The sequence below is a fragment of the Phalacrocorax carbo genome, chromosome 1 (assembly GCF_963921805.1).
Source record: "Phalacrocorax carbo chromosome 1, bPhaCar2.1, whole genome shotgun sequence".
Classification (NCBI taxonomy): domain Eukaryota; kingdom Metazoa; phylum Chordata; class Aves; order Suliformes; family Phalacrocoracidae; genus Phalacrocorax; species Phalacrocorax carbo.
This window is the reverse complement of record NC_087513.1, coordinates 144,066,983-144,355,340: the sequence shown is the minus strand read 5'-3', so window position 1 is coordinate 144,355,340 and position 288,358 is coordinate 144,066,983. Positions and strand designations below refer to the sequence as shown.

Genomic DNA, 288,358 nt, shown 5'->3' with positions numbered 1-288,358 from the left:
TGACTAAAAATAGCTGTGGCATTGATTTATGAGAGCATTTGCAGGGTGTTTCAGTATTCTCCTGCCCACAGCAGTTCTGTTGGTGGGATGCCAAGACACTGACCCTGATGCTTCCAGGATCTATAGCTCTGGGATAGGCACAAACCTGTTTTGGCTCCAGAGGAACTGTGCTGAATCCAAGATGCCTTGAATGAAGTATTTCAGACTCACTGAGCTAGTGGATCTAAGCAGAAATTTTTCTTTCCACAGAACATCTGAAGCTCCTGAAGACAGATAAGAGTTGCCTAAATGTCCTGATTTGTCTTGCAACCAACGGAGTTTGTAATAACTCTCACCGCTATATCTCACCGCTAGGCTGAACAGATTGCATTTCAGCCTAGATTTCACTTTGAAAATTAAGTTTCAAAATCTGTCCCAACTGCTTTCAAAGACCCCTTTTTCCAACTGAGCCTGCAAAGAGACTGAAACAACAGCTCCAAGAGCTGAAATCACCCTCTGGTCTCTTTTGGAGGGTTAACTAGAAGAGGTGGAAGTCCACCAAGCCACATGTATTTAGGACCCTAAGCAGTTTTGTGGTTTCTTAATGGATATAAAGGAATAAATAAAAGACTGAACTTCATTTTTCCCAAATTGTGTAAGCCACAGATGCTTTGTATTTAATAAAAGGTACCACTTGATGTTGGCTTCCTGTGGTCCTTTTTATTAAGTGTTATTTTTCAATGCACCCTATGAGAGAATAATAATAAGCTCTGCCACGCTTGCTGCACAGAATCCATTAAAAACATCATCTGTCCTTGCTCTGTGAAAATGTGCCTCCTGAGAGGTGGTATGAACATTGATTTTCAGAAAATAAAGAAGAAAATTGCCAGCCAAAAAAAGCTTCATACTTTACCTTAAGTAAAAAAAAAAAAGGAAGTCTAAATTTCAGAGGCCACATGCACTGTTGTGGTACTTCGGCTATCACACTGCAAAGTTTGGTGATAACTGAAGTAACCTGACTGATACTTGTCAAACTGAAATGCTCTCTGATTTCATAAGATTGGACCCAAAGTTGCCCCCCCTCATGTTTTGACCAGAAACTCAGAAACTCTTCAGAAAGTAATCTCAAAAAAAATTAGTCCAGAGCACATTAAATGTCACTTCTAGTGACTCTGAACTGGCCTAGGGGAACAGAGAAAGTCTATCTTTGTTTCTGTAACTGATCTTGTGAATTACACTGGGAGAATCCTCCTTGTCCCAGTGCTGCTCTGTCCACAGCTACAGTGAACAGTGTTGTGTTTGGCCGCAAAGCGCCTTGAGAGATGTAGGTTCAGCTCCAGGATTTGGAATTTTTGTCACGGTACTTTCTTTCCGACAGAAGTGGTGGGACCAGAGACACAACAGAGCTAACATGACAGCTAGATACAGCAGCCCACACATAAAAAAGGTTCAGGGTTTTGAACAGTGATTTCGGTCTGCTTTTTTCCACAGCAAAGACTACCATCAAAAATCTTGGAAAGTCCATTAATAATGTGGGAAAGAAAGAAAATTAAAATGGTTAAGTCTGTGTTGATATAAGGTATTAAGGAAGGCTTTTACTTTAATGATATCCCTAATCCTTTTATTTTTCACTGAAAAGTTTTATAAGAAGAGCTCATATGACTATATTTTAGACTGTATTTGAAAAGACTAATTCCTCACTTTTGAGGGGAAAAAACAATTGAAACAGGGCAGAGCTCCAGTTGCTGCTGCTAAACCTGCTTCCTCTGGAGCCAAGCAAGATCAACACACAATGTAAGAGAGAACAGCAGAGCTGCAGCTCTTGTCTCTAGTGAAGCCGCAGCCTTTGCCTCCGGTGATGCCTGCTGCTTGCAAGCCTGCTGCTGGAGGTGGCCTGCGCTGCTGTTGGCTCCTCAGTCACTGTGCCGATGCTGGTGCTGTCCCTGTACTGTTGGCGCTCGGTGCCCTGTCTTGATGCACTGATGACTCCTGTCTGTGACCACATCACTTTGCAGGACCATGCTTTCTAAGTCCAGATTGTTCTGGTGGCACTGAAGGAAGTTAGAGGCTGGCACTAGGTTGCTGCCTTTCGAAGGATGTTTTTGGAAGGAGTAATAATGCTCGGTGCAAAGACCTCAGAACAGGCTTTTAATGAGCTGCTTCTAGGACTGGAGGCAAAAGCACCACTTGACTGAGTTCAGTTCACAAGTCTATTAATTAACTCAGATGAGGCTAATTAACACAGCACCACAGTGCCATGGCCATGCTCCTTGCAGGCCCTGTAAGAATTTAGCTGTCCAGCCATATACCCAGCGGTGCTGCCTCACTGCAGCTCCACATTAAAGCTTGAGAATGTCTCCCAGTTTGACAGGGACCAGGGGGCCTTGGGCACCTGGGGGCAGCTGAGCCCATGCAGCAGGCAGGTACCTGCAGTAGTCACAGGCCAAGAGCTCACGCTTCTGTTGCCTGTACCCCTAGGCCAGTCACACCCATCCTGTGTTATATCCAGTTTGATGTAAAAGACCGAGATGGATTTTGCTGCCTTGAAAACTGCTAAGTACAGGCCATTCACAGAAGAGCTTAGACTTCTCAGATCAATCCTTTTCCTTATGTGCACAGAAATCAATAAACACAGGTTGTGTGGTTCCAGTTTGAAAGAGTTAACTGCTTTTCAGCTGCTACCAGTGTCTCCATTTATAGGTGATGCCTTACGTTTGCCTGAGTTGTCAGACAGTGTGTCATTCCTGTATTAGTCAGAATTTAGTTATATGTTTCTGCATAATTTTAATGTATGTCAAATATGATTCATCTGGGATGCTACTTCTACTGTCACGCAATACTTACCCAGCTGATACTTCAGGATAATGCAGATCTCGGGAGACCCTTAGAATAGGAAACATTAAAGGACCAGAAGACAAAAAAAAAGATGGGAGAAAGTCACACCGTGACTGTGAAGGTGAAGGCTGTGATTAAAAAAGGTCAAAAAGGTGTAAATGAACAGGTGCTATGTGTGCAACTCAAGCATTTCAGTCATCAGTCAGTCGTCTGGTGTCCCACAATATTAACCTGCGATACCTTCACAGAGAATCATTGCAACTCAGGACAGGCATCTAAAATAAATAAGAAAAATTACCCTCTTGAGATACCCTTTCCTCTCTTTTTTACAATAAAGTGAGTCTAGACAGGTAGTTACATTTTCAGAAGCCAAGAGTTCAGCAGATAACCCCCACTTTTGCTAACTGAAAATGGAAAGAACGGAGACATGGGTTAAATCCCATTCCCGTCTTAAGCTTTCTTGGATGTTTAGAAGCTGTGAACAAATAACACACATGCTACTCAAACCACCTTCACTTTTCCCACTAACTGGCATACCTGGAGGAGGCACAGGTGGAGCAGCCACCAGTAACTCTGCTACTGAACAAAACAAGCCTGAGTCCTCCAGGGGATGCATGAGGTGGGATTCTCATGAAGTTCAACAAGGGCAAGTGCAAGGTCCTGCATCTGGGGCAGGGCAATCACCAGTATCAATACAGACTGATACTATCCCCATCCCTGGAAGTGTTCAAGACCAGGATGGATGGGGCTTTCAGCAACCTGGTCTAGTGAAAGATGTACCTGCCCCTGGCAGCGGGGTTGGACTAGGTGATCTTTAAACATCCCTTCCAACCCAAAACATTCTGTGATTCTATGCAGAAATGCAAAGTCCCAAGACTCCCACCTCAGTGATATATGACTGATTTCCGAGACTCCAGGAATGCCCAAGGATTCAAGTTCCCTGCTTCATCAGCAGAACCAGCCATTAGCTGTTTAAAGCATTGCTGATCATCTGAAAGCATCACTTGACAGTTATCTTATACAGCAAATTCTTCAGTTGCTGCTATATGGTGTGTAAAGAGCTGCCAGAAGGAAGACAACGGCCAGCAGTTCAGTACATGAGTTTTTTGAAAGCCAAGCACAGTCACAGCTCTTGAACTTTTTGCAAATGTTATTAAGCCTTCCTCTACCTGTGCTGCCACAGGGATGAACTTTCGGTGTGAATGGCTCAGTTGAGGATACTTTACCAATAGGCAGAAGGACAGCACCGTATCTATGTAAAAAATGACAGAGAAATGAAATAAATATCTCTCTATATAGATTAGTAGATAGATAAAATTCAGTTCAAAAGCTTTCTCTCTGATTTTGTAGAGTGACTTTAACATCCCTGTAAGAGCACAGAGCAGTGGGATTACAGATGCCCTTCTCTCTTTCTGTGCAAGTGAAGCTTGAATTCGTGATGCTCCAGAAGGAGATCTTGAACAAGCTCCATTCCTAATATTCAACACCCAAACATATAAGCACTGTGGATTCAAGTTCCCATATTGACTCAGACAACACAGAGATTCTTTTAAGCTGAGACTTCATCAGGAAGGCATGATGTGGTGTGTCCGGGTAAGAATCTAGGCATGAACATGTGAAATAGCTGGTAACACTGCCCTGTTTCAGTGGGAAGATTTGGTGGGCAAATACATGTGGAAGCGTGTTAACAGTTATAACTAATTTATTTCTTGTGGGATCAGCGCTGCCGGCTTGTTGTCTGGAATAAAACCCAAAGGCTCTCTTTAGAAATGGACTGTCACCGCTCTACTGAAAAAATGTACCATGACTAGAGCCATTAATCACAGTGTGACTGTAACACTTCAAAATGAAATCAATCCAAGATAATTGAAGCCTTTCTAAAGATCTGACTCAGGTTCTTGCATTGATTCTGGTTATGTCCAGCTGAGCTGAGATGAGGGAATGATGACTTACTCAATTTTTATTCTTATTCTCTATGTCAGCTCAAAAAAAGGTATGCATGCTGGTAATGATTTATGCTTGAAAATCCTGCTTTTAAATAAAAGTACTTAAAAATTGCACCACCAATAATAAATTAAAATCTTGGCCTTCCTTAATAAAGATATAGATACAAAATTATAGTTCACAAAGTATGGGACGGGAAAACACTTAAGTCGCCCATTCTTTGTCCCTCCCCAAGGCAGGTTCAGTTATACTTATGCCAGCCTTCACAGATGTTTAAAGACTTATAACTTTTTGTCCTTTTCACAGAAAATATGGGGAAGACCTCATTCCCTTTGTCTTTATAGCTAATCTTTTGAAATGTGATCTCATGTCTGCCGTAAGCTATTTCCTTTCTAAACCAAAGAACTCCAAGCCTTCCTTTAGCTTTTCCTCATTCACAGTATTTTCTAAATCATGCTTGCCATGCACTTCTCTCCAGCTATGCATATTTTACTGAAATTATTTATTGAAACACTGCTCACAGGTTCACTCATGTATTACCAGGATCAAATAGGAAGAATTAGTTCATGTCCCTTGCACATAATAGCCCCGTTTATAGATCAAGGACACATCTTTTATCACAGTGGCACAACATTATTGCTTGCTTGCCTTGTGTGCCACTGTAATCCCTGTGCCATTCACAGAGCTGCTGCCCAGGCAGTTGTTCTTTTCCCTGTATATGTGCAACCTACAACTCCTCCCTGCAGGTCACACTTGGTTCTTGCTCCGGAGGAAAAGTGCCCTGCCTGAGTTGCACCATTTCTTCAATGGGTCTTAAGTAGCTGGAGTTTGGATCCTACGCTCCCACCACCCTTCCCAGTTGGTGCAGTCCTTCATCCAGGCCACTCAGGAGGGTATTGAAGAACATGGCCCAGAGGAGATCCCTGTGGGTTTCCCTTTAATGAATTCTTCCGACCTATCAATGAACATTCAATAATTATTCTCCAATAAGTTTTCTATGTTGGAAAACCAGTCCACCCACCTAAGAGCTGTGTATTTTCCTAGTTTTTCTTCAAAAATGTTAAATGAGATTGCTGTAAGAGCCTTTGTAACATAGAGCTTGCTACTGGGTTGCATTAGATTGGTTTAATATATGCTTGACAAAATATATTTGCTGAAAGTTTACTTTCTCTTATCTTCTAGTTTTTTACACAAGGTTTGCTTCATTATATTTCAATTTCTTTGTGGAAATTGAAAGTATCTCAGCTCATAATTCCTTAGCTGGGGGCCAGGGTGGGAGGGAGCTTTCTCTTTTAAAAAGATAGGCATTTTTGTTGTCTTTTTTCCAGTGTTCTGGAAGCTTAACTCAGCTCCAGCTCCTTCAGATTTTTGAAAGTAACTACCTGCAGTTTTGGAAGTCCTACAGTCACTCAGATGATGTGTAATATTGTAATATTACACATGTAATATTACAATAATGTAATAATACAATATGTAAATATTTGTGTTCTCTAACTTTTGTTTTTTTAAGCTAGTCACCTGATTAAATCAACCTTTTCAGTGAAGGCTGTCACCAAAAAGACAACGAAAACTCTGACCTTACTTGCTAATAACTTTCCATTTCCGTTGAGTGGTAGTCTGATGCTTTTCTTGCTTTTTTTCTTCTCAGCTAATTCACTTTCTAAAAATCTTTCTTGTCATTCTTTGCTTATGTTTTGCATTTCCCCCCTTTATCTTATGCTGATCTATTCATATTTTGATTAGATTTCTTTTGTTTGACAGGTGAGGGGGGAAAGGAGGAGGAAAGGGATACTTTATTCCTGTGATTGTGGTCAGTGAAGAACTGATGGCTTAGGCTTCTTTCTTACACCACTTCCAGGCTGTGGACTAAACTGCTGCGTGGTGATAGCTGTGTTATGATTTTGGTTCATATGTACAAAGTAGCTGATGTGGCTACTGCTGCATAACATTAAATGAATATTTTGATTGGTTTTCCTTTTATCACTAGACAAAAGCTCAATTCTCCAACACATTGTGCATGCAACCAAAAACTGCACTGAGATTACCTATGAGATAAAACAACATGTAAGTACAACAAACAGTAAATAGAAAGGAGAAATGCCATTTAAAAACAGTATATGGGACTTCTAAAATGGGCAGTGACATAGTATCTCTCACCCAGGCACAGGTCTCACCCTGGAAGAAACAACTAACTGCTGAGTCGATCCAGTCAGCGATTTAAGGTACCCATAATTTCATCATCATTTGTGCGCTTCCAAATCACCCAGAAAAGCATATTTCGTCCAATTAAAAAAAAAAAAAAATCACAGCTCCATTTAATTATCTAGACTACACAGTCCTGGCAGCCAAAAGATGGATGTTATAGACATCATGTGGGTTAACATGGTCAGCAAGTGCATTTAATGTGCTCTCACTTATTCTAGAACTGTTGCTCCAGAAGAGTTCAAGCTCTTTGTCTTATTTGCCAACCTGGATGCCTGAGATATCCAAGGACATCTCAGTTTGCCAAATCCTGCCTCTAAATCTCAGTGAGAGAAATCCCATTCAAATTTCTAAAATGTGGTTTGAATTCCAGGTGAAAATGAAAAGCTGGACGAACATGTGCACATGGGGCCTGAAACTGTAAAAGACATTATTAAAGCCTTAAAACATGTGAAAGTAAAAATTGCACTTGAAGAAGAACTGCTTTTTAACTATTACAATATTCACTCAGAAAGCCTTCCTTCGCAGTCAGAACAAGAGCCAGGTCCCCACAGGACTCATAGGACTCCTGAGTATGCCCATGAGGAGAGCAAAGAGCATTTTTGGAGTATCACTGGTGAGAACACAGGAGGCTGTTCCTCTCTGCAGTGACTTAAAATTTGCCTTTAAGGGTACACAGCAGGCAGATTTTTAGAAATTAATCTATACTTGAGAGTGGGTTTTTTTCATTAGTTTATGGACAATGTGTCTTTAAAATTGATGAGATCCAAAACAATATGAAAGGCAAGAACAAAGATAATGAACGAAGAGGGCTGTGAGGATAAATGAGGGCTAACAAGTGACATAAGGAGGTGAAGTCCAGCACGTACACCCTCCTTAGTTGTCAGCTGCTTCCCAAAGGCATTAATGAAAATATCTAAGAGGCACCTGGCCCCAGGGAGACTCTTGTGGAGTCAGTCATACTCAGTACATCCTTCCCATTCAGCTGTCCTCCCTAGGAGTGCATTTTACTACAAGGGGGGCAATGCCTCTGTGTGCTTTTTCATTTTATGGATAGATGGATATATACACGTGGGTGGTATAGACAGACACATGCTTCTCTGCCTATGTCTGTTCTGAGCCGGTCAGACACAAACTAGCTCTGACACAGAAGTCATATGGTGATATGCAGGATCTGTGTCAGCAAGACCAATTGGCTCAGGGTAAAAACTGTGTACAGCATCTAGATTGGATCTTGCTCCTTCCTAGATAGCTCAGAGAGTGTCAGCTCAGACTACACTGAGCTGTAGGGTTTCCCACTCTGTGCAGAGACTACGTGGTATCTTTTGAAGTAGTGAAGGAACTCCTCATTACCAGTCCCTGCCTTGTCTGCATGGGTAACCTGGCATAGGTAACAAAACCTCATGCAATTGTCCATAAACAAAAACACAGCCTCCTGGAGTCACATTCTGCAGGGGAGGGCTCCTAAAATTCTTCACATTGCAGGAACAGCAAAGGTGCAGCCCTCGCATAAATGAAAGCAAGCAATATTATTCCTATTCACAATAATCCAGTTAACTTTTGTTGCTGCCATGCCCCCATATCAACCTCTTTTAAACAAAGAGGTCAACAGATGGAGAGAGCTTCCATTTTGATGTCTGTTTTTTGCATCTTTGTTTCCACATTCATCATTGCCACACAAGAGCTGCCAATTTAAACAATTGTTGCTTCTATTTGTTCATTTGAGCATAAAGACACAGTTCTGTGGCCTTATACAGCTATTTAATTATTTTGAGTAAACACAATAAGAGTGAAAGTAACTGCAAAAAAGTTGATCAAAATATATAATTTTCACCCTCTTCATTCCTTAATTAATAGAGTATTCAGGCAGAGCATAGTGGATGTAGTGGATAAGTTTCAGGCTTATTTTGCTCTCAGAAATTTCCTTCCTATCACTCTTTTTTTACAGTACTAGTACATACACATAGTTTATTTTAAGTCTTGAGTAGTACCACAATGGATCCAGGCAAATAGACTATGAGGGGTTTGATATTTCTTAGAGTCACTTGTGAGTAGGGAGCTAAGAAAATTCATGAAACATGTTCCAGCTGCACAGTCTCTTGCCAGCCTTGTCCCCCTTCCATCTGTACCTGCACTACCTACATAATATGCATGCTCCGACTTCATCATGCTGAGAGAGACCTGCTCACGCAGATGTTGGTCTGACCTAGAGAAAAGCACCTGCCAAGTGAATTCTCATTAGTTCTGCAAAGGTACACATAAACACTCCCTATACATGCAAATTGCCCACGCTATTCAAATAGTGGTGACTGGGAGGCCAATCTGTAAATGGTGCTTCTCCTGTGATATACTACATGTTGGGAATCCCTTGTGGCTTTAAATTCTGGAAAAAATCTCAGTATCACAGAGTACCCTCTGGTGGCCTTCTGTACTGCCATGAATTTCAAGTCACCATGCCCATTTTTATTTCATGTAGGGCAATTATTAAACAGCCAGGCATAAAATCATAGAACACACAAAATCCTCTAAGGGGAAACACTCAAATAGGCTATTGTATTCTGTAGGTTCTCATTACTTCTTAAGTAAATTATTATTATTCATTAAGAAAACATATCTGGGATGACATAAAACTCAGTTCAGCTCAAGGGTGGATCAGAAATCAAGCCCTTCCTATTTCTGTTGCTAGTGTGTAACCTAGACATTCTAGGATTTATGAAGAAACAAATGCTTGGAATTTTTTTCCAGACATTATTTAAGGAATATTAAGGAATTATTTAAGGAATAATTCTTCAGTGCATGACAACAAATAAAAATATGTTATCTTCTGAAGTGGTTTCATTTTACATTTTTAATACTTTTATTCTACAATGATTAAAGTTACACTTGTTATATAGTTGCAAGAGTTGGTTTCCTACACTGTTTTCTTTGCTTCAGTGTGTATCAGAGAAATCATCACGTGGAGAAATTGTCATAATTCATGTTTCTAGGCCGTAGGACTTGAATTTTAAATAAATTGAGTTACCCTTAAAGACATTGACTGCATTTATTGCACTGTCTTTCATATAGTGGTTCTTTTTAATACACTGATAGATTTGCTGATGAATGTGTTTAAATATGTTAGAGTCATAGAATAGAATCATAGAATGATTAAGGTTGGAAAAGACTTCGTAGATCATCAAGTCCAACCATCAACCCAATACCACCATATCTCTTAAACCATGCCCTGAAGTGCCGTGTCTACATGTCTTTTAAATACCTCCAGGGATGGTGACTCCACCACCTCTCTGGGCTGTCCATTCCAATGTCTGACCACTCTTTCAGTAAAGAGTTTTTTCCTAATATCCAATCTAAACCTCCCCTGGTGCAACTTGAAGCTGTTTCCTCTCCTTCTATCACTAGTAACTTGGGAGAAGAGACCAACTCCCACCTCACTACAACCTCCTCAGAAGTGTAAGGCCTCCTCTGAGTGTCTTTTTCTTGAGACTGAACAACCCCAGTTCCCTCAGCCACTCCTCATAAGACTTGTGCTCTCAATCCTTCACCAGTTTCATTGCCCTTCTCTGGACACACTTCGGCAAGTTGTAAAAGTGAATGCAGTATTGACGGTGTGGCCTCACCAGTGCCTTGAACAGGGGGACAATCACTTACCTAGTCCTTCTGGCCACACTATTCGTGATACAAGGATATTCCTGATGGTGTTTGCCAGATAGCCATTACTGAAGCCCTGGGAGAAGGAAGTTCTGCCAAAGTTGTTTTTTTTTTCCTGAAAATGGGATTTTTAAATAGCCTACATGGAGATTTTCTTTACCTCTATAAGCATTCTTAATCTAGGGAAGAAACAAAAATACAGCATGTTGTGTTTTCTTCTCCCAGACTGCATATAATTTTCCTTTTCTTCAATGTTGGAAAAATAAAAGAAGACATCTATAAATTTTTAAAAGACTCAAGAGACTTCTAGGTGTTCAGTGTGAAACAACTAAATTGACTCTGATTTATGTATTCAAAAAGCCATTCCTTGCACAACCTGTGTAAAATGGAGTTCCTTTGAAGTAGCTCAGATTGGCTCTCACAAGTTGAGACACTCAACATTTTAGAAAGCTTGGACTAAATATACCTCTACCCATTAAGAAAAAGTAGGTTTATGGTCTGAGGAAAGTTCGTAGGCCTGATTTTGCAAAGTCTTCCATGCGTAATTAGTGTTAACTCTTGCTACCACACATGTATTATTGGGATCAGAGTTTCATTATGTACAAGCTAATTCAAGGACCCTTGTTTTCCTTCCCAAAAAGGAGAACCAGTGTTACTCTAGAATTAATGATGAGCAATGGGAGAGTAAGTAGTGACTCATTTGCACTTTGAGTGATCACACTGGTGTACTTGACCTGTACAGCTGAACAAAGCCATGCAATTCTACCTAACAATGTTTAAGTTCAGGCATAATTTTCCTGAACACTTTATCTGAAAAATGTCTATCAATTACAGAATGAGTCATCCAAAAGGAGAAAGAACTACAGATGTATAAATAATTAACTACAATATACTCAGACAGGAAGATGTACACAGCAAAGTCTTCCATGGGAGCCTTAAGGCAGGTAGTGATGCAATGAGCTAGTGTTTGCATGTAGTCCACTGAGTATTAAGGCTTAGTCCTGGAAAGACTTATGCCCATATCCAGTTGTGAGCATAAAACACAAGCCTGTGAAAGTCAATGTCCATGCCCAAGCACTTAGAGATAAGTCCCTCTATGTGCCTCCACATGACTATAGACAGAAAAAGAGTTTTGCTGTGAGATCGTCTGTCTGAGAGACTGAAATCAGGATTCACTTGCCAGCTTTTCCACAAATTTACTTATGGCTTTTCTTTTCCTTGGCACCAAAGCTATAAAATCAGAGTAATTGAACTTCCCTAATACATGAGGTTGTTGAGATGAAACAAATAAAGACTGTGAAGTAGATACCTACAGCAGTAAAAACAAAAATGCATTTTAAAAGCAACTCACAGAGGAATCTATTAATCAGAAAGTGACTGAATTCTAGGCCATCCTACATTTTTCTTTTAATGACATAATGGTAATCAAAACTGGATTTAGTTTTACTACATGATATAATTTAAGCGAATAACCTTACTAACATATATAATGTATTTTTGCAAGATAGACATTGTCTGAAAATACAGTCAGAGAGAATTTAAAATACCTCTCATCTTTTTGCTTTAAAAGTGCCTTGATCCTGCAGAACTGTTGAGTGTATGCTCAACTGTTAGATGGGAATAATTGTGTTGACCTCATATTCCAAACAGCAGTATGTACAGAACTCCAGATGAAATTAACTATACAGATACTGTGACCATGATTGAAACCAGTGGCTGAAATGGCTTAGTGAACACGTACTTGTTATGCATGTCATATACGTATGTCAAGCTGGAATTTGAGACAGGAATGCCAAAGTGTTTCCACCTATAGGTAACCTGACAGTCATGACATACTAGGATTTGTTTTTTCCTTTGGGGGAACTTCCATGTAATATCCTACTGGTACCTTGGCTTGGAAAGCTTGGCTTCATTTGCTACTGGGACTGTGGTTCACTTTAATGGGATTTTCTCCCATGCATAACCTTAGTCATATGCACACTTTTTTTTCTTTTTTGTGAGGAGAAAAGAATAAAATATGATAAAAATAATAGCTTTTGTTAACCTTTTCCCTATGCTATTTCACTGTAATGATAGACGCCCAGTGGTGGTAACCACTTTCAGATGCATGTCTTCTATTTGCTTCAGTACTGACTAAAAACATCAGCTAAGTCATGTACAGCCTCTGTTAGACTATGCTACGTGACCTGTCCTTCTAGAGTCTGGCAGTGCCAGAACATCCAGCATGTCCCAACACAGTCCCATTTCCAGGAAGCTGTAATCCCTTGTTGTGCAGTTTCTGGAACTTACAGTGCTTGCAAGTTCTTCCCTGTGGTCCACAGGTACCTGAAGAATTGAATTTTGTTCTCCTCTGTGCTCCTCCAACCTCTTCCTCTGCACCCCAAAGGCACACAAGAAGCAGATGGAGGAAAATGGCCCCTGTGGAGTTTTCGTTGGCTGCCTAACAGAAGAGTTCCTCCCACCAGGGACAATGTAGCTTACACAGGGTAAATTTGAGAAAATTATAAAACATTCTCGGTCACACTAATATCTGAAGAACTTCTCTTCAGCTTTCTTAATATTGCACCTATTGGCTGTGCCGCTCCAGTCTTTATAATAAGCCAGTTATAGCAGTGTTAATGTCTTCTGTCTCTGAAAAGGTGTCTGCCCAAACAATTGTGAAAACCCTGACAGAATTGCAAGAACAATGCTATCATTGTTCTGCTCAGTGGTAGATTTTCTCTTTTACACAGCAATGGAAATATGAAGAAAAGGACTCAGGGCTTAGGGGAAACCTGGGCAAAATTTTAACCAAATTAAGCATCATCAGGGTAAAAAAAAACAAACCACAACATTACAGGCTACCTATTCTAGTTGGAAAGGACCAGAGAGTACAAAAATTTCATCTACAAAGGCACTTTGCATAGCAATTTGTATACCAAGCTGCTTCTTATTTTTCTTGGAAGTGGTTTCTTTAGTGTTTTGTTGGGATTTTTTTCTCTTGGCTACTAACAGGAAACTTTGGTCATTACTTGAGTTCCCACTATACTGGTGACCCATGCAGGTTAGTCATTTATGAAAGTGCAACACTGAACATTTTAAAAAGTTCATTAATCTTCACTGCCAAGTAATTATTGTCAAAGAGGCAGCATATTTTTATATGCATGTAATTAATGTAATTATAAATGAGGGAAGTAAGGGAAGGAAAAAAGCAGCAAGCAAAGTAAATCAGTTCTGCAGAGGTCCAGAGGATTAAACAGTAACATTTTATTGCCTGTTCAGAAATATGTGGAGCTTCCTCCTTCAAGAGGATGTGAACACAAAACTTAATGAAAGGGTAGGAGGGCCTGACAGACTCCAGAAGCTGATGGACTCCAAAGCAGTTTACCAAGTAGAGCACCAAAATAAAAGCTTCTTTAGTTTTAAAGTAATATAGAAAGCAAATGACGTTACAATCCTCTGCTTTGTCTCAAATAGAGCTTCTGTCAACAGTGAATTTGCATTTTAAAACTTATGAACAACGTTAAAGACTGAGGTGAAGAAAGCATTAAAGATCTCTGTCTTGTCTATGTTCCTGTTCATGAGGTGGCCATTCCCATCAAGCAATGGGCCAATGTTATTTCTGGCTTGCCTTTTGCCATTAACACATTTTAAAAAGCCCATCTTATTGTCCCTCACAGTTCTGGCCAGCTTCAACTCTAATTGAGCTTTGGCCACATGTATTTCCTCCCTACAGAGGCAATCCTTGTAGTACTCCCATGTTGCCTGACCTTGCTTCCACTGGCCATATACTTTCTTATTTTGCCTTATTTCTAGAAGATCCCTGCTCAGCAAAGCTGGCCTTCTGCCTCGCCTGCTTGACTACCTACATTTTGGAATTGCCTGCTCCTGCACTCTTACGAGGTGGTACTTCAAAAGTGACCAGCACTGATGGACCCCAGCACCTTTGAAAGCTTTTTCCCAGGGGACCTTATTAAGCAGTTCCCTGAGCAGCATGAATCTGCTTTCCTCATGTCCAGAGTTGAGGTCTTGCTGGCAGTTTTCCTCCTGTTACCATAGATTTTAAACTTGACTTCTTCATGGTCACTGTGGCCAAGGCAGCCACCAATCACCACTTCACCCACGAGACCCTTTCTGTTAATAAACAACAAACTGAGGAAGGCACCTTTCCTGGTTGGTTCCTTTAGTACCTGTACCAAGAAGTTATTGTCCAGATGGTTTAGGAATCTTCTGGACCTGTTTGTCCCAGCTGTGTGGTATTCCCAGTTGACATCTGGCAAGTTGAAGACCCCATGAGGATAAGGGCAGATGACTTAGAGGCATCCCTTAGTTCCTTAAAGAATAACTCATCAGTGTCATCATCCTGGCTGGGTGTTCTATAGTAGACTCCAATGGCTCCATCTGCTTTATTTGTCTGTCCCTTAATTGTTAACCAGAGGCTCTCAACTGTGCCATCAACAACTGCGAGCTCCATGCATTCCAGCTCCTTCAATGCCACCCCTTGCCCCACCAGCCTCACCTGCCTATCCCTCCTGAGGAGACTGTAACCATCCATCATGGCACACCAGTCGCAGGACTCATCCCACCACATATCACTTATGCCAGTGATGTCATATCTCTGGGACTGGGCCAAGGCTTCCAGCTCCTCTTGCTTGTTCTTCATGCTGCATGCATTTGTGTAGAAACACTTCAAGTGCAGTTCATTGTGTCCATCGTCACATGGAGCAGTCTGAAGAATTTCACTAGCATGTAGCTCCTTCAACTTTGGTGTGCCATCCTGTTGCTCATTATTGACTAGCCTGGTATTGTCCCTTTCCCCCTTCAAATCTAATTTAAAGCTCCATCAGTCAGCCCTGCTAGATCCTGAGCAAAAACCCTTTTCCTTTTCTGAGAAAGGTGCATCCCATCAGGTGTCAGTAGACCTGGTGATGAATAGACCATCCCATAAGCATGGAGATAAAAGCAGACCTTGTCGCTCTCTACAGATGCCTGAAAGGAGGTTGTAGCGAGGTGGGAGTTGGTCTCTTCTCCCAAGTTACTAGTGATAGAAGGAGAGGAAACAGCTTCAAGTTGCACCAGGGGAGGTTTAGATTGGATATTAGGAAAAAACTCTTTACTGAAAGAGCGGTCAGACGTTGGAATGGACTGCCCAGAGAGGTGGTAGAGTCACCATCCCTGGAGGTATTTAAAAGACATGTAGACACGGCACTTCAGGGCATGGTTTAAGAGATATGATGGTGTTGGGTTGATGGTTGGACTTGATGATCTACGAAGTCTTTTCCAACCTTAATCATTCTATGATTCTATATGCCTTCCCTTAACCATTGGTCTATGGAGGAATTCTCTGAGTAACAAAAGGCAAGGGTATGAAATGCACACACAATAGACAATTGCATATAAAGGATTAATGTCCTGTTGCTACAGCTAGATGATAATTTAGAACTGGTCTAATCTAACTTTGGATGGAGAAAAGATTTAACTAGATCATTTATCTAAACACAAATTCTGCAGGCTTTTAAGGTTTTAATCTGAGGAAAGCTTTATGTAACATCAAGCATCACTTGGCTTTTAAACTGGAGTGCCTGGATGAAGGCAGGGATGCTGATTAAAAATAGAAACAGTTACCTGCAGAGTCCTGGATGCCTTTGCTCAGCACTTAAAAATAATTGTCCTTGAAGAGGTAGTCCCTGGACCTGTTGTGTCATACTCTTATCTAGTCATCAGTCTCACAAAAGAAGAGATCAGAAGGACACTGAAGAGGGAGAAGATCCATGTGTGCTTTGAGACTCACATAATATTAACTGATTAAGATGCGTCTTGCTTGAGAGAAGGATATGTTTGCAGTGAGTTGGTTAATCTCCTTGAGTTTGGACACGTCTACATTGTGACTTTGCCTATTTCACTCTTTCCCATACCCTTTGTACCCCAGGCTCTTTCAACAGAGAATTTTTGAAAATTTCTCTATTCATTGCAAGGAGTTCCTGTTTCCTCAGTGACACCTACCATGTGAAGCAGTGAAAAGAACCCTAATTAGAAGCAGTGGAAGCTTAAGTATTTGGCACATTTAAAGGAAGATATAAACCACAGCAGTAGATCTGAAAAAAAAGAACAATGCTACTGCAACACAAAAATTAATTGGAAAACACAGTAGGAATTTTTCATTGCTAAATTTTACTATTTTCTGCTTAGAACACTAATCACCACTGACTGTAAGTTCAATTTTTTAAAAAAATTTAATCAAATCCATTTGACAGAGGTAGAATATCTCATGAGAAAATTCCACTCTGCAGTATTGCTGAGACAAAGAGCTCAGAAGCAACAAGAGTCTTCTAAAAATTTTAAGTCCTTTAAAAAATTACTTGCTATATTTAAGGTTAGTTTAATTTCTCCGCATTGTTAAAAAAAAAAAAAAAGGAAAAGCTTTCTAGAAAAGCTGCCTTTACCTTGAAATTTGACTCCCTAAAACTTTTGTGTGACATTCAGGTCATGATTTGAGGTTAGTTTTAAAGACTGATAATTTCATTCTGCCTTGGGATTTCACCAGAGACGTCTGAAGGCTTCCCCACTGTGAGACTAAGATAAACATCCTGACTGTAGAGAAAGAAAAATATATTCAGGTACATACCTGTATCAAAAACTCTACATGGACTAGAAACATCAAAACACTCTGGTAGCACTGCCATGTTCCACTATGGTGAGGACACAAAGAATATAGAAAAAAATGCATCTTGAGTGACATAATCCAGACCCCCAAATGTATTAATAATTATTAATTATATATTTTATTTTCATTAGTTTGTTACATAGATTGTTATATAGTTCAATAAATTTGTCATTTTATGAATTATTAGTGGTAAAATCAATTAAATACAGACTGTAAATGCAAATTTATAAAATATTGAAAAATGCCTAGATTAATTGGCAAAGAATATTGCAAAAAGGCAATGGAAAACACAGGGACTGATTCTGAAATGAGCAGCCCACCAGAATAACTTTCCCTGTACAAATAATGTCATTGTTCCAAGCTGTATTTTGTAGAACTAGCTCAATGATTTTGCTAATGCAGATTAATTATCTTGACATCAGTCAACTTTCTCTGGTATAAACTGGTTATAAAGAGACAGATTTCATGCTTTCTCAAGCTAGTAGAAACATTTCCCAATCCTGCAAGAAGTATTGTCCCAAACTCTAAAAGTAAAAATTAGCCTAGGGTATTTGATGACTCCAATGGTATTTGAAATTGGAAAGAGAAAAAAAAGGACTAAAAAGAAGGTGTGAAACACAATAGGGTCAATTCCAAAGTATTCGACCTGGGCTGAAAGGTGAAGGACTAGTGGGTAAGCAGCAGCTCTGCAAAAGAGGCTCTGATGATCATGAGGATCCCCATCTGAGTAGGAGTAATAATTCAGTGTTAAATTGACTTAGTCAAGTGTTAAGTCATCACAGACTGAGCATATCTGGCTCTGTTTTATTTTAGGAGTTGAACTGTCCATGCTACAGTACACGAGTCAGCCTTCACGATTTCTGTTTTGCATGAACTCCTATTTCAGTTACTGCCCAATCATATCCTCACAGCATTTGTTCACAGAACACACCCTGAAGAAGCCCACCCTGCACATCCCATATTTGTCTACTGAAAGTTCTGAAGGACACCTGGATGTTGCTGCAGAGGGTTCACTGGAGTCTTCTTTGGTTCACACAATGCTACAACATACCTCAGTTATCTTATTTAGAGAAGGAAAATATGTTATTACATTCTACTGTTTCAAGGAAAATCCTTTTTGGGAATTATAATCCATTTTAACAAAAATGCTGTAAAAATAATTTCAGATGTTTTCTTGCCTTGGATTCTCTGTGCCCATTTCTTTGTCCCTATAAACATATTTTCCTGCTTCAGAAGAATTTTCTTCTTCACTGTTGCTGTGTGAAATGTAAAGCCGGCAATGGAAATTGACTTCAGGCCCATTCCTGCAAACACAACAATGAAAACTAAGTACTGGAAAATGCATAAACAAGTTACAAAACCAAATTTTATTTCTGTAGTCTCAGACAATAGAATATCTAATTCAGCTTTGCCTGTGCAAAGGACTTCAGAATTCAGACTTTGGAGTACTGTGGACAAACATTTTCTCTTTTCAAAAAAGTTATTTCTTTCTTTGTTTTTATGGGCTTACAGAAAAGCTGCAGCTAAACAGCTATATCTGCAGTTTTATCCCACCCACCCCCACCCGATGGATAGCAGGAAGTCTTAATATGCATCCTCCAGATAAGTGCTCTTTGTTCTCCTTTTTGCCTCCTCCTTTTACTGCTCTGCAAGGGCTGTGTTTTGTGCTCTACCCTCATCTTCTTGTTTTCTGTGCTTCACATTATCAACACTTTACATGTTTTGGTTGAATACTTGCAGTCATCTCTATAGTATCTTCTGGGGGAAAAATATACTTCATCCAAATACATGTTGATTATGTGTTAGTTGCAAAACAAGGTCTTTGTATAGTAGTAAAAGAACCAGCATTTCAGTTCTCAGTGCTCATTCTTGTTTGGGCTTTTGGTTATTGTCGTCCAGTCTTCCCTTACAATTTTGCAGAAATTTAGAATTAAGCCGGTGATTTTTGTCCCAGCTGTGCCAAAATGGTGCCATGGCCAAGTCTAGAATTGTGACTAAACGTTGCTTGTGTCAGGTGATAATGGAGGGAGAGTAAAAAATATGATCTTTGGTAAAGCTGTGCAAATAATTGTTTTTTTCTATTTAACAATCACACTGAAGAAAAAAAAATGGTGCTTGGATCATTTAAAACTTTTCAGTTTTCAATAAATCTAAAATGAAGTATTTCACTGATAACCAAGAATGGCCAATCATTTAGCAGAACAGTGGGAAAATGCTTCCAGGCAGCACAGCTTGTTGACATGGTGCCAAGGTCTGGATTAATATTAATGTCTGGAAAGATTACTACCTGCTCTACTGAATTATGCCATTTCCTGAGGCACACAGACACTCTTTGGAGAGAATTCCTCCAGGTGAAACGGGCAGCCCTAACAGCACTTACTGCAGGACAACCAGAGATAACAACAGCTGAAAGGTGCAACAAACTCAGGAGGAGTAAAAAAGGAAGCCAGATGGAGAACATAGCAGCTGCCTGGGAGGACGCAGAGGAAGGCAGCTGAATAAGAACTAGGTGAGGTGTTTTGAAAGCCCAAATACACAAGTTATTACTCATTCTGCCTCTGAAAAGTCATCTGTTGACAAAAGTTGTGATAGAGCCATCTTCCTATAGTAAATGGAATTGATGAGCAGCATGTAGTGTGGTGGGGTAAATACTGAGTTTTTAATGGCACAGAGCAAAGGCCCCCGATCTTCACAGGCTACTGGGAAGCATTGCAGATGAATAGACACACTGCATTCAACAGCATCATCTACTTTCTTTGACACTGTAAAAAAACACGTACTTGCCTGTGGCTGTATACATTACTGAGGGTGTCTCAGCTCTGATTCAAACTTTCAGGTGACTGCTTTGGCAGACCTGCTCTCAGAAAACGCAGACTCCACCAAGTATCCTGGCACTCTGCAGTAGGCAAGCAGGATATGTCAGTGCAGTTACTGTGGTGCTTTCAGTCCATGTGCAGTTGATGCTAGTGCATAAAGATAAAAGCCACATCTACATCTCATCCTGCTCCCCTCAGGCTTTAAACTCCTTATCTTCACTTGGAAGAGGCAGCTTCAGTGGTTAATTTTAGAGTAGCAATGCTCTATTTTGAAAAGGATGTTAAACCGGCCCTTTGCCATGCTGCTGGCAGGATTAGTGATAAAAAAGATAAGGAAAAAACAGGGGTGCACCCTGGACTTCTCAGAGGGCACTGAGGAGTTCAGAGTGCCATGGTTGCTACGGGGATGATGTTCAAAGAACGTTTGTTCCAGGTAGAACAGCGTGTCCTTTAAACCCAGAACACTAATTAAGTCTATTCTTTCCAGTTTCCACAAAATGAGTGTTTATCCAGAGGTAATTTCATTTCTTCTTATCTATCAGCATGGGTAGCTGTCACTGTGTACAACAGGACTGGGAAATGTCCAACAGCTTCTAGGTGTCCTATACAGTGAGCTCTGACCTGGTGGGCATGCGGGAGGAGGAGGTAGCCCCATACTGCTGGCGCACTGCTTGTGTTGAATAGACTGTTGTATGTGATAGAGAGTACATATCAATGGATGGATTTTATGAAATAATAAAATCAAAGACATGGAAGTCACTTGTACCCCTAGTACTATTGATCCTTTATTTCTGACTCTAGGAGGTCCCAAGCATTACGGACTAAATTAATCAGGAGGCTATGGGGAGGGTTTATTTAAATTAACAAATTAATGTGTTTCCTATTCATATTAAACTCTCTATTCACCCTGAATGGGAGACTTCTGATAAGTACTATATTTTTTTGTGCATATACAGTATCTCAATCACACAATAAGAGCATAGTTTGATTATCTGAAAATACAAATTTTGTTTTAAAAATGAATCATTATTACTAGGTGAAAAATACAAAAACACACAACTCTTAATTAAAGAGTATCGCTTACCTCATCAGGAAAGATACAGTTACCATTGGCTTCAATATCTGAACAATTTTTTTCCCAGCTACTGCCGCAGGTATTGGTTGAAAAGACTGTTGGAATTACGATGGCCAACATGGGCATAATGCTCATCAGTATAATGACATGGTTGTTTCTCCACTGCCATGGCTTTGTTTTGGAATAATGAAAAGACAAAGCTTTTGGATCATTGCATTTGGCTGCTTCATAAAGTCACTTGGCTTTCCCAAAGCAGCCAGGCACTTCTGCTTGTTGGGTCACAGGTGGAAAAGAATGCAGAAATATTTTCTGAGGAGAGGACTATACTCACAAGGTAAGATTTATCTGACCACATTAAAGCATCTGTATGGGATCTAGTGACTCCCAGGTTCTCCAAGAGTCAAAGGAAAGAAAAAAAGGAACGAATCCTGAATAGTTCTTTAAAATAATAACATAATAATGCTAATGTACTACTGCACAAAGTGCCTGTTCCTATTTGTCAGCTACAAAGGGAATGAACATTAGAGTGAATAGTTCAGAAGAAGACAATCTGTAGTGTCAGAGCACAAGAATTTCTATGATCCTTGATGCTTACACCTGCCCATGATGAATCTAATTTTCTCTAGCTTACAGAGAACAATGCTTGCACCTATGTTACAAAGCACAGACTAGTATTTTATGATGACATGGCTGATCTCTATAGAGGTATTTGCTATTGGCAGAACTGGAAATCGCACAAAATCTTTGAGGGATGCATTGTTCTACAGGAGAACAATGGGGACTTCTTTTTAAAAGATAAGGGGTGAAAACTGAGGATCCAGGTCTTTTGCTGAAGAAAATTCTTGGCTTAAATTTTTCTCAAATTTAAACGAAAGGCAATATTTATCTCACTACAACGTTATTGTTACTTCCAGCAGTCTAAAGCTTGGTGCAAGAAAAACCAATTTTTTCATTATTCAGGCTGTTGTAATGGGAGCACAAGTTCCTGAAAGTACCATCCCATCAAGCAATCTCCCCAGTGCCAATCTATTACCCAAGAAGAGCAACAGCTCTTCTCTGTTTACACAGAACAGAGAAATACTAGTTAGGGGTAAACACTAGCTTTTACATAGTTAATAGAATTACAGAATCACAGAATGGTAGGGGTTGGAAGGGACCCCTGGAGATCATCTTGTCCAACCCCCCTGCTTGAGCAGGCACACCCAGAGCAGGGGGCACAGGAACGCGTCCAGGCAGGTTTTGAATGTCTCCAGGGAAGGAGACTCCACAACCAACCTGGGCAGCCTGTGCCGCTGCGCTGGCACCCTCACAGGAAAGAAGTTTTTCTTCATATTCAGGTGGAACTTCCTGTGTTCCAACTTGTGCCCATTGCCCCTTGTCCTGTCACTGGGCACCACAGAAAAGAGCCTGGTCTCATCCTCTTGACACCCATCCTTCATTTACAAGTATTGATGAAATCCCCTCCTCAGTCTTCTCTTCTCCAGGCTGAACAAACCCAAGTCTTTCAGCCTTTCCTCATAAGGGAGACTCTCCAGGCCCCTGATCATCTTTGTAGCTCTCCACTGAACCTGCTCAAGCACTTCCCTGTCCTTCTTAAACTGGGGAGCCCAGAACCGGACTCAGTACTCCAGATGTGACCTAATTAGGGCAGAGTAGAGGGGGAGGGGGAGGATAACCTCCCTTGATCTGCTGGTCACACTCCTTTTAATGCATCCCAGGACACTCTCCTTTCATCTACCCAGCCAGTCACTCCATCACAGAGAGCTATCAGGTTGGTCAAGCATGATCTTCCCTTGGTGAATCCATGTTGACTGTTTATCTGAACTCCGAACGTCACCCCCTTCCTCCTTCCTCCCCCCGCTTTATATGCTGAGTATGGCATCATATGGTATTGTAAGGGTCTAGAAACTTGTCTCAACATTGTTGGTAGAATGGCTTGACTACCAAGGCTTCACCACAACGGCAACTGAGGAAGTTCTACCCAACAGGAACATATATATATATATATATATATATATATATATATAGTTGTCTCGGAGCACATAGGCCCAGTCCTCTGCACATGTGCGTGGCCCCAGGGTCATCTTACAGCATATGGGAGGGGGGCCTGGACCCCCTGGAACCGTCAAGCACCCTCTAGTGAGGATGCTGTGCATGCGCCCCACTGCCTAGTGGGAGGTGTGGCCATGCAAACCAGCTCATTGTCTATGCAACGGGACAGCTGGCGCACAGTTTCCCGTCTTTCATTTACTACTGATATATTTGAAGAAGCCCTTCTTGTTACCCTTGACATCCCTTGCCAGATTTAGTTCCAAGTGGGCCTTGGTCTTCCTCATTGCGTCTCTGCACACCCTGACAACGTTCCTATATTCTTCTCAAGTGGCCACTCCCTTTTTCCACATACTGTAAATCTCCTTCTGTTATTAAGTTATTAAGTGGTTTGCAGTCATGATTTTGAACTAAGGTAGTAGTCATTATCTGCTGGATAAAACCATGCCACTCAGAGTCCCAAACCATTTTTGCTGTTGGAATTCCCATGAAACTCAAACAAATCTGCTGGGAAAACCATGGAGGAGATCCTACTTCAGATATATCATGAACATCCATAGGATACGTCAAAATCTAAAACAATCCATCATTTCCATCTAAGAAGAAAGGACAGCCGTACAGAGCACATACAAATGTACCATAGGAAGAGTTGTGTGAAGTCAGACTGAAGTTCCATCTAGCCTAGTATCAAGAACACAGTGAAGAGTATAAGGAAAGAACAACTGATTTTTTTAATTTGTAAGACCAAAATAGGCAGTTTCCCAGAATAGTCTCACTGTCCCCAGTTATTTGTGGCTCAGGAATATCCTGAAACAGAGCTAATCACAGTGGACTCTTCTACCCAGAGTTTCTCAGGTAGAATCCACCTAAATTTTAGAACCCACTGCTCTGAGCCAAGAAGTTCCTCAGTACTTTGTAAATGGGTATCAGGAAACATAAAAAGAGGTCCCCTTTTTTTGTCTGTTTAATATACCCCTAAAAGCTATCTGAGTTAAGAAGATACTATATAGAAGGAAGAAGGACCTTTTTTTTCTAGCATGAATCAACATTCTGCTAACAGCAACTTCCCCCAAAAGTGAACTTTTCTCCTTCTTTCACTTTCAGATATTGCTAAGCCACCAAAGACATGCCATCTTGCTTAAGTAGATAGAAGTAATTTCTAAGAGAGCTTTTCAGCATCCTTCAATCTGAACAGAAGTGTGCTTTTCTCAGGCACTTGCCATTGTAATCATAAGCCCAATTATTTCTTTTGATGTTTGCAGTTTAGGAAACTGCACATACATGCCGGTTGTGTGCAGCTTTGGAACTTGATACAATAACTGCATTTTACATCATCCGCTCTGTAGGTTTAATTACCTTTCAGCTGCTGACATAATTCCTTTCATTCAGTTCCACAAGTTCATGAAAGTTTGCCTCTCTCATTAGAAGTGTGAAAACCAGTTCTGTTCAGTGCCCCACAACCTAAGCTTTATAAGCTACAGTTTCAACTTGTCTTTCAGAATCCATTTCTACCTAAACAAAACTGTGTGCAGAAATCATTTACATTTGCAAGACTCAGCACACTTAATTGCGCATACACACAAAGCGAGTTCAGACCCATAGGACATTTTTACCTCCTATGTGTGCTGCATGTGCACCGCCTTGTTTGCATTTGGTAAGTTTTAAAGACCTCATGTAAAACCCTGTTTTCATTCAAATCAATGACAAAAATATCCCTAATCAACAAAATCAGAACCAGAATTATGCCACCTATTTTTGTTGCGTTCATTTACAATTATTTGTTTGAATACGATGAAAACTTACACTTAAATTCTACCAATATTGAGTCAGAAACCTTGATGTTAGGCTATTTTCATTCCTTAACATGCCTTAGCCCAAAAAAAGACAAAGCTTTATTTTGCAGAAACTTTCCAAGATCCTCCTTATCATCTCTAAACTTCTACCTGTTCCATACTCCTTGCTTACCTGGTGATATCTTCAAGGATCTTTTTCTCTCAGGTACACATCATACTGACTGTCACATGTTCAGTCAATCAGAAAGAAGAAATATTCCATATAGATTTGTCCAGAATGAGTCTGATTTCAAACGCTGTGGCTTCATTATCTGCCACAAACCATTCATGGAAAATCACACAGTAGGGAAAGGGGAGGAAATGACAGAAAAATATTGTCAGATAATAACAAGTAAATTCATGAGTCATAAATTACTTGCTGAAAAGAACATAAAGAGCAAAATTGTGTTTTTGCCATTGACTTAATGGGAACACAACTAAAAGCATTACATTTTTTCTCTGACTTGCAGGATTGAATCTAGTTATGAAAAGCTTCTAACTAGAAATGGAACTTTTATGGGTTTTAGCAAAGTCAAAAATGAGTTTTCTGCTAAATCATTGATGTACTTAGGCAGTAGATTAACACAATCCTACCACTGCAGTGTTGAGGCTTCTGCTACAATATGACTGTGTATAACTGATGTCACTTGCCTAAATTGATCAGATTAATGTGCTGCTGCTTTGAAATATGAAAGATCTCTGCACACTAATCACTGGAACTGTCCACCAGAAATAGCGTGATTAATTTCCCATGCCCCAGGTATCCTGCAGCCTTGTGTGTGTATGCCTGTATAAGAGATGTACACGGTAATTCAGGCGTCAGTCTTAAAATGTCGTTCCTCTCCACCCCTGGAACTTTGCAGCAACAGTCAGGCCCCCTGGCATATGATTCATTCACAAACCAAAAGTACTCAGAGAAACTGTATACAAACCTAATCAAAAGGAGGCAGAATCAGCTAAGAGCTCCTGATCCTCCTGTGAGCAGAAGGAGTAATTTGGGGTTATCATTCAGATAGTAGGATTAAGGTACATAATTGCAATGCCAGTTTCCAGGTATTTCTTCTCTTTTCCCCTACCCCTAGAAGTATTAAGCCTTGAAAAATGAATTGTCATCTACTGAATATAAAATGGGCGGGGAAAGGGGAGACTATTTCCACCCGATTCATGATATGACGACAGGTATAAGAAAATTGTCATTTGTGTTATCAAGGCTAAATTGTTTCTGAAGCTCTGTCAGCCATTTCTGGTTGCTGTACAATGGGCAAAGCCATTTTTGCCCACAGATTCATGCTACCTTGAATTATTCCCACGGGGCTTCAGATGCCACGACCTGCAAAGGCAAAAGGTCTCAGAAGCTAGTTGGTTTCAGTCTGTCATACAGCGCTCAGTGTGAAGAGCAGGGAGAAAGAGTGGTGGGTAATTGCACGCATTTCAGATACAAATGATCTCATTTAACTCTGTGGGCAGCAGTATTACAGGCAGCTACAGCTGAGCTATTCATCTAAACTTCTGATACAGCCAGCGGAGAAGAACATTCTTATGCACGGTGCAGGCAATCTATTTTAGACATCTGCCTTCAAATCAGATTGTCATCCCAAATATATCTCTCTCTCTCAGTTACAGTGGGACTCTAGACAAGTACTTCAGATGTAGGGACCTATGCTCTACATCCTAACAGTCAGGTGATTTGACTTTCATGTTTTCTTCTTCATCCAATGACAGGAGATGCTTTACTTCACAGAGAACGAGAGAAACAACCTGAATCCAAACTGCGTCCCCGCTAAAAGATCCAGCAAGGCTGCAGCCTAGGAAATCTTTGTTAAAAAAAAAAATGTCTAGAAAGAGAAGGTGCTGAACAAAGATCATAGGACTGATAGGAAAAATCAGGTTGGAAGGCGTCTTGGGATGTCAACTAGTTTAAAATCCTGTCCAAAGCACAGTCAGCTATGACATCAGACCAGGTTGCTGAGGGATTTGCACAACTGGGTCTTCAAAAATTCCAAGGATGGACGTCAGCCTCTCTGGGCAACCTGCTCTGCTGCCTGACTGTACTCTTGGGAAAATATTTCTCCTCTCTTGTTTCAGCTTGTGCCCATTGCCGCTCTCCTGCCATGCAGCACTGTAAGAATCCTGGTTCCATCTCCTTGATGACCACTTGAAGGTACTGGGGGAGCTGTTAGGTATCCCCAAAAACATCCCTTCTCCAGACAGAACAAGATCAGCTCCCCCAGCCCCACCTCATGGGGGAAGAACTCCAGCCTCATCATGTTTGGGGCCTCCACTAAGATTCCTCTAATTTTTCCATGTCTAACCCATTTTGGGGACCCAAACCTGGATACATGTGGTCTTTGTATTTGTTCTTGTTGAATTTTATGAGGTTTCTGTTGGCACATTCCTCCAACCTGTCTGGGTCCCTCAGGATGGCAGCCCTACCCTTGAGCATATAAACTGTTCCCCCAACTTGGTGTCATCTGCAAACTTGACTAGAATCCACTCTGCCAAATCACTGATAAAGATGACAACCACGACAGGTCCCAGGACAGACCTCTACAGTACTCACCACAGGCATCCACACACGGCACTACCCATTAGCCACTGATAATCCAAACAGCTTTTTACCCATATAGTTGCCCACACATCCAGACCATTAAGTCCTAACCTGGATACAGGTGAAAATTGCTCCTTCATGTTCTTAGCTATGGGGGTATCATCTGATTTACTGGACAAGCCTCATCCTAGAGTCCTGTTTGGATGTTAGCGCTGCCACCAGAACACTTCCCCAGTGCTCTCCCCAAGATGGTTCCAAACCAGTCCCTGGGTGAGTGAGCCAAGGACCACATAATTGACTGCTCTGTATAGAAGAGGAGATTTAGCTAATCCACCTTCCATGGACCCAGAGTCTTGCTTCCAAAGCTGTTCTGCATACCAAAATGAGTTGCCAGGGCCTCCCCTCACAGTCTGCAGAGAGGTTCAGTATTCCTAGGATCAAGACTGGATGTGTTTTTTGGGAAGGTCTGGAAAAATCCTTCACAGGTTTTCTGCCTCTATAAATTATCTTGGAGGACGAAATACAAACAGTGAATGCACATGTGGTGTACGTATGTATGCAACCTGTCAATAAATGCCTCTGTTTTTTACAGTTGGCTTCAATGAAGACAAAAGGCTTTCTGGTTCCTGATCTGCTACAAGAAAGCAAAGGCGGTATTGTAAGACTGAGGAGTTAGAGGTCATACCTTGTCTAAAATTGATGACTGTCTGTCTGCATCTTCACTTGGCCTTGTCAGGATGGTAACATTTAGCCTTGGCATGACCAGAGAACCATGAAGCAGGAGGCTGAGCACAAAAACTTCACAGTTACTTCACATGGTATCCCCCAGGATCCTGCTAGTTTGCAAGGAGGTGTCAGTTTCTTCTGCAGGTTTAAAACAGAGGAGCAAAAGCTACTAACATGGCAATTAAGATTCCCACAGAGGACTATGGCTTTGCTCAGCTGTACATCATGAATCACTTGCTCTTGTCAATCTAGCAGCTTCTGTGAATCGGCAAAGCAAGTAAAACATCAGTTGTGATGTGGAAGTAATCACTTCCTCCAAGTAGATGACCGGTTTCTCCAGGGCTGATCCAAAGCCTATGGAATCAGAGACAGATGATTTAAATTAGTTTTATGTCAGACATTTTCAGGTTAGCTTGTGGAAGCCTGCTTCAGAAAATTCTGCCATGTCCTTGTGCAGCAGAAAAAAAGTACAGGGAAAAAAAAAGAGCAATGCACAATAAACAGAATGAAAAAAAAACCATACCAAAAGTACAATTTAGCAGATGATTAAATAAGTACTAAAAGTAAATATTTGTCCTATTTTCCACTGATGTGAAAAGCCACCACCACTTGAGATGCTCCTAATTATAAACAACTATTGGAAACCATCCCAGGCTTCCCAAGACATTCAGCCAATTTCTCATGGAATAACAGAATGCTAGCATATACACGGCAAAATAGGCTTCATATGCATGAACTGGAAACCCGAGCTGATTCAAAGTAAAAGAAAACATAGAGTTACAAACACCACACATGACAACCTTTACTAACCTGGGAAGCTTTTTTCCAGCTCCTGCTGGTATAAAGAAACAGACGAAATGTTGATTCATAAAGAGTTGCCCAAATTCTTTATTCCTCAAGCTTTCTTGTCAAGGTTTTCTGTTTCAGAGCAAAGCTATTGGTATAGGCACCATCTGACATGCAGAACACAAGATATAATGAGAAAGTTTTCATGAGACCCCAAGTTCACCAAAAAGGATGGAAGGCTAGGATGTTTCCTTTGTTTTGGGGGGATCTTGGGAACCTTTATGTGGAAGGAGATGCATTTTGTTACACAGAGTGTTTACAAAAAAGGGAAGATGTACATCACATAAAAACTTTTCCCTAAATATAAACTTTTACAGGAGATTTGTTTTTCTGTGAAATGTTCTAATTTTCCCCAATTAAAAGAGAAAAAATTGTGTATGTGTTCATTAGAAAATGTCTGGATACTCAAAAAACCAAAAAACAAACCCAGAAAACCCCACAGATTAAATGATGAGGGAAATCTTTACCTTCATGACTTGAATGACTTGGGTAGCATTACCATAGAGTTTAGCTGTATGTAGAAAAGATGAATTTCATATGCTTCTAGCTTTAGTGTAGACTAAAGACATTCCTAGTACATATCAGAAATATCTTCTATTTAAAATTCTTCCTATGCATGAATGTGAAACATGAGTAGCATTACATTATTTGGGACTTCTGTGCTATAAATATTATTTTGTCAACATGTCACATGTTTATATCATATTTACAGATGAAGGTTTCTTCAAGAGCTATCTGCCCCTTTTTCTCTTCACTACTGTAATCAATAGATACAAATTCTGCAGATGCCTAATTTTACACTCCAGTTAAAACAGTAATTGCTAGGAAAGAGCTAGACTCAAAAATCAAGCACCACATAATCCTTGGCACAGAAGCTATGAAGTCACTCAAATTTTAGAGATTTTTAATATCCAAGCAAAATTCTAAAATTGGGTTCATTTCAAATTCTTGTTAACAAAGCTTCAGATGCCTATGACAAAATAAGCCTTGCAGAGATTTCTAACGTAGTACTGTCCTTTATTAAAACCAGAGTAGACAGGGTTGCTTTTTTCACTTAAAATAAAATAAAATAAAATAAAATTAAAAAAAAAAACAACAACAAACGAGGTGACTAGGAATAATACTTTACAAAAAGTCACTTCTGTGAATAGTTTTTTTTTGCATTACAAGAGTTCTTACTGCACAACATGTTGCTAAAATAGAATTACAAGCTGATGTACCTACTTTATTTTAATATTCAGCTCTATTAGAACAAAGCTTATTGTAAGTTAAATACAGAAGATGGTGTTCTTCTGATTCAGTACAGACATTGCACCTCAGTGAATTACTCTATTCTCCCTTTATTGTCTGTAGAACTATTTCTGTCGTTCACTTCACCTTAAGTTAAACGTTTCCATTTGCTGAAATGACTTTTGCTCCAAAAGCACCTATTGCCTGTCAAGGAGTCCACAGGGTGCTAGCTCAGGTGCACTGGAAACATCTAAGATTCAGTGAAAGAATTCTCTATCAAGCCAGCCAAGAAATACACATATGCTTTACATTAGGGTTGATCTGCATGTCCTAGAAACTCTGGCTTGATAAAGTCAGCCTACTACCAGCTTGACTATGTCTGATACTTATACTGCACCACAGAGAGTGTAAATCCTTTTTTTCCCTAGACCTTAGAAAATAAGGTCTCAGAAAATAAGAAAACCTTGTACATTTCCTGATCTCCCATGAACACTGAGGTAAGATGGCCTCTCTGAGATAACGAAGCCTGAGGACTAACTAAGGAGGAGAAAGATAGACACGCATCATGGTGTCCTTCTCTACATGGATTCTGAGTAAGGAGATGTCATAGGTTGGGTTTTGGCCATTCCTTGAGCTCACTCCCCAGATGGAGTGAAGTAAAACACACATCACTTCTTTGGAGTGATGCGGAGTTGATTCACCCAGAATGACACACCCTGTTAAGGATGCTTCTTAGCTGGAGGCTGACCAGAAGTACCAGAGAAGCTGCGAAGTTTGTGAGCAATGTAAATAACCGAATAAACCCCAACCTCTTCAGAACTTATAAAGTTGTAATTTTGTCAGGAGATACCACGCCTCAGCTCCGCGGGCACAGCTGCTCTTGGGGTGCCCTACCACAGGCAAAATGGTCCAGGATAGTTCAGGCACCTGAACAGTGCTCTAAGAGGGGCAGGGCAAGAGAACAGCAGATGCAGAGCACTTTGACAGACTGGTATTACGGGGGACTGCCTGTATAACAAATATGTGGGAAATCTCAAATTTGTATCTTCTGTCTAGTGGGAGGGGTGAAGAGGAGTGGGGGATGCTGAGGGTGACAACTTTTTAATCTGGCCAGTTATCAGCAAGAGGACGGGCACCTGCCTGCAGCTTTGTCAAAGCAAGCACACAGAACACCCGCCTTGATAAGTGATCCATTCACAGAACAAGCATAACATAGTACCAAAGGATAGCTTTATCATGAAATTATCTAAATTCCTTTGGTGTTAGATGTTTTGTTTTGTTTTCCTCTTTCTTGCCATAGTTTTTACAACTTTTCAATTTCTCAATTAACTTTAATTAAACTCTGTTTAGGCCTAACAGTTCAGAGAGCCCTTGAACTTGCTAATTCTGCAACTTGCTTGTATTTTTTTCTCGGACTTACCACTTCATTTTTGAACCTTACATTATGAATTTAGAGTGGTTTTTTTTTACTATTCAGGTCATATTTTTTGTAGATAAAACATTGTTCCACTTCTTTCCAGATCACAGACAGTTTTCTTTAACAGGAAAGCATTTTTCCCTAAAATAACATTTTTTTCCCAGCCCTATAACAAGAGCAGAACATTCAAGGTAGCAATAAACTGAAATTTACTTCAGTAATCCAGAAAATGAGAAGGAGTGAGCACCATAGTAACTGGGCTACAGATTTGATTTATAAAGCCAAAATTTGACCTTTTCACAAACCCAGTTCAGAACGAATGCTAGGTGTTCACCATTTTCAATTGCATAAAGAAAAAAACAGGATGGAAAAGTAAAATGAGAAAAAAAATTAGCAGCTGGCATAATCCAGTAATTTATTTATTATAAAAGGCTGAAAGTGATTTTTGCTTTATAAGAACCGCATTTGTTTTCTACTGGTAGCATATGTATTGTACAGTTTGCCGCGCCAATGACATTAACAAAATCTTGAAAGTCATAAAACTTCTGTTCTGCCTGCTGTTGCTCGCCTATTGTTCTGTCAGAGAGAAGAATGTATTACCCGCTTCCCTGTGAAGGAACAGCAGTTGTTTGCACATGGAAGATTAGCATTGCATGGGATGCTTCCCTGCTGGAGTGTAGAAGGTGTTAATAATCTAAAGAGTATGAACAGCTGTTGTCTTTACAGTAATTAGCATAATATTTCCTGATTGACTACACTATGCACTCTCTCTTTTTTTTTTTTTAATTGAAACTGCTATCAGAGTAATCCATTTATTCATTTTCTGGGATTATTTCCAATTTATAGACTGAGAAAGCTCATAAAATGAATATTAAATCAGAAAGTAGATGTAATGACTCACGAGTTCTGTTTTCTAAAGTTTTATATGTATTGTCTTAATATGAACGATGTGGATGATATCATTAAAATATAAAGGGCTATATCTGCAGAAGACTCCTGAAAGGGTGAGAGCTTCCCATTCACTTGTGGGAATGTAAATACCAAGTTTGAGAGCCCAGGTTCTCTAGAAGTACAAGACGACCATTGAGCAGCTTCCCAGATGCTCCAATTACCTGGTAGAAAATACTGAAGAGGCAAGTGGATTCAACATTAGACGTCTGGGAGGTAGCTAGATGTCAAGTTTCAAGCCCAAGAGGCCCACTTTTGCAGCTCTCATTCTTACAGGAAATCCAGTTTATTAAATTGCCCTATTGCCTCAAATAACGAATTTTAAAGTAAAGGACTAGGAAAAAAACTGTAGTGGTTTAGCCCCAGTCAGCAACCAAGCACCACGCAGCCGTTTGCTCACTCCCCCCTGGTAGGATGGGCAAAAGAATCAGAAAAGTGAGGCAACTCATGGTTTGAGATAAAGACAGTTTAATAGGCAAAGCAAAAGCTGCACGTGGAAGCAAAGCAAAACAAGGCATTCAGTCACTACTTCCCATCGACAAGCAGGTGTTCAGCCATCTCCAGGAAAGCAGGGCTCCGTCACGTGTAACAGTTACTTGGGAAGACAAACACCATCACTCCAAATGTCCCTCCTTCTTCCCCCAGCTTTATATATTGAGCATGATGTCATATGGTGTGGGATATCCCTTTGGTCAGTTTGGGTCAGCTGTCCCGGCTGTGCCCCCTCCCGGCTTCTTGTGCACCCGGCAGAGCCTGGGGAGCTGAAAAAGTCCTTTACCAGTGTAAGTGCTACTTAGCAACAACTAAAACACCTCCACATTATCACCACTGTTTCCAGCACAAATCCAAAACGTGACCCCATACCAGCTACTACGAAGAAATTTAACTTTATCCCAGCTGAAACCAGGACAAAAACTTACACAAAAACTTTTTAAGGCCTTCTTCCTATTTTTTGTTCTCATAAAAAGTGTTTATAGAAGGGTTCAATTTGTCCAGGTTGGTTTTCCAAACTTTAATTAATTGTTAGGTAACTAAGGTGCATCTACATTAACACTTATTTTGGGTTGAGGGAGTGCTTTTGAAGAAAATCTGATTGCCTTGCAATTCAGCCAGAACTGTGTAACTGAGAAAGGGGAAAAAACTATTATCATGGGTCTCATGGGGAAGAACAAAATTATTATGAGTTATTTAAAGGAATTGTGAGAATATGCAGACTCCAGAAGGGCCAAAGGCAGGATAAAGGTGGATCAGGGAGGAACAAGCATAAGAAAATGGAGAGGAGGGGGCATAAAAGGCACTAGTTACATGCCAGCAAGCTGCTGGTCAGCACAGTTGCCTGGCAAACCCTGCCTCTGATCACTGCAGTCTGCCAAGTCATCTTACAAAATCCTGTTCCCAACTCGTTACTGTGTTACCCAGCTCTCCCTTCTGTGTGCATGTATTTGTGTGGTGCATGCGTAATTCCCTAGTGCCCTTCAATCTGGACAAGCTGGTAGTAGAAAATATTTAGTTTGGAGCAGTGTCTATTTCCTTCCCCACCAAAAAGGAGTGGCTGGATTTGTTTCCTTAAAGTATTATTGAAGCATTATTATATTATTAAGACACTCAAACTTATGTATATATAAACCTATTTAAACATATCACACTAAAGTAAGTCCACCCTCTCCGTTCCAAGGGATACAAAGGTACAACCTGAAGTGAAGGCAATGATCCATACTGCCCGTAGGAAGGGTCTAGAGAGGACACTTAACTTTATAGCATTCCCTGAAAACATAGCCATCATACCGGTCATGATGGTAATACAATCACTGTGAGCTCTATCTTATCACTATGGGCCACTGTAGTCATACTGGCATTTCGTCTGTCTGAATGTGTGTCGGCATGCTCAGCATTAATGTCTGTACCTGGGCAAATCAGCTCAATTGTCCTTTACAGTTAGAATTTGAAAACTTTCATCTGTAGTAAAACATCTATAATGGACCACATGAATGTTTTAGGTCAAATGAAACCAATAGCTTCTCTTTATTCTCTGTTGACAAAAAAGGAAGCCTAGAGCAACTGGCTTAGGTGTGAGCATCTGCATAACAGGTATTTAACACGAGTGATAGTTTAATCTTCCCCTTTACTAATTAACTACCACGGTCAGGTATCCCCTCTTTAGTGCCTATGGGAACAGGCTTCCCAGCAACTTGAATCAATGGCAAGCAGACCATCAGCTGCATGGAGACTGCCTGTGCAAGGACTGGTCTGCTCCACTCAGGCTTCATCAGCCTGTAGGAGAGAAGCTGCAGATGCAGAAGATCTGCAAGACATGTTTGTCACAAAGCTGATCCTCTATTAACTGCTTCTTCAGGTGACATTAACCTCTGCTTGTTCTCTTGAAGAGATAGAAGGAAAGATGAAATGGAGAATACCCAGAGGTGCTGCTGTGAGTTCTTGCATTCTTCTCAGCTGGGGACAATGCATAGTATGTGGTGCCAGTTGTGTCGTAGGACAGAAGGAAACCTAAGGTGACATTTTGTTTGGTAGATCTACATCATGAAAGTGTCATGATCTTTCATATTTAAATAAACCTAATGAGATTTTCCAAATTATCAAATATTATGTTTCTTAATATTCTTTTATGTATAAAGAAGTTATTTTAATGTGTTTGAGGTAAACACGCCCATAAATACACACATGGCCTTACAAACAGATTACGTGGAAAAAGAAGGAACAGTTCTATCCCAAGAAAAAAGAATGAACCCAGAACTTACTCACCAAATGAACAAATTAAGAAACCTGCTTGGATTATACCAGTGTTTCTGTGCAGCCTGCAGTTTCTGGTTTCCTTCTGTTAAGACTGACACAAAGCAACTGGGGAGGAGGTGAGGGAAAAGCTGACTAATAGTCATTATACTGCAGTGCACTGATTACATTAGACATTTACTTTGTAGTATGGCTGCAAGGCATCCAGAGTGTCCATCTGGATATCAGTGTAGCTAATACTGCCTGAAGACACCTTTGCTCAAAGTGTATTACCATCAAAATAGCTACATTTATTAAAACCTACTGATTTGTGTATGTTTTGAGGGACACTTAAGAGGAAGTAATGAAGTCCGCCTTTTACAGTAAGCATTATAGAGTAGTTGACAATGTAATGGAGAAATAATATGCATGTAGAAATTCTAGTGAATAAGTTATAATCCCCACTCCACATATCTTTTCTCATTGAATTAAAATTCAGTGCTGAATTACTATTGCATTGTTGTAATAGGTTGGAGGGTTGTAATCATTGCTTCTCCCCCAGTGATTCATGTTACTGCTCCTTATTCTAAATAACTGGATTTTAGATGGTGATTTGCAATGTTCTATTTTTCTTCTAAGCAATCTTTGCGTCTTATTGTCCTGAAAATGTTTCCTTTTTAGTACCTGATTCAACAAAGCACTAAACATCAGGTTAGGTTTGCAAACCTGAGAATAAATCCATTTATTCCAGCTGGAACTGACTGAATATATAGTATGTATTTTAAGTCCTGTACTGGAAATGGCAAGGAGTAGGTCCTCTATTTAAAGATGAGCACATACTAATAATTTTTCTCTGTTTTTTCCTTACTCATCAGTAACGATCTATCCCCACTCTGGTTCTTATTTTTACATCAATTCATGTCTTTAATTTCACAAAAAATGAACTTGCTACTTAGCCTGCCCTCAGTTCACTCTGCCTCCTTCCTCCAGTTCTTGGTAGCTGTGTCCTGAACTACACTAAGAAGCACGATAAATCTTGTCCTATCCATTGCATCCCTATCTGGCATCTCGCCCATAGCACCAATTTCACTTGAGAGTCTGAGCTTGGAGGAGCTAACACAATGCTTTGGTGATATTTTGGATTGCACAGCATGGAAGATGATAGCAGAGCTCAGCACTTATGAATTAGCCAGCTCTAAAGTAACAAGAGAGGAAGATTTATTCTATTTCAGAGACTCTCTGGTATTACAAAGCTCCAGTCTGCTCTTACTGAAGCCAATAGGAGCCTTTCCTTTGATTTCAGTAGGAGCTGGATCAGTAGAGAGAATGAAAGGAAAGCTGTAATTTCTCAGAGTAATAACCTTCTTTCCTTTGCAAGCATAAACTATTCAGCTTTCAGACCCTCTTTGCACCCTTGTAGTTCTCAGCATTTTCATTCCCTTGAATGGCATTTGTTTCCATTAAGTGTTGTATACAACGAAGGGCAATTTTTTTTTCATTACCGCAATGGTATCAATAATATTATTGCTCATATGAAAATGCAACCAACCTGCACAACATTCAGGCTGGTGATAGGCAGGCATACTACTGGAAAAAATTTATTGGAATAAAGAATCATTGATACAGGGACAATCTGGAGACAAAATATATTCAAATCTTAGCTTTAAGCTAATAAAAGGACATTTTCCAAATAATATATCTTATAATTGACATTAAAGTATTTTATCTAATTTTAAAAATAACTTTCATTGGTATTTGCACAGATTCTTGTTAATTTATTCAAATTATCACATTTAACCTAGCTCAGGGTCCTGTTTCCACTACAGCTTTGGAATAGATTTAAGAAAAGCCATCGGTAATAGGAGTCACAGAATGCCTTCTTTACAAGCTAACTATGCAGTGATGCAATATTTAAAAATCAGAAGAGACGGGAATAGAGAGTGTCAGAGGACAAATTGTCATGGTTCTTTCATCGACCCTAATGAAATTATGTATGATTTCACATATAAAAAAGCATTTACTATACTTCACTATACTTCAGAGAAAAAATAGCATTGCAGAAAAACAGCAAAAAAAAAAAAAAAAAAAAAAGGCTAATGTGCCCTGCAGATAAAATTGTGGTTTTTTACAATTCTCATTATTATTCATCCTAACATCTCAGCTGAAGACAAGTGGCACATTACGGGAAAGAAATGAGGTAATTGGCTCTTGCAGGTTCTGTGTCTTCCCTTTGACCTCTTAATTCATAGGCTGTTTACTCTACAGTCATCTATGACTTTGAAAAGAACTAAATGTTTTCAACTATCTCAGCCACTTATAGGCAGATATTGACCTGTATGGGTTTTAAGCATATGGGAAAATGCTCAGAAAATTTTTGAAGGCCACAGTGCTTGTGAACAAAATTAACAAAGACAACAGGCCGTCAGAGCTCTCTTGCTGAGGCATTACTTTAATATAACAATAGTGGAAATATTTTCTTAAATAACTATTGGTTTATATGGAAAGACTTTATTAAAAAAAAAAATAAAAGGGAAGTGAAAAACTTCCAGCAACAATTTATGTCGAGTCTTTACAGTAAATGAGGCAAATATTTAAATCACCCCCTACGCAAAAGTCCACATTCAGCTCAGCAACAATTTATATTTAAATGGCCTTTCCAGTTTAAGTGAGCTGTGTGTATTGATGTTGTATAATTCCACATAACAAATTCGCTATGATTCAGTGTCAGTCCATTCAGTAAGTACAGGACACATATAGGGCAGCAAATACTGACAGATTTTCACTCCATAGAAGTCTCAGTTCAGTAAATGTTTAAAGATGAGATTAACTGTCAACATGCAAATAGACTGCCTCCAGATTTACAATCACACATCCAAATGAAAGCATCTGCATCTGAAATAATGTTAATGATTTGTTTTGGCACTGAAAATTTGATAGACTTTATGAAGAAACATAATAAAAGAGCAGGGAATCCCAGGTCTCTCCTACTGCGATTTTGTTGGCCACATCACAGCATTTGATGTCTTACTTGAAAGTCTGGCTAATAAATAATGATAATACGGCTTACTGTGAGGGTGTTTCCATACATGTCCTCATGACTGTGTGAACTGCAAGCAGTAAAACATTAACATAGCACAGGGTTTTCTACCTACCAGACAGATATGTTTATGTACACAGAGCCAATACAAGCTCTGTATATGAGTTATGTCTCACCAAAGCCCTATTTTGAAGAGCTGAGGGACTTAAAAAGTGCTGAGTCCTTAGCTGAATTAGGAAGAATTAACACAGATTAAGATTTTATTAACAAATGGGATTAATCAAGAGTTCTGTATATCCCTAAGGATTTAGCCCCAAACCCTTTGTCAAAATCAGATGTATTGTTTATGTTTACTTTTTTTTTTTGGTCCTCAGGATAATTGCATCTACCCAAACATATTAGTGATTGTATTTAGATATAGGTAAGAGTTGTTCACATAGACCCAAATAAAAAAGAGGTTATTGTTTGAGGAAGAAAAACATTTAAAATTATGCCTATGGTAATAAAAGAATCATACATATCTTCAGTTACCCTAATTTTGGCAGAAGGATCATAATGCTAAAAATGAAAGAAATCATTAAGTTCACTTTGATAGTGTGTCCAGTGAAAACCAATAAGAATCCGTAACAAAGGAAAAGTAGAAAGGGTAGATATAGAAGTAGTGTTGAGTACATTAAAGGCTTTCAGCTGATTGTTTATTTCTTCAATAATGTAAAGCAATAGATGATACCTCAAATAAAAAATATAATCAAATCATAATAATCCAAGTTTAATAATTTTTTGCAAATTAAAGATATTATTCAAAGTGCATGGCCTATTTCATGTGGCCACACACAGTCCTGGCATGTATTTGCATTTCTCACAGATTCATAATATGTTGACACTTAATAAATATAGTTGGGTTCTGTTTCCACTTTCTAGTTTAGTCTCATTTGGCTAGCAAAACTTGTTGAGGTTTAATTTTTACATCATGATCTTGCCAAGATGAGTCTTGCGTTTGTAATCTGGAGAAATATTGACCCAATCCTGCTGCATTCTGTTGTTCCATTATAACAAAATCCTTAAACACATACTTAGCCTTCATGTACTTCAGACAGCCTGGATCAAGGATAAGTTCTTTTAATATTTTTCTTGATTTGGGATTTAGATATATGACTGAATTAAAGACCAAACCCTTCATTGTAATTGTTTGTTTCCACTCAAAAATGGGGAATTGCAAAGGTTTTATATTTTCTGTATATTTCTGTTTTATCTCTAGTGAATACCCACAAGTCTTGAAACACTGGCAGCATTTAAACTGAAGTGTCCCATTTCAAGGTTCTCTGTCAACGTGCAGTAACAAACTGCCTACTGTGGGTTATTTACTGATCTGAGTACAAGCAACAGTATAAAAACAAGGTAAACTCACAGTCAACCATAACAATGTGTCTGAAAAAATAACCCAACAGGCTGCCAAAGTCTTGGAGGACTGGCCTGTTCCAGGCAGATTTGATTGTCCAAATCAATTCGTCCAAAGCAATCGAGCCATGGCATCAGGAAGTCATGCACATACAGGGTAAATCTGACTGCTGCTGAGGCTGAAATCAGTTTGAGTACCCACATTAACTCATTGAAAGCAAGTCTTACCCTAACAAGCCATCTCCTGTATAGGTTTGGAGCAAATCCATTGCCAGCCTGAATTTCGTGTTGCTCAGGACCACAAAGAAGTGAATATCCCCCTTCTTTTTGTATCCTTTTTACCCAACCTAATTCAAGATATCCTGTGAGTAAGTCCTAGTAAACTCAGTGTGACCTAAGGATGTGCTCATTGATGAATGAAGATAGTGTGTTGAATCATATTTATGTGTACCCATTCAAGGGCTAACAGGGATAGGATAAAGAAGTGATGTGTTAAAAACACACTGCAGTAAAACTGTGAACAGATGATATAGCAAAGCATATATTGATTCCCTGATGAGAAAATCAAGGAGGTGAGGGCTTTTTTTAGCTTTTCTCCCATAAAAAAACGAACTAAGGTCTTTCTGTTGTCTACCTGAGTTCCTGTTTTCATAACTGTAGGAAACTCTTCCCATCTGTCAACTTGAATGAATTTCATCCATAGTTTAAGAGTTGTCCAGATCATACACAGGCAGACACACACCATAATCCTGTAAACCACATTTCCTTACAAAATCACGCTAAAATCTGAAAAAGGAATTACAGAATAGTGAGACATTAAATTATCTAAACCAAGGAGAATTTCTGCTTTGAACAGCACTGAAAATCTCATTTTAGACCCATTCCTACACTGAATGAGCTAAGTGGCAACAATTTCAGTATTTCAAATTTGTGTTATATTTTCACTGATCTCAGAAAAATACATCAACTTGTGTGGCTCAGGAACTGGTTTCAGAACCTCATTCACTCCAGACTCCACAGAACAGAATGTGTGCCTGAAAATACTGAAACCCTGTTTTTTGTGATGAAGGCATGAGGAGGTTATAGGCACCTCAGTGCAGTTGGACACAGTGACTGTGCGAACCCAGAATTTTTTGAGTTTTGACACTTCTCCTGACTTTCTATGGACTTAGCTGTTTCTCCCCCACTTAAATAGGGATGTTAAGTCTGATTTACTTCCATTTTTAAGGTATTGTAATCAGTTTATATATATCAGTTGTACTGCTCAGACAATAAAGCAGTACAAAGAATTGTCATTAAATTTTACTTATGAAACCATGAAGCCATTCCCCAGTTGTGTATAAAAGGGTTAAAGGCAAAACTCTACTCAAATTGGGGCTTTTTTCTCCTATTTGTCCATAAAGATAGCTTTAATAAGTACTTGCCTGGAAACAATTTTTGTATATATTAACTAAAAATTGTAATCAGTATGAAAAGAAGCTGATGAATAGTTACAAAAATAGCATCCAAACATCAAAGTCCCTTTCATAAGAAAAATATTTTTAATCTTTGTATGAGACAGTACAGAAGTGTTGCTGTGTCACTAGGAAGTGTTTTATCTGCATGTCAGATTAACATGGCAACAGTAGCAGTGGTCACTTCATATTCAAGACACATTTTCAAGATGCACACAGGGCAACCAGAGGTAAACCTTATGTCTCCGTATGAAATTTCTTTCCATCTTAAATTTGTAAACTATTTCAATTATACTTGCCCCATTTCCCTAAGCAGAGAAAAATAATGAACAAGTAGTTACATTTGCTCAATACTTTAGCTACATTACCAGCTTTCAAAATCTTATCATAGATTTAATGATGGAGGGCATTGTCTTAAAGTCCTGCTCCTACAGCTAAGTGATCAAATGAGTATCTACTATTTTTTTTATTAGCACATTTCTTGCCCTTGGTTGGGAACATATTTGAATATGTGAAGCTGTATTCCAAAAGAAAAAAGGCAAAAAACAAACAGGTGTGTATGTAAAGAAAATCTTAAATCTATATAAGAAGAGTGTGTGTGTGTGTGTGTGTGTTTAGTAATCTTATCTCCGGACTTTAAGCAGAATGGGGTATTAATTTGGGGGACTGGGAAAACTGCATAAGTCAATAAACACTGGTCTCATAGTATTGAAACATCACCTAAGGTAAGATCTAAGCCTACTACCATTTCATTTTCCCCACAAAATCCTTTTTTTAGTAAGGGGGAAAGTGTAGCAGACAACAAGGAGTGATAGGGAACAGGTCAGTGAATAAGATGACCATGGGAGGTGAGCAGAGGGGCTGAGCAGGAGGGAAATAGAAAGAAGAGACAGCACAGAAAGGTGCGGGAATGTGGTGGGCTGGAAGGACACAAGGAAAACTGTGTGCCCTGTTGGCGAAAGGAAGGAGAAAAGCAAAGTGGCAGCAACAGATGCGGCACTGAGCATTACAAGACTGATAAGCACCGTGCTTGAAAGGGTCTGTGGCAAAATGTTTGGGCTACAAATCTGAGACTTGATGCAGATAGTCATAAGCACCTGACAAGTGCCAGAGTGCCAAAGCAAGTCCCCTGACCCTCTCCAGAAGATAAAGAGCTAAAATTCAAAGAGCTAATACTTTTTATCTCAGCTCATAAAATATTAAATATACAATACCCACTGAAAATAGTATATGAATTATTAGCACCTGCTTTGGGAGATGTGGAGAGGAAGTTGCAGGAAAATTAGATGGGGCCTAGAAGATCAAGATACCATTGAATGTCATCCTGCCTTTCTTCTGCTCATTGGGAATTCAGTACAAACTTGCATGGTCATGAAGATTAAGTGAAGAAAGACACTCATAAAGAGCTATAAAACAATGGGTTTAGGTTTCTTACCAGAAGTCTGGCACTGATGAAAGGAAGAAGCATATGTAAGTCCCATGGGGTTGTCGTGGTTTAGCCCCAGTCAGCAACCAAGCACCACGCAGCCGCTCTCTCACTCCCCCCGGTGGGACGGGAGAGAGAATCGGAAGAGTCAAAGTGAGGTTACTCATGGTTTGAGATAAAGACAGTTTAATAGGCAAAGCAAAAGCTGCACATGGAAGCAAAGCAAAACAAGGCATTCAGTCACTACTTCCCATCGACAAGCAGGTGTTCAGCCATCTCCAGGAAAGCAGGGCTCCGTCACGTGTAACAGTTACTTGGGAAGACAAATGCTATTATTCTAAACATCTCCCCTTCCTTCTTCTTTGCCCAGCTTTATATACTGAGCATGACGTCATATGGTATGGAATATCCCGTTGGTCAGTTTGGGTCATCTATCCCGGCTATGTCCCCTCCCAGCTTCCTGTGCACCCGGCAGAGCCTGGGGAGCTGAAAAAGTCCTTGACCAGTGTAAGCGCTGCTTAGCAACAACTAAAACATCTCCACAATATCACCGCTGTTTTTAGCAAAAATCCAAAACACAGCCCTGTACCAGCTACTATGAAGAAATTTAACTCTATCCCAGCTGAAAACAGGACAGGGGTAGAGACATCTGCCTCTTTCCACAGACAGTCTGGGTTCATTAATGGTTAAAACTGTGCCCTGAGAAGGCAGGAGGGGACCAAAATGAGCTACCTCCAACTACTTAATGGTTTTCACAAAGGTAGGTCTTTAAAGAAGATGGAGTAAGGTGTGGTACTGATTCTGGTCCACATCGCTGTGTTAATACTGTAAGATGCACTTGAGCTAGTAGCCTGCAGAGAGGTCGTATGGTTAAATCTTAATTAAGGTCCAAAGTTAAGCAGTGCATTTATACTCAGATCCCCATACAAATAAGTGTTTTTAATGGGATTTCCTCTTGATTACCAGTAAGCATATCTGGGAGGGAGAAGCCATGCCTAGCTGTGTTAGATTTATAACCTATTGGCATGCACAATTTGTGCTATAATCGGACTTGGGGTTTTTTAGTTACTTGGTTTGGTTTCTTTTCTTTTTAGTTCACACTCCCAACATTAACCCTTTCAGTCATCTCAAAAAGCCTTTCTATTCTTGCAGAACTGAACAGCTATCCAGCCTTCCACCTTGAACATATGAGACTCATGTTGTTTAATATCTCATGCTTTTAATTTTGGGGGCTGAATTTCTTTCTACCAAGTATATTATGGCATTTGAAATCTTAGGGAACTTTAGGAAGTCCGGTTCTTTTTCTTCTTCCTCAGCCTTGGCCATTTCCTGACAAGGTCTGTGACTGTGGCTTCATTAGCTCACAATGCAGTGCAGTAGGAGAGGACCTGTAGAGAGACAGCTGATACCGAGTACTTGACAACCCCACTATATCCATTTCAGACAGGCCTCCTTCAGACTAGCTGAAACTGTTCCTCTGAGCTGAAGGCACATGAACAATTAACAGTTGGATATCCTTTACTTTAGTTTCATTTGAAAGGAATCCAGTTTGCACACTTGCATTGTTCCAGGATATGAACTAAATCAAGGTAAACAGAGACAAATTAGAAATTTTTCTTGAAAAGCACATTCTGATACAAAGTAATTAATATAAAACCTTCTTTCAGCTTTTGCCCACTACAGAGATGCCATGGGCAAACCCTATTGAGTCTTGTGTCCTTCTAAGTAGGAGTAAGGACAGCGTCATCCCATTTTCATACCTGGTTCTTTCTCTTTCCAGGTGTTCACTGTACAGCTATAACAGCACTACTAAAGTTTTAAACTGAGCATCTAGGTCTTAGAAGAGCATATTTCAATAGCTTTCCCCTCACAAGCTCATAACACATTAGAATAATAAATTCATGATACATGTCCTTCTCATTTCATATTGTCTCCTTTGGACAAATAATTTTGTTTTGAATACGAATACTGGGGAGAAGCAGAATCATGGACAAAATTTTCTCTGGACACAAACACAGGAAAAGTATAGTTTGCTTTGGAAACAGCTGATAAAACACACTGCAATGCAGGGTATATTAAGCATGATGATCCAATTGAATGATGCAACATAATGATGATTTGGGTGTCAGTTGCTCCTATGGAATAGCAATTCTGAATTGATCTTATACTTTTATTTTAACATACCCATTGAGAACTTGTAGAATTAGAAAAGAATTACAAGAAAGTATGTGAATGTGGTGAATCTCCTAAGTCCCAAACTAATCAAACTAAGCAGTCTCTTCAGCTGCTCCATAGATTCTCACTAGTGTAATTGGAACTCATTTTACAGACATGTTTCAGGGGTGACAGACAAAGATTAAAATGAAACTGTTGCTTCTCTCAAAATTTTAGACAAGCTGGAACATTAATGCAGAAGGCGGAGTACCTCTGGGGTTGGGAGTAACTTGGTTTTCCCCGCACAGGTCCATCTCTATTTAGCCCTTGAGCTCACACAAGCACTAGCTCCACATAAATGTATAAAACCAGTTTTCTTAGAAGATGAACAGTGAGCAAGCTAAAAACACTTCCAAATTACAGTTCATTTGATTTGGTGGGGAAGCTAGAAATAAGAATCTATGCATGCTACAGACTGTACTTTGTGATGTTCTAAGCAGACTTTGTCAAAACCAGCACACTTCTTGCATCAACAGCTTTTAACACTGTCAGCGCTGAACAGATCCTGTGGCTTTTGGGAACACTTCCTACCCTTGCCTTGATGCTAACTATTCACAAACTGTGCTCTCCTCCCAGCTGAAGAATACATTGTGCTTCATCAGGGTGCTCATTATGTGTTTCATAAACACGAGAACTGTCTTTCCTAGCTTCTGAGCTGAGGAACTGCCTCAACCACCTTGCACAAGCCCATCTTGCACAGCTTCTTCATTGACAGTCAAATAAAACTGAGGCTGAACTTTGAAATCTTATTCATCTTTTGAAGTTTTCTCCTTTCTGTTTGTTTGTGGGCACTGGAGCATGTGTGCTGTGCTGGTTTTGGCTGGGGTGGAGTTAATTTTCTTCAGAGTAGCTAGTATGGGGCTATGTTTTGGATTTGTGCTGAAAACAGTGTTGATAACAGAGGGATGTTTTTGTGATTGCTGAGCAGTGCTTACACAGAGTCAACGCCTTTTCTGCTTCTCACACGACCCCACCAATGGGTGGGCTGGGGCTGCACAAGAAGTTGGGAGGGGACGCAGCCAAGACAGCTGACCTCAACTGACCAAAGGTATATTCCACGTTATATGATGTCATGATCAGTAGATGAAGCTGGGGAAGAAGAAGGAAGGTGGGGACGTTCAGAGTTATGGTGTTTGTCTTCCCAAGTAACCTTTATGCATGATGGAGCCCTGCTTCCCTGGAGGTGGCTGAACAGCTGCTTGTCGATGGGAAGTAGTGAATAAATTCCTTGGTTTATTTCACTTGTGTGCACAGCTTTTGCTTTACCTATTAAGCTGTCTTTATCTCAACCCACGAGTTTTCTCATTTTTACTCTTCCAATTCTCTCCTCCATCCTACCAGGGGAAAGTGAGCGAGCGGCTGCGTGGTGCTTATTGCTGGCTGGGGTTAAGCCACAACAGACCAGATCCATTTTAAAGGGGGGAGGTTTCCAGTAGTTTTGCAGAAAGTCTTCTATTGTCTTCTGATTCACCATTGTCCAGAGGTTGAGTGACACTTCACTGGGAATCCAAGAGATGCATTGCTACAATCAGCTCCTAGTAGGCAGCTGCAGCATTTGCAAGCCAGGGTACTTAGCTTTTCCCCAAAAACACTGCCATATTTTCCAGTCTTTCTAAGATCTGCGTCACTGGTTCACAGTTCTTTCCCCACAAACCAAATGTTTAGATACACCAAATGCTCTTATTGTTTTGAAGCCTCAAATAGTCATTCTTATTAGCCAAGATACTGCTTTGGTTTGCTGCACATTCTGCTGCCCTGAGGAATTATCTGTACACAGGTAGTCTTTTTGGAAGGGTACCAGGGGGACACCCAGATTTCATTGCCTTTTTTAATTTAAGGGGAATTTCCTCTGCAGAGTTTTTCCTCTTCTTTTGAAGTAAGGAAGCACTTTGCTGACAGCTTCTTCATCCTAGCTCTGTAAGATGTAGCTTATCATATAAGAAACCATTCAAATTGGATGCAATTTAATTATCCAGGCTTTTCAACTCTTGAGCATAATCATTGCATTCATTCCAGAGGCAATAGAAAGCTGTTTGCTTTTCTAAAGAGAAATGTTGCAAAATGCTACAAAATATATATGTAAACTTATCTGCTTAGACTTGATCTATTCCAGGCACTTCTGCTTACTCTCCATGATCTGATGGATTTTGGTAATACGGAAAACTTATAGAGTTCTATGTTCTTGTTTTCCTTTTTCATTAATGGATATTACAAGGGAAACCCAAAGCCTGCAATATGACAGAAACAGGCCACCCCACTTAACAGGCAGAAGGGAAAGGAACTTCTTAGTCAAAAAAACCCAAAAACAAAAACAAAAAAACCAAAACTGCATCAGCTAACTTGGATGATCAATAAAAGTCAAAAACACTCTTAGAGGGGCAAGTTTATAGATCAGAATTGGGAGCCTAAAATACAGATTTTGCATTCTTTCCCTGAATTTACTATTTGGAGTCATGGCAGGTACTTGGACAAGGTTGTTATTTCCCAAAATTTTCTTTTCACCACATCAGTGGGGTGCTGGTCTTTTTCAAAGACAGAACATTTGGTATAATTACTATGACATAAGAATTTTTTTTTCTAATTTCCTTTCTGGATTTAGCCAGAACCATCTTAGTAACATTTATCCCCATTTCCACCAACACATATTCTCATTAAGTATTTTGTCTACATGTAGAGGGAAATACCAACTGTTTTTTTGGCTGTGAAGTCTTTGAGGTCAATGTCATTGAACTTGCTTCTTCCAAGATTCAGAACAACCTGGGAAGTTGAATGATATGGCGAAATTTTGTGCAGCTAACACACTATTATTAATATAACAGCGAAAACAGGCTCTGTGTCTTCTTGCTCTTGCTTCCTTGATCTTCATTATCTAGCTCTGATATCTTCTCAAAAAGAGTGTTAGACTGAACAGAAACATAGCTGTCAACAGGAAACTATGCTAAAAGGACATGAGTAGGTCTTCTAAACCAGGAACTCCCTGGTTAGAAAATGCCCATCATTACCTCCAGCAGTCTTTCCAAATCCTCCTCTGTTTTGTTTTTCAGGCATAAGAGGGTATGATCTGTTGAGAATCCAAGGATTCTGAGTTATAATCCCATCCTCCCCAGCCAATGTCCTCTGCTGGTGTCCTGGGTCACTGAATCCCTCTGCTCCATTTCTCTCTGTGTGAATTATGGATAATGATAGTTATCTTTTGTGCTTTAAAAGGATGTCAGGGGCTTGATTATAATAATATTTTTACAGCAGCATGAAGGGGAATGGTATCTGAGATCATCCCTGTTTTTATTGGCACTTTAGTTATGCATTATTTCCCTAAGTTTATTTGCTTTCTTTCCAACATTAGTTCTGTGTCTTATGATTTTTACTATTCCTTTGTGCCAAATGGCAGGTTTCTGCATGTTCCTTCATGCCTGCTGCTCTCCAGTGTTTCATTCACATTTATTTCTCCACCACCTGGCAGACATTCCTGAATGTTAAACTGCAAAAGCTATGTTACATCTCACATCCCTCTTCCACCAAGTTCACATTGCAGCAACACTGTAGTATATCCATCAGAAGGAAACCATGGAAATTCCTTTTCCCTCGTCACACAAACAGCTCCTCTTGCCTCTCCAGGTATTCAACAGCAACTGTCCTGTAAAAGGTCTGTGATTTGCAGGATTTTCTATTAAAAATACTACAACATAATGTTTATCCTGAGGAGCAGCTTTGGCTTTTCAGTCTGTAGTGGTTTACTCTAGGAAGTTGGAATCACCTTTGCAACCCAAGGAATGGCATTAATGCACCCAGATAAGCGTGGTCTCTTTCTTACAGCCTGCAGAAATGATTGTCCTGCTTAGGCCTACTCCTGAGCGGCCCAGGCTGGAGAAGGCAAGACTTGCTCTGGTGCTGCCAGAGAGATATAAAAAAAAACAAGGAAAAGTGGATTTAGGAACAGAATAAACCTGTAATTTTCTTTTTAATGAAAATAAACAAAAACTTCACTTCCCAAAAGATCCCTGTATTTATAATTAAGGTTTATGAAAACTGGGTGAAAAAAAACTACGGTACTTGGAAGAAGTAATTAGACAAGACAGGTGAACTTTAGATGTATGTTTCTGTAGGATCAGTCAACAGGAATTACGGTGAAGAAGGAGAGTGTCTAGCTATGTCCGCTGTATTTCCTGATAGTCAGCAGAACAGTGTATCTGCTATTTGTAGGTTATAACCGTTCATCAGCTGTAATTGGAAAGGAGCAGTTGCTTTTCATTCTTCTACTGTCCAGTCAAGCCAATGACAATACACAGTGTCTGTGGAGCTGTTTATTAAACTGGCATTTGCAAATGTCATACATTTTATTATCTCTACTGGGCACCCAAGTGTTTCATTAAAGCATGAAGACAAGATAGGACAATGAGAAAAACAGAAACATATAAATAAAATATAAGGGAACCGTCCTCCCCATGGTGTTTCTAAACAAGATGCAGTGGCATTAATTAAGACTCAGGGTCTCATCCCAACTCAGAGAATGTAATACATTTTATAAATCAGACTGAGAAGATAATTCAAATAAGTTGTAAGAGAATCAATCGTATGCATCATTCTTCTTTTCATGGCACAAAAAACACTTTCAAGACATTTTTCTGTTGTTATTGGATGGAAGATTTTTTAGATATATTAATTTCACTATATCCTACATTAGCTGCATTGTCATGGTACTTCTCAACTTTTGGTGCACTAACACTCCTTTCCCACTGTTCTTCCCTTTTAGGACCCTGCTCCCGATTAAGATGTATCTGGAGTTTCGCTCTCAGTTAGCTGTATGAGACACAATATGTGGTAATGATCTTCAGCTTATAATCAGAGAAGGTCATGAAAGTTCCCTTTATACTTTAACAATTTCTGGCAGGGTAAAAATGTTCTGCTTAGCTTCACACATGAGAAGGGCTTAACCTCAGACTATATTCTATGGGGCTCCGAAGAAAACTGACAGGACTGAAAAATTCTTGTGGAAAGTCACCTCCACTCATACAGTTATGGCTGTGTTGTCTGTATCTAGGGAAAAATTAGGGTGGTCAGTCCCTGAAACAAAGCCCCCAGGGAACTGGTCATGGCACCAAGCCTGTCAGAGTTCAAGGAGCACCTGGACAATGTTCTTAGTGCTATGGCTTAATTTTAGGTAGTCCTGTGAGGAGCAAGGTGTTGTACCCGATGACCCTTATGGGTCCCTTCCAACTTGAGATATTCTATGATTCTATGACATTCAGGCAATACAATCTTTTCACACCTGGAAATCCTGCCATCTACTGAGTAAAAACACACTTATTTACAGTTGTTCACACCTCATGCCTCACTGACGATGCTTGCTTAAACATTATCACAGAAACAAACTTTAGATGAATGAGATCAGAAAGAATTTTCACCTTTACCAACAGTGCAAGCAACACAGTGGATCAGAGAGCATGACTTAACGTCGACGTAAGAAATGTTGCTCTATCTTAGACTATTAAGCTTTATTAGCTCACTGCTTTGGAGGTTATTGACCTCTCCAGTGCATATTTGGCACAACAGTAGTAATATTTGTATAGTAATAAAAACCATAGGTGACTCTCATGTTATCACCCCTTCAGGCATCTTTATTCCTCTTTACCAAAGTAAATAGATCTAGAGCTGCATTCAAAAACATCCTGTGCAGGTTCTTAGTCTATGCTTTGCATGAACCAAAACCACTTGCAAAACCTTCATGTTAAAAGAATACACTCTGTATGTTTATTTTTCTTAAGCAGCATTTCCTCAGAAAACAGAATACAGATGCATGCATCTCCCTCACTTTCTAGTGGCATCCTTGCTTCACAGCTAAGATGAAACTAAGTGGGAAAGTCCAGCCATGTTCATTCTGCCTTGTTTAGACAATTATAATGTCCATGTCTACTTCTGAGCTATACAGAACAGACATTTATATTGGGATAAGACATATCACACTTCGAGAGGGACTATTTCCCTCTATAAAAGAAGTATGGGTTGCTAGACTATGTATAGACACCTAGGATGCAATTCAGTTACCTAAACACAAATGCCTATTACCATTTTAATACTACAAAGTTATCTCACCTTGTTTCCAGACCTATCCTTCTGTAGGTCCTGTGTCAGACCTAACTGGCCTGTGCAGAAATCTCAGATATTACCAGGTGTCTTAAATGGCCCTAGACAGCTATGCTTGGCAACTGAAAACTGCTCCTACACTTCGAGCAGCTGAAAATTTATGAGATGAATCCCACTGTTTGCTTTACAATTGCATTGGTTGGAATCTCCGAGAATGGGTACCAGGTTATATGTGGAGCAAAGCACCAGGCACCATGAAGACTTCTGCTAAACAAAAATATCCAGCGCCATTTCAGAAATCATGTAGTGTTCAGTGTAAGATATGTGGGTGGGGCTGGCAGAAATGGCAGGGGAGTGAGTGTAGGGCTGTATTCTCCAAAGCCTTACTCCACCAAAGCAACAAGTTGTAGTCACAACAGTTCTAACTCTTATCAGCTGGGCCACAGAACTGATCAGTAAAGACAAAGAAGCCTAAAGACATCTGTTCAGGTGATGAAACATTGGCATCTGAGCCATCCTTGGAGGATGAGATGGATAACTCACTAGAGTGCAACTCCTGTACTGGCTCCACCCCAAGAGCTTAGGCATCTCACATATGGACACTTCCCATGCCTGGAATTCAATGTCTCAATCCAGAGCTGAATCCAACTCTCTGCTTTTGGAGGTTTTCTGGAATCTCTTTCCAGTTTCATGCCTCTAGAAATGGACGAGAGATCAACTTTCTATATCCAAATATTATTGCCAGGTCTCCCAAATCTCTCCCAAATTTCTTGTGCAACCCATGGCTCATGGGTGTTCCTCTAAAGCCAAGAAAACGTCTTTCCTCCACATCTAGTGGTGTAAATGCATCATGTAGCCTTTTCTGGAAAATCTGCAAACCAGTACCTCTCACCCATGGAAAGGCAGTACGGAAAAGCAGCAGCAGAATATAGTGTACTCTTCCTTTCCAGGAATCCCTAAGACATATTTCTGTTGCAGCTCTCAGCTTCATGTCTGATCTTTCATCCTGCAGAGCTCTACATTCTCTTTCCTCAAGCGGCAGTGGGAAAGTCTTCTCCTTACACCCCTATTTTCCAGGGTATTAGGTGACTTCTCCCTAGTTTATTAATTCATATCCCTCATCCAGGGACCTCATTAGCTCATTTCTTTAGGTAAAACTGTGGAGTAGCAGGTCCTCTGGACTGCAGCTGGTGCCTGATAAGATGCTAAGAGGTAATCAGCTGTTCTTGTCTTTGCTTTGTTAACCACCGGTTATCACCACTTTAAATCCCTGTCCAGCATGAGATACATGATAGAAAGTCAACTGTGCTAGCACAGAACAATTTGGTGGTTACAAAAAAACAGAATTTGTAATCTGGTATTGATTAATCTATACAGAAGCACTGGTGTGCTACATCCAATATACGCACCTGGTCACACATAAAAGTGATGGCCACAATAAATGAATCTTTGTGCTACAGAACAGGAATGCTCATACATTATTCAGTTACACAGAGAATAAGTAACCATGCAAAGTTCCAGCTCCTTTTTCACTTGAAGGGCTTGTGTGACCCATCCATTTCAACCCCATTGCTCTGCAAAATGAAAGAGAAGTCATTTTAATTTTAAGAATGCAAGGTAAGTGTTGCTTGGCAACACCACGGGTAATAGCTGGTCCCTGTCTGGCCTGGAGCATGCCTCTCCGGAAACACTTTATGTAGAGCTATCCCTTTATTACCAAGGATGGTTATTGAGTTTTTTTTTTCTCCCTGGCCATTTAATTGCATAAGTGTTCTTTCAAAAGCAGCACAATTAGAGGAAGCTTTTTGTTTAATTTTAGAAAGCAAAGTGTTCATACTTCATGTAGAACCGATCAGGGGAAAAATTCATAATAACTCCCCAATGCACAGTTATTAGCACAGCTGCCATAGCATACAAAACTTCCCCAGTTAGGAACCTTTGCACTGTTATGTGTTCTGACTCCTAAAACTGATAGGGTTTTTTTCATGCATTACCACTAATTATTAATGCTATAATTTTAGTACAAAGCAGAGGACCCACTGTGTCTTTTGTCTCCACTGATAACAGAACCATTATTCCATTCTTCAACAACCTGTAAAAAAAAGAAAGTGGCCTAGGTGATTTCTGTTAAAATGTTGGCACATTTATTTCAGTTTTTAATGAAATGCTATTAAGTGTATGTGGATTCCAGACATGTATTTTGTGTGATCATTTTTAAAATTATTAACCTTGCAGAATAGCTCAAGCTGAAAAATATAATAGAGAGTAGCTGGTCTAGAGCTCTAGAGAAAAGCTCTTGAGAAAAGTATTAACAAGAAGGTGCTTTCTTCCATGAATACCAAAGACAATTTAGATTTAACCTCAGTTAGGGAAGGTGAGTCCTCAGAGAGTGGATATTCACTCTATCTAATGTGGCATGTGTGCATACGCTAAGAAGCTTGTCTGGGAATTTGAGTCTCCCCTATTAATGTAGGAGTAGGTCAAACTAAAGAAGCAGGTCTGCAGACACTACAGGAAATACCTTGAGAGGGAGATACGGATATGTCTAAAAACCTCTATCACTAAACTCATAAACAGTAACAATCAGTCTAAACTACTGTATTCAAGAAATGGCTATGCAGCCCAAGTCTTTAACTGAAGAGGTGTCTTCTCAATATTAACCAGATAACAACTTTTCTGTACTGAGTCTTTCCTTAGTCTAATGAGAAACCTTCCCAGCAAGTCTTACCTGAGTGAGGAAGCTACCAGAGCAGAGCACTTGGCCAAAGGTTGGAGTTATGTTACCATAGAGTTTATAGTCTGAAACCTCTGTCTTCCTCTTGGGTATCTTCTCTCCAATTCCATATTTCAATTCATCACTTCCACTACAGGATCAGGTCTGCGTTTCCATCCTTTTTGCAGAAGATAAACTGGGCCTAGAAAAACTTTGCAGTGTGCACTTTATTCTCACAAATTCCCAATTCACAGAAACAAAAAGAAACAGATTCACTCTATGTCTATATTGATTCACCATTCAAACGGGATTGGTTTTAATAGACTACAGTAATTTTTAAAAAGTCCATTATGGAATAACTTTTGCTGAATATAGTTGCAGTAATGCATTCTCCAGCTTACAAACTACACACAGCTGGAAACTGTGGTCTTTGGGTAAATTAGAATAGCGTTCTAAAGACAAAGCTAGATTTAAATGTCAGATTTGCACCAGCATCTGTTGAAACATCCTTAATATGTCTACAGGGCACAATAAATTGCAGTTATTCTGCACAGTTTTGAATAAAAAGCCATGACTATCAAAGCAAAATAATCTATTGAAAGACATCTATGCTTTTTTCTCTGTCCATCTATTTCACCCAGAATCTCAGATAATCTCCACATGGAAGTCAAATACAGCATTACTTACACGTGTAAGTCATAATATAGCTAGTTAAGGTGGCATTATTTTCCTTATGCTACACACAATTAACAATTAACCAGGCAAGGAAAAAACATATGTAGAACTCTTCTGACAGAAAGATATTTTACTGGTTATCAAAGAATTCAAACATTACCCAGTAAAGCCTACCAAAAATAGCAATATAAAAAATGCTGGTTGTCTTAGCTATTATGACATACAATGCATGGTGATTAACACAGAGGAATATGCATAGGGTCAATTAGCCAGTGGGATGACTAACCAAAATTAACAAGTGATCATTATACCATTTTTACTGCATCCTCTTTTCCCCATTTTCCCCCTGTAATTATTATTCAAGTTTCTTTAAAGTGTTTGTGAGAATTTTGGAACCTATTAGGATGCATTTTTTTCCAATAGATTTTTTTATTACTTTTATCACCACAACTTTGTAAGTATGTTTGCCAAGAAAATTATAAGCTGCAGTTCTTCTTAATCATTTATTTCTTTCTATTTGACAGGGCAAACATTGCAAGTCATAGGACAGTTTCACCTCTCCATCTCTCGCAAAATGATGGGCTCTGTGGTAGGAAGGGAGCCACGGACAAAGCTCTGGAGAGTCTAGTCACTGACACCATAATTATGTGCAATCAGTGCAAGGTTATATATAATAAAGAGAAATGGTATCTTAAGATGTTTGAGGAGATTGAAAAATATAAGTGCTATTGCAGTACTGGTCTCCCCTTGATTAATCCCTTTGCTCAAAAGTCATGCTGAACATCTATTAATATGGACAGATTTTTTAATGAGAAGGTGCTAGGAGGGAGTAAGTTTTCATTGTGGAAGAACACCCACAGGGAAGAAGATTAAAACCTTGTATAAGATGTCATATATGTTTTACTGGATAGTTAAAATATGCATTTAGCCTTAGCTACTAATATTCTTCCCCTAAGAACACAATTATGTTTTTAGTGTTATAATCAAAGAAGTCTAACTTCACTTTGTTGAAATCAAGTTGCTAAAATTTATTGTTCAAAATTTATTTTTCAGGTGTTTTCACAAAACTATAGCTGTCCTCAGAGAAAATTCTCCCTTTGCGGGCCAAAGGTCAGAACAAGGCCTGCCCGCTATTTCAGATCTCCAAAGAAGGCTCACATTTCAATGTAAGTGTTACATCACCATTTAGGGACCTTTGGTACAGAAATAGAGCATGTCATCTCCTTGAGGAGTTAAAATAAAGAATGTGGTTATTTCCATATTTGTAATTAATTCATGACAGCCTTTTATCGATTATTGACCTCCACACAAAACTGTCTAAGAACATTTAAGATCTTCTCCTTGAAGTTGTCTGAAGTATGTGGTCATTTTTCTGTATGACTCGTCCTCATGTGCCTTGCAGATGCACTACATGATCTGAGTCTGTCAGAATCTTTCTATAAAGAAAAATGCTTGAAGATTAAATCGGTTTGCCATCATTACAAGGATTTTGAAAGACATGCTTTTTGCCTAAGCAACCATTTATGATCAAAAACATGGGTTTTGGTTCTTTTTGTTTATAATTCTTGTTTAGCTCTTCTTTAACCCTAATGTCCTAATCCTGCTACTTCACAAGTCACCAAAGAATTATTCAGTGTAGGCTTCTTACATATTTAACCTCCACACCAAAGTCCCCACTCTCTCAGGCTTTTTCTGAAAGAACTGATGTATGTTTTCAGAAAATCCTATCTTTCTAGTATAACTGATTGATAAATGCATGTTGGAACTAATTTTATAGTTCTTTTTACCATCTCCCACCATTACAAATCAGGCACAACCAGGTTGCCTGAGCAGAGAGCAGGATGCACAGAAATGCCAACTTTCAGCACACACTGTACATCTTCTGAAGCTTATGCAAGCATGTCCAGGATAAAATTGAAGTTTAAGCTCCTTACCTTTATCACACCTATCAATAGTTTCTGTAACAGGTTTTGCACAAGCTATGCTAAGAAAATATGCTTTTCTCATTCTTTAAGGAAGTAGTTTCTGAAATATGAGTCCATAAGTAGCATGTGTCTCCACAGACCCATTTGAAAATCCTGATATATCACAGAACTTGTCAATGCAATGATAAGCCAAAGAGAGGGTGTCAGCATAACTCATAGTAGATTCCAGAAGTACATGAAAAAAATAGATCATCAGTCTGGTTACACCACTTCTGTCCTTTATGTAACTGTCTATAACAACCGAAGAGCAAAGAAAGAATCATTGCTTTATTGGTATAGCACACTTTTGTTTACTGGAAGCTTATAATTCCTTCAGTGAGTTCTCCAAACACTTCACCTCTTTCCACTTTCTGTGAATGAGATAGATTGAATGATTTGTTCATCTCTAACAGCAAAAATATCAGGAGTCAGATTCTCCACTGCCTTGTACCTTCCATTGCAAAATAAATACAAACCCCCTCATTTTTATTTAATGGCATTGTTCCTTCTTCAAAGGGCATAAGCATCTTAAAAAGGTTCCAGGGAATCTAGTGCTATGTGTTATTTATATAGAGAGAATTTTCATTTCTCTGAGTTCTTATATCAGAAGCTAGAAATCAAGAGGCAAAGGAGTTAATTACACTCCCGTTTCAAAATTAGGCTTTCCCTCCAAAGCTGAACCAGAACTCACTTAAGCAGTCCATGGGAACACCTGACCTTCTAGAAATGTCATTGTGTCACTGCCCATGCTATAAGTTTTCCTTGTCAGAGATGGGCTATAAAGCCTGAATTATTGACCATTTTCCAAACTTCCACTGAGCATACCTTTGCCAGAAATAACTTTCCATAGTTATTCCTATTTTAAAATGTTTGTAAGGTCATCACCGTTATACTGATGGGGACAATATATCTATCCAGATGTTATAATATATACTATGCTATAAAGCTAAACCATACAGGGAAATTTAATTAGGATATAATTCATTCTTAATTCATATGCTATTTTTTCACAGATTTCCTTTATTCAGCTGTGACCTGTTTCCCCTCCTTTTCCTCTATCCCTTTTTTTTTATCTTTCCTGGCCCAGATGTCCACCAAAACACAGCACAATGCCAACAAACAGCGGTAACAAGCAGAACTCACTCAAGCGTGCAGAGAAAGGGTTAGAAGCAGAAGCAGTGAGCACCGGCAACATTTCTCTGAGATTGTTGTCCTGATTTCCAGCATTTTAATGAAGTGAAGCAAGTAAATCTTTGTCATTAAATAATTCTGGAAATAGCTGAAGCAAGTGTAATGGATGCAAGGATGTGCCTTTCACAATCTGTGGAGAGCCTTGCACTATACATTTATAAAAATGGAAAATGTCCCTTTTCTGTGAGATGCTGAATCCATTGTCCTTACATGGATGCTCCACTGTCAGTGTTGTAGAAAGCTACATTAGTCTTGCGGGATGGAAGGGGACTTAAAAATCTGTCTTGTATTTTGTGATGTATATAATATTTTGACGACAGAACTCCAGTATTTGAAGAAAAAGAAGTAAGAACTTTTCTCTGTAAGGATGATGAAAACCTAAGAAATCTGATGCGGTCCCTGAGCATCCTCAAGCCACTGCAAACAGAGCTATTAGAAAGTAACCAGATCTACAATGTCATATTTTTTAATACCTATGCAGTCTTCCAAGGGCAGTGTTTGATTTTGGCAACTTGCTTAAAGCTTATTTTGTGCACTTAAAACCTGTAGAATAACCAATGCCCTTTTCCAGGTTTGTGCTCTACAGACTTTTAAACCAGGGAGAAAAAAAATGGTTGTAGTCCTGTATCTTCCTTATGGATTTGGGGTGGAGTTTTTTGCTTTAACTCATACAAAACTCATATAAGACAGACCTACAAGGGACCTCAAGAGGTCATTCAGTCTATCTGTTTCTCCCCACAGTTGGGCTTGCTAAACCTATCATGTTCCTAGCGGAGGTTCCTAGAGATCTCCTGTCAAGGAGATGTTGTTATCCCTCTAAGCAACCTCCCTAGTGCTTACTTTCAAGAAGTCCTCAACAGTGGGTTTAGTCTCTTAAACAGGATACCTTACAAGTGGTAGACTGACATCCTGAAAAGATGAACTGTTTTTATTACGAGAAAAATTTAAAAATCCAAGTAATAAAGAATGTACTAAAACAACACAAGCAGCTGGAATACAAAGGTTTCCTAACCTGCCTGTTACCCTATATCTATGCTCCTATTTTCTTTACTTCAGCACAGCACAAGAAACACAGGAAAAGCAGGCCTTAAGTCCAAACTACATCCTTCATAAGGATAAAACACAAACATGAAGAGCACAGGCAGGAAAGGACCTTGTTACATCATAAGATCTCACAGCCTGGATGTAACTCTTAGGTTTCCTTGTTGACACTAGAGCTGGCCAAGACCTGTCAACTCAAGCTCAACTCAAATCACCTGAATACCATAGAAGGTATAGTCTTTGGCAGCACAGCAGGCACTCTGAACACAGCCGTAGGTGCTACAGGCACCCAGGAGTTAAAACACCACTTGCAATAGACTGACAAATGTAATTTGTTGGAGTGCAATGAGTATGTCCTAAAGGAATACAGTCTGAACTAAAAATGTGAAGGGAGTAAAAAGCAGTCAGTTGGACCCTGGTTGTGTAGATAATTAAAAGGAGCTCCCAGCATTCCCTGAGGATGCGACTTGTTCTGTTATCAGGATATGACTGTCAGAAACCTCCCCCCACCCCAGTTTTCTTAAAAAAACTTGGTATCAAAGCCTTTCAAACATGTGGCAAAAAAACCAGTTATGCTCTGAAGTGCTGGAAGACAATGGTAAATGAACAATGTAACTGCAGAATTACTAGTGGCTTTTAATAGCCAACAGGGACATACTCAGTGAATCCCAGAAATGTGATTATTGACATACCATGGGCTTGCAAAAAAAAAGGAAAGGTTTGTGTGAGTTTTTCCTGGGTTTTAAGGGATTGTACTTCAGTCTTTTCCACTGTCTAATGAGTCTGGCTCAAAGCTTATGGAAAGAAATATGGCAGCCATTAAAATACATATGATAATTGCTTCCACCTCTCTTAGCCTTTAAATTGGGGCTTTAGAAGTACTTGTATGTGATCTCCACCATTTGCAAAATGCAAGGGCTTATCTGGAAAGGAGAAGGAGAAATGCTAGAACCTTTGGTTGATCTTCAAGTAAAGGAATATGGAGATGATTTTCATGGAAAAATACAACAAAACTTTCTATTATTAAACAATTTTTTCTCTACCTAAAAATGTATGCTTGCTGTGCAACAGGTTACATCACCCCTTATTTAATGAAGTAGAACTGTCAATAGCCAGGATTATTATATTTAAGATGTCTCTGGCTGGTGTGAATCATTCGGCTGACAGGATTCTTCCTTCTGACTCAAGTTCAAGCTTATTGTACTGTGGAAATCGATGGCTAAGCTGGCAGTCTACACAGCAAGAGTCTGCCCTGAAGCAGGATGGGTCCAGGTGTGGTCTTCTGGGGCTGAGCTGCAGCACTGCTCCCCTGGCTGCCAGCTGCCTGTGAAAGGCACTGAGCAGCATTTGCAGAAGAGCTTGCCAAGTGTTTTGTGACCTAAACTCTGCTGACTTTCAGGAAGTTTAAGGCAGCTGAACACCCAAATGATTTTTAAAATGGAAATTGAATTCTACGGAACACATTATCTGTCCGCACCATAAAATGAATGTGGTGGATTTAATCTAGATAGCAGGGTCAGCAACAAGAATGGGGTAGTTTCAGTGTTAGCATGTGCTGCTAGAAGACCACATAGACAGTCAGCTCCTGAACGCAAAACTTTGCACGTTGGCAGCTACCTCAGATAAAGCCTGAGATGACCTATCTCCACTACTTTTCTTATGGCAGCTATCTAAACTAGCAAATCTGTGTGTGCAAACAGTATGGCTACCTTTATACTAGTGAATTAAGCAGTGCAACCCTCTGTATGCTTATATAGGTGGACTCTGGGACTGTTCCAACCCTAACCAGTCAGTGTGATACAAATGATTCACAGTCAGTGTGATACAAATGATTCCCAGGCATGATTCAGGAGTTGGCACGCGGCAGGGACCATGCCCAACATGCACACAGTTTGTAGGCAGGCAAACTGCTTGGGGATAGTAAGACAGTTCCTTTGCAGAGATGCACACCACTTAGTACCAATTGACATCGATGCCCAGGATTGTTCCTAGGCACATTTTATTTACTACTATAAATACAGCCTTTGGACACATCATTTTATTTTGCTCTATGGGCATGCTAGACATTCCGGACATTTCTTAAAGCATTTACTCTTTAATGTTTGGACAGTTTTCTCGCTTCATCTTTTGCTGCAACTTTGCTCTACCTGGAAGAGACAGTTGTGACCAGCTTTCATCTGTGCAAATAACTCCCTATTTAATTGCTATTATGTACCTTCAGCTGCAAAGACAAGTCAGTAACTCACCTTATACACACAGAGAGCAATGCTCTTCCACAGAAGGACTACTTGCCTGCTATGAAATTTGGCCACTCTTTCCAGGGGTTAAAATATCCTGATGTTCCCAGCGGTACATTAAAACAAGACCTATACATATGGACTTGCGGGAAATACAGTGTACTCTTGCAAAGTGTCAGTCCAGATGAGCTGCAGATTGGGATTTCAGGTCTTGAAGCAACTCACAGTAAAACTAAAGAGGTCTAAGGGGATGTTATTTATTCTTTTTTATGTTTGTTTTTGGGCCAAGTTAACTGTTTCTTGGTGTGACCAAGTTTAGAGGGAAATTAGAACTACAACATATTAATCATCTTAAAGCTCCTAGAGACTCATGAAAGGCAAATTATACTGCCTGAAAACGTTAAAATCATCTCCTTCTGTTTTATATGAAAGCATGGGCATAAAAATGGAAATAATCCCCTCAGGACACAATCCAGGGAGAAACAACAACATGACCCTGAGTTATAAACAGGCAGAGATTTTCAATGTACTGCAGGGGATTTAGTGAAGGGATCCCCATTAATGTTAATAGGAGGCAAAGGGATGAATCCCATGCACTGAAGTGGAAATTTAGCCCTTCACGTCAAATGTTCCGAAAACCAGGCAGCTTGCTACTGCCTGTGCATCCAGCCGGAAGCAGGGCTGAAAACTGTTAATTGTTTTCTGATGTCTGAGTTGAACTGGGGACACAATATAAGCATAAGGCATCTGGAACGACATGCTCCTTTTAAGAAATATGGGAGGTAAGTGCCTACTTCGCTGCGCAGACATGGGATCCCTCGCTCTGCAGCTCTCTGGCAAAATCTAACGTAAGCATCATTTAGATTAGATGAGATTAACCTCAAACTTCATTGCCCATGCAAACAAGACAATTTAAGTGCACTAACATATATGCTAACCATTTTTATCAAAACATAAATGCTTCTCTCTGCAGGGCTTTTAAGCAAATTACAAGCCAAAATGAACATAAAGTGCAAAATGAAAATGAGATATTCTGTTGTAAAGGACTTGTGTTTTTTATATAATTTCTGAAGCTTTTTATGTTTTGTTATGTTTAGCAATGTAAACTATAAAACGGTCTGGTATATTCTTCGTTCACTGCATTTTCTCAGCTGAAGTTTGTCTATTTATAACAGAAGAACTGAAATATAAAAGGGAATGCTGGTCTACTGGAGTAAATGGTAAATTTCTCACTGTTTTGGAAGAAGTTCAGTTTTCATTCACTTCCTTCTTGTGCATCAAAAAGTCAGAGGAGACAAATAATGAAAAATAAAAGTTAAAGCCAGTGGAGGGAATAATGGCAGTGCATAACAACTGGAGGTCTGACCCTATACTTAGTCATGTGAATTCACAGTTGTAAAATATACCACAAGCTCCAAGACTGCTTTTTGTCCCTTGTGGTTAGGGAGTACTAACTACACCTACTGACATCACTTGAGGAAAGGGAACAGATTAAGTGCAACGTTTATGCAAATTATTATGATTTACAATCTGGGGAGGTGAGTGAGCAGCTGATAAACTGGAGGGCAGGCCTGCCTTGACGGGCTCGAGAAATTGCCTGATATGAACCTCATGAAACTCAGCAAAGACAAGTGCAATGTCCTGAACCTGAGCTTTCATATTACAAATGCACCAGGACAGGCTCGGGGCCTACTAGCTAGAAAGTAGCTTTTCAGAGAAGGCCCAGTGGTCCCGATGGACACCAAGCTGAGCATGGGTCAGGAATGTGCCCAGAGATGAAGATCAACTGCATGTTGGGCTCTATTAGTAAAATCAGTCAGCAGGTCAAGGGATGTTATTCTGCTTGCTGATCATCTGTGGGGCCACTTCTGGAGTAATGTGTCTAGTTTGCACGCCCCAGTGCAAGAGAGTTGTTGACCAGCTTGATAATTGAGACAGGTAAATGAGGGGAGCTGGAGCATATGGCATAAAATATAAAGTTAAAGGAGCTGGGCTTATTTAGCCTGAAAAAAAAAAACAACACTAAGACAAAGCAGGGATTTAACTACCATCTTCCACTATTTAAAGGGGGGTTGCAGAGGAGATGGGGCCAGACTCTTCTCATGTACGCTACAAAGAACAACTGGCAACAGGCACAAGTTGCCACAAAAATTCTGACTGAACACAAGGAAAACAGTGTTCACAGTGAGGACTCTCAAATTCCAGAATATCCTACCAAGAGATTTTGTGTGAATGCCACCCTTGCAGATTTTCCAAAGTGGACTTTGGGCAACCTGATTTAGCTTTGAAGACAGAATTGTTTTGAGCAGGGTATTGACTAAAGACCTCCAGAGCTCTCTTCTAAGCTAAATTACTCTCTGATTTTATGTGAGGTTTAAAATATTGCTCAGTTCCATAAAAAATTCTGCAGAAGAAGAGACATTATTGTAATCTTTAGGAAGGTCTAGCCTGAGCCAGGAGGGCACAAGAGGCCACTGTGTTTATGAATGGATGATATTCAGCCAGAAAGACGCTTAAACTCACACCTAGGGATCCTTCCTTACCTTTTTAAACACTTTGTACCTGTACTTCAGGATCACATTACTAGTGCAAAGTAATATGTATCTATCTTATTTTGAAAGTGGTCAGGAAAAACCCAAAGGATTTACCTCAGAAGCGCTTTCAAATACCGTTTAGAAGGTTTTCTAAAGGGAAATTTTAGCCTATAGGAATGTCTTTGCTATAGTTTCTATTCTGTGTTTTATTGACCTTTTCTTGGTGGGGAATATGAAAGGCAAAGGGGTGTAGGTCTTCCTTTCTGTACCCCTCTGTAACTTGTCTCAGTCATGCCAGGAATGGGAAGACCCACACTGATGTGGCCCAGCTGCATAACCTTGGCTCAGACATCTGAGGTAATTGCTCAGTTTGTGAAAGAGCTGTGAAAAATCTGTAAGGCAGAGATAAGGAAGATAAAATTGCAGGCAGGTAAGAATTCTGAGATACAATCATTAGTAGCTCAGGGATTCAAGAAGGAAGGCACTGTCATGGAAGGATATAAAATCCTAAAAAATAAAAAGCAAAGGCAATGCTGAAGGATAGCAACTCAGCAACAGCACCTATGCCATGCAGCAAAGCAGTTCAATCCTTCTCTTCCTGACTAATGCCTGCCTGGCCTGAGCGTCTTATTGGGTGAGGAACATAACAAAACATGTGGCTTGTTAAGTACGGGCTACCTTCTCTGTGTGTTGGCTAAGACATAATTTCCTTATCCTTTAAGACTGTGTATTCCCCATTTGCAGGGTCTCTGCACAGAGCTAAACATGCTGGAACAAGTGGCCCAAAGAGACACCATCACGGGAGTAAAATTTTGAGCTTTGCAGCACTGTTTGGGTTTGCATTTTGGTGTTGGAAATAAGAACTTTTGATCTGACATCTTATTAGTCAAGTTGAATTGATGCAAAAGCATGCAGGTTGTGTGGACAAAGCCCTTAGGAGTATTCATGTTATTGTCACTGACAGCTTTCTATGTGGTTACTCTGCCTGGGTATTTTGCAATTAATGTCATTCCCAAATAGGCAGCTGAATACTAGCATTTCTCAAGGGTTTTCAATGCAAAGCCACTTTCTTTTTACAAACTTTGAGCACTGAGCCATGAAACTAAGAGTAGCAGCATGGTTTTAGGCAATTTATGCAGAGTTAATTGCAGTTTTTAAATTACTAGTCTTAAGCAAAATTGCCTGCATTCTGTTTATAGTAGTGGAACTCCTAGAATTTGAAAATATTAAAAAAAAAAAGAAGTAGTAGCAATGTTGTTTCAATTATCAGAGACTGAAAAACCCACCAGTATCTAATGCACACTACCGGGGACCACCACAGTCTGTGCCAAGGGCATCTCATCATCCTCCAGAGAAACCATTCTCCATATCTTCAACCAAGTTCCTCTTATGCTAGAAATCTCTGCCAGGTGCTTGTTCTTTGTCAAGAAAACAGCATTACAAATAGACTCCTGGCTGTTAGCTCTTTTACTCTATCTTATTTAACTTTACAGATTTTTGGCTTCCATACCCATTAAAGCTGTTGATGTTAAGCAACTAGACATGGAATTCTCTTGAGAAATTTGTTTCACAAAACTTAGACAGGTTAAGCAAGGATGCTCTGACTTATTAAGAAATTCTCCTGGCAATATTCCCTTCTTCAATGTGTTCATAGATGCTTAAAATGATGGAGGCTTCACAAGAGCTGGCCTGAGGTTAGTTACAGTTAAAGCCTTGGCTGACCAAGTAGCTGGGATCCTCACTTAGTGGAGGAAGACACCTTTGCTTGACAGCAGATGATGGTCATGAAAGCGTCACGGACTCAGAAAGACCTAAAAAGCACAGAATTATTCTGGTTCCAAATCTCCTCAAAGAGGCTACACTTCCACATCTATCAATCATAGCTGTTGGAATATCTGCCATACTCCTAGTATTTCCCCCCTTTCCTGCAGCAGTATGTTGCCCACAGAGGGGATCTAAGCTGAAATGTAAATTCCTAAACTGAAGTTGTCAAGCTGGTTTCTTAGCAGTGACTTACAGAGCTGGGTATCATTATTGCTCTAAAAGATGCAAAGAGAAGAAACTGAGCAATTAGGGGAGACTGTAAAACTCCCAAGCTGCAGAGTGGTCGATTTATTTTCCTATTGATCTTGCCTTTCTTTCTTTGAGGAATAATGACTGTCTCATCAAATTCCTCAAGTTTGCCATGTCTCACTGTGCCTTAACCTTTGTAATGCTAAAGATCTCAGATTTGCAATTCTGTAGTCTGTCTTTCACCCTGTAATCTTTCACCTAAACTGCTGTAGTGATATTTTTCCTGCTTTCTTCTCCTGCTGTTATCCTTGTGCTGTTATTCTCATGTCATTGCAGCTCTAAACTTAGATATCAGATTTCTCGTAGGAGATGATTGTCCTGGCATAACAATCACCACTTCTTCCCTGCTTTTTCCTATACCATGTTGTTTAAATTTATTTTAGTTATATATCTGATAAGTATTATCCTCTAATATACAGGACAGTGCTTAGCCAATGACTTACCCTTCTATGAAGATATCCCAGAAACAAGCCTGAAGTCAATGTTCACATTATATGCTACTAAATAAAAGCCTGCTTTAAATTTATTTGACATATGTTGCTGGCATTTTTAATTTTCAAGGAAGCTACAGGATACTATGAATCTCTTGAGACAGGAATGGTGTTTTCCCATGAGCTAGTTCAACACCAAATGTCATGGACACTGAATGTGGCCATAATCATCTAACTGCCACCCCAGAGCTAGGGTAACATTCTGAGCGTCATTGACTATCTATTTATCTATTCATCTTAGGTTAAAAGTATTATTTTACTTTTTTTTTTTTTACTTTTTTACTTTTATTATTTTTACTTTTATATCCTAGGGTTTATGAATACTGAAAAAGTTCAAAGCATTTGAAAACTGAAACTCTTTCTGCAGACGAAGGTTGAAGTAGACAGTTCTGACTGACTTGCAAATATTTTTACTGTGTAACCTGGAGGGGGTATATGCCTAAATGTAATTGTAAATACTAAATAAATAAATAAATACATGTTTATCTTCTTTCCGTTTCAGACTTCTCTTATTTTGTTACTCAGTATGAAATGTCTATTATTTGTCCAGTTAAATTTCTGAGTAGAGAACTTATATTCTGGGAAAGGAAATCTAGCCCACAGTGGTCAGCTCTTCGTATAAAATGGTATCTGTGATGAAGAGAATTTGTATGAGAAATCTTGTTTGCTTTCCTGAACTTTTTTTGTGAATTGAGGCCTTATTTTTCTTACAGCCATCCCTGGGTCAAGACACCTATACTGCATAGCCAAGCTTTTTTACAATTCTACATAATGAGACAGAATAAAAACAAAAAACCTTTCTCTTTGTACGCACACATACATTACATGACAGATGCCCTGCTGTAATATGCAGAATTATCACTCACCACACAAAATGGGCCAGATCTCTGATCTGGTATCATCATTTTGCACTACATTGCAAACATAATCCAGACCAAAAGCCTTGTTAGCTGACATGGTGAGGATTATCCCATTGCAAAGATAATCCTTTTGGACACAGACCAAACCTTAGAGTTCTCCTGGGACTTCTTCCTTTGCCATAAGTATAGCAAGGAAAGAGGGGTGTTGCTAAACAACAAGAAAAAATAATTAGCACTTTACCATGTCTCACTAGGCAAACCCTTATGATGGCTTGTAACCTGCCTGTAATAGGATTGCTAGAAGGACTCCCCCCGAATCTAGCAATGTGTGTGCAAGGAGGTGGAAAAGATTGAGCTAGATTGTGTAAGCCTTCTCAACTAACATTATTTTCACTGTCTGGGGGTATCATGTTTAACCTGATTCTAAGTTTCACCTGAATCCCTACAGCCGGTCTACAAAGTACCAGTATGGTAATACTTACATTAAAAAAACAGTCTACAGAAAGGTCTTCAGATTTCAAATGTTCTGAACTTTTTAAGTATTTGTAAGCTCTAAGCAGTAAGTGTGTGATAGGATATTCAGAGATAAATTAAATAGAGATCTATGAAAAAGACTGTGTATTCAATAATCTCTAAAAGACTTTGCTAGGACATATTCAGGACACTGTAACAGAGTTCAAGAAATGGCAGCCAAAAATTATTAGGTGCAATATATTGAATTAAGGAGGAAAAGAAAGAATAATAAGAAAATCCCCAAAACCCAAGGCAGTGTCCTCATACGCAGTTAGAAGACAGCCAAGCCTGGAAGGAGAGAAGGAGCAATCCAGGCTGGGTTGGCACCGCTTCCGACCCTGCTCTCTGCTAGTGGGGCTGGGCTCAGTTCATCACAAAAGCCCCTGGAAAATAGCCCCTTCTCTTCTCAAAATGCAGGCAGTGTGTTGCCCCTGAGCTGCTAGCTGACATTAGTAGCATGAAGATTAGAGGTCAATCTTATCTTTATCTCTCTTACTCTGCAAGATGATGGCAGGCTTGGAGAGCAGAGGATCATTAGCAGAGAAATGGAGTCAGATACGGAAATTGGATTCCTGGGTTGTAAACTGCTCTAAATTTTTTCTTTGGAGATGGATGAATTTGTGTATAGGAGACCTGAACAGCGTTGGAAGAGTCCAGCTCTCCCTACGGGGTCTGTGTGAGCTCAAGCAAGTCACCCAGTCTGTGTGTTTTCCTTCTTTTTGTCTCTAGCACAGCAAGAATATTCCTTTGTTCTCACATCCTGTGAGCATGCATTGTTCCATTTTCTGAAACAAAGACCATCCCAACTGTGAGCCACTCTGAACACAAGGACATTATGTTTTTATTTATTGACATCCAAATAATAGCAATAGCAACAACTGACTGGGCACCCTGGGATGAGTTGTAAAGAAGATAAGGAGAGGCCGCTTAAACTGTTTTACTGTTTAGATTATAACATGATCCCATCACAAATTGACACATGAGTTCTCCCTAGTATGGAAGAAGAAAAACATAACCCAAAAGATATGCATAATCCAGGAGACCTTCCTAGGCCAAGGACTTTGGTAGTATGAAGAATTCTTTAGGTGTTAATAGCAACTGTAGTTTACAGAAAGCAGTTGACAGGTCTGTCTGGGGCCTCCTTGACTATATGGAAAACAGTCGCAACATTTCTAATACATAAGATTTCTTCACACTTGGACAAAACATGTGAGGTTGTTCTCTTAAAATACAATTGAATAATGTTCACATGGGTCTTGGCTTCCACTAACATTAAGCAAACCTTTGCATTCAGTGACCCACATCCCTACGATGTGAACACTGTTGTCTGTTCTGGGCATATACCATTGCTAAACTTATTCTTCTATTTGGGGAGATAATAAAAGCAGTGTGTGTGGGTGTTGCTGCTCAGACAGCCCATGTAAAGACAGCAGCAGTGGTCCCAGGCATGAAGCATCTGAGGACGCTGCCAGTGGGCACTTCACCAGTGAGGTCTATGCAGAGCACTGCAAAAACTACCCTGTAAACAACCTGCCTGTTGTAGGGTAACTAGAATGTTCCCTATTGTAAGGGTAATTTCATTCATTAACTGAATTTTTAAGCATTAAAACTACAGACTGTCCCCCATTTTCTCATGTAACTACAGCTGAAAGTAGTTGAACTAAAAAGTAGTTTTAACTAAAGTTGAAAGTACCTCAGCCAATATTTTCAGGGAGGCTGTAGCAATATGTCTGAGTTGATGTATGCATTACAGCAAATGGCTGAGCTGAAAAAAAAAAAAAGAAGAATTGTTTTATGAAGCCCATATACTACATAATGTGTACTGACAGGCAAAATCCAGCTACTTCCTCGGATGTGATTTTGCGCCAACATCAAGCACCTGCTTAGGAAAGCCCAGTGCAGTACACATTGCAAAACGTTTGCTGGTGCTGGATCACTCTGGTTTCCACTTATATGAGAAATTTGCTGCCCTGTGCTACCACCTCATTTTCTTTAGACACTTATAGAGCTTCATAAGGTCAGCATGCCTGTGACATTTGAAGAATTTCTGCTCATGTGTTTATTTCCTAGAGAGGTATCTGTGAGTGAAAAAGTGGACTGGAGTACCTCTTTTGTTCTTTACCTCTACAGCAATGGTGTAGGAGTGATCTTGGTAATTTGCTTTTCATTTTCACATCCGTATCAGATAAAACAGGGACATTACTCAGGAATATAGTTTGTTTGACAAAAATATTCAGTTTTGGCCAAATAAGGAAAAAAAAAAAATAAATATCTTGGGTCTGCATTTCTGAAACTAAGACTGTTGCCTTAGCATACGTGCCTAAAGTCATCTGAATACCCTTGACTACTCGACTTGGCCTCCACTGTAAAGCAGCCTGGAATCTGCCTCCCAGCTCTGTGCAAATAGTTCCGCTATCCTAAGACAGATCAAATGGCATTAGACACTTATATTTACAGATCTGCATCCCGTCTTCAATGTTTTTCTTTTAACGGCCAGGACTTTGATGCCGTGCACAAAAACAAGGGAAATGAGGTGTCATTGTCTCTTCTCCCTCCCTGACAGCATCAAATCCATCTTGGTGAATCAAGGCACTGGTCAGAGACATGAGAGATCCAGATTCAAATCCCCATTCTGCCTGAATTGGAGCAGGGATTGCAACCCTCCCCAAAGACTCCTAAACTATCAGGTAAGTGCAGAGTATCTCCTCTTATACTTTACGTAAAATGAATATTCATACAAACAGGGATTCAAACCTGCATTTTGCATCAAGGTCCTTAATTAAATTACCACCGAGATTTTCTTCCGTTTTCTAGCTTGAAGAATATTTAACAATGTGAAGTGTAACAGCTGTAAGTGAAGAGGCTTATCCTGGAAGAGTTTATAAATGTTTGAAAATGTTTCATTTTAGTGACCAAATCAGAAATTCAAACAATCGTACCACTCAGATGTTATGGTTCTCTCAGCTTTATTGTGGTCTGCTAAGGAAAATGCAGTATCAATGGCTGATTATGGAAAAGCCCGGTACTTAATATATGAAAAACATTGTGTGGAGTGTGGTGCACTCAGTACCCTCATAAAATTATAAGGGGTGTATTAGGAAGGAAAACAATTTTCTGTATCTAAATATTTATTCAGTTTTCAGTGTTCTGTAGCAAAAGAAAAGTCAACAAATCCTTCTGTTCTTTTCCATGTATTTTCCTGAATGAGACTTTGATTACAATATTTTTGGCACAGTTGGTCTTACTACCCACTGCCAATAGAAGATGTCACCCTGAGGAAATATATTACTATATTCAACAGGATTAGCATAGTCTGCATTCATCTTTCAAAATGCTAAATGGAGGGCCTGGGCTGGCTATAGAATGGATGTTCACGGGCTTGTGGACTACATTTAACACCCACATCACAGATATCAACTTCTCCAGTCTGAAGTCTTCCAGATTTCTCTGAGTGAATCTATATTGGTGTTTCACCAGAAGTGCACCTTTGAAGCAGATTTCCCTGCTATGCTTTGTTTCACATTGCTAGAGTGTTGTCAGAGTGCACAAACTAGATTACTTTTGGATTAAAGTAAACTAGAAGATGTGTGCCAGAAGCACACCTTAAGCTCTTCAGCTCCCAACTGGCATGTAGTCCACCAGAGCAAGCAAGACCTATTTCAAAACAAACTCCATTGAAAGGCATCTCTCAAGTCTTCATAAACACCTGCTTTGGTCTACAGATGGGCTCCTATTCATTTGTTGCATGTACAGCACAAATGAAGCCTCTGCATCTTACCTGTGAAACAGCATATCCTTACTCTGGCGGAAAGAGTCACAGTGGTGAGGACAGGGAAGATGTATGTTTGTCAAAGGGCACTTGGTGTCACAGGGTGTGAAGAGGTGACAACTCCCCAGTGCCCCTAGGAGGAATAGCTGGATCCACTGTGCACAGGGTAAGTTCTTCCTTACCTGCCAAAACTTGCTGTCCATTCAAAAGACATCCAGGCACAGCTTCTAGAGAAATAGAAATGGAAGAGGGAGATTTACAGTATGTGGAAAAAGGGAGTGGCCACTTGAGAAAAATATGGGAACGTTGTCAGTATATGCATAGATGCAACAAGGAAGGCCAAGGCCCACTTGGAACTAGATCTGGCAAGGGATGTCAAGGGTAACAAGAAGGGCTTCTTCAAATGTATCAGTAGTGAATGAAAGACTGGGGAAACTGGGGACCAGCTGCGGAACAAGGTCGGGTCCCTGATAATGCAGGATGCAGAGAAAGCGGAGTTACTGCATGCCTTCTTTGCTTCAGTCTTCAATATTAAGGCTGGCCCGCAGGCATCTCAGCCCCCAGAGGTGAGAGAAAAAATCTGAAGAAAGGAAGACTTCCCCTTAGAATCATAGAATTGTTAAGTTTGGAAAAGACCCATAAGATCATCGAGTCCAACCGCTAACCTATCACTGCCAAGTCCACCACTAAACCATATCCTCAAGCACGACGTCTACCCTTCTTTTAAATACCTCCAGGGATGGAGACCCAACCACTTCCCTGGGCAGCCTGTTCCAATGTTTGACAACCCTTACGGTGAAGAAATTTTTCCTAATATCCAACCTAAACTTCCCCTGGCGCAGCTTGAGGCCATTTCCTCTCATCCTATTGCTTGTTCCTGGGGAGAAGAGACCAACACCCACCTCACTACAACCTCCTTTCAGGTAGTTGTAGAGAGCCCCTCAGCCTCCTCTTCTCCAGGTTGTTACCCCAGTTCCCTCAGCTGCCCCTCACAAGACTTGTTCTCCAGACCCTTCACTAACTTCGTTGCCCTTCTTCAGACACGCTCCAGCACCTCGATATCCTTCTTGTAGTGAGGGGCCCAAAACTGAACACAGTACTTGAGACTCGAGGTGCAGCCTCACCAGTGATGAGTACAGGGGCATGATCGCCTCCCTGCTCCTGCTGGCCACACTAGTCCTGATACAAGCCAGGATGCCATTGGCCTTCTTGGCCACCTGGGCACATTGCTGGCTTATGTTCAGCCAGCTGTCAACCAACACCCCCGGGTCCTTTTCCGCCAGGCAGCTCTCCAGCCACTCCTCCCCAAGCCTGTAGCGTTGCATGGGGTTGTTGTGACCCTAGTGCAGGACCTGGCACTTGGCCTTGCTGAATCTCATACCGTTGGCTCTGGCCCAATGATCCAGCCTGTCCAGGTCCTGCTGTAGGGTCTTCCTGCCCTCCAGCAGATTGTCACTTCCACCCAGCTTGGTGTCATCTGCAAACTTACTGAGGATGCACTCAATTCCCTCATCCACATCCTCAGTGAAGATATTGAAGAGGACCGGCGCAACACTGAGCCCTGGGGAGCACCACTCGTGACTGGCCACCAAATGGATTTGACTCCATTCACCACCACTCTCTGGGCTCGGCTGTCCAGCCAGTTTTTAACCCAGCGCAGAGTGCACTTGTCCAAGCCGTGAGCAACCAGTTTCTCCAGAAGAATGCTGTGGGGGACAGTGTCAAAGGCCTTACTAAAGTCCAAGTAGACAATGTCCACAGCCTTCCCCTCATCCACTAAGCAGGTCACCTTATCATAGAATGAGACAGGTTAGTGAGGCAGGACCTCCCTTTCATAAACCCATGCTGGCTGAGCCCAATCCCCTAGTTGTCCCACATGTGCTGCGTAATGGCATTCAAGATGATCTGCTCCATGACCTTTCCTGGCACCAAAGTCAGACTGACAGGCCTGTAGTTCCCCAAATCCTCCTTCCGACCCTTCTTGTAAAGTGGTGCCACATTCGCTAGTTTCCAGTCATCTGGGACCTCCCCGGCTTACCATGACTGCTGACAAATGACGGACAGTGGCTTGGCAAGCTCCTCTGCCAGCTCCCTCAGTATCCTTGGGTAGATCCCATCTGGCCCCATAGACTTGAGGATTGGGTTAGAGATCGTTTAGGCAAACGGGATCCTCACAAATCCATGGGCCCCACTGGGATGCACCCATGAGTGCTGAGGGAGCTGGCAAATGTTGTTGCCAAGCCACTCTCCATCAACTTTAAAAGGTCGTGGAGGACAGAAGAGGTGCCTGAGGACTAGAGGAAAGCAAATGTCACTCCAATCTTCAAAAAGGGCAAGAAGGAGGACCCAGGAAACTATAGGCTAGTCAGCCTCACCCCACCCCTGGAAAGGTGATAGAGCAGTTCATCTGGGAGGTCATCTCCAGGCATGTAGAGGACAAGAAAGTTATCAGAAGTAGTCAACATGGATTCACCAAGGGAAGATCATGTCTGACCAACCTGATAGCTCTCTATGATGGTGTTACTGGCTGGGTAGATGAAAGGAGAAAAGTGGATGTTGTTTATCTTGACTTCAGCAAGGCACTCAACACTGTCCCCCATAACATCCTCATAGTTAACCTTAGGCAGTATGGGTTAGATGAGAGGACAGTGACCTGGATTGAGAACTGGCTGAACGGCAGAGCTCAGAGGGTTGTGATCAATGGCACAGAGTCTGCTTGGAGGCCCATAAATAATGGTGTCCCCAGGGGTCTGTGCTGGGTCCAGTTCTGGTCAACATATTCATCAATCACCTGGGACGAAGGGACAGAGTGTAACCTCAGCAAGTTTGCTGATGATACCAAGCTGGGAGGAGTGGCTGGTACGCCAGAAGGCTGTGCTGCCATCCAAAGAGACCTGGACAGGCTGGAGAGCTCGGCTGAGGGGAACCTCAGGAAATTAATCAAGAACTAGTGTAAGGTCCTGCACCTGGGGAGGAACAATCCCAGGCACCAGTACGTGTTGGGGCCTGACCTGCTGGAAAGCAGCTCTGTTGAGAAGGACCTGGGAGTGCTGGTGGACAACAGGCTGACCATGAGCCAGCACTGTGCCCTTGTGGCCACAAAGGCCAAGAGTATCCTGGGGTGCATAAGAAAGAGTGTGGCCAGCAGATCAAGGGAGGTTATCCTCCATTTCTACTCTGCCTTAGTGAGGCCACATCTGGAATACTGTATCCAGTTCTGGGCCCCCCAGTTTAAGAAGGACAGGGAACTGCTTGAGTAAGTCCAGCAGAGAGCTGCGAAGATGATTGGGGGACTGGAGCATCTCCCTTATGAGGAAAGGCTGAGAGACTTGGGTTTGTTCAGCCTGGACAAGAGAACACTGAGGGGGGGATCTTATCAATGCTTATAAATATCAGAAGGGCAGGTGTCAAGAGGATGGGGCAATGGGCACAAGTTGGAACACAGGAAGTTCCAGCTAAACATGAGAAAAAACTTCTTTTCTGTGAGGGTGACAGAGCAGTGGCACAGGCTGCCCAGGGAGGTTGTGGAGTCTCCTTCTCTGGAGACATTCAAACCCTGCCTGGACGCGTTCCTGTGCCCCCTGCTCTAGCTGTCCCTGCTCAAGCAGGGGGGTTGGACAAGATGATCTTCAGGGGTCCCTTCCAACCCCTACCGTTCTGTGATTCTGTGGTTCTGTGACTCAAGAAAGCCCAATACAGTGGGGAGGCACTGGGAGGGACAGAGACAGTTTTGAGAGCAGTAGGAAATGCTGCTAGATGTGGGATCTGGGTCAGGCTACAGCTCCTGTGCCACTTCTGCATGTTACCGGAGCTTGGTACACTAGATGGGGTGTCCTGAGGTGTTACAAGGGTTGGGGGTAGATGGGATGAATGGTTGTAGTGTTTGGTCACCGACTCTGCAAAGGCGCCCGAGAGCAGCATCTGTCCTGAAGGTTCTGGAAGACACAACCAAATGGATTGGAAGGGCACTGCTGATGTCTTGCCTGGATGGCACATGTCTCCTTCCCAGCCTTCCCACTGGCCTTCAGACCACCCAGCTAAGCAGCTCAGAGGCAGCCCTATGCCTCTCAGCAGACATCGCTCTTCTGAGCACTCACCTATCTTCTCACCACCACGTCTAAGCACAGCACTAGGCGTGAAGTCTGCAGCTCAGGCATATTGCTTACAGGCAATGAAAAGATGCAGATACCCTGATTTTTGGCAAGTTTCACATCCTTTTTCTATTTCAAACAGTGCTTCAGCTTTGCAGAGTGTCATTTTCTCTCTCAAGTTCCCATGGCTGTCACCAAGGGCAAGCCAAACACCTTCATGCTCTTACAAACCCAGTTTATCATCTTCTGTGCTTTTACTTTCTAAATAACTGCAAATTCCTTAATTTGGGCCTAAATTGAATGACTGGTCTGCTTCCTTTTTTCTACGTGAACCTATGCAGCAGGTATGGACAGACTGCCAGCCACACCAGCTGAGAACAGCCCCCTCCATCCATCCTGCGCTGTCCCTTCCATCACCACTGTCCCTCACGGTGCTGTCACCTCTGAAGGGTGCACCTCTGAGTGTAGGCAGATACAGGGGCACCCAGCTGACAATGAATTCAGTTCTGACTTTTGTAGACATACATGTACGTGGCAGTAAAACCAGTTTTTTAAAAGCAACCTGTTCTGCATGGGTTTCATTCTGAAGTAGGAAACAAACTCCTTTTAAAACACTTGCCCTATTTGCTGCCTTCTTTTGAGGGCAAAGGAATGAAGCAGGAGAGCACTAACATGTGGCAAAATTAAACTACTTTTCTGGTTTTCCTCTTTGTTCCTCCGTAAGTGGGGATGGTGTCTTCAGCTTCTCAGGTAAGGAGGATCACGTATTTAATTTATTGTGTAGTATACATTAACTTTGAACAAGTGTCCTCATCTTTACTGGCAATGGAGAAAATCAGATATCTTTATTGCTGCTGCTCATAAAGGCCCTTTTTATCAGCTGAAAGAAATACCCATCTACTATGCATTTTTTTTTCTCCTGATGTTAGTCATCTGCCAAATAGCAACTTCTCATTGATGGGCAGATTTAGGTGTAGGAGAAATCTTTATTTAGACATAGGGAAACCTCAAAGTAGGAGGATAGTAGATAAGTATCCAAATACTGTAGCTGAATAGAAGACTTCTGAAATAGCAGGCATCAATATTTTTAGCTGTCAGTGGGAATTAGGTAGGTTGAAAAATGTGTCCAATAATAAATTGCTTCTATAAACGAAAGAGCAGTCTTGCAGAGAGCTATTGCAGAATTTAAAACAGTTAGGTCTAATCACAGTTTTTTACTCGTCTGGAAATTACAACAGACACCTACAGAAAAACCTGCAAAAAGGTATGTGTCCTAAGTACAGATTATTTCAACCCAAATCAGGAAAGCTCCATGCATTTGTTTTTAATTTAATGTGTACATTAATCAATTATCAAACAAAAGGAAAGGAGTAAGCAGCAAAATCACTTGGTTCTTTCTAATCAGTCTCGGGCTGCACAGTGCCAACTGCGTGGTGTTAGCTGCAGTCTGCCACTGACAGATGTAGTCAGGTTTGGAAGCTGTTACTTAACCTAGAGGCAGTGACAGTGTCTGGATAATTCTGATGTTATCCTGAGAGGATTAGGATATAAAGCACAAATTTAAACTCTCTTCTCCAATGCTTGTTTGAAGATGATGTACATTTGCAGGGGACCGGATGTCACAAAACTAATTTGGCGTATGTTTTTTATTTGAACATGTGTGGTTTCTCAAAGGAAGTGGATTGTAGGCAGAGATGAAAGCAGTGCAGTACCTCTGATCTCTGGGATGTCATTTGCAAATGAGATCACCTTCACTGCACATTTTCCTTTTCTGGCACTGGTCTGGGGAAATCTGGAGAACTACAAACACACTCTCTTATTTTCAAAGTGTTAAAAAGTTAGACTAGATACTCACTCATTTCTATTTCTTCAACATATAATGCATGTCATAGAAACAATTTGGGGCTTTGTTGTTTTCAGGGTAATGTAATCTTCTAAGAACTGAAGTAAATGGTATTTTCTGAAGACAGACACAATGACACAACCAAAAAGCTTCTGTACGCTCCTCAAATCTGCAACAACATAAAATGTATCTCGAAGCCTTTTGAGCTCCTTTTATTGCCCCCAAAGAAAAATGGCAATGCAAGGAAACTATTGTTTAAGTAGAAAGAGGATCATCACTTTTCAGAGGTCAAAGGTAAAAGTTGGATTTTTTTTATACACAGTACATCATGAAATCCTTATGCACTGAAATAAGTGAATCTGAGATCAAGTTTTTCCACATCAGAAAAGTCAGAAGACCTACTGCTGCTCTTACTAGAGATATCACAAAATTGTCAGTTTATATTTAATCTTCTATTTGTCGGTATATTTTAATAAGAAATACCACATTAAGATCCACCTTTCAAACAACAAATTGAGATGGAAAATATCACCTCTGTTGCTATATTGACATTTCACTAGATAATTGTTAAGTGCTTTATTTCTTACACCTAACAAATATATTGTGGTAGTTTCACACATCTAATCTTCCCAGATCATTAATGGGAGAGGGGAGATGCACTGTTAAAAGGAAAATAAGAAGAGAAGATATAGTGTTAAACCCCTCTGAGGGAGTTTCTTACCCCTTAGTGATTTGGCTTGTAAAAATTAATATCTATTACATACAGACATATAGCATACTAAAAATGTTAAATAATACCAAGCATTTTCACACAAAAGTTTTAGAAAACAGGGATCTTACTAGAATGGTAGTTTTTCCTGATGTGGTGCTTACAGATCCATAGGGTTTTCAATTTTATTTTTAGTTAGTTATTCATTTTCCAAATAAAATGCAGAGATGGTATTTGTCATAGCATTTGCTATAAAACACAGATTTGGTAAAAAGAAAGGTATTAGTAAACAGCATCTAAACTACATGCTATGCCTCCAAGTCAAATCATCATTAGGCACCACTTGTCATTAGGTAAAAGAAAAAGATGTTCCTAATGGTTTGCAGAAACACAAACAACAGCTTGAGTGTAAAGAGCTGTTTAGTATTTACTGAGCTTTGAAAATGCTCTGATTTTACTACTCCGTGTTCTACCTTGAGATGTTATTTTTGTATGTTAGGCATAAATACTGATTTTATAGTTCCACTGAGGACCGTAACTACAGAATGCCAAACTGGAAGTGCAAAAGGATTTGGGGCTTAGGCTTATGTGGTCTTAAGTAAATTATGAAAATAGTTACTTTTTTCTTTCCTCAGCACTCTCTCTTTATTTCTAGCTGAAATAAGCTGTTATTTTTGCATCTCATTGTAAGGTTATATTCATAGCTTTTGAATTGCTTGTCCTGGGAGTCTGCTGCAATTTTTTAATAATAATTCACATTAAAAAACTTATTATATTGTCTCTCTACAACACTCTTGTGGGTATCCAGATTTCATGTATTATACCACAGAAAAACAATGGAAGAGTTGAGTATGAAAATAACTATATATCTTTTTTTTAAATAATCTATATTTTTGTTACTTTTATTCTTATTCAAGTTGCCACATTTCTAAGTTTGACATTGTGAAGTTTCTTTCTGCAATGATGAAAACTAACAAATGGGAACCAAGATTCTGGGGCTTTGAGACAAAGACCAAATGTCAGGAAACTTAGTACCTTTGCTTACAAAGACACAAGAAGTGTTTCACATGGATGACCTTTTGCTTTGTGCAGATGACCTCTGAATTTCTAGGGAATTTTTAAAGCCTGCACAGAGCCCACTGAACTTGATAGGATCTTGTTAGACAGAAACCTTCAGCCTTATAGGTCATTTCCAGAATCAGACTTGTACTGTCAGTCTGAGTCTGTAGAAAACTGCAGGAAGAATATTTCTTCTGGTGTATTGAGATTAAATCATGAACCAGAAAACATGTATTAAAATTCATTATTGTAATGCTGACTTTTAGAAGTTTACCTTCAAACTGTTTAGCTAGTCTGTTGTAAATTTTAGCTCATGGCATTGCCTGAAGAGAAAGTCTACACTTTCAAAGAAGTCAGATTTGCAGAGGAGGAGTTTTGAGTTTAAGGTGGTGCAGTAATAAGAATGTATTTATTGTTAGGTTATGTGATAAAGGCTTGTCTGCACACCCCCAAAGGAGCACAGTGGGGAAGGGATATGAGCCAGCAGTGTGCCCAGGTGGCCAAGAAGGCCAACAGCATCCTGGCTTGTATTAGGACTAGTGTGGCCAGCAGGAGCAGGGAAGTGATCGTGCCCCTGTACATGACACTGGTGAGGCTGCACCTCGAGTACTGTGTTCATTTTTGGGCTCCTCACTACAAGAAGGATATCGAGGTGCTGGAGCGTGTCCAAAGAAGGGCAACGAAGTTACTGAAGGGTCTGGAGAACCAGTCTTACGAGGAGCAGTTGAGGGAACTGGGGTTGTTTAGCCTGGAGAAGAGGAGGCTGAGGGGAGACCTTATTGCTCTCTACAACTACTTGAAAGGAGGCTTGTAGTGAGGTGGGGGTTGGTCTCTTCTCCCCAGGAACATGCCATAGGACAAGAGGAAATGGCCTCAAGCTGCACCAGGGGAAGTTTAGGTTGGATATTAGAAAAAATTTCTTCACCATAAGGGTTGTTAAGCACTGGAACAGGCAGCCCAGGGAAGTGGTTGGGTCACCATGCCTGGAGGTATTTAAGAGAGGTGTAGGTGTGGTGCTTAGGGACATGGTTTAGTGGTGGACTTGGCAGTGCTAGATTAATAGTTGGACTTGATGACCTTAAAGGTCTTTTCCAACCTAAATTATTCTATGATTAATAATAATGGAGTTTCACAACAACACCTTTAAAATATTTTAATTAACATAGGATCATTTTGTTATGAGATACCATCCAACATGGTGTAATATGGTAGGCAGCAGGCCAAGGTGTGGAAAAGACTGATGGGAAAGCAACACTCCCAATAAGTAATTACATTAATCCTCTTAATAAAGACAATAAAATGACATTTCTGTACATTTGGGAGAAACTACAAACATCTGTGTGCAACTTAAAGAAACCTGAATCAGGAGAAACACACAAAAGGCAAGTGCATCACACGTTTCTTCCTGTTGTAAACATTCAGTCCAAACTTTATATACATCCAAGTGGAGTTCTCACTTAGATTCTGTCTGCTCTTCCTTTTTGTTGAGTCCCTGAGCCAGAAGCCAACAAAACTCACTGACTTTGCAGAATGCCCAACCTTGAAATGTGGGATGGGAGGAGTCCTGTTTGAACAACAGCTGGAAAACTACCAGTTTCAAAATTTTAGGCTCACAGTGATAAGACATTGGTGGCGTGGGAAAGTATCATAACATGTACTTCAGATCTTAATGTACACCTTATCATTTGAATAATTCTTCAAGAGATTCATTGATGTTGTAACACTTACAAAATTTTAACGGAGTTTGGCTCTGCTTTTAACCACCTGCTACTGTGACAGAATCTGTTGTTTCATCTGCTATAGTGCATACTATCTCCCAGAAGTCTGAGAAATACCACTTGTCATTTCAAAAACTGTGATTTCCAGAGTGAGTTTGTCTCCGCTCTTTTTCAGTAACTTTGAAATATCAGGATCATAATCTGCTCAGAAAAAAAAGCAGCTGGATAAAACTGAATCTAAACCTTCTAGCTATTTTGGCTTTCTTTCTTGTAATGGTCTTGCATTGAAACCCCATTCAGCAAGATATCATCTGTTACTTTGCATTTACAATAGGATCAGGCTTCTTTCTTCAGGAGGTTATTGGAAATCTAGGATGCTATTTGTATTCTTTTGATGAAGATCAACTCCTTCAGATTTTTAGAGTGTTAGTTCCTGCCTCAAGGAGTTTTTACAGTTAGGGAATCCAGACAGTGTGAAAACTTCCATATATCCCCAGTCAGAGACGCAGCTTGTCCCTAAGCGCTATACAACATTAAAACAGCTGATATCAGCTGATGTCACTGATATCAGCATGATGGAGCCACTGAAATTGCTGAACCTGGATAAGCACATCCACTTTCCGAAGCGATTTACATGGAAAGGCATGACAGTTTGGTGAAACAGTGAGAGCCAGAAAAGTTAACTTACTTGTTGGAAACAAAGCTTTTTCAAAAATTATTTTTCTTTCTTGGATTTTTTTGCCTTCTTTTCAGTCACTCACAAGTTAAACTATTTTAACACCTTGGAATTCTTAATCTTCTTTGCACCCCACTCAATCACTTCTCTGTCAGAAGAACTTGTGCAGGCTTGAAAGACAGAAACACAGCCAACAGTGTCTGAAAAATGGGAATTTTTACCTGTCCTCTGGGTTTTGCGGCATCCTTTAATTTTTTTTCCTTTTCTTTGAAGAATATAAAATTAAGGAACAGTCTAGACCGCATCATTGGGAGGAGGTGGAGCAGCATAAGCATAATGTGGTGATAATTTGGGATAACTGCTGTTTTCATGATTCTGCTAAGTAAAAATCCTCTGTCAAAAGATGCTCTAACAAAGAAATGATTCAAGTTTGACTACTAGGCATGGCGGACAAGTCAGAGACATCCCAGGCTTCCAGTCTTCAACAGTGTCTGGCTTCTCTTTAGGTGAAAGAACAGCCTGGAGTCAGACAGGGATGGGAGGAAGAATGAGGGGATAAAAGTAAGTGGGGAGACTTGAAGGCAGTCTCAGAGAAATGGCAACCTCAGATGTTCTCTGATATGAAAGCACTGCCAAACAGAGTGATGAAAACAAGTAGCAAAATTTATGAGAGAAGGAAGAGGTTGCTGTGCTTCAGAAAGTGGGGAAGGGGCAGGGAGAGAGAAACAGGCAGAGACAGAGAAACAAAATCCAAAACATGGACAAATGGGCCTCTTGGGGAGTGATTCTGCAGCCAGGGAAGGAAGGAAGCAGGTTCCCTGGCAGATCTGTCTTCAGCGCTGTCAGGAACAGCTGGGTGGGCATCCGTTCCTCTGAGCACCCCATAGGATGTCATTTCTTCTACTAGAGTTAGAAACTTTATAAAGCTATTCCTTTTCACATCTGCCCTCCTGTTTCCCTAAAGTAGTAAAAAAAGGGAGGAGGGCTATGTTTCTTTTGCTACAGAGAGACCTTCCCTTACAGCTGTTTCTTCTTTGTAACAGAAGTGATTGTACTATATTACCTGCAAAACACTGCTGATGTCCATGCTAAAGGTATTCTTTACTGTGCTCGTATGAATTCTGTTTGTAACAGCTCCTTGTCCCTTGCTTTCTTAAGTTGTTTCTGTTTCCTCTAAGATTTTTAATGGGGTCTTTGAAAGGCCCAAATATTGATTTACTCCACATAAATAAGAGATTTTTCCAGTTAATGGGAGTGGAGTAAGGGGATCTGACTGCTTACTATGACTTTGGATAGTATTACTGTTTCACGTACCTGAATAGCTAATCTTTCAGCACTGAGCAGTAATGACCCAAAGTGTAGAATGTTGAAAAAAAAAAAAAAACCAAACAAGGCGGGGGGGTGGGAGGTGAAGGGAAAAAGAAACCCACTGATCTTTGAAAGACCTTACACGCCATGGAAAGGAAAAGGCAAAAAGCCAGTTTTCTGCTTTACAGTCCACCTTTAAAGTATTTCAGCTACAAATTGTGCTTGATTTCCAGCTGCTCTCTTGACATGTCATGGAACAGTTTACTTGTAATTCAACTATCCTTAGAGGCAATCATGAATTTTCCTGAAAATCGTAGGCCTCCCTTGTGCACTGAATGCCTCTATAACATTCCCCATGGTATGACAGTCTGCAATTATCATTCTTGCAAACTATTATTTAAAAAGCTCCAGCTTGCTCCTGAAGCTGTAAGCTAACGGTTATGAATTATAGGACCTGCAGCAAGAGTGTGCCAGAGAACATTTCTGTCAGTGTGCAGACAATTGTGAATCCTGTTTCAGCTCAATTGAAATGCTCGTACATTGCAGTGCAGTCAAAAGATGTTCTTGCTTCTTGATTTGCAATTTACTCTTTAAGATTTTTCTTTTCCAAACAGTTTAGCCTTTTAAAATTATGACCTGGTAGTAAAAGAATTCAGGACAACAGAACAGGGAGAAATACATTTGACTTTCTTTTTCTCCTGTGAAGGATTACAGGAAGACCCAAAGGAGAACGGCTTCTTTGGTGAAGTTCCATGGTGAAAACTTAGTTCAAGGGAAATGTTGCAAAAGAAGAAGAGATTGTTCTTTGAGATGAAAAAGTGAAAAGCAATTTCCAGGTACGGAATGAAAAATCTATGAGATCCACTCTAGGACAAAAATCTGCTGCTAACATAAAGAATTCTCTCAGGACAGCTGATGTTCTGCCGAAAAGAAAAACAGATGAGGCAAAGGTACAGAGCCAGACACTTGGCATGAATAAATATAGAAAACAAGGAGAATACTAAAGAATGGTAATGTCAACAAAGCCTTGAAGACTTGAAGAAGAGATAGAAGTCATCAGAAAGCAAGGAGCACTTGAAGATACCATTCAGATTCAAAAGTCACCTGTTCCTTTTGTTCCCTCTACTAGACTCATGAACCACATTGTCGACTCAAAGGCCAAAGACTCTCCCCATAGGAAATACACACGCTCCCTGTTGCCAACAAGTAGCTGCACCCACGAGAAGCTCAAGGACTTAAATTCCCAAAGCCCTTGCTTGATCCTTTAGGACACATCTGGGATTACTTCAGAAAGGCAGTGGAAAGTTTTATAAGTGGGTTTGCAGATGACCCCATAAAACTTTCCTGCTCTTATCCCAAAATTATTCTCTAAAACTTGGCTGAAAATAAGGTTGGAAGAGTGTATAACTAAAACATGCAGAAGGAAAATTACTTTTCCTCTTGTAATGCCCAGTTACACAAAGCATATGAATAACTAAAGAGCACTCAGGCAGATACATGGCTGTAAAGTAGGAGCTGAAAAGATCTATTGACCCCATCTGACATGCTTTGCAAAGCACAGCTCCAGCTGAGCAGAGTGGTGCCATTCAAAGGCGGCTGATAAGAGGTAGCACAGTGTCCTGAGGGGACCACACTTTGTGAACACAGACAGTGATTATGCTGAAATAATTAACACCTCTAATCAAGCAGAGACGATGCCAGGTTCAAAACACTGATTTTGTTCCTTTTATTTAAGAGAAAGAAGCTGCTCTTTTATCCTAAACACTGTATCAGCCCTATGTTCACACTGCTACAAGTCACAAAGCTCTTATTTTTTACAATCCATTCTGAACACACCAAACTGTGCACAGCATGAACTGATAAAGCTTGACTTGAACATTTTTTTGTGAATGTAAATTGCTGTAGGCTTTAAAGGATTCCAGATCTCCCTAGGGTAGGTACAAACTATTTTTAAAATGGATTTGATACAACGTCTGTTTTAAAAGTCAGTTTGAAACAGAATATGTCTGTGTGCTAATGGGAGTAAATGGGATTGTGAAACATACGCTGCAGGCCTTTTTATTTTTTTTAAAGAATGTAAGAACGTAAGCCCACAAATAATAAAAATAATAGTGATACTAATTTACTGTGTATTCCAGTCACTCTCCATAGCCATCCAAGTGCACTGACATCACGACAGAGACATACCAGGCAGCTGTCTGTAAGTCATGCAAAGTGCAGCTGAATTCCACGCTAACAGCAGCCAGTGCATACCAATGGAAAATATGGAGGAAGAGAGGGTTCCCTCATGGAGAAGGTTATAAAAACTATTCTGTAAGCAGATATGCACATATATGTACATATTTATATATATATATGCACATGCACATATATATACATACATATATGTATGTGCACACACTTTTTGGAGAAGATTTCTAGAGAAGATTTCAACTTCCCAGCAAAGTGTCAAAATACTAGCTGTTGCCCAACCACTGATATATTCCCATCTTGAAATGTCTCTTTTCTCATCTGAGCTCCCAGAAGGCATTAAGCACCCCATGAGGCACACAGATGCCTCTACCAGTAAGGTAAGTCAGTGCATTAGGGAAGTTACTCATCTCCAAGAGAGGCAGCAACTGTCTGAGGGAACCCACTGCATACAGAGAAGAGGAGTGCAAGACCCCCAGACTGTCAGTCCTAGGAGATTCTGTAGCAATGTCTATTTGCAACAGAAATCCTTGGAAAAACATGAAAATGAAAAGAAAACACATCTGTGCATTTTAAAATCTGGTGGCAAAATTTCCATTATTTGTAATGGAGCCAAGGATTTACCACCTTTAAAAAAGCAACATGTCTAAAGTATTCTCCCACTGACTGTCTCAGCACAGCGGTGGATGAAAGAGCAAGGAGCAATATCCCACCTGCATGACCTCTCTTCTCTTGTACAGGAACTGGGACATGTGGAAATTATAATTTTGGTTGGTGACTGCTTTGGGCTCCAATACCATCCATGCATCCTTTCTCTGCCAGCATCTGCAATCACTATCTGCCAAACTCAGTTCTTTAAAAAAAAAAAAAAAAAAAAGAATAACATTACCTTTTCTCAAAGGAAAAAGTAAAACTGAGTAAATAACAAAAAAATAAAAAAAATAGAGAGTAAAAGGGCACTCTGGAATATCTTAGAGAATTAAGTTGTCACATTTACTCGGAACCATTTATCTCATAGAAAAAATATCTATCTGTACTCATCACTTTATTCTTTATCCTTTATGCCACTTGTACAAAACTATGCTACAAAACAGTTGGCTTAAAATGACTGTTTCTGTCATGTCATATGAAACTGCATGAAGCAGTCAGTCCACGGATAAATCCCCGTGACCGAACAAAAAAGAAAAAAAGACACGGTGCCACTTTCTTGGAAAAGAAAGCAAAACAAAACCTTGATTTCCTCCCCCCACACACACACTTAAATGCTTTAAATATCTGTGGTAGCAGATATTGGTGTTGTATTCATGGTAGGTCTGTAAGTCCCGCAACTCCTTAGGCTCTTTGCAGCTTGGTTAGAAAATTCCCAGGGACCTTATTTTGACTTGCTTATAATTTCTTAGAATTGCCCATTGTGCAGAGATGGACATCTATCCCCTAGTCTAAACCTTCATTACAGTGTAGGCTGAGATGATAGGCACCTGAATGCCTATCTAGGCCTGTCTAGGTTTGTCACCAAAGCTTTAGAAGTGATCAGAGCTATAGTTCTTGTAGTAGCAATGCAGCATTTAAATGATAACAGGAGCATTTTAACAAGCAGCCAAAGTCCGCCTTTCTTCCTGAAGAGAGAATTTGAACCAAAACTGTGGTGCTAAAACTTCAGTGTCATGGTACCTGGCTAAGTCTGGGCTCCACCACAGACTATCAGTGGCATGACAGTAAAAATTCTTCTACTTCTGAAGTGTAAGGGACTCAGGACTGGCAGCACCCCAAAATGCAGGCCGGTACCACGAGTTACCTCTTCCTGTCAATACAGGAGAATTATTAAAGAACCTGATCTCAAAAGAACAGACGGGTGGTTATGAAACCATATGGTAAAACAGAAAAACATCCCTCAGGCAAAGCTGTCAAGGCTACAAAAATCTGAAAGTAAAATTGGTATAAATAATTATCTGGAACCAATGAGGCAAGAAAGAAAGACAAATACTGTCAAGAGAGAATAAGGTACAAATTTGAAACCCAAGATGCAGCAAGTGAAACACATGGAAGCCAGCCATTGTTGTAAAGTACAAGATACAGGGAACAGTGCTGAGGTGATTCTGTTCTAGTAGAAAAATGGTGCTTTTAAAAACAGCTAATCAAACCCAGAATATTTATAAATTGCTAGTTAATCTAACTTTACTTCTCAAGTGTTCTTCTTTTCCATTTTGAACACAACTGAAGAAGATGAATATGTAGATTAATCTAATCCTGGAATTAATTTTCATCGTAACTGCTGAATGTTTGTACACATATACCATATTGCTGAAACACACCCCACACTTTTAATTTAATATCATGAATCCATGAATGCCTCTTTGGACTGAATTAGTAGAAACTTTTAAAAGGTTTATACTCTGATGTCAACAGTTATATATAAATGTTTCCACAGGGAATGCAAGAACCACCAAAGTGAGGCTACCTGTGCTTCACATTCTTATTTTTGCTGGCTTACAAAGCCCTTGCTGCAGCATGAGCTTTTGGGACTGTGGTTAACCTTTACCTAACAGAGCCCAGCTTTTCCTACCTTTGTCCTTCCTGCCCAGGGAAGCTGAAGAAATAGCCTATACCTTCCTCACAGACACATCAGTCACTCAGAACAAATTCCCACACTTACCCTTTTTCTCCCCTCTCCTTCCTTCCTTCTCCTCCATCTGAGATGAAACCTTTTTGCCTAATCCCTGAGCCTTGCACAGGTCCTAGCTGGTTACTTCTGATGAGCCCTCTGGCCATCATGGGGCTCCTTTCCACCCCACTCCCAGGCTGCCTTTCCTGGGGTCTGAAGCACAGACAGAGTGGAGAGACTACCACCTCCCCGTGGCTGCTGACATCCCCAGGGGCCACCTCCTCCCTGTTCCTGCTCAACATTTGCTCTTCCTGGCTGGAAAGATCAGCCTATGATGAGCCGGATGTCAAACAGTAATAAACTCTTGAATTCATTGCTATACTCAAAATTGCCCACACAGACAACTACAGAAAGGAGATACTCATGGAGCGGGGGGCCAGGACCTTTAGCATCCATTCATATGAAATTCAGGAGTCGCAGCAAATGGAACAGAGAATAATCTCTTCTCCCTTGCCAAGACCTCCCAGGCAAGGAAGGCAAACAGTGAATATTTTCTCCTCCCTGTACCTTTGCAAGATGTTGTTGTAGGCTTTTTGCTTCTGAGAAGAAACAGGTTTAGAAGACCAAGAAGATGCTGAAGGTCACAGAGGTACTTCTCATATCACCAAGGGCAGCAGCTCTGCCAAGGAAAAGCAAATCTCATCTCTCTCTGCTAGCAGGGCCAGTGCACCTTTGACTCTGCACCTCCACGGTGCTTGTTTTGGCCTCAGTTTGGAGGCGGAGAAGCCATTTAAATCCATCTCACAATACGCTACATTGCATTGCAACTAAATATGCATCCATACGCAATTCATTAGATCACTGTGATGGTAAAGTTTACAAGACTGACAAGCCAGGCCAGAGTTAAACTTTAAAAAAATCCACTACCAAGTTTATTTGTAAATACTCCTGTATTTGTAAAAACTCCTGCTAATGCTGTTTTGCTTACAATTTGGTTACAGGGATTTGCTTACACATTGTCCTGTGCCTCCTTTCTGTAACTACATAGGTTTTTCTTTGTCCCTTAGTGGCCAAATTGCTCACACACCTTTACAAAATACTTAAACATTGTGTCTTGTCATCACATTGTCACAAAATACTTACACGTTGTTGTTTTAGTTCACACTGTTATAGAGCACTTACGTTTGGGTTGAAAGCATGCTAATACTAATTGTATCCTAACTAGTGCATTTATAATTGATAGACATCACAGGCTTCTACTGGGACTGTAGTTGCATAGTTTGCAAATTCTCAAGATTTTTTTTTGCTGGCATTTCTTTGATTTTGTACTATTGTGACACACAAAGTTTTTCTTATTTTAAGTGCCATTGGGATAATTTCCAGCTTATAGGGTACTGCTGCATGTATTGTTTACACCATATATGTCCTGCCACAAAGAGATTTTCTATTTTTTAAGGCTCTCTTTGCAGGCAGATGGCAGTCATATGAAAATAATGGTGTGAGAAATCCACTTTTAGAGATAATGAGAGGATTGTGATTAATGGTGTTATAAACATACCTGCCACCACCCAACAGTCAAAATGTGGCACACTGGTTTGTGAGATGTAGCACCCTCATTTTTCTGTCTGGGATTTCTTGGACAGAAATGTGTGCCATGCCTGTACCATGCACACAACTTAGAATTGAACAGACCGTACCAGACAAGTGGCCAAAATCTTCTTCCTTGAAGTTAGGAGAGAAATAGAAAAAAATGACAGGGTGATAGATGACTTGTAAAAGTAGTAACACTTTTTTCCTTCCCTCCTCCAAAAGGAAACAGAGGCACCAAATTTGTGTATCTTTTTACAAAGTTAACTGTGAGTAGATACCTGAAGCATTAAAAAAAATAAGACAAGGAATAAACAAATAACAAAACGGGCCAAATTCCACTCTCAAGAAGCCTGTAAATAAATATATGGGAGAAGAGAAGAAGGGGAATAACTGCCAGAAAGAAGAGAACAGAGAGACAGAAGTGAAGCAATGGATGGAAAAAGAATAACAAGGAGCTAGATGACGTTAAGCAAAAATAGAAGTCTAGGAGTTAAAGGAAGGGGAAAAAATGGAAGGCAGAAATGGGACATGTAGACATCTTAAAAGGGAAATGCACACATCTGAGAAGGGAAAAATTAAAAAAAAATTAAAAAAGAGGAAAAGTAGAAGAATTCTAGTGAGACTGAATGATTGTGTATCTGACGCAAAACAGCCTCAGGGAAAGAATAAGGACACAAAAGTCATATCGCTTTAATCGTGCTACATAGTTGCACTAGTAAAACCTCCTGAGCATAGACCAGCAGTTTAGATCTAAATGTGTTTTTATTATTAGAGCATATTCGTTAAAGAAATGGAATACAACTAATAGCAGGAAAGGCAAAGCAATATTCAGGTTGGAAAAAAAGAGTTAAGGAGTTGCACATTCTACTCAGCAGTAACAACAGAGCAGCATTTTTCATGGTGCCTCAAGTTTTACTGGAGAAAGGTTTCACTTCTGCAATCAACCAATAAATTCAGCTTTCAAATGAAGGGTTCCAAACCTCACATGGCTCCCTCTCATGCCAAGATACTTCAGATGCAGACTTAGACTGCACACTTTCTGGTATATTTACTTTGCAGAGAATATTCTCATCAGCTTAGGCAACTGCATTTGCCCCTTGCACACATGGCTGACATTCTGGGGGAAGACTTAAAGTTTTGGGCTTCTAACTTCAGTCACCTTCACTGCACGTAAACTGAATATTGAAGGTAGATGGCAGGAATACCTGTACACCATGCAGAGATCCACTGCAGTCACTGCTGGACTTCGGGGAGGTAACCCAATATTTATATATTTAGAACACATTTTCAAATACAGTTATGAATCACATCAAAGAGAACAAGATTGCCGTACAAACTAATCCTCTTTCCTTTTGAGTTTCAGAGCACTAACACTGCATTTGAGGCACCATGGATTTCAACTGACTCAACCAGCGCCTGGGCGCCAAGGGCATCTTGGTAGATCTGATAAGCCAGATAATTCATGCACAGATGAACAGCAGTTACTGTTATGCTTGTCCCTTTCTACCACTAACATTTTTGCAGCCGGTTTGCTTTCTTAGATAGAGGATAATAAAGATTCACATGATACAGACCAGGGTCTCTATTATTAGTATGCACAAGCATCCTTCATAAATGTCTACTGACAGCATGACTACTTAAGTGATTCAGTCTGGTGTCCTTTAGTCACAGCCTCTTGAGGGCTAAAGCTTTCTATATAGCAGCAGGGACTACTTCTGCACTAAACACTGATGTTCAGTTAATCCAAATTCTAATTAATTGGTTTTCTTTTACTGTGTATTCATGTCTAAAAGGGATTTTTTATATCAATTTATCACATTTAACAAACCAGTAGAAAGCAGAGTTAGAGCTGTTGCAGTTATTGTATTCTTTTTCACACCAAGTGAATACAGGGCATCCATTTTAATTCTAGTGTGAGCAGGTGCCTCAGCACAGAAGCCCGTCTTGTTGCAGGGATCTAGAGCAAGATCCTGAGTAGGTCAGTCTTAAAGGCAACAGGGCTCCACTTTACTACATTATGTATTAATAAATCCAGTCTAGCAGAGCCAGAGACATTCTTATATTACAGTAATTTCCTTAATGAAGCGTAATCAATGGAGCTGAACTCATTAATAACAAGCTAAATGTATGTTAACGCAGTAACAGGTTGGCTAATAATTATTAACAAGAAGATACCATTGGAGAGGAAGATTTGTGCCTCCATCAGGCTACTAACCAGCCGTTGTCTTAGAGTTATGGATAGAGGGAGGGTTACATCTCATTCCCCTTCTCCTGAAAAGACGGGGTCTTTATAACACAGGTGTGATAGATTTGCCAGCCATGGTTTCTCTGGGCAGAAGATACAGGATGATGTTCTACATTTTGAGTCACAAAAGTGTTGCCATCATGTGTGACTAGATGACCTCTGAGGTCCCTTCCAACCTGTGATTCTGTGTTTCTGTGACAAAGGTAACCTCTATGCAGAGCTTTCTGTGTCAGCTTTCTCTGACCCCTCTTGTGAGCTGCCTATAGATGCATGTGCAGACAGTCACTTTATGTTAGTATATTGACTTGCATATCTTGTCAGAAGAGCTCCTAGGTTTCCAGAAAAGAAACTAAATTTCCATTCCAGTTGGTGGCTTAGGTTTCTAAGTATAATATAATTTAACACTAGCACAAATCTACAATATTTCTAAAGCTATTATGTTACAGGATGAGATCATTTGTTAAGGAGACATTAAAGACCCATTTATACTGTAGAGGTGAGAAAGCTGCTGGAAGACTTGGGAGGGTTCCTCCTCCTTGGAAATAAACAAGAGGAATCAAAAAGCTTTTGCTACATAGGAGAAAATGAACATTTAACAAAAATTTTCAGTAGAACCACTTCAGGGCTTCAGACACTTAGCTAAGGTAGGTTTAAAAAGTCAGGACATAGAGTTATTAAAAAAAACCCAAAACACTAGTTTGATCAGAAGAGTTAGAATTAGGGACCAAAACATCTCCTAAACAGAGAGTGCCACTGAGGTATGGCTTGCACGAAGCTCTGTGCATGCTAAAGTACTGCCTCAAAGCTATTTACCCAACCTCTAGTCATTTGTGCATATTATACTTGCTAGACTTATTTCCAGACTTGAGATGGACATAGGCTATGAGCCATCCCTGTACCACAGGAATCTCTTTTTCCTTTACAGTTCCTTGGTTTTATTTACCATTTACACTGGCCCATCCCTACATGCATGCACAGAAAGAGAGCCAATTCTGCACAAGATTTTATGGGTGACAAAGGAATTCATTGGCTTCTCTTCTCCTTTGTACAACCATTTAGTCCTGCATAAAAATCAGTATTAAAACCTACCTAACAGCATTTGCAATGACATAAACAACCATATAACTGCTAGGGTACCCTGCAGGCTTTTTGATTGTAGTTCAGTTACCTTTTCCCTTTCATATCAGTTGCAGCATGGGAGAAATAGCCTAAAGAGACACTATGGTTGGCAGTTGCTTACTGCCATGAAGCTTCATCCTACCCCCCACAGCCTCTGAAACAGAGCAGATACTTCCAGCAGGCCAAGTGATTCAAATAATTTCTTTCTAGGAAGCAGAGCAAGCTGTGCAACCAGAACTTTATTGGTGCTTCTCCTGCATCAGTCTTCTCCCAAAAGCTTTTTCTGTGTTCACTGCTTTTTGGTTTTGGTCCTGCGATGGCCCCATCGGCTGTCCTGAGCAGATGTTTTGAGCTGTCTGTGGAGGCAATGAATAACTATAACATTACAGCAAAATGGAAAAACTTAGTGCGAAATGAAGCTGCTGTCAGGAGCCACTGAGATCTGTGACCCTCAGGACAGTTTGGGGCGGGGGTGGTATTTTCATGCTACCAGTCAGAACTGGTTCCTGAGCAGCACATCGGTGGCAAAGTCCTACTTCTTGCTCTGTTGCAGCCTGGAAGAATCTGTTGCAGAATCCTAAATCAGGTCTCCTAGAGGGGGGTTTGGGGGGGAGCCACAAAGCCCACCAAAATGCAGGTGGAAACACTTCTCATGTCAGAATCAATGGCTCAGTCCCAGAGGGCTAGCTGGACTTGTGAGCAGGGCTCTCTCATTTCATTGTCTCCCTTGAGCTTTGTCATCCATCAGTTACCAAAGCAAATGTCAGTGCTGTGCTGTTTGAAGCAGCTCTGATTAATTCATCTCCTCGATATAGTGATGATAAAGCCAATAGAAGCTAAAAGCTCACAACCATCTGCTAGGCACCAACTAACTAGAAATGCAGAGAAGAGAGCAGATCTGACTTTATCTGGCCTGTTAAATGGCATGGAGATTGCAAACTGAGCACACATTTCTTGTTTGCTGCATCAAACCTCTTGCCATCCCTTTCCTCTACCATCCTCTGAATTATAATGAGACACTGTCTTCACTGCTGCTTACCTCCTGTGATACAAGATATTTTCCTTTTAAGCACTTGAAGAGCTAAATGGGTATTTATGTTATGCGAGCTACTTTGCTTAGCATTATAGAGGAGAAAACTGTATGAATCCCTTTATGTTCTATTGCTCCGATGTATGTATCATTCCATAATCAAATGTAATGCAAGTTGGCAACAATTTTACTAAGAATAAGCCAAAATATAATGTGAATACATAAAAGTGTTGTTGACAGCTTGTTTACAAAATCCAGGACTTTAATGCAGATTTTGTTTTAGCACAAAAATTATTAACATAACAAGAATACTGTCTGCTTCAGACATTTTATTCTCAGCTACACATTTTTTGGAGAAGTCATACTTTCTCAGACAACCTGAAACTTTGCTTACCCACAGTCCTCACTGCCTCCAGTCCCATGGATCTCCGAAGATTTTATGAAGGCTTCTCTACCAATAGATATGTCCTCTTCTCAGGACAGATAGGCTTATTTTATTATATGTGCGTACTTTGGGAACACATTATTTTGTAACCACCCAAATTCAGATTTGCATGTACAAATGGGGTAACGATACACACTTCAGTGTGTCAGCTCATTTTCAGGGACAAACTCATTCCATTTCTCCAAGAGCTGAGGGTCAAAGTAAATGTACCAAGAGAAATAACCTTAACAATTCAGTCGAAGTCCCAGCTCAGGAAAGCAGTTAAGCAAGTGCTTCACCATCCAAGAGGAGCACAGATACTTTCTTTTGAAACAAAATATGCACTTAAATATTTCATAAATAAAAATGTTTTCCTGAATTCATAGAATCACAGAATCATTAAGGTTGGAAAAGACCTCTAGGATCATCAAGTCCAACTGTCAACCCAACACTAGCATGTCTCCTAAACCATGTCCAGAAGTGCCACGTCTACACGTTGTTTAAATACCTCCAGGGATGGTGACTCCACCACCTCTCTGGGCAGACTCCAATGCCTGACCACTCTTTCAGTGAAGAAATTTTTTCTAATATCCAATCTAAACCTCCCCTGAGGCAGCTTGAAGCTGTTTCCTCTCATTCTATTGCTAGTAACTTGGGAGAAGAGACCAACACCCACTTCACTACAAGCCTCCTTTCAAGTAGTTGTAGAAAGCAATAAAGTCTCCCTTCATCCTCCTCTTCTCCTGGCTAAACAACCCCAGCTCCCTCAACCTCTCCTCATAAGACCTGCTCTCCAGACCCTTCACCAGTTTCGTTGCCCTTCTCTGGACACGCTCCAGCAACTCAATGTCTTTCTTGTAGTGAGGAGCCCAAAACTGAACACAGTATTTGATGTGCAGCCTCACCAGGGCCGAGTACAGGGGTATGATCACTTCCCTACTCCTGCTGGCTTTGACTGAATTGTTAAGGTTATTTATATTGGTACCTTTACTTTGTTCCTCAGCTCTTGGAGAAATGGAATGAGTTTGGGACAATATTTGCCAGCTTCCAGTCAATTGGGACCTCTCCAGAGTCCCAAGAGCATTGAGAAAAATCATTGAGAGAGGTCTCGCTATGACATCAGCCAGGTATTTGAGTACTCTCAGATGAATCTCATCAGGCCCCATCGACTTACAGGCATCCAGCTGGAGTAGCAAGTCCTGCACAAGGTCGGGGTTGATTGGGAGTTTATCATTCCCATAGTCATGGTCCTCTAGCCCAGAAGCTGTCTGGGGTCCCAGAGCTCATGATCAGTGTTGAAGACTGAGGCAAAGAAAGCATTAAAAGTCTCTGCCTTGTATATATATGTCCCTGATTGTGAGGTAGCCATTCCCATCAAGCAATGGGCCAATGTTATTTCTGGCTTGCCTTTTGCCATTAACACATTTTAAAAAGCCTATCTTATTGTCCCTCACAGTTCTGGCCAGCTTCAACTCTAATTGAGCTTTGGCCACATGTATTTCCTCCCTACAGAGGCAATCCTTGTAGTACTCCCATGTTGCCTGACCTTGCTTCCACTGGCCATATACTTTCTTATTTTGCCTTATTTCTAGAAGATCCCTGCTCAGCAAAGCTGGCCTTCTGCCTCGCCTGCTTGACTACCTACATTTTGGAATTGCCTGCTCCTGCACTCTTATGAGGTGGTACTTCAAAAGTGACCAGCACTGATGGACCCCAGCACCTTTGAAAGCTTTTTCCCAGGGGACCTTACTAAGCAGTTCCCTGAGCAACCTGAAGTCTGCTCTCCTCATATCCAGAGTTGAGGTCTTGCTGGCAGTTTTCCTCCTGTTACCATAGATTTTAAACTTGACTTCTTCATGGTCACTGTGGCCAAGGCAGCCACCAATCACCACTTCACCCACAAGACCCTCTCTGTTAATAAACAACAAACTCAGGAAGGCACCTTTCCTGGTTGGTTCCCTTAGTACCTGTACCAAGAAGTTATTGTCCAGATGCTTAATATATCAAGGTGGGAGAAGCCACTTCACAAGAATCTACCTGAACTTTTTTTAAAAATATGATATCTTTATAAGTCATTATAACAGAAAACATATACCATGCATTTGAAATCCAAGGAGGATTGCTGCAGGCAACACTACATAAAGAGAATAAATGCAGAGATCTGTCACAAAGGTGGTGCACAGGGCTCTGTTTTAACTGTAGAACACAAAGGAACAAACCTAAGCTTGGGTGTATAACTTTTATTTTGGTGTTCTCCAGCTCCTGAGTGCTTGCCTTGAAAACTCTTTTAATGTTTGTGTATGCAACAAGTGCATGCATTGTATGCACATGTCCATTGCATGAATAGAAAAAAGCATTGAAGGGTTGATTCTTAAATTTGTTCCAGTATGTACATCCTAAGTTTTCTAAACCTTTTCTAAAGGCAACAAAATAAAATCATATTTAATGTGACCCATAGAAAAATAATGTATAATGTAATTATGTTAAATGAAGCTTATAGTAAAACTTTAAAAACACTTATTACAAATGCTAAATCTAAATTTACATATTTACATATTTAAATACTTAAATATCTCATGTATGTTTATATGCAGAATATATAATAGATGTTCTTTGGATTTTGTTACCTAAAGTTGTTTACAGTAGTTTGTAAAAACCCAATATTTCCTGTTTCTGTTAGTACTGTAGAATATTTACATTAATTTTGAGTCCTTACTTTGAAACTGCTTTCCAAATCTAACCTGCATTGGAGAAAAACTGAAAATAAGAACACCTATTTATTTTTCCAATCTGGCAGTGCAAATAATATTACAGCAAGTATTGTATTGCACACAGGAACAAGAAAGAATCTGCAAAGACTGTAGAGTCAAGAAATACCAAATTAAAAGGTTTACATTCAAGTTAAAGGCAGCCTCTTTATTCATCTACTTTATCACTCAGTTTTCACTTTCATGATTACATAATTTTTTCATGAAAAAATGCACTATCTTTAGTCAACAAGTGTTATGAATATCTGTTTGGCATGTTGCTTTACATCAATTCATGATGTGGCCACACATCATTCATTGAATGTCATTCAAGCTTTTTTCTCAAATCAGAATTGCAGATTGCCCGCTACAGACATCCCTGTAGCATTTTACAAACCTCACTCAACTTATTTTCACAAGAACCCTTCAGCAGGATAGATGAAGTGAGACAAAGAAAGTTTAAGGTAAAACTGTTCACTAACTTGGAGTTTACGACTTGCAACCATGACTAATCAGCATGTCAGGAAAATCAGGTAGTACAGTCTCAGGTGAAAGCCTTGCTCAGCCTCCAGCAGCTCCCAGATGCAGTATGTGCACTGCAGATGCTGTCTTAAAGTTTTAAAACTGCATTACCAGCCCAAGCAGCAGGTCCTGAGGTCATGGACTGATTTTTGCCTATGGGAATGCACATACCATTAAGACAGAGAACGTATGAAATAGATTACATTACCCACAGCTTTAACCACCACCAAAAATCTGGATCAAAATGATATAAACTACATGCTATAATCAAACTAGTAGCACAAATTTTGATCCATTTCCATCTAGCAGGTAAGTTACTCCTTATTTATAAAATTTTAAAAAAAATTACTCTTCACAGGTTTTCTTTTCTCAGGCATTCTGGGAGCTTAATAAATTAATTCACTGGCTATAATCTGTAGCCATCTGAGCTCAAAAATGAGCGCAGGAAAGCCAATGAGAAACAAACCATCCTGAAGCATTAACACTCCTCAGTTGCTCTGAGGAGAATTTTAAGTTTCAATTTATGTTCATGAGCCCTAGCACTGCCAGACTTGCTGTGAATTTTTTACTTCAAATCAGTGTCTGTAAGTCTTTTCACAACCAGTGCATAAAACACACCCAGGAAGTTATAGATTGGAAAGTGCAATAAGTGAATATTTTAAGTAGAAGGATGAAGACAAAAAAAAAAAAGGAGACTACCCTGCTAAATATACACATCATTGACATTAGGAAATGTAGGAAAAAATAACCCTTTCCCTATTCTCCTTAACACTGTTAAGTAAGAGGGTTTTTTTCCCCCCACTTATATTTTATTGAGGATAGGTAGGCACAGGCCATCTGGAGAAAGGGGCTGAAGACAAAGCAAATGAGTTAGGGCTTTGTTTGGCAACTTGCAGACTGGAGGAACAGAATATGAATGAACAAGGCATAAGGTTCAAAACAGCAGATGTCTCTAAAGGGAAAATATCTGGTGGACAATAAACTTGAGAGGGGAGGGGGAGACATGGGAAGAAGCAGGAAGAAAAGAAAAATCTGTAACTCCCCACTGATTGTGCCTCTTGTTTATAGCAGTCTGCGGCTCCCTTCCTCCTATTATCTTGTACAGTTAGGGCAGCTCATACATCATGGACAAACAAACCAATGTGTGTCGAATTTCTTAAAAATAGCAGCAGGTCTTTTACTCCAGCCAGGATAATAGTAATGATGGCCAAGACCACATCTTGAGAGGGCTTTCTTTCCATTACTGATTCATTAGACAATGCACTAATTGAAACTACTGCTAATAAATCACTGCTGCCTATCAAAGTTGCAACAGCAGCCTGAAAAAAGAAGAAAGCAGCATGTGATCAACTTTAAACATAGCACAAAACCCCTTTTGCCTCTTATTATTTTGAGTAGCACTAGGATATTGCTAATCCTATAATATTCTCCCTAATAAGAAATGCGTGAGAAAAGGTTTCTTCTCCCATCCTCTCCCTCTAGAGCATCTATGGAGGAAGATTTTAATCCTTCTCTCAATAAATCTCCAACACTTGTTGATTTCCTGTTGTCCTTAATAAATCACTCAGATTTTCATATGCTGACTTCATCTGAGGTTGTTAGCACTTATTCTGAATTGCTAGGATTTCCTATTGTAAATTGACTTCAGAAATATTAATTTAATGCTTCAGCTATTTCATTATTTTTTCTGGCTTGATTCCCAATCATTTTCTTAGCATCCTGTTACAACAAATACAGAGGCTCATGCTTAGCATATTTATTTTCTGGCTATTTCAGGTGGCATTGATTTTCTGCCTTTTGGAACCTATGAAGTTTTTAATGATGGTTAATATAGGGAGTAACTATCTGATAGCTGTTATGCTAATGTTTCCATATTTTTTATTTGTATCTTTAAAATAATTGATGGTGTTTGCATATAACTCTAATTCCCTGCTATTTGATCAACAGCATACATATAAAAAATATACCTTTTCAAAGCACTTCAGAAAGTCGGGGAAATTCAGGAAACAAATACATAAACAAATCCATTGACTATAAAACATTACACAGAAAGCTAGCAACACAGCAGGAAATAGAAACATTTTCTTTCTGAACTTATTCCCATATATGGAATCTAAGTCATTCTGAGCCACTGGAGAAAGTCTGCAGTGCTGGTTGTCTGAAGACAGTTTTTGCAAATACTTTGCAAATAACATTTAACTTCTTAGACGAGACCTTCCTCTTTCTGGGTGGTCAAACGATTTTCATTTCTAACTGTACCATTAAAATTTGGTTCCTTAGAAACGATACACTTTAATTTCTGTTAAGAAAACCAGAATTACTTTCTGGGACTAGACTTGGTGTTAACCAAGACATGGTACAAGAAGCTTTAGTATCGTCTAAAATAAGCTTTTATGAGTAGTTGTGGACCAATCCATTCAATTAGGCTAGTTTCCTTTTATAGATATGAACTGGAGTTGTCTTATTCCACAAAGAATAAATCATTATATCTTTTTCAAGAGAGCTGGGTGTTTCTAAATCCTACACCTTAATTCAAATATTCTCATAGAAAGCCGAAATATTTTTTCAATATACCTCAGTAACATATGTTAGCAAGGTGTTCACAAAGCACGCTGTGGAGTACAGGAGAACATTTCCAGTTTTTCAAGTCATTTTGGTTTGATCTGTAATTAAGAGAGAGAGTAAATACATCCAGATGAATTCCTCTTAAAGAAATTAAACTAGCACAGAATATGGGGTATGGATCTTCCCTGAAGCTCTAGAGGGACTCAGGCTGGCTCTGCGATGGTCAGCGTATTTTCAAAAGGTCTAGCTTTTGAAGTAAAGGGTTAAATGTGAAAGGCTATGGGTTATTCAGGGTAGCAAAGACAACAGTTAATAGTAAAGAATTACAGAAAAACCTTATATGAGCAAGTGACTGGGAAAAACTGGCCTCTGATGTTCACTGTGGTCAGTTGTAAAGTGATGTAGATATAGGAGCAAAAATAACCTTAACCTTAACCCTAAACACTGTGTGCTAATAACTATCACTCAGGAAATTAAACTTATTACTACTAGATGTTCTTCTATAAAAATACATTCCTCAGCTTATTTGTCAATAACATTTCAAGAACTGAATTAGATCTTAGCAACTATTAAGAATAAACAGAAGAAATCAGTGGGCTGCTGTGTAAATCTATGGTGTATTTGTGTCTTGTCTAGTGTGAAGCTATGGTGAAACTTCAGAAGGTGAAAGAAGGGATGATCAAAGATATGAGTATTTCCATCTAACAAATGAGCAAACAGACTGTAATATCCAGACTGGAAATAGGTCTATAAAATCATGATTTAGAAAAAGGATGGCTATTCATTACCCCTTCCCAGCCAAAAGGTTTGGGAAAGGTATTGGGGTAGAGATGTCATAGAAATTAAGCTAGCAAAGGGCAAATTCAAAACAAACAGCTGGAATATTTTTCCCACAGTGTGTAGCTTATCTGTGAAACTTGTGACAGATGTCAAATTTACACAGGTTCAGCAAGGAGCTGGCTCAGCTTGTGTAAGGACAACCCATCAGGTGTAATGCAATCTAAAGATGCCACCTCTCATTCAAGAAGTCTCTGGGTGTCATAAATCTTTGAAAGTTGGGACAATATTCTGGGAAAACATCATTTTATGTTTGGTCTACACTTGTGTTCTTCACAGGCACCCACTATGCCCCACTGTCAGAGAGAAATGCTGGGCCAGGCAGACCCTTGGCCACTCTCAGCGCTATTCTTTGCTAGATAGCTCGGTATTTGGTAAAGTTCTAGTATGTCCCTGTTTCTTTTCTTGCTTTCAGTAATTGCCCTGAGTATCTACTGGAGATGGTTTCTTTTAATGGGCTTTGCTTACATTGTCCTGTTGTGCTATAATTCATATATTGCTGTCTTACTGTATTTTGCACCATTCACAAAGGGTAAATGGATCTCAGAGTAGTCACATATTTATATTTACTCTAAGGCTTAAAATAAACATCACCAAATAGCCTAAAGGGATGTCAATGAAATGAGAATCCCGTCCTCTGAGATCAGCCATGAGCATAGTAAAGATGATACACTTCTACATAACTTATTTAACTAATAGTTTGTTCAGCCTTTTATAGAGAATTTCACTGCAGAAATAAATTCCACCCACTCCTCAAGTTCACTCCATTCTTATGGGTCCTATAGACCAGTTTTGTCGAGGATATAGTCACTGTAACTTGTGCCCTTCTGATGTGCAGATTACGTTGATAGCTATAATGGAAGTCAATGGAACATATACTTCATTACGTTGAAATGATCTGAAGTACCTGGGTAATTTTCATTTTAGCAGATTGTCTGCTGATGTGAGAAACAACAGCAATAGGCCAGGAAAAGCTCTTTATCACTCGTATTTCTCTGGTTATTGAACATTAGATTACACTCATGTAAAGCCCTGTGCAAACAAGCAACTTTATCTTCTTTTTGCAATTTCCTTTGTCATATGAGCTCTCACTGAGCTCTTCTTTGCTGTGCAAATGAAGGAACAAGGTTGTTTAAGGAAGGAAAGCCAGTTTATTTGAAGGAAATCCTCAGGAAAACAGTATATCACAAAAAATATTCCTAGAAACAGAATTATTTTAGTCTTAAGTTTGGTTGCTTAAAAGCATGATCAATATGATTTTGTACTCCCCGTGCACTGCTTGCCTTCTTTTGACAGAACGAGTAACAGAAGAGAAAAAATATCTCATCTGAGTCCTGTTGATGTATCATTTCTGAAGCCAGCAAGGTCTCTCTGACACCAAAGTGTTCCAGAGTACTTGTTAAGACGAGTGAGTGGAAATGAATTGCTGCACTTCTATATTCCTCCTTCCAGCAAGCTGTAAATGCAGACATGCATTTTCATGTCAGCTAATGTGATCATATTATTAGCATGATTTTCCTTAGGGTTGGCAGGAGCGTTCCAAGTTCCCAGGAGCGGGATTATGTTTTGTTTAGGTTTTTTACCCCTTAAAAAGAACAATGAAAAGGAATTAGTAAATTCTGTTGTGGGACCATAGTCTCATTTTTATGCTCCGACATGCCAAGTGTTTTAAGAAAATAGGAAAAAACCAAAGCCTTAAATCATGTGAGTGAAAAAAAAAAACGGAAGGAAAAAAACCACAATTCCCCAAAACCAGATAAAAACAAACGTGTTTTAGCAGAGCTTGATTTAACATTCTCTAGGGCTTAATACAACAGTTCTTGTGCAAGCAGTGACTGCATCAATATTGCTCCAATGTGAGAAATGTTGAGGGCTATAAAAAATTTTGTGAATATTTTTAACCAGGGATCAATGTTAAGCTGATTAGCATAAATGTTTATTTAATTGAAACAGAAATCCTGACGTTACAGAGAAAGCTATTCTTACAAAGAAATAGCGTCCACGTTGAGAATGAAACAGGCCAAATTCAATTTCAGACAAATTGTCTGCCGGAGAGACTTTCAGGTTCATTTGCTTCTTTTTTGTTTTGTTTTGATCCAGACTTTTTGCAAGGTTTTGGTTTTGGTGAATTTTTTTAATGTAAAAGGAAGTGGAGGTTATGCTGGTTCTTCGGAGAAGATCTTGTGATCTACAGCTAGTCACTGTTAGAGCAGCCTCGAGGTTCTCAACAGTGCTGCAAAATTCTTCCCTGATGCTGAAGGTTTCATCAATCCAGGGGGCCCAAGCATGGATGGAGCTGGATGTCTTAGTGGGAAGTTTTGGGGCAATGGAGAGAGCTCTTCTACTCCTGTTCCACACACTTCCTCTGTTATGACTGAATCTGCCAGAAGGGGTGGGAGCCAGCCTTGCTTTGAGTGGGTGCTTTACCTCATTTCCATTAGCCTCTTAGTATCATGTTTCAGCCTTAAAAAGAAAAATCTAGATGAGGCATACAACCTGCATATGAGTAAAATGGGATGTATGATTAACCACACACCCTCTGTGGGAGAGATACTGCTTTTCTGTCATGAGGTTATCTCAAGGACTAGGCACAGGTAAGAGCCACGCTTGATCATCCCTGCTGGCTCCAAGCCTTGTTCACTTGGGTTGCACTCACCATGTTGCCAATTTCTTTGACTCAAGATAAAAGAGGCCTGCCAGTAATTCAGACTAAACCCACAAAGGTATTGGAAGATGGGGACTGAGACCCTGAATGCCTCACAGGACTTAATACTCATAATGAAAGTTTGACCTGTTCTGGCAGTCAATTATACAAAACAATATATGTGGTTTAACACATTATTATCAGAGAGAAGGAAATCAAAGCCAAAGTATGATCTCATTCTCCCATATAGTGTATTAACCTATTAAAAGTTTTAGAGTACTCTATAACAGAAGTGAATTAATAATTAAATGGAAGATGTCTGGTGCTTTATCACATTTTATGCTCATACTTTGGTAAGAAGAGGGGCATTAGTTTATTTTAAGAAACGAAGCAGCTTAACGCTGATTAGGAACTTTAAAATTAAAAACAAAGCCTCCATAGAATGCAATCTCAATTCCAAAATAATAATTCTTCTACAGTACATTTTTCAGGAGATGTGTTTATTTTTAAATGTAGATAATGATACATCCTTCATAGTGTACAGACTTTCTGCTTAACTGTCTATTATTACAACTTGAATATTAGTTACTTTAATACAAATAGCTAATACATTGACAAAGACAAATGAAGCCTTAAAAAGAAATTACTGAACATCTGCTATTGTGAATGAGTTTTTCATCTGTGACTATATTCAGATTGTGTCAGTACAAACTTTCAGGCACAACGTATTCCCTTGTGATAGTGCCTTTTCATCTGCACAATAACTGTATTCATAACTAAATATATGGTTTCTTTTAATTGTGATTGTGTAGTACTGCAAATTGTTCACAAAACAGAAGGTTAAGAATGACCCAACGTGACGCTGATGCTGACAATCATTTTGATTGATACCGTATGTTGGGGTTTTACACATCTTTTTCCTTTTACAGGTGTTCTTAGTGTTCTGATATGTAAACTAAATTAAACAGAAAGCTTCTTTGAGTCTTGAAAGTATAAATTACTATGAGTTCCAACCTACTACGACATGGGCTACAAGGAGATAGCACATCCCGACGGTACAGGACACAATCATCATGGGGAAACCTAACCTGAAACAACAATAAAATAAAGGAAAGATCAATAAGGATACAATAGTTTGTTGTCCAAGCAATTTATGAAAAGAAAATTTGAGATATCCTACACATTCCAAGCCTTGGATATGGTTATAGAAGTGCCAAAAGCATGGATGCACTGCAAGTATGACCTTGTCTAGGAGTCTAATAGCACACATTTCTACTTCTGGCCTATTTAAGAGATACGTGGTCAAAATTAGAATAACTTCATTCTCTTCAGGGCATCTCACTCAATTTACTCTGCCTCAGAATCTGGCAAGCCTTCTTTTGTTTGGTTGTTTTTTCCCCCAGACAATATGCATTTACACAAGTAAAAAAATAATTCTTACAAATTATGCAGCATTAGAGTAGATCATCTAGCGTGTATCATTTCAGATTAGGTGTGTAACCCTGGTATGGTACTTTATAACTTAATTTATGGCTGAAATTCTTTAAATTGTTTCCCTGTTGATCTGTAGTCACATACAGCTAGTATTCCTTTTCCGTACCTCTTACCAGGCTTAACAGACTTGAACGGACTGTTGGAAATAAACCTCAGGCAGCTGCAAAAGGGCTAAAACTTTGCTGTTCTATCAAAACAGCTATTTGTTTTTCATAAAAGGTTAAGCTTTTCAGACAACACCCAGATATTTTAGCTTTCTTTAGACTGACAGACACAGGCAGCAGAGACAGACGACTGGAAAGGATGTTGTGGAATTGCCCAAGTCCTACTCTGCTAGATTTGTAGGTCTTCCATATGTGTGAAAAGAAGGGAGTTTTCTGAAACTTAAAAGCTTTATTGTATAATACTGAGGGGCTGTGAAGAACCACTGCTGTGATCACACTCTTTTTTTGTGTGTGTGTTACTAAAATCATAAGAACTGAGAGGAGAAATGATCATGCCGCAAACAACCCTCCTTATGTAATTTTTTTTTATCAAGGTCAGCCAAGAATTTCCATAAACTTCATCAAAGCATGACAACGTTCTCTGAAGTACAGCATTTCATTTATTTTATTCCTTGAAGTAAGACATGCTTATCACATGTGGGTATATTAGTTGTGCCTTTTTGCCTCACTTGTTAGGAGCCCTCAGGAAGGTTCCTTGAGCCTGTTCAGACCCCCGATGAAGAGATGTCCATTTAGTAGGTGACAGGAGAACACCATTCTCTGAGCTTGGGTGGATGAATAACTCCTTCCTTTAGGAAGCTACAGCTAGAAGGGACCTCCTGGGGCATTATGTCTGGCTCCCACTTCCTCAGGGTATGAAACCACTTGCATAAAATGAAAATTAAACTTCTCAATGGCTCTCTGCAGTCTGCTTTTTCTACCTGCAGCTGCAACACTACTCTAAACCTTGAGTCATGTTTCTTTCATTGCTGTTTTATTAAAAAGCTGATTGAGGGAGGCATAGATGTGACCAGCAAAACAGAGGTGCTTTCACCTTAACAGCCATTGCTTCAACTTACTGACAAGGGAATGTTACTGGGAATGAGGGTCACCCCAAACATACAAAAATAAACAACCCTGACCTATAAAGTTTACAGAATAATTAGGAAACCAATGAAACCCAAACACTCCAAAGAAAGTATTGGAATCATTTAGTGAAGAACAAGCTCATCTGTAATGTCTGCTTCATGGCCGCTCTTGACCCATTATCAAAGTGAGCCCATCTCACGTACCAATAGAAATAGAAGCAAACCAAGAATGCAAGGAAACCTTTGCAAGGCTGGAAATGTACAAAGGACAAGACCATCAGGGTTGACAGGTCATCTTGTTCTTTTCTCCTTGACATGCTCCAGAAGAACCTGGCATATCCCTGTGTCCATGACCTGTGAGATCTGCCCCAGAAGGACAGTTCCCATGCCTGGCTCCAGAGGCTTTCTCCTCATCTTTCTGGGATTTAGGACCTGGTGTGCTGACCTCTTCTGCCATACTGGTAGTAGGCATTATTATCACTGTTCTGACTTCAAAGGTATTAATGTTCAGCTGATACTTGGAATTGAGAAAGGAAAAAGAAGAGGAGGAGAGAGAAGGACCAGGTGTGTCCAAGTGGTGAAAAGTATGAAGAATTGTTAGAAAGGGTCATAGGACTGTCACAGCTTTCAAATATTTCCTGAATAGTCTGAAGTGCATTTGGAAGATTTATTTTTCTTTTTCTGTCCATATGAACAGCCATAAGTATACTGCAGATATGTGTTATTTCTTTTCCATACTGACTGGTCAGGTCCTTGCTTTTAAATGACTCATCACTTGAAAGAGCTGGATCATTATTTAGTCATTAAATTATGATCAAACTGATAATATTGTAAAATAGCAGAGAAAAAGTATCTCTTGAAATTATTTTAGAAAAAAAAATACTAATTTTATGGCTGGCCAATTGATTTTCAGACCCTTTCCTTCCTTCTTTCAACAAATCTGATTTCTGGCCCTCCCTAATATCACTTAGACAAAAGAGTCCAGATAGGACAAAAAAGGGAAAACTAGCAATGGCTGCAGGAATAAAATAGCATGGCTAAAAAAATCCTCCTACACCCTTCAGTGTATCTGATGAGTGCTCCCTGCAGCTGTATCCACATGACAGGCTGGTGAACCGGAGATTGCAACAACTCTCATAAGAAAACCAGCTGTTTGATAGAAAACAGAATTTTATTGACCTCACAGTTAGCAGACAATGAGCTATTACTGGAAGGAGTAGGGAAAGCACAGATCTTAATCTGTACTAATGCAGCCTAACAAACCTCCCTGGAGAACGCACAGCAGCTCAGCAGTGAATGGCGATTTAACACCTTTGAGAAGACTGGCAAGGGAAGGGAAGGACCCAAAAAGATTCAATGGCTACTCGACCATTGAAAAGAGAACAGAAAAACTAGCTCCAGCTTGGAGGAGGTCCATGCAAGAAATGGGATGAATTATACAGGGCCACATGTAAACACGTAGGAATTGTAATCATACACCCACCGTCACAGTGCCAGTCAAATATGTAGCTGGGGCCAGACGCAGCCAGTCTAGAGAGGAACATCATTTCATTTAGTGTAGACGCTTGCATGGGGCACAACTACAAAGCCATTATTCTCATGGCATGGACAATTACCCCTCAACTTGACGTCTGAATTTCAGGCCCACTGGCCTGAGCACTAATGTAGTTGGATCAAATTCAATGTGGAATTTGTGTACCAGAGAGAGAGAGGAGATAAAGCTCAGGCGGTAAGTATTAGTTACTGCGGGGTTAATTGATCACTTGAGTTGGTTCAGTGTGCTATTATGCTATTACGCTACCCATTTCTCTCACCAAAAGTCCTAGGCCACATACAAAACAGTGTTTAGGTACCTATGTTTTCTTTAGTTATACAACGTATTTTAAAAACTTAAAGAACATATTTTCAAAAAATGTAAAAACTACTTCCAGCAGCATTCATTTTCAGCATACTCCTTGGGGTCAAAAAGAAGCATGTCATTCAGTTGCTCCTGCTCAGGAAAAAGGGTCAGCAGAGTTTAGAATTTATAAAAACCTTTCTTGCGCTAAAACTTCAGATTCGTAAGAAACACTAATTAGCATCTTTGGCATAAAAATGTGATCTTGTAACAGCATCTGACCTGACATTTTTACACACAAACTAAGGGAAGAGGGCAGATGGATCTTGCACTGTGCAGCCTTTTCTTCCCTCTCCCTCTCTGCAGGCAGGGAGATACACACATACTGCATGGTACAAAAGGTTTATTCCAACACTCCACAGCCAGCCCAGGAACTTTTTACCACTGCAGAGAGGAAGTGGGGTCAAACACATGGAAAGGGTGGATGACAGAACCTGGCATTCACCCCACTCTTCCCTCCTCCTCTTCAAACTAAAAGCTTACACATAAAACTATGAACTGAATGAAATCGCACAGCTTAAATATACACCACAATGAGGTGTTAGTTCTGTGTGAGACAGTGAGACCATTTCAAGTGAAAGCCCCAGGGATTTGTCTTGGACAAAGTTTTACTTATTAATAACTTCAGCGATCCAGTAGTGAAAAGCTTGCAAATTGCCCCAGCATGGGAGAGATGCCAGACTCTGTGGAGAACAGAATTCAGCATGTTCTTAACAAATTAAAATGAGAATTTGAAAGGAACAAGATAAAACTCTGTGAAGGTAAGTGTGAAGTATGTATTAGAACTCAAACATGGGCACAAAAACAGCAAGGAAAGTGAAGCTTTTCACTGCTAATAACCTAGTTATTTCTGATCATGCTTCACTGCAAGATTTCTGGCCCTGCATTTACTTAGGAGAATAGGAAACTGGTATATGATTATTCTGGGAATAAAACCCATTTTATTGAGTATCTATGGATGTGAATATTACAGTATTCTTAGGTTATAAGTTTATCCAATACTATTTGCTAAACGATCATATCGAAGCTTTTGGGGTCTGATTTGCATTCTCCGGGACAAACTGATGTCCTGCAGCAGTTCTGTTTTGTCATGCTTCAGAAGCCAGCAGGACCAGTGATGTACAAGACCCAGGTTCAGTGCCCTCTTCTGCCTGATGTGGGACATGACATACGAAATGTTCTCTCCCATAAAAATCACACCTACAGGCAATGTCTTCGCTGACAACTCATAATGTGCATCCTCAGGGGTATCTGTGGAAGAGCCATACCTCCAAGGAAACGGGGAACCTTCAGTGATTCCTCAATGGAAAAGCAACAGCAGGAATCTCCCAAGACTAAACCACTGACAGTGAAAGAAGCCTGGTGGTAGCAAGGGGTAAGAGTTAAAAAAGAGTTAAATCAAACTTCTACTCCCACTTGTATTTGCATTTTAACATACATTTTAAACTTGACAGGTGGAGTTTGCACCAGACCTAAAATTTTGTTTTTCTCACTTCATATCTGTTTCACACTGCAAGTCTTGTAGAAGATATAACCTCAACTTTGCAGAAAAGGACCTGGCAGTTCTGGTGGGCACAAGTTGAACATGAGCCAGCAATCTGCCCTTGCAGCAAAGAAGGTTAATGGTATCCCAGGCTGCATTAGGTAAAGTATTGCCAGGAGGTCAAGGGAGGTGATCCTTTCCCTCTGCTCAGCACTGGTGAGGCCACACCTGGAGTGCTGCGTCCAGTTCTGGGTTCCCCAGTACAAGGAAGGTGTGGACATACTGCAGAGAGTCCAATGAAGGACCACGAAGATGATTAAGGTACTGGAGCATCTCTCCTGTGAGGAAAGGCTGAGGGAGCTGGGACCATTTAGCCTGGAGAAGAGAAGGCTCAGGGGGAAAGTCATCAATGTGTATAAATGCCTGAAGGGACAATATAAAGAAGACAGAGTCAGGCCCTTCTCAGTGATGCCAGTAACAGAACCGGAGGCAATGGGCATGAACGGAAACACAGGACGTCCCCTCTGAACATCAGGAAACACTTTTTTACTGTGATGGTGACCAAGCCTTGTCACAGGTTGCCCAGGGAGGCTGTGGAGTCTCCATCTTTGGAGATATTGAAAAGCCACCTAGACACAGTCCTGAGCAACAGGTTTTAGCTCGCCCTGCTTGAGGGCAGCCTCCAGAAGTCCCTTCCAGCCTCAACCATTCTGTGATTCTTACCCACCTACTTGTTCCCCTGTTACTCAACACAGGATAAGAAAGCATCATCCACACACCTGAAAATTGGCATGTCATCAGAAAATACTTAACAAAAGACATGACAGATAATTCTTCTCATTCTTGGACAGTCTCTCATCATATGCAATGCTTTGCACTGGAAGTTTGATAATCACAAGCTCATTTTTAAACGAACACCTAAATGCCTATGAAAACAGCCTCAAAAAAAAAAGACTCAGGTGTGGGTATACTTAGAAGATACCTAAGGTTATTTCTGAATGAAAGAAAAGTTACATCTTTTAATGAAGTTTCATAATTCAATTTGCAAGGTAATGAATTTATATTTCTTTTCAAAAGGGTATAACCACAATATTCATGGGTCTTAATGAAAAGATTATGTCATAACCCTCATGAACCGAAATCCAGAAGGGTGGGGTTTTTAATGGCAGATAGGACTATTATACCTTGACAAAGAAGAGAACTCAACTAGTTAATAAAAGTACATAGGCCTAAGTAAGTTAAAGTCTCATGCAGTACAGCTCTTAGAGCAAGTGCTTTTTCTGTACCTCAGCTATGACTACATAGCAGAGTTAAATCCTTTATTGGGGGAAAAAGAAAGGAGGGCAAAATTACTTATTAAATGTAAGATTTTCTTGTGAATATTGTACTGTATTTGCTGCAAAATTCTCCTATGGAGAGATTTTCTCAAAAGTTTATTTTGACTTTTTATCCTAACTGTTAAAAAAAGAAAACCTCAGAATTCCTTGGGGGGGGAAATCCATTTCTATTAGCTCTATTGATTAATTCCCTACCGTTTTTCTTTGCCTTTGGAAAGGAATGGAAACTGAAAGGGAAGATATTTAATTTGTTGTCTGCCTTACTCTCAAAGCCACTAGGAATTTTCCTCTTGGTCAGTTTCTCTGTTCTTATATCTGTGGTCACTTTCCTGTCATCCTATTTCTTCTCTCCCTTTCCTTCAATGCAGACCACCTTATGAGTCTCTTAGCATTTTGGTTGTGTCAACCTTTCCATCATTCCAAGTCTTTGACATACTGATCCAGTTTACCTGAAAGGAAAGTAGAGACTTTACTAACAGCTTGAAAAAAACATATTCAAAATGTTTATCACATGCCCATGACTCCTTCAACTCCAGACACCTGTTGTAGCTCAGAAAACAGGTGGCTAAAACTGCAAGTGATCATTAATTCAACATTAAATTGCTGTGAATTTCATATAGTCTGGAATTACATAAAAATTACAGTGTGGTTACCTACTAGTTACCATACACAGGAGTTACTGTGTAATTTAAATCACAGAACAAAACCTATAATCCTATTTTCTTCTGATTGCTAAAATTATAATAATTTCTCATGATATTCTATCTGTTTTGAGTCTATGCCAAGATTTCCCATAGAGTCACTGCCAGGAGTGAACCTGAGAGAGGGAAAATCAGATCCTGAATGTAAAGGTGTTAGGTTTTGCCTCCAACAGTGGAGATCATCCTTCTAAAGGTGTTTATGTTGTAACCTCAAAATTTTTATATGCAGAAGGAGCAATGGGCCTCTCCTTGGCCTTCCAAAATTCTGATTATCTAAAGAAAAAAGCGTAAACTTCACTGTAAGAGAACAGTTGGTCTGCTGACTCTAGCTGGTGGGCTCAAACTACTAGTGATAGAATATTTGTTGCTGTGTCTGTCTAGGTCTCCGTGGTACAACTGAGATGAAACACAGGACTGTCAGAACAAGTGGCTCTGGTAACTATCCAAAAATTGTTCATACAAGGTAAGCTAGCCACTTGTATGAAATACCATGAAAAAATTTGAAAAACATAATTTTTAGTAAAAAAAAGACTGTGATTAATTCAGAAAAATCAGCAAGACACTAGTTATTAGATGACAACAACATCTAACCTTTTTTTAGAAGTAAAGATACAGTTCCAATAGGAAATGGTGAAATCCTGAAGAGAGCCAGGGAAGAACAGAGCTCAAATACAGAAACAAACCAGAAAATACAGATAGAGCTAACAGTGACATTTTACTGGGGAAGAGCAACATAACACTGCAAAGATTGGAGAAGTTATTTTTCTTACTATCCTTGTGACTCTAATGTCCCTTTAAATGAACAAAGTCATATTAAAAATTTGGCGATGTGCACAAGGTTTTCAAAACCTTGTATCTAATTAACAAAGGGGCCCTTAAGGGCCCCATGACTAACATAAATACCCCACATTTAAATGAGAAAAAAAAATTACTTTAGTCAAGCTCATTGCTGTCACTGGATGTAAAAGAAGCTAGATTCAGACCTTTGCACATGTTGGGATGTGTTTTACTAAATTTGTATAGCACATTCAAGGCCAGATTACCTGGCTGTATAGATTAGGCCTTGGTAGGATGTTATTATAGAAAGACATGCACAAGCCAATGGCCTGAAAAATATCTTAAACTCAAATCAGTTATTTAAGCATGGAAATAATTGCATCCTAACTTAGAAAACACATGTAAGTGTTTTGCTGGATCAGGATTCAAACAGACAAATCGAGTGACAACAGATATCTCATCTGCAGTCTTTTTTGGAAGATATCCAAAGGCAGGAAAGCCAATATAATGGTAAGACAGCATGATTCCCCTGTGTACTTATCTTTGCTTCACCCATAGAAGTTTTGGCTTTTCTCCAGCTATCTGCCCTATGGCACGCAACACCTGTCAAGGTCTGCAACAGGTAAGTTGCAGCTTCAAGTAAAAACGTAGTTACTCTTGACATGAATGATACAATTACCCAAAGCAATTCACAAGATTGCCCCAAGTTAACACCGCTTGCTTTCTACCTGACTACCGATGTCTAGAGCAAACCAACCACATCTGAACATGTCTGGCACATCCTTTTCCCAAGAAGGCTTGCACCAACCAACCTTCAACCCAGGTGAGAGCCAGGAAAACAGAGAGCAAAGGAAGCTCTGCTCTGCATAGTCTGTTTAAAAAAGTACATTATCTCATTTTTCCATCAACAGGTACTCCCAAGAAACATAGTGTATACAATGTTAAAGCTCCAAAGCAAGCTGTCAAAACTATAGAAGTTTATCATCAAAGCAATAACTCCATTCTTTGCCAGGGAGTGTTGTTATGACTATTTGAAAACAAGTGATCTTATATACTGTATGTTGGCAAAAAGGAATATGTCACAGAATGAATTTTAGCTCTGTCTTTAGTAAGATGATTTTTCTCGGTTTTGCAAAGTAACATACTTGATTTTGTTTCTAACATTTGTGCTCCAAGGAGACTGAAGCATTGCAAACACAGTGTTTATTGTTAGTGCCGATGTGCAGCTAAACAAATTGTTTACCACTGCATTTACCAGAGCTGAGATAAATTCTGCAAACTTAAATTTGCACCCCTTCTAGCAAATTTTATGGGTAAATTTAGTTTAAATAGCTTCAATTCACATGCATTTCTGGTCCATTAACAACAACATTATATTTTTTTTATTGTCAAGACTATTTGAGTCCCCAGATAGTCCCTAACAATCCATTATTTGGTGCTTTAACATGAAAATGCTAGAGGCAGAGTAGACTATCCATTCATCATTAGGTGAACATGTTCTATACAGACAGGTAATTTCCCCTCCTGCCTACTGAAGAAGTAGGACATGCCACAATAAAGTTTGGCATAAAGATTCAAGATGATATGCTAGTGATTTTTTTGAGTTTATCACTTCATAGAATCATAGACTCATAGAATCATAGAATCGTTAAGGTTGGAAAAGACCCATAAGATCATCGGGTCCAACCGCTAACCTATCATTGCCAAATCCACCACTAAACCATATCCTCAAGCACGACGTCTACCCTTCTTTTAAATACCTCCAGGGATGGAGACCCAACCACTTCCCTGGGCAGCCTGTTCCAATGTTTGACAACCCTTATGGTGAAGAAATTTTTCCTAATATCCAACCTAAACTTCCCCTGGCGCAGCTTGAGGCCATTTCCTCTCGTTCTATTGCTTGTTCCTGGGGAGAAGAGACCAACACCCACCTCACTACAACCTCCTTTCAGGTAGTTGTAGAGAGCGATAAGGTCTCCCCTCAGCCTCCTCTTCTCCAGACTAAACAACTCCAGTTCCCTCAGCTGCCCCTCACAAGACTTGTTCTCCAGACCCTTCACTAACTTTGTTGCCCTTCTTCAGACACGCTCCAGCACCTCGATATCCTTCTTGTAGTGAGGGGCCCAAAACTGAACACAGTACTCGAGGTGCGGACTCACCAGTGTCTTGTACAGAGGCACGATCACCTCCCTGCTCCTGCTGGCCACACTAGTCCTGATACAAGCCAGGATGCCATTGGCCTTCTTGGCCACCTGGGCACACTGCTGGCTCATGTTCAGCCAGCTGTCAACCAACACCCCTGGTCCTTTTCCGCCAGGCAGCTCTCCAGCCACTCTTCCCCAAGCCTGTAGCATTGCATGAGGTTGTTGTGACCCTAGTGCAGGACCTGGCACTTGGCCTTGCTGAATCTCAGCTGTTGGCTCTGGCCGAATGATCCAGCCTGTCCAGGTCCTGCTGTAGGGTCTTCCTGCCCTCCAGCAGATTGACATTTCCACCCAGCTTGGTGTCGTCTGCAAACTTACTGAGGGTGCACTCAATTCCCTCATCCAGATCATCAATGAAGATATTGAACAGGACCCACCCCAACACTGAGCCCTGGGGCTCAGACAGAGTGATGTCACCCTTGGATCTATTGTTGTATATTAGCAATACATTCACAGACCTCAAAACAAGTTTAGTCCTCAATTTGCTACTTCTGGTTTAGATATGAAAGCTTTACACCAATCTAAAATCTAGGAAACACAAATATATGAAATTGATTCAGGTCCTTGGGAAAGCCATACTTATGCCTCTCCCACACATCTGTGTAATGAGGTGTAGCTCTGAGCCCATGCTTAAGAAGATTAAAATCATCATGGAAGACTAGAAGAGAAAAGCAATGAAGTATGTCGTCTTTGACAGTACTTTAAGAGATTCATGTACTGATTGTGACTATAAACCTCAGTGTCCCTGGTAGTGAATTGTTCTCATGAATATTTTGAACAGTTCCAATACAAAAAAATTCTACTAATGAGAGAGATTTCAACAAAACTAGTGAGATTTACTGTGAAAAAAAAGAATGCATTAGGACTGCTGAAATAGGTTTTGCAATGTTTACTCTCAGTGTTTCTGTATTTTATGAAATATTTAACATATAAACTCACTTTTGATGATCATATTTTTTCTGCAAATTAAAAAGCAAATTCGAGGCTTAGCCACATTTTTGTTAAAATGTCTTTTATAGCTCAAACCTCTCTGTTATAAGAATTTCTCATAAAATAAAGTGCTTTGTCTATTTTTGAAACAAACAGCATCAACAAAAATTTTTTAGACTACATTCTTTTTCTACATGGTCTAAACAAACCAAAGATAATAGATATAGCAGAAATTAAGCGTGATTTACTTTAGTTCCAAAATGTTTCAAGTTAAATAACCTTTACTTACTCTGTATTATACTTTTTTTTCCTCTGTGAGGATTGAGGAATGGAAGTTGCCTAAATGTTATTTCCATTAATGTCCTTGAGCCCAGCCCTCACAAATGGTATCTTGGGGCACTTTTCTTAATTTCTTCCCCCTCTTCCCCACAATATGGTCTTTTATTTTGATTAAAGCACAAGATAAAAGGAAAATGGCATTTTACAGTAGAGATTAATCAGTCATTTCTTTAATAATTTCAACAAAGCACTCTCAACTATTCTAAAACCCTGGACTTTGCTAAAAAGCCAGATGCTACATAAGAAAGCATATGTTCCACCTGTTCCCCTCTCCTTATTCCCCCTGCTTTGAGACTCCCATTCATGTGCCGTACAATGTGATGATAGAGAACTCACGTACAGTAGTTTACGAGGACAAAGGAGTAATGTAACTGCATTTTGAATTAAGGAATAGAAGGATATTTCCAGTGCGCTAATGATTATTTTTCATTATGAAGTCAGCAGATGCCTCCTGATAAAAGGTTTTTGATGTTGTAAGGCCACTATACTTTCCACCACAAAACCTATGCTTTAGGCCACCCAGATGAGCAGAGAGTGGAGATTTTCATTCCAGCAAGGTGTGCTTGGAGGCTTCTCTCCAGCCCACCAAGAAATGCCAACCAAAGACAAACAAGGGGGCTTCTGGAACATGCTAAGCCCTCTCTGCCATCATGGTGCACTGCCTCAGAGAAGCCACAGGTCTGAGCTCTTGTGGGATCACTACAAGGAAGCTTTTATTAACCACAGGTCCAATTTTAAGTGCACTAGCAAACAAAGGTTAAATAAAGTGAATTCTTTTCCAGGTGTATCAGTTCCCCAGCACATTAAAGCTTCCATATACAAAGCCTTAGACAAATATAGATATATCCCTCCAGACTGTCACAGATATATAACAACATTTCTTATGAGACAAAAACGGAGACCTAACAGATGGACAAGATAGAAAAAGTATAGCATAGAGAAGCAGATAAGTAGCACTAACAGGATGTTTTAATGTGGGGTAGGTACATGACCAGTTTGTAGGCGTTGCAGGACAATCAGAAGCGTCAGCTGGGGTTCACTGTCTAATTGTTACATATGGCAGATAACCTTTAAGGTGCTTTAAGTTGAAAGGTCAAAGCTTGAGAAACTCTGGTTCTCTACTCCTAAAAATGAATGCACTAAATTTTCAGAAGTTAGTCTGAGAAAGACCCCATTAGTCCCAGTGTTGTCATCTCACCCACACCACCATGAGCATTATTCAGTCCTGCATTGGCAATAAGGATTACAGAGTGGCTGAAATGTTGGGAAAACAGGAATAAAATAATTAGATTTTTTAAAATTATGAAGACATTCTACTACCTTCATATTTTCAACAAGTGGGTGAAAACTAAGCTGGTTGCTTCATAGACTTCTCCCTCCCTCCTCCCATCTCCATCTGTAGTGGAAGAGCTGGATGGCTGCTGCAGGAATGCGAGGGTTCACCAGCCACCCACATGGGCTTTGCTTCATGGGCCTACCCTTAGCTCACAACATGACACAGGAGTGTTATGGAAGTTCCCAAGCAACTGAGTTATGCAGGAGACCGGATGGTCTGGGCCAACCATTTATACAAAGGCTGCATGCACCCTAGTCTTCCTCCTTCATCGTTTTAATTGTTTCATTTTCTTTTGAAAAACTTGGACAATAAAACAGTTGGTTTAAGTGTTGTCAAGTGATTCTAAACCATTCCTAAGTCCCACCCAAGAATTACATGATTATCTTTCTAAAACATCAAGATTATTGTTTTGATGTATTTATGACATTTTTCATTTTAGCTTATTTCTCTGAATTTGGCCTTTTAAGCTAAGATTAATAGACTTTTTAATTTTCTGTCTTAGGAACAGAAGGTAGAGTGATGCATTCTGATGCATTTCAGTTGTAGCATTATGAAACCAAATCTTATGCAAAAGCTTGGCTTTAATATCCTTACAGTACTACAGATGGAATATGAATATTTCTTGGCTGTTTGAATAATTTAGGGTTTTTTTTTTTTCCCATTTGCCTTTAGAAAATCTATTCTTTAGGTAACATTTACCTGTACAGATGACACTTAGTTCTGAGCCTCTAACAATTTTTGTTCAGCCTTCATTATCAGCCGTCATTATCAAAAAAGGCTTAACAATAAACAAACTCGGGGGAAAAAAACCACACAAATATTTTTGAAATTTTAAATTTAAAAAATTTAAAAATTATTTAATAATATATGTTACACAGTGCTACAGAGGGGGAAAAAACACATCTTTTGTATGAGAAATAACATTTAGTTTACACAGGAAAATAAAAATCTATTTACTATTCCATGAAAAGCACTACTACCTTTGAGCAGTTCTGATTTCAAATGCATTATAATGAAAATAACATAATAATTACATCTTCCTTTCTTCTGATCAAGTTGGGAGACACCAGGATAGTCTGTTTGATGTATTATTTAGTAACAGAGGGAAAATCACCTTGCTGTTCTGTCATGATATCTATCAAAATATCAAATTATTTGAGAGAATGAAATGTCATGTAAAATGATGATTGTGATGTAATTCCAAATGTCTGTGTGATGCTTTGGAAAACAAACTTGAAGCATGGGATAAAGCAGGCTCAAGATGAGGAGAATTAACATACTCTTTTAAGCAGGGTTATTAGTCAAGCTTCATATGGCAAATGTATATAAGCTTCATACTGACAGCATTCTCTGAGCTTCCCAGACTTCGTGTCTCCTCCAGCCATTTAAGTTACCTTTGCGTTTGGATCTCCTGAAAACTGTTTTTCAAAATAATGTTCAGAGATGCAGAATTTCTCCAAGCAAATATTCTCAATCCAGCACTTTCTGACTAATCCTGGTAATTGCTAAAGTACCATAGTTAGTTAGAAAATCACTTTCTAATTTCAATAATCTGTGAATAAGACTCTTGTTCAGCAATTATAGTGACTGTCTAATCAAACTGAACATGTTGTATTAACTGGAAACTTGGCATCTGATGTAATAACTATATGAAGCTGCAAAAATTAGTATTGTTTTGGATAACAAAAACTATTTATACATATATATATGCACATACATAGAATCATAGAATCATTAAGGTTGGAAAACACCTCTAGGATCATCAAGTCCAACTGTCAACCCAACACTACCATGTCTCCTAAACCATGCCCCGAGGGGCCACATCTAAAATACATAAACATGTATGTGTACCTATACATATACATACGACATTTCATATGTGAGAATTCAAATATATCTTGCGCAATACAAACAACTGTATGTGAATTTTATTTCAACTCCCAGGTGGAATAAAAACAGAAACTGAGATAAGACAGTTTGGATTTTTGTCTCTCCAAGTCAAATCACAAAAAGCATGGAAATGAGCAAGCACTTCACTAATTCTTCTCTACTTACAAGCATCTCTAATTGGCTGACCATATTCCCTCCTCAAACTCCCTTTCTTCCTTTCTCCCACCAACTCACTTATCCCCAGATTAAGACGTACAGTTTGTCAGAGCAGGACTGTCCTCCACCCAGCTGTTTATGAGCACAAACCCCATTGTCCTTGGGCTTATATGTCATACTCTTTGCCCCTTACTGAAGGCAGTAGTGGCCTCACACTTTCCCATAAAATACTAGATCTTCCAGTAAACAGAAAGGCCAGTGGTGGCAATAACCAGTCAGGACCTTCAAGAGGATTTAAAGATTTGGTCCTCCAGCTAGGAAATGTCATCCAGACTGACGTGAGAAAGATTTTTCAGCCCAGTCTCAAAATCGTGAGTCATTCCTGGACTCATACCACTGTGCTCTTATTTCATGGAGTAGTAGGGTGACTGACCAGCTACTTGTTTCTTTATAATCCAAAGACAGAAATGATCAATTAATGTTTAACTTTAATTAACAATAAGCAGACAAATCAAATACTCTAGCCAAATCATCATTGCAATGGCATCACTTTATGCAGAACTCTTGGCCACAGTCTATGTTAATCACTCCTCCCTGCATCCCCCTAAAGATGAGTGCTACCTCTGCTTTCCTGCCTGCTATTCCCCAATTATTTTTGTTTTGCCTTTTGATGGCATCTCTAATATAGACCACTCAACACTCCCTCCTGTCTGTTTCACCACAGCTATCCTTACAAAGGCAATTCATGTGTATCTGAGAAAAGAATATATGTTGTGGGACACACCTGTACAAGTCTACATCTGAGCTACTGGCCTTTCTAGGACAGAATTTGTTTGACTTTTATTAGTTGTTTGTTACTTCTCTCAATTGGCTGCGATGAGATCTGGGTGCGGAAATAATGGAAATAAATTCAACGTTGTAGAATGGAAAAGTGAGGTGAGATGAATCTTTCCTTTACTGGCAAGTAGCTCTATGAACACTGGAAAATAATGAATCCTTATTTCCTTCCAATTTATGTCTTAAGTTTGATTGGCTTTCTGTCTAAGTAGAACGCTCCAACTGAAGCTTTCTTCCATAACTTATAATGACACTCACCTGCATGGGTGTAAAGAGTGTGGGCTCAGACTGTACTTTCCCTCAGTGGGAATGCTAGTAGCGCTTCTTTTCCTCTTTCCAGCCATTGACTTTGATGAAATTTCAGGGATTTTAATTGTATTTCAGAAATCAAGGCTCCTTTCCCCACCATCCTTTCCCTTGTCAAAAGTGTTTGAAGTTGATAAGCACATTCAGAAGTTATTAGGTGGGAAACACAGAGGCATATTCACAGCAGTATGATTGCACAGGAAACCAGAGGAAAAGTCAGGCTTTGATGGAAAGAGAGGAACAAAAAGCTTTTCAAAAGCATTTTTTTTTTTTTCTGAAATATACTTGTTACAAGTAGCTAACTGATCTTGAGATGTGCCAAAGGCTTACCTTGATATAACTCAGAGTGAATAGAGAAAGGGATCTAGCTTTGCAGGTGCTTACATTATGTGGTTCTAGTCTCCAACTTATTGTCAGAATACTTATAGGTGTGGGAAGGTAAAGGGAAAGATAAAGAAATGTGAAGTTAAAAGTTGGCATGAATTAGCATACACTTTGATTTGAAATTTCATGCAATCCCTAAGGAATTGTTAAGTTAAATATAAAAACTAAAATCCAGTTATTAAGTTGCAAAAAAAGAAAGATTATCACAATTCAATTGTAAATTTCAAGGCTATCTTAACTAGTGTGCTGCTGTTGATACTCCCACAGTATATATCTCAGACTTCAATAAGAAATAGGAAAGTGAAGTTCCATTTACCGAAATATTTTAAAACAGCTTACTTAATTATGTCTAACAAAGTTCAAATAAAAGAAGTATTTTAATCAGTTTACTACTCAGATGTATACCTACTGAACATGAAAACATTACTGAAGTAGGGATTAATTTATCATTATTGCTCAGTTATAATACTTCTGCATACCGTTTGTATTCTGAATAATTACATATTCTGAACGTTGTTCAGAAATCTCACAAAGCGAAAAAGTAATATTCCACCAGTGTACCTTGTAACTGAAAAGTCAAATTATTCTTATGATGAAGAATAATATCTGCCAAAATACAAAGAATAAGGGAGCTGCTTATATGTCTTGTTTGAAATTATTAAACACGAAAAATGTATTTGAGGGTTTTTTCTAAATGCAACTACATCATTAGTTTGTACCAAATATACCATGCCCTGGTAGTTACAATGGCAATAAACAACTTGCACAAGTGTCACTAAAATAATTTATTTAATGATAAGTTTCAGCACGTATTTGGTATTTCAAATTCTTCTATGCATTGACACACTAATTGCTAGCACTTTAAAATATACACTGACTAAATATACTTTGCTTCAGAAGAATATACTCTCTAGATTTTCTGTACAATATTAAAAAATGGGATACTCTTAGTAACCATTTAAGTGAGGAGATACTTATTCTGCAGTCTGACTAATACAACGACAGAATATCAGAGTCCATGTAAACATATGAAGCGATTGCAGGTTTAACCAGTAGCTTTTTGAATGTCAGTGTACCAGACATGAAGCTGCTTCTCCTTGGTATGCATGTATTCGTGGCAGGGAAAAGCAATTAGTTTACTCTGTAAGACAAAAAGCCCTGCAGAGGCAACAAGAAAGATATACATTGACTGCTGCCTATTTCTCCTTGTAAAGAGCATAGATCCTGTGCAATATTCACAGCATCTGGTGGGGTCAGCTTTACACTCTGCTGCAGGTCATGTATTTCTCCTCCATATTTCTTTATTTTTCTTCAGCTGATGACAGAAACTTGCACACTTTTTTCCAACTATACTTAGTAAGTCTGATAAAAGAGGTTACTTCTTTCTACAAGCCTTGTGCTTGCTATGGCTCCAAAACCTGTAGCAAGGTCTCCCAAGAGTACAAGTACAGGATGACAACAGAGGTCCACACATATAAACGCAAATCACAAAAAGTCAATTATTCACAGCTGAAGGGAAGCCACCTTGAGGGCCAGGCAGCACTGGTTTTATGGCATAATAAAGAGAGCAAAGAAGAGGCACCCAGTGTATATAAACCACCATATGTATGGTTAAAATGCAAAGGAGGTAAGAAGAAGGTATAAAAAGAGCTACAGCTCCAATACGAATGATAGCAAAAGAAGAGCAGAAAGAAAATTTCTGCAGCATGGGATCCCCCACCTCTGATCAATGCCACTACTTATCTGTAGCAGGTCCTTCCTCACCTTTGGTAAAGAAAGACATCTGTTCTTCTGTTTGCCATTCACAACTTCTTGCTGTCACATCTCCATAATCATTTGTAGCATATTATCTTTTATAACTGGGCTAAATAAATTACAGTTCTAAGGAGATGTGTTTTATGTTCCAACCTTTCAATGTGATACAGTTACTGATATTTTAGTTCTAAGCTAACATCCTTGCAGATACAATACAACATCTATGATAATCTTCTGTTTATATTGACCACACAGGAGGTACAGGGCAGGTTCAACACCTCACTTTAGTGGCCTAAATTAAGTGAGACAACTCCTACTTTTTGTATACACTACTATTGAACCATCTTTCTCAGATTACAAGTTGGCTGGACAGGTACCATATTTCTGACCAGCTCTTTTATAGTGTCTCGCCTTTTTACTGCACTGGACCTTGGCAAGAACTTGGCTCTGTGGTAACAGCAGCTGCACATTAAACCTGGGTGGACTAAGCAGCTCTGGCTTGAGAACATGCACATGAATGCAATCCTCATGAAACTGCCTGCACAGTAACCCCACCTTGCACTAGCACAGCATAAATCAGAGGCACAATATGTTTCTATAGGAAGCCAAAAGAAGCGCTTACTGGAAGAAACACAGTGGTGTCTACAAACTCAGCTGACATCAAAAGAACAATGAAATATTCTGCAACGCCAAAAGATTTTGCCTTGGCTGTTTCAGTTCACAATACCAGCAATCGAAGGGAATTTAGTTACCAAATATTATGCTAGCCTCAGGAACTAATTGATAACTCCTACAGTCTGGAGAAGTGAACTTCTGTTACATGAATTTATATACCTGCATGTTACCTGGTAATGTATGTTTCTGTGAATTACATGTAAATTACATGAGCACTGAAAGAAATAAAGGTGGTATCAGCAATGAACAGATGCAGATATTGCTAGATTAACCAGGTCATTTTGGTCCCAAAGTTAACAAAACGGCCCAAGAGCCATTTGCTGTTATATAAGCAGCCTTGTAATCACCTATCAGCAAGGTACAGCTTCACCTGGCAGAAGACAATTTTTTGTATTACATTTCTTGTATCACCTCCTGGCTTACACCACATTACTGAACAATCTCATAAACTCTGTATATAATCCACCAGTGCCTACAGTGACAGCACACAGTCTAAATGTTTGCATTAAGAAAAAATATGTCCTTTCACAGGAAGAGATAAAACAAATGTACAAGAGATTCTAGAAATATCATTAAACCACAAGGAAAATATTTCTTCTTGTTCAACACTATCATTATCGTGGTCTGGCCTAGTTCTGCCCTCCCCCAGACTCACTGAAGAATGCCCATTAGCTTCAACTGAGACATGTTGGACCATCAATGTATATTTTCAGTAATCACAGTCCTCACTGTTTTGCTTTTAAAAATGACACAAGATCAGCCTTGGCAAAAGCAACAGTAAAACAAAACCAAAACCAATTCAGTCTCTGGTTTTTCCATCTATCTCAGAAAAAAGGTTAAGAGCAATGGTGTGTGACATAGACCTCACCACAATGAATGAAATATTGCTCCCTCGTCTAGGGTACGTGCTCCATCTTCTCTCTGCTTCAGCCAGTCCAGCTCACGGGCCCTGGTCCCCCTGATTTGTCAGCCCACTTAGAGCCTGAGGTTTACTGGACAGTGGTAACAGCTGTTGCCATAAAATATTAAACCCAACCATCTCCCACAGTTTCCAGTGTTTGGCTCCAGGGTGCTTGTCCCTGAATGTATACCAGTTGACAAATATGCCTTCATCTAAAACGAATCAAATAATTTCTTTGGCATGAAAACACAGGGTTGTTGGTTTTCCACATTCCCCTGTGGCTGCCATTAAAGGCAAGATTTTTTTTTTTCACAGCAAGATAGCTTTCTTGGGGTGTATGTCACCACAATTACACTAAAGACCATAGCACAATGTAGACAGTGTGGACAGGGCTGAGCTAGCATTACATCTGCAAACAGAAGTATCAGCAGTAGTCTAGTTCCCGCATCATGGAACTCCGTGCATTCTGCTTCATTAGCCATGTAATTGTGATTACACTGCTACAGCTGATCAAGGTCAGGAACATCTGCATCACACTGAAGTCACCTAACATGTCATGAACTGTGGGATTCAGCTCCCAGTTCAGCCACTGAAACTCAGGTGCCTACTATGTAGAAAGGTACGTGGGAGTTGACTGAGTCCTCACAGCAGTCAGTGGACACCCAGCCAATACAGCAAACAGAAACTGCAGAGGTGTCCATCTCATCCTGCTCTGCTACCTGTATTTTGTAAGATGAGGAGCTTATTACAGGTAGCCTGAGGGGAAAGTTTTTTTTAATTGCTTAAACAGGCTGATGAAGTTAAAATTGGATGTGTTTATGTCACGTTTCCCTATTTTTCTATTGTTAAATCACACCCTCCTTCCACTACGAGCTTGCACAAAGGTGCATAAAAGCACAGTCTACCTCTTTATTAAAAGCCACCTTTTATGGCAGTGAAATTAAAAGATAAGCCAGACCACTGCATTCTCTCCCACTGTTACCACATCCAAGTGCTCCTGCTATTATCTAAGATTTACTTGCAAAGCAATCCCATTCATCACTCACCCCTAGAGCAGCAAACAACCCTTTGATATTTGGGCTTCTTTTAAAGCAAGGATGCCTTCATTTTGTAACATTATGTTTCAGGGATTTTCTTGTGTTTACTGTGAACTACATACCTCCTGATTATCTGTGATATACACAGGGGGCACTGAATTGCAGGGGGACCAAAGATTTTTCTGGCAAATTTTTGCTGGGATGCTGAATTAATTGTATCTTCTTTTAAGCAGCAGGTTCTAGGCCAATTCATGTAAGCATGCATATGTTAGCGCAGTTAGAAAAGTCAGCTGTTAAACGGAAAGCTAGTTCCACTCTTAGCCACTTTGGCATTACACTTCCTGCATCAAGTGCTCATGGAAAATAAAAATGAAAACTTTTTTTTGATAAATCTTGTCCCGTACTACTGAAAATATTTTTAAAATATGTATTACTTGCTAGCAAAATAGCCCTGTTCTATTTCTGGCTAATGAACTATAAATATTTCAAATAGACTTTGCTTAAAATTAGACAAAATATTTTAAGAAATGAGATGCCGAGTTGAAATAATGTACCAAAGTTGATTCATGTCTCCATTAGATTCTCTAAGAATATGCTTTCCTTCAAAGCTGGTCAAGTAAAGAGAGGTTACTGTCACAGATTCTAGAAAGAACAGATATTTTAATTACAGATTATCATTTTTATAACCCAAAATAGCACAGCACCTAGATAGCAAAACATACTTTGTGGACGCTAGCATGTGGAAACCTTCCCAGCTGAAGCAAATTAAAAAGGAAATGTTTAAAAAAACTAAACTGGCTGAACAGGCAAACTTCATAAATTATACATGCTAAATTGCAAATTCATTATTTACTCTTAAAAAGAGTCGGCACTAGCAACTGCAACAATGATATAGAAGAAAACTACTGCATGAGGAAAAAAATCTCCTCTTATTGACTAACAATTTCCTTGTTCTAATGGAGCATTTTAGGAGACTATTTGAGGTGGCCACAAAGGTAAAATATTACTGAAGGAATCATTAGACAATTTTTATGCAAAACACACCAAACAAAATATTTCACTGATGTGGCTATCACACCATGTAAGGAAAAACATTTTTAACATCCCATGTATTTCCCAAATTATTTTTGGCCCCAGTTTAGCAAAATACTTAAACCACCTGTACCTTTTTTATTTTAATGGACTGTTCACATGCTTTAAATTAGGCATAGTAGTGGGCAACCACGGGATATAGAACTTTTCTTATTTTTGTGCATCCGTATGAATTTGAGTTATGAAGGCAAATGATGTCATGCAATCTGTATGACTAAGCTCATGAGAACAGAAGAAAATGTTAATTTCAGATTTATTTTTGACTTTCAGCAGAGTTTGTGTTGAGTGGACTTGCTCTTAATTTCAAATTCTTCCAATTTGTGCTTCAGTCATTGTTTTCATAAACTTTGAAAATTTTATTGAAATATTTCTAGTTATCCTGGGTTTAATAAAAGTAATCTTCATTATAGTCACAACCTAGAATGACCCCTCATCTAAGGAAAAATGATAGACCACCTCTTTAGGAATCTAACAAGGGAAGTAGGAAGCTAGGCAAAGAACCATTGAAAAAGAAAGTCAGGGTAAAAGGTATAAGATTATTATGAGTCTCATGGAGAAGAATTCTTCTGGACCAGAGGTGTCTCCATGAGCTATTAACATAAACAGCTAATCTTGCATTTCTTCTGCAGCAAAAATTCCCACCAGCCAATAAATCTTTAAGGCCTCAATTTTATGCATGATCAGTCTTGAAAATTATACAGATTATTTCTATCAAGAATGCATGATTCTTACAGAAGTTATTCTCATCAAGTTTGAAATCTGCAGTAGATATGCATAATGAGCTTTTTATTTTAATATATTCTGGTTTAAATCTAATAAATGCAGAACTTCAATAAAAAGATGAAGCATGGAACAACAGAAGCATGAAAATATGTTCAGAATTTTCCCTGGTATGAGAATTTTAAGGTGAAGCAAACATTGCAAAAGGACTATTTTCAACATACTAAATGACTGACTGGTGAAGAATTGTAGGCAGTTAACTAAATACTTTACATTTGGGAACGCAAAAGCATGCCAGTGTCCTTCTATTTTACCTCCTAAATACACTGGACAAATGATGCCTGCTTTCTGCACATATATTTTTTATGTAAAGTGAAATACTGTAACTGTGACTGGCCACCTCAGCATCCATGCACAATCTTCACCAAGACTGCATCAATAAGGAACAGTAGGAGAATCCCTTTCAAGTCCCCGTATTCCCAAGGAATCAGACTTTTTGTCAACATATGGCTTCACTCTCCTATGAACTGCTTTTTTATGACCATTACAGTGTTTGGGGGGGAAATGTGCATGGAGAGAAAGTAACGCAAAGGAAGGAGAGCTGCCCGTTCCTGCTGAAGCCAAGGTCCTCTCCCAACCCCACTCTCCAGCCCCAAGGACAGCGCTTTCCCCGCGGTCCTCTGCTCACCCGCAAACCAGGCCCAGCGACCCAGCATCTTAAGTACAAAAATCTTAACAAGCCCACCATCAGCCTGAAAGAACATGTGGTTGGCTAAAGAACGAGGTTACTATTTAAAGCCCCATTCATTTATTTAGCCAGATGAAATCTAGATTTGAACCCAGCTCAGCCAGATCCTGCTGAAAAGTCCTGACCATTGACCTAAGAGTTGCTCAGGAGCTTAGGAAGCACAAGGTCTTTATCTCTGCCTTTCTCATTACTCTCAGGCATCTCTATGGGAGAAGAAAACACTACTTGCTACGGGGCAGGAAATAACAAAGGAAGAGATAAGAATAGAGGGACAGTGAGGGACAAGAAGAAAGAGCAAAATGAACATAGATTAATGTGTTGCTGTATCTTAAACTGAGTTTCAGTGTATATATTTTTTCAGTGTACATAGTTTCTATATTAATATTTCTGTCTTGGTTATTGCTTATTTTTCTCTTTTGCATTTCATTTGAAGAATTTTTGCACAATGTCAGTGCAATGATGAGAAACTTATGCTGGGATTCAGCTCCAGACTGAGGCACATGCAGATAGGAACTGTATGTGAAGGGGTTTTTTTCGTCTGAGTTCCCACAGTAGACAGTGGAAAATCTAGTCAACACAGTAAGCAGTATGTAGAACATGTGTCTGCTGCAGGATGAGAACAATCACATATTAGGTTCCATTGAGTCTATTGTGAGATGCTTAAATCAGTTGCCTAAACAAAAGCATGCAGTGCCATTGGAGATGTAAAGACCATCCCGCTCAGCTTCCAGCTGCCCTTGAGGATGACGTGGGTCCATGTATCTTATGTAATATCTGTCAGACCCATGAAGATGTCCTGGATACAGGACTAGATAAATATGTGTATTTAGGCAAGTGAATAAAGCCTTACATCCCCACTGGGAGCTCCAATGGGACCTTAGACAATTAGATTTTATCACAGCAGGTATTTTAATTGAAGCTGAATACCATCTTCAGGTAAATTATTGTATTGAGAATAAAGATACTTTTGTTACATAAAGATGAGCCAGAATAAAAATTTTACTCAAATAGTGCATTCATTCACTTTTTTGTTCTATGCTTTTCTGGAACAAAAAAAACTCAGAAAATTTAGTGCTGGCATTGGTCAATAATATATGAAGATTGTATTAGAATGGTTTGAATTATTTCAAAATTGATGTGGGTTTTTGATCTACTTGTTTTTCAACTGAAGCGTTAATTAAAAATCTGAAATATTAACTTTTAATTAAATACACTATATTAATGTAGAATTACTTTCAGCTACTATGCTTTTCATAGACACACTCACATTCATGCATAAATACTACTAAAATTGTCAAGATAACAGTTTTACCCTTTAGCTCTCATGAATCAGGAAGTAGTAAAAGTAATGTGTCACGTATCAGTATTTCTTTTGTATATGTGCTATAGTTCAGCCTTTACCTAAGAGCTGCTAAAAATTAACTGTATATATGGTTTACTACAAGTACAATTTGTGTTATTTAGCTTTAAGACACAATAGTATAGGGTTATTTTTAGTTAGTTGAAAGAAAGAAACTTCCAGAAGGTAACTCTTCCTCTCTCAGGATATCCCTTTAAGATGTCAGGACAAGCCTTCCCTTTTCCTCTCCACTGACTGCAGAAGGAATATAAATGAACAGGCTGAATGAAATGGATGAACTCAGGTGTGATGAGTCACATTTCAAGTCAAGTACCCTATTTCTAACAATTGTCTTGTTTACACAGAAAATGCCGAAAATTCTGGAGTAACGAAGCCATAGGGAAAACCTGTAACTTCCATGAAGTGAAGGTTCACCCAAAAGGTGACCTGAAAAGTCACTAACCAGGCTAAGCTTCTAAGATAATATGATATAATTGATACTCTTGACTTTAGGCATGCAGTTTTTACTACTCAGTATACACCAGACAGGACAGCCTGCAGACACTGCTTATGCTAGTAAATCATCTGATTTTCAATTACATTGCAAAGCTGCCATGGCCCCGAGGGCACCCACAGGCCACACTGAGCAGCCTCCCTGGAGCTCCTCCACCGCTCATGGCCCAAGACCCCCTTTCACTCCCCTCCACGGCTTCTCCACCCAGATGTTCTTAATGTCAGAAAACCATGTTGTACCTGAGACAGCAGTATGTTTTAGCAAATGGTGGTGCTTTTTTAAGTCTTCTGCATTAAAGAAGAAATTTAATCATTTTTCCATACTACAATAGTTCAGAATAGCTGCTTTTCTGAAAAGTATTTTTGAAATTTCTACATAATCAGAAAACTTAAACATTTCCAAACCTGTAATTCTACTCCATCTGCAACAGTAATTACAAGCACCGGCTTATCATGCTTTCTTAATTATTTCAGTAATGGTTGTTGATTGTATTTATTAATAGAGTCATATTCACTGTCTCAAAACTTATGGAAAAGCTGACCACTCATTTTGAATTTGGTTCTAGCTCTTCCTATCTGAATAGTCATAGAAATGAATACTTTTGTGTCAGTTTATTCTGTGCATATAAAAGTGTCAATTATTTTTAACCTCTAAACTAAGAGAAGGCACATTGTCTGTCACTGAACTTTTGAGTTTGACATCAATTAAAGTTCTCCCATTAAAAAGGAGTTATTAGAGCAACACGAAGACTTACACAATCAATCTGTCAAAAAGATGTTCCCGTTAAACCTTCAAAAAGAAAACCTTTCTTGTCAAACAGGCGCAATTTGTAGATGGCAGGCTTTAACTTCAGAATTAAAACCCAGAGATCCCAAAGACACTACTTTGCTCCCATGTCCATGACAGATAAGAGCAATTTTTTAAAAAAAAATACTACATTTAAGTAATAAAATGTGACAGATTATGTACTATACAGGAATACTGCCATGTTTGTCATCATATTAGCCACTAGGCAAATAATCTATACAGTGATAGGTCTAAAAATGAGACAAAATCTAAGATGTCTTTTTTCTCATACAGTTTATTTAACTGTAATATAGAAAATATTATATTTTATTATATTAATATACTAATGACCACCCGCTGTTTGTAATAGCTGATGGAAAGAATGCATGGAAATATCACTATCAACAGCAATCCAAAGTCTTCTGAATTTAAATAAAAGAGACCACTGATTACAATGAGTTCTCAATGAAGCAGCAGAAGCAGAGGACTCCACAAACAATAAACCTATAATTGGCTGGTCTCCCAGTCACCGCAAATACCCTTTATTATAAACAGCCTTCGTCAATATGTTATATTTAAGAAATACAACAGAATTATTTTTCCATTTTAATTTTGCTGGCTTTTGGCTTTTGCTGTTTTGGAGTGGACTCAATTTTTTTCTCTCTCTCCCTGGTTTGATTATTCATAGTTATACTGCTCACCTTCTTTCTTTTAACGTTTCATTTATCACTATTACTACAGACCTCCTGCTCTTGCTCAGAGGAGCACAGTTTTCAGACTTAAAAAGTTCCTCATTACAGTGGGAGAAGTAAAAATGTAATTCAGTCTGTTCCAAAATGAATCCCTTTCAAGACAAGGGATGAAGTCTCAGTCACAAAGAAACAAATCAGTAAACAAGATTCCCAAGAATAGTGGTGACAGCATCTGAGCAGCAATCAAATTAATTTTTTCAGAGTCTGGTGAGCACTGTGGTAAGGCAAATATTCGCAGTTATTTAACAAACTAAATAACAGTGTTTCAGTACAGCTTCTGCATTTGCTTTTCAAATGGCAAGAATTTAGGTGAAAGGCAGCAGTTCAGAACCTCCAGAGAAGACACTCAAGGAATAAAAATGGTGAGATCAAGAGAAGCATATGAAGTAGCCACTCTCTTTCAGACAAATAGGAAACCTTTCAGAGAAATAGGAAAAGAGATGAGAAAACCACACATGGCTGTGAAACCAGCACAAAAAGACAAAAAAGTTTCCGGCAAGTCCTGTTCCATACAGGAATATTTAGCAGAATTATTATTAGGTCATTTTTTTTTCTTTATGGGTGGGCTATTTGCACTGGCCTGAACAGCCATAACACATGGTTGCCCAAAGGTAGGATCTGATCTGACCACCTGAATGACAGAAAACACAGCTCTTATATTTTGAATAAGAGAAAGAGCTGTGGGTTCAGCCATGCCAAGTCCAAAGCTCAGTATGATTAACTACTTTTGGACCAGGTGTCACTCAAGAGCAAGTAACAAGCCACAAACAGTCAAATTGTTTAGCTGTCTGTGAACATATATTTTAAGCTACAGGATAATATTGGCTAAAGGCCCCAACAAAGGTACGTTTCCTCCCAGAAAGTCAGAGGGAGAGGAAAGGGCTTTGTACCTCACTGAAACTCTTGTTTACTGTTGCATTAAGCACAGGAGATGGATGACTCCTAGAATAACAAATACTATGAAAGGAAAATTACTTATACCCTAATTAAAGGAGTAACAAGATTCTCTCCTGCCTAAAGAGAGGATAGGAGTTTCCAATGAAAAATAAATCCAGTCTGCACTAGTTGAACTCTGATGGTCACTGGGAGAGGGGTAGGGGGCACAATAGCTAATGGGATTTCTGAAGTAATCCTGCATATTTCAGAAAACTATACTTGTAACAGCATGGGCTTGCTGTTATTTTAAGTTTTCTGTTCCATTTCTTACTGTATTTTACCACTGTAGTTTAAAATACACTGAAGGGTTCCCACACTTGTAGCAAACATCTCCTTTTCATAAATATTTTCTAAACCAAAATAACTAAGATTAAGATTTTACATTATTAGATTTTTTTCCCCCTTGTATAACATACAGCTCTTTTACCACTACACAGCATGGAGGTCGACTGGGCTCCACATCTATCGAAAGCACACCCTTTCCTTTTCCATATGCTACATGAATTGACATGGTAACAAGAAGAAATTCAATCCAGTTGTTAGCTCCAAGGCATGGTGGGGGAAAGCAGCAAAGGCTATTTCAGTCCTACTTCTCTTCTTGCCAGAAATATTCCTCTAATCTTAGCTAGCAAAACGAGCTGGCAATATGAGGTGGGCATGATCATCAGTGAGCAGAGTCACTCAAAAGAGACTGTAGACACTTTATCCTCTCTTCTCACATGGACCTACTCACGGATTGTAAGGCACTAGCAAACCTTTCATTTAATGATCTGCAATGAAACACGAGTGCTAGACAACAACGGCAGCAGACACTAACTCTTGACACATGGCCCTGTATTCTCATTAGCACTACTGACATTGATGAATTATCTAGGAAAATAATGCACTGACCTCTTTTAGCTACAGAAAATCTCTCTGCTTTAATAGGCTCCAGGTTTTTTTTTTTTATTTTAAAATCATAATCATGACAAGCCTAACAGCATAATGGTACATATGACCTTCATTCTGTGCCTTTTAGCATTTAACAAAAGCGTATTTACCTCAGTGCAAAAGAAGAAAAGCTGCAAATTAACTCCTGCCTTGATGGTATAGAAGTTTAATCAACTACAGAGCCTTCCTATTTTCACTCCAGATGCCCCTAAAACTGGATAACAACTAGTTTAATTATATCTTATATCTAACCATGAAATTCTGTACATTTAGATACAATACCACTCAAACTAGTTTTAAAGGATCTGGTGGAAAACAAACTCAGTAAAATGAAAAATTAGGCAATTCACTTGCCTTTTAAAAGCTTGCTAGAAAGGTGAATATTCTTGGCTGATTTCAGCCCATATTAGTAGTGGTAAGACATGAATCATCATGGCCAGACATGTCAGCAAAGAAAGAGTTTTTATTTAAACTCTGTCACCTACTGGTGAAAAATTGTTCCCTGTAGATTTTTCTGGTATTTTTTAAAAGTTTTTACATGTCTACTATTTAAAGAGATACTGGAGAAGCACTAGACTGTTCTTTGGAGCAGACATTCTGATTTTCAAATTAACTTTTCAGCACAAATCAATATCTACTACTAAAATCCTGGGCTTTGGAGATACTTCAAGAATCTTTTCATAAAAATATGATTCTGTTCATTAAAAAAAAAAACAAACATGTAAATGTAGTAAGATATTTTTCTTCTCTTCAGCTTCCTTTATAGACTATTTGATAAAGAAATGCAAAAACATTTGAGTAGTCTAAACAAAGCAGTCTATAAACAAATAATGTCTTTCTTACTGCAATATCTACTTAGGTAACAACCATCACAGCCCTGTAACTTGAAAGAAGAACTAATTCAGAAAATTTGTACAGCCTTGTAGTATGCAAAAAGTCAGCTATGGAAACAACGGTACTAAAGTGGGGTCTAAAGAAAGACAAGATTTTAAATCTTTCACAAATGCCAAGCCAAGGCAAGAATGAACTTCTCCTTCAGAGATATTTTTTAAATCCCCATTTTAGAAGAGATAATTTCTTTATTCAAGACTGCTCTACTAGAAAGACAATAAATGTGATTTCTTATGTATAAATTAAAATACAAACCCATGGAGAAAGGTAACTGTGGGTTAGCTACAGGAATCATTCCATCCTGATGACTATCTAATTTTATTTATGTGTTTCAATATTCACCTGTATGTCAAAACTTATTAAATTCAACAATTTAACACAATGGTGATAGAGAAGATGGCCAAGACATGTGGGTAAAGAATAAGAAGCTAGATATTAATAGCAGTACAAGAAGCCTTCTCCAAGGGCATAAGCAGTGTAAGCCTCTGAACGGGCTATGTTCTAGCCATGTACCAGCTCCAACCTGAAATGAGACCTGGGTGCACAAAGGCCTTTCTCATCTTTCCTTCTTTCTCTTCATCTCTTCTTCCCTTACTCCCCTTCTCCCCACCCATTTCTATAGGAATGAAATGCAAAGAGGAATGCCAGATTGGTAATGCAGCACATGCCAACACATTTCTCAAACTGGCAGTTTCAGGGACAAGGACCCAGGGGTGACGGACCATGTTACCTCACACCTGCACCATGCACCTTTCAGTTACTCCAAGTGCAGTCAAGTTTTTCTCTAGAACTCAAAAAATTACAGTTTTGTTGTTCTTCCTGGTTTTGCAGCTGGCCTATCATTTAAAAATATGAACCAGGCAAGTAGGAAGTTTCCTATGTACCCAACTTAACATTTTTCTTTGCTATAAACAGACTCAAGACAAAGTTCATGATAGGAATGCATCTTTTTCTATTTGCACAGACCCTGGTGATGGGTTCTGGTAACAGGAGTACCACAGAGTGGTGGAGAAGATAGAACAAGAAGAAAGTAGTCATTAATTGTGTTGGAAGTTCAAGAAAGCCTATACATGTTTAGAAGTTGGCAATATTGGCCAGAGGTTAGCTAAGCAGAGGAATATATAGTTCTATTCTTAAAAATGTGATATCATTTCTTCAAAATACTTTAGAAAAGTGACTGTTATGAGAAGCCAAAAGACATTGCTGTTATGTCCTTGCCTTTTCCACTCTCAGGAAAAAAGGACTAGTATTTTCATACTGCACTGCATGAAAGCTGTCCCTTCATGTTTCCAGAGTGCCTCAGCATAGCTCCCAGTTTCTTCACTCTAACTTTTCCCTTCCTACTCTCTAGCTTCCCCTTGCCATCTCTACTGAACATGAAGTAAAATTAGTAACTGTTGGTTAGAATAGACAAGAAATGGGTTCATCTTGCCAGACTTTACCTGTGTAGGAGTTCCAGACTCCCTCTTTGATCAATACAGCTGTAAGTATGTACACAGAGAAAAATCCATCCCATGTATTTTAAATACAAAGCTTGGAATGTAATGTTTTCCAGGTGTGCTTAGGCAAATTTGTTTAATGTAGACCATAGAATACTTTAGATTAAGTAAATTATGTCTTGAAAGATGATTCCTATCCCAACAGGTTGTATCACCCTAATGACATAACTAGTACAGGTACATTGGGGAAGAATTTTATTTTCTTCCATGAAGGAAGACACAGTCGACCATATCTTCATAACCTTTGCAAAAAATAGTTTGTACAGGAGTAGAACTGTACAAAGCAAGCAGGATATCCACTTTCTGACACCGCCAAAAATATCTAGAAATCATTACAGTTAAAATTATTTTCATTCCAAGTGTTGTTGGGAAGTTATTAGGTATTGATTCAGACAATAGCTTGTATTTAGAAAAGGTAACCAAGAATGGGTTATGGTCAATGTTACAAAAATATAGATATATTACATTTACCACTTTCCTCACTGTTCATTGATTGGTTTTGAAGTGTTAAATTGCTTTATACTCTTTGTAACTAATGGCATCCATTGCATGCAATTTCTAACAGAGTACTCTGTAAACATGATCACTCCCATAACCTGTACATATAGTAGGAGCACTAGTGTGACCATATATTCTCTAATAACAAACCTAATTCTTCTATCCATACTGGATGCAACATGTTGGAATGGAAGGACACAGGCTCTTCAGGAAGGACAGGCAGGGGACATGAGGAGGGGGTGTCACCCTCTATGTCAATGACCAGCCAGAGTGCGTGGAACTCTGCGTGGGGATGGATGAGGAGCCAACCAAGAGCTTATGGATCAGGGTTAAAGGGAGGGCAGGGACAGGTGATGTTATAGTGGGGGTCTGCGACAGGCCACCTGAACAAGAAGACCTCTATAGACAGTTAGGAGCAGCCTCACATTCACAAGCCCTGGTCCTCATGGGGGACTTCAACCCCCCAATATCTGTTTGAGGGACAGCACAGTGGGGCATAAGCAATCCAGGAGGTTCCTGGAAAGTGTTGATGATAACTTCCTTCTCCAAGTGATAGAGGAGCCAACGAGGAGAGGTGCTATGCTGGACCTTGTTCTCACCAACAAGGAGGGGCTGGTGGGGAATGGGAAGCTCAAGGGCAGCCTTGGCTGCAGTGACCATTAAATGGTGGAGTTCAAGATCCTTAGGGCACTGAGGAGGGCACACAGCAATCTCAATTCTCTGGCCTTCAGGAGAGCAGACTTTGGCCTCTTCAGGGATCTGCTTGGTAGAGTACCATGGGATGAAGCCCTGGAGGGAAGAGGAACTCAAGAAAGCTGGTTAATATTCAGGGATCACTGCCTCCAAGCTCAGGAGCAATGCATCCCAACAAAGAGGAAGTCAGGCAAAAATACCAGGACGCCTGAATGGATGAACAAGGAGCTCCTGGCCAAACTCAAACATGAAAAGGAAGCCTGTAGAGGATGAAAGCAAGGACAGGTAGCCTGGGAGGAGTACAGAGAAATTGTCTGAGCAGCCACAGATCAGGTTAGGAAAGCTAAAGCCCTGATAGAATTAAATCTGGCCAGGGACGTCAAGGGCAACAAGAAAATCTTCTATAGGTACATCAGGGATAAAGTAAGACAAGGGAAAATGCAGGCCCTTTACGGAAGGAAACAGGAGACCTTGTTACTTGGGATATGGAGAAGGTTGAGGTACTCAATGACTTTTTTGTCTTAGTCTTCACCAGCAAGTACTCAAGCCACACAACGCAAGTTGCAGAAGGCAAAGGCAGGGACTGGGAGAATAAAGAACTGCCCACTGTTGGAGAAGATCAGGTCTGAGACCATCTAAGGAACCTGATGGCTCACAAGTCTATGCAACCTATAAGATGCATCTGTGAGTCCTGAGGGAATTGGCGGATGAAGTTGCTAACCCACTACCCAGCATATTTGAGAAATCATGGCAGCCCGGTGAAGTTCCCACTAACTGGAAAAGGGGAAACATAACCACATTTTTAAAAAGAGAAAAAAGGAAGACCCAGGGAACTACAGGCAGCTGCTTAGCTTATAAAGCCAGAGGAAGAAGGAGGAAGGAGGGGGATGTTCGGAGTTATGGCTTTTTGTCTTCCCAAGTAACCATTAGGAATGATGGAGCCCTGCTTTCCTGGAGATGGCTGAACACCTGCCTGCTGATTGGAAGTACTGAATGAATTCCTTGTTTTGCTTTGCTTGCAAGCACAGCTTTTGCTCTACTTATTAAACAGTCTTTATCTCAACCCACGAGTTTTCTCACTTTTACTCTCCCCCATCCCACCTGGGTGGAGTGAGCAAGCGACTGCGTGGTGTTTAGTTGCCAGCTGGGGTTAAATCAAGACAATATATCAGACCTCCTAAATGGTATGCAACACCTTACAGTTTAAACCTTTTAAACCACTCTGGGAACCTTCAGCATTAACGTCTTGAAACTGAGGATTTCATGAGACATTATTCAATTAATAATGTTTTGAACAAGAAGCTTTATACAAATTGAACACTGCATATTTTTGTAATTTATACTTTAAGCTATACAGATTTGTTGCATATATCATATATTACTATTATTTGTTTCCTTGATCAAAAACCTCGCCAGATTAACTGATGTAAATGTTTTGCAGTCAGATATATTATTTGGAGCATATTTAGGGTTTGGGGTTTTTTTAATTATAAAAAAAAAATTAAATAAGATCAACAAAGAAGGTCAATCAGAAAATCAAATAAGAAAAGGTACTTGTGAGGCTGAACCAAAATTCCAATTTCAACAAAAACAGATATTTGCGAACAGTTTCTTTCTTATATTGGCACTATGTTGAATACTAATATTGGATATTATTGCATACCTCAACAGTTCTACAAAGTTGCACTGGAAACACTAGACTGTAATCTTAGATTGGTTGAAAAGGTGGAAGGCAGGGCCACCATCCTGCAGGACTCGGACAAACTGGAAAAGTGGGAAGACCAGAACCTTACAAAACTCAACAAGGTTGAATGCCAAGTCCTGTCCAAGGGGGCAGAAGAGCCCTTGCAACAACACCATCCGGGGACAGAGTGGTCAGGGAGCAGCTCTGAGAAAGGCTCTGGAGCGGTGATCTGAATGTGAGCCTGCAGGAACCCCAGCAGCAAAGTCAACCAACAGCCTCCTTGGCTGTATGACAAGGGGAATGGACCTTAGATCTAGGGGAGGGATGGTTCCCATCTACCTAGCACTTTTTAGGCCACACCTAGACATTGTGTTCAGTTTTCGGTCTTCCAGCACAGGAAAGACATGTACAAACTGGAGGGACCTCACAGAGGTTCCCCAAGGCAGCGGGGGCTGGAGCATTTGCCCCTTGAAGAGAGGCTGGGGGAGCTGTGCTGGATCAGCTGGAGAAGAGACAGCTTCAGGGGCACCTGCAGTGTACCCAGCACCTACAAGCGGTGACTGAGAAGCCGGAGCTGTGCTCCTTATGAGGGTGCCTGGCAGGACAGTGAGAGAAAACTGGCACAGGTTGAAACAAGAGAGGAGAAACATTTTCCCCATAGACACAGCCAGGCAGTGGAGCAGGCTGCCCTAAAAGACTATGCTGCTTCTGTGCAGCCCATAGCTGCTTTGAGCCCAAGGCTGGATAAGAGACCTCTCCTAAGGTCCCTTCCAACCGGAATTTTTCTATGATTTTTCTATGACCCTATGATTAGATACTACCTCCATGCTCTTACCCCATAATATTAAAGTGATGTGTATGTGTCTGGAGGATCGGAGCTTCCTATGGAGCCCAGTGAAACATTGGATCTTTGCAACTGCATTTTAAATGTCCATTTTCAAAAACTCAGAGCGAGAAACACACACATTTCAGAGACTTTAAAAGATAAAACCATAATAAAATTTTATACCTGCATCACAAAACTTTATTTTAAGCTGAGTAAGATGGTAAGTATTTAAACCCCATCTACCTCTACTGGAAACTAATTTGCTAATCCAAAAAAACTTCATGGCAATAAGAGAAGAAAAAAACAATACTTGTATGTCCACAGGCCAAACAATTTAAAGATATTGGCTCTACTTAGAAGACATAGGAGCATTTTAAGCTCCATGAAGAAATTCGTGATACAAATAAATCCTGTTTCAAGTTGGAAAAGGAAATATTCTCATATTTAAGGGCTCAAAATACTATTTTCCCCCTTTTTCCTAAAAATAAACAAGCTAAAAGAATATTCATTTACATTTCCACTTACAGTGTTTCTTGACCTTAAATAAACTCAAAAGAAACATTAAAAAAAATCCACCCCTAACTCAGCAATTATTCTTAAAATGGTTTGCACCACACTGTTGCAGGAATACTTAATTTCATAGATGCATTCTATGTCACTGATTAAAATAAACAGCATCCACTTTATTCAACTGCCACAGATGTCAATGTAACATTTGCTTGTTTAAAAACAGTCATTAGATCAATACTGACAATTTGAAATCCTGCAATGACTGTTCTTGGATATTTGAAAGAAAACTGGCATTATTCTTACAAACCCAGCCTAGAATCTAACATTGAAAGATGAATACACGCTTAATTATCTACTTTGCTGAGTGATCAGCTAAAACTTGTCTATAGCTTTGCCCTTCCTAGCATAATAATGAATAGGATGTTAAAATCTAAATTACATTTGTTAAACTCAGTTCCCTAAGTCTGATAATAAATAGAAATTTTCATATGTAGTTGGATTTGAAATTTATTATTAAAATGAGCTATTAAAAAAAAGGCCTTCTAATATTTTCCTTACATATTTAAAGAAATCAAGATAAAGATGAAAACAAGCTGATATAGTAAACCTAAGAGATCTGGATTTTTAAAGATAGAAATTTTATGAAGCAAAAGTTGTGAAAATTTAAAACTGGCCCAAATTGGAATTGTATATTAACATGAGCAAAGCCCTCTCAACAAACATAAGTATTGCATTTGCACTTATTTGAACAGAAGAAATCCATATTCATGTGGAATATCAACATTTAACCCATGACCAATTACTCTTCCTTACTGATCAGAAGAGTCGTGGGAAATGAGATCGAGCTAACTTGTGTACCATAATCATTAAACCTTTACTCAACAGTTAATTGAGTCTTCATTAGATACGCTGAACATGCCAAAATTCTGTATTCTGGAGCTGCGCAGTTGATCAGAAAGCCTACAGGTGAATTGTGTTCAGGTTTGGACACCACATTGCTCAGCTGAAGTCTCCATCCCCAAATCTCACCCTCAGAGAAGAAGGGGTGGTTTTATTCTGATCAGAATCAGCCTTAAAACAGCAACAGAGTTTGGCATAGAGTGGTGTTAATAGAAAGAAAATAGGGAAAAATGACACTAAAATAACAGGAATTAAAAGGGATACAGCTCTCTAACACATAATCAAGTAGAGACATTTATGTGACTTTACAGAGCCCAATGTTTGTTTTTTTAAAAATTCTTTTCAATAAGTTGTGTGAATAAGATACAGAGGTGGTAGCAAAGAACACATTTGTCCTCCCACATGCATGAATGACAGTTCTCATGGGAAGCACTGTTTCACAGTCTTTGTGGGTGAGTGCTCTCAAGCAGGGATAAATGGGATATCCTACTGTAAATATTTTTTCTGTGAATATCTCCCAAGACAAATCCTATGACAAAAACAAATTCTTTCCTAAGCTATTATCAGGAGCTAATATTTTTTGACACTTCTAAATTATTGTTACTCCCAGAGAAGACAGAAAATATTAATTCAGCTCTTCAGATGACATATAAAGGGAAACCAATGACAGAAAAATGCAAAACCTGAAAATATGGACAATGCTTTGAGGGTCAATCCCAGCTAACCTTACCACTGTAATCTAAATTAGGTCCTTAGGTTCATACCCCATTCCTCTGGGCAGACTGCTTTCCTTATGTATCAAATCATCTTTCCCATATGTTTATCCCATTACATAGAGTTATTCAATCCATTCTTCTCTTACCTATGTATCCCGCACCATGATATATTCACAGTCAGACAAAATTTGCTTGAAATAATATTAGAGTATTTCCCATAATACCCCCTTTCCTTTTGTGTCAAATAGGCTCAGCATTTATGGGTGATTCTTTTTTTTTACCACATCATGCATCACAGACACACAGGGGTGATTGGTATTGAATTACAATAGGATAAAGAAGTATGGCTTATTTTATATTTAAAGTACTATGTATCTTTATAAGGTTATAAATGTCTCTCTTAAAGAGAAAATTAAAATCAAGATGGCAATTTTATTTGCAAGTGGAAACAGATAATTAAAGCCCCTACCAGAACTTCTTATGCTATGAAGCTGGAACCAAATTTTTCATGTGACAAAAAGATTTCTGTGCATCATTTTTATATTCCATAGGGTGGACTGACCTAGTGGAATACCATACTGCCACAAAATAACTCTGATATATATTAATAAAAATTTCAAAACTAACATGAAATGAAGCATGTAGATTAGAGGAGACATCTACAATGCTGTTTCTTTTATCTTACTCCTTGAGAAAAACAAAGCTGTCTTGATTGTTCTACAGTCTTAATTGATATAAAATCACTATGTTAATCTCTGGAAATCATTCAGGCAACAGGACTATACTGTCCTTATCTGACCATTTGCCAAGAGAAATAATATATTTGGGGTTTTCCTTTATGTTAAGTTTTTATTTAGGATTTAATGTTTCTGTGATAACTAGACTAAAAATCATAATATTCATATTATCTTTCCTTGCCTTCTGTTTACTTATATATGCTGTCCTTGAGCAATTGTCTTCACATTATTAACACAACTGATGTTTTCTACAGGGTCAAGACTACCAAAAAAATTGTTCTTCTCTCCAGAGGGATAATGCTCATTTGTTTGCTCTGATGTTTACCCTTGACCATGTACAGCAAATATCCCATTGCTCTCTATCTCCTTTTCCAAACCCCACTGACTCACAATTATTTCTATTTTTACCACATAAATATTTGTCTTTGTGTTCATCCTCCAATTCACTTACTAGATGACAGAGCACACCAATTCCATTTTATCTCTGCCCGTTGATGATGCATTAATTAGAAACACAACGTAGGGAAAGTATAACTTGAGGGGAGAACAGATATACTCACACTCAAGTAAGTAACATGAAAGCTGAAAGAGTCTTGGTTTTACAGTGAATAGTAAATTAAACAGGAATTTGAAATGGCCTAGATTAATAATGAAAAGACAAATATCTCCTTATTTTGTATTTAATCATATCTTTGGAAAATGGGAAAAATAAGAGGACTGTGCCTGGAATATTGTGTTCAGCTCTGCCTTCTGAATTGCTAGGAGGATAATGAAAAATTAGGGTTCATATATGATCTTTTTCAGGAGGAAGGATTAAAACACATAAATACAGTTTGATGAGGAAGTTTCCAAGGTGGAAAAGGAGTGTAATTTGGCTGGATTGACACCAAAAATGCAAGAGCATCTTTAAGCAAATTGTTACTTCTGAGCTTGACCTTCCTAGGACTTTGAATATTCTTTTTGTCTTTGTTTCTTTTCCTTTGAATTTGAGGTAGTCCAGACGAATCATTCGGTGGCAGTTATTCTTTATTTGCCTTCAGATTTCTGGGGCTAGTTAAAAGCTGAATCCCAGAATGGCTGAGCGTGGAAGGCACCACTGGGGATCACAAGCACCCTGGGGAGCACCACTAGTGACTGGCCTCCAGCTGGGCTCTGTGCTGCTGACCACAGCACTGAGAACCTCTGCCTTCTCCATGTCCTTTGTCAGCAAATCATTCCCCCTTTCAGTGGCAGGCTAACATGCCCCCTAATCTTCCTTTTGCTGCTGATATACCAGTATAAGCCATTTTTGTTGCCCTATCACCATGTATAACAGATTCAAAGGTAAAATTTTTTTCATGGTGAAAAAGTAAGTTTAATATAGTATTGGTATATTCTAAGGGATATGGGATTTTTTTTTATTTTGGTGGAACATGATGAAATATCAAGAAAAGCTGACAAGGGCCAGAAACAGCAAGTTGAACTCATAGCAACCAAGGGATCTTTTCTCACAGGCAATTTTGTTCTTCCCCTTGTGAGCAGTGTTCAGACAGTACTGGTTTCTACATGTGTTTACCGGTAATATGAAGATGGGAACAAGACCTGAATGTGTTCTGGGTAAGATGCTTGGTTACACTGACCAGCACACTCACAGCCAGGCATGTATGGTTGAGATCTGGTATCTCCTTAACCTCTGGTGCACTCTGGACACCAGGCTGCTTTAAGGTGCTTCAACACAGGGAGGAAGAATCTATGCCTTTCTCCCTTCTTTCTCAGTATAATCTTTCCCACCTAAATGCCATCCTACTGGGACCTCCTTACAGCCATAGCCCACGGGCTTGAGTTTCTTGGATTGTGAGGATAAAACACAAGGGCTGGCTGTCTTTCCCTTACATCCAGCCATGATGAGCAATCTGGAAATAGATGAGTGACCCCAGGTCCTTGGGGAGATAGGACTCTTGATCCAGGGAAGGAAGCAATTATGTGTGGATCTGAAGGGGGACATTCCCGAGGGTGCTAGAATTCTGACAGACTATAGCATTCACGGTCATTCAGGCGTGTGCCCCCCTGGCATAAGATATTTTTCTGCTGAAGGCATTCCAGATAGAAGCACATGAAGCTGGTCAGACCACAGCATCAGAGGCAAGTTATCACACCTGGCCACCTCTGGCTCTGGCTGGGCAGCAGAATAGAATTGTACAACACACCAGTTAGGCTGCCACTGCTCCCCTCTTGAAAAAGAGAAGAGGAACCTCAAACCACACCAGATGCCACTGCACAAAGACACACACCGGAAAGGTCATGAGCCCATCGGCCCTCTTACAGGACAGAGAGTCTTGTTCTTGCCTTTTCTTTTCTCTCCATATGCAGAGAGTCATCATGATGCCTCTTACCACTGGGCATCCACAACCTCCAGAGCCTCTCCGCCCCTGTTATGCCAAGTTGTACTCACCAGACATGCTTAGCAACCCTGCCCAGAGTTCCTCCTCAGACCACCATGTCAAAACATGGCTTGCAAAAAAGCTGATTCTAGAAAAGGTCCCTCTTAAACACAGTTGCATAATTTTGACTTAGCATGCAGGTATGGAGGAAGAGTATGGGAAGTAGCATACTAAGCTGTATGACCCCAGGTGCCACCCAGGACAGACATGTCACAGGTTTCCTGCACAGAGACACTTGAGAAGGACAAAACAATACCAGCCCAGGTTGCACTGAAGATACCTTAGTAAAAGTCAGGCAGCAGAGGACCGTCAACTAACTCCCTATACATGGCATCCATGATTTTTTCCCCTGCTGACTCATAGGAGTTTACCAGAAAAGAGAGTAACAATCTGTGTCTAAAGTGGTAGCAGCACCAAAGAGGACACTGAAGAGGGATGTGAAACCTAATGAGTGATCCTGGGCAAACAGGTAAGAAATGCAGAAAAAAATCACTTCATGCTTTGAGACAACGTTACTAAAAGGAAGCAAGATCAAAATCCTCAAGGGATATATATAATACCTCTTAATGCCAGGAGAAGCCTCAGAATATATTGAATTGAGGCATATTTGACTGAAACAAATATTTTCCTAAGACAAATTATAAAGGAGCTCATGATCTGCCTGCTCAGTGATTGAAAAGAAGCCAGCAAAAGTGAGCTTTTTTGTTCTTGCTGCTAATTAATATCCATTGCTATCTTCCTGTGACCACTCTGGATTCAGTTCTCACTTCTTTGCTCACAGTGTCTACAGCCTTCCCCAGTAAATTTTTTTCCACTGAAAGCATATGTATAGCACGCAATTTCAGAACATCCATGTATTGTCTTGAATCTTCTCAAAGAATACATTCCAGTGAAGGCTGCTGAAGAGACTAGCCAGGCTTTACATCCTGTTTCTGCTTACTCAGTCAGTGTCATGGAAGTTTAAAGAATATTTCATTACAAAATCTACATAGAAGACACATTGTTAATGTTAAATACAAGTTAAATCCCCAAATGACAAGCTGAACATCTGTGAAATAGGAACAGAACAACCCACAAGCCCATTATTGCTATATCGCCACCTTTTTTGTACAAAGGCGTGACTTCCAAGAAATCTGTTAGCTGTCACTGTATATACTATGTAAAACTGTACTGTAGTCTCAAAGGTCCTGACAACCAAGACTCTGATGTGATAGGCATCCTGTCTTTCTGAACCTTATCATCAGAAGACTATAGTTGAAGAGGTAAACCAAACTATGAGGAGCACATGCTCATAGCAAGAATTTTAGCAAGAACAGTTCAGATTATCTTTCTTTTTAGGGTTATAATTGGCTCTGCTCTAGACACTCCTGTGTGATTAATCATTTTAATTACGCAGGTTTGAAGGCTTTGAGGTAAACAATATAAATGAAACCTGATAGAGCTGAGAAACTAAAATAAACAAATAAAAAGAGAAGAAAATATTGGTGTGAACAGAACAGTATCCTTTGCCATAAATATGCAGAAAAATAAGCAAAGATTTATGTTTTAGTTAAATCAACTACACTTTAAACTTTAACTTCATGTCTAGTCCTCTATTTGCCAATTTCCATTTACACATTTCAACCACGGTCTTGAAAACTGGAGATGTCTGGAAAAATATTAAACTGTTGTATGCATTAAGTACATTAAGTACAACTCATCCCGTAAAAACCTGATGATGAATGACCTGCAGAGGAACTTACATTATTAAAGAATGATTATTAATTATTAATTAAACAATTATTAAACAGCAACTTAAGCTGTTACTAACTGCCTATTGCACTTTTATCCATAGCTGCTAACCAGCTGGTCTAAAGTAACTGCTTTTAGATAAATAGGTTTACCCTTGGGATCATGGAGTAAAGTTCTACTCAGTCTAAAGTGGGACATCCCATATTCTCCCGGTGATGCAACATCTGTGAAAATGTGCAGGTGAGAAACTAGATTTAGGCTGTATTTTACAACAAAGCAACAATTCAGTATCACTACAGAGCTGAAGATAAGATTGAGCATGATAGAAGCAGGAATTTCTGAGGCTTTGTTTCTTCTGGGGTTCCACACTGCTCCCACCACCTTTATGCATTCTATCCACAGTATGCAAAAATAAAGTGATCTGCCCTCCACCTACATTTCAGTTGCCAAAAACAAATTAGGAACATAGGTCTATTTTATAGACCCTTTCTCCAGATTTTCTTCTTGGAAGTTCCATTATTTGTCTAGAAAAAATGACAGATTTAAGGGGAGAAGTTTAAAATTTTACCTGAAAAACTCCATGAAAGAGAAGCCATAACCATGCTGTTCAGCAATTCCTGCACAAACAACGTTCGCGGAAGCTCCAATCAATGTTCCATTACCTGCAGTTCAGAAAACAAATAACAGTTTATAGTTGTGCTTTGTTTCTTACCTTTCCTCTCTTTATTCTGTGGTAAAGTCCTAAGATGTACTAGCTAGAAAAGAAAAAATCAATTTGTGTTCCATAGGCTTGAAAAGAAACATACAGACAGTATCTCCACATCCTATAAATAGGTTCACACTTTGAAAGATAAGCCTGGTATCATTCTCTGATTCTACATAAGCCAGAAAAATAGGGAAGGAACACAACACCAATCTAGCAGTTGTCAAAATGACACCAGAGACTTGCATTCAGAAAAACTTGCTGATTTTGGTTTTACATGCATAAAGGTGCCATCAGATGATCTGAAAACACAGGATGAGATAGTTTGAGGGTGCTAAGAAAAATGGATGCCTTTTTCCCTTACACAAACTTGACATTGACAAATTAGTATCTTTTTACAGAGAAGGTAACTAATTGTTAAGATTTTTTTTTTAACAGAAATTTAAAACACAATAAGTGGGACAATGGAGGGCAATGGATCCGTTTCACATCTTTCTGATGTGAAAGCAAATTTGATTCTGCAAAAGGATACAAAGTTTGCTTACCAGACCGCAATGGTTCTCTAATACATAAAAGAACGTAACTTTATTCAGTGAACTTCACTAAATTACATTATACAGGTCCTCTTAAGAGAAGAACACACCAAAGGAAAATAATATGCCATGTTTATAATGTGCATCTATCCTCTCAGAAGTACTACATATTTCTCTTTTCTCCTAAGTCTTTTCCAGTAATGAATTTATTCCTGTGTTTTCTCTGAACTTTCAACAATGTGGCAGTGTAAAAAGTCAGGTGTTCAGAGCTCAGAAAGACGAACCCATTTTCTATAGCTTTCCCATGAGTCATATCTCAGACTTAAGAAATGTTGTATACTTGACTTAAAAAAGCAGATGTCTTCAGCATCTGCATGTCTTCTGATCTTAAGCACGACTCAGGAAGTGACAGTGACTCCTACGTTCTGTTCCTTAACTGAAATTTTGAACAAAAGAGGTAACAATCTGGGAAAAAATTTATATACCATGACAAGTCATCTCTTTTGCCATACATCATTACATTAACAATCTATTATTCTAAGTACAAGTCTTCCTTTGCTCCCATTGGCATATAGTTATTCTTCTCATTTTGGCCCTGTTAGACATGATTGCTCAGTGGAGACCAGTTTTCTGGTATGACTTTGAGAGAAACAGATCACAAGGCAATTAATACTCCCATTTGGCTTGGTGAATGTTTCAGGTCTCCCAGAGATCAATTTACAAAAGAATAGGTCAGAATAAAGGCAGAAGGATTATTCCCTAAGTATTCACACATGGTACCTATATGGACTTCTGCACCTGAAAGTGCACACAAAATGAGCAGACTTCTAAAAATATTCTTGAAAAATAATAGAACATGCTCAAATTCAAATAAAATGAAGTGACAGAGTTAAGAAGTAAGGAAAAGGTGAAAAAAGATGTGATGACATGGAAGTAAGGAAGATCTTCCTCTTCTAATAAGAAATAGGGAAGCAGAAAGAGCTTGATAGCAATAATTTTGATCGTAGTGTGGATTCACAGTCATACCAGTCAGTGAATATTGAGATATAGGTTTTTGACCGGTCATTCTAGGGACAGAGCAACAACTCTGAGAAGCAACTAAACCCCAAAGAGTCACTCAGGACTTTTTTTTTTTTAAGATTTCATGAAAGCCAAAGCTTTCCAAGAAAAAGCTCTTGTGTGGTCAAGATAAGATTTTTCAAAGAGAAAGCCTGGTCCTTATTCACTCCAGGATGGTCAATTCACATCAACACAAAATAAGCAGCAAACTGAGATATTCCTCCTTGAGTAGAGATCTGAACATGGATGCTGTTTTTTCAGGTGAGTGCTCCAAACAACACCTATTAAGAACAGGAGACTGGTTTTGTTTTCTCATCAGCAGCCTCAAACAGGTCTGGAGCTGATTCCACTAGAAAGAAACTGAAATCTTGCAGACAATATGAGATGAGAAAAACATCCCCCCTCACCCCTTCCAATCCCAAATAGGTGTTTTATATCTTTAATTGCCCCATTATTTTTCTTTGATTCCTATTTTTTCTACTCTCCCAGGAGCTATGCTAAGTAAGCTGCTTCCTACTTGCTCTCTTAAGGCTTTGACCTTGCAAAGGAGCTGAAGCTGGGTGCAGAAGTCTCTGCCTATGAGAAGCTCTGCTGGTGTTAGTGGAACTGCACATCCATAGAAAAGTATATCCCTACAGACCATAAAAGCATCATGGAGCATTCTCATGAGACACCGAGGACTATTTGTGACCTAGGCTTCTTGTCACACAGTCAATCATGCACCCTCCCACATGTACTTCAGGTTTGGAGAGAAAAGATGACTAACCTTACCAGAGGGCCAGAAACCTTTAAAAAATGGTGTCTAGGGTAGCACTGGTCATTAGGAACCACACAACCCATTTCCCTTCCGCTGTCTTTGCCTCAAAGCATATTTCTGCTACTTCAGTGCATGCATAAGGATATGAAATTGAACTTGGAACATCACTGTTCCTAGTAGGCTCTAGCATGATAAAGCCAAGACACAAAGCATGTGGCTTAATGCAGAAACAGAACAAATGAATACAGCTGAAGTTATTAGAGGAGTCAGGCAGGAATACTTAAGGAATTTTCAATTCCAAAACTAATCAGTAGTCTACAGCCTCCAAACATTTCATAAGAGGTTTCTGCTCTACGTGTAGCACAATCAGATCACATTATCAGAATAATATTACTGTAGACAAGGAATATAGCTCTGGCTTCAAATTAAAGAAACAGGACTGAAACTGCACTTGTCCCATAGCTGTGACTAGATTCAGTTGAGATCTCCAAACAGCACGCGCTTTCCTATACTGTACATGGGCTATAGTAATGCCTTCACACAATGAAGTATCATGGAAAGAGTTTCTGCTTCAGCAGTGAATTGTTTTCCCCAAGTAGATTTCACTTGAGGAGAAATTGTCACCTTAAATGTTATCTAAAAGGACCAGCATTTCTTTTTCATTTGTTAGGAGCGTGTGTGCAGTTTAATTAGGTATTGCCTCAGCAGGCTTCAAAGAACTACACTGAAATTAACAACAGAAACAAACTTTTGTTTCTCCTCCCAGGAACATCTCCTCCACAGCAAATGTTTAACTCAGTAGTGAGACAGCAACACTGTGCCCTCTGAATCATGGAAAACCCAAGATTGGGTTGATGTACATGGAAACATCCACACATTAAATTCACTCCAATAGATGCAAATGGAGAATAAGCATTTTCTAGGACTTTACCCAATCTTGACTTCACCTTCACATCGTCTTCAATCTTAAAAAATAATTAAGCTTAAAAAGCATAGAAAAGACTCATACTTCTTTGTTTCTGTGCTCTAAATGTAATAACACACAAGTGAACTGTATCAAAGAATAACATTGTGATAACTAACCTGTTTTGATGACTCCTGTTGTAACTTTTTTGATTACTCCTGCTGTAACTCATCTTTTATCACAAAGCAGATAGTTATTAAGGAACTGGATTCATTACAATGAATTAAATATTGTATTTCTGATATCAATAGTATGTGATAAGTATGAGGTAAGCCATACATCTTATCCTGCATGTCTATTCTGCCTTTTATTCTTGGTAGAATACAGGAATTATTGTCAATATTAACTACACTCAATAACTCATAAGCATGAAATCAAGAAAGACATTTTTCTTAACACAAAAAAAAATATCTCACTTTGAAGTGCGGCCATAGAAAGATACAGACATGCCACTTAAAGAGATGCTACTGGCTAGGCTACAAAGAAGAAAATGACAGAGGAATCCTCATGGATCATACCAATTTTTCCATGGACTTGCCCTGGCTTTGCACAATCATTGCAGAAGCACAGTGGAAGGTCTTCTAATGTTTCTGTCCGGAACAGGTGACATAGAAGTATCTTTCTGATATTTATCAAGGTAAATTCTTTTAATATTTTCAGGGAATGTAAAATCGACTCAATGTATAAGAAAGTTATTCTTATTAACTAAAGCTGTTGAATAATCTATCAAGAAAGATCCAAATCCCACATATTAAAAGGTGCCTTTGCATCTCCAGATAACTTAGAGGTACAAGCAGGAAGATGTTGAGAAGGTTTGTTGAGCCTGATTTGATACCTGCAGTATTCAGCAGCCCTTCTTCCATTTGTAGCTACTCCCTCTCAACCCAATGTTCATTTACCACCCTCTGCTATGTCATTCCTCCAGAGACTGCCAAATTCAAACCCATAACCTGCATGCCACACATAATGCACCTCCCTTGAGCTCAGACAGCCTCTCCTTCAGTAAACAGAGCTTGCCCAGGTGACTATGATCTGCAATGGACTGAAAATCAATGCTGGGAAAACAGATTAAGCTTAATAAAGGAAGGGGCTGGGGGCTGGGAAATTGGGGAAGAATTGTAACAAGAAAAGGGAGACAGTTTGCATCAATAACATGTTTCCTCTCACTTTAAGCCTCCTTCTCAGCTGCTAATTTTTACTTGTCAGCAGCACATCTATTATATCTAAATACCATTAGTTCTCAGGTGTCTTTTTGGTAGTGCCCCCTCAAAAGCAAGCCTAACCCTTGGGTTTGCTGCATTAATATGTTTGCTTAAAGAATTACCTCAAAGTTCCCGGCAGGATTAGTGTTTATTACTCAAAGCACTGAGAAATCAAAGGGAAGGGATTATCACTAATAAAACTATTTGGCCTAGCATGAGCAGCCTTCACAAACAGTAACTTTCTCAAATATAAAGGAGATGATAGTACCTTGTGCAACAGCAAGCTTAGAAGTGGATTGCTTACAGAAAAGCCTTGCTTTGTTGTGACCATTACAGACCACTTACCCTCCACATGCCCTGACGGTGGATAACAAGCTAGACCTATGCTTAACCACTAGACTTTCTGCGTTTTCTCTTCCCTGTATCTCTGACTAGCTAATGCAGAAGCAGAAAATCTACCCTGTTTTCACGTCAACCCAAGCCTTAAAACAGCTTTTCCCTGACATTGGACAAACATCTGTGCAAGGCCCGATTTGACACGGGCACAGTTGTCTGCACTGCATTGTCCCAGGCAAGGGCTTTCACTCTGAAACCAAGAGTTTGCTACAGAATCATGAATAATTTGAGGGTGCGGAGTCTCAGCCCTGCTTTCTGCTGTAATCAAACCATCCTATTATAGTATCAAAGCAAAACTTATTGAAGGAAGCCAGCCCCTTTCTTCCCATCCATTTTCAAAAGAAACCTCTGTGAAGTCTCCTATATGCTTTACATTGTTAAATATAGGAACACTGAAATGTGCGGCTTACTTTTCATAACATATTCCATTTCTCTACTTAAAGCACAAACTGAGCAACATAACAAATCTGGCTGCAGAACTGAACACTGAATAGTTATGGTTTTGATTATCCTTACAGTAGACAGCCTTCACAGCTTTCAGAAATTTTCTGTTTCACACAAAATTAATGCAGATTCACTTCATTAAACAAAGCCATCAATATTCAGCTGTTATATGTCTACAAGTCTTGAATATCCTTTAATAAATTTTATGTGTAAAAATTAACAAGGCCTGGATAATAAAACTGCGGTCAATAAAGAGCTACAGAATTAAGGCCAATTAAACCTTTAACAGTCCCTAAAATAACAAGTCACAGGCAGTAAGGGGGACAAGGCACGCATGAACTCATTCTACATTGTTATAGATTGCAGTTGTACAATATCAATATTTTAAAATTTTGTCTATTTGGCAGCATTTTGAATGTGATGTTTCTGCACAACTAAATAGACATGGGGTTTGTAGGAAAAAGAAGAAGAAGAAAAAAAGAATTTAAATCAAAGTTCTGTGTTAACTTATCAAAAAAGTTCATTGAACTACATTCAATCCAATACTTTTAATCAGGTGAACTTCACAATTTTTTATCACCACTACTATACTATCAGCAGGACAGTTACTGTAACTATTGCACTGCTCAATGCTTATTGCTTTCTTTTCACCATAAGAGCAAAAGGTGAAATTTAAATTTGATACTTTTCTACCAGAAGTGTGAAATAAATAAGGCAGGTTCCTAAACATCCTGCACTTGTTACTTTAAGAACATAAAGAAATCCACAAGCTTCTTTCAAATCCAGATATCTGTAAGAGAGGCATAAAACCTGAGGCAATCACTAACCTCATCTCTTTCCTCAAAGTGTCAGCAGGATACACTGACATGCCATTCCCTCTTGCCCTGAAATACATAGAATCGTAGAATGATTTGGGTTGGAAGGGACCTTTAGAGGTCATCTAGTCCAACCCCCCTGCATTGAGCAGGGACATCCCCAACTAGATCAGGTTGCTCAAAGCCCCGTCCAACCTCACCTTGAATGCTTCCAGGGATGGGGCATCTACCGCCTCTCTGGGCAACCTGTGCCAGTGTTTCACCACCCTCATGGTAAAAAATTTCTTCCTTTACGTCCATTCTACATCTACCCTCCTTTCGTTTAAAGCCATCACCCCATGCCCTGTCACAACAGGCCTTGCTAAAGAGGTTGCCCCCATTCTTCCTATAGTTCCCCTTTAAGCACTGAAAAGCAGCAATAATGTCTCCCCGCAGCCTTCCCTTCTCCAGGATGAACAGCCCCAACTCTCTCAGCCTGTCTTCATAGGAGAGGTGCTCCAGCCCTCAGATCATTTTTCTGTCCCTCCTCTTGACCCGCTCCAACAGGTCCATGTCTTTCTTGTGCTGAGGGCTCCAGCGCTGGATGCAGTACCCCAGGTGGGGTCTCAGAAGAGTGGAGGAACACTATCACCTCCCTCGACCTGCTGGCTATGCTTCTTTTGATGCAGCCCAGGATATATTTGGCCTTCTGAGCTGCAAGAGCACATTGCTGGCTCATGTCCAGCTTCTCTTCCACCAGTACCCCCACGTCCTTCTCTGTAGGGCTGCTCTCAATCCCTTCATCCCCCAGCCTGTATTGATATTGGGGGTTGCCCCAACCCAGGTGAAGGACCTTGCACTTGGCCTTGTTGAACCTCATGAGGTTCTCACAGGCCCACCTCTCCAGCTTGTACAGGTCTCGTTGGATGACATCCCATCCTTCTGGTGTGTCAACTGCACCACTCAGCTTATTCAAGTAGGTCCCATTCAGATAGGTTCCATTTAAAGCTTTTAGTGATGCACAGAAGCCCCAGTTTACACATTTTTTTTCTCTCCAACTTTTAGATTCAGAGGCTAAAACTATGTCAGCTCAATCTCACAACTTCTCCATATGTGGCACTATTAGGGACCAAATATTGAAAACTATTTCCATGTATAGACACCTGGAATAAAAGTACATCATTCAACTTTATTATAACTTTGAAGCAGAGCAGAACAAGATATATTGTCTACTCAAAAAAATATTACTCAAAAAAAAGTGTCCCTCCATTAAGTTATTTTAGAATATCCAGCTGTTTTAAATTCAGATTCTAACTTAACTCAAATTGATTTTGAATTCGAGCCTACCTGTTATGTTTTGCTGTGGTTTAAGTGCCTTGTTAGAAAGGGTTTCATAACTACTGCTACTGCCCTCCTTTGGTTTAGGTGTGCTAAATGCAACTGTACTACAAATATTTATTAATATATGTATAAATAATATCTAAGGCATGAATATAACTTTCTTCAACACAATACAGAGTGTCTGATTCATCAATATAAATCAATATGAATATTGCAGATTGAGGGGTTTTTCCTTCTCTCTGCTGTACCACTCAAGGTGCAGAAAAGGGAGTATTATCTGGAAAGTGTCTGCAGAGGAAGGAAAGTAGATAAGCCAGTACTATCTTGTGCACTTAAGAGTTTTGAAGCTTGCTATATCTCCCTTGTTTTGTTCTGTCTGTGAGTCCAAATGCTACCATTTAACTGAACATACCTCTCCTGCGGACAGCTATGTCTGCATATGTCTGTATTCTTGTATTGCAGCAACTCACCAATACATCATGAGTTTGAATATTCTATATTAGTCTGAAATAGAAGTGGCTAAAGCTTCTAGAAAGAACCTTCTGTAATTTATGATAAACAGATGCACAAAGAAAGTAAATAAAATTAAACAAAACTCCGCATATGCTTTGTAGGAGCCTCCGACGTCATCTCTGATTATTATCCTATCTCTAATCTGCAGAACTTTATAGCATGCAGTTATTTTACACAGATTGAAAACCATTAATACAAGCGTTTCAAATTCATCAGCAATGCAATCATTATAATCAAGTGAGCCTCATGTTTAGTATAAATTCGTTTTCTAAATCAGTGTAAAATAGAATAGAATTCTACATATTATACATAGCTCTCTTCTTTTCCATTTTAAAATCTAAGATTTACCATCCAAACTATAAATCCTCATCAGTACAGCTGTAACAGATTCCTGTACCCCATATACTTCGTATTTCATCCTTAATATATACATAAATCTATATATGCAAGTCTGCTAAGAAAACTCTTTTCAAGATGAGAAAAATTGACTAGCTTCAATACGGGGTTTGTTTCCATATTAACTCAGTGTCTTAAAGCCAAGAAGGGCTCTGATATTGCCTTAATACAGACAAAGGTACGTCTGTCAAATGCACACACTCAGTTTTAGCTGTTTTTACATTTTATGATCCCATCTTTCTTCTGTATACCTTCTATGCCACACAGGCTTCTCTTCAGATCCTTTAGAGGATCTCCTTTCTCTGCAGGGACTTGGGTAATGAGCCTGGCGCTCACACCAAGGACTTTACAGCACTGCTGGGCTTTAAGAACTTGATATTGAAAAACTGTGAAGATGACACAGAGTTTGAATGTCATGAAAAAGCCAAGGAAAACAGCAGCTGGATTTTTATAGAACGTACAGACTTTGGTTCTTCCAGAAAACAGCAACAGTACAGTTTGGACACTCAAATATCAATAGAGAGAAAAAATTCCTTGTGCTTATATCTGATGATGCTGTTCTTTATGTCACAACAAAACCCCAAACTTTGAGTTGACACCTGAATGCGTTCTTCATTCAGAACCAGCTAGTACTGCCGTTTAATGAACAGTAATCACAGCTTATGTCCATGTTACTCATCTCCATCACTGCAAACATCATAGAAACAATGCAAAGTATACTCAGGAAGTAAATTATTTCTTAGTGTAAGACATACAAAATACCTGCTGCATTTTTCTTCTAGATCTGTACAATTTAGAAACATAATACCACTAAGAATGCACTGAGGCCTTTAAAGAAAAACATCAACATCCTTTTCCTTTTGAAAGGTTTCAAGTCACTCTCATTCCCTACAACACCACCCTTAGATTTGAATTACAGGTTTTATATCCATAGACAAAATACTTCCCTAAATCAGGGCTGTCTCATCCACAAGACATGAAACTAAGCCTCAGGATTTCTCTTCATTAAAAGACTCCTTTAGATACAATAGGAACTTTCAATATCAGTGTCCTGGTTAAAATCAAGCTCTGCTAGGTATATTCTCTCCACTAAAAATTTTCTTACAGTTTCAGTTACACATTGTATACAATTACGTTCAAAAACAAAGCCAAGCACTGGTCCTCTTAAATAACTGCTATATTTTTACACCATATATTTCTTTTTTGATAGACTTTTTGAATCTTTCAAATTTAAAAGTGTTGTTACACAAATTTGATCTATTGTAACTATAAAAGAACTTCAAAGGATCTACAGTTGTGCTTTTTTCTTAATATTGACTATTATATATTTTAATACATTTTATGTTTTATTGAAGGCTATCACCTTTCCCTCATATCACAAAGAAGGAGGGTTGGTTTATGAATATAGGCAATATTTCTAGGTTCATACCTTCAGTGTGTCTGAAGCTTTAAAACTAGTTTAGGATTTTATTGAGCAAAATCAGCAGGAATAATGTATCAGTGATACTCCACCATGCAAGTCCCCATTGGCATCAGGGACCAAATGACGAGTGCCAAGAGGCAGAATAGTTATAGCACTGGACCACTGAGAGAAATCCTACTGGCTAGCTACACTTTGGGTTGTACTCCTTTAATAGCTATAATTAGCACAATGACCTGTTGTTAATGGATTTTATTCACAGCTGGGGATTGACCCCGTAAGGTTAGAAGAAAAGTGCCAGAAACCTCCTTTCTTGAAGTAGATCCTACAGCCAAGATTGTGTGGCAAGAATAACAGAGCTGTATACATTCTAGAGATTGTCTCTTTCTGAAGAATTGTGACAATGACAACTTTCAGGTGTTGTTCTCCAGGAAAATATACAGCAAAAAAAATAGTGCAAAAATATAAACTGCAGAAGATGTCCTCTTTGGACTACAGTGATAGTCGCTGCAGCAGAAATATTTTTTGCACTTTTATGTGCTAGCAACTGAGAACTCAAAAGGTAGGGACTTCCAAATATTAAATCAGTCACTTTTTAACACAAACCTTTTTTTTTTCCCTTTTTTAAAATAATATTCTTTTTATAAATCATGAAAAAAGGAAGAGATAAAGGCAAATAAATACCAGCTCTTTAAATGTCAAATGTACAAAACTTCTTCAAATTATACCTTAGCTATAACCTCTTCAGCTCAGTAACAAATCTAGTTCTACACAATTGAACAGTCTTAAGAGGTGAATTTCTGACTGTGCACTTACTCAATTTGAGTTGAATCCCTGTTTCATGTTATTTTAAAACTTATGAGCCAATAGAAGCAGTACAACTAACACTCCCCTTGTTCTGAAATTGCTGGATATAGCAATCTTCATTTGTCTGCCAAAATTTTAGGGAAGCATTCCCTAGACACTATTAGAAGGTCAACATACAAGTTGCTCTCAAGAGGTACCATAATTTAATAATGTACTAGAATAGGAAGCATTAATTAATAATGCTTTATACAATGTCCTCCCCTGCAAAAGAAATACGGATGCAGGTTTATCAGAACACCACAGGAAACAAGAGAAGTTACTTCCTTGTTTGTTTCCTTTAGTCCCCTTTAAATTTCCTGTTTTCTTTTCCTTCATGGTTAAAATATAATCGAAAAACTGGCAGGTAGGACATAAAAAAACCCCATGAACAATACAATTTTCCCAGCTACTACTACTTAGTCAGCCTGACCATTAATGCCCAAACACACAAGAACTAATAGGGTCGTCCAGCGTTCAGAAGAACTGACAAATGAAAAGGCCCAAGGTCCAAATTAATTTGATCTGTCTTCGGGGACCCATCTCAGCTACTGAAGTTCTGCACATTAGGAGCTCCAATGTGCTCTGCAGAGAGCGTCTGGCGTTTTCAGTGGATGAATAAGCATCTGCCTCCTGCACGTGCTGGTCTCCCCATCACCAGAGAGGCTAGGGGAGCCAGGCTCCTAACTTACAACTTAATAAAATTTCTTAAAGATAGCTGGGTCAAATATAAAACTATATTTCTAGAACCAGATCATCTGAAAAATTACCATGTTTATGTATTAACCGTGTAAGATTGACCTGACCTGAGCAAGAAAACTTCTGCCAGAATAGAACAGGCAAAATCTGAGGAAGGCCCAAAGGTTTCAAACCTGGGACCATCTCACTGGGAACTTCCCATGGTCATCACTGTCCTTGGCTTCCTTAATTAAGGGTCAGGATTTTTCATCCCTTCTCACTTTCAGATACACATTTTACAGAGCAAAGAGCATCTCTACAATGTTCAGTTACTCCTTATGTCTGAGCCAAATGCCATTGTCCTGGTTTTGGCTGGGATAGAGTTAATTTTCTTTCTTGTAGCTGGTATAGTGTTGTGCTTTGGATTTAGGATGAGAATAATGTTGATAACACACTGATGTTTTTATGATTGCTGAGCAGTGCTTACACTAAATCAAGGATTCTTCAGCTTCACCCATGCTGAAGGTGCACAAGGAGCTGGCGGGGACACAGCCAGGACAGTTGACCCAAACCGGCCAAAGGTATATTCCATAACATATGACGTCATGCTGAACAAAAAACAGAGGGGAGTTGGTCACGGGTGTGTGGCTGCTTCTCGGGAACTGGCTGGGCATCAGTCAGTGGGTGGTAAACAGTTGCATAGTGCATCACTTTTTTAATATTCTTTTATCGTCATTATTATTTTTCCTTCTTTTTCTGTCCTATTAATTTGTCTTTATCTCAACACACAAGTTTTACCTTTTTTCTGATTCTCTTCCCCATTCCACTGTGGGGGCAGTGAGCGAACAGCTGTACGATTTTAGCTGCCTGCCGGGTTAATTCACGACAGGCATGAAAGACAGGACTTTAATAGCAACAGCTCTCTCTTTTGGGAGACACTGCTGAAGATGACAACAATGCGGCAGTTATACTGGCAAAGGTCTCTTCATCTTGCTTGAGACTGACTCAATCTTTCTTTCATTTCCAGGACAACAGCTAAAGGAATGAAGGAAAATTACTGTCTTTTCTCATCTTATCATCTTCCAACCTCATAGCTGCCTGTCCACTTTGTGACAGTAGAAAAAAGTAATTGCACCCACTGGCAATTTTTCAGGATAAAATGTTGCGCGGCATTTTCCAAGACAGGCTCTAATGCTAACGTTCCCTTCACAGATACATAAGCAAGCAGCAGTGTTTACCCTGAACCCCAGAAATGTTATCAAATTACCAGAATTGAAGCTCTGCATTATGTAGTAAACAACTAACCCTAAAATATGTAGTTATAATGTATTATTTCATCAGACTCTTCTACAAAATATCTTGTTTGCCAAGTTCCTTTGGTTGAATGAGCAGTGATAAGATCCAATCTTTTGCCTTAAGCACCAAGCAGTAATGATTTAATTGTCATCTACACCTTCCACAATGGGATTAGCCTACCCTGAGAATTTGTTCACACCACTTCAGTGCTGATAATGTAACCAGGGTGATGAAGTTAACCAACCATGGATGCTGCTGTACTCTTTGTACAGCCCTATCCAACTGGACACCAAGCCTGGGGACAGTGTATTCTTTGATCTGTATTTTAGTCATTAGTTAATCATTGATGTGAATGAAGCAATAGACAATGCGTTTCTGTCAGAACCCCTCTTTTAAGGCTCAAAGCCTAATTTTTGAGTCCAAACCTCTGTTTCAAGGATTAAAGCCTCATTTTTAGGTAGCAATGATTCAGGGAATAAATGGTTGAGCGTTACTAATGCAATCTAGTGTAGCTCAACAAATGTTGGGGCCCAGAGCCAAAACTTAGCCAGGATAATGAGGTAGCCTTAACAGGAACAGCCTGCACGATGACTAAAACTTGTTGCTTTGGGGGAGTCAGAAAGGCCTCAAGGTAAGAAGTGCCTAAACAAAGTTACAATGACATTTGACCTTAAGAAAAGCGTATGTACAGAACTATAAAGATAATGAACTGCAGAGCAAACACTGAACCAGAACAGACCATCCCTCAAGGACAGTATATACGTGATCTCAGAACTGAGTTTGCACAAAAGTCAGGGTTAACTAGCGGACACAGTGAGGAAGAGTATATCCTTCATCCAGAGACCCCTGACAACCACCCAGAGACACCAACAGGCATGTGCAAATTACATTTGCATGTGATGAATATGTATATCTTCTATCAGAAAACTAATGAATATGTAGATAGAGCATGTATTTAACCGGCACAATTAGATCTGAAGGTAGGCACATTAGGAGGAGCGATCCCCCCGTGCATCTGGGTCAGTAAAAAAGAATGCCTGCCTTATAACACTACATTGGTGTTACAAGGTTTATTCCCGATTTCGGTGACAATAAGACTTTTCTTTTGGAAATAATTTTTAAAGACCATCAACACTTTCTTTTTTTAAAAAAGAAAAGCCCTTTTTCCCTCACTTTTTGGGGGACTATGACATCTTTTAAAGCAAAAGTTTTTCCACACTTTTCATTCCCTAACAATAAGCTTTTACTTTTGACATAGGAAAGTCAGAAGCAGACTAATTTTCAAGCTACCACTCCTATCTAGACCTTTGCCAGTATAACTCGGCATATGCTCAGCTTTGTTCTAATAGAGTAGTCTGGAGGGTTTAGCTTTTGTTAATATGATAATGATCTAGCTTTTTACCCAAATATTTATATGGATCCTACCTGGACACCTGGGCTTGTCCTTTGGATCTCTAGTGATTTTAATTAAAATAATTCCCATGGTACTGTTTATATTTTTATTTTTGTCTCATACTGCATACACACAGAAGTCTCTCTTAAAATCCTAGCAGCCCCTCAACAAACTAAATTTAAGGAATTTGCGTTAAGATGATAACTGATACTTTAGGAAAATCAGCTGAGATTTGTAAAGTCTTCAGGGCTGGTGAAGTGCCTCCCACTCAGAATATGTCAGCGTAATCTGGCCAACTTTATATTCCTTATGCCTTTTTTTTTTAATCTGAAAGTTTAATGAAATCAAAGTATGCTGGTGATTAGAAAATTGTGATGAAAGATGATAAATTTATGGCAAACATCTATATAAAGATATGGTGGTTATTCAGATAACTGGTTTAAAGAGGAATGGATTAAAGTCACAATATAATGATGAGTAATGATGAGTACAAAAAGATATTCCTCAAATGAATAACTGTTGTTTGGTATAAATTGTCTTGTCTTTGCAACCTGCTCTTAAAATTTAATCTGTAAATTACATCTTTAAAGTCTTTGTTAGGTATTAAGGTCATTGGTACTAGCAATCACTTAGCTGAACAAACAAACCAGAACTTGTATTACACACAAAATTGGTTTTAATTTTATTCTCTGTAAATCCAAGGAAACTACTTGGAGGGGCATAGAGGGGGAGAAGGGGTGGATTCATTGCAGAATACCCTTTTATCCATTTTAACTTGATTTAACCTAACTACCTAAACATTTAGAGATCAAAACACAGTCCACTACAATGTAATTAGCATTAAAATATTTAGTAATAATAAAAAATAATACTAACTTTATTTTTCATTATAAACTTACACATTTTAATTGCACTTAGTACACTTGCTGTTGGAAACGCGTTGTAACACCTTCATAAGCCATTTGCAAAATGGAAAAAAAAATTAGTAATCAAGTATAAACATTAACTTAAAAATTACCGGATGGCTATTCTCCTTTATTGTTCCAACAAATAGAGGGGAAATCCTGGGCCTACAATACATACATGGTACATTTTCCATTTTTAATAAAAAGTAAAAAGTAATGAAGCCATCTGCTTGTTTTGTGTTAATGCACTGACAATACAAGAAATCCCAGTTAACACCAGAATGGGCACTAGGAGACTGACTATTATCTTTCATTATTGGAGATCCATTTCCCGCAGACTTCAAAAAGTCTTTCCTTAGAGTGAGGACTGCTAAATAGGTCAAAAAATGGATACTCAATACTCAGACCATTTCTGTGAGCCAGCCAGAAAACCTCCCAATGACTTCAGTAGACTTTGAATCAAGCCTTCAGATCTCAGCTATTATACATCCTCTGCATCTTTTCAACAAGCAATAATGGGTCTCTGTTCTGAAGGCTGAGTGTATTTTTGTATTTTCTCTCACAAAAGATCAGAACCCCATACGTACCCCCCGGACTGCTTCTTTGTGTGTCTGTACTTGAAGCAGATATGCTCTTCAAACATGGACTGCAAAAATCCTATTGTAACAACAGACAGTGACTGAGATCCTTATCCAGGAGTCCTTTGAAGTCAAAAGGAGCTGGATCAGGCCCTCCCTATACTTTGCATAAGAAAATCATTGCATAAGAAAGTCATTGAAACTATTGTGCCAGTTTATACATGCTATAATTGTATAGATATCACCTTCTGTCAGCTTCCTCACATAAATTCTTACCTCCAAGGCATGCACCCATGGCCAATGAGAAGATTAATGGTTTCATAGGCAAATTAACATCAGGATCTTTACTGAGGTTGAGAAGCACAGGAATCTGTGGTTTAAGAAAAGAGAGAGAGATTCAGGAGACATTAGCCAACCATCAGCACAATGTAAATAAAATTCATTCAGGTAAACAACTTAAAACACTAGCAAGTCCAAAGAATAACTCGGATTATTTTTCTTTTTTGTTTGTGTTTTATTGGTTTTTTGTTAGTATCTTTGCATCATATTCTTGTTCTGTTCTTACTTTTCCCCACTAACTGTGCTTGTCCCACAAGCTAAAGAGAAGGTATTGGCAATATTAGGCCAAGCCTGACACAGGTACTGCTGACAAAACTGAGGATCTCTTAAGGTTATGAGTGTCTCCCATTCTAGATCAACAGGGAAGTGACGGTGACTATAAATTAATTCCCCCCTCCATTTCTTGAAACCTAAAGGACAGAGCTATATCCCCTCTTCTTGCTGGAAACAGCTGAGAGAGATGTCCAGACCTTCACAATCAGGATGGCTGTAGATCATGTGTTGGTAACTAAAAAATTCCTGAATCCTTATTATAATCAAAATTGCCTGACCTGTTAGGCAAACATTGAGAAAGATCAATGTGGCAGGCTTCTGAATTCATAAGCAGAGCTGAGTTATTTTACTTTTTATTCTAACATTATATTTACCAAATAAAGTAGGTTTAGTTCATTGGGAAATATTTGCAAGTTTTAGGAATTTCATTTAATCATATTAGCAAATAAAATAAAATTAAAAAAAAAACAAACAAACAAAACAAACCAAAACAAAACTGAAAAGTCAAAGGAGGCTTGTAGGGAGACATTATAGACGTCATGAGGCGATTGATGCAGAGACCAAATATACATCAGGCAGGCTGTCTAGTAGCAACAGACCTCAGTCAGTAACATCCTTCGAAGCTAGATAACATTCACCTTAGTTGGGAAAAACTGGTCTGAGTTCAACTTAATTGTGTAATCATTTAGTTTGAAAGAAAAGTGTAATCAGTACCTGTAGAGAGAAGGTCATTAGCAGGGGGAGAGGTGATAACGTTATTAACCTGTTTTTAATGTGCACCATTTGGTTTTTGGGACCAAAAGGGAGAGAAAAAGAATAAGCCAACATGGAACAGCAAGAGTTCAAGCAGGAAAGGATTTGTGGAAATACTGTGATATGCCTTAAAAATTAATGCTTTTTTGGAGTCCAGGATTTGCAGTAGTGAGTAGAGTTATGACTTTTAATCCTCCAATTTGCCGTTTGAATGTGTTTTACAGGTCCCCATCGAGGGGTATAGTCTCAGAGCTGGAGGATCTGTTTCCTGAAAAATGTTTTCACTTTGATAAGTTAATGTCTAAACAATTATGCTTGAATTGTTACATCTACAACTCTTCCTGTTTCAAGCCATAGGCATTTACAACAGTATCAAAAGCACTCCAAGTTAGGATACTTAGCAAACTGAGATATAGTTGCCTGCGAAAAATATAGTACTAATACCTTTGTCATATTGATTTAACATATTTGGAATGCAGATTTTTTCATAGTTTTATGAAATGCTGACCCTCAACAGAGAAAAAAGCAAAAGTTAAAGCTCATAAAGTGTCATGTTTCCTTCATTATTCCTTCTTCAGATTAGGTAAACAGCACCCTTATCAATATTAGAAGGAACATAATATTGTCTTATCAGGAAAACAGCTTTCATTTCTTAAACACTTTATTTCAGTAACCTTACCAGGATAAATCTCTGTTTGACTGGCTTCTAGAAAACTTGCTAATTTTGCTGGAAAGTTTGATATTAAACCACCCCACACTGCTGCTTGATTGGCAGGATTCAGATAAATTGACTGATGTAGCTCAACAGAGCAAAGCCGAATCCCTCTCACCGACCACCATTGTATGACTATCTGCCTCCAGTAAAATGGAAAAATGTAACTGTAGGCTATAATGATTGTTCCTGGAATCAGGAGAATGTCCTCAAAGACTTGAAAGAGAGAGGAGCTATTCATTAATCTTGATTCTATATAGGGTGTTATATGAATTCTATATATAGGATGTACACTGATGCACAAAGAACAATGCAAGTGTCTACAGATGTTGGCACATTTGTCTATATAACTATCCTAATCAATATCAATCCTTGTGAAGAAGCTGTTTGTTTATATCGTATACTGTAGCATTACATAGGATGTGCTTCAAATATTTAAAAAAAAAAAAGGAATTGTATATATTTTCATCTTTCACACTGTTTTTAGTCTTGAATCAGTTTTGCAAGGTTTTAAAAACGGAATAGGATCTTATTACTGTTATAAGTTATCCACCTTCCCTAGAAAACATCATCTATTAACAATTAATATGACAAGAAATTAATTCAGACTAAAAAAATATGATTCTGCAGGACAGCATATTTCTTCTCATCCCCCTTAGCTCACTAATATCCTCAAAATTTAAGCCAGATGAAACAATCAAAAAGAAAGGAAGCTCAATTTTTACTTTAAAAGAAGGCTTTGAAAAAGAAAAAATTGAGATATTTTAGACCCCAATTATATGCACCAATTACTACTAAGCTAAAATTCATAAAATACTGTTAGTTTTCTCATAAAAATCCTTGCATTTATATTGCAGTATGCAGCCTTTTTATTTTTAAAGAGACTGGTGATGATGTTTGCACATCTCAAATCTGTTGTCTACTTGACAGAGGGGGTCTACTTGACACCTCCCAAGCCTTGTTCCTTCCAGTCCTATATGTATGAAAGTGGAATGGAGGGCCTTGAACATTTTGCTGTCACATTTATATACTTATTTATTTATTATGTATATGGATTGCATTCTTTATAAGTAAAACCATGATCAAAGAGTTAACATTTCCACACCCTACAGTCACAGCCTCCTTTCCAAGGCTCCAAATTACCCAAGAACAAGTTGAATCAAGACCTTTATCCTATTCACTTATTTTTGCAAAAAAAAACCCCTTCTCACGAGCATGGCATTCCACCAGTCAAGGAAACGAAGAAGGAAGAACTGTTTCAAAACTATAAAGACAGTCTTCTGATATATAAGCAGAAATGATGATTTAACTTTACTAGCAGGACCCTGGATATCAGAGAGGAGAACAAATTGGAGAGGCACTGGTTCTGCTCTATCGGCGAGTATCTCCTCCTGGGACAGCAGGAGACTCATAAGAAACAGCAGGGTGAAGCCCTCTCAGCTATGTCTGCTTCCCAAAGATAACACTTGTACAAATAATCACACGCCTCCCATTGGGCAAGAACGCAAGTTTATCCTGTACCTATGCAGCTCAGTAGAAGACATCAGGTCATATTGCCCGTTTTGTTTATTTGTGCAAAATGACAATGAAACAGCAATTCACATCTTTATCTTAGGGATTCATTGCTGCTCTACACCATGGGATTTCACAGCACACACTTTGCTAAAAGCTGCATATGGTAAAAATGTCTTTTGTGAAAAGTGCAGAGAATATGCATTTATAGAAAAAAACCCTGTAGTTTCCCAAATTGTTGATGATTTGTCTTTCTCTGCAGGAAGCTATGGCCCAGCCTTACACATTTATCAAGCACTGAAATGCAGAGCGTAGAAAACTCTGGTAGGTCAGAAGGCAAAGAAGATCCAAAAATATAACTGGCACTAAGAACATGAGATATATACAAAATATTCAGTACTGCAAATGAAAAGCCTCTGATAGTTTTAGAGGCAATAAATAATAATGGGCCAAAAGTTATCTGGTTTCTAATGAAGACCAGTCAGAAATTAAGTCACCTTGCCAGCCAGGTGGTTAATGGAAATTGTTTGTTACTCTGTATTGAGGAAGTAGTATTTAAACTCAGCTAAAATGAGGATTTACTATGTCTATATTTTTAGTTCTGGTAATAAAAGAAAAATATAAACAGATGGCTCCAGCATATGTGGCTGATAAAATATGTCAATTAAACTAAAGAGCATAGTGGTAATAAAATCATGTCACTTAACATTCTAAGGGCAGAAATCTGTGGCTATTTAAATGACAATACTAGGAAAATGCAGGCCTTAAAAATTAAATTAAAACCTGCCTGTCAAGGAATGTCATTGTGAGTTTAGGCTGTTGAAAAATACCAGAGGATTAATAGAATGACACATAAAGCATCACTAGTTGATTCACCACATATATTCATCAGACAAAGAAAGCTGGATATCCAACATGAAAAAAACCCCTTACTATTCAAGAATTAAAATGTGTGAGACTTAATAACTAAGCACCTGGTGTATTAATTTTTTAAGAACAGAACATTTCATGGGTGTCTTTTCAGCAACTCTCAGGTATGTTTATATATAGGAGATTAGCTGCTGGCAACATAGCCTTTTGCATGTAGTCAGAGTTCATGGACTTTCCTACAAAGTATATCTCAAACTCAAAATATTTTGCTGTAGTACATTCTTTACATATTGGCAAAAATATATTGATTTTCCTATCACAATTGCCAGGCATGCTTATGCAATGAAGTGCAATAAACACTTACTCATATAAACTCATAATATTTAATTAGGGAGCTGGATCTTCACTCTCCAGTGCTTACAGAGAAGGGATAAATAATTCAAGCAAGCTTCAATCTAATCTTGTTTTGGGGAAGTTCATAATCTGCATTCAGGACAAATTATGTGAAACAAACAATTGGAAGATACTCTGAAGACTCTTTTGCCATTGTGTGGCTTCAATGCTTTATTTTAGTTTAACACAAACAGAATTTCACCAAGGCAGAAACAGTAAAAGTAATCAACCTATGATGAGCTAAGTGCCCTCAGCTGCTCATTCTACTGTTTCTTTCTACAGCATCCTCTGTAGCATAAAATATTTGCTGTGTTCTGAGCTTTTTGCAGAGATTTCAGTTTAGAGACCTCCGTACATGAATTCCATATGGTACTGACATTTTTGATGGTGGGGTTTTACCAGATTTACTCTTGTCTAGAGCAAAGAAGAATTTGACCAACAATGGTGTTGCACTGAAAAGGTGTTCTAAGGATAAGATGCTCCAAATACTAAACCAATCTGACTGTTGTAATTTCAGAATTTTATAGTAAGGGAGAATTCTTTTCAACGATGCTGTTGCTGAAGGCTTCTGAAAAGCATCAATGTGTTCAAAATGTTTAAACACACCAATATTTTGCACCTTAAAACATTTCCATCTTAAAATAACTGAAAATATTTAGGTTTTGTTATTAAGACTGCAGATAATGTGTTTATGTTTTAGCATAAGCCAGAATCCTAACTTGCATAGATACTTAGCAATTCTTGAAAATGCTTCGTTTGTCTTCTAGGAGACTATTTTCCTTCTCTGTTTTCATTACTTCAATTCATAAAACAATATGTTTCCTAGAATACTTTGTAATGCTGGCTCAGATATATTAATATTCTAATTACCATTTTAAAATATCGATCTAGAGCTTCCACTTTCACTTCCTGTTAAAGTAAGAATCAGCCAGCTATAAATTTTAATGCTGTCAAATCTGAAACTTAAAATGGACCAGTCAACTTTATACAAACACAGATAAAGTGAAATTTTTAGTTGCAAGATCCATTAATTAGGCTTTCACACTTTTTATTTTCTTTTTTTTTTTAATACATGAAACAAATCATTATGAATCTGATTATCCCACTAATACAAAGAAGCTGAAATGAAAATTTGGAGAAACATCCTTTAACTTGATTTTTTTTAAAGGAAACACAGTATCAGAGTTTCAGTGCTATCTGCAGGTTTTCAACTTTATCTTCTCTCCAACTATTCACCTTATAAGTCAAGCCTCAGGCCTTCTTACATGTTAGAGTGGAATTCCATATTTCTTCCATTTCTCAGGCAGGTCCTGGGTTAAAATACTCTACGTATCAATTGTGTGGACTACTACATTAGCAAGTAATGTGGTGTAATAGGAGATTGGAAGAGTTGGAGCTGAGTCTTTTCTTATCTATGGTGCCTTCAGTCCAGGGGGGTCAGTCATCTCACTTTGGAGACACTTACTTCAGTCCACTCTCATGCCATTTCTGAGTTACTACACTAAGTGTGTGTAGCCCATCCCATCTCCTTTCTCCAAGTCTGGACAACACCACTGCACCGTATTGTGGGGAATCAATGGAAGACGTTATCCAGCGAGACAGAGGAAGTGTTGGGGACATCCCATGAACAAACTGATGTCTGTCTTCTTGCACCTTCACATATCTGAAGGAAAGGAGCAATTTGACTTTCTAGGCACCCTTGCCATCACAGTAGTTTTGCCCACAGTCAGCTGGAGACTTAAAACCAAAAAGTTGAGACAGGCAGGACTGTCTTATTCCTGGAGTATGGGACAAAAAGCACTGGATATTTACTTTTCTAATGCAGAAGAGACTCTGTTAGTGCCCTTGACTGTAGGCTGCCACCAAGCCTTTCACAATCTTTGCATGATATTTCAGGAATCCCTATCCATGTACAAGTCAAATGGACTGTCGCCCTGTGAGCTTGGTTTCCCCTAACTGGTCACTGGCTCACCACCTTGGGGTGGGCAAATCCACTATTGGCAGAGGTCTCTGATGCCATTCTCCAACCACTCTTTGTTCAGTCAGAGCATACAGCTGATATCTACAAAACCACCCAGATTTTTTCTATCCATAGGTTCAAAAAATGGGAGGAACTTGATGGGTCCCATGTCCCTACCCAGTACTTGGTCCATCAAGACTACAACTGCAAAAATCACAAGAGCTATTGCCCCACTGTCATACAGACATTTGTTCACCACTGAAGGATATTTATGAACCTCCTGGAGGGCTTCAGTGGAGGGAGTCAATACATCTGCATCTTCCATAGTTATGAGTCCTGTCCAAGAAAGTACAGGATCATTCATGGCTACACCATAGCAGGTGCCCAACACTCCAATATCACTGAGGTGTATGAAACCAAACTCGTATATGAAAGCATTTCAGCTGAGTAACTGTGTGAATGGGTGAGTGAACTATGTGGATGGTTTTCTGCTATTAATAATTACAGCTTGATTCTGTAAATAACAAGTCAATAAACAGAGATCTAAGAAAAACCTGTTGTGCTGTGTGTTTATTAGAAACACATACACTAAGTCTCTAATTAGCGAAAAGTTATTCTACAAAAGAGCTGGGTTCAATATATGTAATACTTCTCATCAGGAGTTCGTAGCTTTGATATATATAGTGATAAATAGCATTCAAAAACCCAAATATTGCTTGTTTTGGCAATAGGAACCAAGTGCCAAAGAAACAAAAATAATTTCAAATGAAAGTTTATACAGTCTTACATAAGAACTTGGGACTTAGTTACTCAGGAATTTTCTGTAAGTATTTTCTAATGTAGAATGACAAAGACAGAAGTCCAAGGCCATTCACTGAGATAGATGATGCTAGGTCTTGACTTTAGTCTGTCATATAACACAATAATATCTTAACACCTCAGCTAATAACTACTCTTGCACAGGTGAGAATATGCCTGCATTTTTCTTTCTTCCTCCCTCCTCTCTCCACCTGTTTTTAATGAAAAAAAAATATGTTGCAGTCTCCTAGGTTTAGCCCAGAGCAATAAATATTTCAAATAAACATTTGAAATGTCTGAAATATTTGCAGGAATCCTTTCCTGTCCATCTGTATTTCAATCCCTCAAAGATACAAAAGAAGTGATCTTCAGGCATCCCAAAAGATTCCTGTGTTTCAGTCCCATCCCCCAAAACATACTCCTTTAAAAGAGGGTTCCTTTCAAACCCTGTAAAAGACCCTTTGGTCAGGTGTGCACGCAGGTGTCTTTTGGTATTGCTCCAAACCAATTTTCATAGACTATCTGGATGTGAGGCAAAACCTTTGAAGCTAAGACTTCTGCATTATTACTTAACAGTCCTTGAGCGTTTGCTGACAGGTGACTCATCCTGAACCAATCTTTCCCTTCATGCCTATTGTTTGCAGTCTCTTGTTGTTAAATCAATAAAATTCCACAGGAAACACCACAGTAATCAAACCAAAATACCATATTAACATATAAAGCAGTTGCAAATCTGTCCAACCTATCATATGCCCTGTAAGTGCCTTAAACCTTGACACAGGTTAACGGTGGATATGACCACCCAATAACAATGGAAGAAAAAATTATACTTAGCTGAGAACAAGCTGTAACAATGAATTTTTCCTACAGTATAATGAAGGGATTAATGCACTTTAAACAGAGAACTTGGTGGAATAAACCTATCTGATCATGTCCTAATTTGATACTTTTCTAATATTAAAACTCAACTGCTGATGAGCATTTTTTATGATTAATGTTATTTTCTGGTTTTTTTAAATAATTACATAAGTAAGGTAGCAATAAAAGGTTCTTGTGTTATAAAAGCATTAGTGTAACTACACAGTACATAGAGGGAAAATATTGACAGCAGCGGATGGTTAGTGACAATTTCCATCAAAAAGACAATTTTACTTTTCAGCTATGGATGTAGATATAACAGGGAAAGTGCAAAAAATTACACCTAAAACAGTAGATCTAGTCCCACAGTGAACTGCGCCTGCTGGCAACAATGGCCAGCTAGATGCCTAAATGGTTTGAATAAGCTTGTAATAATGATTCAAACTTAGAGGATAAAGTAAACTACAACACAGAAGAGGTGGGGAAAATAATCAAATCGTAATCAGCAAGCTCAGCTCCCTTGCCAGCGCCAGGAGGAGGAGGTGCAAGTGCTGCACAGACCCCTACCATTGTAGCCGTAAAGGGGATGTTGTCGATCACAGAGGAGGCCAAAGCAGACACCCAGAGCACTAAAATGATGGCCACTGCCAAGCGCTGGTCCTCAGGAACCACCTGGAATTGAGAGGGGTCAAATTAAAACTTTGATGAGATCAGTGTTGCTCTGTCCCCCCCAGATGGCATAACTGCACATTCTCCACAGTTTCAGTTTCTCAACATTTATTATCCCTTCAGGCTCTGAGATAGGAAAAGCCTCTTAAAGAAAACAGCCTGACATTTAGTAACATAATATTGTTCTTTCTGCCAGAAAATTTGAAGAAATGGAAATACAAAGACTGATATTTCTAATAGTCATACTTACATTTCACACAAGAAATAAACAGTGAAACTCTCAATGTTACCCTTTTACTTTTCATATTTATTGTGTTATTTAGATGACAGAAAACGCTTCCCTTTTGCATTTATGGCTATGTTTATTCTGGCGGTGGACAGGTATATACATACCAAATATCACCTATGCCGAAGTATAACATGTTTTCTTGATATTGTTGATGCAGGAATGCAATCATTAACATTAAAATCAAAATGAAAGTATTATTCATTGTTCTACTGGACTAAAACTGTTCTCCTTACCTGTTTAAAAAACTGTAAATATTTTAAACATACCTTTATTAACAAAGCTGTCTGTTCTCCTATATAGTCTATTAAGTGGAGATGAGCCAAAGCCTAAAAAAAAAATTGATATTAACTAGTGAAGTACCTGATACAGTTTCATTTTATGTCAGTGGATGTAAGCAAATACAACAATTCCTTCCTGTCACAAGATATTGATAATCATCTCATGCAGCTTCTACAGCAACTTTACAATTGGTAGAAAGAAAAGACACAGCAGGAACTGGTAGCTGTATTTGCAGAAGTGGATTGGTTGTGCTGGAATGACTGGTGGGATTACTTAACAGTGTGCGGCACAGGCCTCAGAGAACAGCTGAAATTTAAAGATGACATTCTTCAGTGCATACACGTTTCCTGAAAAGCTGAACACAACTGCTTTTAATCCAACTTCCCCCAAACTACAGTATAGTTAGAAGTATATCATATGTTTAAAAGGTCAGATGAAATCAGGCATCTTGTGCTCAGTCCCAAATGAAGACAAGAGAAAGCAAAATACCTGTTTCTGTTAAACAGCTTTCTTAGACCCATAAAGAAACAACAGTACCCATCTGCTAAAAACAGACCAAAGATCTTGGGTGAACAGAAATTGGCACAGAGGCAGCAGCACCTGAAAGGCAGGAAAATTAGGTCTCCTATCCCTACGTCAGGCACCCAAACTGAGGAGGCGAGCCCAGTAAGCACTGGGCCCAGGGCAGCCTGGACCAGAGTGCTCTGTCTTCCCTGTGAGAGCCATTCCCATTTGTACATGATACCACGATAGCATCCCAGACAACCATGGTTACTGCCATGTATTAAAAGACGCAGCAAGACTCTAGCCTAGTTGTGATGGCTCTGATCTCTCCTTGGGCATACAGGAGAATATAAACTGAGTATTCACACCCTGAGAGAATGATCTATTCCCTCTAACTGCAGGTAAAATGGGAATTTTATACCATGAGAGCTACCCTTTAATTCACTTTCATTTTGTTTTCTTTTCTTACAACTGTTCAGAATGAAGTACTATTTTCAGGTTCAACCTGGTATATCTATTTTATTACTTCTCAATTCCTCAGTGGAGAAAATCACCATTTTAGGTTCAGCCTGGACCAAGCTGGTTGGCTTGCTTTCATTTTTTTCTGCCATGACAAAGAATCAGTCAGCTGCAATGCCCCACTTACCGACTCCATTCCCACACAGAAGCCCAGAATTTGGTATTCAGATGACACAACTGCGTACAAGCTGCACACCTGGCAGTCACGCAGAGCCCTTCAGAGACGCCAGTGGGAAAATATGATTCAACTTGCACGCTGTCAAATTCCATGACAGAGATGGACAAAGATCCTAATGGGCACCGAATGGTGTGGTATAAGACATAGTAATGTCAGAGTGACAAAGGGGCTGTCATTCAGACCAGCAATTCCTGTACCTGCAGCTCGTTCAGGTGGCAGCTGTACGCTAGTAGTGGTTTGGGTATCACCATATATCAAATTTGGCCCAGAAACTATATTTCCTTTTAAAAATGCACTGCACAAGAGAAGGTATAACTACATTTAAAGACACAGCATGCAGAAAACACGTGATAAGACTTTTAAATATGTACACATATCCCTTACACTAAAAAAAAAAAAACCAAAACCAAAAACAACAGGCCATTTTTTCATTACTTTAACTTCCCAGGAGAAAGTTTCCTAAGAAATTAATTCCTGTTGGTAATTTTAAGTTACCATTTTCATTCTAAGTTATCTGTGTTACTTTGTCAAATCAAAGGTTATGAAAGTGACTTTTAAAATGTACGTAAATGCAGTATTTTTAATGAACTGTAGTATTTTTTCTGCAATTGCTTTGTGTTCACACTTCAAAATAAACTTTTTAACACATAGCTGTCAGCAGCCAGAACTCAGAGTTACATTCAGTTAACACTGCCGCCTTATTACTTAACTACCTATTAACACAACATATTACTTTTCAGTAACACTCAAAATTTGTTCTGGAGTCCAGACATGGTACTACAAAAGAGATATTTGGGAAAGAGGGAAAGGAGTGAAGGACACACACATCGCTCCTGCAAGACAGTCAGTCTCCAGGTAGCCCATCACTTTAGAGATGATGACAGTACTAATCACATAACCACCTTTAGGTTGTCTCTATGATATCCAGGCCGATTGCCTGCAAGCACCTAAGTGAAAGTCAGCAGTTAGCACCCTGTCACTGGCCTCCCCTGGGTGTAAACTGCACAGAGGGTCTCCTGGATCCTCCTTTGTCTTCTAAGAGGAATGAGTATTACTGCACTAATTGATGCCTTCAAGTGTACTAGCTCCAGTCTGGCAGCTCAAAATAGAGTTTTACTGCAGAAAAAATCATGTGCCATTTTAGATCAAAGTTTAATTTATGCACAAAAATTTGTGTGAAACCCTCTGATGGACAGCATGTCATGGTGACTGTTGTAAATGAACTCTGCATGAAGGGATTAAGGTAAAATGTCAATTTTGACTGTAAAATTGAACAAAATACTGTATCCCTGAGAGGCACAGGAACTTATGCCATGAAGACACAGAAGAAGCAGGAAGGTTTTATAGCCTGTAACAGCCAGTTGTGAACAAGGACTAAAAATGCAGTTGTAAAGATAAATTACCTGAAGGGCAAATTATAAAACAAGAGAGCTCCAAAGGATTCCCAACTTTTTCATTGCAAAAGATCTACCAGACTGGACCAATGAGCAGCCAAAGGCAGAACCTCCAAGAGTTCCCCCATAGCTCTGGAACTTAATTCACATTTTTCAAAATTACTTGCAGCCGAAGTCCCTTTCATGGGAAAGGGAACATTTATAACAGTAGGAAGTAGCTTCACATTGGGATCCCTCTCAGATGAAGGATCACCAAGGATGATTGACAAGAATATGAGCTGACAACTGCTGAGTGTCTAGTTCATGGAAAGATTCTTATACTTCAATGCATATCTTTGTTTTTACTTGTTTCTTCTTGACATTGCTAACCAAAAGGAAAGAAAAATGCCTTGGCAATGACTGTAATCTCCCGGTAATCCTAAAAGTAATAGATTAAAATCAAAATTAGCAGCAATGATATTTAGAACATTTTTCTCATTCATTTATGGGGAAGAATTTAGTGTCTCTCACTTTTTCCTTGATTCTGTGTACAAGTTTCTTTCATGACCTTAAATTGCTGTTATTCTACACAGCCAGCAAAAATATTCTTTTATTAGCCAGCTATTCACTGGTGTCCTAAGAAACCATAAAAATGAAGTTCAGTGAATCACAACAGTCATATCTGAAGTCTGGCAGTAAACGGCAAATAACTTCCTGCGTGTTTTACTATGTTGTTGTGCAGTCACACAGCACTCCAATCAAAAGCACTCAATCCAAGCTAAAACAGTAAATACATCTGGGAACGCAATGAATAAACCGTTAAAGAAGCAGCAGACAAAATAAACATGGCTTCAATATGGATTCCTTATAAGAGCTAGAAAATGCAAGGATATATAGAGCCCAATAACGTAGAGAACTAAAAATTGCCTGTACTAACGGGTGTACAATAAATCAACACTTCTTGATGAATTTTAGACCTACTAGCTTGCAAACAAGCCTCCTAACGATAATCAGAGTTTCCATTCATATTCTCAAAGGTTACCAAATTTTGACTTCCAGTTTGGCATTAATTACAGTCAGTTGAATTATTTGCTGTTTGTATTTGCTCCAAGTTTTGTCCATTTTACTGTTGGTGATTTATTTTAATAGATCCCATTTTACAAATTCTTGGGCTCTTTGCAGTTACTGGAGAGGAGGGTGGAGGGAGGAAGGAGGCTATGTGAGCAAATTTTTCATTACAGGTTTTTCCCAGGCTGCTCACTCAGACAATTCACTAGCCATGGCAGTGCCAGTGGTCATTTGGGTTTTGTCAGTCATGTTTCTACAACACTTAAACCCAAAAAATAACAACTGAAGCACGGGAAAACCGAGGATAACCGAGCATCCTAGGGAATGCACAGGAGCCTAATTGACATGTAAATGTGACTATTCATATGAAAAATTATCCAAACACTTGGATTAAAAAACAGCTATGGTATACAAAAGCAACAAACAGTTAAAAAAAAAACCACCCAGATACAAACACGGCTGGACTTTTTCTAATAGTCAAGCAGACAAACAAAAGGAAAGTACACAGCAAGATATCCAGGCATTTCAAGTACTGAATATCTTTTTAAATTACAATTGCAAACAGAAATTCAGTGATATTATCCTTTCAAACCATACTCCCATGAAATTTCTTAGGCCATTTGGTAGCCAGCATGTCGCAGACAGCATTAGGAGCATTTTTCAACTCTGGTTTATTCTTCTTTGATTTTTCCTATCACTTGTCTAAATAATTGCAAAACAAACACATAAATACATATAAACTATCTGCATCCATAGACAGCCAACAAACCTGGAAACTAAAATTCCACTTAAATGAAAATGATCATGTCAGACACATTCAGCATATGCAGAAGGAGAGACAGAGTATGAGACCAAGCTCCCAGTGAAAAATTACATTTAAAAGAGGTCCAGCCAACTTCCACCACTTTGCAATTTTCTCTCTGCTACCATGAGTACACACAATCCTCAGTATTCCAGCAGGATTGAATCTGCATGAGGCGTCTGCACAGGAACATAATTCACATTTTAAGTTACTTATAACTCTTCAAGCTTTAGAAGTCAGAGAATCTTACCTCCATAAGAACAAACAATGCTGCAAAGAAAAGGAGGGTTGCCCACTCAACTCTGTTCAATATCATCTCAAAATCATGGATGTCTGCTAGCACTAGCAGCCAAATGGCTCCCAACATGGCAATCCAGCCTGCATTAGAAAAAGATAGAACAACACTTTACACTTCACAGACCTGCTATGTGCCACCAATGTAAAAGTTACAGTACTGAGTTTTTCAGGGCCTTGAAGACTCACTGGCTATGTGCTCTAAAAGGTAAATGGAGGAAGCGAAAAGCTCTTTGAAACAGAAGAGGGACTAACTTTAAATAGCAAAATATGCTCTTTCCAGACAGGATCCCTTTATACATCCTGAAGTGTTTTAAGACACATATTTTGGTAACTGATTGAGAGAAAATGCAAATCAAATGCACGATCAGCCAGAGAATGTAATCGGTGAATCTCCTGTCCAAGCAAGGCTCACTTTCTCCCTGCACAGTTAACATGCTTTCTGGAGCTGTTTGATTCCTCTGACACATTTATCTTAAACAATGGAATGGGATTTCAGACATGAAACAATGGGGGATTGGGTGTTTTTTCCCTCAGAACGATGCTCCTCTTTATGCCTTTCTTCTCTATCTTTTTTTCCTAAATAGCAGCTGATTTTGTTTTAGTATAAAAAACTAAGATACAGAATATAAGGGTTTTTTAATGGCATGGAAATAAAGCCTCCCAGCTCTTCAAGTTACTTCGCTCTTTACTGTGACTATTTCATACAACTTATGCTATTTCATATATTCATAGTCAGAAAGTGATGGATCCACAAAATTGCAGAAAAAAATGAAGAAAAAGGAACAACAATCTTTGCTGGCAAACAGCTTTAAGTCACAAACTTGTAATCAAGTAACAAATGTAACTTAGGGAGAATAGGCCCCTACTACAAAGCAGATAGATTAATAAAGTGAGCCCTCTCCAAAAGTCTTCAAGTTGTAAGAAAATTGAAAGATAAAAGACTGATTCATAAAAGTTTAGGCCATTCAAATTACAGCTTGGGTGTGTTTTTCTGTTAGGTTAAAAGAAGAAAGAGATCTGAAAACATCCAACAATTTAAAATCAAGCAGTATACCATTTAAATTCTATTTAAATATAAAAGAAATAGAGACCAAAGGTTCTCCCTGTCTATGAAGCTGTAAACACTATTTTAAAAAAAAAACACCTATACATTGTCACATAAATATGCCCTAATTGAAGAATGCATTTTGCTCTCTCAAGTACATTTGAGGAGTTTCCAGTGTCATACTGTACTCTCTAAATGAGAATTTCAGGTTAACTGTGATCAGTAAAGAACATCTGCTGAAAATATTGCAGTAGGGCAACCAGACCTGCCCAAAAGCCAAAACCAGCAGCTCAGGAGTTTGGCTGGTCTGTTTGGCAAGGAGAGCTAAACCAGTTAGCTCTGGCTTTCCACGTCATGCTTTGAGGTGTTTTTATTTTCTGCTGTCATATTTGAGCAGCAGTGAAATCATACTTCTTGCACTTTTTGGCTCCAAAACCAAAATTCTGTCTGTGACACCAACTCTTCAGTTGATGACCTATTCTTTCCTCTCAAGCACCTCCTAGTACCGTCTTCCCAATTCAGCTCTATTTTTGGTGCCCCTAACCTGGCTTCTGTCCTCTCCGCTTGGCTGAAACCACATTTTCCAGCACTACAAATTACTTCTTTCCCCAGGCCTCTCCCTATGATCCTTCTTCTTGAAAAGCTTTGATACAGCTGGTCACTCTGGTCTTGCTGTTTCCTTGATAAGCAGCTTTCACAAGATTTTTTATTTATCCTGGTGCAAATCTAGTCTACAGGGTGAGGCAGGGAAATCCTTGTAAGGAAACAGGTATGAAGGTCTAGGAAATTTAATGGTTTGTCAGCAGAAATACCACCATATAGTTGGAAACAGCCAAAGCTAAGGAAAGAGCAGAAAACTGAAGGAATTTTGTGTCCCAAATCTCACAGCATCAGCTCCTACATTACTCCCAATACATATTTTGATTAAAATCTGATCTGAGTGCCTCACTGGATCCAAAAACCATGTCTCACGGCCAGCTCTGCCTACCTCCAAATGCTGCCATGCTGCAAGCTGAGCAAGTCTTCTCCCTACTTTGGTCACAGTGATCTAATCAGAGTGTATGGTCAAAAATAGCTTATGTATGAGCATCATACTGCAGGGGAGGAGGAAAGCAAAAACAACCACGAAAGAGAGCAGGGTGGAAATAGCTGGTCCTGAACTTTCTCGTGAAGAATGACATTTTTACCACCCACTGAAAAGAGATACCAGGGCTGATCTAGGAGTGGTAATACTCTGTACTGCTCAGGATGAATGCTGGATTCTGGCATAAACAGAAAACGTATGAATTTTTTTGTGCACCAGCCTTTGGGTATGTGTATTTCATAAATACCTATAAATATCTAAAGGGTGAATGTCAAGAGGATGGAACTGGACTCTTTCCAGTGGTGCCCAATGACAGGACAAGGGGAAATAGGCACAAGTTGGGACGCAGGAAGTTCCAGATAAACATGAAAGAAACCTTCTCTACTGTGAGGGTGCCAGTGCAGTGGCACAGGCTGCCCAGGGAGGTTGTGGAGTCCCTTCCCTGGAGACATTCAAAACCTGCCTGGATGTGTTCCTGTGGCCCCTGCTCTGGGTGTGCCTGCTCAAGCAGGGGGGCTGGATGAGATGATCTCCAGAGGTCCCTTCCAACCCCTGCCATTCTGTGATTCTGTACAGACTTCGAAAAAACAGTTGCAAACCACAGGGAGTTCCCAAAGTAGCAAGAGAAGGTGAGGAGAGAACTACCATGCCTTTTTGCTAGCATAGTCAATTTACTGTCTTTCCAAAAACAAAGCTAATCTGTCCATGCAAATTAAATAGTTATTTTCTCTGAACACAAAGAAAGGGATTATGGAAATGCACTGCCTAATTTTCTTCTGACTGTTGTTTTGGCTGCTCTTTGAATTCCAGTAGAGTGGGCCCAGCTCCACCTTAAATAAAGATGATGGCAATTCCTGTTAGAGGAATACTGCAAAGGGACATAGATGTGTGCAGATCAGGAGCTTACTAGCAGAATTTTACTGCTATTTTGTACAAATGTAGGTGAAAACATTACATTTTGTCACATACGTTTTGTATGTAAGTACAACAAAGTGAAGAATTAAAGAACAGCAATTTCTCAGTAGTTCTGGAATGATCTGTGATAATATCTTGGCATTATTTCTACCCTTCTGCCTCCAGTGAAAACAAATCAACATGAACATGCTATATGGCGATAACAATTATTTGCTAAAGCTAATGAAATGCAACTGCATTGGACAAGAGGTGGATAGAGCCAGGCATTTTCTAGCACCACAACTGCTACCAGCATGCATTAGCTCCACAAATGCAGCTTTGCATGAGAGAACAGTGGCCTGCCTTACAATATTGTTCCCTGGGAACATGGACAGGCAAGTGATGTGTCTTCCTGCAGTGCTCCAGCAAGTACAGCTCTCTGGGGGCTCAAACACGCCAGCTGCCAATTCTGAGTGCACAGAGCTTATTTCAGTCTACACACAGAGTCTGTTCAGAGTACATTTGCTTTCCTTGCTATGCCTGCAAAGAAGAGATACAGTTACCCATCTCTCAGACAAAGGGCACAGGACAGGAGTGCAGGGAAGGGGAGAGGAAAGAGGAAGTCTCTCAAAGAATTCGGGGGACCTCATGCAAGATCTCCATTCACAGTGCCTTTTAGTACCACAATTTGGCTTCACGCAACCCGCAGCTGGATGAGAGTAACATCTTCTGAAGCCTGAAAGCCGCAGTAGTTAGTGTATGCCGTAACTGTTTGACTGACTGCTCTCCACTGAACTGTTTGTCAAAGTTAACTACAAAGTTAATGAACATGGGGCAGCCTGCCTTTCTAAGTGGGCAGGTTTTCTAAGGCTTTTCCAAGGCCTTTCTAAGTATGTTCATGACCGTGACGATACCATATCAGTGGTTTATATATTTGGGTAGCTTTGCATTTGCCCTGGATTCGTATTGAAGCTATTCCTTCCTTTTTGAGGAATTGAAAGTACCAGGTTACATTAAAGACTGGCTTTTCTGTTCGTATATTTTCTAGCCTACTGGGCCACAGAAGATAGCCAGGAGGAAGATAACTAGAAATAATTTCAAAAAATAACTTCTCATTACTATAGTGAAAGCAAAGCCCATTTATAGTTCCACAGACCACTTCCTTTACTGCCTTTTAGTGCCTCTGATTCACAACAATTGATGTTCTGGAAATATAATGTGGAGAGAAACTGAATCTAAATTCCATTTCTGCACTGATACGGTATCCGTCGAAGACAGTGACAGTTTCTATTTATTTTAGGAAAAATAAAATGAAATTTTATTATAAAATGCACCTTGCAAATTTATAATGCGTTCTTCATAGAAAAGAATCCCGTGTCTTTTGTTTGGGACCAGAAAAAAAGTACAGTAGGAATAGCTTGAGTGCTTTGCTTTTCTCGTACACTTTACCCAGTAGGGAAAACCACCTTCGGTAAAATAAATAGCTCATGATGAACAGAATACAATTGCAATCCTACCCAAAAAAACCCTTATTTTGAAATAATCGAGCAGAAGAACTTGAAAATAGAAAACAATCTAATAGAATCAAGGTCTAGAATATGTGGGAGGAAGGTAGGTGAACGAGAAAGAAATGAAAGAAAAAAATTACTGTGTAATCGGTAGGCCTTTCAAATGCTCATTAAGAAAAATTTATATTCCTTAGTAAAAGTAATTCTGTCTGACCTACTACCAGCTGAAAAGCATAATAAGCTTCCTCCTAACAATGTGAACATGTAGACACTGTATGTTCACTTTATGTGCAGAGAATTTGAAATAAGGTATTTATGAATACTGAGGGTACACAGAAACTTCATTTTTGTGGAAACTGAAATGGCACTTGAGACATTTGCAATGAAAACCAAAGTCAGGATAACATTTCCTGGTCTCAGTTCTGCCCAGGGCAAAACAGCACGCTGCTCGAGACAGACAGGCTCAGGGTACTACATTTAGGTAGGAAGAGTTAAAACTGCACAAATCCAGAGTGAGAAGCAACCAGATGCCTAACAGTCCTGCAGAAAAGACTCAATAAAAATACAGTGGATCACAACTGAACCAAATGGCCCACTGAAATACAGAGCCACATCTATAAATGGTAAATTCTGTGAAGCAACCTCTGCTCTCTTCATCCCTGGTAAACCCTGAGAAGGTATACTTTAAGTAAGATAGACTAGGAAATCCAAGGCAGAGAAGTAAGCACAATCAACAATTTGAAAAGTTGACTTTTGAAGAAAAATTTAAAGAATCCAGGATATTTAGGTCAAAGATAAGAAGATTAAAGAGGTCCTGGCAAGTCTTTGGGTATGTACCAGGCTGCTCTAGAGGGCAGAGGGCAACCTTTTTGCGGTGGCAGTAGTGGGTAGGACAAGAGGGAATGAAAATGAGGTGTAACAGCAGTGAGAAGGATTCAGGCTACACAATATTCAGGGTCACATGTTTACAGTGGTTGTGAAATAAGTAGAGTTTTTTTAAAAATCACCTAGGCCAGCCTCTGCCAGATGAAACTACAATACTCCTACCTGCAGACAATGGGAGGGACACACTGACTTTTTAGGCATTGTTACTGAGCAAAGTATAATATTCTTTTTCTCTGATCTTACCAATTCTCTATTTGTCAAAATTGTCACAGCAACTTTTTGTGAACCGCAGAAGCCCTTTTAGCCCTCAGTGTCCCTTACAGGCTTGCCAGCTAAAACATATTTGGTGTTGACCTTTGAATAATTGTTTGCACAGCATGTTATTGGATATATGAGGAAGTCCATCACTGTGTTTCAACAGCTTAATCAGAAGTAGTCTGATTAACTCCACAACCCTTCAAAATTTAGCCTAAGGATGTATGCCAGTCCTTCATATGCTATGGTGTAGTTGTAATGTTACATAAACCATACATTCAATTATACTCTTATACAAGCATATAGAAATATTGGGGTGAAAAAATTAAATCAAAGACATATTTCCAGTAGTCCTTGCTCTACTCATGGAATATGTTTCATCAGTAGTTCTGAATGTGAATGAAAATGCCCTGTATTTTGGTTTCTGTAATTTTTTATTTTATTTTATCAGGCATCCCTGAAAATATACATTTTGAACTCTTGCTGCAAGTTTATAAGTAATATATGTTGTCAACTGATAAGCACTGTTTTCTCTTTAATATTCTTTTTTTATAAAGTTGCCCTCTTACAAAGAAACTTGCTGGTCTTTTGAGCAGTATCTTTTCATAGACTTAGCTTCATAGAAGTAATTTTCAGTTGTTCTGTGTTATTTGTAACACCATAGTTTAAGGCTGCTCCTCGGGGACAGAACTGTGATGGTGACAGTCCATCAGGACAGCTTGCACTGCAACAGGAAATGCTTGGTACAATACAAGAGGATGAAAAGAACATGATAAAAGCTGGTGAAAACTATAACCCCACACAAGGCAAAAGGAACCAAAACCTATGCTGATAGAAGGTAATTGCAACATTAAAAACCAGAAGTGTAGCATAACACAAGGAGGCAGAGGACTAGCTGCTCTTGAATCACAGATCAGCACATGTGCATTAGGAAAGGATGGGCTGGACTTTGGTACATAGCTGTAATACCATGAGGTCCGAATGCAGAAATCGCATTTGCTTTTACATTGCAAGGTCAACACCTAACTTCGCTAATTCTCCACGTGCAATTTCATAGATGAGATAGGATGGCATTCAGGATAGAACACTGTAAGAAAGTAACCCTGGTTAGAGATTGCTACAGCTAGGCTGCGTATATTGCACCAATCCATAAGCCTAAAAAAGTTACAGTTATATCAGTAAAGGTCGTTGCAAGCAAACACACTCTATTGCATAGCCTCATTGACCCTTGTGAACCAAAAATAACTTGAGAAGATGCAAATATCAAGACAGAGGAAAGGTCAACTTTTCTAGAAGTAAGCAATAAAGCACAAAAGCTGCACTAGCAGATACAACTGCTATTGGTTCTTGGTTTTTTCTCATCAAGTGTATGGGCAGCTGCAAGGACAGAGGATATTTTCCATGCTTAATTACATGTTTGTGAAAATGACTGTGCAATTTCAAGGGCAGGATTTTTTGAAAACTATCCTAAAGAAATTAAGACTGCAAGAATCATGAAAATCAGGTCTCTCTTATTTTTGGGAGCAAAGTGTTATGCTGAGATGGAGGAATAACTAAGATCTGGACAAGACTTTCTGAGTCCAAGTCAATGCTGACTGCATCACTTTAGCTCCATTCCAAGGTTCTCATTATTACAAAATGGTTGTCAAATTTATTTTTAACTCATATTCATATACACTGTACGAGGAATTTTTTTGTTATGAATCAAAGATGTACTAAGTCTCCTAAATACAGTTATGTCCATTCTCATTTTAAAACAACAGTTTGTATCTTCACGGTGCAATCAGATCTCCATACTACATCCTCAGAGGCCAGCAGGTCAGTCCCATCCAGTGCTCTTCTTAACCTCAATGTAAAAGTACCAGACAACTTAAACCACCACTGCTGCATGCCAGAACAGGTGAAACAGTAGATGAATGAAGCAAGAGCAGGGAGGCAGTTGTACCTGACACCACCCATGGAAAAGGGCTGCAGATCAGTCCTTGCAAGCACAACTGCAAGGACCAGGACAGGTCTCCAGAAAGGGTTGAGGATTTTCAAAGAGGAGTGCCTTAAAGCACGGCTCTAATCTTACCATATCTTACTACATTAGGCTGGACTCTCTTGACAGATGCTACAATTTGTTGTTCTGTTTACCATTATCAGGTCAGGAACTAAAGAAGCCACTTTAGCCATGGAAAGCAGTGTCACAACTTCATATAGGTGGAACATTACTGGAAAACAGCAAGAGGAGAAAGAAGCTGCCACAGACAAGAATGCACAGGATGAGTAATTGCAGATAAAAAGGGATGCACAGGATGATACCAAAGGCCCCATGTTTATCAGCAACTCAACAGTGGTTAGTTAGAGATGATAGAGCAAACCTAGGAGATGGTCAAAACCCATTTTAGGGGTAACAAAAAGCACAAGGAACAAGGATGTAACATACATATAGCACACCATGTATGATAAAATTAGGTATAATGCAGAGCTGAAGACCAAATTTGAGAAAGCAAAGTGTAAAGCTTTAGAAAATGTATACAAATGGGCTCAAGTGGACCCAAGCACAGGGAGGAAGAAACCATCAACATAAACAATGTTCACCTCCTGGTAAAGAGGAGGAAGACACCCCTATCATGCTCATTGCAGCAATGACCGGAAGATATCAATGCCTTATTGTGACTCCTCCCAGCCTAAATTTGTCAACCTTAGCACCCTGCAGAGCATCAAAGACTCATCTGATGATAAATCATTTTTTTTTAACTGCTTTAACTGTATATTTTTAGTGATTTTGTTTTGTATTAATTAGATAATTTGGACTGTGTTAGTTTTATTGTAAGAGGACTAACAATAACTGTTTGTTGAGTTTTGTTTACACTGACACATCTTTTAATTAGACTAACAATAAATTCTTAGCTCCAGATATAAGAAATGTTCCCCCTTTTGCCCACAATATGACAAGCGTAGCATCACCACTGCTAGTTTGAAAGCAGGAGCTTACTGCCATATACAGGGGAGGCATCCCTAATCCAAACATTTTGAGGACCAAAACCGTCTATTTTACTGCAGTGTGTGAAGGAGTTTCCAGGCAACCACAGATTATTCGAGCTGATATTTTTAGCTGCATAGAAAAGGTCCATAAATGTTGCTTCCCAGGCTTTGCATCTGGGTCCTTAATTTATCAAGCCATGCTGGAAAGCTTTACAAAGTAATAAAATAAAATAAAAATACAAGGAGAAAAACAAAAAGACAAAGAGAAGAAAATATTGGCTGTGACAGCTTTAAATACAGTTGATAATTCAGTATCATTTGAGCCATGACTTAGCAGTCAATACCTGCAAGCTTTCCTCAGCAAAAACTGATTAATATCACAGACCCTAGATAATCTGGAGGTAAATGTTAGATTCAGTGATAAATTAAAGAGCAAATGTGCACTTTTTACACTGAGGATAAAGTGATATAAGATGTGAAATACAAGATGTGCTAAACTGAACAATGTGGCTTTTGTCATTAAGCCTATGTTTTCTTAAAACTATGTCATTCACCAGTTTTTATAGCTTAATAGCTGTCAGTCTCACCAGGATTTTCTGTTTTCTTAAGCACTAAACAATTATATGCCATCTTATTAAATGGATCTCTTTTATTTAAACATTTTATAAAATAACCTCTCAGTAACACTATAATGAACAATGAATAAATATAATTGAATATATTTATACATATTATATATAGTGTGCATTAATGAATAATGAATTATTGAGCAAATTAACCTGTGTGCTGGTTTTGGCTGGGAAGGGGTTAATTCTCCTCACTGTGGGGGTTGGCTACCTTTCCAGCTTCCTGCGCTCTGCCGCGTGGTGGGGCGGGGCTGGGAGGGGCGGGGCCATGGCGGGGGCGGCTGACCCCAACTGGCCAATGGCAGGTTCATTCCATACCACGTGACACTGTGACCAGTACATGGAGGGGGGGCAGTGGCAGCGCGGGAGCGGCGCGGTGTCAGGCAGTGAGCGTGGTTCGTTTTGGCGGTTCGTTTCCCCTCTCCCCTCCCCTCCCCTCCCTTCCCCGGGGCTTTGTGCCTCTCGTTGTTCTCCTTTGCATTGCATTTCTGTTGCTCTTTCTTTTAATTTTAATTATTAAACTGTTCTTATCCCAACCCACGAGCGTTACCCTTCTGATTCTCTCCCCCATCTACCGGTGGGGGAGTGAGCGAGCGACTGTGTGGGGCTGAGCTGCCAGCTAAACCACGACAACCTGAACTCAAGTATTTCCAAAATATGAATGCTTTCTCTTTTTCTCCCTCTCTATGGGTACAAACACTTAAATGTTTAGAGTCAAGTTTGTTTGTTTCTGCACACATAATTTTTTTTATTTTGTAAACAGTGTCAGGTTTATACAACTCCACCATCACACAGGATACTAGCATAACAGGGTTTAATCTATTTATTGCTGATAGCAGATGAGAAAGAAGTTCCAGAATAACATTTTAAAGTATAAAAATAAGACCCTCGGGATGCTTCTATGTTAACACCCCTTTCAGACTAATGGGATCTGTCCACATCTTTCTCAGCCCTGCATTCTTCTCTGTGATCATTTATAAATCTTTTGGACCTGAGAAGTTCTGCCGCATGCTCTGAGGCAGGATCTCCTTCCTGGAGCTACGGGGCAGTAGTCCAAGTTTAAAAATATTTTCACCATTCTAAAGAAACATCTTGGCACAAGTTCAAATGCACATACATACTCTGTCCCAGGGCCCAGCTAAAAGCTGGGGACAAAAGCTTATTAGAGTTCTTAGGCAGCTTCCTAGGCTGCACATTCAGAACAAAACCACACAGACTACATTTATTTCACTTGTGCAATTATTAGTTCTTTTTTTTGCTTATAACATTAAATAATTCAGTCAAAGATCTCTAAGTTTAAGGTTTCTGTTGTTCATTACAGCACTGCTAACCCACGGAAGCCTTTACATGTACTGACCCTCCCATTCTGCCTCAAGTTAGGGAAGAATCATTGCTGCAGTGTGTTCCTTATTGAGAATGTTGCAGAAAATAAAATGGATTAATTTAGTTGTTAAAATCTTAGTAGACTGCAGCAATGGAGAACTAGCTTTAGTGTTTCTAAGCCAGGTAAATATTCATTTGGAACTTCCAATATTCTGTGATTCAATAGCATATTTAAGCAAGTTTGTGAAGGTGTCTAGGGCAATGCAGCCCTTGCTTCATCACTAAGCAAGCTACCAGACAAGGGCCACTCAGTTCCAACTCTATTAAAATTATTAGTTCACCTACATAAGTTACAGTGTAACCTGAAAATTGTGCGTGTCCACTTAAATAAAAGCAGGATGAAAATCAAAAGAAAGTATATGGGAGAAACCTCAGATCCAGTCCATTTGCCTGAATTCGAGGTGTCGCTCCTCTCTGCAGGTTAAGACAATTTTTGCTGCAATTTGCATAAAATTCTCTGTAGACATAATTTGGGGGGGTTGTTCTGCTAAAGCTCTTTCCAATTAAGGTATTTCATTTCTCAAGTGAACTTCAATAATTTTTTCTGTAAATTGTGGAAATGAGTCAGAAAATATGCCAACTGGTATCCAAAGGAGTCACAGTACAACAGGCATCTTTTGTATCTACAGCAACTGCTTACATTTCTTCTTTAATGCTCTGGCAATAAAATAAAAAGCAGCACTGCACAACATGGCCTACCAAACAAACAGACATCAATTTAAATTAAGTGAAAACAGTTGTTTCCCTACTTTTCCACTATTTCAGTCACAATATTAAAATGTCTCAATGATGCAAGACACAACTAGTTAAGATAAATTGCAAAAAGTGAGTTTCAGATCCTCAGAAGTGCCTGCAGCAGAATTTGATGAAGCCTACAGTCAGAAGTTAAACCACAGTGAATATAGAAGGCAAAAGAGAGTTTCCAAGAGATGGTAGACTTAACTACACAAACAAGGTCTCTTCAAACAAGACAACCTTTGTCTGTAAATATTGAGTGATTTCAACTTCAGAGAAAGGATGAGGAAAACTTAAACCTAGGATGTCTGCTTGACAGAAGTGACATGGAGTGCTGATTTATAGAACTTGTTCTACTACCCAGAAAGGTCATAGTGATCATATTAGTTAGTTAAAAGAATAAAACCATAAATTTTTTAAAAGTTCATAAGTTTGAGTTTTTTGCTAACAATATCAAAGTTGATTTTAGTTAGAAATGAAAACCCCCCAAAAATCAATTATCTAGCCAAATGTCCATCTAGCCATTGTGCTTTTTGTTTTTAAGGATCTATGGCTAAAACTTGGCATAGCTTGAGAAGATACTCTCTGGCATATAAAGAGTGAAGTGACATAGGGTAAGGTGAATCATTTCATGAATTAGACCTTTAAAGTAGGTCAGATGAAACAGTTGTTGATCACCTCCACTGATTATTAACCTCCTCTGGAGATTATTTTAAGGGCAGCTGAGGTAATTATCTTAAACAATGATGTCTGAAGGATCACAGGCATCCATGGCACCAAAGATACCAGAATGGGCTCAGGTAATAGTGTGAAGATATAACTCCCCTGCAGAAGAAAAAGGAAAGCCAAGATAGCTCCCTCAAGGTTTATGATTTGAAATTCTGTCTTCTGCTAGCGCTGGAGCAAATAGCAGTCCTGAAATCAAGAATTCAGTGAGTCCAAAAATCTCTCCCTGTTCCCTTGCATAAATAATTAATTCATCGAAGGAACATGAGAACAGCCATAGATGGTAATACCAAAGATTCACCTATGAAAGGGCCCTGTCCGCAACAAGGAAAGTAGTGCCAATAATGTGGGAATAAATTTACAAATAAGGCAAATATACAGTTACATTTCTCCTGGCATACTTTCCCAGCTTCCAGCATTCTGCAGCCAAAATAAAGATGGTGTCTCTTCTCTGAAACAGGCAATATCTCTTTTGTTTGCTCTTGGGTTTGTACCTTGTTTCTTGAAGGTGAGAGAAGCAGAGTCTGTTGCAACCCTCTAAAAGGAGAAGAGGACCTTTCCTACTCAGCCTGGCCCTGGGAAACAGGTGTCCAGAGGTGGAAAGGAGCAAGGGCAAGGGTATCTGCAACAAGCGAGGTGCCTGCATTGCATGCAGAGACCACTGAGAGGGGCAGACAAAAGCAGGGCCACAGAGGTGTTGGGTCCCTCATCACGATACTAGAAGGAACAGCACAGAGTTCACAGCAGCTCAGCATTTCATTGAACTGACTGAAAACAAACCAAAGAGGAAGGACCTGCCCCTCAGAAGCAGAAGGAAGTAGGTTATAAATAGATTTTATGTACTCTTTCTGACCCAGTCACTTTGAGCATCCTCTATTAAAAAAAAATCTAGTTTAAATTTCAACAAAATCTTGTTTTATTTTACTTTTTAAATCTTTTTTCTCTTTTAGGGGATCTCATTATATTTCAAAGCTCTAGACATGCCTGCCTAAGAGTTACAGTCAAAACAGGATCTAGGTACAATCCTCAAAGGGGCTTTACTTTCATCTTTTATCATCTTTTCTCAGATGCTTTATCAATTCTTTATCAATAAAGTAAAATCACATAGGGCTGAATGAAAGCACTATAGCAGTCTTAAAGTTTGCCATATCTGTTTCTTTAAAGTCTCAGTACTAATCTTTCATTAACATAGATATTCCATAGAATTAGACTAAATAAATTGAGGAACAGGTACGAGAAAGCTGAATAGGAAAGTGTTCTGCATTTTAAGAGTCAGCTAAGTATGCAAATTTTATTATTTAAATTAAAATGTCAGTTCCTTCAAATTATATTAATGATTCCAAGTTCATAATGGAAAAATGTATCAAGGCTGGGGACTGATAAAGAATTCTATAATCTTTCTAATTTACTCTACCAAATGCAATTAAAAGTTATTAGATTTCTAACACTTCAGCCTCTGTATAAACATTATTCTGGTAGAAAATTAAACACTGAACTACAATCTACTTTCATTTTTATGAGAAAAACATATTGAACAAATTTACCCAAACCATCAGAGTACAAGATGTACTGCATTTTAGGAAATTCATTTTCATGCACTGGAGGACTAAAATCCATAGAAACTCACAGCAGCACTACTTCAGTAATGATAAATAAGTGACAGCTGTCATCAAGATAGTGGAATTCAGGAATCACCAATGAGATCTCAGTACGAGTTTGCAGGTTCCATTAATTGTTAATAGAAATCATGCGTATGCTTTTATAACATTTATTCATTAATCTGACAGGTTTGCTATGAATACAGAACAGGGACAAGTTACACAGAACACATACAGCCCCTATTTACTTTCAAGGTTGCAGTTGAATATCAGCTAGTGAATAATAGAAACCTGCACTGCCAACCATGCCATTTGTTTTCATTTATTTTACTGACATAAAGTAGGACAACAAACAATCATCAATTACTAAGTTTCTTATAGTATTGACTCCAACTGCTTTGGAGTTTTGAAAGAATATCTCACCAGCAGCATATGCAACCAGTGCTATGTGGTCTTTACTGACTGTCTGTGGCTTTTCAAAAACACCTATAGGTGTTGGACTTAATTCAAGAAATCCTACATGGTTCAGTGCCCACTTTTCTGAAGCAGAAAAATAAGGGTGAAAATTGATTTCTTAAATTGCCGATGTGAATGCCTGCCTTATGTTCTTAGCCACCATGACTTCAAATGCTTTCAAATGTCTTCAATTTCTACATCCTCCTACACCTTTAGTAATATAGCATTTTTCCTGTTATAATACATCAGTATACCTTTTAACTTCTTAACAGCCAATAATCTTTATGGGCTGAAATAGCCCATTTTCATGACAAATACTCTGGAGCAGGGAAGATGTCACAGCAGCTGTGGCACTGGCTGAAATGGGGAAGAAAACCTGGCTGACATCGACCCTTTCCTAACCTTATAGTGCCCCAGGGCACCAGGACTTCCACTGCATGCCAACAAGGTCTTGCTGGATGTATCAGCCCTGTTAAGATAACTGCTTAGTCCAAGTCCAGAGCAAGGTCCTGGTCCCCCAGAGTACCCCTTGTGTAACTGTTGCTTTGCTCCCAGACTCTTTTGCAGTCACCCAGCTTGATTCATCTGAGACAAAATTAAACCAAGGTGCAGTTCTGGAGCCAATTCATTTCAGGGATCACACCCAAACCGTAGCATGGGTAGGTCTGGATCATGTTTGGTTCTCTGCTCTGTACAGTTACTCCAACATCAGCCCCAGTGGCTTCATGCACTCAAATGTACCAGATAATGCAACAACATACACCCTCAGCTTCATTATCTTAAAACACACCTCTGCTAGGCTACAAAAATGCCCTCACTGTGAACTTAAAAATTAATTAACCCATATATACGATGTCAGGAGGAAACACAGGGCCAATTGCTGTGCTGTGGAGATACAGCCAGTCTGCTCTGAAGGGACAAGGTCTGAGCAGTGTGGACAGAAGCCATCCTGCACCTCTCAGGCATGAAGGCTGGGGATCAGTCCCTGGAACAAATGTGTTCAGCGGCAAAGCTGTACCTATTAAAAAACGTTGCTCCAGATACAGTAGCCCATATCCTCCCACTGCTGCCGGCAATACACAACACTGGTGTTTCCCTAGATCCCAGCAGGAAGGACAGCCTTCTGCTACTGGTACCTTTCTAAGCCAGTCAATAGGAATAGCAGATATGGAAGGCCTTGTTTACAGTTTGATCACCGTTGTACAGCTATAACTATCTCTATATTGTGCATAACAAAAATGGATTTCAATGTGAATATGGCGATTCAATCAATGATTTATTCCTCTTCAAGGCTTGCATCTTTCAGTAACTGGGGTAGATGTACGCAGTGGGGGAATTCAGACTGCATGAAAAAAAACAAATCTGAAATTCCATAACTTTCAAGTGCTCAGCAGCCAAAAAATAATTTCTAAATTTTGTAGGGCAATGCATAGGTAGGTTTTATGACTGTCCTTCAATTAAATGTGAGCTTTAATATGATTTTGGCTTTAGGATATGCAGAGCCTGTCCTCATACAGATATACAACTATCTATATAAAAAACTGCACATATATACATAGAAAGTATGAATACAGCTGCTTTCATTTCACACAGATACAGTGCCTTCCTGATTTTATTTTAGGAAATGAATTATTCTAGTGGTAAAGTAATGGAGACTGAAGGTTACACAAAGAGTTATCTATACTGAAGAAATAATGCCAGACTACTTTTTTGTTCTTCCATGGAGTGGTTATTTTCTGATCTCCATAATGCATCTTGGTCATTCACTCAAACCTACAGTGCCATGATGCCAAGGTCAAATTTGCTCATTCTGTAATGTTTAGCCAGCTCGTTAGTACTGGGAAGTCAGAAAAATGAAGTCATGAGCACTCTCTGTTATTCCTCCTGGGGTGACTGGGACATGACTGTACTTTGAAAAACTGTTCTGAGAAACTGCTGTTCTGATTAACCTGGTGGAACTGTGAGGCCAGAGACATAAGGGAAAGGGCTTCCTGAAAAGATCCAGACTCAGAAAAATATTACTGTTTTTTTCAGGGGTGGGGTGGAGGGAAGGGGGGCGTGTTTGTTTTACTTAGAGAGAACAAAACTATGAAACTTACCAAGATCTAGGTAGATGCCTGGAACAAATGAGTTGAGAAAAAACATAAGAATAACGCATCCCAGCACAGTCAGGCATTTGATGAGAAGAATTTTGTCTGTTATTCTGTGCTGTATAAAGGGAGAAAAAAAACCTGTATTAAAGAAGGAGCTATCTATTATGCACAGAGTTCACAAAAGCATGCGTGAAGCGCAAGCTTCTGTCCTGTATTGTATACTCCTTTTCATCGTAAAAGACAGAAATATTTAAATTGAAGCAATCCATGTATACCCAGGAAAACCATGAATATGTGGCCCAGTGTGATCTAAGAGATACAGGTAGCTAACACCTGCTTCATACATTCAGCTGTGTTCAACTGCCCCCATCACAACTGTATTTCAGTGGGAGAAGTAGTTTTGAAATGTAGTTCCTACCACAGAGGACACTCCAGGCACCCTGTGGTTTAGTGACCCTGGACAAAAAATCACCCTTTTATGCAGGTATGTTTTGAAAACCTATAACCTAGCCTAGACATCAGATCTTTCATGCCTCCTGTACAACTCTCATGGACAGGCCGAGCCCATAATCTCTATGCAGCTTCTATACCCTCACGCCCAGCTCCTGCATTCCTGTGCCAATCTCCTCATGATCTCACCCACAGACACATCACTTCCCATCGTGATTCTGCATCTCTGCTCTGATCTCACTTTTGCCAGCAACCCAGGGAATCACCTTTTCCCAGCCTAAGTCCCCCTCTCGTTTCCATTCTCTTCCACATATAGTTTAAATCTCTACTAAAGTACAAGCAAGTCTCTGTTCTTTAAAAAGGTTGTCTTTTATGCAATGCCTTGAAAAGGTGTAAAACATAATCAGAAATCCTGTTGCTTTTCTTCTGTTTTGGTGTGACATATAGGACAGTGATGTCCTTGTCAAGGACTTGAGCTCCCAGACGCAGGCCTGGATTCATCAGTGATGCCAGTGAGGTGGAGAGGATTTGACATTTAGACAATTAAATTTAGGTGAAATTAATCCCACCACAGAGTTTACACCTCATCAGACCCAGCTTCAGCATAAAGACATAGGTACTGTTATTGTCTGCACAGTGAAGAGAACAGGATTTATCCAAGTTGTTTTTCCCTACTTTACTAAAGCAGGCATGTCACAGACAGTGTAGTAAATTAGACTTGGTATTCAGTACGTTAGCAGGAATATACTCGATCATCATGCATCACGGTTATAAACAACCTATTGATACCTTCTGATTCTTTCTGGCCATAGATTAAGAATTTAAGAAAACACTCCTGAATCATTTATTGATCCTTTAAATGTTATTTTTCTAAGGAACAAAAGTATAAAACCTAACAAAACATGATTCAGTAACCCCATCACACTGAGAATCCAGCCAGCCTACCTGCCAGCTTTTCTTCTATCGTGACAGTTATTAAATTTGCATTAGATTCAAAGCAGTCTCTCTGTATAAAGGTATGGGTCCACTTGCATGGATACTGAGAAAAACTGCCATCTACTTACTTTTTTCTGGAGTTCCTGAATATTTGTTTCCCAGTTTTTGTCTTCTTGTGAAATTTGCCTGAAAGAAAATGACACCTGCTTTTTTCCAGAGTGAAATTAGAGCTCTACCAAGAGTGTTGGAATAAATCCCTGTCATCACAAATAGACGATCCTTTCCCCTGTATGAAGTAACTCATACCACAAAGAAGTCATGGCCTTCTTATGGCCAACAGCAAAATCCCCATGAGTGTTCACTTAAGACTCCACTTCCCTAATATGCTCCACTTGTGCGCAAACACGAACAGTGCCACAGGCTTAGAAGCAGGTAGCCTCCAGAGCACAGACCCCGGTATAGGATCTGGCTATGTACAATATGTAGTCCCCTTAACAGTTTCAGGGTTTAATGTGTGCCCTGTTGTGATAAAACGAGGGTCATGTGCTAACATTAACAAGTCAGAACACATATATTTTACATTTGCATTTTATAATGAACTTTTTAAGATCTGAATAACTTCATGGTGTTATCAGCATAGTCAGCCCTCCAGCAAAGAGCCTTGGGGTTTGCAGTTCAGGAGCACTGATGTTAATGTTAATGAATTTTTACATTGCTGTAAATGTACTGTGCTAGAGGAATCCTGATTTTTGAGATTAAAAATACAATTTTTATTTATACTTCAGAAGTGTCTTCTTTAGAGTGCCATAAAGGCTAATAATCTTTTAAAAAGGAGGTGTTTCTAACAGCTTTTTTTATCTTTAAGCAGTAATATGGTCACTCCGTTCAAAGAGCACAGTATCAGCAAAAATTACATAAACAAAAGCCATCTTATTACTAGAAGAGTTTAAGAAATCATATATTTACATGTCCTTGTCCATACTGCCTATTTAACACATTTATTAATAAAAAATAATTATTTCACTTTCATTTTGGTTTAGTCAATTCACTTTCAGAGTATTTATCACTGCTATTCTCAGTCATCAGATTCCATAGTATAACAGGGTTTTTTGCCAGAACATAAACAAAATAAAGTTAGCATTTTTGTTATTCCTAGTTTATAAAAACTCTTTCTTTTCTATACATAAACACTTAATTACACCTACAGTCAGGTTCACACTGAAGATTTGATTGTGAAATAATTTTAAAGCAATTCACTGGTGATACCTTTTTCAAACTCAACAGTTCACTAAAGAACACTTGAACTTTTCAGTAAAAAAAAATATTATAGCTTTTACCTACACTGAAGCCACTATTGCAAGGAAAGATCTTATCATGTATTTGTGATCTTTTTAAACAAAAAACTACCTGAAATTTCTAGGCCTTGAAATTTGGGTCATATGGACATATATTTTCCAGGCCTTACACATCAGTTTTGTCCTCAAATACTTTGTGTTTTACTGAGGCTGAGGGTGTCTCTTCATACCTGCCCCAACATCCATCTGATCAAGAGACAACTAAGAATATAGGTCCTGTCCCAGAGAAGATCCCTGAAAACCTTCACTTTCAGCTCTGCCTAAAATTACCAGAGGTGAGTCCTTGGCTCAATGACCAAACAGAAATATTACCCCTGACATTAACAAAGCCACACTATCATTCCTGGCTGTAGACTGAGATGAGCAGGAGCTCCCTGCCAGTCCAACAAACTGTCTATGCCTGCAGCTTGTCCCCACCAAAGGTCAGAGCAGGGGAGGTGGAACATGCTGGTCCCCACTCACCTGTGAAACGTCCTCAGCTTCTTCCTCAGGAGCATCTCCAGAGTCAGCACCTTCTGCATCAAGAGGCATTTCACAGCAGTCTCCTCTCTGCTGGCTGGGTTAATGCGCTGTGCAGTCAATCTCCAAACATAGATCTCATGTTTCAGCTCTAAAACGAAAAAGCAAAATCACTTGTCTTAAAGCAGATGTAACGCTTATGAAACCAGAGACACACAAAAGATGTGTAACATGCCCTGGACACATAGCTGTTAAAATGATTGGAATGTTTTCTTAACAATTTTCCACTTAGAAAACTGTTTTTACTATTCATTTTACAGAGCTGAAGGGAATGAGAAATAAATAGAAACTTTCCAAAATTTTAAATAAATTAATCTCAAAGAACTTTTCCAAAGAAAAAGTACTGTCTTCAAATGCTTGCAAATGCCTTCCACAACCTTTAGTGATAAAATTGTATCACATTCATTTTTCATCAGAAATTAAACTGCCAATATACACTATTTACAGCAAATTCTCCTTCACTGTATTCAGGATGGACAACATGTTTCCATTCCGTGTTCACACAAGTAATTTTATTGATGTAAGGCAAAACTGAAATTTAGTACTGTCTTATGGAATATCATTTAATAACACTCTAAAGGTGTCCTAAGAGGACTTAATTCTTAGGTACCTAACAGCTACCATCACTTATATGCAGACCTGAATGATATCTGATCCTGTGTAAGTTCAGACAGACTGATTAACACTTGAAATCAGTCTTCAAAATCTTGTCAGGATTTTCAACACTTTTCGTGTTTCAACAGTTTCAACACTTTTTTTTTCCAGTATTGTCAAGGCCTTGGAGAATGACCGAAAGGTGTTTGTTCCTGTTCAGGAAGGACCTTACGCTGGGCATGCAAAAAAAAAAAAAACAACTTTGCATTTTCCAGGAAATCACTGAAGAAATAGAAGCATAATATCCCTTCAGAAACTGTCTACAGAAATGCTTCCTGATGAAGCAACAGGATGTTTCCTCACCCTTTTCTGTTCACCTCAAATTCCATGTCGTTGAACATAGTGTGTAAAAAATTCAAGGCCTTGTATCTTAAGATCCCTGTTCAATCAGCAAGTTGTTCTTATCCTAAAAAAATGGATGAGGAAGCCTTTGCACCATGTATACAACCTATATGCATTATATATATATAAAAAAATAAACTATGTAATAACATAAGAAATTCTTAAATACATTTTGATGTAGGCAGTCATATTAATATTTGCTGCTGCAAATCCCTAGCAGTTCATTGTATCTGCTATCAAAAAGAGTAGTAAACGTGTTTAATTCCTGCTGTTCCTTTGTGACCAAGTATTTATAATGATAATACAGAGTGAATCACGTGAAGATTGACTATAAGACGTAATTAGACTTGACAGAACTCAAACATCAAAGAGAAGAAGTAAGTGTGTCCAGAGCCCACACTGTTGACACAAAAAAGGGATCTGAACAGCAATTGACTCACATTTTGTATGGTTCATGTCTATAGATGAGCATACGTCAAACTGGTAATCTTTGCCTGAGCTTTACAGTGCAAGAGCAGAAATGTAAATTCACACTATCTAAAGCCCAGTGACTGTCCCAGGTTATTCAATAACCAGTGTTTAGCTAAAGCTTTTCTTTCAAGAAGGGATTCATACCTCAACCTCAGATACCAAAGAGGTGCAAAATATACCACTTTTTAATATATTTGGTGATTCTTTCTGGGATCAAAGTCTGACAGTAAATTATTTTAAAACATGGATAGGTCATGCTTATCAAAGGATCCACATGACTTTGTGCAGAGAGCCTATCCTGGCCATCATCTACTTTTCCATCAACATTTGTGACATACACAACTATATCAGCAGTGATTTTCCATTCTCTTCCAGAACATAAGCAAGAAAGTCATAGAGCTTTAGGCCACACCTGATCTTCTGTTCCCCACAGGAAAAAAAAAAAAAAACCAAACACCAAAAAAGAACCACCACAGAAAAACCCCCACAAACTCTCTTTGAGGGTTAGAGTGGATGGGAGCTGTGAAAAAAACACACTTTATTTTAAACCACAGAAATGGTGGCATTTTTTCTTTAATAAGATGGCAAGATTAAATTTTAAGTCTCTGAATTGATAAGCACTATTAATTTCTGAAAGAAAGTAGTGACCACATGTTTGGGGTCTGCTTCAGTTCCACACTTTCTGGTCAAAGAAGCAACAAGCTATTTCAATGGGCAACTTCCTCATCATAACAGCCACCTTGAAACTGGTCTGAAATTGTGAGCTGGGAAATTTTTCTGTCCTATATAGATGAGCTAGACTAGATGGAGAAATGTTGGAACATGGCTTTCTTGCACACTCTCCTGTGCAACTTCCCAGGCAAAATTTTTTTCTTTGAAAAAGTTTCAAAGCCCTCTGGGGTGAGAGAAATATTTCTATGCTCCTACATGCTGCCCTAGCCTGAACAAGAGAGAAACTTATATGTAGCTGAAGCAGGCGGAGGGGGAGAACCCACTCAGCAAGTGAATGGTCCTTCCTGTACTACTCTGTCATGCAATTTTCAAGTTAATTGGACTGTAGCTTTGAAAGTGTCTCTCATCAAAAGTCCAAGAGAAAGCATGTGGTTTTGTCTTTTTCTCTGGCAAACATTCATGATGTATGATTATCCAGTTTGCTATCCTGTTTTCCGAATGCATGTCTTTGCTGCAACACCTTTTCTGATCGTGTCTTTTCATCCTGCCATAGCATTTCCCTTCATCCTTTCCAACTGAAATTTCACCAAGGGTTTTGCTGATGGGGGAAAGTTGAATCTTTCATCACCTAACCGAGATGCAGATCTCCAGCAGGTATCTTCCTACAAAAGATCTTTTATCTTCTCTCCTGCAGAAAGGGGCAGCTAGCATCACTGTATCTGTGCCACAAACAAACCTGCACAAACAAAAGCAGCATGACTTGCATTGCACATTCCTGTTCCATGTCTGAAGTGCCACGTGGCTGATCTCCAGGTTCAGCAGTGTTGGCCTGGTGCTTTCTGGTCCATGTTAAAAATACGTGTTTTCACATGGCTTTTATCTTGCCTTTATGTACAGCAAGTGCATGCTTGATTGTTCAGTTGTTATTTTTCTAAACATCCCAGACATATGAACATTCAACCTGCTGTGGAGTTTACTTCAGAACAAAAAATCCTTTGAAAATTAGAATAGTCGATACATCTTTTATACTGTGACTCCTCTTGCAGCAATAATTTGTGAAGAGGTTTTCTAGGTCATCTTACAGAATGTTTCTTCTATTCCACTTTCATGCACACTCTTATTGTAATAGCCCATTAGGGCATCAGGTGATGCATATGTATTAACGATAGTTTTTGTTTTAAAAGAAATATAATGCAGGACCCTTGAGGTCAGTGAGAACACTGAACCTGGCCAAAAACCTTTGGGCCTTTCCATAATTCTTCCATCTCAGGTCTGCAAACCCATTTAGGCAGCCACCCTTAGAGTTTGGGAACATCTGATATTTTATGACACACTATGCTACACGTCATGGACAAGGGCTTAATGCGACTGCAAGGTCTTACCAATCACTTTGAAATTATGGCTAAGGCAGCATAAACACAGCATTTGTCTGCCCCTGAGTGGGAAGGTCTCAGACTCTTTGTCCCTGTGCCCATAAGTTCCTGTCTCCTCCTCAGATGCGATCTAATAGTCATGTTACACCAGCACAAGCTCACTCCATTCATTCATCCAACAAAACCCAACCTGCAGGGTTTTTGCAGCGTTCGCTTTATGGTGGATCAGACTACTGATTTATCCTACCGTTGCTAGGTCTGCATGGCAGTTCATCATTAAAGCAGATAAATTAACATTGAACTGCAGCTGTAGTAGCAGTAGTTGAAGTGGTATAAGCAAGGCAAGTTTTAGTATGCAGTAACCTGGAGTAGAAGACAGGAGAGCTGCAGCTCAGTCAGGGAATTCCATTCTGGAATGGAAGACCATTAAAACCTTTGTCAACATGGTACATTCATAAAGCCTACAAGGCACCACAGCAATATTCCTAGCATTATAATTTCACAATTTTTTTTTTTTTAGAAAGTCCATTTCCAACAAGAAAATAATGATTTTTGGCTTAGTTCAAGGATCAAATAAAGGATCAACAAATATGTAAACCCTATGCTACTATTCTGTTCTGGTTTTGTCATTTCTTATATTTTACCATGGAGACTACAGATAAGATGTCCTGGACCCATTGAATTTAATGGAGTTTCAGCTACTGACCTGAGCTGTGCCATTTTAGAAAATATTTTCTGCATTTTATCAAACATTAAGTTTAATTTTAAAATGCATATTCTTTCTGCAATCTGCCAATTAATAGTCAGATTGGTTTTTCTCTAAATCACACACTCCCTCCCACCCAACTGCCAATAACAAAGAAGACATCCTCAAAAACTGAGTGTAATTAATTCCCAGTCTCAGAATTCGAAGAGGCCAGTCTTGTTAATTGAAGATACTCAGAAGAGCATGACCAACCTTGATGAGATGATAAGAATTATCATAAAATGGCAATTTTAAAATTGCAAGTGCACTAAATACATTAACTACCTTTTTGCAAGCAACACGAGTTTGCGCTGCTGGGCTGTGACTAGCGACATGCAAAGCACGTTCCTCTGAAATTGTTTTCTTCTTTCTCCACATACTATTGTAGCTTAACTTTTTCAGTAAAGCGATTATTTTTCTTAGCTAACTTCTCAGAACAAGAATACTTCTGTTTAAATGTTAACTGAAAGAAAATTAAGTACCATGGATTATAGTTTAATCTAGTAATAGTAATAGCTATAAAGTTTAGTAATTTTAAAAATCCATTATATTATATAATTAATACTCTAAAATTATTAGACACTAAGTAAGTGTCATCTCCATTTAAAAAGCACAGAAACTAAGTCAGAAAGGTGAAACCCATGTATAGAAAGAATTCACCTCAAGGGATATTCCAGCCCAACCACTCTCCTAGGAGTCAAGCATAAGACTCTAAAATTTTTATTTGGGCAGGGAGGAGGGAGGCGGGGTGGAAATGCCTGGAATATCCTTGCCTTTATTTCTTTGAATAATACTGTTTATCAGTCATGGATAAAGGTAAGCAGAGGCATAAACATTGGAGGGTCTTCAAAGATGCAACAAAACACAATTTGCCTTATTCAGCTAAATATTTCCCAAGGAATGCAAGAAATCTGCACAATGCTGCATAAAGCAATATAGAGCATTTATATAAGCTTTTAAACTCAAAGTCCGACAACTGAGGCCCCACTCAGTCACCTAATGCAGGTTTGGATGCCCGGCATGGGATTGCATCCACGGCACAGGACTTCCAGGACTTGCTCAACCCTGCAGCAAAGCAGCTGGAGCACAGGCAGAAAACTGCAAAGCTCAGACAGTGACACAGACCTAGGTCACCTCCCAGGAGTTTTCTTCTGGGAAAGCTGAGCAGATAGGCTGTTCAGGAAGCTGCAGAACAGCAAGTATCCTTTTTCTTCAAAATGTAACTGGAATTTTTCCTCACTGTACTCTGTGTTTCCCCCTCTAATTGTAGCTACTGAAAGAATCTACAGCACTACAAGGCTCCCCCTCCATTTTATAAGGAAATAGTGAATTTAATACCTCTATGATGGTCACATAACACTCAGATGGAATAATGTGCAGATATTAAAGAGGGTTAGATCTCTCATAAGATTTCAGGATGCTTGATAAAGACACACTTAACTCTTCAGTTGTTCTGTCCCTGAACGAGGGATGGGATCTTTTTTAGGTGATATGGGCTCTGTTCTCACCTCTGGGTAAGTCAAACTTAGAGCCACAAAGTTATTTCAGCCCTCGTGGTTTTGCCCCTTAGTTTCCTCTACTGCAGTTCCCCATCTTTTAAAAGCAGGATTCTGAGTATATTTAGATTTCATGTTCACTCATTAGCACTTGCCTGATGTGATCACAATACTCTGTTCTGCTACACTAATAATGACACAGGGTCATGGGAAGTAAAGAGCCAAGTATTTTGAGCATCCATTTACCTAAAATTGCAGTGTGGTTTGTTTCAGAAAATTTTCATCAGGTTTGAAATCTAGGAAAATAATTCCCGTTTACTCACTATAAAAAGTTTTAACTCAGACTGCCAGACTTACCCAGGAAAACAAATTTAGCCAATGTTTTCCATTAAAGTATGAGCCTCACAATTTAAGAAAACCCTGCTCAATTCACTATCCTCTGCTCAAAAGTGAATAGATCCTTCCAATCATAAAATATTTTACACCAAACATAACTTCTGCTGAGGTCTTTCAATACCGGGGGGTGGGGGGCGGGGGAAGCAACCAGTTAAAGACTGTATTCCTAAAGTCCTATTAAGGAAAAAAGAATCATGAAAAGATACAGCTTCAGGAGGACAGCTCCCATATCCGAAGACAGTGCCTCATCTAATGCTTTTAATGGGCAAAATGAATGGCAAAATAATGAAGCACACTTCAGACTCACTATATTTTTAGCAACCGGTTTAAATGTAAAAATAGTGGTTAATAAGTTCAGCTCATTTTGATAAATAAAAATGGCAGGAATCATTTAAAATCTGTCAAGGTTACACTTTTATTTGTAACACACTTACAGTGATGACGCCTTGGAGAGGAAGAACAAGTTGAGAGTTTGTGGGTAAAATTTATGGGACAGCCAAATATGGGTGACATTGTTGTGGGTGTTTGCTACAGGCCACCTGATCAAGAAGAGGTAGTTGAAGAGGCCTTCTACAGACAGCTGGAAGCAGCCTCACAATCACAGGCCCTGGTTCTCATGGGGGCCTCAACCACCCTGATATTTGCTGGAAAATCAACACAGCAAGCCATGCACAATCCAGAAGGTTCCTGCAGAGCATCGAGGACAACTTTTTGATGAAAGTGGTAGAGGAGTCAACGAGGTGAGATTTGCTGCTCGACCTTATCCTAACAAACAAGGAAGGGCTGGTTGAGGATGTGAGAGTTGGGGATAGCCTTGGCTGCAGTGACAGTGAGATTGTGGAGTTCAGGATCCTGCGTGGTAGAAGCAGGGCAACAAGTCAGGTTACAACCTTGGACTTCAAGAGGGCCAACTTTGGCTTCTTCAAAGACGTGCTAGGAGAAATCCCATGGGTTAGGGCTCTAGAAGGCAAGGGCGTCCAAGAGAGCTGGACAGTATTCAAGGATCACTTCCTCCAAGCTCAAGATAGGTGCATCCCTAGGAGGAATAGGTCAGGCAGAGGAGCCAGGAGACTGGCATGGATGAGCAAAGAGCTTCTAGTGAAACTCAAATGGAAGAGGGAGGTTCACAGTGTATGGAAAAAGGGACCGGCCACTTGGGAGGAATATAGGAGTGCTGTCAGGGTATGCAGAGATGCGACGAGGAAGGCCAAAGCCCACTTGGAATTAAATCTGGTGAGGGATGTCAAGGATATCAAGAAGAGCTTCTTTAAATACATCAGCAGTAAAAGGAAGACTGGGGATGCAGTGGGCCCACTGCTGAGCAAGGAAGGGGCCCTGGTGACGCAGGATGCAGAGAAAACTGTTACTGAATGCCGCCTTTGCTTCGGTCTTTACTGCTAAGGCTGGCCCTCGGGCATCCCAGCCCCCAGAGGTGAGAGAAAAAAACTGGAGAAAGGAATACTTCCCCATGGTTGAGGAAGATTGAGTTAGAGATCACCTAGGCAAACTGGATCCTCACAAACCCATGGGCCCCAATGGGATGCACCCGCAAGTGCTGAAGGAGCTAGCAAATGTTCTTGCTGAGCCCCTCTCCATCATCTTTGAAAGGTCATGGAGGACAGGAGAGGTGCCTGAGGACTGGAGGAAAGCAAATGTCACTCCAATCTTCAAAAAGGGCAGGAAGGAGGACCCAGGAAACTATGGGCCAGTCAGCCTCACCTCCATCCCTGGAAAGGTGATGGAGCAGTTTGTCCTGGAGGTCATCTCCAGGCACGTAGAGGACAAGAAGGTTATCAGAAGTAGTCAACATGGATTCACCAAGGGAAGATCATGCCTGACCAACCTGATAGCCTTCTATGATGGTGTGACTGGATGGGTCAATGAAGGGAGAGCAGTGGATGTTGTCTATCTTGACTTCAGTAAGGCACTCAACACTGTCCCCATAGCCTCCTCACAGGCAAGCTAAGGAAGTGTGGGGTGCATGAGTGGATGGTGAGATGGACAGAGAACTGGCTGAACAACAGAACTGAGGGAGTCACGATCAATGGAGCAGAGTCTGTTTAGAGGCCCATAAATAATGGTGTCCCCAAGGATCTGTGCTGGGTCCAGTTCTGGTCAACATATTCATCAATGACCTGGATGATGGGACAGAGTGTAATCTCAGCAAGTTTGCTGATGATACCAAGCTGGGAGGAGTGGCTGATACACCAGAAAGCTGTGCTGCCATCCAAAGAGACCTGGACAGGCTGGAGATCTGGGCCAAGGGGAACCTCATGAAATTCAATAAGAGGAAGTGCAAGGTCCTGCACCTGGGGAGGAACAACCCCAGGCACCAGTACGTGTTGGGGGCTGATCTGCTGGAAAGCGGCTCTCTTGAGAAGGACCTGGGAGTGCTGGTGGACAGCAGGCTGACCATGAGCCAGCACTGTGCCCTTGTGGCCAAGAAGGCCAACGGTATCCTGGGGTGCATTAAAAGGAGTGTGGCCAGCAGATCAAGGGAGGTTATCCTCCCCCTCTACTCTGCCCTGGTGAGACCACATCTGGAGTATTGTGTCCAGTTCTGGGCTCCCCAGTTTAAGAAGGACAGGGAACAGCTTGAGAAAGTCCAGCAGATAGCTACGAATATGATCGGGGGACTGGAGCACCTCCCTTATGAGGAAAGGATGAGAGACTTGGGTTTGTTCAGCCTGGACAAGAGAAGACTGAGGGGGGATCTCAGCAATACCTATAAATATCTAAAGGGTGGGTGTCAAGAGGATGGAACTGGACTCTTTTCAGTGGTGCCCAATGACAGGACATGGGGCAATGGGCACAAGTTGGAACACAGGAAGTTCCACCTAAACATGAAAAAAAATCTTCTTCCCTGTGAGGGTGCCAGCACAGTGGCACAGGCTGCCCAGGGAGGTTGTGGAGTCTCCTTCCCTGGAGACATTCAAACTCTGCCTGGACACAGTCATCTGCCCCCTGCTCTGGGTGTGCCTGCTCAAGCAGGGGGGTTGGACAAGATGATCTCCAGAGGTCCCTTCCAACCCCTGCCGTTCTGTGATTCTGTGAAAGCTCTCTGCAGCAAACAGATACAGACCATGTATTAAATTAACCTCAATTGTTCTGTTAAGCTGTGTATATCAGGAAGATCCTATTAGCTTCAGACCCATCAGAGTAAATTGAAATATTTTGTCATAGCTTCTCCAAAACACTGTTAATAATAAGTCCAGGTCTTGCCTACCAGTGTATATCTGTCTAATCATTCCAAAGTTGTGGTAGGCATACAAAAATCCAGGGGGACAAATACTGCAAAAGAAATAAGAGGTATCACATCCTAAGTTTTTACTTCCCATCAGTGATGTTTCTGTACTGATTCCTTCCATGAAAAATGTGTGTAATAAAATTGTGAAGTGCTGCTCTACTGAGTCAAAATGCCAGTGTGTTATACTTCCTTTCTGCATAAGGCAGGCAAAGTAATATTACAGCTGCCTTCTTGTGATGGCTACATTATCAATGCACTAAGCAAATAATATGAAATTGTAATATTTCCCTTATTCTGCAATGTGAGAATACTATTTTTATTATCTGAAAACAAGAAAAGACAGATCAACATTTTGCTCTTTCCACGGGCAATACTCCATCAACTTAAAACCAGTACAAAGGTCACACAGAGGATTTTGAATTAAAAAAATTATCTAAAAAGCTTAAAAATATAAAAATCTTGAGTCAGTATAAAGTAAACAACTACACTTATTTTCAGTCCTGATCATTAGAAGAGCTATTGAAAGTGCAAATAATAAAAGACTTTTTTTTTTTACATTTTCAAACATAAAACCACGACCCTCTTGGATCCTGATATATTATCCAAAAAGGAATATACACAAAGTCTGCAAGCACCATAAGACCACCTAGCTCTTTTGAGACTGAAAGTCTTACAGTTCTTTAAAATAAAAAACCAGATTATATAGCAGAAAGATACAATCTTAGATCCCAAGATAATTCATAAGAAAGTTTTGGTTTAGCATGCTGTAATCCCCAGTAGGAAAGTTAAAATGTTAACTATTCATTGTTAATACCTACAACTGGATTGCAGAGAAGAGGGGAAAAAAAGTTTTCCTGTTCCACATTGTTCTTCAGGATTAAAAATGCTTCCCACATATTCCCGTGAATTTAGCATCTTGTTTGACGACAGCAGAGTGCAACGCATATTGCCAAACTGCCATCCAGATTGAGCTTGGAGTTGAGTGCTTGAAAATATCTTGAAATAACCCTTCCTTTTGACAATGTTCTCTGGATAATCTGCCTGCTGGTTTTCTCACCTGAATCAGTTTTCAACTGAGGACAGCCCACTACTTTCAACAGGTATATTAAAATACCAATAGTGCAGTTAGTGAAGTACCTACACAGATAGGTACAGACACATCCCAGGATTGAGATTTATTGAGGTACTTAATCCAGCTAGGTACTTGATGTACGTCTCTGATTCTAGCATGAAATGGTTCCTATGGTTACAAATATGTTACTAACTAAAATAGGGCTAAGGACTGGTCTCAGGCCCCAAGCAGGACACATAGCTGTACTGGTACTACATAACTCTGGGGCCCCTCTGTGCCCTGTGGTGACCAGTGGCCCTGGACATTATTATTTTATGTGGCCTTTTCTCAATTCAAAGTGTCTAAAGCAGTACTGGGGCTTTCTTGCTAGTCATCACAGTAGTTCTTCCCCAGCATTAAACCAAAAGGTTGTGCACCACACTGCAGGGCATAGCATAATGGAATCCACCACTGTTAGAGGATGCAGAGGCCACCCTGACATCCCATGCCCTGAGAAAACAACAAAGCGGTTAACACTTTAACCATGGCCACTTGCCCTGGGGAGCATTTCCTCAGGCAGGAATCTCAGAGCTGCAACAGGCAAAGGGGTTCACATGGACAGAATAATAATGACAGCACTGAGCTATACCTTGTGTTCAGCTACAATTACAATTGGCGACGCCTGCATTTGGTCAATCATGTGCAGCACAAAGTACTATAGCAGACATTTGTTGTCAGTATGGGACACAGAGGGAGAAACTCACCAGATATTAGGTGCTTAATGATATTTTCCATTTTACCTTGTTTTCTCTCTTGACCTTCACCTTAGCTGTGTCATCCTTTGGACATTTTCACACAAAATGAGGCCCGGTCCAGGAACAATGCCTGGACATCTTGGGTCTGCACCCAGCACAGTCCTATCGGTTGCACGTGTCTGATAACCTTCAGTTTCACTCCCCTACTTCTTTCCAATTCTAGTCTTTCTATCTTTCCACTGTCAGTTTTGTACCTCTTTTTCCCCTCCTCCTCTCCCATTTCTTCTCTTAGAGAAGCAGTTGTAAAGCTCCACATAGATGAAAGAAACAGATTTGCTCACTCATCTGGTTACTACATTTCACATTGTGGGAAATAGCACTGTGTTTTTGGCAAGTTAAGCACTTTATACATGGCCATGATTAATTAGAAAATTCCTTCGGTTGGAGGCTTTACATACTGACTATCACACTACCATAGCACTATTTTCCCAGCTGCTGCAGACAGTGAGCTACAGCAGAGGCAATAACACCCTCCCCCTTCTCCTGGCATCAGCACTCCTGCTTCAATTCTCTTTCAGCTAGTGAAACAATCAGAAACTGGAGCAAGCAACATAGGAGAAATGGGGAGCTGGTGTCAAATCTGTTGTCATGCTAAGAGAAAACTCTTCCTCTTTGGCAAAAATGGCAATAATAATACTTGTCACTAGACCACGTGCCACTCACTGTCTTGGAGATAGCCACCTTCCCAAACACTGAGGTCCACATCTCCACAGCTTGATAGCTGATACATAACAGTGTATTGTCATGCTTCCCAGGGACTAAATAATGTATTGGTAACCCTTAAGGGAAGTAAAAACTTTAGTTCCAATTTAGGTGGGGGGGGAAGCAAGTTTAATTCCCCTTACACTCATATATTATTATTTCACCTTACATATTCTTTTTGGAAAGTATGTATATAATTTTTAAATCTTCTCAGTTTACTACCCTAATCCAACCATCTTCTGCATCACACAGAACAAGGCACAGATTTATCAGCTGAAAGTCACACTCAAAAGAGTCTTTTTCTTTTGTAATATGCCCTGCTTCAAGCTACTGCAGGTAGATAGTAGCTCCTGGGGAAGGGATGTGCATTTTTTCCACTGCATAGGTGCTACAGCTTAGTCTGAAAACCAACAATTCAAAGACACTGGTAACACACAGTACTGGAGGTAATCTGTCAATGTATCATCAGAATAACACCACTGTTCTTAAAATTAGGTTTTATCCATTCTCGATAATCTGTGTAGCCCAAAGCAACAGAAAAAAGCTTAAAGCACATGGCATACAGTGAAAAAATTCTGGGGAGAATAATACACAATTAAGTCATATATCTTCTTTAATTGTTCATTGGGGGCAGGCTGAGGGAAGGCTGGTATTTAGTTGATGAAAACAGCTGCTTCAAATGAACTATTTGAATTTATCACAGATTCTTTGCAACCTGAGGTGGAAGGACCCCTGTAAGCACCTTGGAGTACATTCTGCAAGTTCAAATCGCAATGGTTCCCTCCTAATGGAGCTCTGTTTGTTGCTTTCTCTTCCCCTTTCACAGAAAATTTCAACAGAAAGATTAGCTTTTCAGCATTGGCTCTAATTGAATAGCTACTTATTAGCTGCACGGCAATGGAGGAGCAGCTGATTACAAGAACGCGTGGTATACTGATTGGGAGACTGCTATATCTGAAGCTACAAGTAACAAAGATTGCTGATAGATGAATTGAGGGAAATATGCTAGCCTCTTAAAAGTGTACAGTGTTTCACTGGCAAAAATATCACTTTGGTGAATAAATTGTACTATTTAAATTAATAAAAAATTGTTATGCATACATAATTTCTTAAAAATCCAAACCATATGCTTTTAAAATTTATAGATGAAAGAAAAAAAAAAACCTATTGTCTTTTCTAAAATGTATATGTATAAAATAATGCTATTCTGTCAGGATCAGATTTGCTTACAGTTGGCAGAATATGTTTTCTGACTGTTTAGATATTGCTTATCTCAAGACACCTTGCAATCTGGCACCTTTAAAGATAATTTAAGTATATAATAACTCTAGTATTTCAAGAAAATGTCCCTGAAGCTATGACTTTTATTAGAAAATAAGAAATTAATAAAACCAAATGAATTATTTTTAAATAAGGAAGTTGGGGAGTTACAAAAAATGCTGAATACCAAAGATTTAATAATATACTTCCAGGCAACAAAGAAAAGTAATTTTTTATAATGATGCATAATTACAAAGGGTTTTATCTGGGACATGGCAAGGGTTCCTTTCCTCCCCAACAAAAAGATAATTCTTTTCCCAGATATGGTCTCTTCCACAAAGGATTCTCATTCTTGAGCCCTGTGTAGAGCAGGTAGGAACTTGTTCTTTATTTAGCATTTTGATAGCGAGTCATAGAATCATAGAATAGTTTGGGTTGGAAGAGACTTTAAAGGTCATCTAGTCCCCTGCAATGAGCAGGGACATCTTCAATGAGACCAGTTTTCTCAGAGCTCCATCCAACCTTGAATATTTCCAAGGATGGGGTCCACAACTTCTCTGGGCAACCTCTTCCAGTGTTTCATCACCCTCATGGTAAAAAATTTCCTCCTTATATCCATTCTAAATCTACCCTCTTTTCATTTAAAGTCATTATGCCTTGTCCTATTGCAAGAAGCCCTACTAAAAAGTTTGTTCCCATCTTTCTTATAAGCCTCATTTAAGTACTGGAAGGCCAAAATAAGGTCTCTCTCGGGAGCCTTCTCTTCTCCAGGCTGAACAACCCCAATTCTTTCAGCATTTCTTCACAGGGGAGATGCTCCATCCCTCCAACCATTTTTGTGGCCCTCCTCTGGACCCACTCCAACAGGTCCATGTCTTTCCTGTGCTGAGCCAGACGCAGCACTGCAGGTGGGGTCCCACCACAGCAGAGTAGAGGGGCAGAATCACCTCCCTCAACCTGCTGGCCGCGCTGCTTTTGATGCAGCCCAGGATATAGCTGGCTTTCTGGGCTGTAAGAACACATTGCCGGCTTATATCCAGCTTTTCATCTACCAGTGTGAAGAAGAGGAGGAGCAATAAGAACATGAGCCAACTTCTCACCTGTACAGCTCACGCATTTCAGTAGCCTATTGGGGACAACTTGGGAGTGGATATTGTTTATTTTATAGGCTTTTTGCCTCTCTTTGAAGTACTAACTTTGACCAGACAAGTAGGAAGATCACTCACCCATGATACACAGCTCACAATGCTTATTAATATTTTTTTTAATGGATATTTATATATTTATTTTAGGTAATGATGCCTTCCCACAAGACAAAATTCAACATTAATTATTTAAAGTTTACAATTTTAAGGCACATCTATAGCTAGGAGAGGAAAGCTTCCCTGTCTGCATGTTAACACTGCCCATTTTCAGTGGCTTACCTTCCCTAAGAGCATTTGTGGCACCTGAGATAATATTCTAGCTATGTGAATGGAAGCGCATGTAGTGTAAACTGAGGTGACCCAAAAGTGTCCTATCTTTTTTGTCTGGTGGTAAATAAAGTCTTTTTGTCTCTTTGACGCAGAAGTATATATTCAATAGATTTATTTACCAGGTGCAGAAGACTTGCGGCACCTTCTCTAGTACAAGAAGGTAGGAAAAGAATATTCTTGATGGCTTCCTGAAACATCTTACTTTGTAGTGTCACAGGAAATATCTAGGCATTTTAGGGACTGAGTTCATTGCTTTATTTCTCTTGCTCTCAGCATCAAATCTCTAAGGGTGCAGAAAGCCCCAGCTGTTGTACAACAGCACTGTAATTAAAATGAGTATCTCATACCAAGCAAATATATAGAAGGCAAAAATCTTAATTCTCTTACAAAAATAGTTAGGTAGCATTACCTCTAAAACAGCTCAAAAACACTTTAGTTCTTAATACTGAGAAAGACTTTGGCCCCTAGAGCTGTGAATAGGTAGGCTGAGCATGCCTTGTGCTAAATGGGCATGGAAGTCTCTCAAAACCAAGTGGCTGCACAAAAGCCAACTTCCTAAGTGAAGTGTCTTCTCTGACCTTTCTATCAGATGGGATTCAAGAGATGTGGTACAATCCACTGAGAGGAGGACTGTCACTTCTCTCTTTTTAATAAAATCCTACTCCTAAAATTAATTTTCCCCAGAACAAGGCAAGTCAGTACAAGTGGTACTCCTCTTGCCCAAATTAGGTACCTATTATGAAGTTCTCTACCACTGAGTCACCCTGGACTCCCCTTTTACTCAAAAGAGACTAGCAAACTTTGGGGGGATGCAATGTATCTGTTCTATTGTAGACAAATACAATAGTCTTTAGAAGGGCTAATCTTTCTCCACAGATTACAAATGGGGCCAAGTTATATCAACCATATAAGAAGTTGTCCTCCCCATGCCAAACAGGCACCATGCACACAGGTTCAGAGATGTCATAGAGCATATTGAAACATCTGTTGCATGGTCAGTGGAAGCCTGGATCCTAAGTATTCTGCAGCCAAAAGTGAAAAAAACATCAGTCCCAGGGAAGAAACTGTTATATTCAACTATCTTTGTACAAAGCTTGCTAAGAAATTATATTTAGTTAATTATTTCTTACCTTGTAATGAAATTGTGAGCATTTGGGGATCATTATCAAGTTTCACTAGTCAAACAGAAGCCTGAGACAATGATGAAAACTTCAAAACAACTCAACAGAAAGGCATAAAACATGAAGACAAAATGGTACCAGCCATTGAAAGAGCTTTACTAAGACTTGTAGAGACTACTGAGGTGAGCAATCTAAAAAAAAGGCATAGATTTAGCCCTACTGAACTATAGAAATTATACACCAGGGAAGTTTAGGGTTGGAAGAGCCAAAGAGGCAAGGTGGAAAGAACATGGAAAGTTCTTCTACTCTTGATGAAATGTCCTTCACCGGCCATAGACCAGGAAAAGATTGCTGAAAAAAATCCAGCAGAATAAAACCGGCAGTGAGGGAATGCACCAGTGCACTATGCCTGTCATAAGGGAAACCTGGGATATTTCTAAAACTAAGTCGTGAACTCAGCACCTTAAGCAGATGTTATCTGTTGTGATACAGAACACCTTGGTATTCAAGCCTATGGCTATAAATTATGCAAAATATCACTATAAATTTTTAAAGATATTTAATAATTCATGTCAACACCTCAACCTTAGCACCAGAAAAACATCCATTTCTAAAAGTCAGAAAATATTGCAACTAAACATAAAATTATTAGTAAAAAATTAACATTCAGAGACTGAAGGAAAGTGGGCACTTCCCTCCTGAGGACAACATTGTAGTAGGCACTATTCAGTTTCTGTTTAGCACATATTCAATGTAGCGATAATAAAAATGTTTTCACACTCACACTTACCAACAATTTCACTCGGCTCTTTATTGTAAAGTTTCTTGTTCCAGTAAAGAAGTCTGAGAAAAGGAAAGGAGACCAGAACAACGAGACAGATGCCAACGAACATATGCCCTGTGAAGGCTGCGAAATCCAAACCCTGGAAATAAAATAAAAAATCTGTTATTTTCCACTATTACCTACAGGTAAAAGTATCCAACTACCTGCACCTTAGCAATCAATAATAAATATAAAGCAGTACAGTAAGTTCCAAGTACAGTATATGCTGTATTTCATCAAAGCACATTACAATTTAATTCAGAGAATGAAAAAATATCATTAGGAGTTATTCTGAAATATATTTAGTGTTCCTGACACAGACAGAAATAAAACTCAAAACACAACACCAAACTGAATCATTAACTTTCACTTTCATCACTTAGATCAGTGTAAATTCATTTTAAATCACATTGAAACACATAAATAGTTAAATTTTAATGACCAGCTTTTGTTTTAAACTGATGGCAACATGAGTTTTTACAATAATTCTATCTGAACCAGGGTTTCATCTAAATTCACAAATATTCTTCAATAATGAAAATAATATATGTTAATATTCTGTTTATTTTTCTACCTGCTTAATATATGGACACATTTCTTTACATTTTTGAATAATGGAACCCTTCAGTGAAGGGGTTCTCAAAAAGATTAGGCAGAATATATTAAAAAGTTGCTGTTTTAAGCAATGAGAATGAATAGTGACAACCCACCCTAAAACTTTGAAGTTAGCCGTGCTTTGAGTAGCACATCGGACTAGATGACCTCCAGGGCCCCTTTCAACAGAATTATTCCCTATTATAGACACTATAGTGGATCAGGATTGGCCTTTGGGCTGGGATTTTCTGAAGTAGTCATGACTAGCCTGTCCAAAAGAAGTTGTCCATGAAGTTCCAATGCGGATGGCATCCAAGTGCTCTGGTAGCAAGGACCTGTCTTATATTCACAGAGCAGAACTGGTGATCCCAGCAGAACAGCTCTGTGATACTTGGAAGACAGCATGGTCCAAGCCCCTGACAGTTCAGGTTGTTCAAATCAAATTTTTAGATCATCCACTGATTTTCGAGAGACTCTAGGAAGTCATGGAATGACCCTGTGCACACCTCTATGTCTCTACAAGGATAATAGGAACTTGCCTTTTACCAAATACTTCTGTGCTACCGATAGACCCTTCTGTAATACCAAGACAAATTAAAAACAGCTATATTGCCTCCTTCTAAAAGAATTTATGTGGAAATGTCCCAGCTGAAATGCCTCTGGTTCAAAAAAAGGAAAAAAAAGTTTCTTCATTGCTCCACAGGGCATAATAAAAAATACATGACGCAAGAAACTGATTAAAGTCACAAACAACATTCGTGGCCAGACAAAGATTAGTGCTCTTTTGCAAAAAAATCCATAGTTTGCAGACAGTTAAATAAATCTCAAACGTAAATATGCAGACCTGGGATTAGAATTTGATCCTATGAAAAACACAGTTTTCAGCTTCATAAGCTAAAGAAAATCACCCTTAGCTGCTATTTAATTGTAGATTCTTTACCTTTTCCACTCTCCAGCCACTAAAAGGTGAAACTGTATGCCTGTTCATTTGCTAGACTTTCATTATAACTCAGCTACCACCATTTCCTTTATGAAGGTAGAAAGACGACTCTTCAGGTATTGGAATAATGTTATTTTAAGAATAAAAGTCTATTTTTATAAATAGAAAGATTGGCCTCTGGGCATCAAGTCAAGATTCAGAGCTACAGGACACATTTCTGTGAAGGATGAAATCAACATTCTTAACTCTAGGAAATTCACAAATAGCAATAAAAAAAAAATTAAATTCTTCAAAGGCTCAGTGTTTGTAAGACCTGCCCCCAAAGTGTATAAGGTCTATACCCAAAATGTATATTTCCTTAAGTACAGTCATTTAAAACTGACAATAAATCTGATTTATATATGGGTTGCCTCTAAGATTACAGCCAAAAAGAAAAATCAGAAAATTTTGGCCAAGAAAAATCAGAATCCTTAAAAGCACAATGAACTGGCCTTGGTTTGGAAAATGCTCAGGTATTGACAATGTGCCATTAAACAGTTCAGGAAGTATGGAAAATAAGTATTCTGTTTTGTATGGTCTCTAAAATTACCTAAGAAGAGGTAGGAAGCTGGAAGGAATTGAGCTGTAAAACCAGCTAAAATAGCAATGCCTAAATCTGACTGGAAAAAATTGTTATCCTCTGAAAAACTAAATGACTGGGAAACAGCTAGCTGAGGAGCAATAAAGTAATTAGAGGTGGTCAGAATATACCCAACCCTGAATTACCAGAACGAGGAAAATTACTTTTGCATTCAACTTAGTCTTTATAAGAGCAGTGGACATGAAGCTTTTCTTCGGCTGGCATCAAAGTGCCCACATCATGAAGAAGGATGCCAGCTACCGGGCATCGTATGCCAGCAGAAATTCTCTGCAGAAATACTCAGGCATAAAGCTAATTGCTAATGTAGGAAATCAAAAAGAGGAACAGGAACCTGAAGAATCCTTGGAAATTCTGAACTTTAAATATGTGATATTTCCATCATATGTTAATGGAACTTCAATTTAGGGAAGTGGTTTATTGCAAACAACTGCAAAGATTTACAGTCTCTTGCTTCTAGGTTTTGAATATCACACCAATTTCAGAGCAAAACAATTGTGCTTTCCTGCTGAAATGCACAATATAGACGTTTCTCAAACAAAAAAAACAAACAAAAAACAGGACAAGAAATGGGCCGCTTGAAACTCACAAAACTAATTTCTCTATGAAAAGGAAAATCACATCAACCTAGAATGCAAACTAAAATGTTGAGGTCAAGAAGAAGGTCTCAGGTCTGACTGAGAGTTGAAAGGAATTTAAATGAGTTGGAGATCACAATACTATTTAAAAAAAAAAATCAGGATTAACACAGCTTCGTGAGATAAAAGCTGACATAGATGAGCCTTAAAAGTGATTTGGAGTCACCATCACAAGAGAAAAAAAAAAAGCCTACTAGATTTTTTGTCGTCTTATCCAGGAGCTTACCCAAACTTTTCCAAGAGCTGAAATTCAGGATTTTGTTAAACTTCATAATATCACCCCATTGATCTTTCTTATCTCTGAGATCCCTGGAGAAAAAAAAACCCATGCTGCTCTGCTGTGACTTCAGAACAGCTTTCAATTCAGCTGAAACAAATACTTTTCTAACATGGAGCATGCTAATTTCAGACAAGAGCTTGCGTGACAGTAATGCCTGTGACAGTGCAATGCTGAATTCAATTATCTTCCCATCCCTCGTTCCCAGCTTTCCTCCCCATTTCCTCTTTGCATTGATCCATAAAAGCCAGCGAGTTAAAATGAATCCTGACGAACACTAGTCTTGGACAACTTGTACCCTGTAGCTATGAGGAGGCTGAGGACTACCAAGTGCACTTCTTTTTATGGCTGGTATCAGAGGGGTTCAAGGTGAAAAACAGTGTACTGCCCAGCCTGATGCTTTTGGCTGGGTGCTCAGCACTGGCCTCTCTGCAACACACAGGATATGCTTCCAGGCATGGAGCAGGCAGATTTCACACCTGACACTACTGGCAAATTCTGGAGAATTTTAAGAGGCTAAAGGTTTACATTGTACCACAGATATGAACAACTGCAGCAGAGGATACCAAGATGGGGCACAGTTACTTCATCAGTTGCTCCTGCTCCCTCTCCCACATCTTAGAAAGGGCATGCAACATCTCCACAGAGCCTACATTCATGCCTGTATGGCCGTGGATACCACATTTTATACCTTCTGAGTCCTCTGCACTGCTGGGGCCAGGATTCAGCATTGTAAAAACACTTTGAAGTGCTCCACATGTCTGCTGCATACAACAAAATGTAATTTTCATAAAGATTTTCTTTTTCCTGCACAATAGACTGAAATAGAATTGATATGCACAATAGGCAAGAAATATTTTTTTTCACAGGAGATTTCAGTCCATCAGATAAATACAATACATGCTTCAAATGTCCCTTCTTGGGGCTATACTGATTGTACTAAATTTCTCCCATTCCCCAGTCGACAGAAATTCTAAAGATTTTGTTTAAGCAAGACAACAGCCTAAAGGTTCCACTGCCATCAGATTCAGAGATGAAACAGAGTGGGCATCTTTCCTTGGTTTGTAGTTTTAAATGCAAAGTCAAATATATCAATTTCATATTAGGAGGAATTATCATATAGTTTTCCCAGAATAATAATTTTCTGTCATCCTGGGGATTTTTTTACTGCTTTTGGAGGTGTGAAATTAACTTCTAGCAATTCAGACCTTTAAAAAGGAAATCTGCCGTCTTAGAGCAAAGAGAAAGCAAAAACTATAGCTAGGTGTGGCAATACGGAGAGTAGCAAATACTGTGCTTCTAGACAGAATTCCCTTTACTTAATATTTTAAAAATAATAAAATGAGGAAAAGCAAGAGTAGTTTATTTCTACACTGGTTTAAACACCCCTTCTGGCTGAGTGATTGAGATCTATGTTGTCTCAGAAGGAACTGCTCATGACATCGCTGAGCCAGAAATCACTGACGGCCTAACACAGTTATGTGAAAATAATGCTTATCTGAGACAATGACAAGCCTACATTTTTGTCTTGCACTATACTCTTTAACAATTACTACATGTAGAGATAGGAAACGATCTGAAATCAGCCATAAACCCATAAATTTTATTTCATATACCTTACCTAGGATTTAATTTTTTATTTGAGGAAAGGAATCAATGAAACATTGACAGAAAGGGCAAGAGTTTTACAAATGGATTAAAAGTTTTAATAGCCTTGTATCCAGGAAACTAAAAAAAATAGCCTAGTAAACTATAGGAATCCATTTCACAATCTGCCAGTGCTTGAAATACCTTTATAGATTCATATATAGGACTTTCTTCCATTTTTCAGAATAACCTATTCATAAATTTTTGTTATCACAAGGTTTCATGAAATATAACTAACTAGTACCACATCATGCTAAATTTCTGCATGGAGGCTGAAAGTCTCTGAAAAGGCAGAGCAGGATAACCTGATCCTGTCCATTTGCAAGGGAATTGCTGTTAAATGGCAGGAATAACTCTGAGTGGGACACTGAAAACCCAAAATCCTCAGCAAAAATCAGATTAACAGTACAAACTTTATCACATATTAACAAAGACACTAAATAAGAGGATATAATCCAGTAGCTAGCACATCGTAAAACTGGCTCTGTTATTATCATTACCTCTTGGACAGATTGAAGCTAGATACACTAGTGCACACTATGTTCACACCATCGTCTTGCTCTGGAGACCTATTTAACATCCATTCTCTAAAGAGTTTTTGTAATCACAGCCTAAACTTAGAGAACAAGCAATAAGATTTCAAAGATGTGGCTGTAGACACTTGTGCAGACACTTGTGAAGTTCACAGATGTAGAAGACTTAATGTTCAACCTTTCTGAAAGCAATGACCCTTTCAAACCTATTTATGCCCTATTGTGCATATAAAAACGTAGTTCCGAAAGTCCAAAGCACATACCTCTTCAAGATAAGAATATAATTTTGCTAACAATGGCCAGTCAGTAGCAGTACTCTGAGGTAATAAAAGATAAAATAAAATTTTTTATTCACTGAATGAGTTTTCCATTTGCTCTTAATGAAAACTTTTATTTTCCTCGAACAAGAAAGAGTACAACAAATCTTCCTCCCCTATTATGCAAATGTTCCACTGATTCCAGGCATGATGGTAAGGAAAATGTCAGTATTATAAATTATCCACTGCTACAAAGAGAAAATCCTTTTGGCATCCATTTGTATCTCAGGACAAATAAACAGACTTATTCCTAGATTTTAATGAAGTAAAATGTAACAGAAAGCTTATTTATTCAAACATACTTTAAATAAAACATTCTTAAGATGACGTGAGTTTTCCCCAGAACCTAGGGAGAAAAATCTCTCCAGCACTATAGTAAACAAAGAGTAAAGCATTTCTAATGCTATAACCCAATAACTGCACCCAATGTAACAAGGCTGCACTTCATTTTCTATTGATTTAGAATCCAAGGTTTCCTAAGAAACTGTAAGCTTGCATAATACCTTACTAGGCTGCTTTTAGAGGTTGATGTACAATAGTAAAAGTTCAGGAAGATTGGTAAAATTCTCCTTCTGATGGCACCTAGTAAAATAGAAAAACCAATCATCTACGTCGTGCAATACACTATTCAGCCTCCTACAGGGGCATTTGTCCAAGTACGCCCGTACTTACTATGCAAAAATAACACTGGAGAAGAAGTGCAAAAGGGATGATGAAAAGGGGAATTTCAATTGCAATATGAAGGAGAAAATTTTCCTAGAATGGCAAAACCATGACCATAATGGTAACAAGAAGTAAAACCCAGACATTTTGTGTAGAAAACATCATAATAGACACTATAAAAATACTGCATGACCTCCTATTTCCAAAATGCATTCAAGAACTTTTGTCTCTAAAACACTTAAAAAAAAAAAATTTTACTTAGTGCAAATATAGCAGACACCATGCATTTTAGAGGCAGGTTTGGAGTTGATCATATAACCCTTCCTCACAGCAGCCTTTGCTAGAAGTAGTTTCAGAAACAAGATAACAATGTCTGTGTTTCTTCTTCTGAATAAAAGAGGGCACACTCGCTTGTTCTTTCGATTAAGAATCGATATATTAGTTCAACAGAATAGACTGTAAGAGGCCAGATGGTCCAGCTCCCTGCCTGCCCTCACTCTTGGCTTTATCCAGTTATTCCTGCCAGCAGTCTCCCAGGCAAATCTTTACAGGGCGTGAGCCCTAAGCAGTGAGGACATAAGCCAGTCCATGCTACTCAGCCTCAGAGCCAAGGATAGGTCTTTGACCCTCTTTTATTTATGTATATATAGATAGATATAATGCATGAGAATACAGGAAAGAAGAAGCCAAAGTCCCATGGGCCTGTGTTGAATCTGATCTATTTTATTATGTCCATATTTCTGTGATGCAACAAGAGATCTGAAAACAATCCAGCGTGAAAACACTTGGAAAGTTTTTGTGCTTGTTTCAAATACAGAATTTGCTATAATGTCACATTTGCTAGGATATTTATACATCTGAGTCCTCCTAAAATTATCAGTATCTCATTCAAGAGAAATATAAAATTGTTTCCTTTCAATGTGATTGCTTAATTGCTTCCCATGTTTATAGCTGCTTCTAAAAGTTCTACATAGATGATGAGTTTCTGAGTATTTAGGAGAATGACCTGCATGGCAGGTGCTAATTATTCTCTTTTAGAAAAGAACTTTTAAAAGGTTACACAGATTTATTATTTAAAATATAAAATTTAGCTATCAAGTCCTCAGCCAGGAATATTACAGAGTCTCCAAAGTCATCATCCAAACAAACTAATTGCAGCATATTTCAAATATTTTGAAGGTAAACATCCAATTTATTAAATACTATGAACTTTCAAAGACATTTTCCAACCTGGACAGTACTTAATTAATTTGAGTGTATTCAGTTAATTAGAAGAGATCCCTTTTTTAGTACAGCAATAGAAACAAAATTGACTCCAAAATAAAAAACCCTGAAATGTTATACTACAATTCCCTCATCCCCCTTGCACATGTATTTTCACACTAGCCCATACACTACATTGAATTCCTTTAAATTTCTGTTGTGGGGTTGGGGTTATGACACTTGGCCAAAACAGAAAACACATGCCTGGTGTCCTTACCGATGTGCCTGTAACATTACTCCCCCTTCCATCGTGCTGCTTGTTGGTGGTCATGCAGGGGCAGAAGGAAAGCAGAGCTGCCCCATCCCAGGAGGGGCTGCCCCTTGCATCCTGAGCAGACTGCCGTCCTGCTGCCCCTACTGCACCAGAAATGGGTGATACACCAAGGGATACTGTGGAGCACAGTGTCAGAGGCAGAAGTGAGCCTTGATGCCCTCCTGTTCAGGGGTGGCAAGGATAGCTGAAAGCGTGGAAAATTCATACAAATGCCAGCACCATGCAGAAGCTGAAGGCTGCAAACGTGAACGCCTGTCAGCAGCAGTTCTGCCTGTCCACAGGGCAGAGAGGGACATGTGGGTCGGAGGAGATGGTGGGACTGGGATGGTGTCTGGAGTCCTGCAGTCCCACCCAACACCAGCCACTGTAGCCTTCTTTTTGGCACCAGTCACCCAGCAAAATGAAACAATAGAAGAGCCAAGTGTTGGAAGTTAAAATCTGCCATTACAGCCTGGGGTTACCAAAAAGTTGGCAGGAGGTAGGAGCCAGCTACAGTCCATGCTTCATGTGAGGAGTCCCGGCTCTCCTCTCACCACCCCGTATCCCCTTGGACTGCAGCTGAAGGACCAAGTCTCTGCTGCAGTGGTCGTGTGTGACATGGGGGCAATGCAGCCTCTTATGTCATGTTTTTTTGTGTATGGACAATTATTTCTGGTCTGAAATTTCTGAAAAGGAATTGAATTGTCTCAATATATCTAACTTTTGAGAGAAAGCCTATTCTGAAAAAGTAGTTTGAATTTTCATCTTCATTTTCATGTTTTTCTTTTATTCCAACTTGCTACCCTCTCTTTACATCCCTCTATAGTTCTGCTTCCTTCTTCTCTTTGTCATTGACAAGGAAATCCTCCCCACCACCACCAAAAAAAAAGGAAACCAGTATTCTCAGCCCATATCAAAAAGTCTATTCTTCATCACAATTTTGTCCCCGAAAGATCACTCTGTTCTGTCTAATCATCCTACTAAGAAAGAAATAATGTGGCAGAAAAAGTGGATTATGTTCTGTTTATGTGGCTGTCTGGGGGAAGAGAAGGTTCAACACTGCATAAGTCGACACCAGCACTTAATTTTAGTAGCTAAGCAGCTTGCAGTACATACCTTCTCTCTCAGCTCCTGCTTTGAAACAATAATCACATTTGGAGGATCCCCAACAGCTGTGGCAGCCCCCCCAATATTTGTGAAGATCACTTCTGCAATCAGGACATGCCTAGGATCAAGATTTAGTACTTCGCAGAGCCTGTGGTGTAAAGAGATTGAAATTAACCTCTTACCCTATGATTAAATTACCTTAAATCTTAAAACGTACAAAATTTACAATATACAGTCATTTCACTGAAAAATTGTAGGATTTTAAACATAATATTTTTGTGTGTGCATATTATTAAAGTTTTAATTCTGCTACATTATATGTGCTATAGTAATTATATCAATATACATGCAAAAATGTTAGATTTTAAAACATTTATAATGCAATAATTAATGGTTAGAAAATTGATGCATTTTTAAAAGTGTTTAATGAAAAGTAATCAACTATTACAAGAGTTGGACTACACAGAAAATCACATTTCAAATCTTCAGCTTCATGCAACTTTTTAAACCATGGTCCCCAGGCTGCACTAACCTATGGAAACTACCCTGGCAACCACAGGCTTTGCACCCAGCATCAATTATTAACTTTACAGTGGGGAGCAGTGGTAGAGGATTGCACAGGCAACCTGTTAGCCATGAATCATCTATTAGATACCTCAGCTTTCAGCCTAGGTTTATCTGGTTTATTCTGTTCCTGTTTTTTCCCTTCTCTAAAGCTTGACCATGAGTATTTCTACTTGTAATGCAACAAAAGTAGAAAATGCACATTACTTGTTATTAAAAATATCCCAAAATGTTTTTAGCAGTTGAAAAATATTTAATGCTTCTTTAGTAAGGTGCTGCTTTAATAAGAAAAAGTAAAATACGTCTTTAATAAGAAGCATCTTAAAGTCCTCTGGCAAATACTGGGATTGACTCAGTAACCTCATGATCCATTTCAACTCAGAGCCCACTTACACACAGCAATCTTCACACAGATTACTTCAAATTGTACAAATTACTTTTATGCACAGATCCACACAATCTGCTCCTCTCTGAAGCACGTATTTGACTTCAAACTTTGCCCATGGTATTAAAGGCTGAAAGTTAAGGTCACGCTTAAGAACTTTGGAATAAGGAATGACTGTGTTCCTGCTCACAGCTTATCAAAACACTGTTCCAGAGTGTAAAGATGGAGGCCACGCTTAAACTATCACGCCCTCTACCTAATATGGGATGGGGGAAGAGAGGCAAGCAAGAATGTTTTCTCAGGCTTGCTTTCACTGTAGTGCTGCCACACATTTCCCTGAAGGTAGAGTTCTGAAGAAAAAGAGACTGAACTCTACTGTTCAGTCTAAGTCTGTATTATTAAAACCTATATTTCAAAGAGAAAATAGTGTATTGCACAAAAACTTAACTTGATAGACTTACACTGTCACCACGAGTGTCAATTTAAAACTCAGAAAAAACACTTTCAGATGACACGTGTCAGCACATAAAAACTCCAGAACAAAAGAACTGTGCAAAAATATACTGTTTCCCCAACAGCATAAAATTATACAGTTAAAGGGTAATTTGTAGTACAACTGGCCCAATCGCATCAACTGTGGTTAAAGACCACAATTCTACTTGTAATTTTAACTTCCTTACTCCTTGATTTCTGAATGTTTCAAAATATAACCTTAACTTTCCTTTAGTAATCCTTTCTTTTTGATGGGCCTAGTGATGCTTGGAAAAAGAACCTCTGACATATGCCAAGAAAGACCAAGCGCAAAGTCTAAAACCATCAGGATGTGTTAGCTATGTAGCGGGATCAAACCTCTTCAGTTTACTTATCCTGGTAATATAATGCCCCATGTGAACAAACATTAGCCTTTTCCAGTTCTCAATAACAAAGTATCTTGAAAATAAACTATAGCTAAAAAGACGTAGTTATTAAATTTTTTATCAGCTTACTACAAAATGCAGAGTGAAAAAAGTATCACGTTTATATGCCCTATTAATGGAAATATAAATCCTTATATTCATAGAGTCAGTAGGATTATCTGTAAGCTTTATCTCCATGGCAATGACAGCACAGTGCAACATAGTGAACCTGTAGACAAGGGCTGAATACAATGGCAGTAATATTAAAAAAAAGAAAACAGAAAACAAACAAAAGAAAAAAACACAAAAATGACCCCCAGAATGAAACTTTTAGAAATAGGTGATTATTTGGCTCTACTAGGCGAGGTAAAATTTTATTTTACCTTTGATAGTGATTCAAATATAAATTTTTCCTGCATACTGAGTTTCCCCTTCTTCAGTGTTACAAACTCATTTAGTATGGAAAAAAATACGCAAGTGTTACCCCTATCTGCAAGAAAGGCTTGAGGGAAGATCTGGATAGGCTGGAGGAGTGGGCCAGCAAGAACCTTATGAAGTTCAACAAGGAAAAGTGTAAGATCATGCACTTGGGAAAACATAATCCGGGAGTACAGCACAGACTGGGATCCACCTGGCTGGAGAGCAGCTCTGTGGAAAGGGACCTGGGAGTCCTGGTGGACAGAAAGCATAACATGAGCGAGCAGTGTGCTGCTGCGGCCAAGGCGGCCAACAGGATGCTGGGTTGCATCAAAAAGGACATCGCCAGCAGAGATAAAGCAGTCACTATCCCGCTCGTCAGGCCACACCTGGAGGACTGTGTACAGTTCTGGTCCCCGCTATACAAAAAGGATGTGGTCAGGCTGGAAGGGGTCCAGAGAAGGGCCACAAAGATGATCAAAGGACTGGGAAGCCTGCCATATGAGGACAGACTGGTTGAACTGGGTTTGTTCAGCCTTGAGAAAAGGAGGCTCAGAGGGGATCTCATCACCGTGTACCAGTACTTCAGGGGCAGATACAAAGAAGATGGAGACTCCCTTTTTACATGGAGTCACATGGAGAGGACAAGGGGGAATGGACACAAGTTGCTCTTGGGGAGATTCCGATTGGACACCAGAGGGAAATTTTTCACACTGAGGACAGTCACCACTGGAATAATCTCCCCAGGGAAGTGGTTGACTCAGCCACGTTGGACACCTTCAAGGGTCGTCTGGGCAGGGTGCTGGGCCATCTTGTCTCGACTGTGCTCTTCCCAGAAAGGTTGGACTAGATGGTCCCTGAGGTCCCTTCCAACCTGTGATTCTGTGATATACTTTTAGTATAAAACTCCAGTACTTAAAGGATGGTTACAAAGACAGAGGATCTTCTTTTCACAAGGAGCCACATGGAGAAGACAAAGGGCAACAAGTACAAGTTTCACTGGGGGAGATTTCATCTCAATATAAGAAAATATTTTTTTTTAATTGGAGAAACCTCTCCAGGGACATGGCAGAGTTCCCATAGCTGGAGCTTTTCAAGACTTGACTGAACAGGGTTCTAGATAATATCACCTAGGCTCCCTTTCCCATGAATTGTTGGACCTGTCTTTTGAAATCCCTTCCAACCTGGGCTATTCTATGATTCTTTGAAAACAGAATAAATGCTACAGTAGCTCTGCCTGTGAACAGTAGTTCATGATGCATTGATGTCTGGATTTCAGTCCATTCCTAATTACAGTTAATTCAAAATATTCCACAAATATCTGCTAAAGAAAACTTGGTGTTTAACAGTTATAGAGTCACTTACTGCTAGACGTGAAATTATTGATTGGACTAAGGCAAAGTGATCTCTTTAAAATATAATTGGACAGAAGACAAATGGAGCTTTCATTCACCAGCTGTTTCCCAGTCTAGAATAAATTCCACTTGCAAAATTGGTTTTTACTGATTTAGACTACATTTTAAAGTGGGAGCATATCTTAATAGAATTTTGTGTATTTTAATGTGATAATGACTGCAAGCATTACATTACTCAGGGTCATTTTAAAAACACACTCGGTCTTTCTGAAACTGAACAGGATTAACCAGATTTGCCTGACCAGACACAGGTTAAATTCAGGTTAAACAGTTAATTTATAATCACACATTGATTAAATGTAGTTGCAAATCACGTATTATTAATTTACAGAAATCTGAAATAATTAAATTCACCTTTCTGTATTTAAATTTCCAAATATCTGATCTCAATTTGTGGAATTAACCAGTGGCTGTACCAATGCCATGATCACCAGCAGGAAAAAAAATTCAGTCTCCTATTCCAAATAAAAGCTTTCAGTCAAAATTTTGACATCTTTTTAGTTTATTTGTCACTAGTATTAAAGGGATAACAACTTCACTAAAATATAAATTACTATACAAAATATTATATAGGTTTTAGCCAGGAAGGGACAAGGCAGCTTTAATTTAAAAATTCTCCCTGCTTACAGGGAAAAAAATTAATCTACAAGGGAGAAATTGGTGCAATGTGCTATTGCAGTTCAGATACGGAGACAAACCAGGATAGTTCGCTGCCAAGGCTGTATAACAGGCTTCAGATATGGGCTCACTCTTAACACAAAGGGAAAAGGCAACCAATCCCTTTGAAAATGTTAGCTCTTTACCCTACTACAATAGGAGTATTCCAAGTTTTCATTTCCATTTAGATGATCAAAAAAAGTCCAAACAAGCATTTTGCACACATGTCTACTACTGATTGCTGGCTATAAAAGACCAAGTCCAAAACCATAACAATAAAGTACCTTATGGTTACTGGAGTAAAAAGCAGCATAGTGGTAACGTTGTCCAAAAATGCAGAAAGAATTGCAGCGATGAGGCACAGAAATGTAATCATGGCCCACACCTTGCCTCTAGAGAATCGATAAGCCTAATAAAACCGAACAAATAGAAACAAAATTAAGGGACTACATCACTCCAGCTTAGTTTTCAAAAAATGATAGATAAAACAACTTCACCAAAGATGAGGCAGCAGGGAGCTCAGAGCATTTATTACTCCATGCACCTCTGACAACACCCTCTCCAATATTAATTAATTTAGCAAGAAAACATTTTGTGGAATTGGGCAAACATTTCCATTATGCAGAGGAAGGAACAAGTCTGAAGAGACGCCATGCTCTGTTGCCAGGCATGAAAGGGATCTATGGCAGGACCAGGGCTGAGCCCCCATCTTCTGCCTGTATGCCCACGTACACTGATGTGGTTCAGGCTTCCCACCCCCTCCACACACTGGGACACCTTCCCCATCCTCAGAGCAGTACTGCCGGGCACAGTACACAGTCTGAGCATCTATGCAGGCAGCGGTTGTGTCCACCCATGCTTTGCTTGGGGTCCTGTGCTCAAAGCAGTCCTCCTTGTCACTTTTGTTTTCTTTCTTTCCACCCTTCCCAAGAAAATTATGCTTTGCAGCAGGTGAACGAGTCCCTCAGTATGGGTAATACTTGCTTTACAACCAATCCAGCAGAATTACCCTTTTCTTGTAAGCTTTGGTTCTCCTACTGTGCAAAGGTCTGTGGCCATTTTTCATGTGTGACTGTAAAGCTAACGATAGCTCCCGTATTTCCTCTCTCCCACTGCCAGGCATAAAACACAGATTTAAGTTACAGTGGAACTGCAGTCCTGGGGAAGTCAGCAGAATAACTCACCTTTATATTGTCCATATGTTTGTGTACCCTACTGGGAGCCCTTACCTTTCTCCTATAGAAACAGAGTTGCCTTAAGAGATCCCTAATCTCATCCCTAAGAAATTTTTCAAAATTACAAGTTGACCACTGTCATTTCTAATGTGACAAGCACACACCGCCCTAAGAAAGGTTCATCAAAGATAGTGCTTGGTGTAACAGATCTCATTAAATACTAACTTGATTAACCCAGTAATAACTAAAAGTACCAAAACAAGCCTACCTTTACCGCACAGTAGTCAAAGAATCCAGTCTCTGAAAATATGGCCACCAAAATCATCTACCAAAAGATGAAGAAAAAGATAATACCTTGCCACTGAATTATTACACAAAAACAAAGCGATATAGTTTGTGATCCTGACAAAAGTCCTTCTTGTCGGTCACAGGTCTAAGAATCTGATGACCATCATACTAGGATATCCACTACAGCTGCCAGATATTTCTTGTTAATGCATCATATGGTGAAATTTAGTTCTCAACATAAACAGCCTGTAAATGTCACACTAGTCAGGTTGAATTTCATTTGCAGTGACTGACTGGGCATCATACATTGAGTACTCGATGTATCTCTTATTTGGTTAATCAAGAAAAACCAGTAAGTGTGCCTGCTTTCTGCAGTAATGCTCTACAGAGTGCAGAAGATAGAGGCTCCAGGAATTACTTGCATTTTCCCACACTTCTGGGAGGCTTCCTGTCCTTCCATCTTTGCTCCCAACAGATCTTTTTTTTTGCTTTCTTTTACTGTGGGGAAGGCAGGGAGCAGGGAGCTGTGTTAGTAAATAAGAAAAGCTCAGAATGGCAACATATAATTGTAATTTTGTCTCTGTATATTTTATATTTTTTGTTAGAGTTTAATAGTACTTGGACAACTCTTTTTACCATTATAACAACATAGGTAAGTGATTAAAATAATATATAATTATAATCTAATCAGCTATTTCTCCTCTATTTCTGGTTTGCCTTTTTTTGCCTCTAAACATAGCACTGACTAAGACAAAGAAAACCACTTTTCCAGTAGAGTGTGTTTGGGGAAGGTTTTGAGTAAACAAGATTAACAAGATAAATGAGAGTGATAATACTTGGTACTTAAACAGGTCTTTCCACTTATAGACCTCAAGGATGTTTTTAGTATGTTGTCAACATGATTTTATAAATTAAAAAAAAAAAGGATCGTTTTCAAAAGACTTCTTCAGAGGTCTGATCATCCTCCTTTTTGAGAAGTCCCTTGAGGCCCAAATTTTCGTCATAACATGTCTCAGAAAAGTACAGTTAACAAAATGTTTAAAAGGGAAACATCTCTATATTGAATGTGATCATTCTAGCACATTTAGAGCAAAAGATACATTTTAGGTACCATTCCAAACAGCAGCGCCAGTGTCTCATAATCAATCCACTCCACCACTTTGACCATACTTGGCCTCTGCAATCAAAAAATACAGTTACCAGTGAATGCTACAAAACATGTGACTTGTGATTAGCTATGAAATATAAACTCCACTTAATTGATAAACCATTTAAATAAGCTATGATGGAAATTAATAAGTGTTCCTACAAGGTACACAAAAAGGACTCTTTACTATTATTATTACTACTATCATTATTATTATTACTAATTTAAAGTGCTGCTGGCATCCTAAGTGGGTCATTATCAAAAGCCTACGTTAGGCTATTGATTTTATCTAGTTGTTCCTTATGTAGCATTACAGAAATGAAAGATAACCGAATTATATGGTACACCCCAGTTTCCTTTTTCATAAGAGAACAAAAGCATGCTGCTTCACCTGTGAATACACTGAAGGGAATTTAAGGGAACATAGCAATGAAATGGTGACCAGTTACGAGAAAAACAGAGAAAAGCAGTCAGTGGTTTCACTGAATATCAACTAGGAGTAAGCAGGGGGGTGGAGGGGGGAAGGAATGGGAAGTGTAATTATTTATGGTAGTCTAAGACAGTGTATTTCCATTCAGGTTTGCTTGATAACCTAACATTACTGAAAATAACAGTGTTAAAGTAACTCTGAAATGAGCTGAAAATGGTTGTACTCAGCTTCCTGCAAATCAGAATTAAATAGCGTCAACTGACTTTTTTCTACTCTTGTCTATGAGCTAGGCTGACTTGTTTTCCCCAAGATGATTCCCCACCCCAGTATCTGTTTTACCATCTCTCTCTTAAAAAACACTGCTCTGTCATGTGCCCAGTCACAACAGAGCAAACACAGAACTCTATGATATCATACCCAGAAACAAACTGAGCACTTGAAGTTTGATTACTTACCTCCCCAACAGTTGCTAAGGTGGCTAAAGCTGCCAAAGAGCCCAGCATCGCTGCAAGAGTCCTGTGAACAATCTGCAAGAAAGGGTAAGAACTGACCAGAGACTCCTTTAAACATGTCCTTATTATTAAAAAGGGGGAGGGAAAAGGATAAATAATTCCTGCAGTTGATTCTTTTCTTGGTTGTTTGGGTTTTTTTTCCCTTATTCGACCCCACCCCACTTCAGACAGACCTAACCAGAGAATGGCTGATTACATTGCCTCACTACAGGATGTTATTAAAAAAAAAAAAAAAAAAAAAAAAAAAAAAGCCATGTCTGTGCAAAACCCTGCTAGGAAGTCTTCAGCTCTGATCTCAAGGCAGAGAAGGGATTTCAGTCCCAGTTTCTTATATTTGCCAACAGGTGATCCACAGAAGGAAAGCAATTAATTTTCTCTAACTTCAGGACTAGAAAGCCTCATCCCACAACCCACGGGAAGAAGGTGCATGCCCAGAAGATAATCCACCTCATTCTTTATAGGTGATTGTTCATCTGCAGTGTCTGCAAAGCATTTCCCAAGCAAATAGCTCAGACCTGGGGCGGATGCATCCTACAGATATACAGACATATTTGACTTTGAGTTTCCAGGTCCAGCTTGTGGTCTGGGGCACAGATAGACCTGTCAAGCCTGTGCACCTGCTTTCTGTATCATTTTTTTTTTTCATCAGCATTTTCTCTACAAAGAAAGACAGACATATACTTTTTTCTACAAGAAAGCCGTATACTTCAGCTAAAATCTGCTGGACACCTTTGATGCATTCTCTTCAGTTTCTCAAAAGCTGTTTTCATGAATGAATAGGCTAACCCAGCCTTGAACAGTGCTTCTCCTCCATCTGCAATGTTTCTCTAGCATACAAGCAATGCATCTGAAAACAGCATCCAGTCCTCTGACCACAACACAGACGTTCATTTAATACTGCAGCAATTACTACAGTATATGGACATTTGTCCACATCTATGTATCTAATGAATAGATTGCACTTAACATTCTCAAGAAGGTATAAAAACAAGCATGCCTTGAAAATGTGCTTTTTCCTCCAAGAGCTCATTTGTAGTTATTTAATCCACCATGTCTGGAAGATCACATACTGTGTGAAATAAATCAGTTAAAGTAAGAATGTAACTAATGAAAATCACATTATAAAAGACTGAATCTAATTAACAGCATTTACTATTAATGTGTTTGAATATTATTTAGACACAAGCCAGAATTATTTCTAAGAAAGAAATAAGGCATTCTAGAAATATTTCATTTGCTGCAAATTTCATTAGAAATATTTTGCTGGTAAGAAACAATAGGATGTGGACACCTCAAGGCCCTCCTGCCCGCTTGTAAAGGAAAAGAAAAAATGAAAAATTCAGCCTTGGTTTTTCTCCTTGAACATAAATTTTTAACAGTAATGGTAAACAACTACACAATTTACCAAATTACTAGAAAAATAAATATATAAATGACTAATTTAGGAGTCAAAAGAAACACCATTCTCATTCTCCTATATTATTTTTTTTTGTGCACTGGAGAATAACTTACTCATAGTGATAAAGCATGAGATCAGACCAAGGTCCTAATGACCTAAAAGTACATAGCACAGATTACAGCTTCCACCAGCTCCCACAGAAATGTGTGTGATAAGTCACTATTTCATCTTTGATTTCCAGATACAGTGTTGATATGAACGCACACATATGGCCCTTGTGATTCTGCAAAGGTGGGGAGGAGCGTTCGGTAACATTCAATAGTTCTTGTGGCTGATGATGAGGTGCAGCCATTAGGCCTTAATGTTCTCTCCAATAAAATACACAAAGCAGAGGTGTCAGTTAGGGAAGGAGATCAGCTTCTTACCAGGGCAAAGTAGGTTCAAGGGTAAGCTACCGGGGAATGCTCAGCCATCCTCATGCTGGAGGCTTTCTCCTCATCTAATCACCACGCACATTAAATAGCTCTTTTGCAGTTCTCAAAGATATGGGTTTGCTGAGATTTGATTGGCTTTAGATTTTTTTGCATTTTGGCTGTCACCATTGTATTCTTAATTGCATACACTGGGTTGACTGCATTTTCTTTTTCCAAGAGTTTGCTGTCACCTATGGGTGAAATTTGCTTTCATTTCTGCAGAAAGATGAGAAAAAATGCTGTACAAATGGAATCATCTGTCAGTTCCTTCATCCTGGTGATTTTTCAAGAAGGATATACAAAAGCATATCCTGAAGAATGAACGAAGACTATTCGGGTGCAAAGGTCTATTACAGAGAAACTTATCAAATGTACAACTCTTCACTGCAGCAAACTATCAAGTGGAAGTTATACAGTAACAAAAAGCCTAAAAAGTTCACTTATGTAAATTCTGAGACATGTAAATATGCAAAAGCTGAGATTTGGGGAGGTTTAGGAAAAAATAGATTACTCAAATTTTCTTTTCACATAAAGCAAACCCCAAACAAATAATATATTTGTAAAGGTATTTTTAAAAGCCGACAAATTGAGAAATTAAGAGATACAGGTTATAAGCTGTGACACTCTTTGAACCACAGTTCTGTCTAATGCACATTTGGAGGGCATTATATTAGGTAAAATTCCATTATTATTATTCTTTTGCAAAATAGTACAGACCTGACCCAAACCTTCTCAAAGCCTGGAAGGAGTATGAAAACATTTCAGAATGAATCTCAGAGTGTAGCTATAAACAAAAGCTTGTGTACAGAATTGAAAGAACTCAGAAATAAATTAAAACAGAGATTAAACTCCAGGAAAGCTGAGAGGTTTGTTGGACTTTTGACTCTAAAGATGTTTTGAAAGATGAAGTGAGAAATCATCTGTATTCATCTGATCTTTCTTGTGCTTGAGAAAGTGCCTACCTTTGTGCTTTCTCTAGTAAGCAAAGATTATTACAATAAAAGAACCCAGATTCATAACAAGTTTCTCTCTCAAATAGGAATTGCTTATAAGATGATAAATTTGAGTTGGCTGTATCAGCCTGACCGGCTAGAGTTTTCATTTTACAAACTACAGATGGAAGCAGAAGGAAACAATGGGCTAAAAGTTACTTCAGTAGCAAGGGTGACTGAACTCAGGAAGTAAGTCCAGGCCTACGGCCCTAAGCGCTGGTTAACCCAGTCCCTGTAAGTAGACTTCTCATGACAGAGACAACCAGTTACAGCCTTCTGAGGTAACTCAGAGGTATATTTCTGTTTCCACTCTCTTGCACATAAATACCTTCTCACATGCTTCCACCCTCTCTGGCCCTACTCATTCTGTCAAAGCCATATGCCAAAGTGACCTCTTATTTTCTTCTCACTCATTTCTTCTGTCCCACAATTGGATCACCAAATATCAACGAATCAGACAGAGCACACTCTGTAAAATGCACTTATTAAAAATTTTTTTTGCCTTATTTCCTGGAAAGGTTCCTTAAAAAAACTAGCAACAGCCATTGAGACAAAAAAGGCAGAATAGACAAGGAAGACGCAAAGGCTTTAGCCTATCAGTTTGCATGCTAGAGTTCCTCCCCTCCCAACACAACTACAAACCTTATAATCTCTTCACAGAAGGGGCATCTTCACCATCAACATCATCTTTATTTCTGTCTGAAGAATGCCTAGCAGCGCTGACTTAATGAAGCAGCAAAGGATGGTGCTTTGCTTTTACAAAGGGACAGTTATCTCAATACAAACTGCTAGTGAAAACAATGCAGCCCATATTTCACTCTTTACAATGCACAACTCACTCACAGAGCTCACTGATAAAGCATATTACTAGGCTGAGAATTGAAAAGATTTCTGAAAAGGGAATGGATATTTACATAATTTTATATAAATAATGAAAACAGCTAAGATTGCAATAATTGAACCTATTAAAAATAACATCAACAATGTAGGTGTTGTGATAGCAACATCACAGGGTCATGCTATAGGGTCAATTCAGAATGGGCAAAGATTAGGAAAAACTTCTATAGCGATTTTGTTTCAAAAATATCTGTGGAAAGTTTGTCTCACTGTTGCCCGCTGTGCGATAAACACAATGTGCTGAATGCTGATTCTGTATGAGTTTCCATACTTTTAATTCAGGAGTAAAATTTAAGGTAAGAAATGAAAGGAACCCAAATCATTTACACCACAAGTCTTTGTGCTTGATATTAATTAAAAATATTCATTTTCAGAACTATAATATAAAATGGATTTAGGCAACCTACACCTTCTCCAGATTTAAATTTCTTTATCTATATGAAAGTGCTTTGGAATAATTGCACAGAGTTCATAAAATCTTTTGGTAGACTGCAACAAAATCATTATAAAAATTATTCAAAATTCCAAACACTTTATCTTGTACAGTGCTCCAGGAGGTAAAAGGAAATTATTTAGAAGCCAACTGAATGGTGACCTTATGCTATTTCAGAGCATACATTTCCCAGCTGAAATACAGGTCATGCATGTTTCCAAAATGCGCTGGTGAAGATATTCGATAAATGATACATCATACCAAATATTTTATTTCCATGGGTTCTTCTTTATAAGTGGTAAATAGCAGTGGAAATATGACTGTCAGTGGCTTTAATGTAAAGCTTCAAATGCAGCCTCAACTCATTTCTTATCCATTTTTTTCTCCAGTGGAGCCTGTTGCATTAAACTACTTCTCTTACTGAGAAATTAATTTTTATTTGGTAGAGTGGCAGCATTGCTAGATTTCAACAGGAGGCAGTTATTCCCAAGCCTATATCCGCATAGGGGTTTTATGTATTTTCCATCTGCCTCTGGAGTAGCTGAGACCTTCCCTAAAAATCCACAGCCAACTCCCTCTTAGACTTTATAAAGTCTCCGGTTCAATTCTTTATTCTGAGGGTACAGGGAGGGAGAGAAGGGGATTAAAATTTGCTCTATGATAACTTTTTTCCGGACTTCATGTTTTATATCTATCCTTTTAACGTTATAATTAGGGTTTATTGGGTTAAAAGAAGATACCGTCAGCAGTGGAAGAGGTTGTTTTGAAAGACAAAGGGTTTGTTTTTCCTAAAGATAATCAAGACAGGATTAGCCTGACTGCCTCTGGAAGTGTGTTCATCAGCCAAATCCCTTGATGGAGATTATCTTATCATTTGTCGTCATGTACTTTATAAATTTTGGTGGTCTGCGTTGCCCTGGACTATTCCAGCTGTTTTTCAGAGGATACAGACAAAACTTCAGTCTTGCATGTTACACATATTTGATCCATTTATGGTTTGGAAAATTAATGCTGAAGCCTGACACTGGCATCAGAAGCTGAAATCTAAACTGAAATTTGCAGAAAAACAATGATAATTTAGCTAACTGTTTTAGGTAGTTTTTCCTAAGTCTGTCAAGCAATATAAATTAAAATTTGGGCTTATGTTAGAAAACAAGTGTCAAAAAAAGCCTTGCAATATTTGAACTCTGCCCTGCAGAAGATTCACTTCAAAGCTGAATGGCATCAAATTCTCAGTTATGAGAATTTGGTTTACTTCTGGCAAATTGCACAATTTGGACAGACTATAAACCAGTAGACTAGAAATATAGGATATAGCCACGTACAAATGAGATCAGAGCAGCAGAAGAGGAAGGTCAATGGAGCCAGCCATACTTACCTGATTTTCTTCACGCTCGCCTGTTAAAGACACTGTCTAACCAGTACCAGTTAGTGAAGGCATAGCCACATACGTCCGCTTCAGCTGGTGATGGCAGTTAATACTTTGCCTCCTCACCCTCCTCCCCTTGGTTTTCCACCTACACAAGTTCACAAGTTGTGCAGAAGCAATTCTGCAGCTTCTTCAGCTGAGGGGTGCTCTTCCCAGCACATGGGAACCCCTTTACAAGGGATGTGTCTCAAAAGCTAGTGCAAAATGAATGATGAGGGAAAATTAATTGCCTTAGAATTTCTTAAGCAATAACAAGTAAATTCTGTAGGGATTTTAATGAAGCAAAAGGGAGTTGCTTGACATAGCTTAGAAAGTGTGACATGCGGTATTCAAGGATGGACTAAAGCAGCTCTTGAGGCAAGCACGTAGTGTACAGCTGCTGAAAGATGATGCACATCAAGGATCCCAAAATGACTACAGGCATCACAAAAATCAGTGACAGCAGGAACAGCCATTTATACCTTCATCTGCAGATTAGGATACTATGTATATATATTTACATACAGACATGCAAATCATAAAATAAAACTCTACATTAGGTTAAATATTTAGGAAATCTTATTAAACTCATTTTTGTAAGTCAAAATATGTCAAAACTGCATCACTGTACATAAGTATGCCTTGAAAAATAAAAAAAAAGGTGGACCAACAGCTTACTCATTTTTAAAAGAATTCAGTGGTGCTTCAGTAGAATAGTACTACCACATGCATGAAATATGTGCCCAAGATCAGTTAAGAGCACAGACTTAAGAGGTCTGTGGACTTGGAAAAATTAGTTGCATATTTTAGTGCTAACATATATTCTTATTAATTGGACAATAAATGGCTGATCCCTGTGACTCTGTGAAAGTTATGTTCTATCTACATTCACTAAGCTCTTTTTACAGACAAATTCCAAATCCTAAAACACTTGGGTTTGTTTTTCGTTTTGTTGTTTGGTTTTGTGTTTTTTCTTTTTTTGCTTTTTGTTTGTTTGTTTTAATAGAAACATTAGATTATACATATATAGAGAGAGAGCAAACTGTAACTCCTGAAGGACATCAACACCACCCCAAGGTAAGAAAGCACCCATCTATGACATTCTGCTATGATACCCATTTTCACTCAGATAGGATGCCAAATTCCTTGTTCTGATTTAATGTCAATGGAGAAAGTCATGGTATGAGCAATGATGCCTTAGGGAAAGGCACAGAAGGCAGCAATTTGACACATCCTAATGCAATGTTTCAAAATATAAGATGGCACTACACAAGATTATTATTCTAAATAGAATGTGATTAAAAGTAATACTATATTGTATCCAAGACAAGTTAACACCTGTATAACTTTTATTCATAGAATCATAGAATAGTTTGGGTTGGAAGGGACCTTTAAAGGTCATCTAGTCCAACCCCCCTGCATTGAGCAGGGACAACCCCAACTAGATCAGGTTGATCAGGGCCCCATCCAACCTCATCTTGATTGTCTATAGGGTTGGGGCATCCACAACCTCTCTGGGCAACTTGTTCCAGTATTTCACCACCCTCATTGTAAAAATTTTTTTCTTTATATCTAGTCTAAATCTACCCTCCTTTAGTTTAAAACCATTACCCCTTGTCCTGCCACAATATGCCTTGCTAAAAAGGCTGTCCCCGTCTTTCCTATAGTCCCCCTTTAAGTACTGAAAGGCCGCAATAAGGTCTCCCCACAGCCTTCTCTTCTCCAGGCTAAACAATCCCAACACTCTCAGCCTGTCCTCTTAGGAGAGGTGCTCCAGACCTTGGATCATTTTTGTGACCCTCCTTTGGACCTGCTCCAACAGTTCCATGTGTTTCTTTTATTGAGAGCTCCAGAGCTGGACACAGCACTCCAGGTGGGGTCTCATATTCCAGGTGGGGTCACTTTCAACATACCATATGAATACCATATTCCTATGGTATGTTGACTGGACAGGCTAAGAAATACAAAATAGGGATATCTTGGGAGTTTTGCCTTGGAAAAACAACCCTGAAAATCTATGATTAAGTAATTACATTAAGTTTCACCAGCTGACATCAATTCTTTCTATATGTGAAACACGATACATAGAAGAGCAAGAGGAAGAGACTTAATTAAATTATTAAATTAAATTATTTTCTGTGAATAAATTATCTGATTAATTCATTCCCCTGTTCTATATAGAAGACCTATAAGCTGACTCTAGATTCTGCAAAGGTATTTGTTACTCCATAGCCCTGTCAAAGGCTTTGAATCAACAATTTGCACAATTTGCAAACTTCATTTTCTATGAGCTTTCTTCTTCAGTGATATCACTGCTTGGTGTTTGTAGAGAAAACTGGATAGACTAAAGCTTCATGCTGGTATAGAACATTGAGTTAATCGGTTCAAAGTAGCCCTGAAATGATGCAAAGATAAACATATCATTACTGTATGAGATGAACAAGCCTGTTGAAACCCTTATATTTTCATGCCTTGGAAACTTGGGGGAAAAGCAAAGCTGGAGAAAAAAACAGAGTCAGGAACAAAGGAGGGAAACAGCATTTGTACAGATGTTGGCCAGAGGAACCAGAAGAGGGTTTATTCCTATATAATGAGGATTGAAATGACTGCTTGACTTCTAGGTCAAGTCTGGCTTTGAAATAACCTCCCACCTCAGAATACTAATAATGAAAACTAGGGATAAAAAGGTATAGTGTCATACCTAATAATACCTATGAGATTCATACAAAAAAGAGGAGTCTTCCATATCTATATTATTATAGCCATAGGTGGATATTTTCCTCCAGGAAACACCAAAAGGGGAATATCCAGTAACATCTGATAGTTTAAGAGGCCCTCAGAGTCAAATTTTAAAAGTGAGTCTTTTTATTTACTATGAATTTAGCGGTTTTGTCTTAATGTGAAATTGGACAGAGGCACACAGAGATGAATGAGTTGATGTTCTGTAAATCAGGGCATTGAGTCAAGCCAGATTAATAGAAAGCGGAGCCCTGTGGAAAGGCGGGTTGGTGATCATTTTTATGTGCCAAGGCACCTCAGCCCTGTAATATTTTAGCTACAAAAAAACATTTGCTATATGACTAAAGTAGAGAGATCTAGGTCGTGAGCCTTTAAAGGACTAATGTTGCTACCTAGAAATGATAAACCAGACCGCTACTGTGGGCTGACATGACCAAAGCCGTTGTATATCAACAGGCTGGCCTAGCAACAAGCTTTCCGTCTTACAAAACCCTTTTGCAAGTGTCAGTCTAGTCCTTCAGCACCTATCTCAGCAGGCTTTGCTGCCTCCATCTACTCCACATGCCTTGATATCATTCCCAATGCACATCCTCATTTTTGTGTCCTGAAAGCATTGTTCATGGCGACTGTAAGACCCTCATTGTATTTGTAGTTTTGGAATGTTTTCTCAAACTGAAGAAGATACCACCATCAGCATTTCCACAGTTATCTCGCCATCCTCAAGACTAATGAGACTGTGAATTTCTAGTAAAGAAATTACATGGAGAAAATAACAAAAGTGAGGACCAAACTTATTTTACTTTCCCTGTGTGAATCTCTGTCAGCCTTCTTTTAATATTAGGGTAATACAACCATACAGAATTACAGCCATGCACTATGAACAACAATATGGCAAACGGCAGTGCTTACATTACCTTTGCAGGGAGCTTTCTGCTCTAACCAGCAGCTCCTTTGAAGTCTTTCATCCCTGACATTTCCTGCCTTTCTCACTCTAGTGTCATGGTTTTAGCTGGGATAGAGTTAATTTTCTTCACTCTACCTGGCATAGTGCTGTGCTTTGAACTTAGCATGAAAAAAATGTTGAGATAACACACCAATGTTTTGGCTCTTGCTGGGTAGCGCTTGTACTAGTCAAGGACATTTCCAGCTTCCCACGCTCTGCCGGGTGCACAAGAAGCCGGGCGGGGAGGGGGCACAGCTGAGAGAGCGGATTCAAACTGACCAAAGGCATATTCCATATCATGTAACGTCATGCCCGGCATGTGAACTGGGAGGAGCTGCCTGGGGGAAGGAGGCAGCAATCACAGCTTGGGGTCCGCCAGCGTCGGTCACCAGATGGTGAGTGGCTGTATTGTTTGTGTTTCTGTGGGTTTTTTTTCCTTTTTTCTTTCCCTTCCATTTCCATTTTGTTATATTAACATTATTGTCATTATTATCATAATCATTATTATAATTATTATTTTATTGTAATTATTAAACTGTGCTTATCTCAACCCACAAGTTCTTTTGCTCTTCCGATTCTCTTCCCCATCCCACAGGGGTGGGGGGGAGTGAGCAAGCGGCTGCGTGGTGTTTAGTTGCCAGCTGAGGCTGAACCACGACATCTAGTTTTCTTCTCTGGATATTTTTTTCCTCTTTAGATCATGCCATTGCATCTCCCTCCAGTCCTGCCTCCTATACTCTACTCTTTCATATTTGTTCATTCACTTTTGCCCTTGCTCTTGCTGAAGGAAGACATCATTTGAGGCCCCAAAAAAGCTGAGTGGTTCTCATCCCTGTTTGTGTGCATTAGAAGTGAGTGCCCGTTCCAACACCTTGTCAAAAATTTAAGACTTCATGCCTCTCTACCCCTCTGGTTGCCATAAGCAGGGTAGAAGCTGAACAGCACCATTCAATTAAGCTAATTTAATGTTCTGTTGCCTGTCTCAAACAGAAAGGAAAAATCCCAGCCCACAACATACATAGTATGCAAGGCAGGGCAACACATTTGTGCTTGACAGTCTTTCACAAATTGAACAAAATACAGTTCAAAATTGGTTTTAAAAGGCAATAGAAAATGGACATTTGGAAATTAGTTTTTACACTTAGTGTAGAAAATATGACTCCTGTTATTTCAAAAAAATAACATTATGTGAAAAGTGGAGCCTGGGTGACAGCATCTTTTAAAGCAGACAATCATATCAAGTCCTTCATCTAGCAAGCAGCACTGTCCAGTGGCAATTTTTTCCTATAAAGTTCTTAATTAAGGCCAGTTTATACATAGTGCAGAAGTACCATAGCACCCAAAAGAAGATATTTTTTCTTAAAGCACACATATTCAGAGCAAAGCCAGGCTTCTACCAAGATAGATCTAACAATTAGACAGGCAATAGTCAGTGTAAAATCAACATTTATATTGGATTAATAATACAAAACCGTCATTACGACATATCAAGCTGAGATCCAGCTGAGGATTTTGCTTGCTGTTATACTGTATTTTTGTTTTGATTTGAACTTATCCTGTCCTTGTCTTACAGCACTTCATTTGTGACGGCAGGAAAAATGACTGTAATTTATCTAACTGGTGCTTGCTCTGTCCTGTTGGATCCCCCTCATTGGTGGCAGTGGCTCTGCTCTACTTAAGCGGTAAAAATCCCAACATCTCAGGGACACTGATCCAATGCTCCTCATCAGGAGCAACTTGTAATGCTGCTGCACAGCTGCTTTAAAGTAATTTTGAGCCCCTCAAAATGCACAGAGGTCATACCCTCCTCCTAAATCAGACAAGGGCAGGAAATTACCTTAAGCCTTGATAGTCCATCCTCCTTAATTGCTAGCTCAGTCACAGGCTGTTCTCTCTGGGAGAACGTTTAGGGTATGTTTTGGTGAATACTTCACTCTGGGGAACAGGATAGATGGATCTGCCCTGTGTCTGGATCCCCTTGTTCAGTCCAGTCCTCCAGCACTTATCTCAGCAGGCTTTGCTGCCTCCATCTGCTCCACATGCCTTGATAGTATTCCCAATGCACACCCTCAGTTTACATCTGAAAAGCATTATTCATGAGGACTGCAAGGCTGCCCTCATTATATTACACATTTTCAGCTGGGGGGGGTGGGGGATTGGGGTGGGGGGAGGGAGGAATAAGAAAAAAGAGTAGACAGTAGACTTTTGTATGGTAATGGCACTTTAGAGTTACAGGGACTCTAAACCACAGCCACATGCTGCCCAGGAAAGATGCAGCTAGCTTGCTCCAGAGGGAGCTAGATTTTTCTTCAAGGTGTTTTTCTACTGGCTTTTATGGTTTAGGTTTCACTCTGCTGGATTCAGGTTCTGTGCAACCCCCAGAGTCACAACATTTATGATTTCTGCCTTGGGCTGGGAAGTTCGCTTTCCAGGCCCTACCTTTTGGCTCCATTTCTACCCCACTGTAAAACACTGCAGATAAGACAATATCAAGGCAACCTCCTCCACCCTGGTCAGGACCAGTAGTCTCTCAAGGAAGGAAAAAGAGTACAGGAAAGCACCCTTGCCCTGCTGGATGCTGGCCAGCATGCCCAGGGGCACTGGCTTTCCCACTCTGCCCTGACCTTGAGCTCTTTTTCTTCCTCCTTCCCCAAAACAGGAAGGCAGATGAGGGCAAACTTCTATTCTTTTTATTCTTTCTGAGTGAGGTGTGGCTCGGACTCTTCACCAAAGAGGATAGATTGTTTCCTCTGATAATCTGCCCCTAATTTTCTGCCAACTCCTAAGGCAGTGTTTTCATTCCTCTTCAGAATTTTTCCATCCCAGCACAAATGAAATCAATAGCAGCAGGAATACATTCTCTTCCACAAAGGCCAGGGAGAGCAGCAGCTACAATTTTCTTTTTTACACCATCTTTTCCAATAAAGGCTATGGATTTTCTTCTGTCCCTTTGCTACTAATCTTTTGGTAGGATATATGTAGAGGTAGGAACACTCTAATCCACACTCTTCTCTGTCTATATTTAAAGACAGATCAATATGAGAATGGATGGCAAGTGAGAAACCATGCTGAGTAAGCTGGTCACTAGTTTCTGTGACTTTTCTTATTGGAAAAAGATCTCCCTTAAGATTAGCCTATTGCCATCACTTAGTATTATGTTTCGTATACCAGTGACTATTTCTTCTGTTCTCCTATTCCCTCTCTGAAGCATAGTTTTCCATGTGCAAATAAACAGCCTCATTACTGCAAATAAGCAAAAACTGGACTGTGTGAGCGTAGGCAGCAGTAATAACAAAGATCTTATTTCATTTGTAAAAATGCTTCCTGTGAGGAAACACTGGTTCAACCAGCCCACAACACTAGAAAAAATGGTCAGACTGAACCACTCAAAGGTTTTGCTGTCTGCAGCTTAATTCTGCTGGTTAGCTGCTATTAAAAATCACTCTGCTTTGAGTTAAAGAAATTAAGCTTAGGGGATGTTTATTCATAATTTAAGCTAGTTAATAATAGAAAAGTAATATGGAGAGAAACTCTCAATTTCCATTAAAGTAATAAAAATTGTGATTATAAGCCCATACTTGATGCTAGTAAGGAGCTAGAGCTTTTAAGGCCAGACCTTGTACTTTCAAGTATTTCTGTTTCAAGAAGAAATACAGACATGTAAATGTTATCCAAGATGTCAGATCATTAAAATGTCATTTGAAAGATCCTGGCAAGACTTTTTTCTTAGGGCTACCTACAAGACAGGATATGAAACTAAATTATAGCTCCTGTGATAAAACAAGCCCTATGGAGGCTCTCACAGAATTTCTGATACTTGCTGGTATCACTGATACCACTTTTCTGCCATTTGATGTGCTGTTGGTATCTCCTCTCCTCTTTTTCTTTTTTTTATATTGATTTAGTAAAATGAATGTTATTCTGCCTTTTCTCCTGACTAAACAAAATGTTTTATAAAATAGCATTAGGAAGGCCATTACCTTCATATTTGTTTCTGCTGGCTGATTTAAGTATCATAAACAGCTAACACTCCATTGTAACCCACAACACAAAACAAATATATTAAAGAAAAATATTGGAGAAGTGCACACAATAGTTAATTCAAATTAATGAGCTCTGTCCTTTAATAATAAATGTTTTACATTCCTCCTTACATATTTCTAATTAATGCAGCTCCAACATAGCTGTAAATATGCAGTTAATGGTTACTAATACGAGTATTATCAACTCAAGAAACTTTTCTAAATACCAATAAAACTTTATAACTTTAACAGATATTTAAGCTATAGATAGGCAGAGGGATTTCTTTTCAGAGTAACCAGTGTATTATGCCATTCTCTGTGTATACAAACACAGGCAAAAGGGGAGGAAACAAATATATCTTACTGTATTGTAAAGAGGAAACAATGAGATTTTATCCACACTAATTTTCCTTGACTGTGCTGTACCACCAGAAACAACCATACACCACTGCTTATTGAATCTGAGTGAATAGGGTGTAAATAGTCACATTACTTATATACATAGAAAAAGGCTTTGCTGGAAAAAGAATGGAAATTAAAGAAAGCAAAAGGCAAAACGCACTCTTAGCTGAAAAACAAGGAAATGTGTGAGAATTAAATCTTCTAAGACTTTTTTGTTTGAAACTTTTTTCAAGTTCTCAATCAAAAGAGGCTATACATTTTGAGGATCAAGACTAGAAAGAGCCTGTCTTGAAATACATTGTGAACTAATTTAGTACAGCAACATTGTTGTAGAACTCTGTACGTCAGCTGTTTACACCAGAAGTCCTTGTAGACCAACATGAAAACATACCTATAACCTGTCTTACTTACGTTCCTCAGTAATCCTGAAGGGTCAGGCAGTAGAACTGAGATCAACAATGGCAAACCTAGCACACTTTTTTTTTTTTTTGAACATACACTTGTTTTCATTTCCTATGCAGTGTAGGCTTCCAAGAACAAAATTAAATACTTCACTGTTTTCAACAGTCTATAAAATAGTGTAGATTAGATTAATTCAAAAATACCACAAAAAGCAGATTTTTTTTCTCCTTTCTCCTCCGGGAGAAGGGAAGGGAACAGAAGAGTGAAATGCAAAGAGGGAACTGATTGGTATTTGAAGAAAAACCAATTTCAAGAGAATGAATGTCTAGTTACTGAAGGAAAGGATGATTACATGGGGGTGGGGGGGAAGAAACCCATAGATTTCAAACAAAAAACGAAACTAAGAGATGTCCATTTAACAAGAGTTAGAAGTAATACACCAAATTTTCAAGGGGCAGAGTAGGTTTGTGAAGTAAGAAAATATTCATATTTGTGGTAAGCATAAAAAAAGAAATCATTATAAATTAAAGAGGGAAAAAAGGCATCTTCTTTTACCAGAAACATATTTCTATTTTATGAATATGTAACATGTGATCAGTTTCAAAAGAAAAAATGCTTTAAATAAATGTCTGAAGACATAAAAGTCAACAGCTTAACATGTTTTCTGAAGGGCAGCACATCTTGAGACAGTAAGACTTGTTCACTGACAACAACCAGTATTTGACATACATTGACCTAGAGATCTGATGCCGACATAGAGGCAAACTGCCTCAAAGCAGTATTTACCACCTGTCTCTACAGTAGAGAGAAGATTACAGTTGGATAAGACAGTTTACATTAAATGCACTTCATTTTCCAACTGGAACCTCTTACTTCATCAGTTTTTCCCATCATCTGTATCTGCAGGAGGCAGAAGCTCTTACAGCCTGTTCTCCTGCATGCTCCCTGGTGCTGCAAAGGGCAAGGGGATAAGGGAAGGAAGGATTAAAACATGAAGAGTGTGGGGCGGAGGAGGTTGTGGGCACAAGATCTATGATCTGTGCTAGGGGGAAAGGGCTGTGCAGGAGGAGCAAGAGGCATGCCTTTGGGTAGCTCTTGTGAGTTGTAACAGACAAAATGCTTCCTCTTTCTTCATTGTTATAAGAAAATATGTGAAAATATAGCTCTAAAACTTGTTTGGGTGTCCACACTGACTGAAGTTGAACCTATATTGTCAATGAATAAAACACAGGAAACTAATAAAGACTGATAAAAGATGGGGAGCAGCAACACTTAAAATTAAAATCTGTGAGAGATCGCTCCTGCAGCAACACCAGTTGATTTCTCTAACAGTGATGACTGCTAATGGAATAGAGCGTGCAATGTGTTGAGAAAGCAGGACTTCAGGCACTAAAGTTATAAATATTGAATGTAAGGTAAGTCACTCTTACATATTCTAACAATATTAACATCCATCTCTTGCAAGAGCTCCATGAGGGAACAAAAAAAAAAGTCAAGTTTTGTTTCTATGATAATTATTTCCAGTTTATATATTTATAGCTTAAAATTTACTCTGTAACATTTGCCATTCTTACTGATGTTATGGAGAAAACAGCTAACATCATGATGCAATAGGTGAATTTCCACATTTTAAAATCCAAAAAAGTTTACTTATAAGTATCTATTTCTACTTTTGAATTTGCAGAAATAACTTTTCTGCCAACAACAGAAATTTTTCTTTGATCTTTTCACAGAAACAATAAGATAATGAGTTGTTTTAAAGCTTTGTCTTAGAAACAAAAGGAAAACATATGCTTTCCTTGGCTTTGCTTTTCAGTTTCAAGCCTTTATTTCCTTCTACCTGTGAACTGTTGCAAAGCAGTTTTCTAGGATATTAACAGGAAACCACCATTTACGTACATTAAAAATCTGATGTTTTTGCAATTGCGAAAAGGTTGCATAGTTGGGTTTTTTTAAAAATAAAAGCTGCATTTAAAAATATTGAAATTATTCTGATGCTGTGCTGCATGCCTACATATATTTATAGTAAAATCTAGTCCAATCCCCCGCCACACTAAATATTAGATATTTTTGCTCATTTATAAAGTACATAGAGGCAATTTTAGCTTCATAAATAAATCACCATTGCTGAATGACATAATCTAAATGTCTAAAGCATCTGTCATGTTGTGTGGGCCCATTACTGATATTTGATTAGAAGGTGTTTAACTACCTTACCATTTTGAGGTGTAACAGGATGAAAAGCTTAAAATACACAAGGGATGTGAAAGAAAAATGAGCATCCTGGACATATTTACTATGGAGTGCCTTGTAGACTTCATTCAATTCACTTCTCTGTTTCATACTAGTATAAATTAGGTGTAATTCAACTTGGAGAATTCATTGACAGTGTGGATGCTCATGTGAATTAAAAAAAAAAAAAAAACTGTCCCCCCAGTATCTGTCCTTTATTTCAAGATAATCAGACAGTAAATGTTCTCAGTTCAAAAAAGTCGGTTGGAGTCCAATGCTGTTTCTGACATGTTTTCCATTCTTAGTGCTGATCCAATGCATTTTCATTGGGTTTGGTACCGCAAGGCTTTGAGGTTGATGTTGCAACATGTATTTAAAGTTCCCTGTCCCTTGACTTCTTCATGTTAACTCAGACTCCATTTCCTCTAAGTAATACAGTAAAAGAATTTCTAAATGTCACTTATTAAAAAGCATGCTCAGTTTAACCTTTTAAAAGTACACTGAATTCATGGTTTGAGATGCCTTAGAAAAGGGAATAACCAAAGCTTTTTTCTTTTACCTTACGTTAAAAAATAATTAACTTAAAAACAATTTTTCCACACCTTTTATAACCCAGACTTATTTTCACTCTCATAGCCAAACTACAATCCTGTTAAAATATTAAAGCACAAATACAACCTAATCGAAAATACCCAAGATCACTGCAACATTAATATAAATTGCCAAAACCAGTTATAATTCAGCACAGTTTCTTCACATATACCTTATTCATTGCACTAGAAACACTGATGGTAAAGCAAGGATTCACATACATATATTAAAGCCCAAGAATGAAACCCTTCCATGTGCTCCATTTACAATGTAGGGGAAAAATAAAATCAAAGTGAAAAACTGGCTTACTTCCAGTATGATCAGCACATAGACACCTGCTAAGATGACGGACGCAATTGTTACTTGTGCCTCTATAGTTGCATAAAGGTACTGATGCTTCATGGAGAGAGGAACACTTCCAGGCTCCTGTAGGAAAGCTTGAATGTTTATGAAGATGGTGCCTCTGGTGAAAGAAAGAGAAGTTTTGCTTATTTCTGGAATGAAATACCATTAGCTTTATTTATGCATTAATTTCATATTGAGTACCTATAAATACATGTATATGCGCTATATCTTTACAATTGCAAGCAGCTTTTCAAACATTTTCGCTGTATCCCTCTAAACAGCATTGTGTGGAAATTAACTCAAGTACAACCAGCCTTGTAAATCCATTTTAAAAGCAGCAAGAAGTCATGATTTCCTGCCCCTCTGAAACAGGCAGTGATAGTTTGTTTTTAAAACATTATCTATTCCCTCATAGTTAAGTCTATGTAATCTACTACTTCAATGGATTATTTCTCAACCAACCTGTCTGGTATCTGAAAGGTTCTAGTTGTGATGATTTGTTGATTTCTTCTCAAACTTAAGGGTAGAGACCAGTTGTATACCACCTGCAAGAGAGAGTCACATTTGGCAATATGTCAGTGAAATACGTCCATTTTTGCAAAAAGTCAGTGAAAGTGATGCGTCTCTGATCTAGGGTTTTATTCCTCTCTGTTCATTTAGGAGAATTTTCTGTGGACAGGGCATAAAACACACACTACCCCAAATTAATTCCACATAGTTAGGTATGTTACAGGCACTCAGGATGGAGCAAATCCTTATTCTCATTCCCTCACTCAGTCAAAGAAGTGAGACACACCAGAAGGTGTCTCCAGAGAGCAGATGCCAAATCACACTCTGCATTGACTATAAGGAGCATCTAGGGAAGCTAGGCTCAGAGTCACAAAGACTGCCTGGGAAGAAAACTATCATACACGAGGTACAGATGGTAAAAGTTCCAGGAGCAACGGCATACCCTTCCTCTTACATTATGAAGAAGAAATGGTAGAATTTCAGTAAACAAAATTCCTGTTTGCTGATCTTCTAGCAAAAAGAAACAAAAATCTTCAGAAAATAAACAGTTTCTGAAACTTTGCCCGTTACTACATATTCATGCAAGCTTAGCCAAATATACTCTTTAAATGTAGATACAGGTATTGTCTCCTTTTTAAAGAAGTGTAACTTTAAAAAACCTTCAGATTTGGTTACTTGTAGCCTAAATCCTAAGCCTGTATGCTACACAGTGGGGGAAAAAAAAAAAAAAAAAAAAAAAAAAAAAACACCCACATTTAATCAGCCAGCTTGGAACATCTGACATAGAGAAATGCCTGAGAAGCATGCAGGCAGGGAAGGTTAATTTGACTACCTACTCCTTTGGACATGTCAGGACCACCGCTGGCATGCCAGCAGAGGTCAGTTGCTGCAGCCAACTGCACGTTGGCTGCCCCACAGCAGCATGAAGGCTGCTTGGGGATCACTGCCAGCAGCACAGGTTACAGCAGCCTCCTCATCACGGGGGTGGGTGGTTTAAGTGTGTAGTTGCCATTATGGTATTGTTCACCATGCCAAAGTAGCAGGACTAATCTGCTGTAAACAGAGAGATTGGGGTAAACAGGAATACTGATGGCATCGTTCAGCTGTGCTGTCACTGGTAGAGGCAGGCCATCCTGTCACGCATACAGAATGAGAGGCAGTTGTTTGTATGTCAACGCCATTTATTAAATGATGAAGCTTATTTTTATTTTGCAGTGATATCCAATGACAGGCTGTAGAAGATCCTCTTTCACCAAATTCTCTGGGAGAGAGCAGCAGGAACTTGTTACAAACAACATCAACAATGAGAAAGCCTTAAGAGAAATAAAGCAAATAAATGTGACACATCTGAGAAAATAATTTGGAGCAAAATGTGAAAATGCATTTCAGTGAGTGCAAAAAGGCACTTTGCACTTGTTTCTTCTTTCTAAGACAACATTTGAAAACATTGCCAATTTTAAACATAAGAACTTCCATGCTAAGTGTCAGTCAAAGGGCACAGGTTTTACAAAATTTTAATATAGGAAGCTAAAGGAAGTCTTATAAAGACAAAAGAAAATGGAACATTACTCTTATTAGAATAAGTTTTCTAATGCAGATGTTAACACAATTCAAAGCAGGGAAAAGTATGACCACTTAATCCACACAATGGTGATGGAAATACAAATGATAAAACACATCTCAGGAAGAAAAAAAAAAAGAAAGAAAATTTAAAGACCATCACCTGCTGTTGGCCTCTCCTCCTTGATCCAGCATCTTCAGACTGGCTGATTTGTACTACAACGTACTCCCCTGTTTGCTGATCAGCTACATCTGCTACAAATGGGCCTCCAATATCTAACTTCAACAGAGCAGAATCTCGAAAATCAGTCAGATTCATAGCTATTAAATAAGCTGTTAAGGTGTAAATTTCCAGTAAAAAGTAGTATAGGCTGTACAAAATCCAGAAAATAAAATAGATTAGTCAACTTATTCTGAAAAACACATTCTTCAGCTAAAATGCTTAAGAAACTATGAAAAGAACAAAATAGATGTCTACTTCCTCACCAAGTAGCACCATTTTGGATGGGTTTCCTAAGGAAAAAGGAGTTATTGGTCCAGAACAAATACAGCTGTCCTTTCCTAGTGACTTTTGAGATCACCAGTGCTTTCAGCTCACACTGTAGATGTACCAAAGCTCCAAAATAGCATACAGAAATACACAGAGAGACAGAGAAGTAAGGCTCTTCAAGTGCTTGTACTAGATAAGAGGCTGCATCATTAGCTCAGCAATTCAAACATCACAGAACTTGTACTGGGGAAAACACTGTGGAAGCTCCAGCCACAGGGAAAACTAAACCAGAATCAACATCCTACTCGTGCCAGAGGATTTGCTTTTTGGTCAAAATTTTACTCATAGTTTCTCAAACATCTGAAAGACATATTTTCAATATGAGTGTTGAATCTATCTCCTCCAGCTCCCTCATCTACTTTTTCTTCCTTTCTTGGATACCTAGCATGAGGTGTGGTCAAACTACAATTGTAATCTAATATAACTGAGAAATCAGCCAACCATGATCCACAAATCAGTTGGAAGTATGGCTCTATTAGTTCCAATACATCTAGGACTATTTAAACTTCATATTGTGATAGCCCACTTCTGGCATGGTTGAGAAAGAATCATCCCTGCGGGTTTGGGGAAAAGGAAAAGCCTGTACTTTTAAACACTTCACAGTATGTTTGTTACTACAATAGAGCAATACTGTAATTGTTTTGCTCCTATCTGTGACCAGACAGAAAGCTAAAACATCACAACCAAAAAAAAAAAAAAAAACCTAAGAAGGGAAAAGAACAGACTTGATTTTACACATATGTGTTCTGTTAAAACTGTGCAGCTTAATCACATGCTTGATTATCATAATGGTTTTGACATCTGACATTTAACTGAGTATACTACAAAGCATGAAACTGTTGAAAAAATAATGTACAACAACATATACCTACCAGAAGGTTTTTCCCAGAAAGATGTTTTGTTGCCCACAGACTCAGAGATTTTAACAGGGGAACAAAAAACACAGTATAGTTAGAGGGGACTCAGGGCAGTGCTGTGCCCAGCTTCCCAGTGAGCCCCAGTAAGGCCATCCATGGTAGACCAGTCTCTATTGGCAAAAACATTATGACATTATACAGGGGTCCTTCATCTTTAAAAGAGTTGTTCCATCCATCCACATTCCCAGCAGAAGAACTGGATCTAGAAAAGAGATGGCTCTCACACGAAACCAAAACAAACAGACCTTAGCACATCTAGAGGCAGGTAAGCAGCTAATGCATTGCAAAGTAATATAACTGACACCCTGCTTGGCATGGCAAGCAGAGAAATCACCACCAGTGTCACTCACAGGCTGTTCATTGAGAATGAACCTCCCAAGCATCTATTTGCTTAAAAGAATAACACAGGAAAGGACCAAAAAAAAAAAAAAAAAACCAACAACCTCAGATGCAACAAATGAGGAGACCAACTCCAGTCAGGAGAATTTACACACACAGCCCTTAGCAAGCGTAAATACAAATTACAACAGTTCTCCTCTGGTTTTGAAGGTTTCAAGTGTGATTTGGCATCACAGTTTTTCTGTGTCCCGGTTAAGATGTAATAGTAATCTCAACTGAAACTATAGCTATACCTTTAACTAGAGACATTAATTATACCTTCTAAAAGGCCTGCTGACCTGAAGTCATTAACCCAATGATTTGGGACACCTTTTGACAGTCTGCCTTTTATTAGGAGAGTAGCCAGTAATTTATGTCTTGAAAAGCTTCAGGTGCATATAATTATGGCAGCTTCCTTTTAAGCAATACTTTTTAAATAAATCCTGTAATTACCTAGATGACATATTCAGGAGGTATTATAAAAGATGCTTAAAATTAAAGGGGGGAAAAATTACACCTTATTTTTCAAGACTTGTTCCTTCCTTCTTTTCCTATAAAGATGAGGATACGTAAGAAGTTTTTCCATTCCTTTCTGTGCATTTATAAAACCCTCAGAAAGAGCCCTAGCAAAATAGTTTCTCCTTTGATTGCAAGTGGAACTGACGATCACTCACCAGTCTGCACTGAGGCTCTGAAATCCCATCAGTTATCTTTCACCAAAAAAATATTTAGACTTTGTCATAATTCCATTGTTAGACTGCAGCAGATCACAGCCTTTATGAAAGGTGGAATTAAAATAAAGCAGGAGAAAATTCCAGCCACGTTTATATGAATTAAAATGCTTTTTTTTTTTTTTTAACCAGGTTGCTCTTCAGAATATTTTTGTTCTGCCTTATCTGGGTTTTATATTTCCTTTAAATTGCCAGAATGTGATTGCTTCTATATCTTAACTATTTGGATGTGACTAACTTTTGGGAAAAACTATCTTTTTACTTCTAATATCCCCTTTTATTCTGCAACTTAACCATGCTGGGACTTTTTCTCTTTCTGAACTTTTTTTTGTACTATGGCCTCCAGTGTGCGCCTTTAAAGCAAACAATCTCCCTGACAAGATTTACAACCAGAGCTTTTATTTTGTATTTCTAAGCTGTCTTATTTTTATGTAGGTCCGTTCTTGAAATTATATTATTGCTGTGAGTTATCCTGTCAAGGGATTTGCATTTGTGTATGCTTTGTGCACCATTACACAGTGGCTGTCTGTATTTACTTCTGGCACCAGACTGGGTCCGCTGCTCAGAGCTAAACTGAGAGCTGTTTTTTCTGATCTTGGTATTCTGACTAGTTACTCCTAGAAAGTATTGAAGGGTGTGCAAGAGTCACCTCATGCCACTTCACTTTACTTTTTTGTAGCTGATGTAGACAACATGATGGAATGGGATGCGGTGCCTAAACATTTAAGTTGGTATTCGTTAACCGAAGTTCACACTTCTGTACTGTGGACATCTGCATCTGAGTTGGTTACTCCCTTAAAATCAGTGAAAATAGGGTGCTTTTAAGATGGAATTTGTTGCTTCATTTTGGACCACCACACAAAGATGAGAGCAATCACTCATAAGAAACATGAATTCTCTCTATTAACTATACAGACGACTAACTCAGGTGTAGCTGAGATGACTCACTCCCTAAATACCAAGTCCCTGCTCTACCCTCCATCATGTCATAACTGAGTACGTACAGAGCCAGCTGAAAAGCCACGAATGACAAAGATTCTGTTATATTTGCATGCAGATGGCTGACTTCATGCTTTCTTTAACGTCTATTTGTATCACCTACTCTGCCTGCTGTAAAACATACCTTGAGAATACTATGCCTATTGATTATTTTTCACCAAGTTTCTGAGGCACTTTTATACTATTGATCCTGATTTATGACCAGGTCACTCATGTTAGTTTCTCTAGGATATTACCCTTTTAAAAAAAGTATTTTGCCTGAGTATGTTTAGCATCTATTTTTACATGTCGTCTTTAACTGGGGTTGTTCCTGCATCACTCTGCAGTTCTATTTTTTGATGTGTTATCCCTGTTTGTAGCTTATGAGGTTGTTTTTACATCATCCCTTCACAATATACCAAGCTGAACCACATGCTTTTCTATACCTATTGGTTTCCCCATTTGAAGAATGCTCCATAACTTCATTTTTCCCTTTTTGGAGTGTCAGCAATCTGGTTCCATTTTTGTCTACATTGGATCCATCCTTTCCCTCTCTCCTCCATTAGTTCTAGAAATTTGGTGAGTCCTTAACAAATTCTCTTTTCTACAGCATTTTCTCAATGATGCCTTGAGATTCTGATTCTTTACCTGCCTCTGCACGTGGTCCTGGTCTTCATCCATCTACTTAGAAGCTTGAGCATTGCCTGCAGGCCAAAATGCTTAGTACGTTTCCAACAGCATCAACAAACATAAATGATTTTGAAATGTGTTCTGCAAGGAAAAATTATGGAGGAGTGTCTGACGGTGGAGAACTAGAGTTACAAAATAAAAATAATTCAAACGAGGGAAAGAACTAAAGGGATTAGAGACATTGTTTCATTCATTAAGCTAATTTATGCTCCCTGGGAGAAGAACCCATTTTTAAGACCTCCATGGAAGCTGAAAAGTCTGCTATAATCTAACTATATTCTTTGCCTCACAGTCTTTCTTTCTATATATACCTTTTGTTCAGGAGTGGGAAAGGTGATTTTCAGTGTCACTGACATGATTACAAGTTTTTTCAGTGACCTTTTCTTGCTCCATGATTAACACAGTTGCACCAATCATTCAAACTCATGCAACTTCAGTAAGGAACTTGATAATAAGGTCAGCACATTTACCCATCTTATGGCTGCTTGGTCTAGAGCCTCCCCATCAACTTCCATATTTGGAATTGTTCTAAATAGTTCCAGTGAATCCAAATGAAAAGAAAAATCTAGTCTATGATGTAAATTTCAACATATTATTGCTATTGAGATACATCTTCTACTTTCTGATTTTGAGATCTGGATCCTGGACTGGAGTTGTGCAAATATATACACCTTGCAAAATGTTAGCCCTTGCTCCAAAAATTTTACTGAGGAGATATCAAACATTTAAACCAAACAATCAGATCAGGACTGAACAGCTTTAAAGTATATTTACAAAAATGCAAGATCCTTGGCCAGACTCAGAAAGAATTCACAGTCCACTCCCCAGTTATTATTAGGTTTCAGGTCCAAGAGAAAGAAGTTCTGATAATCAGTCTGAAAAAGGAAAATTAATTGCTTCACCTAGACCAATCTAACTTTCCCTCACTTATAGCAGGAACTGGCACAAGTACAGAGGTTGAGAGGGAAGAAAACCCTTCAAGATTGTTACCAAAATACTTGTCAGGGACAGAGTAAAGATGGAGATGCACAGCTCAGTGAGGTGTGTGAGACCCATTGCATAGAAATGTGCTGGAAGAAGATTTGATTTTTCTTGTAAAAATAAAATATTTCTACTGCTGAGAAGTGTAGAAATAGCAATAATTTTATCAGGTACAGTGAAAGAAAAGAAGGCACGCTATCAGGGAGACAGACACTTCTTTAAATGACACTGAGGTAGTGTACAGTTTGATTCCAGAATTCCTTAATAGCATCCACAAATCCCCATTACTTTTTAGTTTCATAAAGCCTAGTTTAATTCAAAAAGTTAGTGCACAGTTCTGCTCCAGCTGCCTGTTCCACATTGCTGGAGAAAAATTTAAAATTTTGCTTAGATCAGGGCAGAAGTTATTAGAAACAAAGGAATAAACACAGAGTATATTTAGCATTTCAGAAGATCCTTCAAGTCTGAAAACCTATGTTAAGTTGTGGAGAACACAAATATTTCTCATTCACTGTTTGGTCAACCATTTAATGGAGAGAAGTTACCTAAAGGTTTGAATGGCCAAACAGTTACAGAAAATAAAAATGTCCATGCCTTCGAATAGGTACATGTAACTAAACTAAGAAATGCTGGAATTTATTAAGAGTCTGTGTTTCTTCTTCTATTTTTATAATCTGCTTTCCAAAGGCACGTCATCTTATTAATTATTGATGCTCCCCACTTAAGATACAGCCTTTGAGCAAAAGGTTTGAAAATACTTCACATATTTACACCAATAGTGGTATTGACTCTTTCTTCCTGCAGAAAAGGGTCCTCTAGCCAGGCTTCAGTATAAATTTACTTCTTTCTGGTATTAGAGAGCTGACTGTTAGAATTTATAAGCCAATAAATTCCAAGTGTTGTCAAAAAGGAATGGTATTACCACTATTTTGAAAAACTACTAAATCCACTGAATTTGTATCTGGAGCTGATAGGGAAATCAGTATTTAAAAAAAAATTAAAAAAAAAAACCACCCACAAACTTACAGACTCAAAAAGCTTCTATTAATTCACACGAGGCAAGATGTTGTTTTCAGAAACTGCAGCCAACACACCTCAGTGCTACATGCCAGGTTTGTACCCGTGACGATGAGCAAAGTAAAAGGAGATACAAGTAGGCTAATAAAAAATAAGATAGTGAGATAGTGGGAAGAAAAACAGCTAGAGTAAATCCAAATAAGAGATAAGGGTATAGAAACAAAAACAAATTGGAATTAGAGCAAGTGGAAAATTGCTACAGAGATGCCGTATGAAAAGCAGGTCACCCCCACACCGGCTGATGCAGGTCTCTCCCACCATGAAAGACACAAAGTCCTGCCTCTGAGAAAGCCTAAGATCTAATGGGCATGACAGAAAAACCACAAATATCTAAGTGACACCAGGAAAGGATATGAAGTCAAAAGGGGATCACTCGATTTGTTTTTAAAAATATTTCAAACTTTGTTTTGATTTTTATAGTGTATGCAGACACATTGTATGCATGAGTACATATCCATAACACTCACACATCAATGTGCATGGGTATTTCTGGAAAGAAATAAAAATTAGACGAAAGAATTTAAAAAAAAAAGTATAGAGTGGTTAGTACTCATTCAATACTTCTTAAAAATTTTTTGAGGCATAAGCAAGAGGTAAAGTGTTCATTTGCATAATTTGACATCATATGAACTAAGAGACTGATTTTCCACCCAAAGCTGTCTCATATTATAACCTCGGAGGGTTTTGCCACAAGCACTACTGTAGTACACCTGCCAGCCTACCATGAAATTCTTGTAGACATTGAGAGCAGTGCTTAATGTCCACTGGGAATACCGCCGTCTCATAGCCGGCACAAATCACATCTTTAGCACTGCTGTGTGAATGAGTAACATTATCCAAGCCTAGCCAAAAACGCGAATACTTTCTTCACTACGAAACAAAGTGGAGGACAACATTTACTTCTGCACAAATGAAAACTGGCAGCAACAGTGAGATGACACTCAGAATTGCTTGTGCCTTTTCCAAAACTCATTTAAAAATGCAATGTTTCACCTTGGCCTTTCTGCTTGAATTACCACATCACCTTGAAAACAAAGCATGGCTTTGCTGGATTGCTTGCCTCTCACATATTTTTCCCCAGCTCAGTGACCTCAGGTGGGAACGCAGGGACAGTACATCCAGTTTTAAACAGCTCCAGGTTTGTCAAGTAAGAAAGGGGAATGCTATATTCTGACTGTCTGACAGCTATTTTGCCCAAAGCATCCTGACGTGATAGGTAAAATGTGAAATATGGGAACACTTGTTTGTACTCAAATCCCAGTCCCACCAGCACTTCCCTGAAACAAGCAAAGGGAGTAACTGGTTGCAGAGTCAATGTGTACAATGCAGCAGCTACGGTTCCAACCCAAAATCTGTGGAAAGAGTGCAAATCCTCAAGTTACGCTGTGGCAGTTGACTAAAACTTGAACTCAAACATTTGCTCCCAACACACCCTCCTTTGGCAGACTGGGTCATGACTGCCCTGGTGCTGTTTGAGGCCACATATATATATATATGAGTTTTCAACAACAGTTTCAAGGAGGACAAAATAATTGATGTGAACAGGATACTGATGGGATTTTACAGTTGAAATTGTCACTGGTCCTACTAAATGTTCGCTTTCTTTCTTCCAAAAAGCAATCACAACTTTTAATTATAAATGGTCCTCAAACACTAATGTTTTCTTCCTCATTTACCCTACTAATTGTTGTGTAATATTGTGTCATTACTGGCAACAGTAAGAATACTAATAATCAAATCTATTTAAAGTGGACTCTCCCTGATCAAAGCTATGGAACTGTCCAGTTAAATAGGAAAAAAAATAACATTTAAAAAATTAAATCCTACTGCACCTTTTCTAAACAAGACACCTGCCAGGAGCTTGTGAAATATATCTATAGGTGAATCATCTTTAAACACTAGTGAAATAAGAGACAAACAGGTTGTAGACCAGACTAATTAAACTAGAAATATAGTGGGAACAAGAGATGTAATTTATTTACAAAAAGTTTTGTTTGTTTATTAACTGAATGCTTATCTCTGAAAGACTTTTCACATTCAGGTCTGCATTCACCTGCAATGAATCATTTTTAATTTGGGTTATTCTATTGTTTGAATGGTTTCTTGGCAATATGTGGGCTTAAATTCACTATTGAGGAGTTTTGCATGGAAAATTTGTAAAGGAATCTTCACATCCACTGAAAAATATCTACAGATGTACAAAGCCATACAAATGGCTGGGCTAAGCTGTTTTGGAACCATATCCATGAATCACCTCAATTCCTGCTTTTGAAGGATTTCACTGGGCAGCATCATGGTCCAAGTACACACTGCAAATGTTTTACAGATTACAGTATACAACTGGCCTTGGGTGCAGTTGCTGCAGCTAGATGCATGCTTTAACCATGGTCCCAGCTATTTGCTGGGCCTTGATCCCACTGGCTCTGCAACCCACTTCCATACTCTTGGCTTCATGCAGAGGCTGGACACAAGGACTTGATGGACACCACAGGGTGCCCCAGACAGGTGCCATTCAGTGTGACTTGGCTAGGGAGTATGACTCTGGCCTGCAACAAAGGATGTGTCTACGTGGAGCCCAGGCTCTGAGGACACCCAATCCTCTCAGGGTATAAACCAGAAAACACCCACCCATTCAACCAGTTTATCAATGAAACGTCAGTTCCAGGCTTTTTTTCAGTGAAAGGATACAGAAGCTTTCCAGAGGTGACACAGACAACATCTGCCAGGGCACACCTTGATCTGGATTAGTGCCAAATAAAATCTAGGGCAAGGATAAAAACCAAACATCCATTAATAAGAGAAAAACTGAAAAATACTTGCTAAGCCCATCTGTATCTGAAATACTTAAATAAGACTCTTTCAAACTGTATATTAAATTGTAAGATTGCTTTCAGTATTTTCAAGTATGTTTCCCACACAGCTGAAAAGCAGCCTTAGGATACTTAAAAAAGGATGACTAATATTCCTTCTGTAAACTTACTGCTAAAATCACATATTCGATGTATTTTATCCAAATGCCGCTTAGGACAAAGTTGTAATCTTAAGGATCTATCTGGAAAGCAACACCCACATCTGAGGAAATACAGAGTGTCATCTATTTTATCTCTGATACAGAAGCCCTGCTAGCCAAAGAAAGGGTTCCTCATGGCAGCTAAAAGGATAAACTCCAACTTTTTGAAATGTTTCTCAAGTCTTGCAGTCTAAGATTTTGCTGATTTTGAAGATTTTGGTAGCAGAGGGCAGCACTATGGCAGGCCTAGTAGGGAGCTGCCTACCTCCTCACGGCCTTCTGCCTTCCACACCATGGAGCACTGTGATTGCTGATACATCATCCCCAGCACAGTTTTTCCTATGAACAGGTGTTAGCCAGTATCTAAAGACTCACCCTAAATTTAACAAGTAACCATTAAGGACATACAAATTTGAGTTTAAGCTGCCTCCTCAAAATCAACTGCCTACCCTACCACATTGCCCAGGGTGGTGGCTAGAGCACCAAACAGTGATCTGATTAGGCATAAGGCCCTGCACAGTATTTTCACTTTTTGCCATCTTGCCCACACCCTCAAGACATTTTTTTATTAGCTAAGACCAAATATCACACCTCATTTTAAACTAATTCTAAGGAATAGGGACAGGAGGGGAGGGTTGCTAATTCAATACTTACAGAGCAGACAACTACAAAGATAAAAAGGCCTGAAACTTTTAGGAATTTTAGACAGCACCTGGAATGTAAGAAACATGTATTTACTATATGGCTAGTTTAAAACAAATATTTTATGTTCTCTTAACAGCTCTGACATTTCACAAGCATCATGGTGAGCACTTATGGGTGATAATTTATCACAACAAAGTATAGACACCACTACGTAGGGTCAGAAGGGGCTTAGGAAGCCTTAGTGACTATAAGGGACTCCTCCCCCAGGTCTGCTGCCAGATGGGTCTCATTGCACAGGAAGGAGGTTGCACCCCTCAGGTTGGAACATGAGCTAGTGCTGGGACCTAGAGCCACTCCTCTGCTGCCTCTGCCAGCCCCCAACAGGCCCAGAGCCCATCAGCTTGTCCTGGCCTCTCCCAGGGAGGCAAAGGAGCATTGCCACCGCAGGGAGGTGGCATGGCCGAGCAGAAAGCACAGCTTGTCACATAGAGGGGTGGTGTCATGAATGACTTCCTGAAAACTGGACTTCTGATGTACATCCTGAAAGGTGTTGGGAAAAGACAGTTTAAAGATGAGAACAAGCTTTGAGTCTCTCCCGGTTTCAGTAGTGTCTCTTTAAACCAAATATACTTCATAAGCCAACTAACTAGCAAAATTAGGGCGCTCTCTTTTTTTCTTTTTCCCCAGAGTACGTGCGCACCCTTTGAAGGAATGCCCAGTTTTGGAGATGTGATGCCATCAAATTTTCTGCAGTGTCAGAGCTTACTACTGAGTGGGCTGAGCAAGAATAACTCCAAATTAAAATGTGGACATTGAAAATGCATGCTCTCAAGTAAGAAATCTTAAGATTTACCACTTTTAAATTACAATTTTTAAAAATCATACCATAAAAGGCAACTCAACTAATTATTTTCTTGCTGTCCATCAGTATTTTACACAGATGTCTTAATTTACAGACCTCTTTGGGGTGATTTTCCCTTATTACATCTTTTCATTAATTGAAGGCATTGATGTTCTTATTCCATTTTTCCAAAAGTAAACATTCAAACATTGCTTTTCTGACAGAATGACAAATGTAAGGTTTGATTTAAGCCTGATGACAAGCAAGAAGGAAAACATTTAAGTTACTAGGATAATTAGTTGGTAAGGGAATAGCGCAATAAATAGCTGCATTGACAGGTGCTTTAGAACAAAATATTAAAGCAGAGTAGTCTGAAAAGAGTCAGAAATAATTTTTAATCACAGTGGAAATAAGTCCCTAAATCAAGTTCATTGGCTGAAAACGGCATGAGTGACTGGAGACCCATTTTTTAGATACATTGTTTTATAAAGATGCCTTCCTCTTCAGAATTCTCCAAACAGCCAGACAAAAAACCCAGCAGCTCATAAAAAAATGTTGCTACAGACAAACTGGTACAAAGGGGTTACAATATCCTATGAAATACAACTGGTAGTGACTTTATGCAAACACTGCATGGTATAAAAATCCAGAGAAGGGAGAGGAAGAGGGGAAGCCAGCTAGGTGGCTTCTTCTAGAAATGCCAGGTAGCCCTGTTCTAATGAAAAACAAAGTGGCAGAGAGGTGGAAGAAGGATAATAAAGGCCTGAAAAGAGAGGAATGTCCACAAAGGCCATTATCAGCACCTCACAACTGATAACAGGTGTGATTTATGGAAATTACCTGGAGCCAGATTAGTCACGTATCCTCTACTCTACTTGTCTACTGTCCCCATCTCTACAGTACAGTTATATTTCAGTATTTTTGAGAATTTATTATGTTACAAATTATTAAAACCCAGCCCAGATTGGTTTATTTTTAATGTACTTAATATTTTCTGTTGGCACTTCCAAATTATCATTTCGAATCATTCAATAATATCATTTGAATAATTCAAATTATTACTGAAACAAGAAACAGTAATAACTTGATCTTAAGACGTAAAAGAAATCAGAAAGCATTAATTAAGCCTTTATAAATTCATAACCACTTGTCTGTAAATAACAGAAAGTCATCTAAAGGAGCTGGCAAGATATAATAAAAAAGCTTTTGGAAATGGTTATTTTATTAAATGTAGAAGGCTCTTTTCTTCCCGTCTGTTTTTATGGCATTTTGTATTAGGGAAGCTGCATTTTTAATGGCTTACAGTTAAGAAGTGATCAGCCTTTGACTTGCCCATGGTTTGCAATCTGTCCCTTCCTACAGCGCTAATCTGGCACAGCAATGCAAGTACAAGCCCTGTGCCAAATCCTGCGCTGATAAATGCCTCCAGCACAATCCTATTTGACTTCAGTTGGAAATGCATGAAGTATAAATCTGTGAAGGGTTTGACCCCTGTTCTAAACCAAGTGATTTTTAGTCTGATCTGCATGTGGTGTCAGGCAGTTTAGCTCCATTTATTATCTCAGTAGAATTATGCTGATTTACTGCAGACAAGGAGCTGGCCATTATGTACAACCCACATTATAGCAATGAAAATGCTTCACAGGAAGTTCTGCCAGAGAAACGCGCTACTCCCCAGATTAAAATCCTATGCTGTACTAGAAACAATGGATTCTACAGTCTTGCTCAAAGCCTTTATTCTATCAAATACCAGGGAAAGCTACCTCTAGTGTGAAGACAGACACCTGCCAAACTTCTTCACATCTGCTCATATTGCACTAATTGCAGCCATTGAAATTCTCCTACTCCATTTGTTCAGCAGCAGCACAGGAGAGAGGCACTCCACACAATATTGTATGCATGATGAAAGGAGGAAAACAATTGTGAAGTGATGAGCTAAGACAACCTACAGATTGGGAAAAGTTGCATGGAAATCTCATTGGAAAGGCTCCAGGATCAATACGTAAACTAGTAAAAAGTGTTGAAAATCTGGAAGGGACAGAGAGAATTAGTATCCAAGACTAAAAGGTTTGCTAGTTAAAACCAAGGAAAAAATATCCTGAGAAAATTTGAACTTAAGTTCTTATCACATTGTTATTTTTTAATATACCAACAAACAATTTCCTCCACATCTAAATGAGGTAAAAGACTATTTTGAGGTAAAGAATGAAATATATTAGTGTACCTAAAGATAAAAAAAAAAATGCTGTTAGATTTTGCATTGTGTATATGTAAAAAGCTACTTTAATGAATACAGAAAGACTGTGTGTGATACATATTTTAATTAAAGTGAAGTATTTTATAAATGCAACACAACATTGAAGAATAAAGCTGTGGAATCAACTAACGGGCTTTTGAGAAAGGGTTTCAAAGAACTGTTAAAAGCAATAGAATGTATTTCTTAAAAAAATTAGAATAGCTGCTATGATTGATGTTTGTAAGAACAAGGGGCTATTGATCATTAGGTAGAAGCTGTAATCAGTTTCATCAGGGTTTATTTATAAACTATCAATGGCAAGATACAGCCTACATATGGAGTGTTATGTTATTCATTTGTAGAAAATAAATAATTTTATCAATATCTATACTTAAAAACTAATCCCCTTAGAAATTTTTTTTAAAAAAGGGAAAAATAAATAAATGAATGTTTGAATTCAGACCTCATCTTTGATAAATTGAACTTGACATGGAGGTTGTCCAAGATTTCGTATTTCTCAGAAGAAGCAGATCTGGACAAACTTGTAATTTCACTTCCCAGTTGAAACCTTTGCTCAAATTCTGCAGAGCTGTTGTCCCATGAATCATCATCTGTGGTAAAATCTGGATTATGAAGAGCCATGTACTGCAACCTGTCACACATTTTCAGTAAATACAATAAAACAAAACAGTGTTTTATTCCAACAGACAGTAGATGCAACTGACCTTGCATATCATTAAGTTCACTGTGAGAGCTTTCAATGGAAAAATTCATAGAAAGAGATTTACTGAGTACAAACTAGCTCCCTTTGGTGACACAGCTGGGTAGACTGGTGAGCAAAGACAAAGACCCGGCTCTCTGATGCACCAGACAGGTGTACTTCAGGATTTGGTGCATAAAACCCCTATAAGGACCCTGACTATAGCTCTTCTGTGTCTTCCAGTGCACCTGATGTAACACCACATGGAGGAAGTGATAACCCAGGACCTGCAGTTGCCTATCATTAGGGCTCTAATCACCCTGACGTCAGACCTTACATCCTTCCCTTCCCCACTTACAGCCCCTTCTTTCCACTTCTTTCCTCCAGAGTAGTTCTTTGCTTACAACCCCTTCCATTGACTTTATTTCCCAGCAGGTTTGGTGTCAGGATATAAGAAACAACCATGCACAATTAAATAGAAGAGAGCTTAGTGAAAAACTATTTCAAGTAAAACGAAAGTAACTCACCCATTTCCCTCTGAGGAAACCTTCAGCAGAGGTGTCTTCTCTGTAAAGCCAGTGGTTTTTGACCTTGAGCTGAATAATTTGGAAAAATTGAAGTGATATCTTTGGAGACAAAAAAAAAAAAAAAAAAAAAAAGAAAACAAAACTAAGTCTCCAGTACAATCATTCATTACGTTTCTACAGACTATTTTGCTACAAGTGTATCTAACTAGTTAAATATTCTTTAAGAATGTTGTTCACTTAAATTAAGGTTTTCATTAAGTTTGAACTAGTCACGGTCATTACTTCCTTATAGTCACGGGGGATTCTACTGCATAAAACAAAAGAAATTTATTTTATCCTAAAAACAGCTTCTAAAATAGTTAATTAAATTCCCTCTAAATGCCAGAATAGCAATAGACAACTAACTTACACTCACATGCTTATATTTTAGGCACTTAAATTTACAATGGATCAACTGTACTGTAATATTAGTGAGGTGAAATTCTTAAGGTATATAATTACATATATTCTTATAATTTCATGTTAATATACTTCATAAAACATAAAATAATAGGATAATTTCTGTCCCATAAATTTCATTTGAGACCAGGATCACCAGAAATCTACTAATCTCTACAATGATCTTAGCACTCTGTATTAGGAAATAAAGCTTTATCTGAAGTGCAAGTACTTCATTCCTGCAACACAATCCTTTCCAAACAGTTTTTGTCAAGTCTTGGTCCTGGTCCTGGTCCTAGTCCTGGTCCTGCAGATAACTGACAGAGAGTAAGCTACCTCTTGCCATATTGCAGCTTAGCATTGTTAAGAGGTCTTTTGCTAAAATACAAATTCCAAAGCTTAAGAAACAGGTGAAGAGAATCAATCACAATCACAGGGGTCTAGCTTTGGGGCAGGCTTCTGGAAGAGATTAAATAATTAGGCAATTTTAGAGCACTCTACAAGACCTGGCTGTTCCAGAGACATTTTCCATCAAAACCACCATTATTCAGACATGCTCAGATTTATTCCATTCAAAACTGCATCTACTAGCCACCAGAAAACCCCAAAGAAATCTGCTAGATATATCTCAGATGCAGATCTCACTACTCCCAGAGACACTTAGAGGAAACCTAAAATGTATTCTGCTATTGCTGGACTGTGAGGGGAAAGGAATTATTAAATCATAGACAACTAATTATATATACAAACGTGACTGGTAATTCAATCTTCTGAATATAAGGCTAGTCCAAATAGAAGGATCTGTGTATTTAACTTCATAATAGAATGGAAGACGGTGGAATTTTCTTCCATTTGTAAAGGTATGCTTGAGCTAAGTCTTTGCAAAATTAAAACCTCCAGATAATGCTTCAGATTGCTTGTTTAGTAGTGTTATCATCCAGAAGCCACGCTAGGTGTGGAGCAACTGCATATGGTTATTTCAACCTTGAGTAGCCACAATGCTCATTCAAACTCTGCTGTAAGCACCATATTTGCAGTCTCAACAGAAGAGAATGAATGAGTTAGGGAGACTGAATTATCCAGTACCTCCGCTCAAATGTTGAGCAGATTACAATTCAGGTGCTACATTACACTGACAGTTCATCTGTGAAGAGATGATTGTGTACTCTGAAACTATCGAAGTCCTTCCTTTTTTTAAATAGGAGAATATCATTCACACAACAAGTTTAAGTGGAGAAATTCTGGTATTTTGAAGCAAGTGTTATTCTAATCTTATCATAGCCTTAGATGTAAAAGATTACCTAGAGCTTTTATGAAACAGAATCCATAAGGATAGCAAAAACACTATCAAGACTTTAAATGTGTGCACTACTGATAGGCTCCTGGCTAATCCCCGCATCCCACTACATTTGAAGTTTGCATCCAAAGGTGACAAGTTTAATAAAAATTCTGGTCATGGACCTTGAACTCTTACATTCAGAAATTTAACTTACACAAAGACCAATTAGCTGTTTCTGCTGTTAAACAAAATTATACCGCTTGTACCACAAAAAAAGGGTCCAAATAATATTTACTGTATGCTGTTCTGATCTAATCTCACATTGTGCATATTGTTAACCTTTACACACTTACTTTTCTTCTTTTCCTTCTAGGACATGTACAAAATCTAACAGTTGTAACCAGAAAACTTTCTACAAAAGATTCCGTTTCTGATTGTTAGAGGTTGATAACATTTCTTTGTGTTATGTAGACATACATATATCTACCAACACTTTCCCACCTCAAAAAGTCTTCACCACTACTGTAAGCGATTGACCAATCTGCAAAGGGTGCTCAATGGCAAAGCAACCACAGCAATGGCAACCAGAAAGAGAGGATAAAGGTTTGGTAAAAGGTGGTTTGAATGGCAGAACCTGAAGTGAAGGATCCAGAAGGCTAAAGACATCACTTTCACTTTATTTTTGCATATTTGTTATCCTCACTTGCTGGTATAGATCTTGCCACTTTTAAATGGAACTGTAGAGTTTCATGGATTGCCAAGAATGGCCAATACAGTAAAAATGGAAAAAAGTCTTCAGATAAAGTGACAACAGTTAGTACAGGACAACATCAATTTGCAGAGAGTAAAAATTCATGGACAAGAACAAGCAGTAGGAAACAGCCAGGCTTGACAAAACAAAAACAATTAGAGAAAAAGCAGAAGAGCCTCAACTCCCCCGTGATGTGATTACCCTAATTACAGAATGAGATTAATATAAACAATAAAGTTAATTAGGGCATAAAAGGATCTTGAGGGCGGAAAGCTCTAGAAAGAAAAATTGAAAAAAAAATCATGAAAAAATAGCATGCATTATAAAAATGGAAGTCATCCCTGAATGGAGAGCCCTTCTATGCCTCTCATACTTCTGCGCCTCTCATACTTCTGCAGAGACACTATTGGTGCAATTTGGTCATCCACTTCATCAAAAGATAACAGACATTGTCTGCAAGCAAGACCTAGGAAGGCCCAAAGACCCCCTGTTATTAGAGGAGCAAGTCTGCAGTGTGCAGAAACCTTCTCAGCATCATTCCTGGTGCTCCTCAGCCCTGCAAGTGGCTGGCAGTTATGACACCATGTAAATGTAAAGATATCATGTGACACATTTCAAAACCTAGGATCAGTTTAGACTTTAAATGTTTCTTCACAATCAAAAGAGCTAGAAACTTTGATTATACCTACGTGCTAGAATGGAGTGCAATCTATCTCTGCTGAGCAATTCAGCAACATTACCAAGGAGCTAATCACCAGGTCAGCTCATTAGACTATTGTGGATAGACCTGTTCATAGGATCAGAAAAATTGGTCTGAATTTATACTATGTGTGGAGCTGGTAAGCCAGGCACCAGTTGTGTCCAGTGTTCTTCTCTCATGATTCAGACTCAAGAATCATTAGGATTTTATACCTGAAATATGAGAAGAGACGTGAAATAATAGCCTTTACACACGTGTACATTTATATGTAGATATGCACACAGATCTTCACACAACAAATCAACTTTCTCATTTCCTTTTCATTTAAAAGTGATGGGAGAAAATTAAAACCAAAAGCTATGGAAAGAAGTATTTGAGAAAGAGTTACATGAAACCACTCATATGGAAAAATCCATGTAGAACTGACATCAGAAAAGAATTGCATGTCCTCTCTCCTGTACAACCACAGCTGTGGCCACATTCATTCTCACATTTGCTGCAGCTGAGCATGCTCTTTTTTTAATTAAAAGAAATCTTTCAAACAGAAGATAGTGTTCTTAACCACTTGGCTACTACTGTGACAGTCATATATATAAATTTTGGCTTTCTCTGCAGAAGTATAGGTTTGTTCTGAGCAAGGGTGTGTTTTCTGAGCTGGTTACTTGCAGTCAAACTCATACTTTCCCACCACTAATCTTTCAAGCAATTACAATTTCTGACTGTCTCCATAGTAACCCAGAAGAGGAATCAGCATTGTAGGAGGGCCTGTCCACACACCCCAGATGATATAGCAGGTTCTGCCAAGTCATGGAGGTGTCCACAGACAAAGCTCCAGCTGCCTGACAGCAGCTGGAGAAGGATCTTACCCACAGCATTAAAAAATACAAGGGTCCAAATGCAAGCCCTAGGCATGTATTGCAGAAGTCCCCATAATCTGTGGCTGTGCCACTGCTTGCACATGTGAGCAATGTTCACACTCTTCTGGTGGTAATTTGTACTTCTCTACAGCTGTACAGCAGAGATGTGACCTTCAATCTCCTGCATTCATTTGGGCAGTTTAAGGAGAAGCAGGCTTCTCTGCCCTCCTGGCCATGTGGAGAGCTACAGGGGGAGCAGGAGAGGAATGGAAGAGATGTGGGAGACTCCAATTGCTCCCACTGATGGGCTGATGACTCATCAGACATCATTCAGAGTTGATGGCTGAAGACTGCTCCAGGTTCCACCTACAACATGCCTCTATCTTCCATTACCTACAGGTGATAATTTCCCAAGTCTTCAGGAGACTTTGGATGAAGTCCAAAGAGAGAACTCGGTTCCTGACATTGGGCACCAGACCTGCACCCTGACCACATTTTCAGGAAGACTTTGTGGTAGGAACTGTTGTTTAGCAACAAGCAACCTTTTGATTCCAAACACACTACAGCAAAGGACACCAAAAGAAGCAAGCATCCTACAGGTACCTGGGGAAGAAAAAGACCATACTCATCCTATTTAGGTGGAAAACACTTAAAAGAATCACTAGGTTTGGCTGGTACCTATTATTTAGCCTTATATTGAAAAGGTTAATCATGCCACACAATGCTTTAAGTTTTCACTCCCTGTAATAAAAAGCATACATTTTAAACATCAGTTAATACCATGTTTCATCTGCTATATGCTAAGTCATGCACACAACTACCAGTAAAAGAGCTATTTCTATGACAACAGAAAGCAATAATTCTCACTTCTATGGAAAGGATTTGGTCAGAATTGAAGAAGAGGTGAGTATGGAACCATACATATTGTGCAAGAGCATCAACAGCTTTGAACATAACTTATTGGAAATGTCACTATATAAAACATTAAAAGCAGAATCTCTTCAGGAGAAAGAAAAGTTAGCATGCTTTCCTGAATTAGTATTCACTGAAACCATTATAAGCATGAGGTTGCCTCTTAAATAAAAGTCCAGGAATACTACCAAGCCAAGAGATTATAACAAATACAATAAAAATTTAAGCAATTTTTCCTAGTGGAGAAGAAGGCCTGAGTAAGAATATGAGAGATAATTAATCATGGAGGAGACTAATAACAACTCTAAAACTTCAATTTATCATTTCTACATTCTTATAGGCTAAAGCCTAATTTTAGAAGCACCATCTTCCCTGAATAGGTATCATTTATACAAATCATATGTACTGAACTAATTACTCTTATCATAACTGTAAACAATCAAAATGCAGAAATAATTTGAAAAACAGAGAGGTTTATACTACGTGCGCACACATACACAAAAAAAAAAACAACAAAAGGAAACCTCACACGAGTTTTTGACTGCACTTTGAAACACACTCTTACACCAGATTTGGTATTTATCAGTTTCTGATAAAGTCCACTTTTGGACAACTGTTACATGGTACAAACTATGCTGACCAACGTTCAGCTTTTAAACATTTACTGTGTACTAAGCAGCTGAATACATACATCCATCAACATCAAGATATAGATGTGCCCACGAGACACAACCCACCGTCATGTTTTCTCCTCAGTGGTAGCACGTCATGGGGGAACTGTTATGACTACCCATCGCAAATGAAGTATGGCCAACTGATATGCTAAGAGTCAAGGGAAGGATCAAAGACTCCAGAGCCCATAGCTCTAAAGAGGCTCCAGACATTTTCTGATGACTGCTTTACGTAGCTTGAATTAAATCAGCAAATAACCTCTAGACCCTTTAAAAGCATGCACCATTAAGATGTCAGAAAAATTTAGCAATGAAAACAGTACTTAATACAGACTCATTTTCTCTTTGACTTTCTTAATTTTCTGTTAGTCAGGACTGTACAGGATTCCCCAGAGGACTGCAGCGCTGGCGCTACCTGACAGCAAGACACTGCAAGAGGCACAGCCAGCTGGCAGGTCTCATATTGAGAAGCGTCTGCCATGCCAAGACCCTAGGCAAATAAAGAACATGCTTAAGAAAGATGTAGAGAATTATGTGCCAAGCTTTTGCAAGACAGAAATAGTTTCTTATATAGGACATACACAATGTGTTTGCTTCATTCACTTCTGCTGGATTTGGAGAGTGAACTTGTCCTGCAAGAGCATGTTATAGTGGGGTCCCCTTCATTTGTGCAATACTGTGCTATTTTAAGAAGTAGGGCAATTTTAAGTTCAGAAATAGATTGGAAAAGGGAGTGCTACCTATATTCTCTTTTTTTTAAAATCAAATCAGTCTTTGAGAAATGAAATTTTCAGATACCTCCAGGACCTGGTAGCTCCTTTTCCTCAAGAGTCTTTGCCTGCCTCTGTCAGCAGAAGTCTCCATCAAGAAGACATCAGGACAGGGTTAACAACTTAGACACACCAGGACCCCACTTCAGTGGGTGAAGCTAAAAGAAAGTACTGAATCCTTGAGCTACCCTGAAGCTCCTCTGACTCTACCTAAGAGGACTAAGCTGCTGTCCACACATTTTTCATTCGTGTGTCAGGGCGCCATGAGGGGTAGCTGCCCAATGGGAAGAAGCCAGGAGCAGAGGGTGGTCATGGGTCTGGCAGGGGCATGCTCTCCTCGACCAGGGCCCATCTCACAGCACCCAGCAAGGGAGCAGAGAAGGGACAGAGACAGGGACCAGGGCCAGCCCAGAGCCTCATGACTATGCAGCAGGGCCACAGTGATAGGGCAGATCCAAGAAGCCTACCCTTTGAAGGAATGAGAAGTTGCACTAAGAAAGAGTAGCTACTGTTTCTTCCTCTCCATTTTCTTCTTCAGCAAAGAAAACTGGAGAGCTACAGGAGAGAGCATGCAAAGGCTCAAAGGCTGCAGACAGTCTAAAGGAGAAAATACATTTCAGGAGCAGGTGCTGCCAAAACAGTTTAGCTGTTGGCGACTGCCAGCAAGCTGCAAATTTGAAATAGGCAGCAGTAGCCAGCACTGGTAGTGATCCAAATTCCAAACCCCCAGTTTCTCTATGGATTACACAGATAACCTGTTAAGAAGTATTATTCTCAGATGCTGCAGGGCATACTGAAAAATGAATCTGCTATAGGGAGGCAATTTATCAGCAACACTTTAAGCATGGCTGCATTTCTAATACTTCAGCATATTCTGCAAGCCTGGCTTTTAAATGCCAGCGTTTCTCTTTGGCATTCATGAGGGGCGTTTAACTCAACCAACTCTGATGCTAACTGAATTTATGACAAATGGGGGGGGGGGGGGGGTGTCACAATTTTTTAGTAGTCTGTGAGGCAATTCCAAGAATCTCAAAAGTTAAGGAAGGGGAGACAACTTAAAGTCTTAACCTCATATCCAACCAGGTATCTTACAGATGCAATATGGGGCACTGGCATGACAGAAACATGAACAGAAAGATAAGTCTGAGAAACAACTGGATGATGTGACCATCTCTAAGGAAGGTTATTCTTCAAGCATTGCAGTGATACGATGTTGTAGTCCCAAAGCTTTGGGGGAATAAATGTTGAAGCCTGAAGATTCACTTTCAGACTAGCTGAATTTACAGATGATACAAGAAAAGGAAGCACTATTACAAGAATACCATTGACCACTTCCCAGATGAAGAAACACTTTCCTATACGATGTTGAGGTGGGATTATTTTGATAGAGTTTTCTTTAATCCAAGAGATGTACTGACAGGCTGTCACACGTAATTATGCTTTCGGCCTTGCATATTCCTATAATATACTCTTACGCCACTCACCCCAGTTTTGGAGATTGAAAAGAGTAATTAGTGAGCTCTTCTTAGAGGAAATCATGAAGAAACTGTTTTTCTTCTTTTTTAATTATTTATTTAAAAGTTCCATATGTTTCATTCCAAGAATTTTGACATAACATTATTCATACTTGTAACTTTTAGAGAAAAAGGTAATTTTCTGACTAAAACCAAAGTGTCTACATTGCTTAGAGTTAAAAAAAAAAGCCAGACAGACATAAAAAAAAGCTGATTAACTGCATGAAAAATTGTGACTGGCTCCTGTGCCTGGAGATGTGTTAGAGAGAGGAAGTGAAGGCAAGAAGTAGGCCACCGCAGAGCTTAAAAAATTCAAATTGTCACCAAATTAAGCTTTGTTTTTAAAAGGCACTTGATGGATCCCAACTATTGTAAGCTTGCTGGGTGCTGGGACTTGTCTTTTTTCCTTTGGTCATAAAAAAATTAAACAGGGCAAGTTCAAGAACTCTTATATCTAGTAAATAGTTGGATTCTCATAAGGTATTACAATATAAATAGGACAACTTCTGTGGCCTTTTTGTAGACCCTGATCTCAGTGGACTGGACCCAAAAATAAAAAGCTAAAATTCTCTCCAAAGTTAGGGCATGAGACATAGTACTCAGGGTAGGCAGAGAAGGAACAGCAATAAAAATTTAAGATAAATAATTTCAATTCATAATTTCAACATATTCAACCATATATTAACATAACACTCAAGTTGATAAGATGATTATTATTTTTTTCACTGTAATGGAAGTCCTTCCATTATATTTTATTTTTTCATTATTTTAATTATAATGGAGGTACTAAGATTTCCTTTTCAGGTTCTGTCCGAGCATAAGACACTGGGGTTATTCATACAGCTTTTGCCATCTAAAAGTCTGGTCGAGGATAGTTACAGTCACTAGCAAGAGAGAGACCTTTTCAGATTATTTTCATTCTCCACATCTCTCATGTTGACTATACAAGGAACCTGGAGAATTATCTTTGAGGTAACAGAAAGAGTTCTTCCCTAAATAATGTATAACCCTCACACAAACAGTGTATATATTACAGTGCAGCAAAAAGTACTTTTTTCTTGTACTTCTTATTTGCTCATAGATGAAACCTCTTTTTAGTACAGAAGACTCTTCACCAAAAAAAAGTTATTCAGTGTTGATTAGGAGTAAAAACAACTATGAACAAATCCTTCCAAACATGACTTCATCATAACTTCCTAACAAGTAACTTCCAATACAGAGTAAATCCACATCACTGGCCATTGCATTCCACCTCAAGTTATATCAAAGACAAAAATATTTTAAAGCACTGAAAATCCCAGAGGAACAAATTAAAGAAACCAAACAGAATTAAAAGGTAGCTGATAATAATACAATATTTGCTCTCATATTTGGAGAATATTCAGTGAAACCATTCAAGAATCAATGCAGTTTTATCTCAAAAGATGATGCTCTTCCCTGCAATAGCCCTTCACTAAGATCACTGTAACATGTTAACACATGCAGTTTCCAAGCCTGAGGAAACTCATTCCACAGTGTTGGGTTCAGTTTTGCTACCAGCCATCTTTTTTTCTGCCTTGAAAGGCCTTAGGTATCGATAGGTACCTGAAGGCTACAATGTCAGAGAGGAGCTATCTGATTTATGTTAACAAACAGCTTTAAAACACAGATGCTTGGTTCAGTGCCAATGGGAGATGAATTTGAAACACAAGATCTGAGTCCATAAATACATTCAACTTAGATTCTCAAAGAAAACAAAAAAAAAGGAAGAAAAAAAAAAGGCAAGAATTATAAATTATGCATTCCAAAGAAACTCTGAGAATTTTCTTGCCTCATGCAGTGTAGCATGCATATTATGTTTGGCAAGTCTCCCCCCCACCAAGTGGGGAAATTGATCACAAAAACAAAGAATAATGATGCCATTTCAGGTTCCCGTCTTCCTGATTTAACGTGTAATCCTTCTCCAGGTAGGAACACACTCCTGTGCACTGGAAAGGCAACAAAACAAAATCATGCCTCTCAGGGTTCTGAAGGAAACTCCTTTTCCTACATGGCAGATGGCTTCTTTCCAGCAACACAGTTTAACTCTACATCATATTTCTTGATAGCAATGATGCACATCTTCCCTCCCAGTCACACAGATGCTAGATTGTCTTCTCTCAGTCACTGTGTTCCCTCTGGCCCGATATAGAGTGACATGTTGGTTACTCCATAGTCTCACAAAGGTGATTTCCTTCCATCTTGCTCCTGACATAACACATTATTGATGAGAAATGCTATAATATTTGCTATGCATGTTCTAAAAATCAGCACCATCCCAAAACTAAATAAATCCTGGACATTGATCACAAAAAAAAAAAAAAAGGTGGGATTCTGCCCAGTAGCCATATGGTTAATAAGTCTTTGCATGTGCATGAAAATTTCTGGCCATCCAGACATGAGGTTACATAAATAAAACCTCATTCTGTGTTCCCAAAGAAAAAGAAAAGAGAGAAGGAAAAGTGTCAGTGCTGCTGACTTCAAAAAAGTAATTCTTCAGCAAGAGATTATCTGCAGAAAAGGGGAATCCCCATGCTGACATAGCTGCCCACTGTCATCAGCTTCCTTCTATCTTCTTCCCCTCATTAAGGCAGAAGGCTCCAAGCTGCTATACAAAAAGACAGATGAAAAAAGCCCCAGCAGGTCCTTACAAATTAACTCCATTAAAGAAGCAAGACAATATGACTGTCTCCAAAAGCAGAAGAATTGAGGGGAAGGATCTCTGTTACTGGTCCCACCCTGGCAGAGATACCATGGAGCACACATAATTTAGACAGTTAAAGACAGAAGAAAGTTTACAAATGTTTTGTTTCTTCAGGCAGATATAGCGCCTGAAAAATTACTAATTTTCAATCAAAAACACTTGTTAGCATTTTAAAAACCATGAAAAAACAGGCCTTTCATCAAAAAAAAAAAAAGCAAAGCTTGTCCTTTGCTATGTGTTGGACCAGGCAGTTAAGCAGCTGTCTGATTACAAACTGAAATGGATCAAAAAGGTATAGTGCTCTTGAATCAGCAGCAACTCCAAAAAAGAGAAGCCTGAAACACACATCAGGTGCCTGAAGGTTGGATAAAGTATAGTGCTAACAAAACACAGCTTCTCACACATATCTTTTGAATAAAACAACCCCAGAAACTGTTGCCAGGATAAACAGCCACTGCACTAGAAAATGTCTTTTTAATACAGTCTGCACAGGCAATTTGCAAAAAGAAATTATCAGTAGAGTGTGACATAGCAGGAAAACTGAAGGATACTCTGACAATATGGAAAGGCAAAGGAAAAAGAAACGTAAGTGGATACTCTAGGCAGCAGAGCAATAAACGAAGTAACAAAAAAGAGAGAAAGACAAGAGATAGACACACTAAAATGACCGTAACCAGATATTGTTCTTAAAAGTTAACGTATAGGTAGCTTTTCCACACCTCAAGAATCAACAAAGAATAATGGTTGTTCCTCTACACAAAAGTAACAACTTTAAAGCCCCAAAAATGGAATCTCATTTGAGTCATGGCACTTAAAAGTAGGTTACAATTGCAAAGAAAAGTTTTAAAAACAAACAAACATCAAAATGTCTATGAGAAGCAGAAGTCCACAGCACATTGTCAAGGAGAAAAAAAAACCAAAACATTTTATACTATTTTAAGGTTACACAATGTGAAAGTTAATCAGAATAGTGGAAGAACTAAAGCTACAGGAATTATCTCCTCCAGAAGCATTAGGAAAAAGCGTGGGCTGGAGAGAAAAAATATCATGACACGTGTCAGAGCTGAAAGAACAGATTTTAACTTAAGACAAAAGCATATAGACATATTACATTTTAAAAAGACCATTGATTTAGAAAGGAAGGATGAACTCCATCAATATTCGTTCTTCATTGTATGAGATATGGTTAGAGTCTCAGCTCCGCAGTGTTATTCCAGTTTATATATTAATTTATTTTGGTCAATAACCAAACACTGTAACCTCAGTGGGACAAGCTATGCTGCTACTTGCAACTTTCTTGTTAATGAAGACTAAATACGATGCAGACCATGATCCTATGAAGACCTCATCCCTGAAGAGCTACACATGCAGCACAGGTGGGATCCTGTTGACTAATTCTGCATACAAGTAAATAAATTCCATTACATATAAGGAAGTTGGAATCAATCCTTAATTTTGATCTCAAAGCTTTATATGTATGACCTAAATCTCCCCAGATTCATAGTGTTTAACAAGTATGAAAAGCCAGAATTCTCTTTTCTCCACCCAGTCTGCTTGAGCATAAAATATTTGTTGGATTGACACATGAAGAAAATTAAATGATCGGTCCTACTCTAAATTGTAAATAAATAGGTACATTTGTTGCCTGATTCTGATGTGGAGCTCTTGAGTATTCTGCTTCACCACCACCATCAGATTTCCAGCTGAAGGAAAGCATGACTGGTCTAACAATATCAATGGAGCTTTTTCAACTTTTGTTGCCAGACCTCTATGTTCAAAATTGTGATTAGCACGATATCCATACATACAAATCCTTATGACAACGTATCATTCTTTTTCGCCAAGGATAGTCAGCCTTCTGCCAAATAGGCTAGTAGGAATATTTCTGGCCGTAGAATCCTCTTCAATACTGGTATACAGCTATGAACAGATTTGTAATGGGTGCTTGTTGCCATTTTTTTTGTGGTCAAAATGATACTTTTCCACATGCTGATGTTCAAAACTTTCACTCTGAAACATCACTATTCCTTGCAGTTCTGATTTAGCTAATTTCTGGGTACAGACTACAATATGCCAAGTAGACATGAGCAGAAAACATTGTCTAAACCACACAAATTCCATTGTGCCACTTCTGTGTAGATCATTTGCTCTTGTTGGCCTGCTCTGGAAAGCACTGGGAGGCACTCTGTACAGTACACAGAGCATCTTGGCAAAGAAGCCACTTGCTGTCAATGGATGCAACAAACCTGTATTTTTCAATATTACAACATAGCCCTACTGTTTTAGCTTACACAATTGAAGACACATCAGAGAAATCAGAAGTGCATTCCTTGTTACCCTCCACTCTGGGTTTACCATTCATTTTATCAGATAGATTCAATAAATTCAGATTCATGCTTTTCACTCTAAGAGGTTTACATGATGAACCAGCTGTCAATAGACTCCTAAAGAGGATTGCAGTTCACATGTTGTTGACATGGGTGAGGAGGTAAAGTTGCTCCTATCACTGCTAGAAAGATTAGAGACAAAAGAATATTTGAAGCTGCTTTTACTTTTGTATTTTCTAAGCAGCGGAGAAAATGAATTACATAAGACTACAAAAGTGGGTGGAGAAGTCACTGTGAAATATTTACCTACCCTATTCAAGGAAGTATTGTATTAATCCAGGATTAGATTTCTTGCAAGAAATTCATCAACAGCATAGCGCTTCCTCCTCAAACAGCAAGTGCAATGCCCTGCCAGCATATCAGTTCAATATTACTGCCAGCATGGCCAACCAAGAGAAATGCTTTCGTACTCCACCGTTGCCAGAGCTTCACTTCAGGCAAGGGCGTCCTTACAAAAACTCTGCTCAAGGACACCAGGGAGTGAATGACAGATGGACTGTGTCTACTGTCCTTAACAAATAGCATGGAAAAGGGAGTACTTTGGAAAGTGTGAGCAAAACCTTCAGCCTTTCACAGCTGCTTCTGAATGATGTTAATTCACAGACAGTACTGAGTCAGTATCTTCTGCCGCACTTCTGAAAACTGTGAGCTGCTGTAACTGCCAATCTGTTTTCTATCTCACCCTGCCCATAAGAAATAGTAAAACACGTGTAAAGGAAAAAAAAAAAAAGAAACCCAAGTGCATTAATTCTGAACCTACCCAGTTCTGACAGTCCCAGCTCCAGCTCACTGTGCTGTCCTTCACTTAGCTCTGACCTGCTGTGGACATGGTCTCTGACTTCCGCCGGTCCATTAGCACAGTTATTGCAGGTTGCCCCTGCAGACACATTAGTACCTATCAGGCAGAGAATTGCTTGCTTGGTCACTGTCTGTAAGCATTCTGGTGACTCATTTATTAGCTTTTGCTGTCTTTCAGAGAGTAAAACACTTGAGCTCCATACAAATAGCAGGTTTTTAAAAAAGCCATATGATTTGCCAGACTACACACTGTGACCCTATCTTTTTTTTTAATTCAATGGCTAATTTCTTCCATCTGCATTAATCTATTTTTCCATCAACTACATTCAATTTAGCATGAACTTCAGTTCTTAAATGTATGACTACCACTATCCTGGAAATTTTTGCTGTGACTGAGGAATGATTTCTAGTCCTTCCAACAAGAGCAGACGAACCACTCTGATGCTAATTAATTTTAATGGGAGAGACATTTAAAGTGTTGGGCAGACTGAAACACATCTTTATCACCAAGAAGAACTATGCTCTAAAACACCTGCTCCTAACAGTAAGCCTTGAAAAAAAAAAGTAAGGAGGGAAAGGTTTTTTTCTGTACCCCTCACAGGGTGGGATTGTTTTATTTTCTGAGGGATCATGGCCTTCCATGTTTTTATCTTGTTAACATTTTGTTTTTGTTTGGAAGACCAAACTGTATGTACTCACTAGTCCAAGGCGGTCAGGGTAAGCAAGAAGTGCTACTTACTCAGCTGACTCAGTTCAAGGTTTGGGACTGACAGTTTTGTACTCTTGTTAACTGCAGCTTTGGGCTGAGTTACAATTTTTTTATCATAACTGAGGATAGATTTCATCAGAGTCCGATTACAACCATGGCATTATCTTGCTTTTATCTAATACACTTTATATGTCACTACACCCTGCTCTCACTGTGTATTTCACACTGTATTTCAGCTTCAGCCAGTGTCCCTCTGTAGCCGCATGGAAGGGTTTCCACTCATCCTTCTCACTATTCCTACTGTCTCTGCATTTTATTGATATCTGTTCTTCTAGATGCTTCTTCTTCCACCTGTGTCTGAGAGTCCTCTGCCCTCCCACCACATTCGGCAGCAGCTCTCCAGTAGCCTGGGCAGAATCTGAGGCAATAGTCTTGGGCAAAATCTCAGTATGAACTAAGCTACCCAAGCTCTCACCTCACTTTCCTGACCATTAGGAAAGACAGTAGCCTGCAAACCCTTACTCTCCTCTTCCTTCAGGCCCTTGTCTTTTCAACAAAACTATAGTCACTAGGAGAAGAAACGAGAGGAGGAGATAAACAAAACAATGCTGATAATCAAGAAATGTACTTAGAAAACAGAATGCCTGAGTTACAGCTGCTGTTTTAATTGGTGTTTCATTATTTATTTAGAGTGATAAATTGAAAGAGGAAAGAAAAAATAAGAGCACCGTGGAGCCTGGTGGCCCACACACTTACTCAAGAGTTAGGTGGTGTGTGTTTACTATCCCTCAGAGCAGAGTGGAGATTGTGCATCCACCTCCTACAGGATATTTACAGTAAGGCGTTACTTCTTTTTTGATAGGATTGTGAAAACAAGCTGCCCTTGTCCTGGGCTATTTCCTCCTACACTCTGCAAAGTTCATGGGCTCCTGCCCCTACCTCAGGCTCACTGGCGTTCAAGCCTTAAACCTAAATGGTCCAAACTTACTGTCAAACATCAGATTCTTCTCCATGACTTCCTTTCTCAACTATTTTTCGCTACACTTGCAGGTTTTGTCTTGCTCCATTCTTCAACCACAGGGCTTGGGCCCATGGAAATTTTGCCATGTTATGCAGACCATTTACCACCCAACAGCAAAGTCACAGTGGTTGCCTATCCACATGTCCACCTGATGCAGCGATAAAGGTAAGGGCCATGGATTTCTGATGCTCTGTTTTCCTTCTCCCCAGCCACTGTCAACAAAGACTCAGTTGTTTTTCCCCATATAAAGCTTTTGCACACCTGCATGTCAGAAAATTGGGGAGAAAACTGAATTCTTATTAATTAGTATAATTTGACCACCTGCTAGTGCAAAGTTCTGATTCTCACAAATTCTTAGTATGTCAGAGCTGCCACCCACACACAGGCACATCAGCCAGGAGTGAAGCACGCAGAACAGTTTTTCAGAGAAAAAGCTTCATTGAGGGATACTGAGTGACTGAGTTATTTGCTTCATCTTACAGTGACAGCTACTCCTCACATCAGCTATTTAAGCCCTATGCATGCCTTCCTGCTCAACTGTGACTGCCTCTGTGCAACACATTTTGTTTCAAAGTCTGGCTGTCTGGTTGGCTTAACCCTTCAACCTTATAATGTAAAAAAATCATTGCTGACATTAAAAGCCTTCCTCCGTTTAAAGAGAGGTTTACATGAGGAAACAGCTGTCCAGCCCCAAAGAGGATTGAAGCTTGTATGTTACTGGCATCTTTCCACAACTGGCCTAAGAGGTCTAACAAAGATGAACCCCCACATAACCATATGATTAACCATTAGGGAGAGAGCAGCTGCTCACAAAATTTAACAGTTTTTTGCAAAGTCACAGTGACTCAGTTGAAACATTTGATCTTTGGCGGTTGGTACACTGAAATTTTTCACTGAGTGCTGTGTTCAGTTTTTAGCCTGACAGTGGGAAAAGTGTGAAGCAGTTAATTAGTACCCCCTAATTCTTTCAACAGGACACTTAGAAACAAAAATTAATAGTGGTGGTTTTTTGTTTTCCAAAATGTCCTGTCAGAATCTAAAAGCATTTGAGTGGCTACATGGGAGTGTGATCATTTTAGCCTGCTGATGACAGAACAGAAATTGGAGTACACGACCAATCTGAGATACTGTGAATGATCATAAGAAATAAGCACTGAGATGATGAATAATACACAGCAGCAGAGCAATTGAATAACTCTGAACACAGGGAAATTTATCATGAGTGAGATCTGTGTCTGTATGTTTCATTAAAAGCAAAAACTAAGTTAAAATCAGTCTTTTGCTGAACATACATCTTTTGCTCACATGAAGCCAAACACCAAGTTATGCCATATAACCACATTTTTGTCTTCCTTCCACTTCCACTCCAAGATTTTTTTTTCCAGGAAATGGGAAACAGCGAGTTAGAAGGGGGCAGAAGAACTTTCTAATAACTTATTTGCCCATTTGCATAATGTTGTCTTTCTGTTATATATACTACCATTCAAGCTAAAGGTTTGCTAGAGCTGATTATTGCTTCTTTTGAGTTTTTGAGGTTTTCCATGGTATTTTGTGATGTAGTAGGGGCAACAGCAGGGATCTGTAATCTGAGCTAAGACAGTCTCAGCAGTCCTATGGCCGTACACAGTTTGCTCATGACAAGCTGCATTGCGGCCACATGACTCCATGTTAGCAGCAAATGCTTGAGAGAATATATTCAAAACAAAATGAACCAAATTAAATCAATTAGTAAGACTGTGACTTTAAAACTTCTTTAATAATATTTGTTCACTGCAATGTCACAGCATTTAAAGATCCTCACGGGGAATCAAAATTCAGAAACATTCACTACAGATAAGAAATGGAAAGAGAGCCAGAAGTGTCAACATTCAGGCAGCACATACGTTCACCAGAAGCCACATGAGAATGATGAATGTGGCAGTTTGCTGTGAAGTCATTGAGACAGTGTGCTCCCAGCCCCCTCCTCTCCTTGACCCTGCTCAGGCAATAAGTGGCGGTTGTAATGGATGCATCTGGTCATGATGGCTGCATCTGTCTCAAAGTGGATTAGGAGAAAGATAACAACACAATATCCAAGGGCTATTGTGCGACATGCCCACCCAATCACAGTGAAGAAATTAAAATCTGTGGTCGGTATGCAAATATGATGATGAGTTGGCCATAAGTAGTGAGCAGACCAAGAGCCCTTTGAGCCCTCCTGCATGGCAGCAGCCAGCACACCAGGATGTCCCCTTGAGTAGGGATGCCTCTCAAAGTTACTTCTCAAAGTTAAGAGATTCTTTGCCACAATAGATCCTCGATAAGTGACTAATAGTGTGCTAAACTTTGAAATCTTATCTAAGTGATAGAAATCATTGATTGTACATATATAATCCTTTAGAGATAAACTGTTGACCAAGTCTGGGACTAGGATTGGATCCAGCAGCACCTAGACTTCTCTCTGAGAAGGAGTTTAGAAAGCAAAGGGAGTCCTTTGAATCTCGTGACTCAATGGGAGGGTGTCCCTGACAGTTTTGTCTGACCCTGTCCTCTATGTAGTAAAAAAGTCAAGTGTACCTTGCCATCAAATCTTGTTAAACCACTGTTGCATGCACCATTGAACCTTGTTAAGTCACAGTTTTATATCAATAAAGTATATTTTTGTTTCTCTCTTACAAGTGAGGTGCACTCTTACTCCATCCACAACAGTCATCTATCTGTCCTGGACTCTTCTCTAATGTTTGCATTATTGACATGAAAAATTAGAATGGTTCCTACACAAACATGTAATTATGATGTGAAAATGACCATTGTTCCCTGTTTGACTGTTGAACAGAAGATGATCCTATTATATTCTAATAGCCAAAGATAAAAATTAGTCTTAGGACACACAAAAGATGTGTTTTGAATTTTTTTTTAGTTCTTTTTTTCCTCAGTCTTTTTCCCCTGTCTGAAGAAGCTTTTAAATTGTCACATAAATTTTACTTATTTAGACAGTAACCATGTCTTCTTGACATCTAATTCTAAGTCTCATAAATGTTCTTTAAAAGTAGCAATATATCAACATAATTAAAAATCAAAATTGAGATTTATAACCCCTCACTGCTAAAGGCATAACTTCACTTTCATATTGACTTCTCACTCTACAATAGCTTATCCTCCCCCAGCTTCTCCAACTAACAGGAAATACAATTGCAATCTTTCTATTGTATTGCTGCAAAACCAAGAATTCAATATGCATTTTTAACTCACCGACCTTCCCATTGCAAACCAATCTCCCTACAGATCCTGGGACCACAGATTCAGGGAAAAGGAAGAGTTGGGTTTGGTTGATTGTTTTTACTTTTTCTTACAAAAGTGAGCATTACATAAGTGAAACTGAGAGACAGGAGAAATGCTGAGAGAAATAGTTTTGCTTGATAAAACACAAATGCAAGCAGATTCTGAAAGAGAGGTTATTATTTTTTATCTCAGAGATGAATCTTCTTAATGAAGCACACATGAAGCAATATGAAATTAATGCCACAGAGTCTAGTTGCTCTATTACGCTTCTATTCCACCGTCTTCCACCACTTTCATATTCCAATGAATGCGCTTCTTTTTTCAGTTTTAAATAGCTACAAAAAGTAATTGGCTACATGGGATTAAGAATTAATAATTTTATAGAGAATAGTAATATTCTATAGATGTCCTTTGAGGCTTACTAAATCCTAAGGGGAAAACAGCTGACTTCACCCCCTTCCTGTGGATCACAAAAGGGGATTTCAGATTTGGTTGATATAAAGGCATACCGTTAGGCTTTTCCCATGGAAGTAGCACTGATGCTGATGAGACCAAGGCAACCGAGAGGCCTTTTTTGTGGCCACATCCTGTATGTGCAGAGACATGATGGAAGGAAGTAGCCTGTGCTTTTGGAGACATCAGAGCTACCCTGAGGAGCATTGCCCATGCAGCCCAGCCACAGAGCAGTGTGAAATCTTCCTGCAAGGTGAGGGTCTCAGAAAAGAGCCTTGGACCAATGTCTATCGATAGCAAAAGCCACTTTTGTGTAATTGTAATGAAAAAGAGCCCTGTCAATCCATTGTTTGAAGGCTGAGGAGAATGAGAGAAGTGCAAAATCAAAATCCAGACCTCACTGTTGTTTTGCATTAGTTTAAAACTTGTATTTCCAATAGACAGAACCACCCTGCATAATGCAGTTCAGTGTAGACGGACAAATAGGCCAGGTACATTCCCACTGAATACCACTGGAGCTTATTCGTAGTCCACTGCAGAGACACACGCTTGAATTTCCTGCACCAAACAGAACTGAAGGAAGTATGTTGCTCACTAGAAGGTCGGCAGGTTTATTTCGGGGGAAGGATGCTCTGGAAAGACTAAGTCATTGAAGTGACCACTGTGGATGGTCCAGACCTCCTCACACAGAGCCCAGGGAGCCTAAGGCAATGCAGTAAAAGTTGGAGTCAGAGTACCGTTCTTCAATACATGAGGTAAATGAGAAGGCATTTTGACAGACAGGCAGCCCAAGACAATAGGCACACCAACCACAAAATACCTGCAGGATTGAGCTGCAGTCAAATGGAAGTGTTCAGTCCAGAATAGGGGGGCATCTATCTGCCTGGGAAAAGGGCCCCGGTTAACTCAAGAACATTTTCTTAAATGTAATTTTAGCAACCAAGATAAATCCCCTGTTCTGTTAAATATTTTCTTTGGAAAGTCTCGTCTCAGCATACATTTGAACAATTTGGAGAGCCTGGGAATCTTATCCCTGAAATATAATTCAGCAATTTAAGTTAAGTTGATGCATTAAAACAAACCATACAGACATGCCGATTCAGTGAACCTCTTCACAGAAAAAAAAAAAAAGGATTTGGTCTCCTCTTTTTTTAAGCGTTAGTAGTTTTCTTTACAAGCAAAAGAACAATTTACGTTAAAAGCTAATTCTCATTCTAATGAAATTAATCAAATAATTTGTGAGTCTGCAAAGGTTTGCCCATGTTTTAATCTGCATTCTCTTGAGTAGTCCCAATGATTTAAGGATAATTACTCATACTAGCTGGGTCACACAGATCACATCAGTATTTTAACCACACCTAATGTACATTGGCTAAAATACATGCTAAGAAGAGCCAGATAAGGTTCATCTCCATGTGAAAAAAATCAATATTGGAGGAGCAAAAGAGGTAAAGATCAACAAGGAGAAATTTCAGGAGGTCCTTTCCTTAGCCCTAATATATTATTATAGAAAATTAGATATACATTTGTCTGTAAGGGAGCACGGGGATGGCTCTTTAACTGTACATCTATTTGTAAATCATGCACAATGACTACAGTTTCCTCAACAGGAAAATGGTGTTATCAAAAGACCTGGAACTACTGCCTGCACTTGCAGGAAGGTGGGCTCATCCATGATTTAGTAGTTTTCATCTCTGACACCTGTGGCCATGATTTCCAAACTGTGATTCATAGGTTCGGAGTAAGTTGCATATCACCTGTACACAAATTCCTATCACCCATTGGAAAGTAACAGGAAGATGTTTAGCCAGAAGGGTGAGAGCTGGCCCATAAGGACACAATCATGGGTTTTGTTCCTGTAACAGGATCATTAGCATGATGGTAAATAGCACTGGTAAACACACTTGTAGCAAGGCATATATGCGAATCTGCAAAAGAAAAACCTTATCTCCAGATGCCCTCAGTCCTTCCCTTCCCCTGCCTGCCTCTCATCCTTACATATACGTTGTACTTACAAGACTACATTTACTCACCCCACCACATGCTGAACTGAAGAACTTTTACAAGATTTGATTCTGTTGGTAAAACTCAGTCAACACAACAAATCCTCAAACACTCCAAAAATCATTTCTAAAGGATTTATATAGCTTTTGTGGTCAAGCTGTCAATTTGATTATTTTTTTAATATTTGGAAAGTATAGCTATAGTGATTTCCAGTTCTCACTCTGACAGAAACACTTCTGGATGCACATAAAACCTTGACTTGGTTTGCTGTAGACTTATAGGACACGCTTACACTGTAGCTAAGTAAGGGGTGCAGCAAAGCTTATCCAGCTAACCTGGCTCCCCCTTGTCTGGATCAGGGAACTTGCCAAAATGCCCCAAACATCCTTTGCTCCCAATATAAGCAGATTTCCTTCTAAACAAGATGCAAACACAGGACAGACCTCAGCCCTGCCCAGAAATTCAGGGAAGTGACCACCACGTCCAGAAATGGGGGCACCCCCCAGAACTGCACCTCCCACCCTACCTGAACAGCTGTGGAGAACCACAAAGAGAGGAGGGAGCAAAAATTTAAAAAATTCTGTTCTTTGGATGAAAAGTCTAGCTGACTACAGGTAAGACTTACCCAGGATTCTGATCTGCTTTACATTTCTGATCCACTTTAATTAAGTAATTTAAAAAATAATATTTTATGTTTATTTAATTTTAATTAGTTTTTTTAAAATCTGATTTAAACTTTAAACAGCTTTGAAATCTACCCTGTTTTTTCCTGACTTGTAGCAGCACAACAAGAGACTCCAGCATTACATTCTGGAAATTGTCCTGGCACTCTACTTCACCACTGCAGTGTAAGCCATCTTGCTTGATGCAAACCTTCCCAGGCAGTGTTTCAAGGTCTGTGCTCCACAGGAGCTTGGATTAGGTACAGCATTGCTCTCCCTTTAGGTTCCATCAAGTCACCTCTACAAATTCTCAAAACTACCCGAAAAGGTTGACAGTCCACTCTGGCTGCCTTTCATGCACTGTGTTTGCTGCTAGTCAAAAGCTTGTTCCATCCTGTTACCAGAGGGGTTTAACAAATGAAACATGGGAACGAGAAAGGTTTAAAAAGTGACCTGCAATATTTTGGGGTCTATAAAATATTTTTAAATGCTTACAAATAGAGTTCCTGGTGTTGTGTCTGTCACAACAGGAAAGACGAGCACCTCCGCCCCCCAAACCTTCACCTTTCCTGATACAGGAGAGGATACACAAGGAGCACACACTCCTTGCACACTTGATATGTGGCATGTTGACTGTCACAGTTGTGTTATTAGTGCCATTTTAGTGTTCCCAGTCTTAGCCATAGTGATTCAGTTTACAGCCTTATGATGAATTTTTCTGAAAGAGGTGAGAGGTGGAACATGAAAACTGCTTTACCTCTGTGTGTTTTATGACACTTGGTCACACCAAGTAAGGAAGAAAAGCCATGTGTCTGATCTTGAAAGCACAGCAAAATTGGCCCGTGGCTGCTATTAAAGCTGAGATTAGTTCAGAAATCCGGTGATCCATGACCCCCCCCATGGCAATTAAGACTGCTCTGATGTCCCATTTAAGCTTCCTGTTCTCTATGTGGGAGAAACAACATTCACTTAATGAACATATGTATCTGCTCTGCAAGGAAATAAAAATTAATTTGGATTAGGAGAAAAAATATTCTGTTTGTCCTTATTCTTTACCTTCCCTGCATGGGGACAGAAGTGAAGCTCTTCCCCAGAGCAACGCAGTCATCCTCCGCTGCTGCTGGTTTTTCACACAGGGTCTGTGGCTCGCCAAGACTCTCTACCATGCCATGGTACTCTTTTAATAGCCACAGATCATTGCAACTTCTGGTCACTGGTTTGTCTGCCACCTTTGCAGATAAACTGGTTTGATGTAAAGATGTCTGATTCAGCTCCATCTCTTGTTGTCTAGAAATTGTACTGTCATCTTTGTTATCCAAGTACATCTGTCCCTGGGGGTTGTTCTCCTAAAGAAAGTGAAAACAGATATATTAGGACTAAATTGAGTTGACTCAATGTTTACTCCAGTACAAGCGTGTTAAAAATGCCAAGCAGAAGATTTCTTCCACACCTTTGGATATTTCTCTTTTTGGTTTATTTCCACTAGGAATAATTCCAATGTTTTAAACCTCTCTGCAACTTCAAAAATGAACCATTATAAAAAGCATTGAAATACATAAAGAGATGGTTCTTTTACTTTTTCCATGTCTACCATAATCTTCTCCCATAAATTTCCCAGAAACTTGCACTGGTGTCTCCCATAGCATAAGCAAAAATCACCTCCTTATTGGAGGCACAAGAGCCACTGGTGCAGAACACCTTCCCAGCTTATAACAACACTGGTTCACCTCCACAACATGACTTTTCTCTGACGGCTGTGGTGGCAGCAACCCCACCAAAGCTACCACTCTTTTCCCAGCCCGCAGGCTCTCTTGGAAAGCCGCAGTCACCCTGAAGCTCTGCCACAGCTGATGGCCCCTTGTTAAACAGAACAGGTACCCGAATTTTATGAAGACAACATGCTATTTCAGCAGTTGCCAGTGGCATTTATGAAAAGTGAATCAAACCTTGATGAAAATTAGGTTCTATTATATGATTATTAATGGTGATTATAATAAAACTTAGTGCATAACAGTCAGAAAGCTTTTATACTCTCGTCATTAAAATTCAGCATGAAAAGCCATAAAAAAACACTTCAGAATCCCACAAAGTGCACAAATCAGACCCAAAGACTGAGTTAAAGATCAGCCTGACTTAAATGCACGCTGTGGAGTCTAATCATAGGAATATTTCAGCGTAAAGTGCTGAAGCCACCGCAGAGGACAGCACGAGCTCAGGAAACAGGCTTGTCAGCTTCCGACATCCCCACAGCAGGGGAAAGCAACCTTTTCGGAGCACATTCCTGCTCCTCCCTGCAGAGACCCGAGCACAGGACACACCAGTAGACCTGCAGGGCTGTGGGCCAAAAATAGCACAGTAATAGGAAATAGGGTCTGCTTCGGTCCCAGCAGGAGAATTCACTAGAAACAAAAATAACAAAAAGCTAGTGATGATTTTGAGCAGCTTTGAGCTCTCATGGCCTTGCAGGCTAGCAGGGAACAGAGGCTCCTGAAACAAAAGGCTGAACACACAAGTCACCACAAATGCACATCTTGGCTCCAAGCAAAGGCAGGCTTGCTAGCCAAATCAAAATCAGAATTTCCCCAGGTGGCATTTCCTTCTCCAGTCCTGCATTTATTTTTCTTTCTATTCCCAATGCCCTTAGTTCTCATATCCTAATCTTCCTCACCTGTCCTTACAAGTAGATTGACTAACTTGACTCTTGCCATCATTACAACCCCATGCAACACTACAGGCTTGGTGAGGAGTGGCTGGAAAGCTGCCTGGTGGAAAAGGAGCTGGGGGTGCTGGTCAATAGCTGGCTGAACATGTGCCAGCAGTGTGCCCAGGTGGCCAAGGCGGCCAACAGCATCCTGGCTTGTATCAGGACTAGTGTGGCCAGCAGGAGTACGGAGGTGATCATGTCCATTTACTCAGCACTGGTGGGGCCACACCTCGAGAACTGTGTTCAGTTTTGGGCCCCTCACTACAAGGACATCATGTTGCTGGAGTGTGTCCAGAGAAAGGCAGCAAAGCTGGTGAAGGGTCTGGAGAGCAGGTCTTGTGAGGAGAGGCTGAGGGAGCTGGGGTTGTTTAGTCTGGAGAAGAGGAGGCTGAGGGGAGACCTTATCGCTCTCTACAATTACCTGAAAGGAGGCTGTAGTGAGGTGGGTGTTGCTCTCTTCTCCCAAGTCACTAGCCATAGGACGAGAGGAAATGGCCTCAAGCTGCATCAGGGCAGGTTTAGATTGGATATTAGGAAAAATTTCTTTACTGAAAGAGTGGTCAGGCATTCGAAGAGTCTGCCCAGAGAGGTGGTGGAGTCACCATCCCTGGAGGTATTCAAAAAATGTGTAGACGTGGCACTTCTGGGCATGGTTTAGGAGACATGCTAGTCTTGGGTTGATGGTTAGACTTGATGATCTACGAGGTCTTTTCCAACCTTAATTATTCTATGATTCTATGATTATAATGGAGTACTCTCTCTGGTCCTAGTCCCCACAATTAAAATAAGATGCAGACAGGCTGGAGGGATTCCAAAGGAGGGCCACGAAGACGACCAAAGGACTGGACACCCTGCCCAGAGAGGAAAGACTGAAGGAATTAGGTCTTTTCTCCCTGAAGAAGAGAAGGCTCAGGGATGACCTCTTCATAGTATGCTGCTACTTAAAGGGAGTCTACAAAGAGGATGGAAGCTGTCTCTTCACAAGCAGCCACATGGAGAAGACAGGGGGCAACAGGTACAAGTTGTACTGGGAAAGGTTTCATCTCAATATAAGAAAGAAATTTTTTACAG

The 288,358-nt window shown here is 39.1% G+C and overlaps 1 protein-coding gene and 1 long non-coding RNA gene across 4 annotated transcripts; one reads left to right on the top strand and one right to left on the bottom strand.

Moving 5' to 3' along the window:
* Positions 1-103,544: 103,544 nt before the first annotated feature.
* Positions 103,545-262,099, bottom strand: OCA2 (OCA2 melanosomal transmembrane protein). 2 transcript variants are annotated; one of them, XM_064438321.1, is made up of 21 exons: positions 261,911-262,099; positions 258,380-258,437; positions 257,404-257,476; positions 248,577-248,734; positions 246,806-246,888; positions 246,308-246,461; positions 229,009-229,080; positions 228,088-228,153; positions 226,957-227,013; positions 225,798-225,922; positions 221,189-221,327; positions 212,278-212,410; positions 195,611-195,758; positions 193,922-193,979; positions 192,414-192,522; positions 176,103-176,230; positions 171,396-171,455; positions 170,739-170,843; positions 161,980-162,073; positions 146,057-146,150; positions 103,545-104,143 (listed from the first exon to the last, which is right to left on the bottom strand). In XM_064438321.1, the coding sequence occupies exons 1-21, from the start codon at positions 262,087-262,089 to the stop codon at positions 104,056-104,058; spliced, it is 2,181 nt and encodes a 726-aa protein (XP_064294391.1). In that variant the 5' UTR covers positions 262,090-262,099; the 3' UTR covers positions 103,545-104,055. The 2 variants fall into 2 exon arrangements, with proteins under 2 accessions (XP_064294391.1, XP_064294399.1); XM_064438329.1 differs by lacking the exon at positions 229,009-229,080.
* Positions 238,690-267,471, top strand: LOC135310507 (uncharacterized). 2 transcript variants are annotated; one of them, XR_010370588.1, is made up of 3 exons: positions 238,690-238,744; positions 259,058-259,202; positions 264,765-267,471. It is a non-coding gene; the product is annotated as an uncharacterized LOC135310507 (long non-coding RNA). The 2 variants fall into 2 exon arrangements; XR_010370589.1 differs by lacking the exon at positions 259,058-259,202 and having other exon boundaries at positions 238,692-238,744.
* Positions 267,472-288,358: the final 20,887 nt, after the last annotated feature.

Coding starts and splice junctions, on each gene's coding strand:
- OCA2 (XM_064438321.1), bottom strand. CDS start 262,089: ATGGCTCTTCATAATCCAGATTTTACCACAGATGATGATTCATGGGAC. Junction 227,014..228,087: donor TGGCGCTGCTGTTTGGAATG/GTACCTAAAATG, acceptor ATCTTTTGGTAG/ATGATTTTGGTGGCCATATT. Junction 195,759..212,277: donor AGAGCCGAGTGAAATTGTTG/GTAAGTGTGAGT, acceptor TTTTCGTTTTAG/AGCTGAAACATGAGATCTAT.